Below are 236538 nucleotides of genomic sequence, written 5' to 3'. Positions count from 1 at the left end.
CTTCTGGATGTGTGGCTTCCTCTATTCTCTCCCCTTGGCCAGGCCTGCCCCCAAGTGGGCAGAGGGACAACTGCAAGTGGGTGGAGCTTATCCGGGCTGGGGTTCTGGTTTGGGGCCTGGTAATTGTTCTTGTTTTCACTGCCTTCAAGTACTTGCTGAGCTCACCCTGGGCCCTTGGGGAAGGGGGTGAGCAGGTATCTGGCTTTTACGTGTGCCTCTGAAGAGGGACCTGGAAGCAGCCCCTAGGGTCTTACTTTGAACCCTAGCTATGTGCATCCCGCTATGAAAGATAACTACCTCCCTAACCCCATGGCTCATTGCAGCCTGTGCGGGTTTCCCTGCTGCCACTTTTGGTTACCTGATAGGAGCCCATCCCAGTCTCTGACTCCCTTTTTATTGCTTTATACCATCTGCTCTATGGAGGTTAGAATAGATTCCCTAGCTCAACAGGTTTTTTGTCTTGTCAGGAGCTGGTGGGACTGTGCCATGTGCATGTCTCAGAAAAAGGTGTCCTGGAGCCCTATCCAACACAGCATGGTTACTCTCCTCCTCCTCCACTCCCTCCTCCGCCTCCTCTTCTTCCTCTTCTTTCTTAGACAGGGTTTCTCTGTGTGGCCTCCGTTGTTCTGGAACTCACTGTAGGTGAGGCTAGCCTTGAACTCAGAGATCCACCTGCCTCTGCCTCCCAAGCATTGGTGTTAAAGGCGTGCACCACCACCACCCAGCTCAATCACTTTCTGTTTTCTCTCCTTTCGGATAGAAGAACCTGAACAATAGTCCAGGGTCTGAGGTAGTGTACTGGTTTAGGGTTATCCAGAGCCATCTCCTATGGAAGCTGCCACACACTGTCCCCCCTTTCACATCCTACCACCAAGCGCAGCTTGGACCAGAGTTAGTGGGTCCATGTCCATCTTCGGGGGGGGCACCATTAGAGACATACTACCATCTCAAGACACGTTCTCCTCTGGCTCCAAAATCCCCAACCCTGCTGCAAGCACTGCCACCCAGTCTTCATCCACTTGGGCTAGAGTATTCTTTTCTTATTTTTACTTTTAATTTATTTATTCTTATTTTATATACATTGTTGTTCTGCCTGCATGTATGTTATGGAAAGATGTGAGCTGTTGTGTGGGTGCTAGCATGTGAACCCAGCTCCTCTGGAAGAGCAGTTAATGCTCTTAACCACTGAGTTATCTCTCCAGCCCCAGGCTGCTGGGTTCTTAGCCATGCTGCACCCTGGCTGTCAAGGAACTGGAAGGAGCTAACGGATGGATACCCAGAAGGCCCTAAGACCACCACTTAGTAGGGATACCAAGGCCCCCAGGTGCAAAGATAAATAAGGGCCAGGTGACCTCATGGAGGTCAAAGAGCATTGATGTGAGGCAGGTTTTGTCTTATTAAGAACTTAGGAGTTCATGTCAAATGCCAGTCATCCTGGCTTCCTGAAAAAAGAAGGCTGTAAAGTGCCACCAGGGTCTGTCCTCTGCAGCCTGCCCCTGCTCTGACCCTGTGGCCTTGAAGCCTCTAACAAAATCTGGCTATGTTCAGAAATTTTGTATCAGCTTCTTGCATTTGAGCATAGCCCCTACGTGTGCTGCTACCTCAGCAGGCCTTTGGCTTGTCTGGCTTTTGTGGTCCAACAGGAAGTTACTGCTGGCCCAGGGAGACCTGCTGGGGGGGGGGGCATGTGGACCATGATGGACTCAAGTCACATACTTCTGATCATGGGAGGGCCAGTCCCCTCCCTGGCAGTCTGTGGCTTTGGACAGAGCTGGCCCCACCACGGTGAAAGTTTCTGGTATCACAGCTTTGTCTGTGAAAGGTCATGGGCCACTTGTCAAAGAATCCTCACAAAGGAAAGGGAATCACTGAGTGGTGGGTGACCCATGCCTTTAATCCCAGCACTTGGGAGGCAGGAGCAGGTGGATCTTTATGAGTTCAAGGCCAGCCTGGTCTACAGAGTAAGCTCCAGGACAGCCAGGGCTACACAGAGAAAACTTGTTTTGAAAAACAAAAAATCGGGCAGTGATGGTGCAGGCCTTTAATCCCAGCACTCAAGAGGCAGAGGCAAGTAGATCTCTTTGTTTGAGGTCATCCTGGTCTATAGATGGAGTAAACTTGAAAAATCTGAATAAACAAATGCAAAAAAGGAGAGAGAAGCAAGGAGGACTGGGAAGCAATTTAAAGGCAGAGGACCCCCTTTTTCTTTCATTCAGTTAGGAGCCTCAGAACTAGGTCAGAGTACAGCAGTACTACAACAGTAGGAGGGGCAGGCTTGCAAAGGCTCTAGCTCCCAATCCAAAAGGTCATCTGGATCCCCTCAGAGGGCTTCTGTAGAAGGCCTAAGAAGAAAAGGTGGATTCAAGCACCTAGGGCTGACAGCAGGGAGGCCTGGAGAAGACGCATCTGCCCCTACAGAAAGACAAAACTACTACATTGCTCTTCGACATTTACAACCTCCTCTGGGAAGTTAAGAGACCAAAGAGACCAGGCTCTCTGGAAGTGTAGCAGGCCCCTTGCTGAGTGGGAGCAGCTCAATGACTGGGTGACTTGGGGGTTGGGGTAATTCAGTCAGAGCCAGCAGGGGCACTGAGCCAGACCCCCTCCCACCCTTGGATTCAGCCATCCCTGAGCCAATGCCAGTGCCAGTCTTCCCAGATTCTTAGCTGACAGATGGACAGGAGAAGGATGGAATTCCCTCAAAGCAGACGGCTTTGTCAGGGACCATGGCAGCTGTCTGGGCAGGGTAGGGGAAGGGGTGGGATGTCTGTGTGGAGTGGCTGGGGGGGAGCATCCATTCTATCCTGGGGTGCCTCAGGAACAGAGATTATCCCAGGAGGGCCAGTGAGAGAAGGTGCTTGCTGCCTAATAACCTAAATTCAGTTCCTGGAATCCAGATAGTGGAAGTAGAGAACGGACTCCTGCAAGTTAGCCTCTGACACCCACACAGACTCTTTATCCTCCCCCCGCGATGTAATTAAGTCAGGCATGGTGGCCCACACCTTTAGTTCCAGCATTTGGAAGGCGGAGGCAGATGAATCTCTGAGTGCAAGGCCAACCTGGTCTACACAGAGAAACCCTATCTTGAAAACCCAAACTATTATTATTATTATAAAATAATAAGTGGGCTGGAGAGATGGCTCAGAGTTTAAGGGCACTGACTGCTCCTCCAGAGGTCCTGAGTTCAATTCCCAGCAACTACATGGTGGCTCACAACCATCTATGATGAGATCTGGTGCCCTCTTCTGGTGGATAGGTGTGCATGCAGGCACAACATTGTATACATAATAAATAAATATTTAAAATAAAATAATAAGGAAAGAAAGAAAGAAAGAAAGAAAGAAAGAAGAAAGAAATGGAATTTAAAAATGTGTCACCCCCAAGAGCAGAAGTCACTCCAGAAGCAGCCAGCCATGGCCCTCTGGTCTTTGGGGACATAGATATGATTCCATTATGATGATGTGTTCTGTTCATATTCATCCTCTACTCTGTCCTACTCCCACTAATACCCTTCCTCTCTCCAACTAGTCCCCATCTGTTCTGATGCCTTTTTTTATGTATATGACCCTTCAGTTGGGTTGCGCACAGAGGCATGGGTGAAGTGCCTGGGGAGATGGTTCAGCAGTGAATAGCACTGGCTGCTCTTCCAGAGGACCTGGGTTTGGTTCCCAGCACTCAATTTTCACCTCACATTCATTTAGTTTCCAGAGGATCCAATTCCCTTTTCTGGCTTCTTCAGACACTGCATACATGTGGTACACAGACATACATGCAGAAAAACACTCATACATGCAAAACAAAAATAAAGGTTAAAAATGAAACAAAATAATAGAGACATGGGTGAAGGGCTATTTAAAGGAGCCTAGGTAACTTTCAAGTGCTATACCATTGAAGATAACATCTCTCTCTTTCCAACAGCCTCCATTAACTACCTGCGTAAGGGAGAGACGGAGCCTTGTGAACCTTCTCTTCTCCATGACAGTTTGACAGGCCTTACAGTCATGCGCACACACGCGTGTGTGCACACATACATACATACACACACACAAGGGTCTTGGCGGGGTAACTTTCATAGATTTTGGGCCTTCTTTCAATCCAGGTCTTATGTGGTAGTCATAGCTGTTATGAATTAGCAAGAGAGTACAACATCCCTGTTGTACTCAGAAGACAGCATTCCACAATACTCCATCCCTCACTCAGCTCTTAGGGTCTTTCTGCTTTTGTGATGTTCCCTGAGCCTTGCAGAGTAGGGGGTGGGACATGATATAAATGTCCTATTTAGGGCATTCAACTGTCTTTTTTTTTTTCTCTCAGCACTGTGACCATCTGGTCACCTCTTTCTTGATGGGACAGGCTCTGTCCCTCTTGACAGAAGTCCTGGTTAGCCCCTGGCATTTACACAGGCCATTCCTGCTGTTAGTTAGGCTCTCTGTGGAGGAGAAGGCAGCTGCGGCCTCACCCTTGCCTTGTTGGCCTCCTACCCTAGGATGCAAATAGGGGATAGATCTCTCCCAAAGAAACAGCTGTGATGCCCAACTAGGAAGGACAGTTGCAAGGACTTTTATTGAGAGCTTAACTTTGGCCACCTGGGTGACTAGCAATCCTCAGCTCTCTGAAGATGGGGTTCCTGGTACCTGACTGTTAGTCAGCTCTTACCAAGCCAGAGCCTCCCCCGTGATTTTTACAAAGAAACTCGAGGACCTGGTTCAGGGTCTGATGTGGGGCCTGGGAGGTATTTGGAGTCCAGACTTTCTATACAGGCTTTTCTATGTAGTTGGCTTGGAGGCTTGGATTCCCAGTCTGGGATTGGGGTCTTCCTCTGGTGCCTGTCTCTGTGGGGTCACCTTTTCATTCCCTTGCTGGGCAGTCCAGCATGGGCAGCCGCCTTCCCCCATCACAAGGGAATTTCTCTAATCTTCCACCAAGGAGGGAAAGAATAAGCTCTGTACCCTGTTCCTTGGATGGAGGGGACAAAAGAGGGGGACAGTGATGAGCACCAGTACATCTCCAGTTGAGCCTTGGACACGTGTCAGAAGAGTAAGGTGCTCAGAGTCCCCTTCGTAGGGTTGGCAGATCCGAGTCAGGTGGCCTGGCTCGTTATAGCCTTCCTAATGCCTCCATGTAGGAGGCTGGGTGCTGGCAATGAGAGTTCTTGCTGGGGCTCAGTCAGACAAACCTAGGCGGAAGGAGCTTTAGTGGACCAGAGTTCCCAGGGAGTGGCAAGGAAGGCCCTGAAGAACTGTTGCTGCACGAACTCTCCCAGCATTATTCCAAAAGCAAAGGAGGGTCAGTGTCCACCCACAGCGAGGGATACGCTGTGCTCAGACCATGGCACAGAAACTGCTTCGGAAGTCTGCCACAGGCCATCACAGGGAGAGACCCTGAAAATACCGGGGTGTCCTCTAGGATCTTACTGAAGTGAGGTCCTCCAAGCCAGAGAGACAGGTGGCAGAAAGTTGGTGTCAGGGACTGAGCTGGTTGAGAAATCAGTGTTAGTCAGGATTTATGGTCTGTTTGGGATGGTGAGAGTTCTTGGGTGGATGATGGTGGTGGCTGCACAGATATGTAGTTGCATGACACACTGAATTAAAAAAAATGGTTAGAAGGGGGCCTGTGGAGATGGCTCATCCAGTAAAGCACTTGTGGTATAAGCCTGAGGACCAGCATTAGCATCTTTAGAACCCATGACAAGTTGGACATGGTGGCACACATTTGTATTCACAGTGCTTTTATGGCAAGATGTTAATGACATGTCCCAGAAGCTTATAGACCAGCTAGTTTGGTATACTGAATAATAAACAAGAGATCCTGTCTCAAACAAAGTAAAACGCAAGGACCGACACCACACCTCTGACACACACACACACACACACACACCATGACACATGCGTTCCTACATTCATGCATATACGCACAACCATGATACACACACACACACACACACACATAAAACATGGTTGAAATGGTAAGTTTTATGCCATTGTATTTTACTAAAATATGCATATATCCTGTATTGCTTAATGGTGGAATAGATTCTGAGAAATGTCTCATTGGGAACAAAATGTGTCATTATCTGTGGCATTATGACCTCACCAGTCAGAGTCACACATGTGGCCCATCCTTGATAAGATGTTCTCATCCCATGGCTGCACGCTTGTATTTCAAGAGTGAAAGAGATAGAAAGGAACCTCTCATCACTAGGAGGACTACAAGGGTCAGGGCACACTGAGCACAGAGTTGTTGGCCATCTCAGTGCTCCAGGTGATCACCCCAGTTTCTAGCCCTTCAGCTTGCTCTCAAGGTAAACAATGTCCCTAGGCTGCAGAGGGAGGGAGGCACTTTCCTGTCAGCTGAGGTCACTTGGAAGAGGAGAGGCAGGAGAAAGCTGCATAGCCCAGTGTCCTAGGGACTGCCCCAAAGACACCACAGGACAGCAGGGGAGTTAGTCCCACCCTGGCGTGGGCAGTGTCTGTCTAGATGACAAGACTTCCTGCTTCAAACACCAGTCAGGAAGACAGCCAGGGCAGGTCCGCAAGGCTGGGTGAGACACAGGGTAGCTGCAGATACCTCAGGCGTTTCCCTTTCTAGAACCCTGTAAGTTTTAGGAGCAACTGGGGAAAGATAATGCCTGTTCTTCCCCAGGGCAGCGAGCCCCGTGTGCTGGAAACCCTGGTCATTTTTCTCCACCTGCCCTGCTTGGCCAGTGTCCTTAGAACCTGTCCATTCCCCATATGGGATCTTTTTTCTGCCCTTCTTTCCTCTAAGCCTTGCTTACCAGGCATCCCCAGTAGAGGCATGCCAACTGAAGACTAATTATGTGTCTTTGTGCCTCAGTTTCACCAGGTTTATCACTTGCATGGACAAAGTAACTTTCTCTACCCATGCTGTTAAAATGCAGTTTTGTCTTTAGGTCTACGTGGGCCAGACAAGGACTCGGCACTCAGGCGATGTCCTGGAGTTGGAAAAGGATGGGTCGAAACCATGTTGCATATGACTGTATGCATCATTCCTCTTGCACAGAGAGGGTGGCCCTGCTCCTGGTGGATTGGCTTTTTCCTGCATGTGGCAAGTAGGTGTGCTGAGAGTGCAGATGATAACAAGAATGGAGGCAAAACCCTGGGTTGTGGCCACCTTTGCATTCACCTCTGTGACTCCACACTGCCATTCTTCATGGTTTAGCACTGTGTGCAGAGCCCAGGAACTGACCAGATGTGAACAAACAGCTCCCATCTTCTTAGTTCTTTTGCTGGACTCACAGGAGCCCTTGGAGGAAGGTTCTCACTGGCCCTGGAGTCCTCTGTTGCCTCCTGTTCTGCTTTCTCACCAACACTAGGGGGTATGGTGCTTTCACTTGATCTATATTGACAGGGAAGAACTCAAAGCCACTAGCCAATGAGATGGGTCAGCATGTGAAGGCACTTGCCAGTAATGCTGACCTGAGTGGGATACCCCAGATTCAGATGAGAGAACTAATGCCCCAAAGTTGTCCCCTGTAAGCATGCACCCTCCCCACTCCCAATCCCTGCCAAGATCACAGCTGAGCACATAGGGTTACTTCAGAACCAGCACTAGCCCATCACTCTGATTTTTTCTTTTTCTCTGATGTTTTCTTTTTTTATGGTTTTGGGGATGGAACCCAGGGCCTCAGACATTCTAGACAAGGTCTTTATCCCTAATTTCTTGTCTTAAAACCTCTCCATTCACTAGCCAACTGGCAGGCCCACAGGCTACTTGCCACTCTACATTTGTTAAATATCCTGAGTGTCCTCTAGTTTCTCATGGATTACTCATCCCTGTCCTCACACACCCACAGAGCCCTTTGTTAATGGGCTGTGGGAGTGTCCTGTGGGTCCCTGTGTCATTGTGCCTTTTGATTTGACGTGGGCACTGGCTACTGTTGTCCTTTTCTATCTCGGGGGCATGGGCTGCAGTTTTCTCCAAATTTCTGATGTGGGCACTCTTTGCCTGGGTTTGGGTCTCCCTTACCCAGTTCTGGCCATGGAGTAGTTTGCTGCTGAGTATGAAAATGACCCTGGAAGTATTATTGCACTTCCGTACCTTACTTATGTACCTTAAAAACCAGTTCTTTTTACATTTTAATTAATTAATCAAGACAGAGTCTTACTATGTAGCCCTGGTTGGCCACTATGTAACTTCAGTCTCAGGTTGGCTTCAAACTCATAAAGATCCATGAGTCTCTGCCTCAAAGGTGCTGGAATTAAAGGTGTGTGTCACCATGTATGGTCTTCCAAAACCACTTCTAATAGACCCGGAGCTGCATGTGAGAAAGTAGGGGGAAGAGAGAGACCAGCTTGTCTTGGGGGCTGTTTGAATATCACTGAGGTTAAGTCCCCAGGACAGGATGATGAACCATCTGCTCTAAGGATGACAGACTGGTTATAACCACAGTACTACCTGCCTTGAGCCTGGATTTCTGGAACCAGGATCTTGAAGCCATGACCATTGGCAAGCCATAGCCAGGCTCAACAAGAATGACCTGGGAGAACCTGGCTGCTGGCTGGAGTCTCATCTTAAACGTGAGCTGCTTTCCCGACATAGCCTGCCACAAGGTGCACTGCACATGAGGGCAGGAGGCCCAGTGTCCTGGCCAGATATTTGTTAACCTAAACACAAGCTGGAGTCGTCTGAAGGGAGGGAACCTCAACTGAAAAAAAATGCCTCCATAAGATCTAGCTATAGGGCATTTTCATAGTGATTAATGGGGGGAGGCCCAACGTGGGTGGTGCTATCCCCGGGCTGCTGGTTCTAGGTTCTATAAGAAAGCAGGCTGAGCAAGCCAAGGGTGGCAAGCTGGTAAGCGGCACTCCACCATGCCCTGTACATCAGCTCCTGCCTTTGGTTCCTGCCTCGTTTGAGCTCCTGCCTTGAATTCCTTTGATGATGAACAGTGATTTGGAATTGTAAGTCAAATAAACCCTTTCTTCCCCAAGTTGTGTTGGTCATGGTATTTCCTCAGAGCAATGGTAACCCTAACTTGGACACCCTTCTTCTCATCAAACCAGTGGCCACTGTGCCCTGGTAAAGCCAGGATTCTGCAGCTAGAGAAGATGGGTATGGAACTAGTGGCCTGTGTGTAGCTGGGAGTGGGCCCAGGTGCCCTGGACAACTCTCTCATTTCCTCTGAGTGCCAGGCTCCATGCTCCCAGGAGAGAAGGATAAGGCTCCCTGGAGTCTCCGGCTGTGGGAGCCTTAAGGGTCAAGCTTCATGAACCCAAAGACCCCTTGAAGTTTCAGGGGAGAGAGGACTGAAGTCTATCACTCAGCTCCCAAGGGCAGCTTCCAAGAAGACTTGGACAGTGCTAGGAGGTTCCCTAACTTCACCAGACACCTCAACCCAACCTCTCACAATGAAATCTTCTCTGTTGTCACACCTCCAAGCACATAAATGCTGCAGCTGAAGCCTGGAAAAAGTGTCAGGTCTCAGCCAGGAAGCAACGGGAGCAAGAAGGAGGCCCTTGCTCTGCTCCCAGAAAACCATGAGGAGCCTTGCTTGATATCAGCAGGTGTCTAGACTCTCTGCCTATGAGCATCACAGGACAGGGATCCAGGGCCAAGGGGTTGCAGGGAAGGTTGGCAGGGGACCACAGGGCCTTGGACTGACTGCTCCTCTCATTTCTACCTAGAGAAAAGAATGAAATGTGATGGGCATTAGCTCTGATGGGCAAGGAACTAGGTGCAGGGCAGATGGAGAACACTACAGGAGTATACTGGAAGAACTGGGGTTTCTGAGGGGGCCTTGGGCTTGACTCTGACTAAAGAGGTCCTGGGTCCTATGAAGAGAACCTGTGTCCTCCAAGCTCAGGCTTCAGGACTTGGAGGTCATTAGCCTCTGGATCAGGGAGGCCAGAAGACAAAATGTATCCAGGGCTGGCACAGCCTTAGGTTTGCCTAGGAGAGTTCCAGACCTACAGAGAAGACATACAAAAATCTGTGCTGGATCACTGTAAAGGGAAGCTTGCACTGAGGGGGTGGGGTGGGGGGTGGAAGGCTCATCCTGGAGGATCAAGATGAGGTGGGAAGAGCCCTGCAGCCTGGGAAGTAATTGAGTCCAGAGTTGCCCTATAGGTAACACAGAACCCTCATCCCGCAGCAAAGAGGCTGGCAAGTGACCCTTCCCAAGTGGGAAACATAAATTATTAGGCCTAAAAGCCCAGACCTTTTAGGTTTCATTCAGTTGGCAGAGACCCATGATGCCCTCTGCTTCTTGCTGTTGGATTACACATCTGCACCAAGCGCCAACTGCTCAAAATACCATTCCTGGAACGGAGGCGGACAGCAGGACTCTCTGGAATGAAAATCAATTTGATTAGAGAGCAGTCAATTACTGTGGAGACCACGGCTGCGATCCGGGCAGAGAACCAGCTCTGGAAAAAACAGTGTAAAACTTTCAGAGGAATAGCCTGGCTGGGGGAGGGGTGATAGACTCAAAGCTCCCAGGGACTGTCCACAGCTCTAGCACAGGCTGAGAGATATGGAAGAATTCCAGCCTCTTCCACTCCTCTTCCACTCTGGCTTGGCTTCAGCTTAGTTCTTGGTTGTGGCTTTTCCAGTTAGATGAGGTAAGATGCCCGCTGTCAGTTGTTAGGCTTAAGCGGTAAGTTTTGCAAAGTGCCCATCAGTGCCTGGTGAGTAGTAAGTACTTGGTAGATGTGCTGGAGGGAAGACTGGACCAAAGATCACCTGCCTGACATCTGGGCCCCATAGGACTCCACAGCCCTCCTGGCCCTAAAGAATTGGAGAGATGGCTCAGTATTTAAGAGCCCAGTTGATCTCGCAGAGGACCTGGGTTCCATTCTCAGCATCCACGTGTAACTCACAATCACCTGTAACTCCAGTTCCAGAGGGACCTGATGCCCTCTTCCAACCTCCATGGGTATCAGGTAAGCACGTAGCACACAAGCAGGCAAAACTTACACACATAAAGCAAGCAAGTACGTAAGCAATCAAACAAATACTGTAAAAAGAATTTCAGAATGCTTCTGTACCAAGAATTAGGGTAAGCTGGGTCGAGCCTCAAATACCTGCCTGTAACAGAAGGAGAATCTTTGGTTTATGACTTTGGCCATCTTGACTCTCAAATTTTTCCTCTGTAAATAAAACAGAGTAGTTACACCTCCTGCAGGGCGGTCAAGGAAGGAGTGACGCCATTACAGTGACCCCCGAGGCCTCTTTTTCTGCTTCCCTTTTGTTGAGAACTGGAATATATTTCCTCGGGACCCTCTCTCCCACAATGTAGCCAACACCACTCTACACTGCCTTCTCTCATAAGCCTTGATCAGGGCTTCAGGTCCCTCTCTGTTCCTATTCTTGTCCTTTGTCCTCTATCCTTGAAAGTCTGAGGTGGTGTCCCCGGCTCATTCCTCACTCTATAAGGATCACAATGAGGTGTCTCTGAGCATAGCCAGCTCATGATAGAGCAGAGAAGTGACTACAGACTGCGTGGTTGCTGCTTCAGCCAAGTGTCCTTGTACAGGGAGCCACCTGCACACACGAGCAGTGCAGCCCTACACTCAGGAGCCAGAGCTGCCCCAGCTCTGCCACCTGGCTGGGAGCCCTTTGGAGCTGTGTAAACTCAGATGTTGTTAAAGGGTCTCAGTGGCCTCCTGACTGGGGTGCGATGGATGCTGGAAGTACCATGGCCATTCAGTGTTTATTGGGTCCTACAATGTACAGCACTTTAGTATTGGGTAATGGCAAGTGTACCAATACAAAAGGCTGCTTTCACCAGGTGCGGTGGCACATGCCTTTAATCCCAGCACTCGGGAGACAGAAGCACACAGATCTCTCTGAGTTTGAGGCCAGCCTGGTCTACACAGGACAGCTAGGACAGCTAGGACAGCTAGGGCAGTTACACAGAGTAACCCTGTCTTGAAAAGCCAAAGAGAAAACAAATAAACCAACCAACCAACCAACCAGCCAGCCAGCCAACCAACCAACCAACCAAAGAAAAAACGAATTCTCAGTGGCCACCCCATGAACAAGTCCACTTGCAGCACTAATCCAAGCTAGCCAGGTAGGCATGAAGGGGTTGAGGCCCAAGCACCCTGAGGTTATAACAACACCTTCCAACCTGACACACACACACACAGAAGAAGGGAGGCCCAAAGCTCTAGTGGCTTAACCACTTCTTGCTGCTGGGGCATAGCCTTATGTCTCCAGGATCCCTGAGATATTCAGACATCATATCAGGCCCCGCCCACCAGCCTGGTGATTTCCAGTCAAGCCCTTCAATGTCTGCCCACAGAACCAGCCATCCTGCAGCTGTACCAAGTGCTGAGGGAACAGCCACCTCGAGTGACATGCTTATTGAATTTGCATTTAGAGAAGAGCCACTGGGCAGATAGGTGTGCAGAGACACTGTAAACTCAGGATTCCACATAAACAGAAAATTTAGATTTAATTTCCATTATATGGAGATTAAAGACTTGTCCACTATTTGTGAATGTTGGTGTCTGACAGTTCCAAACTGGTGCTTGCTGTACCCAGCACCCAGCACCACCCAGCTGGAGGTGCTGCACATACCAAGTGAGCCTTCTCCCAGCCCCCAAGGCCAGCTTCATGCTCTCAAGTCACCTCCTCCTCCTCCTTTCCTCCTCCCCCTCTTCTTTCTCCTCTCCTATACTCAGGGGCAGAGGCCATTCACAGCGGCTCCAGATGGTTAGGTCCTGCTGGCCTGGAACACATCATGGATCCTCCTGAAGCTGCTCTTTACTCCCAGGTAGGACTCAGGGTGAGGCCTGTCTGGGTATTTCTGACTAGAGGAAGAGGACCTGCTGACAGGGAACATCTGGCTAGGAGGAGGGGCCTAGGGACCCCCTAGATACTAGAACTTGGGGAGGGTCAAAAATCTTCCCTGGTTTTTGATTTGGTGTAGGGGTGCTTCTGGGTCTCTGCCTTTCCTGTGCTCTTGTGCTGTCCTCTTCCTCCCCACAGACCTATGCACCCTGTGTGGTAAGAATGATTCCTGAAGCTGCCTCCACTGCCCCACTGGCTGGCCCACCTCAGCCTCCCCTCCACTTCCCCTCACACCAGACCAGGAGGCCGCTAAGTGCTTGGGCGATCTTATGCCCACAATAAATCTAATCATTCTGTCCCTCCAGGAAAAGGAGGAGCCTCCATCTCTAGGTTGGACAGTCATCAGCTCTCCCCACAGGGCGGCTGTATTTCCACCACACCATACTTCCTGTAACAGTCATCTGTGCTATTAATAATAAATCTGGCTGACATTTATCACCTCTTTCTGGGGAACTCAGAGGCCTCTCCAGGGGTTGGCAGGTGGCTGGGCCCTGTAGATCTGTGGTACTGGGTGTTAGCGGCCCTGAGAGTTAGTGGTCTCTCTTAGCATGGCCAGCAAAGCAGCCACACACATCTCTGGCCTAGATGGGAGCTCCACTAGCCAAGGTGAAGCCTCTATTTGAATGCAGCATCCTGGGTTGCTGGCATCAGATGGGCAGGACGGGATAGTATAGTATGACCCTAAGCACTTGGCGAGGTTGTGAGGGCCAAGGCTCACATGTGCAAGGCATGGTTCTTAGATTCTTCATTGCATTTCTGCTGTATTTAAATAGAGGAAAATACTCAATGGTAGAACACTTGCCTGGCATCCTGGGTTTGATTCCCAACACTGCAAGAAAATTATAGCTGCAATGATGATAACTCTGTCATCATCAGTAATGTGCCCTGCTTGTACTTACATGACCCCAGGAGACCCAGGGCTCCTCTGGGAGCTTGCTTCCAAAGATTTCTACCTATTGTCTTAAAGTAGTTTATAGGCAGCCTGAGGTGTTGGACCAGGTCAGGGAAGCTGAGACCCTGCAGGCAGTCCCTATCTATGGGAATAGGGCAGGGTTCTAGGTAGGAGGCTGCCCAGGAGGGTAGTTTGCAAACAGAACCCCAAGGCTTGTACAGAAGCCCACGATGTCTCCATTCTCTCCTCACGATTGTCCCCTGCATCAGGGTTCTTCTTTTTTGCTTTCTCTGTTCCTCTCCTCTGTATGTTCTCTCTTGCAGAGCTCCCAAAATGGGCTTCCTGGGCTCTAGGGGCAGAGCATGTCAGAACCACTTGATTCAATGGGTGATAACAAGAAGAACACATACATCTCAGCTCAAACATATGGGTACCAAAGCACTCAGATCCCTCCCCTGGGGAGCCAGGGTGATAGGTTCCCTCTGGTCCCTGTGACAAGACCAAAGGCTCCTTCAAAGTGTGATGGACAGGAGAGTGATTCCTCTAAAACGCAGAGGGGACGATGATGGGTTACCGAGCCCCAGCAGCCTTCCTGGGCTCACAACTTTGAGATGGGAAACTGGGTTTCTGGGTATCAGTCTTAGACCCAGGACCCAGAGACCAAGCCAGGTTCAGAAAGGGCCAGTAGATGCTAAGGGGCAAGGGGAGGGGGCCAGGAGGCTCCACCCACCCTGGAACAGCCCTCTCCATCTCCGGTTCCCTGCCCCCTAGTTTCTGTGGGCACGATGCACCCCTGTGTTTTCCCAGGGTGGTTTCAGCTGCGAAGCTGTCAGCGGCAGTCTGCAAACAGCCCCCGACGCTGCCTGCCAAGTGCCGCCAGCCGCCAGCTTGCTTCGCAGGCGGTTCACACAAGCTGCCCAGCCTGGCACCAGGCTGTTAGCAGGCCTCCCCCAAGAGCTGGCAGCATGCCAGGGTGTCATCCCTTAGTGTCCTCATCTGCCAAGGGCAGCTTCTCTCCAGACACCTTTGCTGCAGCCCCTGGGTACCCCTAGACCCAGGAAATGGGGGATTCAGTGGTTCAGTGACGCCTCAGGAGTGACTCTGGCGAGGTTACATGGACCCTACTAAGGGATATACAATACCACTGAGACTTGGGTATGGTCACCTACATAGTACCTCCTGTCCAGGCAAAAGCTGGTATTCTCTAAATTGGCTCTGTGGGTCACCTGGGGCTGGGGATCTGATTATTCTCAGGGCTCCTTATCAGACTCTCATGGCCAATCAGTAACAATTTCATTCAGCAGCACCGAGTTACCTCCTTCCTAACCCTGCAGACCCTGGATTCCAGCACTCACAGCAGCTAGAAGAGAGCCATAGACCTGGACTCTCCTCAGCCTGAATGTCCTAGCATGGGTTGGTGGACCCTCATCACGGAAAGAAGTCGATGAGTTCCTGTTTGCTTTAATCCTTGGTCCAAGTTCATCCTTTTGGGATTGCAAGGGTCACACCCCAGTCAGCTCTGTTGCATGCTGCCTCTTGAGATCTCAGAACTCTGGCCTCCCTAGCTTCCTGTCACCCTAAACCTATACTTCCAGGCCTCCTGGTGAGGGAGAAAGATGCTAGCAACTTCCAAGATCTGGCACTCTCAGCAACCCCCAGTTTCAGTGCACTATGCCCCTACTCCATCTCTGAGCTCAGCCATCTCTGTTTTGCCTGGTTCACTGAGACCAGTGCCACAGGCCCAGGGCTCCCTGAGGCCAGGAAACACCAAGCCTGGCCCTAGGACTTGGCTGCATCTTTTAAGATTAATAATCGTGCTGCATCATGGCCCCATAATTAAGTGCTTGTTCATCCCCTTTATCATCAGAATGATTTGTTGTTCTCTGGGTAATAAAAGTCCACTCTCTGAGGCAGGGGCCTGCAGTCAGCTCTGCTAGAACTACTGAAGGAGGCTGGCACCCTCACCTGCAGGAGGCTGCCAGAAAGAAGGGATAGAATGCCCACCTCTGGGACCAGAGCGCCTCTGTCTCAGCTTTCCAAACGTGCTGTGACTTACAGTTAACCCTGGATTCCTTGCTATGCTCAGAATCTGCCTGAAGCTAGAGCTGGCCTGGTCCTGGGCTTGTGGTCTAGCATACTCTACTTGACAACCTAGGGGATGACCCCAGAGGTGCTGGGTCCTCAACTTGTACACACACACACACACACACACTATACACCTGCCTCTCTCCAGGACTGGGTCTTTGGCCTCTTCTCTCTCCTGTTTCATTGTCTCCATCATAAAATGGGGCAAATCCCTGTCTTCCTCCACTTCTGAGAAGTGGGGCTGTACTGAAAGGTGCAAAGCACCGGAAGTCTCCAGTGTGTGCCCCTCCCCCAGTCAGTGGGCCCTGAGGTAGTTGTCTGGGCCACGCTCTGTCACAGCATGCAGGTGTTTGGGAGACAGGTCACTGGGAGCAGCCCCAGTGGCTCAGATCCTGCAGGTCCAGGAGCCTCACCTGACTTAAGATTCTGTGTCCGCCCACATCTGGAAGGTGGCAAGAGAAGAGCAGCTGCCTCTGCTCAACAAGCTGAGTTGGGGTCACTGTCCGCAGAGGTCGCCTGGTGGCCACTCTTTTCCATCCCCACAGACTCGACTCTACCTGACAGGTGCCAACAATGCAAGGAGGTGATCACTTCTGAATCTCATGCTCTCCCTGTGATTAAGGACAACATCTGCCCAGGTGGAACGTACAGTTAGCTGTGCTTGTGGGGCACAGTGCAGTGTTAGTACTTGGCTGGGCACTAGAAACAGCCATGTCTCAGGGTGATTCAGGTACCCTGTAACCATACGTGACACCTGTAGCCATAATTCACAATGAGCTACACAACCACTGATTTATTTCACTTGGAACTTTTTTCAAGTTAGGGCTAAAACATAGATAGTAAGACTTCACTGCATCCCCATCCGGAGGGAAGAGAAAATGTGAAATCATGAATTAACAAAGGTATTTGGTCAAACATAACCTCACTATTAGAATCCATGTTAAAATTACAGTTATTAGCCGTATTTCCTTTCAGGAGCAGTTAGAGTCACTTCAGAAGGTGAGGCAATTAATTTTTAAGTTTATGTTACACATTATAACGCAGCAGGCCATTAACAAGATGGCAACATTAACCTTAATGTACTTGGCAAAGACAGCTGTGGACAGAAGCTGGACAGGCTCCTGAGCTGCCCAGACACAAGCTATCCAGCAGGCCAGGGCTGAGGGGCTTCAACCCCTCCCTGCCCCCTGTCCCCAGCCAGCAGAAAGGCCACTATCCAAGTTCTCCCGGCTGGTGGATGCTGTTCACCCAAGGGGGGAAGGTAAGTGTCCTGGTCCAGGCCATGTTAGAAAGGGGCTATCTAAGACTAAAGGGGATAACATCTCCATGGATGCCGATGAGGGTCCAGTGGGATGTGAGGCTCTGTGTGGGTTGGGATCAGAGCTCAGTCTGGTGCTAGGGTCAGAGGGTAGAGATGTGTCTTTTCATGGCCTGAGAATTTCCTCCCACGAGCTCCTCGGAGTGGGCACCATGGAGCTCCCACTTTCTAGAAAAGCGTCCAGTGCAGCAGGATCTGTTTTTGTCAGTGCTGCTCCAGGTAAGGCACATCCTGCCTGCTTTGATTTCAGAGCCAGTGAGCCCACCCTTCCTCTAGGCCCTTGTATGCCCCTGCTGTCGCCACTGGCCACTCCTTACCCTCAATGTGCCTTCTGCAGGCCCTACACTAGCAGAGGCCCTCCTTGGGAGGCTAGACAATTGGGAAGAGGAACATGGAAAGAGCATCCATGGCAAAAGCGTCCCCTCCCAGTTTGTGTGGCTGTGGGGACAAAAGCTGTGTGGCTGAACGTATATGGGCAGAGTACAGCAAAGACGGGCCCATCGTGAGGTCGCAGGGACACAGGAGGTGTTCCCTACTTCTTAAGAAAGCAGCAGAGGCCACAGCAAGGACACCCACCGGGCACTCCCCAGCAGACCCTAAGTGCCAAAAAGTCTTCGAGTTCAGCTTAGTCCTGTTGGTTGTCCCTGTTGCCTGACCCAGGCAGTAACCTGTAGCTTCATATTTCATGAAGCTAGGCTAGGCAGGAATGTAGGTGGCTTCACAGAGAAGATGAGGGCAGAAGGCTGGAAAAAGATTTACTCACTAATTCATTCACTCACTAATTCACTCCTTCATTCACTTACACTGGTCACTTGCTCCCTCAGTGGTGGTGTTTATCAAGGCTTGAGCCAGGCCTGGCTAGCAGCATGGGTATCTGGCCTGTACGGAGAGTCCTGTGCTACTCAGGTCAAACTCCAGTGCCGAGAACACCTCAAATTCAAGTGCTCCAAGTCTCTTTATGAACAGACCTGCAGCTGCAGAAGGTGCTAAAGATCCTTCCTCCTCATTCAGCTCCCTGTGGTGTTGGGGACCCCTGCACTCTCATCCTCCTATCTGCCGCTGTTGCCCAGAAGTGGCCTCCCTGCCTCTGTGTGGCTGTATCCTGAGAACATTGGTCACAGCAGAGTTAAGGTCCTTTATACTCAGTGTGGCCAGACCTCAACTAATTGATTACATTCCCAACAACCCAACACAGATAAAGCACTTTCTGAGGACCTGGGGGTCAGGACTTGGACCTGTGTTGGAGTCTGCTCCCACTGGCTCTCAGCTAGCACTATCAGCTGGAGACAGGCAAGCCCAAGGTATAGATAGGCTGAGCACAGTTCTTCAGGCTTGACCTTTGATATGATAAAGCCAGTCCAACTCTTCTCATTAGAAACTCTTAAAAAGAACTCAGCTGAGGAAAAAAGGATGGAAGCTACCCTGCCCACTGTGTGAGAGCCTGGAGAGGCCTGGCTACTAGAACCACCAAACTCTGGAGTGCTAGGCTACTTACTCATCCCCAGGCACCAGGTAGATACTTGAATCCTGGGACCCCTCTGCTACTCTATTACCCCTCTATTGCCTCCCTGGCTCTTTCCCTGGGAGGAGAACCTTCCTTCCACCTTGTAGGGCCAGTTAGGATCTCAGTTAGCACTGGGGATCTGAGAGCAGGTGGGTTAGCTGAAGCAGAGCTGATGAAGAGGGAAGGACAGGGGTATGGGGACAGTAGCCCCTTTTCTATCTTGCCTGGGATTTCTGCCAACAAGACTCAGATGTATCAGTAAAGAGCCTGCTGGGTCTCACACCTATAACTTTAAATTAAAAAAGCCATGTGCTGTTCTGGGCTCCAGCTGTAGCCTGGCATGGCAGCCCCATAAAGATCATGTTATAGTAGAAGCCATTACGCGCCAGTTTACTGTACACACATTTCTAAATGGTTCGGCAAACAGCAGCCTACTCACGGGCAGGGAAGGAGAACAGCTTCATTTGGGGTAACAAATGATCCTTGATTTGATTTTAAATGCAATGACAGCCAAATTTATTTCTTATTTAATCACTTCCCCGGGCCATGGAGAGCGGGGCAATATTAACTCCACAGTGAGCAGACTGCAGAATCCATGGAAAGAGACGACCCATACATTATGTTTACAGGGCAGAGCAAGGCTGCTGCGCCAAGCACACCACTAAAATGGGTGTTTTTGTCATTTACACAGTAGCTTATATCATTATTTCTTCCTGCTTCCAATTTTTTAGTAATAAAAATATAGGCAATGTGATTCTTTTTGCATTACAGATAAACCACCTTGATTCTTTATTAAATATTTTTATTAATCTAAAGTGCTGCAAAGCGTCGGGACAAATAAATCAGGCTGGCAGCAGTCATTTCCCTTTGCTGGTAGGAGCTCATAAAGTGGCTTCGGCAAAGCACAGTGCCCGGAAAGGCCCAGCTTCATCACTGGCCCTTGTCTGCCCTGCTTCGCAGACATGCATACTTGGTAGAAGTGACAGTAATGGGATGTTTGTTCTTCAAGATCCAACTGGTTTGGGAAATTACTCTATAATCCCCTGGTTCATGCTCTATTTAATTAGGAATTACTGTTGGTTTCACTCTCTGTGCTAGCTTGGGAAATGCCCTGCCCAAGGAGGGCTAGGTAAGGAGGGGTCCTCCTGTACCCCAGAGGCAGCCACTGGGCAGGGCCTAGGTGCATGTGGGGATTATGCCCAAGGGCAGAATGTAGTGGTCTTGACAGGGAAGGGTCAGAGACAGCTGAGGGTGGGCAGGGATGATGATGAGTCCTAGATGACTGCCTCCCTCCCCCACACCTGCCTGTTTGTTTTTCCTTCTCATGGTGGAGACATGAAGTGAGAGAAATGGGCTAGGATTGTTAGAGGGCACAGTTTCTTGCTGGAACATTCTCTTTGCAGCCTCTGCTATAGATCCATTCCAGAGCTTGTCACAGTTATAGGCTTGGGGTCTCTTTCATTAGCATTTATTCTCTCCTTTTTCCCTGGCTGTCTTGCTTCTTGGGGAAGCTGGTTGGTACCAGTAAGCTCTGAGATGGCTGCCCACAGAGGAGTCACTGGAGTTACCTTCTCCTGGCTGTTGGGGTCATTACTGCCTAGGGTGTCTGATTGTATCTGTTCTTGGGTGGGGGAATCTGACAAATATGAGGTAGGGTATCCTCAGTATCCAGGCACATGGCTGGGACATTAAGAAGAGTTCCAAGGGTCCCCTGGCTTCAGTTGGGCATGATGTGGAGCCAAATGATCTTCAAAAGCTAGAATGATGTGTGTGTGTGTGTGTGTGTGTGTGTGTGTGTTGGTGCTAAGACTTTGTGACCTCTGAAATCCCATTAGTCATGTGGTCCTGTGGCCTTGACATCTGTCCAGTCCTAGCCTGCCTCTTGAATGACAAATCTACTCACTTTGGGGTATGTTCCTCTCTCTTCTTGAACAGAAGGCATGGCTGCTGACTTCACAGTGGATAGCTGTCAAAACTTGTGTCAGCTCTGACTGTGCCATCCTGGATCTGGTGATCTAGCCAAGCCCTGCCCCATGTCTAAAAAACACAGTTTCCAACTCAAAAGCAGAACGTCCACACCCATATTCTAGCCTCATTTCCTCTGTCTGTGTATCTGAACCAGAAGGACACCCTAAGCAAGTTTCCCCCAGGTGATGGTGGAGGCTAGACCTCTGTACCATTAAGTGACGTGACCATCAAGGAGACCACCAAGTCAGGCCAGGCCAGGCCAGGGTTGGGTAGGAGAATGGGAGGGGATGGGGCAATGAAGAGTCAGATGGAAGATACTGGAAGAGGAGCTGGCAGGATCACCCAGGGTGACTCACCAGAAGGAAGGTGCTTGCCTCTAGGTCTGAAGTAAAGGATTTCCAGAGGACACTTTCAGAGAACCCTTGGTTATAGCTTTGCATTTGTGCTCAGTGTCAAGAGTTCAGTGCTGAGTGTCTCTATGACAACCTGGAGAGTGCTCATCTCCCTATTTTCCACTATCTAGGTGAGGGGTCAGTGGTGGCCTGGCTCTGCCACATAGGGTTCCTGATCTCCTTCAAGCCTGGAGGTCCCCTGCTTTCAGGTCAAGGGTGTGCATGGGGCTTGGGCTGTAAGCTGTGTGTATCTTGGGAATGAGCAGGGCCTGGGACTCGACCCCCGAGTTGGGGAGGGACAGGGATGTTGTCTGGCTGAACACCAGGAGAACACTGAATTCCCTGCTACTTCCTCAACAGCGAGCCTGGATGCAGCTCATGTGCCCCGGCCTGCCCAAGGAGCTCGTGATGCCAGCTTGGCCTCGAGGTTAGGCCATCCTGTCTGAGGCAGGAGGGTCAACTGGGCAGGGTCAGCTGAACAAAACTTCTGGTTTTGCTGGAAGGATAAGGTAGCTGGGGTCAGAAAGGAATGAATATCTGGGCAAACCTCCCTTTCTCTTTCCTCCTCCCTTCCTATGAGACAAACACACTTCTGCTACCCTGTCTCACAGAGACCAGGTTGCTGCTGTGGCCACTGTGGGATCTAAGATCCTGGGTGCTGGGCTGCACTGGCAATGCCCGCACACTCACTTCAGTTGCCCCGTGAGCTCTCTAAGAACACCTGGGGTGTGGGAGGCATGTGTAGTCACTAAAAGATATAAATCTTTCCCTCCCCATGCCTCCTGTCATATCCACCTTGGCACAAAGATTGTAAGGATGGTAAGATGGTGACATCTTGTCTCCAGCAGAATTTTTGGTCCAGGGCAGGGCAGTTTGGACCCCAGGAAGGTAGTGAATCCCTGAGTGCTCCAGTGCGAGGGCCCGACCTCTGTCCTAGCAGAAACATTTCTAGAAGCTAAGCCTCTGGTGTCCCAGGGAGACAGCAGGTATGTTCATGTGGCCTCTTGGCTAGAATAGGTTACTGCCACCTATTCTGGAGGCAGGTCCCTGCCATCCTCCATGGCTCACTAATGAGGAACCTGAGCCTCTGTCTAGCCTGAAGCTCACTTCAGACCTGAAGTCATGCACAAGGGCCATGTGTGCTCATTCCAGTGTCTGAGCACTGGCCTTGTGCCACTTGTGGCTTCTGCGAGCCTCTTGGTGGAAGAGAGGAAAGAAGCCTGTCCAGGGGCAAAGACGGAGGCTTGTCAGAGTCTCACCTAGGCAATAAGCTACCCCTAACCACTCCTGGGCAGCTATAAGTAGGGTCATCAAGAAGCGCCTTGGCTATGTCTACTGTGTTTGCAGCGCTTTGCTCACCAGGCGCCCCGATATGTATGTATGTACATGCATGCCAAGCCATGGTGCACATGTGGAGTTGTGGACCAGTTGTGGAGTTGCTTATTTTCTTCCACTAGAAGGGTCCTGGGATTGAACTCAGGTATTCAGGTTTGTGGGCAAACCTTACCTGCTGAGCTATCTTGTTGTCCCCTCCTGTACTCTTGTCTGACTTGCCGTACACCACACCACTTATTCAGTTTGGCTAATTTGCTAAGATGATTTGTGGAAGTCAGTGCAACACTTCACTAGTCACAGTTCATTACTTTCTATGATCCAGCTCAGTGAGATCCTGTACGATGTTCAGGACAGAGGGAAATGGGAGCTCCATTTAGTGGGGAGAGAATTCCAGCGCCGTCTCACTCACGCTTCACAAAAATCAACCAACCCAATTAAGAGGCTTCACAGAGGTTCCACCACAGAGGCACAGTCCTCTGGTTCAGCCTCCTGCCTTGTCTTCCCCTGAAGTCAAGCAGGTGAGAATACCAATCCTACGGTAACCAGCTGTTCCTCCTGGAACACTCACTCTGAAGATACGGAGGGTCCCCGAATCCCTGCCACCTCCTTAAGCTCCCCAAAGTCATTCTTACCTCTGTGCTATTGTTAGTATTTGAGGAACTTGTGTCTGGAACCAGGAACAAAGGCCAAAATACACTTATCTTGTTATAGTTTGGGGGATTGTGAGCCTTGTAAAGGAAGGAGTTCTGATGTTTATTACAACATAGATGAACCCTAAGGACATTTTGCAGCCTAAGGACATTTGCAGAACAAATACCTTGTGCACACACACACACACACACACACACACACACACACACACGAGCTGTATAACTGTAGTTAAAACTTACAAAATTATGTATTTAGGAAAGTCGCAGGGGGAAACAGTTATGTCTGTCTGAAAGGGGCACAGGAGCCCATTGGAAAGGCCCACAGTGGAAGCGGGTAGAGCCAGAGTAACTGAAGACCTGGGTTATGACTGGAGTGCATTAGCACCTTGGGTCTGTGCTAAATGAGTGAATGAGGAGGTGAGCAGAAGATCAGAGACAAATCTCTCATACAGAAGAAAATTCCAAGTCACTTGGGCACTTGTTTGACTACTTCTCCCATGAGAGGGACACAGTGACTGGTTCTCCTAGGGGAAGGAAGGGGCTGGGAGCTTATCACAGTTTCCTAGCACAGGCTCCCGTCGGTGACAGTCTGCACTGGCAGGTGGGATGAGGGCGGCCTCTACAGGTCAATACCATAGTCATGGAAGGCAGAACCCAGCCAAAGGGAGACAAAACTCCTGCCCAGGTAGACTCTGAGCTCTCAAGGCCACCAAAGGAAAGAATGTGTGAGATGCTCTTATAGTCAAGTGGAGCACAAGGGGAACGCTGGATGCAATAGGTGGTGTTCTGGGACAAGATGGGACATCAAGTGACAACAGCAAACCTGGATGAAGCTTTAGTTATTGAAAAAGATTAGATTCCTGGGACTGCCATACTAGACAGTTCTGGGGTGTAATTTGACTTTGGGTAAATAACACATTTCAAAGCAGGGACTGTGGACCAGAATCTGCTGGGTTCCTCCATCCCCATCCCCTAGACTACTTTGTAAGATGGCCCAAGGCATATCCCTGGCCTGGGTCATCTATGGGGCACAGAGTTGTTACAGCTGTCTCCATCTAATGTCACATCTGTGATGTACCATTCCCCATAGAAGTGGAGTCTGGGGGAGGACCTGACAGAGGGCTGAGGAGCACCGTTGCTTGCTCTGGAAAGGACTTCAGAGAGAGAGAGGAGGTGCAGGCTGAAATAACATTTAACCTATCATAATGTGGAGAGTTTTGTTATGAAAAACACCAGAAAGCCATTAATGTAAATCATGAAATATTCATCAAGGAAGTCACTTAAATGTCTTGTGTTCCCAGAAGTGGCGCTGAGTTCTTCCTGCATCCGGGCGCGGAATACCAGCTACTGAACATCTTCCTATGCATTAGTGCTGAACTGGAAGCCAATGCTCATACCACAGGCAGTGGCCCCTGTGCCCTGGCATACCTAACAGGGATGGGAAGATGTTGTGGGGGCCATGATAATCATTTTCCTTTACGTGTCACTGAAAGGAGCAATCTTCTCACCAGAAAGCCCCTGGATCAGTCCATCAACACACAGCCTTGCCTGAGAATGGCAGGAAAGGGGCTGGAGAGATGGCTCAGAACTTAAGAGCACTGGCTACTCTTCCAGAGGCCCTGAGTTCAATTCTCAGCATGGTGGCTGACAACCATCTATAATGAGAATGGCAAGAAAGGCAGCTGCTGGGCTGAATATCAACTAATAGCAGTTGCTGCTCTTTCAGAGGACCTTGGGTTCAGTTCCCAGCATACACATGGCTGCTTATAAATATGCTCATCTGGCCTCCATGGGCATACATAGTAGGAGCATACCAGGCATACATAGTAGGTGTATACCACACACACAAACACAGAAAAATATATGTCTTTTAAAAAGAGGGCATGAGGCTGGATGGTGGTGGCACACACCTTTAATCCTGGCAGAGGCCAAGGCAGAGAGGCAGGAGGCAGAGAGGCAGGAGGCAGAAAGGCAGGAGGCAGAGCTCTTAGTCTTTGTGAGTTGGAGGACAGCTTGGTCTACAAAGCTAATTCCAGGGTACACAAAGAAACTCAGTCTCAAAAAACTTTCCAGATGTGATAGCACACGCCTGTAATCCCAGAACTAGGGAGGCAGAGGCAGACGGATCTCTGTGAGTTTGAGGCCAGCCTGGTCTACAAAAGGAGTCCAGGACTTCCAGAGCTACACAGAGAAACCCTGTCTCAAAACAAGCAAACAAACAATAACAACAACAAAAGAAGGGAGGAAGGTGTGAGGGAGTAGGGATGGATCTGGAAGGAGTTGGGTGGAAACTGCCTGGGAAATGGAGGTCAAGTTCTTTCTGTGGTCTGCCTGTTCTTGTCTGTGGCAAAAGCAGGGAAGATGTTTGGTGAAACTTCCCAGATTCCTTAGGATTTTGTCCCTCCAAATGGGTACTCACAAGGTTCCCTTGATGAAGGGGATAGTCTCTTGAAGCTATAACCAGCAAGGACCTCAGCCCAGTAGAGGGAAGGGATCTGCTGGGTGGCCCTGTAGGACAGGTATTTCCCAGTGGCCCCATGAAGCCTGAGTCTCATCTTCTGGTGTACCACAATGTCCTGGAGAAGGCTGTTGCTAATCTTTGGGCTTCTTGACTCTCTCCATGCTCTCAGTAGTTTCCTGAGACTTGGGCCTTCAGAACATGGCCAGAGCAGGAAGGTCGAGATGACGCTGTGGTGGGAAGTGGGGAAACTCTGGCTCCTGTTCCTTTGATTGTGTATACCTGGCCCAAGCCTTCCCACTGGGAGTGGTGGGATATCCCAGAGGAGAGTGTGTCGTCCTGTCAAAGGGGCCACGTCTACTGAAGGATAGTGCCCACTCCTGGCAGTGTCCCACCACACGTGTGCTAGCCTCACCTGACCAGGGTCCTCTCCCCACAGTGCTGCTGGACGCACTCTCACACATCCCACGAAGCCCATTTCAGAGCATGTAGTCTTTCAGCAAAGCAAGCCTCTGCAGGCCCAGGCTCTCAGAGGCCCAGGGGCATGGTTCCAGGGATGGTTAAAGACACTGGTTGAATTTAGTCCCAATTCAATAATTTCCATGGGTACAGACCACTCCCGTGCACAGACAGAGCTGCCTACTGTTTGGTGTCCTAAGGCTGACCAGATACTTGGCATCTCAGGCCTGTTGGACCAAACTCTGATTACCAGCAAAGGGGCACTATAGGGCCCCCTTCCTCTCTCTTCATTTTTTCTTCTCCTCTATTTCTTTCTTTCTTTTTGAGACAGGGTCTTGCTATGTAGGCCTGGTTGGCCTGGAATTTACTATATGGTCCAGGCTAGCCTGGAAATTGCAGTAATCCTCGTGTCTCTGACTCCCTGGGAATTGCAGTAGTCTTCCTGTTTCTTACTCCCAAGTGTTGGGATTACAGACTTGTCAGCATGCCCAGGTAAAAACTTTGTTCTTTATACAACCTCTGGGCTATTGTCCTGACACATTCCACAGGGAGCTGTTTTCTTGGGCCCCTTCATGTGCTGAGTTGGCCTTCCCTAGGACTCTTATATTCTTTCTTTTTTTCAGAGTTGAGGACTAAAGTCAGGGTCTTGAGCTTGCTAAGCAAGCTTTTACCTCTGCTAAATCTCCAGCTCCTCATCTACTCTTTCTAAACAGCAAGGGCAAATGTGGTGACCATTCACTGGCACACAGGCATACTGGGGATGGACCTGCAGGGGTCAGGCCACATGGGATCCCAGAGGACTGTGGAGGTGGAGTCTGGGGAGGTGAGGGGGCCTAACTCTAAGCCTGTGGGCTCTATTAGAGTTACTGCCCTGGGTGAGTCACAGGGCAAGGCAAGGGAGAACAGTCTGGTTGCAGAGGGTGAGGGAGCCCTACACAGATGATAGCAAACGGAACCTCTAATGGTTAGAAAAGAGGTTTTCTCTGACATACTGGGAAGAAGCAGCAGCCAGGAAGACAGTGCCAGGACGGGCAAGGTCTGGGTTACCCTCCTGTGTTCTGTCACCTGCTTTGAAAGAAGGCGTCTTGGAAAGCATCCCTTCCCACATGAATTATCAGGGAAGGGCATCATGAAATCTGATTTTTCACTTACTGTGAATTTAGTGAATTGCTATGGTTTATTGGGCACTTGGGCCAGCCTATAATTGCCTTAAACAGTAGCAATAGCCCTTGGAAGCTGCTCCAGAAAGGCTGCAGTAAGCTCTATTACTTCATCCAGTTTTGGTACCACCACAAAACAGAAGACTGATGTCAGGCCAGACCCTCCGTGGTGTCTTTTCATTTCAGAGACTCAGAGGTGATGCAGAAAGTCCACCTAGATGTTTAGTCCTGGTTCATACTATCAGACAGAAAAGCCTGTGGAAGTTAAGGTTACAGAGCCCTAGCTTGCACCAGAGTTAGGACTTGATTTCAGGGTCTGTGCTGGTCGGGTCAAGCTTCCCATCCTATCACTTCAGTCATAGAAACAAGACATAGAATAGCTGCCAAGGTCGAGGAACCAAAGAGTAGACAGTATCCCCCGTGCTGAGGGCAGGGGTGGGTGGTCTTCTCTGGGCTCCATAAGTGATATTCCTCTAAGCTGACAGAGTAGCAAGATGACCTGGTGTCCCCTTGGTCCCTTGAGGGCTACACAGTTGAGGGCCCAGCTCCCAGATGACTGGAATGGTGGCTGCTGTCTCATTATTTTGGGAGCTGGGAAATTACTATTCATGACAGTAAACTTAAAAATGAAATAATAAGTCTGTCCTTTTAAAAAGCAAATTGCGATGTTGGAATATTCATGAGCTGTGACTTCATGGGAAATGGCAGCCGCCGGGAGATTATCATTTGGTTAAGTCAGCAGCAGCAGAATTTAGGGAAATGTGCCTGTCAGTCTGAGGAGATGGTGATTAATACTTCCTGTTTGCGGCCCCTTAACGGGTGCATTTTAATGTAATAATTAATTAACCTTGGGGATCACTCACATTTCACAGCTCCTGACGCTGTGGCTCCAGGGGTGGGTGGGGGAGGGGTGAAGGCAGCCTCTTTATGTCCTGTTTCTGCCCACCCTGGGTACTGGATCCTTGGGACTGACCTCCGGAGGAACTGAGTCAAAACTGAGCCCAAATCCCACTGAAACAGAGACTTGTGTGTGCAGGATGGTGTGGCATAGGCAGGACAGGGTACAGTAACACAGTCCTGGGCTACTAGTAAATGCCCATGGCCTCTCCATCAGTGCTGCAAGTTGAGGGGTCCCGAACTCATGTCCACTTGGAACCTGAGGCTGTGGCTTTGCTGGAGAAGTTCTTTGAAGGTCTGTTGGTTTAGGATCTCAAAGGGTTTGGTCTAGAGTTTAAGTAGTGTCAGGCAAGGTCATGCATGCCTTTGATCCCAGCACTCAAGCACTTGGAAAGTAGAGGCAGGGGGACCTCTCTGAGTTTGAGGCCAGTCTCTAACTAAATCCAACAGTGGGTGTCCTTACAAGAGGAAGAGAACATGAAGGGTCAGAGGGAAAAGGCCAGTGATTTGAGCCAAGGTTAAGGATGCGCACGTCTGAGAGAGCCACTGGGAGCTGGGAGGAGCCTGGGATGGCCAGTCCCACTGGGAACTTGATGCTGACCACTGATAGCCAGCACAGGTGAGGTGGCACGCCCATTGTTTTGAGCCACAGATTCCCTCACTGAGTGGTACCTATTCTGGGACACTCGAACTTCAGTCGACCATGGTGGCTGATGTTGAGGCAGCTCAGGGAGGCCTTTGAAGAATGGGAGCTCTTTAGGAGCTGGACCAGAGGACCAGGCTTTTGAAGTGAGCAGAACAAGTGACCAAAAGCCAGGCCCATTGTAAAGTGTTGGACCAGAGATACACTTCTCAGACTGGATCCTCTCAGTGCACCCAAGAAGAGCACTGGAAGCCAAATAGTCCACCCTTCTCTTTCTTTCAGTTGTTGCCTAGAAAGCACAGTCAGCCTTCATAGCCTATTCCCAGCACCCTCCTCTGGTAGTGCTGCTCCTCAGTGCTCTGCTCATCCTGTTCTGCAGGCTGGCCTTGTTTCCAGACAGCTCCAGCTCTAGGCCCTGCAGAGAATCAGTAGATTAGGAAGTGGCCATGCCAAACCTTGGAGCCTCAGGTCACACCCACACCTGCACACCTGCTCATGCATTTATGTGCATGACTGGTATGCCAACAGACACAAACGCACACAGGCATATTCCTATGAAATGCATTTATAAACATATGTGTACAAACACATACATATGTATACATCCATACACGTTTGCACAGTATGCACACTCAGGCCACACACCCCATCAACTCACAAATACCTGCTTTGAGCTGGACAGCAGCTTACTCTCGCCGTCTAGTGGCCTTCTCCAGGTACTGCAATATCCTCCTTTCGTACAATTTGCAGCATGGGGACTCTGCCCTGTTCATGACCTGCTGGAGTATCTGGGTCAGATTTGATGCCCTTTTGCAGGGAGACCCTTCCCAGTTTGTCCAGCATAGATACTGACAACATAATATGTACACTGACACCACACAGGGCTCAGTGGCTTGGGGCAGCTTTCCTTGGGGTTCTTGCCAGGGCAAGGGACAAGGAGGCTATGGCCATGTTCCGGTCAGCCACCATTCAGTGATACCAACCTTTTTCAGTGAACTCTTGGTGCTCGGCCAGAAACCAGTCCCTGGTTGTGGCAACCATCTCACCACAGGTCTCTGGCCAGGGCTGGCTCTTTCCTGATCACAGGCCTCTCTGGCTCCTGGCTGATCCCTGAGCCCTGCCACGCTTAGACCAACTGGAAGTGGGACTGGCTCTGGGAGCACCCATATGGCTTGTTCTCTCTGGGAAAACCATATGGGTAGGAGAGTGTCCCTAATGGGGTAAGTAGTGTTGCAAGCTACAGATTGCTTAGACATTACTTACCAAGCTTTGTGGCCTGGGGTCTGGGTGAGGGGGTCCAGTGTGAAGGTAGTAATGGGTGTGCTTAGAGGGCCCCATGTAGTGTGGCCTTGGGACTTTAGCCTGGTTCTCTCTGCCAATAGAGGTTTTGAGTAGTGGTTAAAGCTGATTTCAGTTGCTTTAATTAAGAGTCTTAGGAGCTAGCCAGGTATGGCGGCACACACCTGTAATCCCAGGACTTAGGGGAGGCAGAGGCAGGTGGATCTCTGTGAGTTGGAGGCCAGCCTGGTCTACAAAGCGAGTCCAGTACAAGCCAAGGCCGCACAGAGAAACCCTGTCTCAAAAAAAGAAAAAACAAAAAAAAAAAAAAACAAAAGGTCTTTAGAGCCTTCTCTGACCCACCCTAGGAACACAGATCTACGACTTGGAAGAGACTTGTCCCATGTCCTTCTGGGTACTCCCTCCAGTGTATCCAGTGGTAGAGTTCTGACTTTTGGCTATGTGGAAATACTTTGAAAATACTCCAGTGAGAAAACTGGTAGCCTGGGGGAGGCAGCCATGACAGGCTTCCAGGAAAAAAAGGCCCTAAGGCCTAAAGAATAAGCTGAGTTGCCTGGTCTTTGGACAAAGAGCAGGGGGTTTGTTGGGAAGAGGCCTGGAGGACTTGAAGACCAGCTGGAGGGGCCTCAGACCCACTCCTCATAACCCTTATCACTTAGTTCTGGGACCATCTGCCAAGACTCAGATCTGTGGCAGGAAACTTTACCCAATGGCCTTTTGGACACAAGACCCCAGGTTGGTGCAACACACCATTAATTGTACTTGGTTAAAAATAGGTCCCATGAACCCTTCTGGGCCCATCTTAGGCCAACAGAGGCATGACAGGATCTCATGACCCAAAGATAACTTAACCTCATTTTCCTTCTATTCCTACTTCTATACCTACTTCTATTCCTACTTCGCTGGCTCAATGATAGTTGTTTATTGTTTGTTTGTTTTCTTAATTTAGAATAATTTATTTTGTGAATATGTGGCTTACATATATGTATTAACATTACAGGTATGCCTTTGGAAATCAGAAGAGGGTGCCTGATCTCTAGGATGGTTGTGAGCCAACATGTGGGTTCTGGGAACCAAACCAGAATCCTCTGCAAGAATAGCAAGTGATCCTAACCACAGAGCCATTTCTCCAGTGGTGTGCTCATTTGTGTGTGTTTTATGTAGGCTTTTATGTATTCCAGGGTGGCCCTGAACTCTTTATATAGTTAAGGATCACCTGTCTGATCCTTCTGGTTCCACCTAAGTGTTAGGATTATAAACCTGTACCAGGCTTATGCTGTGCTGGGGATCAAACCCAGGCCTTTGTGCATACCACACAATTTTCCTGCCTCTGCCTCCTTGTGTGCTGGGATTTTGGCCGGCTCTGGAGCACAATCAGTTTCAATAGGCCAGCACAACAGGTATCAAGGCTGGTTGGTGCTGAAGGAAAGAGGTGTATAGAGAACTACAACTCCCGGTATGCACCTGACCCACTTCACTCACTTTTAAGGGGGCCGGTCGCCTGCCCGGGAACGACAACTCCCGGCGTGCCTTGGTGCACTTACGTATTTCCTGTGTGGCGGCGGCAGGAGCGGAATGCATATCAAAGAAACCACATCTCCCGGCATACCCAGGGGCTCCCATTACGCACTTCCGGCGCGGCTGCTACAGCGCGCCCCCAGCAGCTACGGCGACGGCGGCAGTAGCAGCGAGGGTACTGCTCCGGCTCCTTTATTGACGAGCGGCCTACCTGACAGGAGCCGGGGCGGGGCGGCGGCGGCCAGCGAAAGAGCGCGCGGCGGCCCGGCCCCGCCCCTGGTCCGCCCGCTAGCCCCAGTGACCTTCACGGGTTCGGGCGGCCGGTGCAGGCCCGGACGGCGGTGCGATGTTTGTGCAGGAGGAGAAGATTTTCGCGGGCAAGGTGCTTCGGCTGCACATCTGCGCAGCCGACGGCGCCGAATGGCTAGAGGAGGCGACCGAGGACACGTCGGTGGAGAAGCTCAAGGAGCGTTGCCTCAAGCAGGTAAGGCCGATCCTCTTATGACCCAGTTCCACCTCTGCCTCCTTTCTGGAAACCAGAAACCTAGACTTCTGTCTCGGACTCCTCCCCAAACCCCAGACTCCCATCCGTTCCCAAACTCCTATCTCGTCGCTTCTGCCTGGGACCCGATCCCGGGTCCCACCGTGCAGCCCGCTGCTCCCAGCCGTCGCTCCTCCGGGCCAAGGCAGTGCCTTCCTCTGCTTTCCTCTACACCTTCGTGAACCAGAACCCTAGCGGCTCAGAGAAGAGCGTACAGCCCGACTGATGGGCGAGCTTTATTTAATTTCTGCAACATCCTGGGGAAGCGAAGGCGACAATTAACAGAGACCGGGAGAGGCGAAAGCAAGAGCTCATGTTTTCTAGTGTTGGGACTTGCCTGCTTTTGGGATGAGGTATTAGTTTTTCACTGAAGCTGAGAAGTAACTAGATCGTTTTAATAAGAGGGCCCACTCCTTGCCTGAAGAGTCAGCTGTTAGGAGCCCCTGACCTGGGCTTGGCTCTTAGTTGTAGTCACTTAAAATAGTGCCACTGTGGGATAAGTCCCTGGGCTTCTGCTTTCTGCTGGGTCAACAGTTGATGTGAGTGGAAGGTCCAGGACAAGGGTATCCTTGCCAGCAAGTGGCATTTGTTAAGTTTACTTACATCCAGTGAGCTTTGTATTATAGTGAACTTTTTAGTTTTAGGTAGTTAAGACTTGGGACTAGTTCTTGAAGCCTTCCTGTCTCTAAACTGCTCTCAGCTAAAGGTGAGATAGATGCCTGATTGGCCCTGGTGGCCTATGGAAGCACCATACCAGACATGATTAGTGCCAGAATTTATGTTAAAGGTGGCCACACCTTTTTAGAGGGGACTCCGTGGAAAGTGAGGGGTCTACAGTGGTAGGTTGTATTAAAGTGCAGCATTGTGTTGCCTCTAAAGGCAATCTTCAAGTTATTATAGCAGCTGCTTGCAAAGGGTGGTTTAACCTCCGAGTGCCTCCTGTGTAGAGCAGACGGGCTCTGTAATGCCGTCTGTAATGCCAGGCAGGTGCCAGGAGATGTTTCAAGCTCCTTCTAAACACACTAGATGTTGGGGTAACCATGGGTCTTGGCTTCTATGGTTCACCTCAAGGAGGCTCATATGCTCAAGGGCAAAATGTGTTTAGACTGTTTTCTTGTTTTTCTTCTGAACAAGCCCCCATGGTCTTGCTATCTAGAAACCCACAGGCTCAGCACAAAGGTTGGGGACTCCTTGGGAAGATCTAGGCTGTTCACTAGCATGTATGCTTGTCTAGGACTGTGCTGTGTCATCCCCTACCTGGGTGGGTTCCTCAGGACTAAGTTTGGAGTAACCCCAAAGCCAGTATAAGGATTGAGGGAGTAAACCACACTAACATAGGATGTCACCTTCATTGGTATGGCATTTTCCTTAACTCACTAATGGTGTGGATTTACAAAATCAGCATGGCAATATTTTATGAAGGGAATGGGAAATGAGTCACAGATGCTTACTAATAAATTTCAGGAGCAGTGGGGTAGGTTAAGCAGCTGGTTTTGATATGATGCTAATTATTTGTGATATTTAATATTCCAGTTGGTATTGCAGTTGTATCATTTTGAATTTGTTTTTTGTCATTATCCTTCTTTAAATTGATATTTTATTTTACTCTGCATTCTCTAGGTGTGAGGACTGAAGCAGCAGGGAAATTTCACAGCATAAGAGCTGTTGTAAATTACAGGACTAGGGAGCTGAGACATCAGAACTAACCCACCTCCAAGTCCCATTGTCTCTAAGAGTTACAGTGAGTTCATTAAGAAAGAGGATTTTCTAGTTGTACCTGACTGGCTTCCTGGAAACCTGTTGTGCACATCATATTACTGACTTGACTGTACAGACTGTATGTCTGTGTGCAGGTGTCAGATCTTGGAGTTACAGACAGTTGTGAGCTGCCATGTAGGTGCTGGGAATTGAACCCGGGTCCTCTGAAAAAGCAGTTGGTGCTCTTAACCACTGAGCCATCTCTCCAGGCCCCCTGACTTGACTTTCTTTCTCCTTACTCTTCTGTGCACACTAGTACTGGGGTTGTTATTACTATTATTTTTCCTTCTTTCCTCTCTACCTAAGGGTATGATATAGTCTTTCAAAATGCTTCTCCCACAGCCTTCCTGGGAGTCTACTGCTGTATCAAGGAGGTGCTTGTTATTATAATTCTTAAGGAAATGGATTTATTTTTTGCCATCCCTTTTGTTTTATCCAAAGTGACTGCACTGTGGTATCCCTCAGCTTCCACCACCTAAGTGTGGGAACAGGACACAGTAAACCATCTTCTCTAAAGGGGTTAGTTGTGGAGCTGTGGTGTGGAGGAGCTTTCCTGTGGTGTAAAGCATCTGCATGAAGCACAGGACTTCTCCAAAGGCTAAACTGTCCCAGTCCTGTGATGATTCAACCCTGTCATCAGCATGAGCAGAAACTAATGCCAGACACCTCAGGATGTGTGAACATAGGGTTGTGGTGCTGCGTATGCGACAACTTGTGCTCATGTCACCTTCCTTGGTGAGCTGTTGACATGCTTTGGAATACAGTTATTACTACTGTGCTTCAGACTGAATTCTGAACTTGACAAATCTGCTGCGATTGCTACAGATTTTAGAATTTCAAAGCAGCCCACTTAGTATGAATGGGTGTTATATTCTTTTGGTTACTGTGACCAGCTACCATGTAAAAGCAACTTAAGGGATGTTTATTTTGGTTCATGGTTTGAAGGGATACAGTTGTTTGTTTGTTTGTTTTTTGAGACAAGGTTTCTCTGTGTAGCCTTGGCTGTCCTGGACTTACTTTGTAGGCCAGTCTGGCCTCCAACTTACAGAGATCTGCCTGCCTCTGCCTCCCAGGTACTGGGATTAAAAGCATGCACCACCATTGCCTGGTCCCTAGGTGTTTCTTAATTCAAACAAATTGACATTGTCAAATGGCCATTTCTAGATTCAAGGAAAGTTGGGGTCGGTGCTTTTTTCACAGTGGTGAGTATGTAGGTTGCTGTAAAGTAGATTTACTCTTATATACCCCTTAGTCTTGACAGCTTTGTTTGTGTGTAATCGTCCACTTTTCAAAACTGTTTTCAGTCTGAGACTGATGAAGGATTCTGGTATTCTGAAGTTCCAGGGTCTAAAGGGAAACACATGCTTTAGCTTTTCTTCTCTTTTGGCTGTCAGCCATATATACAGAGGCCTTTTGTTGAATGTGTGCATTGTGGTACCAAGATGCCTTCTAGAACACCCAGGAAGGCCGGAAGAACCCTGTGTCCCAAATGTGCTAGGTGGCCCATTCTGGGATGGACCAAAACTTCCTCCTCCAAATCTGTGTCTCAGTCCCTTTCAGGTTTTAGAAAGTACTAGTGAGCCATCTCACTGGGTTTCCTGGGCTTCTTCCTTTCTTAATCTGACACCAGGGGACCCATAGCAGCAAGAAACGGAGCTCTTTGCCTTGTTGTGAGTTTGAGGAGGGACTCGGTATTATGTGTGGTACCTGGGCCAGGAAAACTGTGTGAACAGTGGTGGGCAGTGGAGAACTTGTGGAAACTTGTACAAACTCAGGTTAATATACCTGGTGATGAACACACATGCACAGTGAGTCCCATCTTTGACATGTGGCATGGGCAGTGTGTTCTTGGTCTTTGTCTGCTTGGCAATCAGATAGATGATAGGTGCAGCCCAAAGGCAAGCAGGACTATTTTGTTGGAGATGGTTTGTTTGCATTTTGTATGGGTGAGTGCTGGAGCCTGGGGAGATCATGAGCTACATTGCCAGGCCTCTGCTTACAGTCTGTGGTGGAAGACTGAAGGGATTGCATAATCTTCTACTCAGTATGTGAAGTCACTTGTCATGAGGTGGGTGCCTGCAGGGTTCACAGTAGGGTCCTTCTGGGGGTCCTATCTTCCTTAGTACTACTGATGGTTTGCTTTCCTAGTTCCTTCTTACCTCCTCTGCCTGAAGCTGTTACTGAGTTTCTAGGGCCCTGGAGACTGTGTGCCCCTTGATGATCTCCTGTAGGGTACATCTGTAATAGGGTTATTGCTTGGGCTCAAGGCTAAGCTGAGACCAGGTGTATACTGTGTTCCACCGAGGCCTCTGTGGTGGTCAGTGGGCAGGTGTCGCTTCCTTGCTCCTGGAATGCAGTTCCTCTGCCTTTTGTGTCTGCTGAAGAAGGAAAAGCAAATGCATAGAACAACTGGATCTTCAGATTCTCAGGAGACCACAGACATATATTCATCTAAAAGGCATTTTCCAGATCTTTACAAACTAAAGTGATTAGGGTTGCAAGTGCTTATCAATAGGACCTTGTGTTCCCAAGCTCTGAGCCATCCCAAGAGTCTCCTGTGGGCTGGGCTGGTGATAAGTTTGAAAGTCTGGGGAATTGATGCTTGCTGACATTTCTCTTTTCTTTTCTTTTCTTTTCTTTTCTTTTCTTTTCTTTTCTTTTCTTTTCTTCTTTCCTTTTCTTTCTTTCTTTTTTTTTTTTTGCTTGCTGACATTTCACTCAGCTTTTATCATGTGTAGAGATTCTTCACTGTCATTTATGCTTTAATGTCTTGGCTGGTAAGAAAATGCAATAATTCTATGGGTTGGGGCGATGGCTAAGTTGGTAAAGTATCCACCATGTAAGCATGAGGACTTGGGTTTGGATCCCCAGCACCCATGTGAAAGCCAGTAGCCCCAGCACATCTGTTGTCCCAGCACTGAGGAGAGGTAGGGGGTAGGAGGGGTAGGGGTAGGAGGATGGGGGCAAAGACTAGAGGATCTCTAAAGCTTGTTGCCCAGGCCACATAGTTGAATTGATAAGCCAGGTTCAATGAGAGATACTGTCTCAAAAAATAAAGTGGGTAGTTGATGAAGACCCCCAAAATTAACCTCTGGCTGTCATGTACTTGTGAACACACATATACATACCTACATGAAAATATATGCACTATACACATGTACATGAGAGAGAGAGAGAGAGAGAGATAAAGAAGCCTTAATAATTCCAGGTATGGCTGGAGGTAGCAGGCTCTGTGTTACTTTTGTCATAATTTACTTTCTATTTAGATATCTGTGGCTTGATTCTTCCCCCAGGGTACTCATGGGAACTTAGAAGACCCCAAGAGTGTGATCCACCATAAGTTAATACATGCTGCTTCACAGAGGGTACTGAGTGACACCAAAACTATCTTGGAAGAAAACATCCAAGACCAAGGTAAGGAGGCTGTGAGAGGCAGTATCTGTCCACAGAGCATGGAGCCTGCATTCCACTGTCACTCCCATGGTGCTTTTCTGAATTTAGACAAGAGCAGGGGAACCAGATTGACTTTGGTTTGGTTTTTCTTTTGTTAAAAGAAGTATGTATTTTGGTGTACTTATGAAAAATAGCAGAAACCTTAACCAAACAACAAGGAGACATCTGAGAAGCCGAACGTGAGTGTTATGTTTCGTCTTGTTTTAAAGCACAGCCAGATTCTGGAGCTTCTGTGGTTTTATTTTTGTGTTGCAAGTGCTCATCACAGTGGCTGCTTCAGGCTCTGAGTGAGACACTTCTGTTCTGCACACCCACTTCTTCATTTACGCTTGGCTCTGGGAGAAAACTTGTTCTCTGTATGTCGTTCAGATAAGGACTTCAGGCTGTAATCCTGTATGATGAGCTATGACTAAACTTAAAATGAAGTGGAAGGCGAAATCCCTCATTGCCCACTCCCACCACCATGGTGAACTGGCTACAGTTCAAGTTGTTCATGCTTTAGATCAGTCTCTAGCCTCACAGATTTTTAGAACTGAGCCCTTGAAAAGAAGGACATTAGGGGCTGGAGAGATGGCTCAGTGACTAAGAGCACTGACTGTTCTTCCAAAGGACCTGGGTTCAATACCCAGCACCCATATAGCAGCTCACAACTGTCTATAACTCCAAGATCTAACACCTTCACACAGACATACATGCAGACAAAATATCAATGTACATAAAATAAAAATAAATTATTAAAAAAAAGGACATTATGCAAGAACATACCATTGCTCTGTATGGTTGTCAGGGATATGCTGTGCCCAGAAGCCCTCTGAAGCCACAAGTCATCTGGGGTGACCCAGTGACCACTTCAAGGCTGAAGAGGGGGTGCTGGCTTGGCTTAGGTTAGACCCAGGGGTACTGCTTTCTGACTTCAAGCATCTAGCACCATTCTTGTGTGTCATGTGCATATGTTTGTGTGTGTGTATGTGTGTGTGAGTGAGTGTGTGAGCGCACATATGTATACATATGTGAATATGCATGTGAAAGTCTGGGGTTGACATCACTTTATTCATTGAGGCAGAGTCTCTTGCTGAACCCGGAGTTTGCCCATATAGCCACTCTGGCTAGCCAGCTTACTTTGGGGATTTCCAGTCTTTGCCTTCCAACTGCTACAATTATGAGCAGGCTGCAATGTCCACTTGTCATTTATGTAATTCTGGGGATCTGAACTCCAATCCTTACTCTTGTATAGCAAATCCTTAAATCTCTGAACCATCTCCCTAACCTCCATCTGGTACCTTTTATGTCATTTATGCCTATGGAATGGTTAACTGACTTCATGTATATAACTGTTATTTTTTTTTTCTAGATGTCTTGTTATTGATAAAAAAGCGTGCTCCTTCCCCACTTCCTAAGATGGCTGATGTCTCAGCGGAAGAAAAGGTAAGTTTCAAAGTTTGGAACTAGCATTCTTCACTGGTAGGTGTCTCTTGTGCTTCAGACTTAAAAGAAGTGCTTGAGCTATTCCCTTGGCCTGTGTAGTCCCTCCACCTTATACATTATACATTATACATTATACATTATAAGGGGTCTTCATCATGGCCCAGCCTGTCTGCTGTGAGTGTCTGCCTGCTCTGTTGTCCAATGACAGAAGAGCTGCTGTTCGTCTGGAAGCAAGGGAGAAGGAGGACATTATGCTCAGTGGGTGATTCTTCCTGTGCTGCTGTTCGGTGTGACTCCTGTAGAATGCTGTAGCTAGAGCTCTGCACATAAAGAGTGGCCTACAGAGAGGTGACAGGCAGCTGTGTGTCAGTGTGGCTTGTGTGTGTTCCTGCAGGTTTTGCAATTATGCCAAGTTTGATGTCTTAGAATCTGTTAGAGGGTTCTCTGTGGCTTGCACCTCCCCTTTATCCGGGGTCTTTAGGAAAACCATCCACTTTGTCACTTGTGCAGTGGCTGCACCAGAGCCTACCCTTCAGCAAGGTTCTCTAATGCAATGCAAGATTCATCTTGTGAGTAGCCTGTCTATTCTAACACCAGATCACCTGTGTGTGCCTGGTGGAGGGAAATGATATTTTAAAGATGAATTGTTTTATTTTTATTTGTGTGAGTCTGTGTGTTCATGCCTGCAGAGGCCAGAAGAAACGATCTGATCTCCTGGAGCTGGAGTTATAGATTGTTGTGAGCCTCCCAAAGTGGGTGCTAGGAGCTGAATTTACGTCCTGTGAAACAAGTACTCCTAACTGCTGAGCCATCTTTCCAGTCTTAGGATGTGCTCTTTTGAAGGGCAGTTACCTTTGTTTAATACCATTTCCTGTCTCAGGGCTCTGGAGTTTGTTACCCATGCTTTGAAATGCCAGAGAGAGTGTTGGTCTCTCATTAGGGTCCCTTCTAAGACAAGCCAGGTTGGTTCAGGAAGGATCAGGCCAACTCTTTGGCTGGACCCATGGCCTGATAGAGTTGAGCTATTTTGGGGTGTCTGCTGGGGCCAGGGATATAGCAGAGTGCCTGGGCTTCACACCCACTTTATCTTTGGCCACCTGGCCATGGTGGTGGTGTGGGTGTGGCTGTGGGTACAGTCAGGCAGCACACGGGCAGGCTGCTTCATCTGTCCTTACTAGACATATCCTGGGCCTCCCAGTGCTGTCCTGAGCTGATGGCAGGACTCAGATTACAGTTCTAACTGTAATCATTAAGAACATAGTTCTGACCACAAATGGTGTGGACTGCTGCTTGTTTAGGATATTTGCTTAGGGTACTTACTTAGGGTACCTAGCTAGTAGCTTGCTAGAGCTGCCTTGATACAGTACATACCTGCAAAGTGAAATGTCATGGCATTACTTAAAATTCTATATAAAAATGATGTAGTTCTTAAGAGTCTTAAAGAGTACTACAAATCTAATTAAAAAGTCACACTACAATTATGCTTCTTAAAGCAAGTCACTCATAACTGTTTATCAGTGTTGGGGACAGATCCCGGCTGCTTTTTTGCATTCCACTGAAAACTACCGCCACTGAAAACTACCGCAGCCTACCTCTAATTCTTTCAGCTGTTATCCTTGGTAATTCTTGTGTTTTTCAGATAGGGCCTTGTTGTTCTAGTTTGTACTTCTATGTAGATTAGGCTGGCTTTGAGCTATCAGAGATCTTTCTTCCCTATCCTTCAAGTACTGGTATTACTGAAATGTATTTTTTCTGATGTTCTTGATCATTTCTTCTTGCTTTCTTTCTCTGCAGCTGTTGTTGGGTGGCCTGGTGGGCCATCCTGTGGATTTCCTTGACCATATCTTCTAGCCGTTCTGTAGCCCTTTTATGTGGCTGCTTTGGCTCTGGCCAGTGACACCCTGTTGTGCACATGCTGGGTGGGTGTGGCTTTGGGTTGCTGATGCTGAGGTACCTACCCCCCTTACTTGTTCCTCTTCTTCCTCCTCCTCAGTACTTTTATTTTTCCTCTTCTTGGTCTTGGAAATATTTCTTATACCTCTAGCCTCTGAGAGCCCTGGAGGCTTGTTAGTACTTTTTGCTTAGGTGGCTTGTGTTAGCTGTTAAGCTCCCTAGAGCAGAGACCTTCTTGTCCTGTTCCTGTCTCACCTTTTCTGGTTGGCTTCCTGATTATGAGTAGCTGGGGTTAATAAGAAGCAAAGCAGTAGCTGAGTACAGGAAGGTTCCTTCTTTCCCTTTTCTCCTTTTCTCTCTGGCATGCAGCCTCCCACTCTAGGCTCTCAGGTTTCACCAAACTGCTGTTGGCCAAGGCTGCGAGGAAGAAGTGCCATTCTGACTCTTGGATCCTAGGCCTGCCCTCTCTGGCCCCAGTATGTCCCTGCCCTTTGGTAGATTGGTATGGTCTTGCTCTTGGTAGGTTCTCCCCTGTGGACTCTTGGCTTTAGCTGTGGCCCTGGCCTGCCTTTGTGTGCCATCCTGTACCTTCTGAACTTGCCGAGTGCTGCTGGCCTCTGCTGGTTATGTTTTCTCTCCTGTCCTCCATGTCTGTGAGCTTCTGCCACCTTCATCCTTTCCTTCTGTTCAAGGGGCTTGGGAGGCCACCAGGCTTCACTGCAGCTGTATGCTGCCTCTGGAGGTCTCTTCCCCAACCCGGGTGAAGCACCGCAGGACTGCTGCTCTGCAACACTATCCTCTCTGTCTTCACCTGCATAAGGTTTATAGTAGGTGAGATCATGTCCTAAGTATCTTGTTAGGCTTCTGCTGCTGGTGCTATGCACAGAACTTTCCAGAATCTTCTAGCTCAAGGGGATCACAGCTACAGCTTAGAAGTTACTATTCTCCTCATCTCTGGTCTGTTGGTCCAGGTTCATTGTCATACTTTTCATGTTCCTGGACTTTTTTCTATCTTGAGTCTTTCCTTTTTTTTTTTTTTTTTCAGAAGAAACAAGAGCAAAAGGCTCCAGACAAAGATGCTATTCTCCGGGCAACAGCGAACCTGCCTGCCTGCAGCACAGACAGGACTGCAGTCCAGACCACCATGCGAGACGTGAGCACCTGCCTGGTGTTGGGTCTCAGTGAACAGGCTCTTTAAAAGTGCTTGGGTTGTTGGGTGGCTGGTTTATACTTGTGGTCCTGGCATTCAGGAAGCTGATGGCTTGAAGTGAGGCTAGCTTGGATGTTATAGTTAGGACCATCCCTCCCCCGCTAACAAAAAAATCTGAAAGAGAATATTCAGGATCTCTTGGCTACTTTTGAACTGTTTCATAAAGTACAGGGTTTTATTTTTGTTTATTTATTTATTTTTTTAATTACAAAATTGACATAACTATAGCACTGGACAGATAGGCAGCTATAGGGAAATGCAGTGGCTTTGCTCTGAGTACAACAAAGCTTTCAGCAAGGAGTCTGAGCTCCTTGGTTACTTTAGACAAGAAATCTAAGTTAAAGTCAAAAGTCCACCTCATGCCTACCTGGGCCTGTCCATGATAAGGTGTGCTCATGTATGCAGGAGTTGGGGAAAGTGGCCAGTGTTTAACTTCATTAGCTCTGGGTCCATCTGGACACTGCTGGGAGCCAAACCCCTTTAGGCTCCCTTTTGAGGGTTTATTTTCATAAGAGCTGTGTGATTTTGCAGTGACTGACTGGCACATGTGTCCCTCTCTGACTTCTGTGGGTCCTGCCCTGGACGTGGTCTCAGGAGGCTTTAGGCTTGTGATGCCCCATTTCCAGGCCCTGTATCAGGCAAGGAGCTGGTGCAGGGGACGTCTCTGATCCCGCCAGTCTAGTGTGTTGTTTTGTTTTGTTTTGGGGTTGCTTGTTTTTGAGACAGAGTCTCATTATATAGACCATGCTGGCCTTGAATTCAAAGATCCGCTTGCCTCTGCCTTCCAGGTGCTGGGATTAAAGGTGAGGACCAGCATGTCCTCATAGATTTGGAGGGCTGTGTCCGGGTTAGTTTTGCAGATCTAAGCAGGTTTGTTGGACATTCAGAGAAAAGGTTTTCTTTCTTTCTTTCTTTTTTTTTTTAAACAGGCTTTTACTGTAATAACGTAGGTTGGTCTCAAACTCTCAGCAATCTCCTGTCTTGGCTTCACAAGAGCAGGGATTAATGTGCATCACTGTGCCAGACATGCTGTTTGTCTTTATTTTGCTGCAGTTCCAGACAGAACTCCGGAAGATCCTGGTGTCTCTCATTGAGGTCGCACAGAAGCTGTTAGCACTGAACCCTGATGCAGTTGAATTGTTCAAGAAGGCAAATGGTATGAGCGGTGTGCCTAAGCCTGGGATGTGTCCCCAGCCCTCACATTCAAAGCAGCTTCTGCTTTTGCTTGACTTGGGGGTGGGGATAGTCCTGGCCTGTGGTGTGGCCATTCCTATATATGTGTGTGACAGCTGGTATTGGGGCTCGAGTTTTCTGTAGCGTCAGTAATTGCTAGGTGACATGAGCCTCTGTAGGTGAGGCTGTGGGGCTTCAAAGGGCTTAGAAATCCCCTCATGGTAGGTCTTTTTTCTCCTCAGCTATGCTGGATGAAGACGAGGATGAACGAGTAGATGAGACGGCCTTGCGGCAGCTCACAGAAATGGGCTTTCCTGAGAGCAGAGCCTCAAAGGCTCTTCGGCTGAACCAGTATGCTTGCTTTCTTCTTGGCCTGGGCTTCCTGAGGACCTCCCCTCCCAAATGCTGATGGAATGTACTTTTTCTTTTAAGATTTATTTAAAAATTTTATTTATCTATGTATATGCACATGTGTGTGGGATGCCCATAGAAGCCAGAGAAGGGAGTTGGATCTTCTGGAGCTGGAATTACAGACTGCTGTCAACTGTCTGACATGGGTTTTGGGAAACAAACTCAGGCCCTTTGAATGAGCAGTATGAGCCTTTCATCTTAACTTCTGAGCCATCTCTCCAACTCAGTTCGGTCATTTCTAATGTGTATGTGTTTAAAAGAGGCACCTTATTATCATGCCCCAGAAGTGCTTTCATTTACAATCTTTTTGGTTTGTGTATGTGTATGCGGTGTATATTTTGAGGGTCTCTGTTACCTATGCTGGTCTTGAACTCCTGGACTCATGCAAACCTCCTGCCTTAGGCTCCTGACTAGCTGGGACTCAAGGTTTGAACCATGATACCTGGCTGTTAGGAGAGTTAAAAACCAGCCTATAAATGTGCCTGCACTTTCAAATGAGGAGAGCTCTGAGGCAAAGATGCCCCTGGCAGGGACAGGGTTTCTTTAATAGTCTTTTTGCACTCCTGGTTTTAGTTACTTACTCAGATCCCAAATGAAGACTGTAGAACAGAGCTGGTAAACATTTATGTTCATTGTGCTGTAGACCTAGGACCTAGACTCCTTTTGTCCCTTGTGTTTGTGCAGGTGTTTGTACTTGTTTTGTTGGGTCTTGGGAGTTTGAGGCAAGGGCTGTGTAGAGGTGTCCATCCCAAAACATCATCTACCACCATTGCTGCTGCTGTTCTTGCTATCTCTTTTGAAACATGTTGGAATACATGGGATAGCAAAGTATCCAGTGACCATCCTGGGGGAATTGAGAAGAATCTCTTGTCTTGTTTCAGCATGTCAGTGCCTCAGGCCATGGAGTGGTTAATTGAACACTCAGAAGATCCAGCTATTGACACACCTCTTCCAGGCCACGACTCCCAAGCAGGGGCAAGTGCTGCAGCCACCACCTCCACTTCCCTCGAGGCTGCATCGGGAACTAGTGCTGCAGATGAGGAGTCCCGGGATGAGCTCACTGAAATCTTCAAGAAGATCCGCAGGAAAAAGGAATTCCGACCCGATGCTCGGGTATGTGATGGTGGCCTCAGCATGAGGTTGGCTTTGTGGATGTGTTGTACAAGGAAGCTGGGGCCCTGGCGTGTGGGTGGGAGTTTTGATTCAGGCTTAGAGACTTGGTTCCTCATATATAGATATAGACAGATATAGATATAGATATAGTCCATGAGTGGTTGTAGGTTGCTTCTTCCTACTCAGTGACATCTCTTGAAAGAATGAAAGTAAAAGTGTCTCTGTTATAGGAGTGCTGCTGCACCTGTTGCTGTGGCCTTTGGGCTGGGTGGACAGTGTTTAGAGAGCTAGAGGGACATCTTGTGGGCTGGTGAGAGAGTGGGAATGTGTCGCGCTGGCTGGCTCTGGAATAGGACCCAGGATCTGGGATACCTCTCTGCTCTCCATCAGCTGCCACAAGTGCACACTACGGGCCACATCATCACTTTCTTGTCTTTGTGTTCTTTTCACTCTCCTGTTCTTTGCTGGAGTTTTAATTCTTTTCTTCCTTTGGCCTTTGACTTTTCTTTCAGGTTGCAGATCTGTCCACTCAGGGAACATGTTACCTACTCCCCAGATTTTGACATGTTGAATAAATGGTTTTCTCAGGGTATCATCTGTGGCTTGTAGTTTCCACAGGGATCCCATTGGCCAGTTTGGGAGGTTTCTTCTGATAACTGTGCTTTACTGCTGCAGAGCTGAGGAGAACTGCCAGCTAGGGCCTGCATTTAGTCAGTTGTCCTGGTACAGTCACATGCAGTTCTAACTGCACTTCCAAGGCTCTGACTTTTCTAATTGGCTGCAGAGATGAAACATTTCCTTGCTTTGCCTTGGTTTTAAGTGAGGACGCCCTTTCCTACCTCATGTGCCAAATGCTGTCCACTGCCTGTGACTGTGCCTGAAGGAAGCCTGTAACTGCACATGGCACTGCTCCTTGGTGGGCAGTATTCTCTGGTGAGGTTCTGACCAGCTTGTTCTTTTCTCTTAGGCTGTCATTTCACTGATGGAGATGGGCTTTGATGAGAAGGAAGTGATTGATGCACTCCGAGTGAACAACAACCAGCAGAATGCTGCTGTGAGTGCTGGTGGATTTCACTTTGAGCCTCTGATGTCCCCTTAATGTCAGGACTTCCACACATAGTTGGAAGATGCACTTTTTATGTGAACTATTAGAAACTGTGAAGATTCTGGATCCCCAATGCTTTTTGTGTGCATGTTCTGTGGGTTATTAGTTGTTAAGATTACATCCTATGGGATAGCTGTGGGCACACACATCTTTACTCCCAGCACTTGGGAGGCAGATACAGGTGGATCTCAGCATTCAAAACTAGCCTGCTCTACAGAGCAAGCTCCAGGACAGCCAGAGCTACACAGAAAAATGTCTCAAACAAAACAAACAAACAAAAATGGATCAAATCCCATGCTGTGAGCACATAGCAGTTGCTGACAGGGACATCTCTGTCCAGGGATGACTCTCTGATGGACCTATGACCTCCTTACTGTGTGTGGAGTTGAGGCCCAGACAACTGAGACACATTTCTGGATTCAGACTTTCCAGGCTTATTGGCTGTGGAGATATGTTACCATTCTGGGGTCCCCTTGAATAAAGCCAGGTTTTAGGTACTGTGTTGTGACCAGGGCTATGGCTATACTCAAAATGAACTGCAATGCCAGATCTGCTAAGAAAGCTAGACTGATACTTCCTTCTGTTTCTATCCTGGCTGAATGTGGACCAAGTTTGTTCATGTTAGGGCCCCTTCCAGGCATTGCAGCCATGAGGGCTTGTGGAGAACCACAGAAAGGGACAGGTGAGCCTCAGCTACTTCGAGAAGGAACTAACAGCTCCTCTGATGTTCTTGGCTTTTAGTGTGAATGGCTGCTGGGGGACCGGAAGCCATCCCCTGAGGAGTTGGACCAGGGCATCGATCCCAATAGCCCTCTCTTTCAGGCCATCCTGGACAACCCAGTGGTGCAGCTGGGTTTGACAAACCCTAAGACATTGCTAGGTATGTGTCTGCTTAGGCTAGCTTGGGTGGGGAATTGTGGACAGGTACCACAAGTACAGGTGCTAGTGATATGTTTTAGGCACTACCTATGCCATGCAGGTTGGCTTCTGCAAGGCTTTTGATCTTCCGAAAGCCTGGGAGTCAGGCTCTGCCTTGGTAGGATGAAATTCTGCGGAAGAGGACTTGAGGAGAGCAGAGCAGTGGCCTCTATGGGAATAGGAAATGAGGAAACAGTGTTGCTTAGCTTTTCCTTATTATTTATAAGGAACTTTTTTGATAATTATATTTTTACTTGTGATATATATTTATATCTTAAAAATCTACATAATGGGGCTAGCAAGATGGCTTAGTGGGTATTTGCTGCCAAGTCTAAGTTTGACTCCTGGAAACCACATGGTGAAAGGTGAGAACTGACTTCTGTTTTTATACTGTTCATGCCCCCCCCAAGTAAATAAATAAATGCCAAAAATACAAATAAAATCTAAGTTTGTCACTTTAAAAAGTAACAGGATACAGGATGTGGTGACACACACCTTTAATCTCAGAACTGTGGAGGCAGAGGCAGGCAGATCTGTGCGTCTGAGGCCAGCCTGGTCTATAAAGTGAGTCCAGGACAGCCAGAGTTACAAAAGAAATCCTGTCTCAACAAAACAAAACAAAACAAAACAAAACAAAACAAAACAAAACAAAACAAAACAAAAAGTAATAGAACTAAAAAGCTATGAATATGCAATTCATTTGTAAACAGTTTTAGTGGCCACGCCTATAATCTCAGTTGTAGTGGCCCTTGGAAGACAAAGGCAGGAGAATTAAGAGGTCGAGGCCAGCCTGGGGTGTGTTACAAGACCCTGTTGCAACTTCTCACACAGCAGTCATCTTTGGTGTCCACAGTACTGTTTCGAGGAGTGTGTGCAGTTACTCAGGTCTCTCATAGTGGGCCATAGAGGATGATGTGGCTTATACCTACAGTCTCAGAGAAGGACAGAGTACTGGGCCAGCCTGAGTGAGCTAAGAGCGAGACCTTATCTCAAAGAAGCAACTGAAAAAAGCATAGTATTATCTAGATCCCTTTTGGCTTCTAATGTGGCATAAATAAATGCCAGGAGAGGGACTGTGATTCCGAATTGTTCAGCGATGATGGATGACAAGATGAAAAGCCCATACATGTTTGTGTACATGCACTTTTATTTTCTTCTTGAAGTTTTTTATTTGCTAGCTTGTTTTTTGGAGACAGGGTCTTGGTATATAGCCTGCTTTTTCAAGGTTTGCCTTTCCTCGGGGTTAGTCTATGAATGCAGAGGGCTGACCCAAGTAGTCCCTCCTCCCTCTGAACCCACACATACTCTTCCCATACATCATCACTCCCTTGCATATGAGAATGGCCTACCCTTTCCTGTAGGGTTTGGTCACTCTTATACATATTTTCTGTCTGTCACGTGTCCCTGCATTACAATGTGGCATCACTTTTAGGCCACTTCTGTAAGATAAAGCTTATTGCTGTATCTGTGAGGTGTTGTATACTGTTCCATGGACCAGGAATGACTGTGCCGTGCTTTCCAGTGGTGCATGGGTTATTTCCTTGCATGCAGAAGCTTGTTGCTGTCCCTTGGTGCACAAGGGCTCTTGTGGCCTGGGCTTCCGGGGTTAGCACAAAGAGCACAAAGAGAAGGAATTGCTGCCTGGGCCCTGATGTGTCCTTGTGCTCTCTGGTCTTAGGTGGAGCTCAGCAGCAATGTGTGGCAGCATGGGATCTTTGCCTGATTTCATGTCACTTTTTCTTCTACGTTCTTCCTTTCTTCATTTGTTGAGGAAGTCTTTCACATTCTGAACACCGACTCTTCCTAGCTTATTGTGTGTGTTGTCCCATTTCTGGTTTCCTATCAAGTAGCTTTTGGGAACATAAGTCCTCTGATTCCTTGAAATTGAAAGGCACTAGCTTCTTTTATGTTCAGGAAAACATTTCTGTTAGATTGTTGGAGAGTTTTGAAGTTTAAGTCCATCATTTAGCTGAAAGTGTGTGCACATGTATGTGTATGTGTGTGTATATGTGTGCAACTGTGGTTGTAGCATGTATGGTGTAAGGAACAGAGTTGTTCCTTGTTCCTTATGAGGCTGAGCCTGTGTCCTTAGTGTTTTCATTATCACTGGTATTCTCTCTCTCTCTCTCTCTCCTTTCTTTCTTTCTCTCTCTCTTTCTCCCCCTTCCTTTCCCTCCTCTCCCCTCCCCTTCCCTCCTCTCCCTTCCCCTCCCTCTCTCCCTCCCTCCTTCACTCACTCCGTCCCTTCTTCCTTTCATGTAGTTATTGTTTTGTTTTGTTTTTTTCTTCAAGACAGGGTTTCTCTGTGTGTATCTTTGGCTGTTCTGGTCACTTTGTAGACCTGATTGGCCTCGAACTCATAGAAATCTGCCTGCCTCTGCCTCCCTGAATGTTGGGATTAAAGGCATGCACCACTGCATCTGGCTGTCACAGGTCTTTTCACACTGAAAACATCCCTCTCCTAACCCTTGCCAGGCGTTATATAGATCTTTTGTTGTTGTTTTGGTTTTTCAAGACAGGATTTCTTTGTGTATCCTTGGCTGTTCTGGAACTCACTCTTTAGACCAGTCTAGCCTTGAACTCAAGGAGATCTGCCTGCCTTTCCCTCTGGAATGCCAGGATTATAGATGTGCGCCACCACCACTAGGCCAAGAAATAGGGGCTTAAGACATAGGGGCTGTAGTTTAGTATTTAAGAACACTGGCTACTTTTCCACAGGACCCAGGTTCAATTTCCAGCACCTACAGAGCAGCTCACAACTTCTGTAACTCCAGTTCTAGGGGATCCGACACCATCTAACAGACACACATGCAAGCAAAACAAAAATGCACATAAAATAAAAAGAAATCATAAAAAAATAACACATATATGCATAAATAAGTAAATAAGTGTTGTCTTGGGATCTGACCAGAGGACTTTTTTTTTCCCTTGTGCTAGGGATCTAGTGCCCAGCATGTTAGGTACATACTCTGTGGCTGAGCTTTTCATATGTTGCACATTGGTTAGTGTGTTTTAAGGTACATTTGCCCAGATAAGAGAAGCTCTTATTTCATTTTAAGTACTGGATGTTTACCTAGTGTCACCCCTTTCTCTCTTTTCTGAAATAAACCACCAGAGTGAGCACCCTACTCGGCCTCTGGTGGGGTCTGGGCCAGTAGGACAGGAGGCTGGTGTGCAGACTGCTCCTCACAGCAGCGGCCTGTTCACAGGGCAGGACATCAGTGCTCTGCACAGCAAGACTGGGCACTTGGCTCTTAGCCACAGCTGCATGGCAGGGCTAGTGCCATACCTGCATTGCTCTTGAGGCGGTCCACTGCAGCCAGGATGGCCTGCTTGTGCTGGCCTTTGTGGGGGTACACACCTCCTGGAGCTTTAAGTAGATATTTTTGCTAATGTTTAATAATAAAATAAAAATAGCTACCTTGGGCTGGGGAGATGGCTCAGTGGATAAAGATACATGCCACCAAATCTGACAACTTGAGGTTGATCCCTGGCACTCAGAGTAGGAGAGAACCAGTTTCTACAAATTGTCCTATGACCTTCCTGCACGGAAAAGGCATGTTGTCTCAATAGACAAAATAATTTTAAAAATTGAGCAGTCCCTAAACCCATGACCAACCGTTAGCTTTTAGCAGAAATATTTTAGAAATTCTATAAGTAGAAGTCACCTGAAATACCCCTATCAGTGTTTGTGCATGTGCGTGTGTGTGTGCGTTCGCATGCTCATGTATGCAATTCTGTTCTTCAGGGTCTTGCTACATAGTCCTGGCTGGCCGGTGCTTGCTCTGAAGCTTAGGCTGACCTCAAACTTGTGCTGTCCTCACACCTTAGCCTTCCATGTGCTAGGTGTGTGCCACTGTGCCTGGCTTCTGGGCATTTGGATATCAGTGCTAGTGGAACAGTGGCCTTGCAGTACTGCCTTTGTGACTTTTCACACATCATACTCTGTGTTCTTTCCCTATGTCCTTACTCGGAGACAGTGTTCGGTGAATCATAGCCGTTGGTTCTCTGACATACTGTTATTTTGACAATATGGCACCCTGTTTTTGGTCACTTGAATTGCTTTCTGTCTGGCTACAGTAAGAAAGGCGGCAAGCCGTTCTTGTGCCCTACACTGTGGTGCAGCTCATATTTCTCAAGGATAAGCAGCATCAGATGACCACGTCAGAGGCTGCGCGTCTGAGCCCCTGCCTCTGTCTTGTCTGCCTCTTCTCCCTTCCCTCTACCATTGCCACCAACCATGAAAGCACTTACTCCTCCAATGCTGAAGGCCTAATTGCTTCACCATCTGAGACTGTGTCTTAGCACCATGTTATACTTTTCTGTTGGGTGTCTGCATTGCTTCTTTTTACACATTGTGCCCTGGGTATTAGGTATCTGTTTTTCAATTGTGACAGTTATTTTAGAGCAGCTTGTGTGGGTAAAGAGCACCTGCTCCCTGCTACCTGGTGCAGACCTTTCAGAAGCTCCTTAATCTTGTAGGGGCACTGTGTATATACATATGTATGTATTCACATGTGTGTAGAGGAATGTGTCTGCCTGTGGGCATTAGCAATCAACCTTGGGTGTCATTCCTCAGTTGCCTACCATGTTTAACATTTTATATTATTTGTGTGTGTGTGTGTGTGTGTGTGTGTGTGTGTGTGTGTGTGGTATAGAGGGCATGTATGGGCTTGTGAACATCAGAGGACAATTTGTAGGAGTTGGATTTTTTTCTTCCCTTTCACCTTGTGTACTCCTGGGATTGAACTCAGGTCATCAGACTTGGTAGCAAACTCCTTTAACTGCTAAGCCATTTTGCCAGTTCCCTTTTTTTTTTTTTTTTTTTTTTTTTTTTTTTGAGATAACGTTCTTTATTGACTTAGAAATTGCTGAATAGGCTAGGCTGGCTAGCTACCTAGGATCCTCCTGCCCTAGGATCCTCCTGTCTTCACCTCCCAGTGCTGGGATTATAGGTATGTGCTATCATGCCCTGCTTTTTATATGAGTGCTGACAATTAAATCAGATGCTTGTCCTTGCATGGCAAGTGCTTTTATCCATTGAGCTATCTCCCTGGCCCTAATTTTGTGAAACTCTACAAAAATCAAAGTTTGCCAAGCAGTAGTGGTGCATGCTTTAATCCCAGCACTTGGGAGGCAGAGGCAGATGGATCTCTGAGTTTGAGGTTAGCCTGGTCTATAGATCAAGTTTTAGGACAGCCAAGGCTACACAGAGAAACCCTGTCTCAAAAAAAACAGGAAAAAAGAAAAGACGAAAAGTTTTCATTTTTAAGAAATACTTTGTTAACATTTTGTGTGTGTGTGCGTGTGCACACTAGTGATGGACCTGGGGCCTGTGCATACTGAGCAAATGATTACTGTTGAGCTGAACTCTAGTCTTCCATGACATGTTCACTGTGCTAGGGTTAAGATTTTATTTATTTTATGTATGAGTGCTCTATTTACATGTATGCCTTTGTGCCAGAAGATGGCATCAGATTTCAGTATAGGGCCTCTGGAAGAGCAGATAGTACTCTTATCCTCTGAGCCATCTCTACAGCCTCATGGAAGTTTTTCTAAGACGGTGTTAAATCTGCTAGTGGCACTTGCCTTAAATCTCAGCACTCAGGAGGCAGAGGCAGGGAGATCTCTGAGTTTGAGGCCAGCCTGGTCTACAGAGTGAGCTCCAGAACAGCCAGGGCTACATAGAGAAACCTTGTCTCTAAAGAAAGAAAGAAAAACAGTCTGCTGGAGCATATTTGTACCAAGGGTTTTGCACATGGCCATTTCCTGTAGTGTGGAAAGGAGGGCTGCAGGACTGACTTTTGAGTCTTGCTAGTGGCTTTCCAGAGTTGGGATGCCATGAGTCTAGGCTGCCCTACTAGTTGACTATGAACTGGAATACTGTGAGCACACAGGCAGTCCACTGCTCTGTCAAAGATGTAAGCAAGGGCAGCTGCCCAGCCTACCCTGCTGACAGCATTCCACACAGTTGGCATGCTGTGATCACACAGGCAGTCTGATTCCCTGCCGATGGCCCCTGAGGTCTGTCTATTTGTAACAGCCCAGACACTATGGTTGGCTCTTAAGGGTGAGTATTAGGGTCAGCAGTGAGGTCCTTGTGTCCATGCTCCCTTTCACTACAGGGCCATTGAGAAAGGCTCAGTGTGCTTGTTGGTGTTTGGGTGCTGCCTCTCAGCTCTGTTGTCTTCCCACAGCGTTTGAAGACATGCTGGAGAACCCACTTAACAGCACCCAGTGGATGAATGACCCAGAGACGGGCCCGGTCATGCTGCAGATCTCTAGAATCTTCCAGACACTGAATCGCACGTAGATGTGCCTACTGTGCTCCTTGGCTGTGCGGCCTCAGCAGTCTCTGAGGCAGTGGGCACAGGGCCCAGCCAGGATCTTGCCTGGATCACAGCTGCAGTGACTCTCCTTTCCTGACCTTACTGCTCATCAACTTCTGCCGCGTGGTTTGAAAGTTGCAGCCCTAGCTTCTGACAGGTGTTTACAGAAAGTGGCTGTTGCACTGGGAAGGTGAACGATTGCTGCCCCATCCCTTCCAAATACTCCGCTGGGCTCCTAAAGTGCTACTTGAATTGACCCTTAGGTGTTTGCTTGTGGGGCCCACCATATTTTAAAGAGGCATGTTCTGATCCAAAGTGTCAAGTGTGCTAATTTAACCAGAGTGATTCACAGATGACTTCTTTAATAAATAAACCCTTTTCCTATTTTTACTTGTGTTACTCCATGGCAGCAAGGACATCACATGTACTCTGTAGGCTGTGTGCATGCTGCCTCTGCCCAGAGCAGGTTTCATGGTCACTTGTCTTGAGACAGGATTTCTCTGTGTAGTCCTGGCTGTCCTGAACCTTGTCTGTAGACCAGGCTGGCCTCGGACTCAGAGATCTGCCTGCTTTTGCCTCCCAAGAGGCACCGGATCTGTTACTACCACCCAGCTTTCATTGCTACTTCTTCACCTTGGGAGTCTTGACCTTTTGAGTCCAGCTCAAGTTGGGCTTGGAGTCTGTGAGAGTATAAGTAGCAAGCCTTTCTCCAAGACATAGCTGGTAGAACAGGTACACTCATAGGTCCTGTTCTTGGGCATAGATCCTGATGCCGTGGGCCTTTGTCCAGGATATATATCCATCTGTCTGTTTGTCTTTCTCCCTTCTTCCCTCCTTCCTTCCCTCCATTCTTACCTTCTTCCTTCCCTCCCTTCCCCCACCTCTCATTTGTGTGTGTGTATTCTGTAATATAAGTGTCTTCCAAGTGGCCAAATAGACAACCAGCTGTGCTCATGTGATAGCTTCAGAAGCTAACACAGAGTGGCTCTGGGAAAGGGTCTTCATTTGAAAAGAATGGATTTCCTGCTCTTGGATGCTCTTACAGATGTGTTTTCCCTATGAGTGTGTGCCTTCTGTGGCCCACTTTTAGCCTGAGGCTGCAAATACACTTCTTTTAATCCCAACCACTGGTAAGCATAGGACAGTATTTTAATTGGGTTGTTGTTCTTAGACATTAAAAAGAATATTTGCTTGTTCATGGTGTGTGTGAGAGTGTGTTTTTGAGTCAGCATGCATATATGAAGATCAGAGGGACACTTTGTGGAGTCCATTTTCTCCTTCCACCTTCAAATGGGTTCTAGGTCATCAGGCTCATGTACAAGCATTTTACTTACTGAACCAACCCTCCAGGTCTGGGTTGTAGTTTTAATATACTGTGCAGTTCTAGAAAGAACCACAGTTGTAACCATGGCTTCTCCTAGGGCTCAGATAGTAACTTACCGTAGTGCTAAATTTCCACTTCTGCTTTGGCCACTGCTTTGGCACAAGGCATCGGTGTGCTGCCTGCTACTTGATACACAGCCTCTCGTGGAGCCTTTTGGGTGAACACTGTCTGACAGTCACTGTTTAGGGCTGGTGTTGCATGGCTGGCAAAGCATGGAATTTGTCATTTTATATGTAGACTTGAACTGAAAGCTGGGGTCCAGAAAGAGGAAGACATATGTGCCTTGAACTGCTTTAAGCTCAGCTTATGTCTCAACTGTTGATGGCCAAGTGACTTCTCAGCCAGTTGGGGTGGGTTGTATGCCTCTGAATTGAAAGCTGTTGGTGATGAGGTAAGGCCATAGGTCTAGTGACACTGAGGCATGACACTTGCACAGTCGGCCTGGGGCATTCATTCTGTTGAATACAGGGGAGTTGTGTCTCTTCAACTGCTGCACAGCCATGCCCCTTAGGACATGAACAGGTCTCTGTGCAGGTCAGTGGGTGGCACTTCTTACTGGAGGCACAAGGGAAATTTTTTGGGGGAACTGAATATAAGGGAGGCCTTGGGGTCCATGGTCTATAACCTTCTTGAGGGACAGATCTTTGATTAGATCCCATATTCAGGCCTGGCAGGCCATGTTGGTGGTGAAAAACCTTGATGGAATGGGTGTGAGATAGCTTCAAGCACGGGGCCCTCTCAGCTGGCTGTAGATCCTGCTCCCCGAATTTGCTTTCTAAATTTTCACTCTGGACTTGAAGCACAGCTGTGATCAGAGGGCTTAGGGAACCAGTGTTTGGTTGTAAAATACCTGTATTTAATGGCATGTATAACTGTGCCCTTTAAGACTCCCAGGTATACTTGGGTTTGAACTCTGTACATCTAGACCTAGAAACTATAGTCAGAGATGCTGTCATGGGGCAGAATAAGGAGTGGACATGGCACTCAGGAGCTGGCCATATATAGAGGTTTCTCAGGGTAGCTGTGTGGATTATGGACCAGGAATAAAGGATGTGGGGTGTGAAGGTGTGCATGCTACCCTGAGGCATGAGCATGAACCACACACTCCTTTTTCAGCTGGTTTGTTGGCTTTCCATCCTTGCTAGACCCTTGCCACCTTTACCTGGGATGCCTTGTCCTCCATACATACCCTCTGACCCTAACATGGTGATGTTGAGACTGGTTTTTTGGATCTTGTCCCCTGGTTGATTATATATGCAGTATCTATATGTTCCTGTCAGCAGATTGCCATGGGAGCCCAGCTAGGAGCTGCCAGCTTGATAGGTGAGGGTGCTCTCTTCACTTCTAGAAGGCTTGGGATGTCAAGCATAGGACTGCTAGCACCATCTTTGCCTGCATGCTGCCTTGCTTCTTGCCATGTTGATAATGGACTCAACTTCTGAAACTGTAAGCCAGCCCCAATTAAATGTTTTCCTTTATAAGAGTTGCCGTGGTTATGGAGTCTCTTCACACCAATTAAGATCCCACCCCCTAGAGAGGTACCCACAGGAAAGTGTGTGGCTGCAGCATGCAGCCTGAGTAAAAGCAGCTCAGGAAGAGTTGTGACTCAGGCTTGGAAGCCTAGGTGGGACAGGCACAGACCTATCTTCTCACCCATCCTTTCTATCCTCCACTCCATAGGAGCTGTCTGACTCACAGATGTCTGGAGAGGTGCAGAGGCTCCCATATACCCTATGGGTGTTAGGCTACAGATTGGTCCCACTTGCTTCTAGGCTTCTGGGCTTTTAGGTTCCATTCTAAAGGGAGGGTTGGTTTGGATTCCAACCAGCTGAGAGGCTCTGACTCCTGCTGCCGACTGTCTTACTGACATGCTGGGGCCCTTCACATCTCTCCTTCTCATGGCTAATCTCTGGTTAGATTATAAGGCACAGGCCAGGGAAGCTGTGGTGATGGTGGTGTATGGCTTGTGTAGGACACCCAGTTCCTTGGACTCAGTTCTTATTGTTACATTTTTGCTCTGGCCAGCCAGCTCCTAGATGACAGTAGCTAGCACTGCCAGATACCCTTATACAAACAGGGTTGTGGCTTGCCTTGTTCTGTCCTGGTTTGGGGAACACAGCTTTGTTCTGGTATGTCCTGATGCCTTGGCCTTGCAAGCTGCAACTATATGCCACTGTGTTCCCTGGGGTTAGGTTTTCTAATTAAGAAGTGTGATGCTATGTGTAAGGTCTCCCCACCCCACCATTGACTATATAACACCTAGTTTCTTCTTGGGGAGCACCTCTACCCCATGGACTTCACTGGAGATCCTTGAGCATGGCCACTGTCTCCCTGGATGCTTGGAACCTCTTTCCAGTCATAGTTGTGACGTTTCATCTTATCCAGCTTGGGGAAGTCTTTTGGAACTAAGGGGCTCTCTGTGGAGACTTTGTCCTCCCTATCTTGAGGCTGTGCCTCAGTTTCTTCCTTTGCCTGGACAGGAGTTTGGAAGTTGCTGGTGGCCTGCTCAGACCTGGGTCTCTGCTTGGCTGGGTCCTGTCTTCTTTCACACCTATTTTACTGTGGGTCCCAAAGGAAAATAAACATATCTCAAATGTGTACAGAAAGAATTGCCTCCAGGCCACACAAAGACAAGCCTTGGACATGTTCTGCAACATTTACTCTGTCTCCAGAATTTAGAAGGTCCCGAGATGACAATACTGTGAACAGTGCCTATGTCACCGAGGCAGTGGGCTCTGATGCATGAAGAGCACTTAGGAGTGCTCTTCAAGCCCACTTGACTGTGGGCTTGGGAGACCCCAGACTTGGACTTGGCATAACATAGAGTTTTCTTGTTGCCACTGTCCAGACCACAGTACCCACTTCATTGCAAAGCTGGAATCCTGGGCTGGTATGCATGAAAACACAGCTACATCCTTGGTTTGGGCTGTGTGGTAAAGAGAATCCTGGCCACTCAGTCCACTGTGCAGTTTCTGGTAGCACAGTGCCAACTGGATGGGGTTGGGGAGGGGGTGGGGACGAATATATGTTCCAGGAGGGCAGGCATGCCAGGTGCTTTTCAGTAGTCCCAGGGCTGGGATAGGGCCATGCTGTCTCAGGAGCTTGGGAACTATAACCCCAGATGCACAAAAGCCAAGGAAGGCTTGCTTGTCTCCTGTGGCCTTATGGCTATACAAGGAGCTTTAGTCAGTAAGTGTGCAGCCCAGACATCTAAGCAGAGGACAAGTGTGCATCCCCTGGGAGCTTGTGGGCTGCATCTTGTAGGACTTAGGAACAGATGGTTACATTAAGAAAGGTCAGGCTGGGCACAAGCTGGAACTCAAGCTTGGAATTTGTGGGTGGCTCAGAAATCTTAGCTGCCGTTCAGTGCTCAGTCCTACCCAACTAACATGTACTCCTACTGTTTAGTCTTTGAGAGGGATAACTTGAATTTAATTTCTTCTCTAACTTTAAATAGCATTTCTCCTTGGGGAAGCAGGAAGGCAGCCTTGTGCTTGTGTTCACTAGGCTCTGCTAGTGCCTGGTGCTGAGTGAGAGGCCAGAGCAGAGTCACTTGGCCCCTTTCACACACTGTCCATTGTAAAGTCCCTGTAGTGCTTCAGTAAAGCATTTACCAGTCACTCAGGAGAGACCACACAGCAGGTGAAGCTCTGGGAATTGGGGTGATTTTTAGGGTTTCTGTTTTTTATTCACAGCTCTTCTTTTATTTGGATAGCAGTCTCGGCATTAAAATATGAACTCAAATCAGATATTGGCCTTCAACCATTATTGCCAATGATGCCACATTTGCTTATGATCTCTCCAGTATAAATAACCACACGTCAGTGGCCACCCAACTATTGAGCATAGCTTCCTTGACTGCAAACTGTTGAAACTACCAGGTTTAGAACTTTGGATTTTATTTTTCAAGCTCTGCATAGTTATAGGGCATTCAGCAGAGGTTGAGGGGGCATGAGGCCAACTTTGGCATAGTGCCAAAATGTGGCCACTCATGGCTTTCAGTTTGCTGGTGTTGGAGCCTTCTTCAAGAGGTTACTGATGAACTAAGTCATGGTCTAAAGTGGAAGGTCTGTCACCCTAGGACACCAGCTGAATGTCACCTCTGAAAGCTTGTTTTAGTTGTGTGTCTGTAATCTCAGCATTCAAGTTTATAGAAGATCATGAGTTCCAAGCTAGTATGGAATACATGGTGAGAGCCATGAAAAAGCAAAAAATAAAAATTTGAATTTTAAAAATGTTTGTTGTTTGTATTGAGGAAATAATTTCCTTCTAAATTTAAAATGTAGTTGGTTTTTTTCTTTTTCTTTTCTTTTTTTTCCTCCCCTGAGATAGTGCTTCTCTGTGTAGCTTTGGCCATCCTGGACTCACTTTGTAGATCAGGCTGGCCTACCTTTTTTTCTTTTTTGAGATTACATGCAGAAGTGGCCTGTGTTTAGAGCAAACAGCTGATGGGTTTTCTGTGTGTGTGCATTGGGCCCTTTCCTGCTGAAAAATGACATTCCAATGTTTTCCTTAGTTGTCCCTGCATGCTGGGTTGAGAATATCAGGGCTATAAACAGGACAAACCCCTTCTTTTCTTCTGACAATAATATCACCTTAGGAATTAATTTTGAGGGGTCATCATCACTTGGGGGTTCAGAATAGAGGGCCATAAAATTGTAAACCTTTGATTCCAAACATGCCATGCCATGATTAAAACAGCTTGAATTCACCTCCAAGGCTGTGCATTGCACTTTGGGCAAGATTCGCTTAGCAGACACGCTTCCACCTGGCCCCAGCACCTGTCCATGCAGACATGGCCCCAGTGTCATCTCTACCCTCAGCTGCTCTGCCTTTTTCAAGACAGGGTTTTTCTGTGTAGCCCTGGCTGTCTTGGAACTCACTCTGTATACCAGGCTGGCCTTGAACTCAGAGATCCCCCTGATTCTGCCTCCCAAGTGCTGGGATTAAAGGCATGCATCACCACCAACACAACTTTTTATTTTTTTTTTTAAATATTCAACTGGAAAAACTTTTATTAGCACAGCAACATCTTTTCCACATCTGGAAATATAAGGGGACTCTCTTCAAGAAGATATTGACAGGAAGTACATGGTCACCGTCAGTTACTTTCTCCTGCGGTAAGAAGCAGCCATGCTTGCTTCAGTGCTGATCTGCAGAATAGAGGCATCAGGTATAGTTGCTGGAGGCATCTCCTGTCTCCAGTTTCAGCCCTTGGTCTCTGTCCTGCTTGGGGAGGTCATGTTCAGCTAAGAAGAGGTCAGGGGCTTCTAAACAAAGGTTCATGTGAGGCTGTTTTGGGCTTTGCTGGGTTCTCAGTGAATTATTTTCATCCAGGTTCCCCAGCTTATAGATCTGAGGGCTCTGCCAGGAATGGATGTTGTGTTGCCAGATGGAGGCCAGGGAAGACCAGTATTTAAACATATGCCATTCTGGATTTAGCTGTAAACCATACTGTCCTCAAGGCCCTCCCTGGCTCCCACAAGAAATCGCTGTGCTGCATCTGTAGGTAGAAGTTGCTGTTGACAGTGACATCATAGACAGCACAGCCCTGCCCTTTTGCATCCATCTCAACATGTGGCTATCCCAGGCTCATGGGGATTTGGAAGCTGGCTTGGCTCTCCTCCAGCATTCAAGCAGTTCATTCTTAGTCATGTCCACCAGGGGAGGGATGGAGGGAGAGTAGCAGATGTTGATGAAAACCTTTCCTTCCAATGAGTTGGTCTTTATGCAGAAACCAGCCCTTTCCTTCCCTGTGAAGAGTGGAAGAATTTGGGCAGTACCAGCATCGAAGCCCCAAACATCTGAACTGGTAAGGTACTGAGTTTGGAAAACAATGAAAGAGAAGGGAAACTGGGATTAAAAACTCCTAAGGAAAATAATTGGTTTGAAAATAGGAAAGTAAAGTTCTTAGGGAGAGAGTTGGGAAAAAACCCCAATACTTTCTGTGTTATAAATGTAGGAAGTCACAATGACACAGTGTATTTGAATTTCATTTGAGTTTGTTTCTCTGAGTATACAAATAATTTTTTTTTCAGTGATGATTACAGTTTTGTAGATCCTTTTTGGGAGAGAACAGAATGGGATAGACTTGGAGAAGGAGGAGACAGAGAAATGGGACTGCTAGATTGGAGGTCATAGAACAGAGGTTTTTGTTTTTTTTTTTTTTTTTCTTTTTTAAATAGTTCCAGATGAGAAAAGTCCACAAGGGCATACAGAAATTACAAAATGACAGCCCATTGAGATACTGGATAAAAAAAGCTTTGTCTATAGGCTAACATGATCAGACTAGATATTATATTGTCAAGGATCAATTACTAGGTGAAGGTCTGTATTCTGAATTGAGAGCATAGGTTATGTTTGATGCTACCTTAGAACAATGTTGATTATATGTTTCATTTTGTAGAGTTTGGAGAGTTGAGATATGTACACATGTTGATGCATCATAGTATTGATACATATTCAGAATTCCAATGGGCTTTTGCCTTCAATTCTGAGAAGGATGATTCTGAAGTTGCACATTTATTGCAAATGATGACTATCTTAGAAATGCCTTTATAGATGGAAGCTGATGATGCTTCAACAAATGTATCCATTAGAATACAATATTTTAGACATTATGGCATAGAAAATGTTACAGATATAACTTACAATTCTACAGGTAAAACAATCATGGAAAGATCTAACAAGAATTTAAAATAGGTGCTCAAAGAATAGAATTAGTGTATGTAAATTAATATTTTCAGTTGGTTTCATTTTATATTCCTAATGAAATGTTAAGCCATTTTTTCTACATTAAAAAAAAAGAGAAAACAAAAGCCTGGCGTTGTGGCACATGCCTTTAATCCCAGCCCTTGTGGAGGCAGAGGGACTCTCTGTGAGTTTGAGGCCAGCTTGGTCTACAAAGTGAGTCCAGGACAGCCAAGGCTACACAAAGAAATCCAAAAGCGAGAGACAGAGACAGACAGACAGAGCGAAAGAGAGAGAGAGAGAGAGAGAGAGAGAGAGAGACCCCACAGGCTTTTATGAACACTAGGTAAATGTCTTCAGCTTGCAATTTTTTTTGTTAAATACTTTAGTTTCTCTCTATGTTCATGACAACTGTGACATGGGAATGTTTGTGACATGCTTGGGTCTCCCTACGAAGTATGCAGAGCTTAATGAACAGGTTGTGACAAAAACATGAAATGGCATATGACTGATGAATTGATGAATATCCCAGAAAAAGGTTAAATAGTGTTTTATTTAATATTGTGTGAGAGTGTACATGTACCATAGTGTACATGCAGAGATCAGAGAACAACTTACAGGAGTCGTCTTCCTCCTTCTACCCTGTGAATTCTGGGGAAGGAGCTCAGGTCACTGGGCTTGGTAAGCAAGCACCTCTACCAACAGAGCCATCTCAATGGCCGATTTCAAAGTTCTTTTTATAAAACAGATAAAGCTGGGCATTGTGGCACACGCCTGTAGTCCCTTCCCATATTATCCCCCTCCCCATCTGCCCCCTCTGTAGTTCATGGGCTCTGTCTACCACCAAACTCTGGCTTGGAGCCATTTAGACTTTCAGGCCACACTGTGCCTCTCCTATATGGACCCAAATTGGGTTGTAGTTTTCCTACAAGCCACTTAGCTCTCTCTAGTGTGCTTTAACCTTGCTGTACTTAGGAGAAAACACAGCTACTGTACCCTCAAGCTCTGATCCAAGATGCTGTGGTTCTTAAAGGGGCCTTGCCTGGCTTTCTGGTCTGGCTCTGGTGTCCAGAACTCTTGAATTACTGCCTCAATCTTATGTTTTAAGCTTGGATTTTTAGGCAAATTTGGATTGCTTGCCTACCGTGATGGATGCCATCTGTAGTAAGGGTGCCTGTTTTTCCTCCCAGCCCAAGCTCCCAGAACAATGACTCTGATGAGACACAAAAATATATTTACAAATACCTAGGCCATATAGCTAGGCTTTTCTCTGACCATCTTGTAATTTTTATATCTGTTTATTATTTTCTAAGTTCTGCTATGCACCTGGTTACCTCTGCTCAGTACCATTCATGTGTCATCCTCACATCTTGGCCAAACTCTCCTGTACCTGGCTCTATCCTAGAATCCCTTCTGCCTGCTGGATGTACCACCTTTTACCCTTTCCCATAGGTTTTTAAATTGACAGGAAATGTCCGTTAAATACAATAACCACGATATTCTCTCTACAGCCAGCTCTCAGGGTCAACTCTCCTCACTGCTGCAGGTGGTGAGGTGTGAGGTAGGGAAGGTCATCAGCCCACACCCATGAAACCTCACAGATGTGTGGGAGGACTAGCTCTCCCTTGTTCTCACCTTCAGGGCTAGCTCACATATGACTCCTTGGCTAGGGCCAGCCCTATTGTGCTGCCCAGGTGAGGTAGGTGCGGGAGTCCACTCTGAGTGCTGAAGCTGGGAGGGGCAGGACTGGCTCACCTGCTGTTATGCCCCCAGGGTCAGATCTCCTGACTGCCACAGGTGATGAGGGGTGAGGGAGGGGAAGGCTTCACCCCCTGTACCCATGCCACCTTATGGCAGACCTGTGCTGTGCACCCTTTGGATAATATGGTAAACCCCAGACCTTTTCTGAGTTAATGCCCTTCCCCTGTTTTGAGATAGGGTTATGCCATATAGCACAGGCTGGGCTGTCTGTCTAGTGGTGCTGGGATTATAGGTGTTTGTCATCACACCTGGTTAATTAAAAGTCAGTCACTGGGTTTTCTTCTTTCTTTACCATTATAGAGATGGAATTTAGGGCCTTACACATGATTAGCAAGTGTGCTACACTGTCATATTGCAGCCCTGTTTATCTAAAGATTTATTTGTGTGTGTGTGTGTGTGTGTGTGTGTGTGTGTCTGTGTGTGTGTGTGTGTCTGTCTGTCTGTCTGTCTTGAGTGTATGTATGTGCCTCTCCTGAGGCAAGTTTCCAGCTGTTACGTGGGTTTTGGGAACTGATGAGGGTCCTCTGCAGAAGCAATAAGTGCTTTTAACCACTGATCCATCTTTCTGGCCTACGCCAGCCCAACATAAAACAAACTGTTAAAATAGGGCCTGATGTGGTGGTGTACACCTTTAGTCTCAGTGCTTGGGAGGCAGGGATAGGTGAATCTCTGAGTTTGAGGCCAGCCTCATGTGCATGTCTAGTTCTAGGATAGCCAGAGCTATATAATAAACCCTGCCTCCAAACAAAACAGAAAAATGACCTCATTCTCCTTCACCTTGTTTTTTTCTTTTGGCTTTGGTTTTTTTGTTCGTTTGTTTGTTTTGAGACAGGGTTTCTCTCTATAACGTTGGCTGTCCTGGCTTTGCAGGTCAGGCTGCCTGATCTCACAAGAGATCCACCTGCCTCTTACCTCCAGAGTGCTTGGATTACAGGCATGTGCCACCACACCTGGCCTTCACCTTAAAACAAACAAACAAACAAACAAACAAACAAACCATTTATTACTCCTAGAGCATTGGATCACCTAGAACTGGAGTCAAAGACAGTTGTGAGGCACTATGTGGGTTTTGGGAATGGAACCCAGATCACTTAAGCCATTGTTCTTCTCTTAGAGTTACTGCTGATGTGATAGAACACCTTGACCAAGGCACCTTGGGGAATACTAGATTTATTTGACTTACACTTTCATATCACTGTTGTTGCTGAAGGAAGTCAAGAAGCCAGGAACTCAAACAGGAGCTGATGCAGAGGCCATGGAAGGTTGCTGCTTACTGACCTGCTACCACTGGCTTGCTCAGCCTGCTTTTTTTTTTTTTTTTTTAAACCAAGGACCACCAGGTTAGGGGTAGCCTCACTCACAATGGGCTGGGCCCTCCCCCAACTATCACTAATTAAGAAAATGCAATTGAGTCTCCCTTCTCTCAGATGACTGTAGATTTTATCAAGTTGACATAAAACTGGCCAGTACAGCTCTGAGCCACTAAGTCACCTCTCTAGCCCTCCCACTTTATTTTTGAGAGAAGGTGTCTCATTGAACCCATCTTGCCAATTTGACTCAGTCTCATTGTACCATCACAGGAAGTAAATGGCTACATAAACTCAAACAGTGATACTCAAATTCTATCCCATAAATACTTGTGAGCAGGAGATAGCCCTCAGGACAGGTGATGGGGAACATCTCTGAATTTTGTGTCCATGCTGGTGTTTGCCTGATTTATTTATTTATTTATTTTTGAAACTGAGTTTTGATATGTAGCAGAGGCTATCTTTGAACTTGCCATCCTCCTGCCTTAGCTCCTAAGTGCTGAGGTCACAGGTCCGTGCCACCACATGCAGCTTCTATCTGGTTTTGCACAGATAGAAGCTGCATGTGACACGGATGTGTCATAAAGGGATAAACTTTGGTTGGAGACCTCAGAGTGGTCTGCACTGGGGTCTGGAGAAGCCTAACTACTGTTTTACCTCTCAGCTCTGCTGGTGATTAACAGTAGTGAACCCAGGAAGGGGAGGGGCCTGCTCCCATTGGGCCACACAGCCTCTTACTAGCCTCTTACTAGCACACCCAGCTAGGCAAGTCTGTTTTAAGATTAGCAAAATTACATCATTGAAATGCTGTGTCATTGAAAGAACCTGAGATAGTTTCCTGGGCTGCAAACTGTACTACTGTAATTCAAACTGGATGCTGCTAGACTTGTGAGTCCATAGAGAAGACTCGAGAACACTTTAGACTCCTAGCTCTTGAGATGGATAGTTTACCTGTAACAAGTCAAGGTAAAGTGTTACAAAGGCCTCCCTGCTCAGTGCCCTCAGGAGCTCCTCCAGGTGGCCTCTTCCCAGCTTCCTGTGGTGCTGTCCTGACAGTCTTTTTCAGAGCTTCCTGTTGACAGGGTGGGATGGTCAGAGGTCTTCCCCTTACTAATGCTGGGCCAGGATGCTTTTGATTTCCCTGCTATCTGTACACACACTGAAAATAAATTCTGATGCAAGGACCAATAAGAGAAAACACTGTATTTCAGCAGCTCATGCACATCAAGCCTACTGTGGCTATGTTCCTTTTGGGGACATGGACCATACTCACCATTGCCTCAGATCGGGAGTAGTTCTCAGAACCATGCATCACCCAGCTGCACATTTATGATGAGCATTTGTGCTGGCATACTAGTTCATACCTGTTGTATGTCTGGATGGGGGTGGAAGAACAATTTTAACCAGATTTTGTGAGAAGACAGGTCAGGGGAGCAGGCTCTGGCTTGCCAGGCTAACTGCTGTCCTCCTCTGGGAGACACTGGAGGGCACAGGACAGGGTTGCTTCCTGCTGGTTGCAAGCTAGTGAGGGTAAGCTGTTGTGCATTGTTTGATTGGCACTTTTACTGTACCCTGACTGAAGATTCAAGGGTGGTCAAAAGGAGAAGCTGTTCCTTGTGCATCTTTAGAATCTTGATTGGTTCTCCAATAAGCTGCCCATCTTCTCTCCTGTACTAAGTTTGTTCTACCTAGGACAGAGCCTGCCTTCAGATGGGGCTGAGGCCTCACCTTTTCATGTTAGGCATGAGCACTGTGCAGAAGCCTGATCAAATGGGTTTGAGGGAAGATCTCTAAAAATGAAGCCCAGCACCTAAACAAGGGCTACTCTTGCCAGCCTCTTGGAAGTCAGTTTACATATACTGCTCTAACCGGCCCTGTGTGGCTGCTGTTCTTTAGGCTCAAGTCTATTCTTCCTCTGTGCAGTCAGGGGACCTCAGGCTATTCCTTGAGCCTACGGCACCTTGTGTTGCTGGATCTTCCATCTGTTTGTTAGCATGTGGTCCAGTGTCACCAATGACTCCAGCATATCCTCACATGGGTGAAGTGCTACTTATAAAAGTGTGGGACTCCAGGGCTGGGCATAGTGGCACATGCTGTAATTCCAGCATTCAAGGAGGCAGAGGCAGGCGAATCTCTATGAGTTTGAGGCCAGCCTGGTCTACAAAGTAAGGTCAGGACAGCCAAGGCTACACAGAGGAGAAACCCTGTCTTGAAAAAAAAAAAAAAAAAAACAAAACCCAAACAAAGAACAAAAACAGAGCTGCACCAGAGGTTGGTTGGTTTGTTTTCAAGACAGGATAAAACAGACAAATTCCTAGAAAGACACAAAACATGGAACTTGGCTGAAGAAACAGGTAATCTGAATACTATTTTGGTGGAACGCCATCTGTTGGGCTACCAAGCTTGTTACCCAAGCCTGATGACCTGAGTTTGGTTCCTGGAATCCACTGTGGAAGAAGTGAACTGACTGGGAAGACATCCTGTGACCACTGTTGTTATAAACAAAAATGAAAATCCCAACCATTCTATTTTACCATCAAAGACTCAGGATCAGATGATAGAGTGAAAACCTACTAGCTCAGAGAGGTAGAGAAAGCACCCAACTGACCTTTCTCAGCTCAGGTTGGGATAGAAAAAACCCAGAAAGCTAACTAGCTCAACTGACAGCCCAGGAGGAAAAGGCAAAATAAATAAATAAATAAATAAGAATAAAAAATAAAAATAAAAATAAAAAAATCCCAAGGCTAAAGACTTGCTAGTTCCAAGCCCCAAAAAGTCAGGGAGCTGAGGAGCTAAAGCCTAAGCTAAGCCAGAGCTTAAGCTAAAAAGCCCTTTTTTCTTCTCCAAACTGTCTTAAATACCCCTCTTGACCTAGGGTTAACTTTATTAAATCCTGTGTACAGAAAGCTCTTGGATTAAAGGTGTGTGCTAGGGCTGGGTGAACCACACCATAATTATCTGTTTACAATAAAAAATTCTTGGATTAAAGGTGTGTGATAGGGCTCTACCACACCAAACAAGAAACAGGGTTTTACAGTTCACAATTTTGAGGTTCACAATGGGATCAAATATCCTGCAACAGATTGCCATAAGTGCATCATGGCACATGCAATCATGACTCCCCTCACCAACAAGCCACCTATTAAGCTAGGTGTATCAGACGCTTAGAAAGTTCATACTGACTCTTCCCAAAACTAGGAGAGGGCTAGCCAGAGTGGCTCATGTCTACAGTCCTAATACTTTGGGAGGCTGAGCAGGAAGATTACATGAGCTGGAGGTTAGCCTGGACTATAAAATGAGTTCCAGACCAGGATGGCCAGTAAAGCCTTGCCTCAAATAAACCAAACCAAAACAAGAATATAAAAGGAACACTCCCAAACTTACTTCAGCAATCTGGTACTAAAACCACTCACAGCCACCACAAGCAAACTGCACACTAGAATCTGCTGTAAACACTCAACAGATAGTAGTAAACAAAAGTAGGTACATATAAAAAGGATTATGCTCCATGCCAAGTGTTCTTCCAGACAACAGGGGTGGGTCAGTATCTGAAAACCAGTCAATATTATATTTATACAGACAGAATAAAAACCTCTACATGACCAGTAGGTGCAAAACAGAGCCCTTGGCAAAAATCTCAGTTTCATGAAGAAAAACGCTACACAGACTTAAAACAGATGGATTTTCTGAGATTGATAAGAGACACATCAAATCTTACACAGCATGATAGTGCAAACAGGATGCTTCCTCCAGATCAGAACAAGACAAGGAGACTGCTTTTCTCCTGCTACTCCTCAGGGCACTGGAGGCTCTAGACAAGACAGTCAGGGAGGCAAGAATGAAAAGACTCCCAGGTGGGAAAGGCAGAGGTAAGGCAGGCTCTCTGCCTAAAGAGGACACATCTGAAATCATCTGAAATTAGAAATGGGCTCCTCAGAGCTGCAGAATATAGGGCCAGAACATCAGATTACCGTCCCTGACTCCTTCTCCCACCCTTTCCCATTTGTCAGGTTTGTCCTGCTACCTGCCTGGCATCACCCCACATCCTAGTCTGGGCAAGTTCTGCTGCCCACCCCTCTTGGCCCCAAGCTCAGTGGCCTTGCTGTTTCTTACACACTACGATTTAGGTCAGCCCACTACAGCAGCCCAACCTACCGCTTCCCAAACAGACCCCCCTCTTGTCTCTGTCTGGCTACCCAGCCCTAGCCAATTATTTCGTTTAAAGAAGAGTCCCATCATGTAGTTTTGGCTGACCTGGAACTCAATTAGAAATAAGGTGGCCCTGAAGTCATGGAGATCCAATTGCCTCTGCCACCCAAGTGCTGAGATTATAAACATGCCACCAGGCCTCTATCCACTTTTTGTGTATTTTTTGTTTTGTTTTGTTGCTTTTTGAGATAGGGTCTCATCTCCAGTATCTGAACCCGGCCTTGAATTTCATCCAGATCCTCCTGCCTCCATCTCCCCAGCGCTGAGATCACAAACATGCCCAGACCCATTCACCTCTTGATCTGACTGTTGCACTCTGTCCTCTGCTCCTGTACAGCACCCACTCTGCCTACTGCCTGCCTTCTTTATGGATAGGGCGGCTCTGATAATGACTGACGTTAAGCACCTTGAAGCTTGCAGACTGGGGCCAATTCAGCCACCCACGCCTGGGATGGAGGGCTCCTGCCGCTTCCCAGGGGCTGGTGCGTACGCTGTCGGCTCTCCAGTGACATTTTTCGCCTTGCTCACCTAGGTTTCACAAATATACTCTTGCTCCTTTCAAGCACTAAAATGCAGGCTACACGCAGTGTCTTCTGCATCCATTCCCCTTAGCCGCTGAACCTGGGCGAGAGATCATGCTAGAGCCCACCTTGACTACGGGGGCTCGCAGTTGCGCCACTGGGCTTGTTTCCCTGTACTGATCTTAGGTGCCGTTCCCGAGTCGCGCGCCCTCTCCCTGCCCTGGCGGCGACGTCTCGGGATCTCCGTCCGCAGGCACAACGCTCGAGCAGACTTTAGGGCGCTCAGTTCTCAGGGAGACACCAACCAGTCCCTGGGCGCACTAGTGAGGCTGTCAACCCGCGGCACTGGAGGTTAGCTTCTCAAGTTGCTGGGAAACAGCAATCCTCAGAAGCGTATACTGCGCCTGCGCAGGAGCCGGACGGGGCTCCTGTGAGAGGCGTGTCCACCGTGGAAGGGGACGCTGCTGATGTAGATGGGCGTGCCTACTACGCTCGAGGTCGAAGTGGCGGGGCCGGGGGCGTGTCCCCAGCTACTAGGGACCAGGCCTGGGCTAGGGGCGTGCCTGCTGCAGCAGCAGAGGACGAGGGTTGGGAGTGGGGCTGAGGCTATGTCTAGATCGTCTGAAGTTGGGGGATAGGTACCCAGCCTGCAGAAGGAGGGTGGGGCGAGCAGGATACGGGGCGGTGCCTACTGCGCCTGCGGAGAAAGGTGGGGCTGTGGGACGCGCTAAGTGCGCCTGCGTGACGCGGCGGCGGCGCGTTAGCTCCCACCCGTTGGCCGCCGCCTCAGCTGCCGCTTCTCCGGGGCCGCGCACGCGCCGCCGCTGCCGCCGCCCCCGGCCCGTGCTCGCACAGTGCCTTCCCCGCGCCTGCTTTGGCTGGCGCTCGCCCGCCGCCGCCTCCCCGGCCCGCTCGGCGCCTTCTCCGCCTCGGCTCGGCGCCCGCAGCATGCAGCAGCAGCCTGGGTGGCGGCGGCGGCCGTGAAGTAAGGGCCGTGCGCCCGGGCGGGCGGCGCGGGAGGGCGGCGGCGTCTTTGTTGCGGCCGGGCCGCCGAGGCCTTTGTCTGCAGATGGTGGACGCGGGCGGTCGTTCGGCTGCCGAAGGCTGGAGGAGGATGGAGGCGCCGCCGGAGGGCGCGGACCTGGTGCCTCTGGACCGCTACGACGCGGCGCGGGCCAAGATCGCCGCCAACCTGCAGTGGATCTGTGCGAAGGCCTATGGCCTAGGTGGGCGGGCGCGGCGGGGTCCGGGGTCGGGGGATGGGATTACAGGGAGACTGACGGGGAACGGATCGGGTTCCGGGATGTTACTAGAGGGGAACTGACGGGGGCAGGGGGGGACTGGTGTCGGATGCGACCGGGAGGTGTCGGATGGGTGCGGGAGCCGAGGACCAGAGGGAGACGGACCGGGGTCGGACTGGGACGGGGGATGGGACCAGAGTGGAACGCGGCAGCCGCAGAATGGGACTAGAGGTAGACAGACGGGGAACGGACTGGGCCAGGTATGAGACCAGAGGAGCCAGAAAGGGGACTGGCTGCCGGGGGATGGTATCAGAGAGGTTCGGACACTGGACTGACGGGGCAGGCGTTTGGGACCAGAGGGGATCTGACCGGTCTGGGGGATGGGACATATGGGATATGGTCTGGGGGCAAGGGATGGAGGACGGAGCCAAGGTTGGGAATGAGGCCGGTGACAGGGCTAAGGCGCGCCTTCGCATGATGTCGGTTCAAGTCCTGCTGTCCTGGCGGTGGCCCAGGTGAGCGAGCGCTGAGGTCGCCCAGGGTCGGTCCAGGCACGGGACTGCGCTCGTGTGTCTTCATGCTCTTGACTCTCGAGTGGGTGGGTGGAGGGTGTCTCTCTTGTGCAGTATTATTCTCTGGCGACTGGACTGGTCTTTTTGAGGCTAAGAAGGACTCATGTTTGAATAATCACCGCCTAGCCATTTCCTACTTCAGGGGTGGTTGGGTAGTTTGAGGCTTAGTTTAAGGGGACAGACCTAGAGTCCCAGCCTTTCTGGGTTTATATATTATGAATTTTGGTACTTAACAGAACATGAGCTATTGAATACTTGAAAGATAAATTTTGTGTTACACAGATTGTGCAGAAACCATCATGATCTCATTTGGTTAATTCCGGTTGTGAAGAACAAGGTAACCTTGTGATGAAACCCCATTTATGAGGCCTAATATGCTTAGTGGATTAAGATACTCTGGTTTGGTGCTCTGGGAACTTTGCAGACCAAATAGTGCTGGTAATGAGTTGCCTGGGAGGCTTTACTATCCGTGAGGAGTGCCTTGTTTTAGGCATAAAACTAAGCATACCTGAAGCATAAGTTGCCCTTGTTTTGGCAAAAACATTACCGACAGACTGGGTTACTGAGATAACCCTTTCAGGAAAGGGTTAGGTGACCACTTTGAAAACTTGCTAAGCAGGTGTTCTCTGTGACAGTGGCCTGTGTGTTGAGGCAGGCCTCCAAGTAGTCATAAGGGCAACAAACATTTTGTGAGTCTTGAGATTAAGTAAACTGCTTTATTTTAAACTTAATGCTGTGGTGTAAGCTAGCATTGAGGAAGTAGTTCTTTTACAGTTTTCGGTTTTATAATTCTTGCTCACTGTTTCTGTTGAGTTTCAGGTTTTCCATGGTGGTGGAGAAACACTGTGGTGTACCTGGCTTTACCTGACTTAAAAAGGTGCAATTGAAGAAGCTGGGTGGTGGTAGTTCATGCCTTTAATCCCAGTACCTGGGAGGCAACGCAGAGAAACCCTGTCGAGACCTCCAGTTGATAAAAGGTGTCTGATACCTAACTAGAGTAGGTAGTGAGTTCCTGGCCACCAGTCACATCCGCCTTTGCTAGTTCCACACACCCCTATCTGTGTGTCGTGATCCCCCCAACCCTTTTGTTCATCATTGTTTTGCTTGCCATTGTTATCAGTTTTGCTTTTTCTGTTTCTGTTTTAAGGAGACAGTATCTGGCTTGGAATTTCCTATGTAGTCTGACTTTGAACTCACAGAGATCCATCTGCCTCTGTGTCCTGAGTGTGTGCTCGTTTTTGTATTTCCAAACCTTTCTAGTGCTGCCTTTTGAGGTTTTCTTTCTTTCCAAACGCTATGTTTTTAGGTTCATCTTAGCTCCCGGCATTTTTCCTCCTGCTGTGTAATATTTGACCAAGAGTAGTCTACCACATGTCATTGTCCCTATTCACAGTGCTGACTCATGTACAGAGTTTTGCTGTTAAACATGGTGCATTCTTTGGCACAGCTGCTAATCCTGTCTACAAGTTTTCACTCTTGTGTATAAGTATTCTTTTAACCTGTGTTCTTTGCTTGGCTTTGCTAGGCAAGTACTCCTGTTGAGCTGCCTTCTCTTTTTGGCGGGGAGTGGCTGGGGGACAAGGTTTCTCTGTGTATAGTTTTGGCTGTCCTGGCACTCACTGTAGATCAGGCTGGCTTCAAACTCAGAGATCTGCCTGCCTCTGCCTTCTGAGTGCTGGGATTAAAGGCAGGTGGCACCACTGCCTGGTTGCCTTCTGTTTTTAAGGTTGGCCATGTGGAAATAGTTTACATAGACTCTGTTAATTTACTTTCTAGTTTCTTTAACAGGGTGTGTGTGTTTAGTTTGTTTAGCCTTAACACTGAGCTTGGGGATTATGGTATCTAGAGATAAATTTTCCTCTCTCATTTTTGGCACCTAGTTAGTTTTGTTTTATTCTAGTACCATATTGCCTATGAGTTCTTGTTGCCTTATCAAATCATGGAGCAAATGGGCTTTAAGGCTTTAGACTTATTAAGAATGGTTATTTGAAGACTGTAAAGAAGAGGACTGAGGACCAGCATGGGCCTGAGCCCAGGTGACCCCATGACCTAGGGCCTCTGCTAGTAGAATGCAGATCATGTGGGTGTTAGGAGGTCTAGTTTCCTTCCATCCATTGTTGTAAATGAGGTTTCCATTCTGTACCCAGCTTTGGAGTTTGGGAAGTGCCAATTTATATGACCAAGCTGGCTCAACTGGAGATGTGCTTATGGTGTTTGTAATCTGGTATGAACTTACTTCTGTCAGCCTGGAGTTTTGTCTTTCAGGAATCTGGGTAAGGAGGGAGTTTTGGCAAGATACATAGGGACACCCTCCCACACCACCCTGGTAAAACTGATCCTGTTTCAGGGATGAATCTTTATCTTTGGCAGTCTCCAGCTCACTGGTCATGCTGCTTTGGGTGGTGGTCATAGGGAAAGGGTCTTGTATGTTTTATGTGTTACGTACTTTTTGGTTAAGTCATGAAGTGATACCAGTTTTCCTTCTGTGTAGGAGTTGAAAGTGGTGGGACTGTGGAGATAGCTACTGGAGATTCCATTGTTACTTGCTCCTGGGATTCTGTGTCCCTGTACCAGGCTACTGTCTGTAGTAAGTGGCAAGTTCTGCACTCACTAGTGTGCCTTGGGATTATGGTTATGAAGAAACATTTTCTCCAGATTTATCCTGCTCTTGTGCCACAACCAACATTTGGGGGCTGCCCTGTACTTCTGTTTTTAGGCTCCTTCTCTTTTTTTTTCTGGCAACTCTTGCATTATATTGAGAGTCTTTTAGTCATTTTTTAGGAGTAACCTATTAAACTTGTCTGCAAAGAGGAGTGAAGATGGCTTAGCTGCAAGAGTGCGTTTGTGTGAAACCTGCAATAAACTGATAAAGACCTTCAGAGTGCTGTCTTGAAGGACTGTTTATTGTACTGGATAGTATGCTAGACCAGGGCTTCGACAGGCCTGGCTTTTGCTTCTGGTCCATTTTCATTTTATTTGTGCCCTTAGCAAGCTCAGAGGTATCTAGGCTTTGTTTTCAGGGGACAGTGGGGGAATACCAGTTTTTATCTCTCAAGGACAGTGGAACACACAGGGACCGGATGAGAAGGCTCTCGACTGTTTGCAAGGAGATTGCTTTGTGGCTCAGCAGAAACTGATTTGTCCTTTTGCCCCAGAGCTGAGCTGTCTGTCCTAAATCCTAGGCCCAGTCAGGAGCTCATCCTTCTCACCTTACCAGCAGCAGGCTCGGCTGGAGAGGATGGTGGCCTGGCTGTAGGGTTAGGTCCACTAAGGAAGAATCCTATCCCCAATCCTTTTTTCTGCTCCCCTGTTCTCCCATGCTCACCAGAGTGAGCATATTTTAGAATAAGAAGTCATATGAGATCTGTGGACCATGTAACCCAGTTCCTAAGAAATTTATACTAGAGCCACTGCTGGCAACAAAGGGGTTTGCCTAGCCAGTGTTGGGAGCAGAGCCCTTTTCTGACTCTAGGAGTCACCACATTACCAGTCATGGTATTGTTTGGTTTAGTGGCATTTGGTCAAAAGAAGTTTGCTACTGGAACCCTTTTCCATAGCTCCAGAGCTGGTGGGAACTGCTCAGTGTTCCTTTCTTTTCCTCGCCTAGACCAAGTCTCCCTGGGAAGAGTCTACTGCCTGGGCCCAGTTCAGAAGTGTGTTACTAAGTTGTTCTAGGTCATAATTTGTTCAGACTACTGGTTCATGAGTTTAAATTGTAGTTTTATTTATTTTTAAGTGTTTGGATATATTGTTTGCATATGTGTGTGCAACATGTGTGTACCTGTTGCCCTCAGAGGCTAGATTCATCAGGCCATTGAAACTGGAGTTAAACATGTGTGCTGTGAGCTCCTTGTACATGGTGGGACTTGAACCCCACCTCTGGAAAGAGAGCCAGTGCTTTTAAATGCTGAGCAACCTCTGGAGCCCCTGGACTGTTGTTTTTAAATAACCTTTTGTTATTCTTGGAAGTGAGTTAGGTGTTTTTGGGTGGGAGGGTCCAGCAGCCTCAAGTATTTGTTGAGCATAAGAGAAGCCTGTGTTGTAGGGCTGTTGGCTGGCAGTGGTTGCCATGACTCCTTCTCTACAGGGTATCTGGAAAACCTCTTGCCTTGTGGTTGTGGTATATATGTGAGGTTGGGGGTCCTAGCTCTCACCTGCAGAATGCTTAGGTGCTTGTTGATGTGTTCTGTGGGGAAATTTATGGTTTTAGAATTGTGCTTATATATGTTCTCCTTCCTGGTCTGATGCCAGGAGTTAAATGCTAATCAGAGAATGAAAATCTGTCTTTAATCTGTTAGCTAATCCTTTGTTGACCCTCCAGAGGGTTAGCTGCTATTGTGTTTCAGAATGTTAACTTCAGCTATACATTCAAAAAGCTTTTAATAAACTTTTTACTTATTTATTTTTAAGGGGGGAGTGATTGAGACAGGGTTTCACTCTGTAGCCAAAGCTTGCCTGGAACAAACTTGATGTTGCCATGTTTCCTGTGTTGACTTTTGTTTCAGGATAGCCCTGTCAACTTTAGATGTACTAGTGTCCCTTCTCCTTAGAGTTGCACAGTTTAATAACTTGGATTGCTGTCAGTTTTCATAGTGTCTTGGAATGACCAGGATGGAGGCAAGATTACTTTCTTCCAGTGGCTTTTTTTTTTTTTTTTTTTTTTGTGGCAGTATAGGAAATATAAAATCCTCATGAGATATGGACATTCTTGGAGGAAATAGGAATAACAGGAGATTTGAAGATGACTGCATAGGACTGGGGAGATGGCTCCTGTTGGTAAAGTGCTTGTTAAACAAGCATGCAGACCTGAGTTGGGGGTCTCAGAACTCATACTAAAAAGCCAGGTTTAGAGCTGATGAGATGGGTCAGCAAATAAAAGGTGCTTGCTGCTGAGTTTGACAATCTGAGTTTCTAGGTCCCTGGGACCTACATAATGGAAAGAGAACTAATTACTACAAGCTGTCCTCTGATCTCCACACACGTATTGTGATGTGCCTAGGTATTCTCTGTCTCTCTGTGTCGGTCTCTCTCTCATAAATGTTATTGAGACAGGGTTACTCTGTGTAGTTCTGGCTGTCCTGTAACTCACTCTGTAGACCAGTGTCCTCAAACTTAGAGATCCTTCCGGTTCTGCCTGCTGAGTGCTGGGATTAAAGGGGTGTGCCACTACCACCTGGCACAAAGTAGTTTTTAAATATGGGGGAAAAAACCCCTCAGGTGTGTATGCTTGTAATTCTATGCCGGGGAGGTAAAAAAGGATTCTCTTACCAGCCTACCTGGCCTGCTCTTAGGCTCCAGGTCAGTGAGAGACCTGGTGTGTCAGAGAACAAAAGTGAATGGCTCTGAAGGGTGGTGAAGGCCTGGATAGCCCCTGAGAGCAGGGAGTGGGGATCTGGCTGCAACTGTGTAGTAGCATTGAGTAGCCTATCTGCTGAGGCAGGGGTGTAAGCACTGACATGGTAGGTGAAAATAGTCTGGAGCCAGGTTGTTTACAGTATTCAAGGTGCCACTGGGGATTTCTTTGATGTGTGTACCTGGGAACACTTTTGAATAGGAGATGGTTTGCTGAGAGCCTGGGAATGTGCTTTGAGCAGATATTCCCCTGTTGCTACAGATTCAACCAGTCACAATTAGAGGTGTATCAGTCTAGGTGAATGTTGTCTTATGACCTATGGGAACTGAATGGAGCTTTGTAGGCCATATACATGCAAAGAAAGGAGAACCCTGGGTGGTGCCTCATTTATAGAGGAGCAGATGCCACTGGCAGGTCAGGTGGGGAAAGAGAGACTCCTTTGAGGGGGATCTAGAATGCCCCATAAAGATATAGTGTGAGCAAGGACAGAGAAGGGGGATGGAGGCAGGTGTCCAGTGCAGCTTGCTCAAGCACAAGCCCAGGCAAGTGGTACTTAGGAGCTGAGATTAGCTTGAACAAAAGGCTGCATTTTAGGTCTTGGGATATCTTAAATGACAAATTGCTAAACCCTTGTCTTACCTGTACTTTGGACAGTTTCTGAGGAGGGAGCCGGGCTTTTTAGCAGGGCAGGGTTGGCGCTGCCCACTGTTTACTAAGTGGACACTTGTTTTAGGCCTTTGTTGGGTACACTTTACATTTAACAAGACACACGTAAGCGCACAGTTAGACAGGGCTTGGTGGGGCACGGCCTTGTAAGTCTCATCCTGGCCTTTCTATAGTTGCTTCCTGTCTGCAGTTTTCTATCTTAATTTAAGCACAACAAGGTCCTGCACCTAGCTTCACACAGTGTCTTTGAGATTGACCCGTGTGTATAGGTCTTTGCTTACTAATAGTACTCTATTGTATGGTAGTCCGTGGATGAATGTTGTTGGGGTGGTTTCTAGTTTTGGAGTGTTACGGAAAAAGCTACTATGAACATTTATTTGTATGATCAGATATTTTTATTCATCTTAAATAGTTACAAGATTAGTAGGTCATGAGCTAATAATGCATGTTTAGTTCATAAGGAAGTTTGAATTTTCCCAGAGCCATTTCCCATGAGTACTGTATGAGAATTTCAGCAGTTCTGTCTTCATGTCAGCACTTGGTGTTGGTCTTTATACTTTTAGCCAGTCAAGTGGGTGGATTGTGCGTCTCACATGGTTTAGTGTGCATTTCCCTGATGTCTAACGAAGAGGAGCCTTTTTAAAATATGCCTTCTGTTCATTTTAATTTCTTTTCTTTTTTATGAACTTTTGAGATCTTTTTCGTTTAAATTAAATGAAATATGCAATTTTTTATTACTCAATCCTAATTATCTAAAACGTACATTGCAAAGATAGAAATATCTATTTTCTCCACATGTCAGTGGCCATTCATCATGGTTTTGGAAATGGGGAGAATAGATTCCCCTTAAATTTCAAGTCAGTAGGTGTTTCTTTGCAGTTAACTTCAGCAAAATTCATACAAAAATAGTAATTAACAATGATTTTCTTGTTAACTCACATGGAAACACATACAAAACTGCATTTTGTTAAAGTTTCTGTACTAAAATGTAGAAAAACAACTACACAAATATTGAAAAGTTTAAAATTTCTTAATTTTTTATTTCTGATATCACTACCACAATTTACAGGGCAGTATACCTGATGTAGTGAAAAAAAAAAAAAGGCAAAGCTACAGCAGATAAAAGGACCCAGGAATGTATATCTAATTAACACTATATTGTATTAATCAGGAGCTGCACTTTTTCCAAACTGTGGCTATGACAGTTCTGACAAGAAGGGTTTCTTGTTTAAGCTGCAGTAGCATTTCTGACGATGGATCATCGTTTCTCCTGTGGCAGATTTTATAGTTCCTCTAATGCATTTGGGACGACTGCCTCAAAGTAACCTGCAGCTCTACTAAGAACTGTAGCTTTTTCTGCTGTTTTTAAAAACTCTGCTACCAAATCCACCACTTATACCTTCAGATCCATAGCCACCACCATAGGGACTGCCTAAGCTGCTTCCACCAAAACTGCCCCCCTTTCTGGGTCCATGATTTGTCCACTATAATTTCCTGTCATAGTTCCCACTACCACCACCATAGTTACCACCACCAAAATTTCCTCCTTTATTGTAACCATCATATCCTCCTTCTCCACCACCATATCCACCACCTTGGTTTCCATACCCTCGTCCACCACCATAATAGCCTCCTCCACTACTGTAACCAGATCACCACCATAGTGGCTACCATTCACCTCCAAATCTATTATATTCACTATCACCACCTCTGTAACTACTTCTGCTGCTACACCTCCACCACCATAGCCTCCTCTTCCACCAAAGTTTATACCATGACCTAAGTTACTGCCACTACCTCCAAAGTTTCCACCATGAACCCATAAAGTTCCCAGATCTACTTTGATGACCTCTCTGTGATCCAGCAGACTGCATCTCTTGTTTAGAAAGGGCCTTTTCACTTCACAGTTATGCCCAGTAATCTGTGTGGAATTTCTGAATAACAATTTTATCAACTGTCGTGATCATCAGAAGTTACAAAAGCAAATCCTTTCTTTTTTCTACTCTGCCTGTCTTCCATAATTTCTGTGGTTTTAATCTTGCCACATTTTTCAAAGTAGTCTCTCAGATTATATTCTTCTTCATCTTCTTTAATACCACCAACACATTAAATGAGCACCAGGCTTTTCAGAATCCTCTCTAGAAAGGGCTCTCTTTGGTTCCACCACACGCCCATCATCTTGTGTGGCTTAGCACACATTGCAGCACAAGAGTAGGTCACAAAACCAAACTACTGGAATGTTTTATTTGGGGATCTCTCATTAGCACACAGCCAGTAAATGTGCCCCATTTCTCAAAATGTTTTCTTAAGTGTTGTCTATGGTTTCAAAAATCAGACCACAATAAACAGCTTCCTGAGCTGTTCTGGTTCCTTTGGATCATGGCCCTCCTGGCAGTGATGGTGGTGGTGACGGCTAGGGCAACCTGTCGGCAGTTTTACCTCCATTTTGAGACTGGACTTGCCTCTTCCAACTTGAGTTCAATGTGGCACCCCATTTAAATTTCTTCCCATGTAATAGCTTTTAGAATCTTGGACAACATAAAAAATTAAAGTGTTTATTTTGAGGTTTATTAACATTAACATTCTGCAGAGGTCCTGAGTGTCTTTACCCAGTTTCCTAGTGGTAATCTTTATAAATCCATTAGAAAACTCCAACCAGATGTAGGACCTTCTCTCTCTTCAGAACCTCCTGTTATCCTTTCATGACTGTGTTTGCCTTCTTGTGTATGCTTTAGCCGTTGTTGCCGTTCCTTTTCTAGTTTCTTACTGAACTCAGACGGCCGACTTTGATGCTTATACAAGCAGTTAGTGTGGCAGTGCCGGTTTCCCTGCAGCTCATGGGTGTTGATGGCTTATATTTCTTTTGTTGTTTTGTTTCTATTTTTTGTTTGTTTTGAGACAAAGGCTTATTTATGTAGGCCAGGCTCAACTGAGGCTTACCTTGTAGCTAGGGATGACCATGAACTCCCAGATCCTTCTGCTTCTACCCCCCCCCTCCAAATGCTGAGATTGCAGGTGTGTGTCACCATGCTGGACTTAATATTTTCATGTTCATCTATTTCTGTGTATGAAAAGTTTCTGTTGATGCTTGCTCTTACTCCATTTGGATTGCCATGAAAAATACCATAGGTTAGGTTACTTGTAAGTGATGGAGGTTTGTTGCTTACAGTTCTAGGGGCTTGGATATCTTAAGATGAGTGTAAAAGTAGTTCCTACATTCGAGAAAGCTCAGGTCCCAGCACCTGTAATACTAGGTATGGTGGCATATACCTATAATCCTACTACTTGAGGGAAGTAGAGGCCGGAAGATCAGGAGTTAAATACCATCCTTGTTATACAGCAAATTGAAGGTCAGCCAGAACTACATGGGATCCTATCTCTATCCCCACCCCTCATTTAAACATTCTAACATAATACAGTCTGAGGGAATATACCAATTTGATATTTATATGCTGAGGAATGATGATAGGAAATATTTTTCTGTATTAAGCTCTGCCAGATGTTTCATGAATTTTGAGTCTAGTTAAGTACTAACACTAAGGATTTTATTCTTTGTCTTTAGTACTTTTATTCCTATTTTTTATCAGCCTTCATTGTACTGTAGTCTTCACTTTGCCATAGTTTTTAAATATAGTTTTTAATTTATTACAGTTTATTCACTTTGTATCCCAGCTGTAGCCCCACCCTTGCCCACTCTCAATCCCTCCCTCCCTCCCTCTTCTCCCATGCCCCTTCCCCAGTCCACTAGTTCCCTCCTCCCCTTCCATCTGACCCTTGTCTATCAGGTCTCATCAGGACTGTCTTTGATAGTCTTCCTCTGTGGCCTAGTCAGGCTGCTTCTCCCTCAGGAGGAGGTGATCAAAGAGCCAGACACTGAGTTCATGTCAGAGACAGTCCCTGCTCCCCTTATTAGGGAGCCCATTAGGAGATTGAACTGCCATGGGCTACCTCTGCAGGGGGTCCAGGTTATCTCCATGAGTAGACCTTGGTTGGAATATCAGTCTCAGAAAAGACCCCTAGGCCCAGATTTTTTGGTTCTGTTCTCCTTGTGGAGCTCCAGACCCTTCCAAGTCTTTCTATCTCCCCTTTCATAAGATTCCCTGTACTCTGCCCAAAGTTTGGCTATGAGTCTCAGCATCCACTTTAATACCCAACTGGGTAGAGTCCTTCAGAGGCCCTCTGTGGTAGGCTCCTGTCTTGTTCCTTGTTTTTACCTTCTTCCGATGTCTATCCCATTTGCCTTTCTGAATGAAGATTGAGCATCTTATCCAGGGTCCTCCTTCTTGCTTAGCTTCTTTAGGTGTACAGATTTTAGTATGATTATCCTATATGTCTAATATCCACTTATAAGTGAGTATATACCAAGTGTGTGCTTCTGGAATAGCTCACTCAGGGTGTTCTTTTCCAGTTCTCACCATTTGCCTGCAAATTTCATGATTTCCTTGTTTTTCATTGCTGAATTGTATTCCATTGTGTAAATATACCACAATTTCTGTATCCATTCCTCAATTGAGGGACATCTGGGTTGTTTCTAGAGCCTGGCTATTATGAATAAAGCTGCTGTGAACATGGTTGAGCAAATGTCCTTGTTGTGTACTTGAGCATCTTTTTGATACATGCCTAGGAGTGGTATAGCTGGATCTTGAGGTAGCACTATTCCTAATTGTCTGAGAAAGTGTCAGATTGATTTCCAAAGTGGCTGGACAAGTTTACATTCCCACCAGCAATAGAGGAGGGTTGCCCTTTCTCCACATCCTCTCTAGCATGTGTTGTTACTTCAGTTCTTGATATTAGCCATTCTGTTGGGTGTAAGGTGAAATCTCAGGGTCATTTGATTTACATTTCCCTGATGAGTAAGGGTGTTGAACATTTCCTTAAGTGTTTCTCTGCCCTTCAGTATTCCTTTATTGAGAATTTTCTGTTGAGCTTTGTACCCCATTTTTTAATCACTTCGCTGTATTTTTTCTTTGTTCAGTGTGCTACCATGGTCAACTGCAGGCTGAAAAAAATTTTTTTTTCCTAAGACGGTTGTGTGGGGTGTGTGTGTGTGTGTGTGTGTGTGTGTGTGTATAGGTCTGGCTGTCCTGGAACTCACTTTGTAGACCAGGCTGGCTTCAGAGTCACAGAAATCCCTCTGCCTCTGTTTGGGTGCCACCATCACCCAGCAAAAATATTTATGGGAAATCCCCTCTGGAAATAATTCCTAAGTCTAAATTGCATGGCATTTTGAGTAGCACTGTGGTTCTCAACTTTCCTAATGCTGTGACCCTTTAGTATAGTTCCACGTGTTGTGGTGACCCTTAGCTATAAAATTGTTTTTGTTGCCACTTTATAACTGTAATTTTGCTACTGTTATGAGTTATGATGTAAATATGTGATATATAGGATTTCTGATAACAACCCCTGGGAAAGGGTTATTTGACCCCAAAGGGTTCTTAACCCACAGATTGAGAACTACTGGAGTGATTGATCACACTGTCCTTTCTTGGATCTTACAGTTCCTTTATTGTTAGTTATATCTGAATAGGGAACAGGAATAGGGTTTGGTACAGCTTCAGATGTCTGTGGGTGTCCTGGCAGGTAAGGATAGAGGGCAGTGTAATCCTTTCTGATAATGTAACAGCCACATAAAGAACTGAGATTTCTTCAGGAAACCCCATGCCAGGGGAGGATTAATCTCCAAAGAGGATTAATCTCCCAGCTCTGATAGGTTACCTAGTAGCTAATCTTACAATGCTCAGTCCCTGGCTTTTCCTTCCTCTTTTCTGTAAATGGCTATAGGGAAGGTTGAGAGAAGCATTTATTTCCCTTTCCTCAGTTCAGGCTAGAACTTACTGACCAATTCATATCTCAGTTTTTTGGTGGAGAAATCAGCAGTGGACTTCAGATTCTGCTAACACTTCTTTACTTCTTACAGAGTACTGTTTGCATATTATATTGTTTGTTCTTTTTAAAAATTTTCATGTTCCACCTGCTTTTTCTGAGCTTTATCCCTACTAATGCTGTATATGTTTCTATTATTATTGTTGTTGTGATTTTTGAGACAGGAGTTCTCTGTGTAGCCTTGCTGTCTTGGAACTCACTCTGTAGACCAGGCTGGCCTCAAACCCACAGAGATTCACTTGCTGCTGCCTCCTGAGTGTTAGGATTAAAGAAGGTATGTACCACCACCATTCAGCTTCCTATTTTTATTTTTTTGCATTTATTTTTCCTTTTATCCCCTCCCCTCCCTCTGGCATTCCTTCTTTTCCTACCTTTTTTTTTTTTTTTTTTTTTTTTTTCTTGAGACTAGATCTTGTTATGTTAATCACAGGCTTGCAGTGAACTGGCTTATCTTGCTGAATTAATCTCTTATGAGCAGCATATCGCTGTGCTCCTTTTGTTATTGTTTAAGGTATGGTCTCTCTGTTAAGTGCCATGGCTGGCCTCATTCACAAAGATATACCTGCCTCTGCCTCATGAGTGCAGGGATTTAAGGTGTGTGCCAGCTGGCCTGGTTTGGTGTGGTAGTTTTATTTTTACCATGTATCAGCTGTAAATGCCAAAGGACAGTCTGCTATATTTATTACATTATTCATTTCTTTCTGCTGCTTTTTCTTGATGCTTCATTTTCTTCTACCTTTTTTTTCTCTTTAAGAACTTACTATAGCCATTCTCATAGTTTTTTATTTTACTTATCTTTAAAATTTTATTATTACTGCATTTGGGTGTTTTAACTTGATTGTATGTCTATGCACCACTCCCCTGCTTTGTATACAGGGAGGTCAGAAGAAGGTGTCAGTCATATCCACTAGAACTGGAGTTACAGACTGTTGTCAGCTGCCATGTGGCTGCTGGGACTCAGGTACTCTGCAAGAATATCCAGTGCTCTTATGTCCCCAACCCCTAGTTGTTGTTTTTATTTTTTATTTTTTATTTTTTTGCTACAGGGTTTCTCTGTGTAGTCCTGGGTGTCCTTGAACTCATAGAGATCTGCCTGCTTCTGCCCCCAAGTGCTGGGATTAAAGATGTGTGCCACCACAGCTTGGTTTGTTTTGTTTTAAAATTACATTTATTTGTTTGTGTTTGTGTGGGATGTGGGAGCTGTGTGTGTGTTTGTGCTTGCCACTGTACTTGTGTGGAGGTCAGAGGACAACTTACAGGAGTCAATTCTCCTTTTTTTTTTTTCCTAACATTTATTTATTATGTATACAGTGTTCTGCCTGCATGTAGGCCTGCACACCATAAGAGGGCACCAGATCTCATTATAGATGGTTGTGAGCCCCCCTGTGGTTGCTGGGAATTGAACTCAGGACCTCTGGAAGAACCGCCAGTGCTCTTAACCTCTGAGCCATCTCTCCAGGTTCCATCTATTTATTTTTTTATTTTTTAATGGTGGGTTCTGGAGATGAAATTTAGGTCGTCAGGGTTGGCTGTAAGCCCCTTTACATGTTGACACCACAGCTTCAAATGAGAGAGCCCCACTGTCATTGGACTGGGAATTCCTCCGAGCAAATGTGCTTTTTTTTTTTTTTTGTTTATAGCTTTAGAAGTTTGAATGTATGTCTTAGCTCAGATTTGTTTGGGTTTTCCTGACTTATGGTTTGCTCAATGTCTTAAAATTAGTAGGTTGGTGTCTTTCACTGACTTGGTAGGTTTTGAGCCATTATTTTGCTCAGTGCTCTCCCTGCTACTTTTCAACACCTCTTCCACAGTGCCCTGTGTGTTCTTCCTCATTTCCTCTCCATCTTCTGCCTGTGCTTCAGATTAGATGGATGCTGTTGCTTTAACCTTAATGCCAGCAATTCTGTCTTCCGTCATTGTCACCTGCTGTCCAGCCTGTCCAGTGAGTTTCTAAATATCTGTCCCTCTGCTTTTCATTTTTATATTTAGTGGTTTAAAGGAAAACTTTCTTTGCTAAGTGTTTTTAGCTTGTTTCAGAGTGTTTAGGTCCTGTAATTTTTTTGTGCTGGCTACTTTCAGATGCCAAAGATGTTTTAACATGTGGTGCATCATGGAGTGTGTCATCTGGTCATCTTAGTTGTGTGGTGATTTCAGATTCGTCCCTCACCATCTTGGCTGTTACAGTAAGAGCCAGGGCTCTCAGACTCTATTTTTAGCAGCAGTCTCCTGTTGGGTTTGCTTGCAACCTTGAGCGTCAGTGTTGGCTGTGCTTCTAGTAGGTCTTGTGCCCCAGCCCTAAGCTCCTGGTTCAGTCTACTCATGACAGGAGTGGGTGTCCCTGCTGCTTTTTAAGGGCAAGAGGAATTTTCCAGGCTGGGTAGGTGGAACTCTGCCTACAAGACTGCTGGTTATAGTTGGCCACCTCTGTCTCCCAGAAAGAGTTCACACAGTTCTGACAACTATTAACCCACTTTATAGGACAGAACTGTGATTGGTCAGTGATAGGCAGGACCACTCCTTGACCAGGATTGCTTAATTATGTATGCTTTTTCTTTAAGCCTAAATTTCATGTCAGTACCCTGAAGATGGACTTAGGGGTTACTGAACCTTTTCTGTTCCTTACTGTCATTTATCTCATTAATTGATGTATTGAGAACAGGTGGCCAAGGTGGCTTGCTGGGGATGCCAGGGACCAGAATTTACACCTTCAAATCTGTGCTAACAACTTGATTCCCTTTACTGGAGGCCCCAGCTGTGTGGGGAGAGGAATTTCATGGCCAGCAGGGAGGGAGAGCATCTTCTCTGTTGAGTGATTTTGGTGAGACCTTAGTTTGTTGTTCCCTGGTGTGTGGTGGCTTTGGCTTTGGGGAAAGTATCTTAGGCTGGAAAGGGAAGAAGAGTGCCTTTGCCTGCCCCACAGCATCCCTATGTTCCCTTCTGCTTTATTGTTAGTGGGGCCTCCTGTGGATCCATCCTCCTCCATCTTCCCTAGCCCAGAAACTGCCTGCCTTGCTTGTTTTGCTAGTTGTACCAGGAATCGGCAAACATCAGTCCTGCCCTTGGTGAGGGTGTGACACTGTACTCTGGTCCTACAGTGTGAGGTCCAAGCCTCTTCAATTTCTAGTTCCCCATGCTTAATGTGTTTCAGGGTTTGTGGCTGATTCTGCATAAAAGAAGCAAGCCAGGGTCTGACCAGGAACCCTCTCTGGCATATTGAAAAGTGTTTTGCCTTTGGATTCTGTTGGTGTGACTGCAGTGCTTTTTGGATGTGGAGTTCCTTTTTTAGTCTTGCCGGCATTTTTAGTAGTTTCATAAATTTTACAAGTATTGGAGAATTCTCTGCTGGGTCTGCTTAAACATCCTTCTGCCACTTGCCTCCCTGCCTTCTCCTCATTGTCTCACTGTTGATTGTGCATACTTAATTTCTAGGCATCTTCACCTCTCAAGTGTCCAATCTTTTTGCTATTGTTCTTTGAGACAGGGTTTTTCTGTGTAGCCCCGGCTGTCCTGGAACTTACTTTGTAGACCAGGCTGGCCTCCAACTCAGGGATCTACCTGCCTGTGCTTCTGGAGTGCTGGGATTAAAGGCATGTGCCACCATGCCTGGCTCAAGTGTCTAATCTTAATCTGTTTTCAACAGTTCAGATAATGAAACTGGTTCAATCATTGTATGTGTGTATATGTGTATATATATATATATATATATATATATTATCAAAAATATACACACAATGTATTTAAGTACACACAGTATTTAAGTATAATATATACATTATATAACTACAATAAATAGATTAAAATACATATATAAATATTTATATATACATATCTATACACACATATATTTTTGTTGTTCCAGAATTTCTATTTTGTTATTTTTTTCTAGTCTATCACTTTTTCTTTCTTTATTAAAAGTACTTTCACTTTTTTGCCTTGGGTGTCATCCATAGCCAGCTAGTTTCTAGCTGTGCTATCATTTCTGTGACTGGCTTTCTGTGTGTACCTGAGCCTCTGTTTGAGTTTGATTATTTTAGGGTTTCCTAGGCTTCCTGGGCTTCCTGAGCTGTCCTTGAACTCAACATGATCCTCCTGTCTTAGCCCCTAGTCCATATGATAGGCATACGCCACATACCTGATGTAGCTGATGCCATCATCTGCTGCTATGTTGAATTTTTACAGTTGTTGCCTTTCTGGTTGCAGTGAATTTTAGCCAGTGGGTTTCTTGAGGTGGCCAAGACATTGTACACACACTTGACATTCCTTCTCTTCTGTCTTGGAATCCTTCCCCATTCTCCTGGTGTCTTGACTAGAAGCCAAGCCTGCAGACCTAAGGCTCCACTATACAGAGAGGCCATGGAACCTTCTTTCCCTTGCTGTGCTTATTCGTGGTGCTGCTGAGGCATGTTGGATTTGGTGGCTCTCTCTGGTGTGTTTGGGTAGAATAAGGGCAACCGTACAATTCCAGTCTCTCCTGGTCACCACGTAGTTCCTTTGAATTGTTCTCCTTGCCAGCCTAGCATGGGTGATTTATCAGTCTGTCTGCCCAGCTTCCATTTTCACTGTGCCCTCATGCTGGATGACTCAGCCCCCTGGGCACTATCTTTTTGTGGTGGTATAAAATCCCCACATGCCAGCCTCTTCAGAATGCCCCCCTTTAGCCATATGTCAATAATGGAGCTCCTTTTAATGCCATGGTCATCTTCTGGGTCACAGCTCCTAAATTAGTAACAGGTCCTGTCCTGTGCCTGGCTGGTATCCAGGCCTGTCTTCTACTCTCTTTGCAGGAAACAGCAACGAACATTATTTCCTTGTCTCCTCTTCCTTCCATTATCTCCTAACTCAGCCTGTTCCAATTTATCCCTTTCTGTGCTTCCAGAATACATAAACCTACTGACAGTCCTGCTGAAGGCACAGTTACATGTAGTATTTGCTCAGCTAAGAACCTGTTGAACGAATTAGTGAAGCATCAAGTTTATTTTTCCTATTCAGTTCTGAACCGTGTTGTTTCTTAAAATTGTCTGACGAGAGTCATTATCTTGTTTTTTTTTCTTGTTTGCCTAAGCTGGGGGCTCTGTGTACACTCCAGTGTGATGCTCCTTGTCATGGAAGTTGCCTGCTGTTTTGTGTCCTCTTTGCTGTCTCGGAGTCTTTGCTGAGGGTGATGGCCTTCCACCTTCTTTTGGTGGCCCAGTATGTTCATGCATTTCCTGGTTCACGCAGGTACTCAGTAATTGTTGAATTAATGATTTGTAAACTACTGTCTTTGTCTTTTGTGGATAATTCACCTGAAACAGATTTAGAAGGCATTTAAAATGCCCTTTGTATTGTTTTTTAAAAATATTTAGTTATCATTATTTTAAAGGTGTGTGTATGTGGGGGGGGGGGGTTGTTGTGCATGTAAGTATATTGCCTGTGAAGGCCAGAAAGAGTATTGGAACTTAACAGGCAAGTAGTTATAAGCTGCCAGACATGGCATTTGGGAGTCAGTCTTGGGTCTTCTGCAAGAGCAGTAGTATTTTTAACCATTGAGTCATCTCTCTAGCTCTATGTTGTCCTAAGAGCAACTATTGGCTGCTAGATATTAGAAGAACAGATGTGTACAAGCATAGATTCTGATATGGATTGAGCTGAGTATTATCTAGAAACAGTCACTGCTCTGGTAGACTGGGAGGAGCGGGGTTCCCTTTCTAAGATGAGAACAGTTTTTGCCCTGCAGAGCCAGGAGGAAAAGGTTCTGTTGCTAAGTGGGCTGTAGCACCCTTTGGCTGAATTGGAGGAACTCACAGGTTGTGGTAGACCCACTGGATCTAGGATTATTGTCTACCTACAATTCTGGTTCACTGTCATGAATTATAATAAGATTGAATGTGCCGGTGACATGACCACTTCAGGTGGATTGTTTGCAAGTGGCCCAGGGAGACCTTTCTACTTGGACATTTGTCTGGCTGCCTATTCCTGTCTTGCTAGCTTCCAAGTTCAGGCTGTTTATGTCTTTATATTGTGTCTATAGTATCCTCCTTAGAGCTTCCTTGTATCTGTCAAAGGCCAGCTCTTGGTTGTGCTTCTGTGGTGTTCCACCATTTCCTTTCCTGCAACAGAGTGACGCTCTGGGGGGTTCCTCCTCAGCTGTGCTGTTCTGCTCTTAGAGAGGAACTGCATAACTGGTTCCATTTACAGGTTATCCAGGTGAGAGGGAAGAGTGGTGCAGACCAGCAAATATGGTTTGAGTTGTTCCTGATATCACATGGGACTGTCATATAGGTAGTTCAGAAGAAGTGACTGAGGCTAGTATACATACTGGGATAGGTATACATCCATGGTTTTTCAAGTGTCTTAAAGTGGCTGAAGATATTAGAAGATATCTTCACCCCAGGGGTGAAGTAACATGTGTTCTTGGAACTTCTGAACATGTAAGAAGTTATAGGCTGGAAATTAGGCAAAGGGTAGCTCTTGCTGGGAGCCCTGGTCACGAGGTGCTGCTACTAGGAACTTAAAGAAGGTGCAGGCCTAAGATGACTCTGGTGGGTTTTTTTTCCTGGCAGCAAAACAAACTTGGGACTTGGGCCTCCCTAGCTCAGAACCTTGCTTGATTTTTACCAGTTCAGAACCAGATTCTACAGTTTCCTGCTTATATGCTCTGTACCTCTCAGCTCTGGTTCATGGGATTTCTCACTCTTGCATGTGGTGTGGCTCCTCTCCCCTTTTTGTCTTGCTCACATGGCATTACAGCTCTTTTTCGTAACCATCTGCCAAGACAAACAGAGGCCTTCTTATGTGGAATGCCCAAGGTCCATTCCTTCACTACTGGAATGTTCTGCTTAGTATTAGAACTGTAATGGCTTCAAAATAGGAGGCTACCCAATATAGTCATCACGTTTGGGACTTGACATCTACCAAGCTTTCCGTATTGGCACTAGTGCTCAGCTCTGTTTACTAATTGGGTTGCTGTAGTGACCAAATGCTATATGCACAATAGTGCTTCAAAACAAAAGTGCTGTGTAAACTCTGCCAATGTTGTTAAGAAATAAGAATCAAAAATGAAATTTAGAGACTGTGGGGCAGGGCTGGGAAGATGGCTCAGTGGGTAAGGGTGCTCCAGCTGTGGATCCCATGTGAAAAGAGGAAGGAGAGAGCCAACTCCACAGTTGTCCTTTGTCACACTCATGCAGTGGCGTATATGCACCCCCTCATATGTACATACAACCATAAACAAAATTTTAAAAAAAGATTGTGGAACAATAACAAGTATCCAAGACTTGTAATTAAATTTGGGTCTCCAAAAATAGTACTTAGCAGAATAAGAAAGAGGATGCTGGAGCAGGAGGAGGTAGTCCCTGAATAGCTGACTTTTTCTTACTGTGGTGTCTATACCTGGCACAGGGCCATAGAACAGTTTGGATCGTGTCCTAGTTAGGGTCACTATTGCCCTGATGAAGCACCATGACCAAAAGCAAGTTGGAGAGGAAGGAAAGGGTTTACTTGGCTTATATTTTCACATTACTGTTCATCATTTTAAGAAGTCAGGACAGGAACTCAAAAAGGCAGGGACCTGGAGGCAGGAGCTGATGCAGAGAATGTGGAGGGGTGCTGCTCACTGGCTTTCTCCATATGGCTTGCTCAGCCTGTTTCTTACAGAACCTAGGACTACCTGCTCAGGGGTGGCACTACCCACAAATCAATCACTGATTTAAAGAAATGGGCTGGGCCTTCAATCCTAGCACTGGGGAGGCAGAGGCAGGTAGATCTTTGTTAGTTCAAGGCTAGCCAGGTTTACATAGTGAGCCAGCCATCTACATAGTGAGTTCCAGGACAGCTAGAGCTAGTGAGACCCTGTCCCAAAGAAGGGGTGGGGAGGGAGAAGAAAAGAAAACATCCTAGAGTCTTTTCCTATAACCTGATCTAATGGAGGCATTTTCTTAATTGAGGTTCCCTTTTCTCAGATGACTGTAGCTTGTGTCAAGTTGACATAAAACTAGCCAGTACAAATGGCCACTGATTTGTGGGATGGGTTAGCATCCTCTAATATGTTTCTATCTGTTTATTTGAAGGCTGCTTGTTGGTGGGTTTTCTTCAGCAGCCCTTTTTGGTAATGGAAGCTTTCTGAACTCTTCTGAAAGTGAGGATGTTTGAAAAGACTTAATTCTCCATTCTCTGCAGTTGGGGATACAGAGATGCCAGAGGTCTGGGGCCCTGGATAAAGGAATGAAATTCTTCTTCAGGACTTTTGTGCTGTCTACAAAGGATAGCTGTTGATATTTTACAAGGCCAAGGCAGTGCAGAATCAGTTGTAGCACATTTGGTCCCCTGGTGATGAGTCTGCTGTAGGCAGTGAGTGTATGGGAAGCCAGATTGTAGTTTGTTCCTGTCTCCTGTGACATTGGACATACTGCATCCTTTTCCTGTGTCTCAGTTTTCTTGTCTGTAATGTGGGCACATTAGTTATTACTTCTGATTCAGTAGAATTGTGATTAAACAGTATCCTGCCTGAACCAAAGATAAGTGAAATCTGGTTGCATTGTTCTGTTGTTGTTGTTTTTTTTTTTCCTTTCCATTTTTTAATTTTAATTTTAATTAATTACACTTTATTCCCTTTGTATCTCCCCATGGTCCCCTCCTCCTCTCCTCCCAAACCTATCCTCCTTCCCCCTTCTCCACACATGTCACTCATAGGGAGGTCTTCCTCTCCTTCCTTCTGATCCTAGTCTATCAGGTCTCATCAGGAGTAGCTGCACTGTCTTCCTCTGTGGCCTGGTAAGGTTGCTCCCCCCTTAGGGGGAGGTGATCAAAGAGCAGGCCAATCAGTTCATGTCAGAGACAATCCCTGTTCCCATTACTATGGAACCCACTTGGACACTGAACTACCATGGGCAACATCTGTGCAGGGGTTCTAGTTTATCTCCATCAGTGGTCTTTGGTTGGAGTATCAGTCTCAGAAAAGACCCCTGTGCCCAGATTTTTTGGTTCTGTTGCTCTCCTTGTGGAGCTCCTATCCTCTCCAGGTCTTATTATTTCCTACTTCTTTCATGAAATTCCCTGCACTCTGCCCAAAGGTTGGCCATAAGTCTCAGCATCTGCTTTGATACCCGGCAAGGTAGAGCCTTTCAGAGGCCCTCTGTGGTAGGCTCCTGAACTGTTCCCTGTTTTCGCCTTCTTATGATGTTCATACTCTTTGCCTTGCTAAATGGGGTTTGAGCATTTAGCCAGTCCTCTTTCTAGATTAGTTTCTTTAGGTGTCCAGATTTTAGTAGGTGTATCCTATATTATATGTCTAATATCCACTTATGAGTGAGTAAATACCTTGTGTGTGTTTTTGCTTCTGGGATACCTCACTCAGGATGATCTTTTCCAGTTCCCACCATTTACCTGCAAATTGTTATTTTGTTATAGTGGCACCAGATTTGACCCACTAAAGAGGAGGCTGTTTAATCTCTGCTGTTACCTTTACCTTGACTTTGGTTGGAAAGACACGCAGAGCTTCCTCCCCAGAACTAATGCCATTGTGTCTCAGTCCCTTCTTTGGGCTCACCAGATACTGCATCATCCTAGCCCCATGGCATCTTGGTTTCCTTTGAGCCCACCAACACTCCTGGAATTTTGTGCTAGTGTCCCACCATCGTTCAGGTGATGGTGGCATTGCAGAATGCCTCATTTTTCTTCTGTTGTGCAGATGCTAATGAAGTTGTCAGTTGGCCCTCAACCTTTGTGTGTTGATTGTCACCTGGTCAGTGGGCTGCACTCGGACTGGTGTTGTTCTGGAAGATGCTCCTTTGTGTGATGTTCAAGGCTGGACTATGCATGTCTACTCACCCAGTGCTCTCTCCTACCATAGACAACATCCCTGAGGATCTCAGAGACCCTTTTTACATCGACCAGTATGAGCAGGAGCACATTAAGCCACCCGTCATCAAGCTTCTTCTGTCAAGTGAGCTGTATTGCCGTGTCTGCAGCCTCATCCTAAAAGGGGATCAGGTGGCTACCTTACAAGGACACCAGTCTGTTATCCAGGCCTTGTCCCGAAAGGGCATCTATGTGATGGAGAGTGATGATACCCCTGTGACTGATGCTGACCTCAGCCAGGCACCTATTAAGATGGTGAGTATCTGACAGGCATTTCTTCCCTTGGCTGAGCAGGCAAGACTCCATACCCTCCCATTAGGTGACAGTAAGGACTGCCCATGTGCATTGGTGGTCCTTAATGGCATGCCTTTATTTTAAAGAATATCATCATTCTGGAAAGATCAGCTTGATTTTGGCTCTTCTCACTGTAATACAGTAAAGTGTGAAGATGTAGGTGTAGTGGGCACACCACTGCACAGCCTTCCAGTTGGTGGCTGCACTAGCCAGAATAAGTTGCCCTGTCCTCAGAGGTTGTGTCTCTTCAGATCAGCCTGGCATCTAGCCAAGTATGTCCTTGCATTGCTTTTGTTAGCTTGTTTTCTGGGATTTTGCATGCCGTTTCTTTTTTCACTCAGTTGAAGGTTTGACATGTGGGTGAAGACAAAGTTCTGAAGAGACTGAAGGTAGGGTGTGATATGGAGGAGGACCCTGGTGCCATGCCAGAGCCTTTGGAGGCAGGGAAAGGGGGCAGACTCTTCCTACAGCTTTTCTAGGGTTACAGAGGAAACCTTTAGTCTACTATCAAGAGATGAGGACCCTGGGCCACTACTGCAGGCTGGAACAGTGCTAGGGATGGACAGGCCCCAGTCAGTGCTGTTCTTTGTAAGGAAGCCAAGGCAGAAAGTTTTCTTGCATTGGGACCTGCAAGACGTGTAGGGTGCTGATTGCTGCCTCTGTCCCCAGAGTGCCCACATGGCGATGGTCGATGCCTTGATGATGGCCTATACTGTGGAGATGATCAGCATTGAAAAGGTGGTGGCCAGTGTTAAGCGCTTTTCTACATTCAGCGCCTCAAAAGAACTTCCCTATGACCTCGAGGATGCCATGGTATTCTGGATCAATAAGGTAAGTGCCTGTCTTGCTCTCTTCCTGATTGAGAGCTGCCTGTTTCCTGCTCCCCATGCTGGGACTTGGCCACTAGAGCCTGTCATTTGGGACTGCATGATACTGTATACTGCCAGGTGTTCCAATAGATTAGTAGACAGCCCTTATTCCTGAGCACTGAGAGTTGAGTGGGATGGGTTTGTATGTGGAAATGTGCATGTGTGTGTTGTTAAAGCTAATGAGGTTTCATTTTTATCTTAGGTGCTTAAATATAGTGCTTGTTTTATGATCTTTACTGATAATTTATTGGGGGAAGAGTCAAGTCTCTTGTGTATTCCTGTATTTGTTTGTCTGTCAGTGTGTTACCTGTATATACATATGTGTTCATGTGGGAGTACAGGTGTGCACATGCCATTGTGGAGGAAGGTCTCAAGTGCTGGTCCTTGCCTTCTATCTTGTTTGAGACAAGGTCTTTGGTTCTCTATGTCCCATTTTGTTGTTGGAGCACTGAGATTGCTACTGTGTTTGAGTTTACAGGCTGTGCTGGCTACTTTTAGGGCATCTTGGCACAAGCTAGAGTCATTTTAGAAGACAGACCCTTCCTTGAAAAAAATACCCCCACTATATTGGCCAGTGGATGAGCCTGTAGAATATCTTTTCGATTGGTGATTGATGTGGGAGGGCCCTGCTCATTTATGGGTGGTGCCATCCCTAGGCTGGTGGTCCTGGGGCGCTATAAGAAAGCAGGCTGAGCAAGCCAAGGAATGCTGGCCAGTAGGTAGCATGTCTTCATGGCCTCTACTTTAGTTCTTGCTTCCAGGTTCTTTCCTTACTTGAGTTTCTGCCCTGACGTCCTTCAATGTCCTTCAGTACTGTTACCTGGAAGTGTAAGATGAAATTTTGGTCATGGTGTTTTATTATAGCAATAGAAACTAACTAAAACAGTTTTGGGGGATTTGAACTTTGGTACTTTACCTACTGAGCAACCTCCCTTCCCCTTGTATTACTGTTTTTGAGAAAGATAGCCAGGTTGGCCTTAAACTTGCTATGTAATTGAGGATGACTTTGAATTCTTGATTCTCCTGCCTCCAAGTCCTGGAGCATACAGATACATACCGTCATGTCAGGCTACATTCATGTTTCAAGTAAATATACTGTATTTTTTTGTCTTCCGACTTGTCACGCGAAGACATATGTGCTAATTTGGGATTGTGACAAATGATGCCCACTGTTCACATAGCTCTCAATACATGTTGGTCTTGGAACACATACATGTTGGCACTTCACTTCATATTACTGTTCCTTGATACCATTCTAGGATCTCACTTTGTTTTTCTTGTTTCAGTTTTCATAAATGATTCTTTTTTCTTACTTAATATTTGTATTTGTATTTCATGGTTTACTATTTCCTTAGCATTTCCACAGCAACTTACAGTCCTTATTTACTGTTTTCCCTGCTGTGGCTTCTCTGGTGGTTGCTAGACTGTGGGCTCTTCCCTGGTCAGAGTCATCAGATGCAGGGTGTGCTTCTGGCTAAATGTTCTCCTCACTCTGCAGTCAGCAAAGCGAAGCTGTTTTCCTTTACTACATTCCTGTGTTCTTAAAAGTCCTCTACATAACTTTGCTGGGGCCTCACAATCTATGGCATTGAGTTCTTGGTAGTGTGCTGAGCTTCTCTCTCCTTGTAGCGTTCCTCTGGGACCCTGTTCTCCCCTAGCTTAGATAGTGGAAGCCTAGTTTGCCTGCATTTCTGCCATCCTGTAGTCTTTTTTTTCTTCCTGGCTTGAGGTGTAGACAGTTTAGCCTTTTTCCAGAGTACCATCCCTGCTGTGATTGAGCGTCCTGGATAGTCTGGCACCAGACTACAGCAGATAGGATTTATTTAGTTCTCTCTGCTGGGGTGACCTGAATCATCTCTGGTAATCATTTAGGTTCTCTTTATCTCCTGGGTGCTCTGAGTTGCACTGTGGCCCATCTTTTTGATGCTCTTTTAACTTTTTGGTGTATGTGTGTGTGTTATATGCATGTATGTATTTATATGTGTGTATATGTGCGCTGGTGTGAGTACAAGAGGTCAAAAATCGTCTTTTGCCACCCGGGTTTTTTAACCACTGAACGTTGTTGAGCTTCCTAATTGGCTAACCTGCCTGGCCAGCAAGTCTTAGGTCATCTTATCTCCATCTCAAGTGTCCAGAGGGTTTTTTTTTTTGTTGTTGTTGTTGTTTTGTTTGTTTTGTCTTGTTTTGTGGGCGCTGAGGATCTGAATTTGGGTCTTCATGCAGCACAGCAAGCACTTCTCCTGCTGTGTTATCTTCTCCAAGGTTTTACTGATAACTTGGTTTAAAACCCACTCTGCTGAAACATAGCTTACATGCCACATGTGGAGATGGTTCCTTGCGTTTTAAGAAGCGGTAATATTCTCTTAACAGCCACCACAGTCAACAGCTTTTCTGTCATTTCAGAATGCTGCCTTGGGCTCCTTTGCAGTGATCCCCTACCTTAGACGCAGGCTCATACCCATCTGCTCTCTTAATGGGATTAGATTTGGCTCATCCAAGTTTTGCTTAAAATGTTCTTGTACTTTGTTCTTTTCACTGAACCAAATGTATCTATAAGTAGTTTGGTCCTGTTTATGCCTTGTAGAATTTCTTTATATGATTGTACCATGATTTGTCTTTCACGTTTTGATGGACATCTGAGTACTTTCCAGTTATTGTCTCTCTCTCTTTTTTTTTTTCTTTTTTCTTTTTTTTTTTCTTTTTTGGTGGTGGGGGGAGTGCTAGGGGTGTTTGGGACAGAATTTCTCTATGTAGCCCTGACTGTTCAAGATTCACTTTGTAGACCAGGCTGGCCTCAAACTCACATTGATCTGCCTGCCTCTGCCTGCCTTAGTGCCTGGCTGTTTTTGTCTGTTTTGAATGAAGCTGCTGGGACATTTGGATATATCTCTGCATTGCTGATACTCGTTATCTTTGAGTGAGTGTTTAGCAGAATTGTTGGGGCAGATAAGTGAGTGTTTTTGTTTGTTTGTTTTGACAGGGTCTTACTATGTAGACCAGGCTGTCCTTGAACTTACCAAGTGCTGGGACTAAAATCCTGTTCCACATCTAGCATTTGGTTAAGTCTTTAGAAAAAATTGCCAGAATGAACACATTTCTAAATTCAGGGGCAGGGTAGGAATCTTTTGGCTCTGTTATTTGTACTTGATCAGTTGGTCTTTGATTTGGAGTCATTTGTGTAGTAGAATCTTATGTATTTCTCTGATTTTTTATTTTTTGCAAGTTCTTGTTTAAATATTTTACACAACTTTTATTTATCTTTCTTTTTTTGTGTGTGTGTCTGTGTGTGCTTGAAGTAGAGTCTTACTTTATAGCTGAAGCTGCCTTGGAACTCTGTGAAGCTTAGACGGGCTTTAAATTTTTGGTCTTTCTGTCTCAGTCTCTTGAATGTGTGATTACAAGTAAGTAATATTCTTGGTTTAAACCAGTTTTTAATTGGGTTCTTTGTCTTAGTCTAGTTTTAAGAACATGTATATACTTTGTTAGGATTATATGTTGTGGCTTTATTCTCTTAGTCTTGTCTTTTTACCATTTCTTAGCAATTGCTGTACTGAAGCAAAGGTTTCTGGGATATGAAGTCTAGTTTACATTCTTTCTTGCTAAGAGATTTCTGCCCTGCCCCAAGACTTCAAAGATTTGTTTCCTTTCTTCATCCTAGTGGTTTGGTGGTCTGTGTTCTTCCTTGAGCTTTCTGATTCACCTTGAATGTATTTACTGTATATGAGGGAGGGAAGGGATGAAGTCCTGCTTTTTGCACAGAGAGCAGTTAAGAGACTCCCGATATTTTTTTTTCTTTCTTCCTTCTCCCCTCCCCTCCCCTCCCCTCCCCTCCCCTCCCCTCCCCTCCCCTCCCCTCCCCTCCCCTCCCCTCCCCCCTCCCCCCTCCCCCCTCCCCCCTCCCCCCTCCCCCCCTCCCCCCTCCCCCCCTCTCCCCTCTCCCCTTTCCCCTCTCCCCTTTCCTTTCCCCTTTCCATTTTCTTTTCCTTCCTTTCTTCTGAATGTGTTGGGACCTAGTTGAGCTGCACTGTGAGTCTGTCTCTAGACTCTCTTCCTCCAGTGACCTATGTGACTTCCCATGGTAACTTGAGGTGACTGTAGTTTATACAAACAGTAGTCTGTAATAATGACTTGAAATTGAACAATACGTGTCTTTGTACTGGATTCTTTTCTATTAAAAAGAGAGTTGTTTTAACTCTAGTAGATTGTCTGCATGTTCTCATGAATTTTAGAATCAACTTGTTGGTGTCTATAGAAAGCACCTGTAGGGATTTTGAGTGGGAATACACTGACTCTAGATCAGTTTGGGGGCATGGATGTGTTACCCTGTTGAGGAATGCAGTTCATTGTCACACTTTGTTCATTAAATTTATCCCCAGAATTTCATTGTTTTGAGCTGTGTTGTAAGTGGTGTTTTTTGTGTTTGTTTGGTTTATTTCCAGTTGCTTGCTGCTAATTGATAGAAACACAGTTAAATTAAAAAGGCCTTTTCCCATTTGGAATGGGATTTCCTGGGACCTCTTATAGAATGTGAGTAGAAGTGGTAGAAGATGACATTTTTTTGTTGTTGTTGTTGCTGATCCTCGGGACCCAGACAGTTGTCTGCAAGTTTTTTCTTCTAATGCATTTTTTTCTTGTTTTGATATTAGAGTGATACAGCCTCACAAAAGATATTGGGATGTTTTCCTTTCTCTGTCCTTTGCAGTAAGTTAAACATGATTGTTTTCAATTTATCCTGAAACCTTTGGACTTGCTGGTGAAGTTATCTGGGCCTGGAGTTGTATATGTATATTTCGTTTTAAGTTGTTTAGATTTGCTGTCTAATTTTGTGTTAGTTTTGGTAATTTGTGGCTTTCACAGAGTTCATCATTTTTAAGTTGTTGGATTTATTAGCATGAAGTTTATTGACTTTTACTCTTTGGGTAAACGTATCTGTAGTCTGTGGTGACCCTGCCTTTGTTTCCTGATTCTGATCGTGGCTTTTTCTTTCTTGTTTTTTTTTTTTTCCTAGTTTACTGACTTTATTGTCTTCAGAATATTATATGTCTCTTCTATTTGGTGTTTATTTTTTCCCTCTACTATTGTTTTTTTCCCATTTATTTTACTTTCTTTTTTCATTCCACCCTAACATTTATTTGTTTATCCTTTCATTCATTCATCCATCCATCCATCCATCCATCCACTTATTTATTTATTTATTTATTTATTGACAGGTTCCAAATCTTTAGTCCAAGCTGGCTTTGAGTTCCCAGCATTTCTCTTGTCTTAGCCTCAATGTTCACCTCTTAACTGTTGTTGTTGACACATAGCAACTGAGCATATTTGTGCAGTGTGACGTGACATTCCAGCCCCGTGTAATGGTCAGATACAGTGAGCACATCATCTTAAGCACTCATCTTCTCATAGTAGACAAACCTTTTTTCTCCGGCCTGGACAAGTAGCACAGTGGCAGAAATGCTTGTCCAGTTCTACTTTCAGCACTAAAAGCAAAAGTAAAATGTTTCTACTCTTGAAGCAGCATACACACTCTCTTCATACATTGTTAAGATAGAAAGCTAGTTTATTCAAACTTGCGTTGCTTCTCATGTGTGAGGCTGCGAGGTGGCGCTTTTCCTCTGAGCAGTGCTTTGCTTTGCCTCGCCTCATGTTCTTGGGTATGTTGTATTACATCATTCTCTTTAAATATTTTGATTCATTTGTAATTTCTTGTTTTATCAGTGGATTACTTTTGTTTGATTTTTAGTATTTGGAGGAAATTCATTCCATTACATTTTTGTATTTTACTTTGGTTTTTCGAGACAGGCTGTCTGGCTGTCCTGGAACTCACTCTGTAGACCAGGCTGGCCTCAAACTCAGAGATCCTTCTGTCTCTGTCTCCCGAGGCTGGGATTACAGGTGTATAGAGCATCACCACCCAGCTGGATTTTCTTGTTTAAGATTTATTTTAATATTTTTATTAAGTGTTTGGTGGGGTGGGGGTAGGGCATGTGAATGGAGGTGTCCACTGAGGCCAGAGGTGTAGGCAAGATCTCCTGAACCTGGAGTTACACGTGGTTGTGAGCCTCCCTAATGGGTGCTAGAAACCAAACTTGGATTCTCCCAAGAGCAGTACATGCTTTTGAAAGAGCCATCTCTCCGGCCCCTACTCTTGTCTTTCTTTGGTGGTGTGGCTTGGCTCCTGGAGTGACTTGAGTTCCACTGCACTTGGTCTTCCTGCTCCTGGCTTTAAGGGTTGTTTTCTAGGTGGACAGGAGCTGCAGCATTGTCTGTTTCATGGTTCATTCTGTCAGCTTTGCTCTCCCTAGGTTCAAAGTCTTTTTATCAGTGTTTATACATTTTTATGAATTAATCCCTTGTCTTTAAGCTGTATGATCACCAGTGACACATAGCCCTTGTCCCTAGAGGCTCCTGTGTTTAGAACCCAGTATCTTTTCTAAGTGCTTTGTGAGCAGTATTGGAGTGCCTATGCTGTACCTCTTTTCTTCTTTTTACTTTTGTATGTGTATGTGTGCGTATATTTGTGTTTGTGTATTTCATTATATAGCCTGGTTTGCCTACTACTCATAGACCAGGCTGGGCCCAAACTCACAGTATCCACCTTCCTCTGCCTCATGAGTGCTGGTATCAAAGGTGTGCACCACCATAATCACTGTTTTTACTCTTCTGTCTTTGTCCTGTTTAAATGGATCTTGAGCACTCTGTAGTTTGCCTTCCTCAATTATTCATTTGGTATTCTCTGCCTTGTCATTAGAGTGTTTAGACCAGTTAGGTTACTGTGCTTGTCCATGTGGCTGAATTTTACCATATGGCCTCCTGATGTCTAGTTATCTCATCTCCCCCCCACCCCTCCAAGACAGGGTTTTTCTGTGACACCTTGGCTGTTCTGGACTCGAGTTATAGACCAGGCTGGCTTCAAATTCACAGAGATCTGCAGGCCTCTGGCTTCTCTGAGTGTTGGGATTACAGGCTCCCGCCACTATGCCTGGCTTTCATCTTTTTCTTTCATTTCTTTTTTTTTCCCCCAAGCCTTCCCTCCTTTCTTTCTTTGGGATACATGTAGTAGTTCTCCATTACTTCGTAAGGTTGCTGTAGGTTATGACCTACATTGTTAGGTTGCCAGGGGCTACTGTGACCTGAGAGATGTATTTGTGGTAGTAGGAGATCTGTTTTTCTCCTGGGACTTTGACATTGTTGTCACATTCATTTTGTGGCAACCCCACCTGGTTATGTTCTTTCTACTTCAACAGTCATTTGTTGTTTTTATTTTTAATTTTTTTGCAGGGGGGATTGTACTAGCTGTGGTTGTTGCTGTGGAGGCTGGTGCTGACCAATGCTTTCAGGGTTTTGTGGCCTCCCTGATATGAAGGACCAACAGTTCACAGTGGCTGTGCAATGTCCATACTACAAAGAGATAAGAGATAAGGGATTCTTGATGTTTTAAGGATGTGTAATCTTTTTTTTTAAGGGCATTTGTGTATGTGTGTGTGCGCATATGTGCGAGTGCGTGTGGGTGTGTGTGGGGGTGGGAGTGAGGCATGTGTGTATTTTCAGTGCAGGTACATATTGAGACCAGAGGAAGATGTCTGTCTGTTCTCTTCCTTTCTTTTTTTTCTCATTCCCAAGACATAGGGTTTCTCACTGAACCTGGAATTCACCATTTTTTGGCTAGGCTGGCTAGCTTACAGTGCTACCCGTGGTGCTGGGCCACAGGTGCACATGGTATGCTTTGCTTTAAAAGCAATTACGTTTTACCTGTCTGCCTATGTATATGTGCATGTGTGCTTGTTCCATGTGGAGGTCACTTGTGGAAGTTGATTCTGTATCCTGTGGATACCAGGGATTGAATAGATTGTCAGCCTTCGTAGCAAGTCTTTCTACTTAATGAGCCATCTTGCCAACCAGCTTCCACCCAGCCCCCGTTTGTTTGTTTGTTTGTTTGTTTGTTTTACATTTTTGGTTTTTTCTTTATTTTTTTAATTTTAATTTTTATTAATTACTATTTATTCACTTTGCACATCCCCCCTGTAGCTCCCTCCCTCTTCTCCTCTCAATCCCACCCACCTTCCCTCTTCTCCACCCATGCCCCTCCCCCAGTCCACTGATAGGGGAGGTCTTTCTCCCCTTCCTTCTGATCCTAGTCTATCAGGTCTCATCAGGAGTGGCTGCATTGTTTTCCTCTGTGTCCTGGTAAGGCTGCCAGCCCCCATTTTAACACTGGTGTTGGGGATTCACTGAGTCATCTCCCCAGCTTATGATTTTTTTAAATTTACTTCTGGTTTATTTTGTTTATTGAGACAGGGTCTCTCTCTATAACCCTGGTTATCCTGGAACTCATTCTGTAGACCAGGCTAATCAAACTCACAGAGATCTGCCTGCTTCTGCCTCTCAGCTGCTGGAATTAAAGGTATGTGTCACCTCACCTGGCCTATATTTATATTTTGAAATGGGGTGTCATATATCCCAGACTGTTCTCATGCTGGTTTTTGCTGTATAGTTGCGGTTGAACTTGAACTCCTGATTCTCTTGCCTCTATAGCCCTAGTTTTATTTGGTGCTGGGAATTGAACCTAGGGCCTTGTGAATATTGGACACTATACTGACTGAGTTATACTAACTCCCGCCCTTTTTTGAGACAGGATTTTGCTATTACTCTAGGCTGGCCTAGAGCTCACTACGTTGCTCATACTGGACCTCAGGTGCCCAGCAGTTGTGCCATGTTGTGCATGTCTTGCCCAGCTCCGTTTTGCTCTTGTGTAGTTCCTAGCAGTATCTCAGACCTCCAGGGGTCCCTAGTCCCATGTGCAGAGCTGGCTGTACTTGTGCATTTCCAGCTGCATTCCTCTCCCACCTGGCACCTCCCATTGTAATTTTTATAGACTGGTTATGAATCTGCTGAGCTTTGCTTTCCTGGAAGAGGCTGTTAACTGGACATTTTTCCAGGTGCCACAGCTCGATATACACAGCGGTTGGCAGTTTCTCTTTTTGAATGAAGATGTTGCTTCCTGGTTGCAGGGTGGGCCTTGGGGGCTGAGATGACAGTTCTTGCTCCAATTAATGTTTTTCAAAAGTCAGAACTGACTCTCATGGTTAGCCTCCTCCTGCACCCTTGCTGTCCATCTCAGCCCCACTCCTTGTGCCAGGTGCTGCTGTGCTCACCTGTGTTTTCTGGACCATGTGGTTTCATAGCAGATGCTTTCTTCGGTTTGCCATGGCTATTCTTCTTGATTTTGAAAAGTAATTTATAGCTTCCTTTAAGATACCCATTTTATCAAAAAATTGAAATTAATTTACATTTTAGGTACAAAGAGTTTTGTTTTGTTTTTTTTCAAGACAGGGTTTTTCTATGTAGCCCTGGCTGTCCTGGAACTAGCTCTGTAGACCAGGTTGGTCTTGACCTAATGGAGATCCACCTTCCTCTTCCTTCTGGAATTAAGGCATGTGCTATCATGCCCAACTATTTTTTAAATAGTTTGCTTTCCTTTTTTTTTTTTTTTTTTTTTAAAGAAAGGTCTTATCTATCCAAGACTGATTTGGAACTCACTGTGTAGCAGAGGAGAGGACCTTCTGATCTGTCTGTCTCTATCTCCTGAGTGCTAAGATTGCAGACATGAGCCATCTCACCCAGATTTTGCTAGTGGCTTCTTTACTTTCCTTCAAAACTCTTAACTGTTGGGTTGGTGACATGGCTTATCAGATAGGGGTACTTGCTGCCAAGCCTGATAACCTGAGTTTGATCCCTATCCACATGGTACTAGGAGAGAACTGACTTCTGCAAGTTGTCCTCTGACTTCCACAAGTGTACTGTGGCATCATAAGCACAAGCACACATACACACATAGAATGGATGGATGGTTGAATGGATGGGTGGATACATAGTCTGACGGACCAACTAACCATGTGAACCTGTGGCCTTTCCCTGTGGGAGGCAGAGACAAGTGGGTGTGAGCCACCACATGAGTGCTGGAAAACAAACTTGGGTCCTCTGCAAGACAAGTGCTTTTAACTGCTGAGCTGTCTCCCTATGCCCTTTATCTTAGCTGTGAAAAGCTTTTCTGCCTTCTTGATGTCCTATAGGTAAAGAGTTCACACTGTATTTTTGTTTGATAATAAAACATTTAATAATGCACATTTTTTATCTGACTTGCTTCAACCACTCCTCTAAGTATCAATATGTATTTTTACAAAGCTTGCCATTATTTTAAAAATACAAGAAATTATATTGTGTGTGTGTGAACAAGCATGTGAGCACATGTAGTACATTAGGTGTGTTGCAGTCACAGGATACTCTGGAACTTAGTTTCTTCTTCTGTCCTTTATGTGGGTTTCAGAGGTTGAACTCTAGTCACGAGGCTAGATTGAGAAGTGCTTTATATCTGCTGAGTTGTCTCATTAGCCCAACATAAAATACAAATTCGATACTATCTTAATTTCAAGAGAGATTATTTAAATCTATGATTTTTAAGGGATTTACAGCTTGGGTTTTATAACTGAATTTTATTTTTTGTTGACTTTCTGTCGTCAGAGGAGGTATGACCCAAAATTAGGTAGATTGTTATGGGGTGGCAGCAGGCAACTGTGTACACAGTTTAATGGGGGTCTGGCCCTCTTGATTCCACAGTGGTGAAGAGCCTCGCACAGGCATTTGGAGGCACAATGGTTTCCTCGCGGGAGCAGGCTGACTCATGGCAAATCTTGAGTCACATAGAATCTAGCTGTTCTGCATCTTTAAAATTGGCCTGATGGCATCTGTGTCTTAAGAAGTACCAGCAGGTGCTGTGGAATCTCCTGGTGGTAGAATGGAGATATAATGGATGACATGGGGGAGCAGTAGCCTTCTTAATGCATTTTCTTTCGTCTTAGGTAAATCTTAAAATGAGAGAGATAACAGAGAAAGAAGTTAAATTGAAACAGCAGCCATTGGAAAGTCCTGCTCATCAAAAGGTAAAGGGTAAATTTATTTTCTTTGAAACACACTAAGTTAATATTACTAGTTTTAAAGAATTATGTCTATTTCTACTTGCTCATTCTATATTTTTCTAATATAGACCCAAGTAAGCTGGCCTTTAAGATTCTCTTGGTGGCTGATTCTCATTGCCCCAGTTAGGAGTTGCTATGGGCAACTTGTCTTCTATTCCCAGTCCCCCAAGAGGTTTGGGTTATTCGGGGAGGATTTGGGAGGTCCAGTAAGGAAGCCATGTAGCCTGAGCTGGGAGTGAGCTTCGGAAGGTCAGAGATTGAGCAGCAAACGCCTTGCCCTTGCAAATTCTTGAGCTGGCCTGTTAGGTGCCATGAGGCCAGCAGGGTCTGAAGCCTAGTGCCTGGAGCCAGTAGATAGTGTGCACCTTGGGACAGGTGCAGATGGGTGTGTTTGTTCCACATTCTGGCTTTGGCCTCGTCTCTGGCCCTTTTCTCTTTTGCCAAGGACATGTGTCACAGTCTGTGGAGTGTACCCAGGAGTGCCTGACTGTTGACACAATTTTGCTGCTGAGAGCAATGTCTTCTCCCCTTGTAGTTTTTTTTCTCTACACCAATGAGCTCTGGTCAGCTGGGTTAGTGGAGAATCAGGCTGGAGCTGGGTGCCTCCCTAACTAATCCTTGGATGGGACAGGCACACATGAGCATCGACAAAGGGAGCAGACCTTTAGCCTAGCCTCCTGATTTTCTCAAGTTTGAAACTATTCTTTGCTGTTGTGAAGGGTAGAGGTGTAAAGGGGACAAGTTACCTTCCAGTTGAATTGCCTGGTATTGTGATTGGCTGAAGTCATGCACACTAGAAAGCCTTTGCTTACCAAAGACTGTCTCCACCTCTTGTGTGTGAGCGTGTGCATCACAGCCACACCTGAACCTGCAGTGCTGACATTCCTTTCCACCTTCCTTCCTGCTTCCTGAGCAGTCTCCCTCCAAGTGGTATTGGAAGTTAGTACCCGTAAGTGACCCAGGCCGCCGTCTGCCATCTGCAAAGCCATCTTGTTGCCATCATGCGCTTCCATCAAAATTGCTTGTGCCCAAGACTGGGTTTTTGTTTGTTTGTTTAAATGTCCACCTGGGGTTGTGTTATACCTTCTCTAGCATGAGCCCTGCTGGCCACGCTGATGAGCTTTGTTAATGTGGCACTTTGGAATGCCATGTCCATTTCCCCCAGAGTCTTAGTGATCTCTCAGTGACCAGTGTAGCATAGCTGACAGGACACTGTCTTTTCTAGCAGACACCAAGAGGTCTGATGGTGACTGATGGTATCACTCCTTAGCCTTTTTCTTTCTACCATTACTTTGCCTGAGGGGTGTTATCTTCCATGACCTTCCCTAGTACCTTATTCTAGGCTGTCACCAGGGGCACAGGTGGACTACAGAGAGGCTCTTGCTGGTGTTTCTTGATGTGGTCTCCTTGTAGCAACTCAGGTCTATTGATGCAGTCAACCCAGATTCTGCAGTCTGAGTTAGGTCAGTTCTGTTGCAGGGCTTCTGAAATTATGTATGAATTTTCACACAAAGTTTCTAAACCAGGATTTGGTTTAGTAATTCTAGCAGTACCTAAATGGTGGCCCATTTTGGAAGTGGACTAGTTTATTGCTGAGCTTACAGGAAATGCCTAGTGCCAAGTGGTGCTTTTTCATGTGAACTTTTGGGCATAGATCTCTTGTAGATGGTTTTGTATGTGCCCTCTGATTGCTTGGTTTCCTCTAGCTTCATTATTTGGCCCAGATTGTTCCCACCATGACTGTGGGCTGCAGAAGGCCCACATAAACCTTGATTGTACTTCCTACTAAGTAAGTTAGTGAGAAGGAGGAGGAAGGCATGCTTAACGAGTGTTTTGAGTACTGAATTTGACCAAGGCTCACATACTCAGGTGTCCTGTAGAGAGGTTTGGTTTCAGATAAGTTTTATGAAAAAGAAAACTTTAAGCAAAACCAATCCCTTTTAACTTTCCTTGTTAGAGAGGCTTTGGTGTCCTACAATGGTGTTCAGTAAATAGCCCAACAAAAAAATCTGTGGTAAAAATTGACAGGTTATAGGTTTTATCTGAATATTTCACAACTAGAAGCTTGAAGTTGTGGGTGGGGAAAGTAGTCATGTGAGCTTTCTGGGCCCCTGTAGTTCAGTGTCAGCCTAATTTTTACCTATGCCATCCATCTTTACTCAAGAAAACATTTGCTTTACTGCATGCCTGCTCACTCCCTGTTTGCTGTCTCTGTGAAAGCCTGGCCTGGAGCATGCTGTGATGCACTGCATGCTGGAACCTGTGGACTTTGCACGTGTGGTACAGTATGAGGAGGGTTCCCTGTGATAGTACATGTTATGGCCTCTGAGAAACAAGTTAAAATGTGTGTTGGAACATTCAGTCAACACAAAACAAGCCTTGTTGCTAAATCTAAAAGGAATTGGTTTTTTCTAATGAGCATCACTACTGGTTATGCCGAATATTTATGGAGGCATTAGCTTGAAGTCTAGATTCCAAGATGATTCTTTGAGTTGGACTCACCTGCAGGGCTCTCAGAAACCAACAGTTCTTGTTAGAGTCAGGTGCTGGCTCTCTTGTTTTTTAGTTGTGTGTGTGTGTGTGTGTGTGTGTGTGTGTGTGTGTGTGTCCTTTTTGGAGAAAATGTATCTGGTGTGTATCCTGCCCCAGGCACTGATGCAGCCAAGAGCATTTCACTGTAGCTCTTGTGGAGTTGTATCTACAACTGAGCACTCCCTTTCCCTTCTCTGCTAAGCTATCACTGACCATAGACAGAGAGGCATGGGCTGTGGTGCTTAGGATACTGACAGGTGGCTTCCTCGGGGTGCACATAAGGGAGCCATGGCCTGTCATTTGCTTGATGATCTTGTGGGCTTAATCCTGATGTTTCACTTGCAGTTTTTGGTGGTCAATGTAGTAGTGTAGAAATTTTGTTTAACTTGGTTTCTGAAATTTCCAAATTATCATTGGTATTTTGTTATCCTTAATGACCAGTGCTAATGTTGATAATATTTAGAACAGTGCTTATATCTTGGGTCTTTCAAGTATCTGAATGCTCACTATTTAACTTGTTTCTCATTAGTTTGCAATTCATTGGCTCATGATAGCGTAGATGTATATTTTGTCTCCTTCCCGTGTTTGCCCACTGCCAGCGTCAGTTTAGAGTCAGACTGGCCCCGGTGGTATTGGCGCGGAATCTCTGCCATCCAGTGTAGCCATGAAGCCCAGTCCCTGGATTTGACCTTGTTCTGGTCGGAGGGCATCACCCACATAGCCGGCGCCTTTCCAAGCAACAACAGTTGGTCTTCATGTGGCTTTAGGCTTGATGTAAATCTTGCTCTAGCCAGTGTGCCTATAACATACACAGGGTGAAGCGATCTCACACGCAGAGACCATTTTCCTTTTATCAACTGCAGGTCCGCTATCGGCGAGAGCACCTTTCTGCTAGGCAGTCACCCTACTTCCCGTTGTTGGAGGACTTGATGAGAGACGGCAGTGATGGCGCTGCTCTCTTAGCGCTGGTTCACTATTATTGCCCAGAGCAGATGAAACTGGATGGTGAGTGGAGAATGCTTTCCCTGAACAGACCTGAGAGGGAACGGTGCATTTAACATGCAAGAAAAATCCAAGGAAGTAGCATGGAGTCCCTGTGTCAGTTGGGATACTATCACATCCCTCGAGATTCCGAGAGACCAAATACTTATACATAATCTGCATCACATGTGATGTAGAAATTGCCCATTGAGTATTTGGGTAATATGTCATTATATATTATACCTCTGTTTCAGTGTGAATGGGGTTTAAAATCCTTCCTTATTGAAACATCTAGAACCTAAGCCAGACAGGGTGGCACACATCTGTAATCCTAGCATTTGGTAGGCTGAGTTAGGACCAAGATCAGCCTGGACTGCATGAATGAGACCTCTTGTTGGAAATGAAAGCAAAACAATTCTGTAAAACTTCCTGAAGACACAAGAATGAATGCTAGATTCAGTCTGTCTCCTGCCATGACAGTCTGTTCTGACGCCAGAATACCTCTTTCTGGGAGCTTGTGATCTGCAGCAGGGAGGAGGAAAAGTGAATGGCTCTGAAGGACATGGCTCAGATCTGCTTGGATGTTATGGAAGCATAAGCTGTCAATGGCTCAGTTTCCAGTGGCTCAGTTTCCTAAGTGCCTTTTTTTTTTTTTTTTTTTTTCCTGGAGTGGGCAGGTAGAGTGCCAGGGACCTGACCAGTGCCTGTCCTGGAAAAAGTTTCAGACTTTAACCCTGAAAAGTTTAGATTGTTGTTATGCCTACTCCAAGATGATAAAACCAGCAGGTGGACAGATTGGCGCTGGCTTTGGTCTATGACTGGGATTTTGGGAAGAGTATCAGAAAAGCCCTTACTTAAAATGCATAGAAATGTGAGGAACCTTCTCAAGCACCCATGTCTCTGAGGACTAAGAGGAAGTCCACAAAACAAAACAAAATAAGAAACAACTCTGAGGAAAGAATTCAGTGGTTGATACTTGCTTAGCATGATTGAATCCTTGGGCTTTAGCATCACATGAAAAGGAGTAATGTCTGGGGATGCAACTTAGTAACACAGTGCTTGCCCAGCGTGAAAGGAGCGTAAAAATGGTTGAGTGCTAGTGACACTCTGGCTCTGTAGAAACTCCGGAGCTCTGCTGGTGGAACATTTTCAGAAACTACATTTTCTAGGGAAACATGCCTCTGTAGGGCCTCCAATGTCACAGTAGGTTTAATGCCAAGACAAGGGGAAGGGCACAGAATGAAGGGGGACACAGAATGCTTAAAATACCAAAGGACATAAAGGAAGACATGGAAGTTGTAAGGAAGAGGGGGAGGTGGGCACTTCCTCTCAGAGTTTTGGAGGCTTTGCCCTCCTTTGCTGTGTAGCTCAAGCCTACCTCTGTATAGTCTAGGCTGCCCGTGGCCTCATGAGCACTGAGATTAGAGATCTGTTCACCACTGCCCATTGTGCTCCACCATCTCTTCACTCTTGACTGTGAGTGCACTTTCTCAGTTCTCCATCAGCTTCTTCAGTTGTAGCCTGCTTTGTTTGCATGTTTGTTTGTTTTTGAGACAGGGTCTCTCTACATAGTCCCGGCTGTCCTGGAACTCAGTATGTAGACCAGGGCAGCCTCACAGAGAGCCTTCTTCTTTCACCCGAGTGCTGGGATTAAAGGCATGTGCTGCCATGCCCAGCCTGTAGCCTGTTTTTTAACCAGTCCTTAAGGCAGAAAGTAATATTAGGACTAACATCCTTATTGAAAAAAAAATTACATGAAGAAATTGACAAGACACACCTATAGCTTAACTGATACTGCCAGAAACAGGAATTTAGATAGCCCCATAGAAGACTTGAATACAAACTTGGCAGGCACACTGAATAAAAATACATCAGCAGGGCTGGCAAGATGGGCCAGGGGGTAAAAAGTGCTTACTCTCAAGCCTGATGACCTAAGTTCAGTTCCAGAACCCACAGGGTGGAAGAGCAGCACTTATTCCTTCTGCAAGTTGTTCCCTGGCCTTCACATACTCAAACATTTGAAAAAAAATGACTTTGGGCTGGTGTTGTGTCATGCTCCTCTCCCACCACATACTCAGAAGGCAGAGACCTCTGAGTATATGGAACTCTGAGTTCAAGGACAGCCTGGTTTACAAAGCAAGGTCCAGGCCAGTCAGGACCACATAGTTGAGACCAAGTCTGAAAAAACAAAACAAAAAGAACTTGGCAACAAAACAAAACAAAACTTGGTCAAAGCCATAAAAGAAACTGCACCAGATTCAAAAGCATATATTCCCACCAGTTCAGGACATTAGAAATCAGTAACAAAGACAAAGCTTCTTTCCACGCTCTCCTAAAATCTGTAGTACTTGCAGACCAGGGTTATGTATAAACGCTCCATGAGCAAGAGAAGTCACAACTTGTGAGTAAGAGCTGTAAGAGTAGGAGCTTTTATTTGTTTTCACTGATATGTGACAGCTATTTAAAATAACATCTAGGACAAACCAGTGTGGAATAGATATTGAACAAGTGAACAGCTACCAGAACTCTAAGATACAGCCTGAAGTGTACTGTATGTTAGAAAGCAAGGAGCTTGGGAATGAAGGAATTTGGTTCATTGCAATGGCTTAAAAAGAGGGACATAATCCCAGAGAAAAGTAAAGGAAGGAAAAATGAAGTTTTATGACTGTTTGTAGAGTAAACAACTTAATTATAAGTTCCAGGCTCTTACAAGCTGCCTAGCCAAGAAGTAAAATAGAAGTACAGAGGAGATCAAGCCAGAGAAGCAAGACAGTTCACCAGCTAGAGTTCTGGAGCTGCTGCAGGAAGATGGAAGGACTTTGGCTAGCAGTCATGCCTAGGTGTGTCTTTGTAAGTCAGTTTGAAGAACTGTGAGAGCCTGGGTCCCCCTTTGCTTCCAGTAACATCTTCCGTGTCCAAGGACTTAGAGATATGAACACACTTGGGGGAGACTTATCCTGTATGCCCTGGTCTCAGGCTCCAGCATGGAGCAGGTAGGAGTAAGGTGACCAGAATCAAGACTTTTGTGTGAGCATCTTCATCTTGTACCAGTAAGCCTTAATTCCTTGCTGAGTTCCCTAAGGTTGATATGCTCCACATGCAAAAGCTGGGCTTATGGATGAGACCCACAGTGGCTGAGGTTTGGCAGCAGCTAGCTTCTTGCCTTGGTCACCTGCAGCAAAGCCCTAATGCCTCCCTCTAACACTAAAGGGATGCCCAGAACCCCCTGACATTTGAAGTCCCCCTGACCTGAACGAATACTCAGGTCACAGATACAGTTCAGAATACACAGCAGTAAGGGATCTATTTGCCAAGAATGGATACTGGGCAGGGCATCTGGAGGCCTGTCATACCGGATGTCCATGTTAGGTACCTTAGAGCTCTGAGGAAGTGTGTGTATTTGATACCTAAAGTTTTAAGAGTCTACTAAAGAATTAGTTGGCTAAGTAGAAAAAAACAATTTTCACAGAAAATAGAACAGAAAAAGCAAAGACATGGAAGTAAAAGGGAAACTAGAAAAATGAGATCAATATATAGGAGGAACTAACAGAGAAAACTGAGAGGTTTTTACCCAGGGAAAGTGTAGATCCCCTTGGTTGAGCATAGCCAAATCTCAAGAATCCAGTAGATGTGTGCAGTTGAAGGACTATGGTGTATATCCTAAGAAGGCCCCAAATAACTTTGAGGGAAGATAAAGCAGGTTATATAGAATAGGGGACTGCATGAAAGCAGCAGATCCCTCAAGCCAAGTCCTGGAAGCAGCACAGCTTGCTTTTTCTAGCCCCTTGCTTCTGCACTCAAGCTTGCTGGGGAGAGGCTACGTAGAGCACTTCATTATCTTTGAGGAGTTTAAATGGTATTATATCTTGTTGAAATAAAAGTTTAAAAGTAAATTTAGCAGTAAAGTAATAAACATTTTAAATGGTTTGAAGAGAAGCTAGGTAAAACTAAAAGCCTTTTTTTTTTTTTGATGGACTGATTAGTTAGTTAAAGAGAGCAAAATAAGAAATGAAGGAAACAGACCAGGTGTAGTGGTGCTTTGATCCCAGTAGGCTGAAGCAAGTGGGTCTGAGGCTAGCCTGATCTACAAAGCAAGTCCAGGAAAACCAGGGCTCTGCTATACAGAGAAACCCTGTCTCGAAAAACCAAAACAAAATAAAGTTGCAGAAAACAAAATGATATAAATTCAGGTCTAGTAGGCTTCAAATAAAAATATGGAGAGTGTGTCTGTGCTGTGTATGTTCACAGTGTTGTGTGACGCAGGCAGTTCTGTGTTGGAGAAAAAGGGATGAGAGAGCTAGAGACCATAACTACAAAGCAGATGATATCAGGCATCAAGAAGTACATCCTTGTAGGCTGACTTCTTGTAGGAATTTTTTGCTGGGGCATTTTATCAAACTTTCAAGGGATTGATAGTTTTTATGGTTTATAAATTGTGCCAAAGAATAGAGAAGGTGAGATGCTCCTGGTCTTATAAGAGGATTATCCCTGACACACTGGGAGGAGACCCCCAGAAGACAGTTAAGGCTGGCTTGCCTTGTTAGCACAGATTGAAACCTTGTGTAAAATGGTGGAAGTCAAGAATCTAACCATTGCATCTGCTTTTACACAACTGGCTCAGTAGGTGCAGTTTTTGGCCTGCCAGTGATGTAATTTTACCTGCCAGTGGGTGTGGTCCTCAGGCTGTCACAGCTGTGGACCAGAATAAGACCAGGAACAGTACTTTGTGTCCTGTAGGCTGACTGGGCCAGAGGCCAGGAGGAGGAAACCTGTGATAGCCCAGTATGCAGTACATGACTCCCATATTCCCATATAGACCGCAGCTCAGGGCGAGCCTGGGAATCTGGTCAGCAAAAAAAAAAAAAAAAAAAAAGGATGTGAAAAGAAAATATGAATATATAAAAATAGTTTAAAACTGCAAGAAAAAAAAAGGCTTAAGCTTTTCTGTAGTTCTTGGAAAAGCTTCACATTCTTAGATGTGGAGAAAGTTAATATCTCCCATATAATTTCTTGACTGTTCTGTAAATATGTTGTCAGTCCAGTAAATACTTCTGTTTTTAACCAAGATTGACAAGGCAACCTAAGAGCAAGGTTGTAACATTTTATTTTGGCATAAATTTAATGTGTAGCAGATAGCTCAAAGAATTTCTGTTTTTTAAAATCTAGCCTTCCAAGGGTGATACTTTCTCACTTTTATGTTTGGGGTAGCTTAGGGACCAGATGCTTTCTTGCTAATCTGAAATGTATGTATGTACTCTGTATGTATGGCTCAGGGAAAGGTCCTGAGTCACAGGCCTTGTCCAGACTTGCCACTTCTCCCAGTGATGTCCACTCACCTGACACTCCTTGTTTTTAGTTGTTAGGCTTTGCAGTCTCCCTAAAGCCACAATGCCCTTTGCCTTTCTTGATTTTCAGGCTTATGTGTTGGTCCATCCTCCCTTGGTTGGTTGGTTTGGTGTTTCCCTATGATTTGTCGGCCTCAGACTACTCTGTGCATCCCAGCATCTGTGCCTAGTGTGCTCTTGGTCAAAGTGGTATGCGCTGGCCTCTTAAGACCACTAAAGAGAAGTGATTCAAGCTTCGTGATTAGCTGACTCTGTCGTGGCAGAGCGCCTTGGACTCTGGATCTTCTTTAGTCTTCTGCCTCCTCAACTGATTTTCATAACTGGAGCATCCAAACCTCATTTCCTGTTTGTTGTCTCCTAGCTGGCATTCTGCAGGCGTATTTTTGTCTATTCCCTGCCAGCACATTTGTCTGTTGATTCACATATTGAACTCTCATTACAATCTCATCACCTTGTAGTCTGTGTTTGGTTCCATTTCTCTCATCATACTTGTTACTTGTTGCTTGTATTTTCACAGATTTTAACTGCGTTAATTTTGAAGAATAAGAACATGGGGCCCCTGTTCTATAAGTTTACATTCTGTTTAACTTTACACTGGCAGGAACTATGGCATTGGCCCAGGGCAGTTACTTGGAGCAGGGGAGCAGCACACAAACCACAGAAGAGAGATGTTCAGTAGAGAGCTATGTGTTGAGGAGGCACATAACTTAGAGGGCAGGGAAGGGCTGGGCAGTCAAGAATGGTGGAAAACAATGTTGACATATCCTGTTCTTGGACTAATGACTTAGTGTGGAAAACAGCATTTGAGATCTTTTTTCTTATTTTGGTACTTGAGCATGATGGACTAGTACTCTGCCTATTTTTTATGGTGCCACATTCAGGGGCAAAGCCTTGGTGTATGTAGCTCATGATCCTACAATTGCTGTTTACTGGTGCCTGCTAAGGAGCACCTGGACAAACACTGGATGTTTCCTTTCAGGGATCCTTATTTATTGCCTGTACCACATTAACCAGTGGAGGGTCTGCTTTACTGAATTTCCTTACCTGAGATGTTGGGAAGATCCTCACACCTCTTCATAGAGGAGGCTTGTACTATGTATAGTTTTCTTGATTTGGAGGATTAGAAACCTTCTTTGACAATTGTAATTTTATGCATATATGAAATTAACTTTAGGCAGAGGTCTCTGCTTGCTGAAGGAAACACAAGCATTTCCATAAAGTTATTTTAATATTATTGTGTGTGCATCAGTGTTGTATATATGTGGGTGTTAGCACAAATGTGAAGGTGAAAGCATGTCATTGTGGACTTGGTTTTCTTGAACTTTTTTTTCTTTCTTTTTTGAGACAGGGTTTCTCTGTATATCCCTGTCTGTTCTGAAACTCGCTCTGTAGTCCAGGCTGGCCTCAAACTCAAAGAGATCTGCCTACCTCTGTCTCCTGAGTGCTGGGATTAAAGGTGTGTGCCACCACTGCCTAGTTGTTTTCTCCTACCTTTATGTGAGTCCTGGGGATTGAATTCAGGTTGTTGGGCTTGCTTGTAGGTCAAGAGCCTTTACCCATTGAGCCGTCTTGAGGGCCAGAACCACAAACATGTCTAAAGGGTGATATTTGCTGTTGATTTCTTCGTCTTGTGCTGCTCTCAGGCCTTGCAAGCACTCTGCTACTAAACTCTGGTTGCAGCTCACCACTGTTCATTTCAGGAATCCAATCTTGAACTCTCACATGATTTATATTATAAGTGCAGATTCTGGAAACTTGCCACATTTTCTTTCTACTATTAGTCACCTGTGAAACTCATTGTCTTTTAAAGTCTCTTTACCTTGCTTATTTTATCACCACCCCTTCCACACAGTTTCAGTTCAGAATTGTGTATCTATATGCACCCTGTGAGCAGAATATGCCTAACAGTCTACCTGTCTGTATCTGCTAGATATTTGCCTGAAGGAGGTACCGTCGATGGCTGACAGCCTGTACAACATCCGGCTTCTGAGGGAGTTTTCCAACGAGCATCTGAACAAGTGTTTCTATCTCACCTTAGAGGACATGCTGTATGCTCCCCCAGTGCTGAAGGTAAAGCTGCCATCAGAAATGCACGTAAAGCCAGCTGCCTTTGAGTAGGTGCTTACTGTACCTGGGTTGTTGTGTGTTTTGTTTTAGCCGAATGTTATGGTTTTTATTGCTGAGCTCTTCTGGTGGTTTGAGAATGTCAAACCAGATTTCGTTCAACCCCGAGATATTCAAGAGCTAAAGGATGGTAAGTGACAACTGAATGATCATAGCCATTTTCTTGAGAGCCCTAGGACTGATGCAGCCCATCTATGAAGAACAAGGTGGCCTGTGTGTCAGTGCTTGGGCAGACCTAAAGCCAAGGCTTGCCTTTCTGTCTCTTCCTGTTCTAGTCTATAACAGTTTTTAAGGGTTAGCCTAGGGCCTTACCTGCTAAAACCAATTTTGAGAAGTTTGGTTTTTAAATAAAAGTTGAATTGTTTTCATGGTTCTATAGGTTCTTTGTTCTTTGCTGATATTGTGACCATAAATATTTTTGTAACATTGCTATAGCTAAAACAGTATTACAGCAGAAGAGCAGCCGACCTCCTGTCCCGATTTCCAATGCAACCAAACGCAGCTTCCTGGGTAGTCCTGCTGCCATGAGCCCCGCTGACCTGCCACCACCCACCCAGCCTCTCACTGAAAGCTGTCATCGGTACCACCTCCACTTGGAAGAACCTGAGTGTCTGTAAGTCTGTCTATCACACTGCTTTTGGGGTCAGTTTACCAACCTGTTTCCTTTTACACAATAGCCTGAGAAATGAAAACTATTTTCTTAAGTAAGTGATGCAGAAAGTACCTGAGTAGCTCCTATAGTTGTCTGTCCTCCTGCCCTCTTCTTCTATCCTCAGTCTCCTCTCTAGAGGCCAGGAGTCTGTAAGACTCTTAGTTGCAAGATTTTTAAATAAGAGTATTTATGTAATGTAATTAATTAATGCAGCTTAAATACATCCGTTGTCTCTTCACAGCGAATTATAGTTTCATAAATGATCTAATGAGGAGGAAACTGAAGGAACAGTCTAAATTTGCTCTGAAATATAGTCTGATAGAAGTTAGGAATGAAGGATGCTCACCTGTAAGCAATACTGGTTCATCTGCTTCAGGGAGCAATGGATTTGATGATGAGACAGTAAATGGAACTGTTGAAGAGTGCTTTTTGAGAACTGATGTTTATCATTAAGACCTAGAATTCCGCTGGATCTGGGTTGATTGGCTACAACCAGGTCAGTGGGCATGTGGGGTAAGATAGTGAGAGCTCTTCTTGGAGGGGCCTTGAGCCTCTTATGTGAGAGGAGGCATGTGTCTGACCCAGCTGAAAGAATATTTTATAATGGAAAAATATGGAGATTGAGTTGAGATTCAAAGTTAAAAAAATACTTAGAAGTGCTTTTGAATCACTTGTAGCTGAATGGCCGGTTACATACATGTTGGAAAGGACCTCAACTTTCTCAGGTTGGCACTAAAGATGCTGGAGGGTTGGGTTGGGCCAGGAAGAGAGTGTTCAGGGGCCCAGGAAGCAGGTCAGGTGGTGCTGGGAGTGTTTAAGGGCTGAGATTCACTGATAGGATCCTGTCCTTGGAGCCGAAATGGAAAGCTGTGTGTGGCTCAGAGCCCATGGACATAGACTGTGGCTGCGGTGTAACAGCATATCAAAGGTAGAGCTCTAGAGCCTCATGGTGCCTTATGTGGGTACTTAGGCATTCTTGTTAGCAGTTCTTGTATCCAGTCTTTGTACTGGATCTTTATTGTCAGGTCCAGATCATGCAGTTTTGTGTGTGTGTGTATGTGTGTGTGTGTGTGTGTGTACATGGAGTATGTGTGCATGCATGTGTATGGGAGTTAGTTAAAGCAGTATTGGTATCATTTGTGCACTGGCTCAGTCACCTTTTCTACCTAACAGTGGCTGTGAAGGCTTTCTCATTCATCAAACTCGTTCCCTGAATAGCTCTTCACTATTGCATATTCTGGCTCTGTTCTGTGTGATTTTGCTGGACCTTGGTGATGTGGGTGGCTGTAGGTTATCTATTTCCTCTGCTAGGCCCAGTGGAAGTTTTTCTCTGCTCTCTGCTGGGCTTCCTGGATTCTCTGTGCCTTTTACCCTTTCTGTGCAGCTTTTCTCCTACTGTCTCCTGCTCTTTCTTGTGTCTCCTCTGTCTTTGAAGGACCGCTCCCTGTCTTTGTCCCTTTGCGCTTAACCTTAGCCGCTATAGCCCAGGGTGTTGAATGCCCCCGTGATCCCTGCCCCAACTTTATTACTGTTCTTTGGCCAAGTTCTTCCCCAAAGTGAAGTAGCAAAATAGCTGCCCTGCAGTGTGAGTGTGCTTCCTGATGAGCAAATTAGTGCCAGCCCCATGGGTGGGTGTCAGTACTGCAGCTGCACTGAACAGTGCTTACCTGGCCAGTGCCTGTGTGGCACCCGTTGGGCCCATGTAAGTGTGTGTTCTCATGGCCACAGCCATGAGTCCTCTTTTACTCAAGCTGTAATTGAAGAAGTAGAAAAGGTGTAAATAATTGTGGACTTTTTTGTGGCTGTTTCCATATTGTCCTCCAAAATGTTTGACTCCCAACTTTGTGGGAGTGTCCTGTTTGTCCATGCTCATGTTATTCTTAGCATTTTTAGTCAGTTTGATATAGTGGAATCATCTTTGTGGTCTTTTAAACTATTTTTATTTTTGTGTTTTTGAGACAGGCTCTCAGTTTATAGTCTTGGATGGCCTGGAACTAGCTCTGTAGGCTCTGACTGGCCTTTGGCCTTGAACTCAGAGATCTACCTGCCTCTGCCTTCTCAGTGCTGGGATTAAAGGCTTGTACCACTACTGCCTGGCTTGTGAATGTGACATTTTCATATATACATTATATGTACAATTGTTCTTACCCTTCCCCCAGCCACCTTGCTGGTCCCCTTTGTGATAGTCACTTGGGATTTTGTGTCATACAGCCGGAAGTTGTTTGATTAGTGCTTGCAGCTTTGCAATCTGTGAATGATTGTGTTTGTACACATGTATGCGCCTGTGTATGTAGACCAGAAATTGATGTTGGGTGTTCCTTGATCTATATGCCACCTTCTCTTTTGAGGTAAGGTCTTTCATTGAACCCAGAGTTCAGTGATTGGCTAGACTAACTGGTCAGCAAACCTCTCCAGTGCAGTGATTACAGATACACATTGCTCTGCCTGGATTTTTTTTTTCAATGCAGTTTATTCAGGAACCTTGAACAATCTTCTGACCCTGGGGAAAGCCAGCCCACAGCTTAAATAGCCTCTGGGTAGCCAACCCCAGTGTGCCACGTGGGCAATGCAGATAGGTCCACATACACGGAAGCAAGCCAGAGCCTCAGCCTTAGCCAAATATGGAGTTGTTTTTGACAGAGAGCACTCACCATCGGGAAGGTGGAAGGCGGAAACCAGCTCCATCTTTAAGGCACAGCATTTCACAGCTCTCTACAGTTCCCCCTTTTTGTTTTAGACGCATCAGGCAAGAGTAGAGGTCTGATCTCTGATATTAGAAATAAATTGGTACCAATGTTCATTTAGGTGTCATCCACCCAAAGAGCATCAGACCCGACCGATACCTTTTTCTCAGAGGCGGGACCTGGGGCATCAACCCGCATGCAATCAGACATGCTCTTCTCTGGGTCGAAAGCGGCTGACCCTGAGTGCAGTTCTGCCTGGATTTTTAATGTGGGTGCTGGCAATTGAACTCAGGTCCTCCTTAAATTTGTATGGCAGTCACTTTACCAACTGAGCTTTTGCCCCAGTCCAGTTTGGGATTTTATGTCAAATTCAAAACTTTGTCACTTTTCTTTTGGTTCAGCTTTATGGAAAGTTATTTTCCAAGAGAGACCTGTTGACTGCTCCCATTTTAGTACTAGTTTATAGTGGTCTCTGTTAGTTATATGCCTTTGCTTTTTACTTTTATATTGATTGAGTGTGTGTGTGTGTTTATGGTTGCATGTATTCCACAGCGCCTGTGGAAGTCAGAAAGTTCTTTCCTTCTACCGTGTGGGACCTAGAGATAGAGCTTAGGCTATTAGGGTGGCAGCCAGTGCCATTCTCTGCTGAGCCATCTTGCTATCCTCTGCCTTTGCTATTGAACTTAAAGTTTGATAAACTCATTATTTTCTCTGAATTATTTTTATTTAGTGGGAAAGGAGCTTCCACATTTAGTCCATCCCATCCTTTGTTGCCACTGAGGCAGAAACAGCAAAAAGTGTCACAGGCAGAGGACGTCCCTGGTGAGAGCACGATTCTCTTCTTCTCTTTTGTTACTTTCTCTTTTCATGGCTTAGTAAAATAACCTCAGAATTAAGTGATCTTACTCTGATGTACCCATTTTAGTTAAGAATAGCAGGATAACATTTAATTTGTATTGATACAGATGAGAATTTATAGTCATTTCAAATCTGGTAAGTTCTGTGTCGCACGCACAGAGTGGCAGGTGTCCCGAGTACTCTGCACTGACTACTGTGCTCTACACACTGTACTTTTTGCAGCTACTAGAAGTTGTGTTGTTTTGGGCATTGGCTTTCCTGAGTGTGTAGTGGGCTGAGTTAGGATTTGTTACCTGTTGCATTGAAAGAACTTCAAGTGGTTCACAGTTGGTTACTTACCATTGAATTATTGCTTATTTTCTCCAAACTGCAGATCAGCGACACAGATCAAATTCTTTAACTCGGGTTGATGGTCAGCCACGAGGGGCAGCAGTAGCATGGCCAGATAAAAAAAACAGGTGAGTGACTTTGAACTGTTTCTATTTGGGTATTCACTAGGCTGAGCAACAGTTCTCCAGCTGTGTTCCAGGGACCCTTAAAGACTCGCCGAGCCCCTTCAGGAGCTGGCAGCAGTGTTTCACAGCAGTGCCAGCACACTAGCTCTCTTCTGTGCTTGTCCTCTCCTGTGAGCCACCATGTACTTGCACACTGGCTGTGTGATTCATGCTGTCCTAGCAATGGAGGGAGACTTGAGGGTCCGGGAGTCAAGAGAAATCTGTAAAAGCAGTAGTGCTACCTATACTGTAGGTGCTTTTGTTTTAGAAAGTATCATTATTTTTCATGTTTCTTGTGATTTTTATTCAGGGTTTAAAAAAAATATCTGAGCTTTCATTTGCAGTGTGTGAAATGTAGTAAATCAAAGTTCATTGGGGCCTTGGTTAGTTTAAAGGGTGTATGAAGGAATGCTGGGGGCAAAGTGTTTTTGAATCATTTACCTAAAGTTGCCTTTGGCGCTCTTTTGTCCTAGCTTGTTTATATAAGGCTTTTGCATGGAAGATTGGTACTCTCTCTTTATACCTTGAACTCTTTTCCTTCAGGCTGTTGAACGGTGGGTTTCTTCTCTTATTTCAGGCCTGTGTCCCAGCCAACACCCTTTGCTCTCCATCATGCTGCAAGTTGTGATGTGGACCCCTGCTCTGGTGACAGTGTCAGCTTGGCCCGCTCTATCAGCAAAGATAGCTTGGCATCCAACATCATTCACCTGACTCCACAGAACCAACCCCATCCTACAGCTGGAAAGACCAATGGGAAAAGCCTACTAAGCAATGTCAACATTGAGGACGAGGAGGAAGAGCTTGTGGCCATCATCAGGGCAGAAGTGTCTCCTCATTCCCCAGAGATCCCTGGGACCTCATCTGAGGTCCCAGGCCTGGTAGCAAGTGTCAGGTCTCCCCAGAGACAGGTGGACACTTTGGAGAGTAAACCTGACAGTTTTTACTTGGAGCCCCTGATGCCAGCAGTACTTCGGCCAGCCAAAGAGAAGCAGATTATTACTAAGGAAGATGAGCGTGGAGAAGGGAGGCCAAGGACCATCATGCCTAAGAGGCCTAGTGAGGGCTCCCAGAGTCTGGTACGGAAGAAAGTGACTGGTAGTCAGGGCAGTCGTGACTTGAACAGAACTTTCACCCCAATTCCCTGTTCAGAATTTGCTTCAGGCGTTGATCCCACGGAGGGAGGACCACAGTTAGCAGAAGTTACAGGAGAAGGACAGCCTCTGGCCCTGGGTAGATTTGATCCATTACCTCAAGGGCAGGCTGCTGATGGATTCTTCCTCCATGTAGGCAGGGTTGAGGAAGATGAAGGGAGGTGGTATGTTGGTTCACAGAGCCCCAGCTCCCACGACTCAGAACCCTGGACCATCCTGAGGCAGGACTCTGACTCTGATGTGGTGGACGTAGAAGACGCAGAGCAGGATTTCATTGGTGAGGACCATCCTGTGGTTATCCCTAGATATGCTGGTGAGGAAGAATCAGCCAAACTACAAGAGGACATGAAGGTCAAGGAACACGAAGACAAGGATGATGCCAGTGGTCGCTCGAGCCCGTGTCTGAGCACGACCTCCCAGCTCAGCAGTATGTCCATGGCAAGTGGAAGTGTAAAAATGACCAGCTTTGCTGAAAGGAAGCTCCAGCGGCTTAACAGCTGTGAGACCAAGTCCAGCACCAGCAGCTCCCAAAAGACCACCCCAGATGCATCCGAAAGCTGCCCAGCCCCACTGACAACATGGCGCCAGAAGAGGGAACAAAGCCCTGGCAGGCACAGCAAGGATCCTGCCAGCCTGCTGGCTTCGGAGCTGGTGCAGCTGCACATGCAGCTGGAGGAAAAGCGCAGAGCTATTGAAGCCCAGAAGAAAAAGATGGAGGCATTGTCTGCACGGCAGCGTCTGAAGCTGGGCAAGGCAGCCTTTCTGCATGTGGTAAAGAAGGGGAAGGCTGATGGCGCCCCACAGCCACTGAGGCCCGAACACTTCACGAAGGAGTTCGCACAGCACAATGGGGAGGACTTGGATGATGGCACTTGTAAAACTGAAGGGTTCCTTGTCAAAGAAGAGCAGAGAGACCTCAGTGAGTCTCAGGATGTGGCATTTGTCCAGCTATATAAACCCAGGGACCCAGCTTCTCTGCATGATGGAGAGAAGCACAGAGTGGTTTCCTCCGCTCTCCTAGAGGACAGTGTTGGCGAGGTAGATGTGACTGAGTGTGACCTGTCCATTGAAAAGCTTAATGAGACCATCAGTACACTGCAGCAGGCTATACTGAAGATCTCCCAGCAGCAGGAACAGCTTCTCATGAAGTCCCCCACAGTGCCAACACCAGGCACTAAAAATAACTGCCAGGACCAAAAGGTAAAGGCCCCAGTTCACTTTGTTGAGCCACTTTCTCCAACTGGTGTGCCTGGCCACCGAAAACCCCCACGGCTTGGCCAGGGTCGGAACTCCCGTCCGGGAAGGCCAGCTGAACTGAAGGTTCCAAAAGACAGGCAGCAGGGTTGTTCTCGGAGTAAAACCCCAACACCCAGTGTGGAGACACTCCCACATTCACGGTCTTTGCCCCCAAGCACCCATCCACGGTCACCCTCTGACCCAGGTGGGGAACTCCCTGAGAAGTGTCTCTTTGACAGTTATAGGCTTCATGATGAGAGCAACCATCGGACACTTGTTCTGTCCCCTTGCAAAGATGCAAACATTGTATCAGAACAGATGAACTTTAAAGAGGGTCTGGATACAAGTATAAAAGAGGCAGGGCTGAGCTCCTCTGCCATCACAGGCAAAGAACACACCCTGATGGAAGAGCCGCTAAGGAGCAAGGCCAGCCTCATTGAGGTGGACCTCTCTGACCTGAAGGCCCCTGACGAGGATGGAGAGGTGGTTGGCCATGAAAGCTCAGTGGAGCTTGGTGGAGATGGTGACCAGAAGCCTGGGGTTGGTTTCTTCTTCAAGGTGAGTTGGTAGTGTGTTGAAGTGTAGTCACGTTGCCTTGGTTGTGAGGCTGTCTCAAGAGCTCTGTTGTAAGCAGATTCCATAAGCAACCAGGGGAGAAACTTGTTTGCCTCTGTGGGCTGCAGAAGCCTTCATCCTGAGGGTGCCCAGCCAGATGTAATCACAGGCAGCACATCCTAGAACCTGATAGTTTTCGTGACTCATAAAATACTTTATTTCTCTGGTGGCAAATAAGCGTTAGAGATGTCTTATTTCTCCAACATGCACTTCTTTCTCAGAGAAGAAATGAACTATGGACTCTGGGGATTCTCTTCTGTCCTGACCATGTCTGTATTCTGCTGACCACATGGCATAGTCTTAGCTTTATGTACATTTTATTGACATTTGTGGTGTGTTTGTGTTTGTGTGTGTGTAAAAAGCCTGAGGTTGACAATGGATATTTTACCTGTTTGCTCTACATCTTATGTATTAGACAAGATTGAATGAGTTCAGGATGATATGGCCGTAGACCACCTTATGTACTGAGATAAGGTGTCTTACAGAACCCGGAGTTTACCATTTCAGTTAGCTTGGCTAGCTAGTTTGCTCCACAGATTCCCTATCTTACTTCTCATGTACTAGGATTACACACAGGCTATTTTTCCTACTTGGCTTTTGTGTGGGTTCTGGGGATGTGAACTCAGGTCCTTACTTTTGCCCAGCAAACATTTTCTCTACTGAGCCATCTCCTCATTCCCATTTTTGCTTTGTATGGTATGGTTGCAGTTACATTGGGGTTAGCTCAGATTGTGGAAAATGTGTGGCTTTGTAGGGAAACTGAATTTGGCACAGGGCATGTAGAAGGTCATCTAACTGAGGCTATTTTGATGGCGTGGATTTTTTTCCCATTGTGTCACAATGATTGTACATATGATAATCTTATTTGTTAGTTAAAAAGAGTCAGAGCTGGGCATGGTGGTGCATGCCTTTGGCAAGCAGCAGCAGATAGGTGGCTGAGTCTGAGGCCAGCTTAGTCTGCATAGGGAATTCTAGGCTATCCAGGGCTACATAGACTCTGTCTTATCCCCCTCTCTTAAAGAAATCAAATTTTCTGAGTATATGTTGAAGTTCATACTTGATCAAGGCAAGCCTAAATTGGATAGTTTAAGGGGTTCCTTGTACTGTCACTGACTATAAAGTGATGGTTTTGTAGGATGAACAGAAGGCAGAAGATGAGCTTGCGAAGAAGCGGGCAGCCTTCCTTCTCAAACAGCAGCGGAAGGCTGAAGAGGCTCGTGCACGCAAGCAGCAGCTGGAGGCTGAAGTGGAGCTCAAGCGAGATGAAGCCCGGTAATCTCTTCCTCGGCAGCCCCCAGTCTATGTTCAGTGGGGCAGCTTACAGCCACTAGAGATTATGGCTGAAGAGACTCATTTCTCTTTCCTACTGTTGCTGCTTACCATTTACTAGCCATGACAGGACACATCTATGCCACTCTCATGCCAGGCACTTCCTTTGGGTGATCCTTAATTTTCATATCAGTCTTACAAAGTCCTGTGCATTCACTGTCCATTTTAATGATGAGGCTGCCAATATACAGCACAGGAAATAGCTTGTCTGAGGTCCCAGCACTTTCCAGGGAGTTCAGGTGATTCAGTATATCACTGCCTTCTGTCCCTGTGCTCCCAACAGCTCTACTAACCCTCAGAAAGAACTACAGAGAAAGACCCTAGAGAGGGTTTCGGGAGGTGGGTGTGCTACATTTATTTGTTCTTAGGAAGAAAACCTCTCACCTAATCTCTTCTGAATCCATTTTGCTCTCAGGCGTAAGGCTGAAGAGGATCGATTGCGGAAGGAGGAGGAGAAGGCAAGGCGAGAGCTCATTAAACAGGAATACTTGCGGAGGAAACAGCAGCAGGCCTTGGAGGAGCAAGGACTTGGCAAGCCTAAATCAAAGCCTAAGAAGCCTCGGCCAAAGTCAGTTCACCGGGAAGAGTCCTGCAGTGACTCAGGAACCAAGTGCTCTTCCACCCGTAAGCCTTACCCAGCATCCTTGCTGCACTTTTTGTTTAGTGCTTGCCCTTTTTTTTTTTTTTTTTTTTTATTTCATTGTTATTTCTCAAGACCTGTGTGAGGTGGGCAGGGTGCAGGGTGTTATCCATCCCTTCCATCAAGTTTGAGAAATTGAGACCAAATGTGATGCTCTGAGATGGTAAGGGGTACCCAGGGGTTGGGCCAGAGAGTTGGCTGGGTTTGACAGAAGGAAGGTCCATATTGGTGAGTTAGGACAGCGGGGATGGGCCTGGTAAAGCTCTTCACAGTTTACCAATTTCTTGTTCCTGCAGCTGACAACTTGAGCCGAACTCACTCAGGCTCCAGCCTCTCCTTAGCATCTGCAGCAACAACAGAACCTGAGAGTGTTCATTCGGGGGGCACACCTTCTCATCGGTAAGGAGGCCAAGAAGTATGGGGCATCTTAGTGCACTTGTAAAGAAAAAGAGAGAGCCTTCCAGATCAAAGCTGAAGGAGAGATGTTTCGTAACCAATTCTACAATGTTTAGGAGGAAACCCAGCCTATCTCCACCAGGGCTCAGCAGCTTTTGTGACATCCTCTCTCATTCTCTCCTCTTGACCTCTCTGTTCAGTGTGTATACTTCTTTTTGCAAAAGAGTGAGTGGGTGATGCTTAGCCCCATTGCCCACATCTTTTAGTATGTATCTCATAACATACTTGTCAAACCATCATCTGGCACAATTGGAAGTGTGAGGATATGTCTCAGCTGTGGGTCAGACAGGGACCAATGCTTTTGGGTTATTGGATCATTTAACATCCCCTTCTCCCTTGTTACAAAGTAGCTCACAGGTGCTGTGGGTACTTGTCTTGGCATCAGTGAATTATTAATGCAGCTTTAGGAGGAAGCCCCTGCATGTTGTTGACTTACTTAGCCAGGGCTTCATTTAAATGGTGTCATTTACAGGCATCATGTGAATCCTGTCTGTGAAGAGGCGTTTTTTTGCCTTCGTGGTATCTAGTGGCTCTTTGTGTCCTGGACTAGGTGGAGGACTCCTAGGAGCCTTGAATGGTGATTTAGTTTCGTTTTGGAAGTTGGTTACCTGGCTAAATTCCACTCCAGCCTGGTCAGCCTGCCTAGAGAGCATCACACTACCTTCTAAGCAGTTTTCTCAGTCTTCCACCTTGTTGTTTACTGTTCATGATCTAGCATGCCTGCATGTACAGTGCAGATCTTCTAGGAATCAGAGTATCTGAGGCATGGGTCTTTAGACTCGCCCTACTGTGTCTTCTCCTTCTCTGGGTCTTATAACTTGCTTGGCAGCTGTCTTTTGGCCTCTGTTCCTGAGCCTTTATCAGTCATTCTCTGCACTCATGATAACACCCTCTGTAAGTCCTTCATCCTCACAAGAAGGCCCTATGGCAGAACTGGGTATGCTTGTTGCCCTGATGGTATGGGTGGCCATGGTAGTGGAAGAGAAGTACAGCTAGGACACGTTGTCTTTTTCTGCCTGCAGAGTTGAATCACTGGAAGCCTTACCCATCCTGAGCCGCAATCCCAGTAGGAGCACAGACCGAGACTGGGAGACTGCATCTGCAGCTTCCTCTTTGGCCTCTGTGGCCGAGTACACAGGTAACAGCCACATACCCTCTTTAAGTGTGTATTGCCCATATAGGTTCCTGGGTATAATACTCCTTAAAGTATATCTTTATTTTGGCCTAAAAGGTATTTTTTTAGTTAAGTATTTACTTGGTGTCAGAGATATATCTTAACTGCTGGGTGTCCACAGCAGGGACGTGCAGTAGAGGACTGACCTCACACGTACCATGGGTGCCAGATAAGCCATCTCCCTTGCTACTTTAAGAGCAGAGCTAGAGCAGGATCATATATCCTGGGCTCTTCAGGTGTACCTGAATACCTGAGCATTCAGATTCCTGAATGCTCAGGTTTGTAATTCGTAAAGTAAGGAAACTCAGATGAGAAACTAGCTATAATTATTTCAGTCTGTCTTTTTTCTTTTTAAAATTTATAATTGGAAATTATTTTGAGTAGAATTGAAGAGGTCCTTATAGTCTGTTTTCAAAAATACATGTTATTCATGATCTCAGCCTTCTTTATTTTGCTTCTGAGAAAAGTGCTGCTCTTTTGTGTGTGTTTGTGGCCTATGTTAATAATTTTGTAAATCTTGATCTGGTTTTCTTAGGTCCTAAACTCTTTAAGGAGCCCAGTAGCAAATCAAACAAACCAATTATTCACAATGCCATCTCTCACTGCTGTCTGGCTGGAAAAGTGAATGAACCTCACAAGAATTCAATATTGGAGGCAAGTGTCAAATTTCATGGTACTTATACATAGACTAAAAGGTGCTTGCAGATTATAAATTATTATAGCCTTGCTGATTGCTCAGAGGTGTGTTCTCTTCCTGTTGTTTTTAGCTACCCTATTAACTGAATTAGCCGTAGTCTTTTTCTCTTGATTACCAGGGAGTAGAGGGTGTGTCCTAGGCGTGAACACAGACTTTCTGTAGGGATAGAGTTTGGGTCCCTCCATAGAAGAATAGGCTTTTGACAGAAAGGTGGAGCTTTGAAGCATTTAAAAAAAAAATGGTTTCATGTAAGACAAAACTAGACATAGGCTTTCGAACTAGGGAAGAAGACACTTCTGTTGATGGTATGTGTGGTGTGTGGGCCATGGGAGGACCAGGACCCTGGTCCAGTGGGCTACATTCCTTTGGGGGACTGTGGATATGGATATGTTTTTTTGTTTGCTTCTTTGTTTGTTTTTTCTTTTTTGGTGCTGCCAGTGGAATCCAGAGCCTCATACATACATAGTAGACAAGTACCATGCCCACACCCCTTAGAGTAGATTAGATGTTTTTAAATGAAGAACAAGTATAAATAATTTGGACACTGAGGACAGTGTACTTGACACAGAAAGGAGGCAGGTGACCTTATGGTCCTGCTAGTGAGTGTCCATGGTTACAGCCAGGAGTTATAGAGAAGGGTGGATCCTGGAGGTGCTTTGAGCACCTGAGTCCAGAACTTAAAAGTTGGGTCATGTGAGATATGGATTGTCTTTGCAGTGTTGGTTTTCACTTTTCTGAGGCTATCTGTATCTGCTGGGTATGGTAGCTCATGTCTATACTCTCAGCGTTTAAGAGACTGAGGCAGGAGGATTACTGTGAGTTTGAGGTTAGCCTGGGCTCTAAAAAAAGAACAAGAAAAAATGTTAGTTGCCTTACCAAGTGTAAGAATCCAGAAGGTGGTTAGAAGGTGAGCTTTAGCTCTTCTTCACAGTTGGGAGCTTGCAGTCTGAGTGGTGAGGGGGACAGCCCACATCTGCACAGTAAATGCTTTCAGAGTGGGGATATTGGCCCACGGAGGACAGGTAACTGGGTGGGCCACTATCCAGGGAGGAATCACAGATGATGGAATACATGATGGCTCTGTGAGTCATGCCTGAAGACAGCCACAGACTTGAAAGGTGAGTGGATGACTGGGTCCCATCAGACTTGGATTCACAGGGTATGGGTTTGAGATTGGAAACAAGGAAACTGAAACAGCCCACAGCAGCAGCAACAGGGCTTTGTGTAGAGCTTCAGGCTAGGCACAGTGCCCAAAGGTTTGCTGAAAGATGGGAGTATGCATTCAAGGGCAGGTGAGAGAGGGACTCAGGGCTCAGGCTCTGCTTAGAGATCACAGGGCACTTGGCCTCTGTGGGTCAAGATAAGATAAAGACTGGCTTTTCCTCAAGTAAAATGATGGTATGGATGTGAACAGAGGAAGGCAAGAACTGATTTACTCTCAGTCAGAGCGAGCAGGTTGAGTTCCTCTGGAAGGAGCTTTGGGGAAAGGAGGAGTATACTCCTGACTACCTTAGAGGGCAGAGTTTGGAAAGCCTCCTGATTTTATAGGCAGCAAATGAGAGAGGAGTTAAAAGTGGCCTTGGGTCCTATGCTGGCCCAGGGTAAAGTTAATGTAGAAGAAGGTTAGAATCCTCTGGACAGTGTGCTGACCTTGGGGAAGATGCATACCCGGAGGCCTCTGGCCACAGACCCCTGAAATTGGGGGTTCCTTAACTGAGCAGGAGTGGAATTTCAGGAAGAGCAATCTATGAAACTGACATGAAAACTTCCTCCCCGCTGGATAGCTTTCATTGTGCCAGGAGATGCTACTGGTCACTGGGGAAGACAAGACTTTCATGGTCTTACCCAGTGCTGAACCCAGCAGGGAAGAAGTTTTTCAGGTCGGTTTCAGTTTTATTTCTCTGCAACCAAACTATGTTATGTCTTCAGCATTAGGGTCTTGCCATCTAGAAATAGAAGGCATCCAAGGACAAAGGCAGTAGTCTCTGTTTGGGGGTCTTTGGCCTCCTTGACTTGTAAGGAAGTGTTCCATGCCTGATACTGAGGGGTTTTTGTTTAATAACACTTTTTGTTTTGTTTTGTTTTTTGCTTTTTTTGAGCAAGATTGTCTACTCATGATGAAGGAGGTGCTTTCTGGTCTGTCTGTTTGGTGTCGTAATGCCTCCTGTGTGCATATTTGAGTCTCTTTTCCTTAGCTCTGGGAAAATTTGTTTGTAATTTTGGAAAATGGCTTGTATGCCTTTGCAATGAAATTCTTCTATGCCTATAACCCATAGGTTTTGTCTTTTTTTCAGAGTGTCTGTACGTCTTAAAATTCTCACTGGGTTCTTATTTTGTTTTTGTCTTTATTTGATTGTTCCAGCTTCTTTAGGGATCACATATTCTATCCTTGATACTTTTCTTCCCCAGCTTTTCAGACAGGCTCTTCTGCAGTGTTTCTCTTTGTTGAATTTCTCTATCATATTATCCATGGCCTTATTTTGTTCAGTTGGCCTTACTTGTGTCTTTGAAAATGCTTTTAATTATTATTTTGAGTTCTTCGGGATTCTCTCATATTAGATGCCCATTGCTGTAGGGATTAATTGCTGTTTGGTGGGGTTATGTTACCTTTGTTTTTATATTTCTTTTAAACATGTGTATTTTATTTTATATGTATGGGTGTTTTGCTTGTGTGTATGTCGGTTCACCATGTGCATGCAGTATCCAGGTTGGCCAGAAGAGGGTGTTGAATCCTCTAGAACTGGAATTACAGATGCTTGAGAGCCACCATGTGGGTACTGGGAATCAAACTCCCCTTCTCTGGAAGAGCAGGGAGTGCTTTCAACTGCTGAACCATCTCTCCAGCCCACATGTTTTGCATTCTTGTTACTGTATTGGGAATGATGAATCTTTGTTTGTTTGTTTAACTATATTCTTTCAGTTGAAATATATGCAGTGTTCAGTTGGTAAGTGTGGAGTGTGCAGTTCAGAAAATAGTTCCTTCATCTAGTAGCTCAGGGTACTTGGTGCAAACTATATATTATTCCCTGAATATGATGTTAATTTCTAGAGCAAAACCCATTGCTGGTTATTTTCACTGCATATGTATTAGCTAGTTGACAACAGTGGCCCTCTGACTTCAGTAACTGCTGGAGGGTAAGCAACCAAGGATAGTACAGTGTACTGAGTGTATTGATCTTCCTAGATACTAATGAGAGGAGATAGGGCGGATAAGGGTAAATGCCGTGCTTGTTGGCACATGCTTGGAATTCCAGCACTCAGAGAGGCAGAGGCAGGTGGATCTCTGTGAGTGCGAGGTCAGGCTGGTTACAAAGCAAGTCCAGGACAGCCAAGGCTACACAGAGAAACCCTGTCTCCAAAATCAAACAAATAAAAAACCATAACAACAACAAAAGATAAGGATTAAGCATTAGATAGACTTTGAAAAGAAAAAAAAATCAGTGTGGGTAGAATTAGGCTCTACAGATTTTAAAGAGTGTTAGAGCTATGGAAGATGACAGAATTTAAAGGAGTGGGCTAGGGGTGAAGGTGTTTGCCACTAAACCTGACCACCTGCATTTGATTCCCAGGATCCACATAGTGGAGCTATTTGAATCCTACCAGTTGTCCTCTGACCTCAGTTGTGTTCCCCAGCACAAGTAAATAAAAATGTGTTTTTGAAAAAGGAGGAGATAAGAATGAGAGAAAGAATAAAATGCACGGAAGTAAGAGTGCGTGCAATGTGGTTGAAGTGTAAAGAATGCTTCATAGTAAATTAGGTGACGAAACATGAAGAACAGTGCTAAAACCTGAGTGAATAGTATACAAATAAGTAAAGCATCATGAGACTGACATAGGAGAGTGGAAATTAAAAAAATGGAAAATGAGAAATAAAGAATGATGTGGGGTCAATCACTGGCAGCTGCATTGAGTTGAAAGGTGAAGTTCTCAGATCTCTCTGGCAGGTTCCACTGTGGGCCTCTGTGCTCTTGTTATGCATGGGCTTCTAGCATGTGAGGAAAGGGAGGTTTGATTCCTTTTCTGGTAGTCCCCTTCTTAGCCTCTTTTGGTCCTGAGGGCTCATTGTATGTCCACTGTTTTTTAAAATAATATAATCTATCTAGACTATACTGCTCCAGTCTCAGATGTGATTGGGGACAGGGTGGCCTGTGATTAGACTTCTTTCCACACGAGTATTTTCATACAGAGAGGCTGTTTGCAACTGGCATCACAGCCCTGAGAACGTCTTCCCTTTAGACATGCAAAAAACCTCTTGTGCTCAGTTCTGTTAAAGCCTATGCAAAGGAGGAAGATGCAGGCAAGGAGGTGTACCTCCATGTGCAGGTGGTACCGTGGCCTGCCCCTAAGGACATGGAACATAACTGGTGCCATGGTTTCTGCACAGGAAAACCCTTTTTGAGAATTTTATCCAGGCTTGGTCATATGGTACCCAATCTGCCATGTAAAACATATTCCAAACTCTAGAGGGAAGGCCGAGTTAATGTGACGATCGGCAGGTTAGGTACAAGGAGCCTTTCTGTCACCTATTGATTTGGACCCCCAGAAAGTTGAAATGCCAACTTCTTTACAGTTTTACACCCAGCTGCTGAGTACACCAGTCACAACCCAGGAGCCCTGATGTGCTGCTGTCCAGCATCTGCCATCCCTATAGATGGCGTTCTTTTTCCTGACTGTGGCTCATTCAGTTCATATTTAAACACTGTTCATATAGTTTAGACCACTGTTATATATACAGACAGATTTTCTTTTCCCACTTATTCTTTTAAAAACTCTTTTAGTTTATGGTGGCTGGAGAGATGACTCTGTGGTGAAGAGCACTGGCTGCTCTTCCAGAAGCTAGGGTTCAATTCCTGGTATCCACATGGCAGCTCACAACTGTCTGTAACTCTAGTCCTAGGGCCTCTAATGCCCTCTTCTGGCTTTCATGGGCACCAGCACATTTGTGGTACACAGACATGTGGCATAATACTCTGGGCCAGTGAGATGGCTCACTGGGTGAAAATGATTGCCATACAGGCCTGACATGAGTTTGATTCCCCAGAACACATGTACAAGTGAAAGGAGAGAAGCAGCTTTGAGTAGTTGTCCTCTTACCTCCATATGTGTGCACCTCCTTAGATCATACACATGAGCATACTACTACTGCGAAGAATAACTAAACATAATAATAAGCCCATTACACTGACAATACCATATGTATTTATGAAAAGCATCTTTTCTAAAGCAAAGATAAGTTAATTGTTTGCCTTTTGACAAACCTTTACAATTTTTGGCTTTGTGGGTAAGAACTGGAGCCTCCTTTCAGTCTGGCATACCTTGCGTGTCACATGGCCTCAAAAATATCCCTTGCACTTGCTGGAGACAGCAGGCTGAGATTATGACACTGTGGTCACAGGCCTGGGAAGTTTAGGAGCCCCCAGCCACACTTTGGGGAGACTGCTGGCATAGAAAGTTTTAACTAGAGGAATGCACCCATGTTCACAGGTGTGCAAGTCTGTTCTCACACCCTGTGTAGCAAGCCTGGTGGCCATATTAACTGTTTGTTTGCTACAGGCTTTGTTTTTGTTTTTTGTTTTTCCTGGTAATAGCTTTATTAGGATCCGGGTTATACTCAGGGTATAATGGCTCACAAAGAGGCACAGGCAGGGGCAGAGGCAGGCATATCTCTGAGTTCAAGGCCAGCCTGGTCTACAGAGCAATTTCCAGTACAGCCAAGGCTACGCAGAGAAACCCTACCTTGGGAGAAATCCAGTTCCAGACCATAAAACTCACCCTTTGAAAGCCACAACTCAGTGGGCTTTAGTAAATTTAGTAGAATAGTGCAGTCACTGATCTGCACACTGTGTCTCCTTGGATTTCCATTATGGACTTTACATGTAGAGGGTCTTAGAGTATGATGTTTTAGGACTGGTGAGGTGACCCAGTGGGTAACAGCACGGTTGTGCAAACCCAACGATCTGATTTCAATTTACAGATTCCATGTTAAAGGAAAGAAATGACTCCTCGAAGGTGTATTTTGACCTTCACAGGTACAACACACACACATTATGTAGCTTTTGGGTCTGTTCCCCCACCCCCAAATTTGGCTTTCTGCCAATGTTTAGAAGTTTAGAAGTGTGATTGTCTGTACCTGAAGATTCATTTTCATGATTGGAGAATAGGCCTATGTATAGTAGGTCATTCGTCGTTGGAAGAGTATTTGGAATATGTCTACATTCATCTATAGACAGTGAACATCTGTGAGTTTTGACATGGATCTATGTTTTATGTGTGTGTGTGTGTGTGTGTGTGTTTGTGTGTAACATAGGAATCACAGGGCCACATGAACACTGTCCACTAGTGTGTAGAATCGCGGGACTCCTTCTGTGGTGACTACACCATTGTATGCCTGTCCTCATAGTCTTTTACTTTAGCCATTCTAGAATTGTGAAGTGATGCTCACTTGATTTTGATTTGCATTTCTCCAAAGTATAAAGCTGTGAAGCATCTTTTCATGTAATTCATCAATTTGTCTCAGCAGAATTTTCCATTGCTTGCTCACCCTCTAGTAAAATCTCGTTGCCACCTGATGTTCTATCAAGTGACCAACATAACTTTTCTAAGTGTGGAGGTTGTACTGGACGTGTTTTAGCTTTTCTTAAAAGTGAGTGCTTATTGAACACTTACTGCCTTGGACACTTACTGCCTACCCACTGGACAGTGATGGGAACCTGGGATGTAATAGTGGCATTCAGTGTTTCCCATCTCTTCCCACTCCCTAGGAGCTGGAGAAGTGTGATGCCAACCACTACATCATTCTGTTCCGAGATGCGGGGTGCCAGTTCAGGGCACTTTACTGCTACCAGCCCGACACTGAAGAAATCTACAAACTCACTGGCACAGGGCCAAAGAACATCACCAAGAAGATGATTGACAAACTGTATAAATACAGTTCTGACCGAAAGCAGTTTAACCTAATCCCAGCCAAGACCATGTCTGTCAGCGTGGATGCACTCACTATCCATAACCACTTGTGGCAGCCCAAGAGGCCCACGGTGCCAAAGAAGACCCAGACTCGTAAGTGACCATGGCAGCCAGGACTCTGAGAGGATGAGCTGATGGGATCCCTATTTATTATTTTCATCCATTTGGTACGAAGTGTGATGAGCCATGGACAGTTTTGTACAGAGTTTCCTAGTAAACAGAGAAGATCCTCTCACACCTGCACACGTGGATGCTGGGCATGAAGTATGCAGAAGTGAGTGCTGTGCTTTCGTGGGCATGGCTCTGTGGCCCTGCTGACCTCTGAGGTCCCAGAATAAGGGATGTCATGGAGTGAGATCCTGGGCTGTGGCCCCCTCTCTTGAAGTTCTTCAGGATAAGTTAAATGTGATCTTCTCTCTGGCCTCCCTTTACCCCTTTGCACATTGCCTGATGCCCCATGTTGGCCAGCTGTCATCGTGCGTGATTATAGGGTTGAGGCTCGCTCGGGTCAGGGTGTTTGAATGTCTTCATAAAAGGAGTTCGTATGGGAAATCTTTTTCATTTTAGAAATTGTATGATATTTATTGACTGTGTCTACTGCCAACCTTTATATCCAGTTCTAAGATTTCTGAAGAAAAAAAAATCCTGTTCCTTGCTGCTCAGAAAAAGTTTACTGAAAATGCCAGTTCACTAAAAGCACTGAAATCGGCAAAGTTTGTCTTCTGCTAAGATGACGTTTACATATTTGGAGTGAGTATTTCTGCCACACAGTCTGGAGGGTTGTGGGCTACAGCTAGCTGATACTGGCCTTGTTGGAAGCAGGCAGCCTAAGCCAGCCTCAGCCGCCACTGGTTAAGTCTGGAGATGTGCTGATATGTTCACTTTAATAAAGGCAGATTTTGGTATAGTAGCGTACTTTCTGCCCTTTGGTCGCCGGTTCCTTGTGGTGGTGTGATGTCCTGGCTTGCCTACCATAGTTCTTGCTTCTAGAGGAACAGCATGCTCAGTGGGGTGTGCAGTCTCAGGTGAGGTTGGTAATTCTGTTTTGTTCCTCTTTAAAACTTGGTAGTTATTTGCAATTATTTCAGAAGGGCATAGCTGCTTCGGCTCTCTTCCCCACTGGTCCCTGTGGTGGATGACTGCATTAGAACAGACGTTGGGAGGAGCAGAGGTGCCCAGCGATGGATCAGCTGTGCGAAGACCCTGGAGCCACTTTTAGTTTTGCACATTTCTTTTTGAGAGTTTTACTTGAATCTGTCTCAACTGCAGGAGAGAATTGAAGATAATAGAGGAAACTTAGACAGGTGTTAGCACTGGCAGAGTCAGGAAAGGAGCTTGGGATGGAAATGCTGGAGGGGTGAGGTCTCATGTTCTATCCAGTCAGGGGTGGCGCTGTGCTGTATGAGCATTAAAGTCTGTGACCGCCTGTCATCAACTGTCCCCGTGTGTCTTCATTTCTCACCGTGCACTTAATGTTATATTTATTTTAAGAGGGCACTAAAATGTAATAAAATAATGAACTGGCTTTCTGTTAACCGTGTGTGGTTGTCACAACTCCTTCTGCTGACAGTGCCGCCCAGCTCCTGGCTTCCAGGCAGCTGCATGTAACTTCTGTGTTATCTAGGAATTTATTTTTTGTGAAGAGTTGGAAGACCTGGTGTAGAGCAATAAGTTGCATTTTTACTAAACTTCTAATGTGACGGTTCCTGAAGACTGTTTCAGAGCTCAGGGTCTGGATGACAATACAGCACCTGGTATGTGTCAGGCACTAACTATGTAAGCCATGTGGCTTGGTGGCTTAGCAGCCCCCGTGTCTCCTGTATGCCATGACACAGCAGTGTTTTTTGTTTGTTTTGTTTTGTTAAGTTTCCGGTATAGGAAACTTGCTATAGTGATCTGGGGCCTTCTGGCTGGAGCAGTCAATCTGTGCTTACACGCAGTGTGCTTTCTGACTCCTCCAGTGTGTGGGTATCTTGTCTTGACCAACAGTGCTGTCAGGGCCCCTCTAATTATATTGCCTTTCAGCAGTATTAGATGCTCTATGGGTTTACGGTGGGCTTTGTGCAAAAAGTGTCAAGTGATTCAACACCATGTCTACTCATGTGGAACATTCCCCAGAGGAGCCCAGGATGGTTAGTATTAAAAACATGTCCCAGAAATATGTGTGTAGACACATGGCGATGTGAGGGGCCTGTGCAGGTACATGTGTGTGTACACGAAGGATATACCTATATATGCACATGGAAGTTTGCAGATGGCCTGTGCACACACGTGTGACTACATGCCTAAGATAGCATTTCTGGTGTAACTTTTTGACCTGCAGTGCAATCTCCAGTTAAACTTTTCAGGCCCAGACTACTTCAGACAATATTGAAAAGTGTCATAATACAATTTACTTCTAGATTGTTTGAAGCTATGATGTTACTTGAAAAGTAAATTTTTTTGTTGTTGCTGAAAGTTAGTTAATCAACTTGGGTAAACCTTTACAGAGTGATTCTGGTTTATGTAGTAAGATGGCTTTGATCTTGGTGGCCTGAGCCTATCAGTGATCATTTTATGGTTATCTGTGTCCAGTGCCACACCTGTAAAGCTCGTATTGCCTCCTGTGTTGTGGATGTAGCCAAGTCACCAGTGCCAGCCGGGAAGCAGCCCAGATCCTCTCGTGTCCCCCTGATTCCTTTGCAATAGACGTGTACCTTGAAGGCTCAGGGTCTTTCCTGGTGTCTTGAGGTCACTCTGGGGGCTCTTCTGGTACTTGGGATCACTGGTGTTCTATACTTTGTGTTGCTGTGATAAATGAAAACCATAATAAATAAAAACTACAAGTGCAACTTGGGGAATAAAGGGTTTATTTGCCTTACAGATTACACTCTACCATTGAGGGAAGCCAAGGCAAGACTGCAGCAGAGACAGCAGGGGAAGTGCTGCTGTTAGCTTGCCTTCCCCGCTCCCCCCGGGCGTGCGACTGCTGTTTTCACACAGGCCAGGCCCTCCTACATCACTTAGCAATCAAGAAAATGCTACACAGAAATGTCTATAGGCCAGTTTGATGGAGGCAGTTTCTCAGTGGGGATTTTCTCCTCCCAGATTTTACTAGATTTGTGTTGACAAAAACTATGACAGCCCACGAAACTGTGAAAGGTGTTCTCAGTATCTTCCTGTGCCACATTTGAAGACTTGTGATGGAAGCTTCCCTGGCAGAAAACCTGGGCTTCCTAATGTGTCTCGGTGCATAAATGATAGGTTCCTCCCGTTGCCCCTGCATCCCTCACACTTTGCCAGGGTTGTGTCCTGGGAAGGTACATTTTGACTATAGCACTCAGTGTCCTTACCCATCCCAGGTGTTTGTCTGTGTTGTTTTCCCTAGTCATCCACTGCGTTGTAAGGAGGCACCACGGTGAAGCTTGAGTGGTGGGTTAGTATCTGAGCCCAGGCTGCGCTGCATGGGTGCTTCACACAGGTACAGTGTTTCTTCACAGCTAAGATGGGTGGTACAATCCTAGCAGCAGTATGGTAGCACCTTTCCCATGAGAAGGGGGGCTCAAGCCAGCCTCGCTCTGAAAGCTAGTGCCTGAGGAAAGGTCCTGGCTGGTGTTCCTCTGAGCACATGCAATCTTCAGGGAGTAGGGTGCCTGTCTTCACTCCAAGACAAGATCTATGCTCTTCCAGGTTTGTATTCTGGCTGGAAATGACACTGTCTTGTTTTCTGGTATGTAGAGAAAGAGGCTAACTCATGCCATAGGCAGGAAAACGTTTCCTTGTGGTTTTAGGGGGAGGGGTCTTCCATGTTTGATTATATGGCCTTGTGGGAGTCCTGTGCAGCCACTGCTACTAGTTCTAGATGCTGAGGCGACAAATCTGAGAGGGTGGCTCTATGCTCGCTGTCGTGTAGGGGTCAGGGAACAGCCAAGCTCCAGCCAGGGTCTAGTACTGCAGAACTGGGCTTCTGTGTGTTTTCAGTTGAACTGACACAGCTATTGCTTTCTCTCTTTCTGCATTTTTTTAATTACAGTTTATTCACTTTATATCCCAGCTGTAGCCCCCTTCCTCCCTCCCTCATCTCCTCCCATGCCCCTCTCCAAATCTACTGATAGGGGAGGTCCTCTTCTTCTTCCCTCTGACCCTAGTCTATCAGGTCTCATCAGGGCTGGCTGCATTGTCTTTGTGGCCTGGCAAGGCTGTCCGTCTCCCTCCCTCCCCCCCCCCCCCCGCCCAGGGGGAGGTGATCAAGGAATAGGCTGACCCACTCTGATAATGGGAGAATGGGAATGAAAAGGGACAAGAGACAGGAGAAATGAAGACCAAGACAGTTTCTCTGATCAAGGTCTCAGTTTATTTGAATTTTTTCTTTGGCAGGGTTACTAAGTGACTAGGAATCACAAGATGGCCCACCAGAGAAATCACAAGATGTGCTAATAATGGTTGTTTGGAAATTTCCTCAGAAGTGTTACTTGGGAAGCCCTGAGGGAGAGGAAGGTTTAAGGTAGTTCAGGAAGTTAATCTTATCGAAAGCCCCAGGTCAGCCAGGAATGCATTATTGTATCCAAGCAGTAGGCCATTAAGCCAGGCCAAGCCAGATGCCAAAATTCAGGGGGCAGCAAGGTGCCAGAAGGCCCCCCACAACAGGCCACCGAGTTCATGTCAGAGACAGTCCCTATTCCCCTTACTAGGGAACCCATTTGGATGATCAGTCCTTATTCAGAAAGGCAAACGGACGGACATCGGAAGAGAAGAGGGAGAAAACTGAACAGGACAGGAGCCTACCACAGAGGGCCTCTGAAAGACTCTACCCAGCAGGGCATTAAAGCAGATGCTGAAGCTCATAGCCAAACTTGGGGCAGGGTGCAGGGAATCTTACGAAAGAAGGGGGAGATGAAAGACCTGGAAGGGACAGGAGCTCCTCAAGGAAAGCAACAGAACCAAGAAATCTGGGGCAAGGGTCTTTTCTGAGACTGATACTCCAACCAATGACCATGTGTGGAGATAACCTAGAACCCTGCACAGATGTAGCCCATGGCAGCTATTGTTTTCAATAGTTTTGGTTTTGGTCCATATACTGTCTGTAGTTCAAGGTAGACCTTTCGAAATGGGTGTGGAGCTCCCAGGCAGTGCCGAGTGCATACTCACAAGGTGCTTGCTGGAATCATCTTTGTCACCAGGGTTCCCCCGCATATATCCTAGGTCATGTTCAGTAGTAGAGCTTTTGTATACTCACACCGGTTCACTTACCTGCCATTGATGCAGTTTTGAAATCGTGATAAATGTTTGTGGTGCTGGGAATTGTTAGGTGTGGCTGTTTCATAGTGACATTTAAGCCATTGTGCATGTTTCTTGTCCTGGGAGAGTAGTCACTGCTGGTTAACAGTGGAGCCTGTCCCCACTCAGGGACTTGTGGTTCTAGGCGTGGCATCAGATGAGGGTGGTACTTGCTCTTGAATTGTTCATGCTTAAAGTTCCAGGGATCTCCTTTGAGCTCGGTAATGACCACCAGGAATGGGGGTATCTCCTTTGGTTGACTGATAATAATTGGTGGGTGGTTAATAAAAGGTAGTTAAACTTCTGTCAGGTGAGCTCACGGAAACAGATGCTTTCCTCTGCTCCTGAGTTCAGGAAGGATGTAGGATGTTTTTTTTTTTTTTCTTTCTTTGGGGTTTTTTTTTTTTTGGTTTTGTTTCGGTTTTTTTGTTTTGGTTTGTTTTATTTTGTTTTGAGACAGTGTTTCTTTGTGTAACCTTGGCTGTCCTGGACTTGCTTTGTAGACCAGGCTGGCCTTAAACTCACAGAGATCTGCCTGCCTCTGCCTTCCTGAGTATTTTTGAAGGTATTAAATAGGCACAGGACAGAGCATGTAGGTGTAGGCTGACCCCTTCCTCTCTGCCTGCCTTGGTGCTGCCAGGTGGCTGGCGTTCTTCCTTGGACTGTCCCTGTTGCCATGTGGGATGCCATGTGAGCAGGCCTGCAGCACTGTACACTGGCACTCAGTTGGCACTTGCCTATGGGTAGGATGGAGGTAAGGTGTAGCTACCCCCAAGAGGCTTTGAGATTTGAGCCTCTCTGTCCCTGAGAAGGAAGTGCAGCCAGCATGTGCAAAGTCATTCAGATGGTACAGTAGAGAGGGCACATCTCAGACCCAGGGAGCCTTCTGGGGAAGCGGAAGAGGAACCGTTGCCCTCTGGAGTAAAGTGGAGGATTTCACAGGAGGGCCCCACAGTCCTGTTCCTGCTGCAGGGTCCTGTGGGCCCACCTGGCCGGGTGCTGGCACACGGTGGGCTCAGAGGAGCCCTGGAGGGTCGGGGGTTTGGAGCAACATGAGTTGTCATGTATTCAGCCATGTGTTCATCAAACTCCCCTCCTGTGAGGTGCCCCTTTCCACTCAGTTTTGGTTTTGGTTTTTTGAGACAAAGGGTTTCTCTGTGTAGCCCTGGCTGTCCTGGAGCTCACTCTGTAGACTAGGCTGGCCTCAAATTCACAGAGATCCTCCTGCCTCTGCCTCCCGAGTGCTAGGATTAAAGGTGTGTGCTGCCTCTGTCACCACCACCACCCCTGCGCTCAATGGGCATTCCTGACCACATGAGGTTGACCACAGTTCCATCTCTTCATTGGCTGGTTATGCTTTTTGTCTTGTAAGCTGTCTGTACAAGTTTTTGCCTATTTCGTTATCTTTTGCTAATTGATTGGCTTTTTACTTTTTATGCTGTCTTGTGATAAATAATTCTTAAGATTTCTAGGGCTGTATTATCATTATCAACTTATTAGTGTTGAAAATTTCCCTCTCTAATCTCAGCACTCAGAGAGGCAGAGGGAGGTGGATCTCTGTGAGTTTAAGGCCAGCCTGGTCTACAAGAGTGAGTCCAGGACAGCCAAGGCTACACAGAGAAACCTTGTCTCGGAGGGGGAAAAATAAAACAAAACCCCCCAGAGTGTTACGTTAAATACCGGCAGAAAAGTTGAGACCACAGAGGGAATGAAGTTCTTCAGAGGCTGTGAGAGGATGGTGCCTGGGCCTTCAGGTGAGCTGTGGCTGGTTCAGCGCCTGCAGCTGTGAGGGCGCTGGGGAGTTTTTACCTGTATTCATGTTTCCCATTAATAACACTGATGCAGACAGCATCCAAACAAAGGATTCTTCTGTCAAACTTGTCATGAGCAGTCTTGTTCAAGTCTTTATTAATTCTTACACTAGATAGAGGCACTTGAACTCTGTTCACATTCTGTGAAAAGGACTGTCCTTAAGGCTTTGGTTTGTCTTTCCTGCCTCCTTGCTTTGATGCAGCTTCTACCCACAGCTGCCTAGCAGAGCTGTTGGGTACCCTCCTGGTCCTGTTTGTAGATTTCCTTTTTTAGTGTGCCAGATTAGGTTGGGGTTTATAGATTGATTTTTATCCCACTGAAATGACGGTGACTTTTTTCACCATTATTTCTTCCTGGTGTTTAAACAAACTTGTTTTTCTGGACTAAATGAACCCAGCCCTATCCTTTTTACACATTGTCAGAATCAGTTTGCTGACGTTTTGTAATGTTTATGCTGAGACACACACACACACATATCTTACTAAAGAATTTGCCTTGCACAGTCCTGGAGGCTAGAAGTGGGGCTAGCTCCTACGGCCACTTTCCTCAGCTTGAAGACAGTCTCCACCTTGTGTCCTTCTATATCTATGACTTGAACACTTAGAAGAACACCAGTGAGATAGGCATGGATCAACTATGTCCTTGTCTCCTTGATTCTCCTCTTTCAAAGCCTTACAGTAAACCTATTCATATTCTAAAGTTCTGGGGCTTAGGGCCTGAACATGGGAATTTGGGACTCACTTTGCTATGACAGATGTCATCTCAGCAAGGCTTCTCCTGGGAAAGCTGACCTCACATGATTTTTCCTCCCATTTTTGAATGGTGGAAGTACTGGAAACTACCCAAAGAACACAGTAGTGTGTGTTAGCTATGAAACACAGCTTTGTAACATGAGCAACTGAAGCAGGAGGATCATAAACTTGCCTGGGCTACATAGTGAGACCGAGGTGTACAGCTGTGGGGGGGGGGGCAACCAGGGAGGGTCCAGTGGTCATGGGCAGAGCAGTTGATGGACAAGGTGTTGGTTCCTGCAGGACGGAGAGCTCAGTCCAAACTGACTGCTGCCTGGGTTGGTGATGGGCCTGTTGTACTTTAGTGGTTCACCTGTATATAACACAGGGATCATAAAGCATGTTGACTGTTCCCGGCTGGTCTGGGTCTGATAAGATGGAGCACCTGGATCAGGTAAGTGAAGGGGATTTATTAATTGTAGAGAACAGTGGGAATCAGAATTCTTCTCTAGGTTCAAACAGTCTGGAAGGTGGCACCCCTCACTTGAGGGGCTGTTGGAAAGCAGCCTTCATTTGATATCTGCACCCTGGGGCAACAGGACTCCCTGGGCCAAAGTGCTGAAGAACACCCTGTGTCTAGGGGCAGAAGCAGAGCCTGGCAGTTCTGACTGCCTCTGCCTGTCTCACTATGCCCTCCTGTACTATGCTGGTGAGGGTTTTTGAGTGTTTTTTGTAGTGTTTTGTGTATATGAATGTTTCCTGCATGTATAGATTAGAAGCTGTGCCTGCCTCATGTCTGCAGAGGTCTAAAAAGGCATCAGGTCTCCTGGAACTGGAGTTCCAGATGGTTGTGAGCGGCCAGGTGGTGCTAGGAACCAAACCTGGGTCCTTCAGTAGAGCAGCAATTGTTCTTAACCGCTGGGTCATCTTTTTAGGCAACCTTCCACACTTCCTCCCTCCTCCTCTTCTTTTTTACAGGGTCTGGTATACACTTGCTATGTATATCAGCCTGGCCTCTGCTTCTTGAATCCTGGGATCAAAGATATGTGCCACCACACTCAGCTTGGTTTGTGTCTTCACTGTGCCATAGTGGGTGAGAGTTCATCCTCTCATATGGCTTGGGAAAAGAAAATGTCTTCAGGTGAAGTGTTAATAGGGAGATATGGCAGTTCCTTCAATTAGGGACCCCTGAGGACAGGCTGGCCCAGCCTCTGCAAGTCAGCAGTGCAGCCTGCAACATTGGCTTGTGCCAATGCTATGTGCTGATCCTGTTGCTTCCAAGCCCTGGGCAGGCCTGGAGGTTGGCCTTTCTTGGTTGCTAGAACTCCACCTGAGGGGAGTGGGCAGAGCAGGGGAGTGGGCAGAGGCGATGTTTTGGGGGGAAGGCAGGGCAGGTGTGTCCCAGCCTGGCTGCCCTTTATGGCTTCCTTGAGACCTCAAGATGGAGAGTTGGTGTAGGTACCACCGAAAGGTAGCATTACCCCAGCAGTATAACCTGGTGTGATGATGGAGGTTCTGAGAAGTTTACTTCAAAGTCCAGGTTTGTGCCTTGCTACTCTGAGCTCTTAACAGTGGGCCAGTGCCTCAGTTTCCCTGGTGAAGGGAGTACTGCCTGCCCTATGAGAGGATCCCTGAGTCTGAGGGAAGAGTGCCTCTGGCCATGCAAAAGACAATGCCATGGCTTTCCATCTGAGTTAGTGGACATGTGCTTCAAGTGGAGGCTGGGGATGGGCAGTATAAGAGCCCCACTGCCTGTTGTCTTCTGGACCACTACCAGCCCTTTAGGACATCTCTGTTGATCCACGTAACATATGCAGAGCTGGATGCTCCCACTTGGAAGAAGAGCAGGCCCTGGGCCAGGGAAACACTAGGATGTCCCTGGCTGCAAAGGGTCTGAACAAAGAAAGAGGATGGGGCTTGCTGTGTATAAACTGCCTATCCCTGGCAGGTACCTTTTAGGGGTACCCAGAGTTGCCTGTGCAGAGCTCCCCCTAGGGATCTGGACTCCAAGCCAGGGTTGCAGCTGTTTGTCTACACAGGCAGATGTTAACCACCAGCTCAAGACTAAAGCATTGTGTGAGTTGGAGTTGCATTGGGAAAGTACACTGCAGGGTCTGGGACAGACAGGTGCCTCCGTCTGCTCATGGGGGCTCACAGAAACTGAAGGGACAAACACCAGCCCTGTATGGATCTGAGCTAGGACCTCTGTGTACACCTACGTTTGTGTAGCTCAATGTTCTTTTGAGACTAATAACAATGGGGTGGAGGGTGTCTCTGATTCTTTTGCCTATACTTGAGACCCTTTTCCTCCTACTGGGTTGCTATGTCCAGACGTGCTGTGAGGGTTTGTGTTTAGACTTATTGTATCTTGTTAGGCCATGTTCAGTAGATACCTCTAGGAGGCCTGTTTTTGTTGTTGTTGTCTGTTTTTGTTTTTTTTTTAAGGAAAATAGGTGTTGATCTGGGGAATAGGGGAAGGACTGGAAGGAATGAGGGAGGGGAAATGTATGAGAGAACATAACGTATGAGAGAACAAAATATATAATATATCCAAAACTTTATTGATACCAAAGGTATATCTCTGCTTTGTGTGCAGCAAGCATTAGACACACAGAACCCCATTCTCAAGGAACCTGCTTTCTCAGAAGGGAAGACAGAAAATAAACTGAAATTAATAAGGTATTATCTAAAACTGTTAGCTTCCCCACAACAATATTGTTTTATTGTTATTCAAATGCAGTATTTCTTTGTATTCTACACTGTCTTCCTAATGAAGTTTATCCAAGGGGGAAAAATTGTGACTCAGTTTTAAAAAGACCCTTGACGTCATTAAGATGTGACTGCATGGGGCGTGTGTAAGATGAAGGGTCAGAGTGGTGGGATAGGAGCATGGTGGTGCTAAGCATGACCTGGGTGTTCTGGCAGAGGTAGACTGGTCACACGCCCTTGCAATCTGTCTTGAAAACTCCCAACCAGATGCCTTGCAGCGTGAGGCACGTGGATTGGTGGAGGGACCTGAGAGGGACCTGGGAGATGGGTCATGTCTCAGTCTTGCTTTCTTGTCCACTGTGGCTCTGCCTTGTCATTGGCCAGCTGATGTGGCAGATGTATAGCTGGATTGGTGTCACTCCTGTGTGCAACTGTTTTGTCCTTTGCTATGGTCTCTGTCTCATCTCTGCCCTTCCTCTTTTTCTGCATTAAGCACCTAAGCAATCAGAAATCCCTTCCTCTGCCTGTCAAAGCCCATCTTTAAAAACAAGTTCCTGAGATGGCCTAGAACCTGCAGCAAACACATACTGCACAGGCTCCCTGCTCTTGAGCATTCCCCCCCCCCCCCCGCAGAACCACTCCTAGTCACTGCTGCCATTGCCTCACTTAACCAAAGGCTACAGCACCCAAGACACTTGGCACTATTTTGAGCAGTTTTTGGCTCAATTAGTTAGGAACAAGAGAGATAAAAGGCTTCTTGCTAATTTGTGTACTTTGAAAGTTGTGTTGCAGTGGAAAGGCAGGGCCTTTCCCTTTGAAACAAGTATTCATGCGAGCCCTTAAGGCCAGCAGGGTATGAGGGCTGGGAGAATTGACGGTATCCAGGAATGGCAGTGCACAGGGATACTGCAAAAGACAGGTTGTCTTCTAAGCCTGGAGATGAAGGCAATGGAAGCCATGGAAGGTTCCAGCTGTGCAAGTGGCTTTTATTGATCGCAGCACACAAATCCTCTAGGCCCAAGTACCAGTCCCAGGGCTTGGCATCTTTAGAAGCTATCAAAAGGCTGAGCTGGAGTTATCTGCCTCTACCTGTGGGAGAAGCCCCCCCACCCCTCTCACACACACTATTGGTGACTGAAAATGTTTTTCCATGCTGTAGGTGCACAAGACAGTAAACATCCAATCCACATATGGGTCAGGTGGCTTTTCCCAAGGAGCTTCAGAGGTGGCAGCCCTTCCAGGGCAGGCTTGAAGACTTTGGTCCCATCTAGATGAAGACCACCTCTGCTGTTCTCTGGGCTCAGCAGCCAGGCAAGTGGTCGAGCAGGGAGATAGGCTAAGCCCCCTCCTGCTACAGACTGATGGCCACTGATAAGATCCTAGCCTAGGTAAGTCCTGGCCACCCTCGCCCAGGGTTAAACTACCTGCTTCTCAACCCAGGCTGCAGAACTTCCGAGTCCTCACAACCAACTCTGTCCCATAACACTTCTCCAAGACTCATGCATACTTTGTGAGCTAGGTTCCAGACAGGCAAGGAGTGGTAGGAAGGCTGGATTTGCAGGCAGGTCATGGGACAGGGAGGCCTGGCCCTAAGCACCCCTCTCAGGCACACTGCAGCAACTGCCTTCCCTCTTACTGCCTGCTCATCTGAAGTTCCATTTGCTCTGAGAAAGCCTGGGCCCTTTGGTCCATCCCACTCATCTCAGCCTTTTAGGACACTCAAGAAACACCCCAAGTGGGTGGTGGTGATTCACATAGTCACATCAGGGCCACCTTCCTCCCCATTGTGGGGTGACGATAGATTTCCAGGGGTTTGGGGCCTTATGTGAGCTCTGGCTTCCTCAGGGGCATGCTGGGCCATAGAAATTGATGGACAGCTTGCTCGAGGTCCTCTGGGCATTATACCCCATACACCCTGGGGCAGCTGCCCAGACCCAACCACTTATAGCCACAAAGGATTTTGTTAGTGTTTTGGGAAGGCCATGCTGGCCATGGCAGAGGTTGGAGGCTAGTCTGTGAAGTCTGTGGTGAGGAATACATGAGAGACTTCTAGCCCTAAGACAGGTGAGCCTCTGCGGTGTTCCACACCCAGTGCTTTGGAGCCTTGATGGGCTGGCTGCCTTGTCCCATGCATGCCTGCAGGGTGTATCCATTTTAATAGAAGGTTCCAGTTCTGACCGTACAAACCACAAACAAGAATGAAGTCAGCTGCCTGGAGCAATCCCTGGAGACCCGAGCCATGGCCAGGGCCCAGAGTTAATTGTGCTTCTCAGACCAGTTGTTTAGAGATAACACTGCTCTGTGTGTGAAATGGTCCACAGAGACACATCAACTGCCAGTCCTGGGTCCCCAAACATCATGGCTGGGGAAGCTCAAGTGTGATGGCTAGAAACAGTATCTGACTTCCATAGCCAAAGCTGCAGGACTCTGTGAAGATGCACCGCAGACCCCTGCAGGGGCTGCAGAGCGCAGGGTCAGGATGGGGCCTCCTGACCAGGTTTCTAAGTTCCTGTTTTTCTCCTCTCCTTAAAGATGCGTGGCATCTTTATTGGTTGGCCCCTTTCCTGCTTCTGGGGAGAGGCAACCCATAGGCCCTGGTGTAGTCCCAGAGCCATGTAGCAGCTCTGATCAGAACAGCATGTTGTGTGGCTAGAGAACACACTGCAAGAGGACCCCCAGTTCCAGGTCTTTCCTTCTCCTATGGCCCCAGCGCCCCTGCAGAAGTTACTGAGTGAAGCCATGCACGGTGGTGGGCTCTGGGGCAGTGTCCAGTCCCTGTTCTGTCCTTTGCTTGCCTCACACTTTGGCCTGAACCCAGTCACGAGTTGTGGTACAGCTGTGGAAAGAGACGTAAATCAAACAGATTTGTAAAAATAGGTTAAAAAGTGCTCCCTGCCAGCTTTCAGGGTGGTCCAGTGGTCTCACTACTGGCCCCACTGAGAAGATTTCCTTTCTGGGGGCAAGCCCTAGAGCCACTATATAGTCATAGTGCAGCCTGTGTGGGCCAGGCTAGGGTGTGACGGTGTTCCCTCTTGTGTTCCGTGTCCACCTGTCTGCCCCAGCATGGCCTTCCCACTGCTCAGAGCTGTGTCTCATCCCGGGTCTCAGGATTACAGGATGAGAGCTTGTTGCTGCAGCTGCTCTTGCGACTCTGGGAGCTGCTGGACACGTGGGCCAGGGGGTCGGAACGGATGAGGTACCTGAAGAAGATACCAAAGAAAGCCCTGGCGTGCAAGCCAGGCAGCCAGCCACACCAGACCTGTGCCAACTGTACGTCACAGAGCCCCACACCTGATGCTGGGATGGCCAGGACTTTATACTCACACAATATCGTTGGGCTCCAGCCTTGTGTCTGGTGGGGGGTTGATGAGTACGTAGGAAAGGGTATTCTGGTGATGATCGTTCATCTCATCTGCAAAGGACATAACCCTAGCATGACCACAACTCCACCCAGCACGGCTCTGCAGAGCCCCAAGGAGCCAGGGGAGCTAGTTCTCCAACCTTTTTTGTTACTGACTGCCCTGACCCCTGTCCTCAACTCCTGCCTGCACTGAGCAGAGTTCAGCCATAGCAACAGCAGAACACTGGTTCCCACCTGCCTGTGCAGCTTGCTTAGTTCAGCCAACCTCAAGTGTGTATGTGCGGGGTGGGGTCCTGAGCAGAGGCACGGAGCACACCTGCACATTCCCACTTCCTACAGGTCTGTATGGGCAGGTGCATATGCTCACATGCATACCTACTTGCACAACACCTGAGTACACTTGTGCAGAACCGTGCATGCCTTCACCTGCATATGTAATTGTATATTTAAACACACCTGTGCATAGCCCTATATGCACCAACACATATACCTGTGTGCACTCACAAACACTACTGGTCACTTGCACATATGACACATCCATATACCTATAATACCCACATGCACAGCTGTATAACACACATACCATCTGCCCCACAACTACATTGGCCCAGGCCTCCCTGAAGTGCTCTGCAGGTGCTGCCACCCCTGGGGACTAGAAAGGCTACCTCTACTCCCTATACTTTGGACTCACTGATTAGAGAACAGGGTCATTTCCTCCTGCTTATGGCTATGCTGCTGCTCCTCCAGGGAGAGAGCCCAGGGTTACTATGGATATGACCTATAGGAATGTGGGCGGTTCTGGAGACACACTGCCAATTAGCTCATTGATGTGTGTGCTTGACCAGCAGGGCACCATTACCACATACAGTGCTGGCAGTGGCCCTGAGCTTTCTTGCCTCAGTTTACCCACTTCATATTTAAAGGTACTTCTGGACTCAAAGGATATAAAAAATGAAGGTGACCTGAGACAGGGCATCCTCTGCGTGGCCCCTCCCAATTCTCTCTATCCTTTGGTTGTGCTGGACATAGCTCTAAGAAAGAAGCTGACCCCTCTGTGAAACTGAAGAATCTCCCTGGGAGCCAACTGAGCCAGGGCAGGGCATGCCTCAGCTCTCAGAGCTGTAGCTCAGGATGCAGGAATATGGCACAAAATGCTTCTGTGAAGTGGGGGCATGGGCTGGGCCTCAGGACCAGTGGGTAGTCCAGGTGAAGACAACACCTGTGTGCTTCTACAGGGTAGGTGGCCTGCCCTCCACAATGGGATGCTCTTCTGTCCCATGAGCATCAATTCCTGCTTTTTCCTCAAATCCTACAGTCAAGATCCCCCAATGTATGGCTCATGCTGGGAGCCAAGTGGGAGGTGTGTGATTCTGGGACAAAGTCCCTCATGCAGTTCTGGGATGGGCAGTGCAGGGACAGCAGGGTCTGTGCAGAAGCAGGGGTACTCAGGTATGCTCACGACACTTCAGAGCACAGCCACTGATCTGTGTCTGTCAGGGCCACCATACAGACATCCTACAGGTGGGGCCAGAAGCCCTAACTGTGAGAGGAAGCTGCTAGATCCTTCCTCCTTAGGGCTGGACCATGTGTTCCCACTCTCCTCCAAACAGGAGCAGATCTTGGAATGTCTGAGACTAGCAAAGCCCACGAGAAGGCAGAACTTGACTTGGCTTTGTGTTTCTGTGGTGTTGAGCTGAGGGGCCCATGCCAATTCCCAGCTAGAGTACCAGGATGGGGCTGTGGTCAGTCTTGTGGCACTGACTCCAACTGCCTGGCTGGGGAGGGCAAGCCAATTACCATGAGGTGGCCTCAGCATGCCCACGTTTGGTAAAGGTGGGCTGCAGGGCAGGGAAGAGGCCTTGCTTGAATGTACTTCTAGAATGGTAACTCCCAACAGCTCAGACCTCTGCAGTGGCCCTGCTTCCTCTTGCCCCCTTTCTTCTTCCCCAGCCAAGTACCCCCTAGACCCAGGCCTGGGCTTCTACATTACCATTTTCCCATGTAGTTAGAGCTTGGTCATCTCAGAGCCAGAGTAACTTCAAGGCTGTGCTCTTTCATCCTGCTTTCTATGCACACTGAGCACCCGGGTCCAACCCCACCCTGAGTGTTGCCCCTTTCTGAGCAGGGTGTGGCATTCTGACCTGACATCCTGACACCACTCTCTGCTGCATGTAGGGTACTGTGAGTCCCTGCTGCCAAGATGCAGCACATTTTCCCCAGAGATGCTCAATGAACACCCAAGAGCATTTTATGACCCTTTGGGAGCTGCCCAAGCCCTTGCCTGCCCACTTTGCCTAGGAGCTACACAGGAAGCAGATGTAGCTAGGTGCAGGGTATGCTTGGTTTGTGGAAGTCACCAGCAGATCAGAACCCCAGGTGCCAGCAGAGGGCCTAGCTTCCATGAATGCTTAATTATGGAGGGGCAGGATGAGGAAAACCACAAGCCCAGGAGATGCCAACACTTCACTTCTGTGGCTGCCCACAGCCATCCTTGCAAATCCTTATTCGCAGCTAACGTGATATCTACTTGGGCCCAGATACCCCTAAAGCTCCCAGGCAACCTGGATGGAGGTGGGACACCAAAGACAGTAGCTTCGGCCCTGCTCTGGGTGCTGGCAGGCCTCAGTGGGAAGTAGCTCGTTGGAGGAGGTGCCCAGTAGAGTAGAGCCTTCTCTTGAAGCCCCAAGTATCCCTGTCTTGTGGGATCCAGGCCTGCCTATGCCTTGGCACAGAATGCCAACCTTAATTTCCATTCTCATGCCTGGCAGGAGGCCCACTAAGACACACAGGGACTTTGGGTATCTCGTAGGATTAGCTAGAAAGTCCAGCTGTTGCTGAGACAGCCTGCTGTATAGACAGGGCAAAGCTGAATGCCATAGCACATCCTAACAACAGAACTGGGTCAAGTATTTTGGGTTAAGCCTGGGACCAAGTTGGACACCATCATCTGGGCTTCCATGGCCCTCAGCTAGAACAAAGCAAGGAGGAAGGTCTGAGAACCCACTGTGGACACACAAAGCCCTCTCTTCTCTCCTGGTCACTGCCTGGCCCAGCCAAGGTGGCAAAGGGTTGGCACATCCCGTGTGGTGGCCAGTATTCACTGGAGCAGAATTACCTTGCAAATATCCCAGGTTTACCCGATTCATCACATCACTGGCTGTTAAATTTGCTACGTCCTCTATGGAACACATAGGAGAGGCACAGACAGAAACAGAGAGAGAGATAGGTCAGCAAGCATTGGCGGGGTGGGCACACTGGCACAGCAGAATGGGTGCAGGGCAGTGGCCAGCTACACGCAGACACTGTCCACGCTGGGATAACAGTGGCCAGCACTAGCCACCTCAGAAGCAAGTCAATTGCCAAAGGGAATCTGGCTCTTATCTGCCAAGCTCTGGCAGGTAGGGGTGGGGGTTGCAGAGGCTCAGGGGTACCCAGGGCAGGTGACACGTCTGAGTGTCACTTCTGAGTGTGGTCATGTGGGCCAGACTTTGCATCTGCTAGTACTAGCAATGGCTCATGAATGCTGAAGTCCCCTTAGCCTTGGTGGTTAGCTTCCTGAAGCAGCAGGCTATCCAGGCAAAACTGAGGGGACCGCTAGATCTAGGGCATTGAGGGAACACTCTCCACAGTGTACTCATGGCCAGGGAAGGCTCTGCGTGGTCATGTTCTCAAAAATCTTGCTCTCAGCTGTCCCTGTGCCTTCCCCTTAGTCAAGTCTAGCACTACCTTGTAAATATGCCCAGAATGCCCAATGTGAACTTCCAGCATATGCAGCACCTCCTACTTGGGTGATGATGGACATCAGAATGCAGGGTGGGCCTTGGCAATGGCTAGTGTGGAGGTGCTGAAGAAGTGGGGAGAGGCACAGGCCAGAACAGAGATCTTGGGTGCCCTTTGACCTCATCAGCAGGAAGGCCTGATCAAACTTACACAGATATCACCCAAAAAATGGCACAGAGAGAAGGGGGTTACAAAAATCTGCTCACACAGATACTCCCCTAGGGCTGACTCTGAAGCCACAGAAACCTGCTGACTCCTAGAGAAGAGCATGGGCTGGAGAGAGAAAGGTGCAGGTCGTTCTTGCCGCTGACGACTGCCCCACCCCATCCCTGGCCAGGCCAGGGGTGCGCGGTGGCCCTGCCAACTCCTTGCCTTTCATGTCTTTCATGAAAAGGGAAGACTGGATTTGGCTCTCTATTGAAGGCTTGACGAGCTGGCTTGGCTCATCACTCTGTTTTCTCTAAGTCCAGTCCCTTACTTTATGGTGGAGAAATTGAGGCTCCAAGAGTGGTAGAAGTGAGCTAGTTTGCGGGTCACTCTGCACCTTCTCCACACTAGGTGGGTGCAGCACTCCTCTGCCCTCTGCCGAGCAGGCCCACCATGAGCCAGGGCCATTCCTGCTGGTGTGGGATGCCCATCAGCTGCTCTGCTACTGTCCAGCCTGCCCTGCCCTGTGGTCTGCCCTTACCATAGCCAGTGGTGGGCAGCCCCAGGTGCTTCATTCGGTTCTTGACCAGCTCCGAGAGCTCCTGGCGTTCCGAGCGCCGGGACAGGCTGAGCCGCTGCTGGGTGATCCACTCCGTGGCCGCAGGTGCCTTCCCTGCCTGCTTGCTGCTCTTGCGACTCAGCTTGCGGGCCCACTGCAGGCTCTTGCGGCGCAGTAGTGGGTGCTCCGCTGGGTCAACACTGGCCCCATGGCGGCCATGGGTGCTGCCACTGCCAGATGCAGCCCGTGTGCCCCAGGGTCCCTTGGCATCCCGAGTATCCTCGAAGTCCTCCATGTTCACTGAGATCTGGGACTGGGCAGGCAGGAGGGCTATGGCTGGGGACCCCTGTGGCTTTAGGTGCCAGGAGAGGAGATGGGCCCTGGACCCATATTGTGAACTCCAGCCTTCTCCAGGCCAGAGGACTGTGAGGTCCTACCTTCCCACCTGTACCCAAGTCTGCCTGGCCTCTTGGACCCCCTCAAATATGATCCAGGGTGGAGCCAGCCTGTCTCCAGTTCCCTAGGGCTGAGGGTGCATTTAGTCTCTCCAGGCCGTCATGTCTAGTAGGGTCTGGCTGGTGCCTCTAGCCCAGCATATCCTGGCTTTGCCCTAGCACAGGGGCCCCTGTCTATACCAGCCTCCTCATATGCAGGTGGGGCAGTAGTCCCTGTCCTTGGGAGTCAGTGTAAACAGAGGGAAGTGTGGTAGGCTGTGCATGACTAAGGGGCATGTGAGGTGCTGGGAACAATGTGAGGACCCCATCAGGTAGTTCTTTGCAGAGACTGGGAGGGATAATGAGGGTATGGGGGTCAGGCCATGGGATACCTGCCATTCTGGAGGCTACAGTGTGATCTCCTGATGGTGCATGGAGCTGGGCTGGGGTGAGAGGTAACAGGTGATGTGGGTGAACCTATAGGTGATTTCCCCCTGCCTTGGTTTCCCCACTGTATAGGAGGATGGTGACTGCTGAAAGCCTCCCACCCTGAACTGCCCAGTGGCCAACACATCTAAATTTCCCGCCTGCTTCCCAGGGCCCTGATCCAGGTAGGGAGGAACTTCGAGAAGCAAAGGTGAAGTGGAAACTCCACACAGGGCTCGGGGTGCTCACCTGGGCTCTGAGGTCGTGGGGCTGTAAAGGAAACCAAGGGCTGTGTGGGGCCTGTGGGCATGTCTGCCCCTACCCAGTGTTCCTTAGCTTCTCAGCAGGCACACGGAACATGCAGGGCGGGGGTGGGGGGCGTGCTGCCCACAGCAGGTGGACTGGCCACACCAGACCTTCCCCAATGCCCCACCCAGTCCCCAAGGTCATCGCTCCTCCCAGAGTAGCAGCTGCCCTCACTGGAGGCAAAGGTTTTAGACACTGGAGCCTGCCTGGAAGCATCCTGGCAAACATCCATCATACATGGCTCCCAGAGCTGGGCTGCAACGGGGGAAACTGTAGAGCAATGGGGGTGCACCTCAGCAGAGAAGACGTGGCACTCAGTCCTGTAGATTCCGATGGGGATCTCAGCACTGGAGGAGCAGAGCTTCTGGAAGAGTCGGCCATAAGTGCGGATCCATAGGTCATCCTCAGTTACCTTCATCTGCAACGAGCGGGAAGCCCTGAGCTGGGAAGAGGCTATGGCAGTACCCAGAGCCCCAGAACTGCAGTGACCCAAGGGTGCCAGGCCTGTGTCAGGTGGCACTGTGCACCTTGCCTGTACTTACAGCACAGAGGTAGCCAGAGCCTGGGGTAGTGTCAAGGCCCAACAGCAGCCTGGTGATGGTGATCATGTAGTCCTTCACGAAGGACTGTGGGGCAGCAGGGCCACGTGAGGCAGATGCTCCAGCCTCAGCACACGCAGAAGCCACCTGCCTGCCATCCCAGCACATGAGGTCCAAAAAGGACGGGACCCAAAACCCCCAGAGTGGTACCAGGGTAACCTTGAGGACATGGAGACCTGCTGTTCTCAGGGGACCTTGGGAGGACTGTTCAGAGCAGTGGGAGCAGATATCAGCAAGAGAGTGATTGCGGGCTCTGGTCTGGGATCACGGGACCCTGCCCACCTCCCTCCACATCCCAGCTGACCTGGTAGAGCAGTGTATCCAACATGCTGATACTAAACACTCGGCCAGCAGCAAATGGCAGGCGGAACATGAAGGCCAGGTTGGAGCCATTCTCCCGTTCTTGCTAAAAGAAAGGGGTCCTCAGATGGCACACAGGACTGTGGGTGGCCATCAAAGATGTGTACATAGGATATGTATATGTGTGGTATATGTATGCATGTGTGTACCTGTGTATGTGGTAAGTGCATGCATGCATTTTGTGTGCATGAGCGCATGGTATTTATGTATGTGCACAGGTGTAGTATGTGTATGGTATGTGTACATGGATATGCATCTGTGTGCATACCAACAGACTTCTGGCCAGCAGGCTTGAATGTCCAGCTGCATCCCCCAGACACTGTCAAGGCCAGAGCCTAGGGAGAGTCTGGGGTTCTGGGAAGAGAGTAGGACCCAGGACCTGCAAGATAACATCCTGCATGTGGGAGCAAGGCCCTCACAGACTGAGGCACACACCCAGCATGACCTTGAACCACATTCTGTGATGTCAGGGGCACTGGAGTATGTCAGCAGGAGGGGCTGCTGCTCGCTGCCCTCTTTCGTGTCCACAAAGTTCCAGAGACTGGATATGATGAGGGTTTTTCGGGGGACACATTGCCACGGGTTTAGCGGCTCAGAACTCCATTTCAAGGCTCTGAATTCGAAAGTCTAGTGTGGGCTCTCAGGGGCTGAAGACAGGGCCAGGTGGACCTTGTGCCCTGTGGAGGCTCTGCAGGACCATCTTCCCACCTTAACCTCGGGATGCCCAGAGCCCTTGGCCTGTGTCCTCTTCTTCATTTTCAAAGCCAGCAGTGGAGCTGCTTCCATCTCTGATGTCCTGCCTCTCTTGTACCCTTCTGATTACGTGGGACCAACGTGGGCATGGAGGACCACTTTCCATTTCAAGTTTGTTAATCTGGCCCTGTCTTCCAAGTCCCTGTGCCTGGCATCTGAGGACACTTCCCACAGCATAAGGAATTTGCTTCACGGAAACGCAAACAGCTCTAGAGGCTGTCAGCAGTAGCAGTAGGCAGCCTCTCCACTAGTGAACCCTCTACCAGCCATGTCTTCCGGGTTCCAGAAGGAAACACACAGGACAAGGTAGCAGAAGTGTCTCATTTTGTCCATTCCTGCACTCCAGTAGCAGGCGCAGGCAAGTGCATTGGAAATGCTGGGTCAGTGAGTGAAACAGTGGAACTCGGATGTGTGGCCTTTACTGCCCATGAAGAACCAAGTGTGTCTGAGCTACAAGACATGGTTGTGCCATGTTGCAGTCACTGCCCTCTCACTATGGTATGTGAAGGTGAACCACTGTAGTAACTCAAGCTGTTTTGTAAGAACAGCACTAGATAGGAAATGACCACCTGTGGGCCCTAAGAGACTAGGAGGAAAGGAAGGGCTTCAAATGTTAGTTTCTTCTATTTCAGACAAGGAGTGCACTTTGTTCTTTGACATGGGTGGTCCTACAAAGGGTGGTCCTCAGTGACACACGGGCTTACCATCTCCACGCAGCCACAGCACCAGCAGCCTGCCTCATCATCTCCTTCCTTATTTTGTCTGCCCAGGGCCCAGGTCATCATCCAGTATGAATGCTAGCCCCAACCATCCATGGAGTCACATATCATGGTGTCCTGACTTTCTCAGCTTGTCCCTGTCACCTCTATTGTCACAAAGCCACACTGCCTGAGATGAACAACAGTTGACAAGTCCAGGATGTAGAGAGGTGCCACCAGGTCCATGCTATAGGAAGGAATGAGAGCCCTACCCTCTACTGCTGACTTCTGCCTTAGAGGGCCCAGCTCTGTGAGCAGTTACTGGCTGTGTATGCTGCCTTGTTCATTTCCAGGTTGCCCTGGAGTCCCTGAGGAACAGGGTTGGCCCTGGGCATGACTGTGTGTAGGGACACAGGCTCCACTGTGACTCTGTGCCTTGACACCAGCCTAGTCTACACTTGGTCATACTGTGAGGACCCTCGTGAGACCTAGGGCAGTGGTCTCCCATAATCCTAGTACCTCTGGCTGTTAGGCACACCTTGACCCTTCCTAGTATGGACCCAGATGCTGAGCAGGGTGGAGTCCAGAGTAGTGAGTAGGCTGGACGGCAGGAGCCATGCTGGATGGCAAGGGCTCTGCCTACCTGGCCTCCTCCTGCTTTGGCTCAGCTAGATCCCAGGCTCCTATGGGCCACTTGCACTGAGACCTAGCTTTAGAACAGAGCTGAACTCATGTGCAGCAAGAAACTCCGGAGTTTGTCTGTCTGTTCTGCCTCATATCTGGAATCAGGGTTGGCCCGACAACTCCTGGGCTTATCTCCAGCAGCTCTCCACAAGCATGCTGGCCCAGGCTGAACTTGGGACTCCCATACAACAGCAAGTGTTGGCAGCTGTGACTGCCTCATCCACACCTGGCCTCCACTGCCCTTCCCCCAGTGCCTGGCCATCCCTTGTGTGGATAGCAGGTAGGGCTACAGCTACCATACATCAGAGCAACACAGTGACCTCTCTCCCAAACTCCTGAAGTTCCCCATATTCCTGGGTTCCTGGGCCTTAGTGTGTCTCTAAAACCTTCCTAAGTCCTTGTGTCCCTAAGTTCCACATCTGGCCCAGTGGATACACCTCCCATGGAATTCCAACATCAGAAGTGCAAGAGTTAGGTACAGCTCTGCCACAGCTGCTCCACCTGCTCAGGTTTTGCCCGCCCTCTGGTCCTTAGTGTCCAGGACAGAGGTGGCAAACGGTGCTTGGTGGGCTGTAGGTAACCATTAAAAGTTCCTGGCTGATCCCAGAGAGGATACTACTAACCCGCAGGTGCTCAGGGCAGTAACTCCACAAGGAGAACTCTGCATCAGCCGAGCCCATCTCCTTAGCTTCTGCAGGACAGAAGCCCATGCTCCCACAGCCCTGCTCCCTCCCCTCTCTTCTGCCATCTTTAGGCTCCTTGGTGAAGGATGGCCCACCAGGAAAGGTCCACTTACCTTCTCCAGTTTGGAAAGAGCCAGAGAGTAGCTGTCCTTGGCACGGAACTGCATGAACCGCATGTTGGAAGGGTGTGTGAGCTCCGTGGTAATACTGAGACTGGGGAAAAGCCTGGAGGAAGGATGATTGGGGGAGTTGTCTTCCACTCAGGGCTGAGGGGCTAAGCACTTCCCCGGACTGTGGTCAGGGTTATGTGTATCCCAGATGGGTCCCCCAGGGCTGTGGGGTCTATGGTTGGTCCTGTGGTCATGACTGGGTAGCCTTGTGTTACAGCTACGGGGGTTGGTCAGGTCTGTGGTGGGTCCCATAGCCTTTGAAGTGTAGTCTTGTGGGTCTTGTGGTGAGGTCTGTGGACACTGATGGTCCTGTGGTCATAGCTGTGGGGTCTTTTGTGGGTCCAATGGTCAGGGTTGTGAACTCTGATAGGTCCTGTGGTTGGATTCTCACAGTGGCTCCATAACCACTTCTGTGGAGACCTCACATGAGGCCACTCCCATGGGTCAGGGACTCACCGGAACATGGTCTGCACATTGACAATGGTCTTGGCGTCTGCCATGTAGTCCTCTTCAGCACTCATGGTGCTTTCCTTGTCCACCACCACCAGATTGTCAGCATAGATGATGCCACACTGCAGCAGGCTATCCAGGCTACACAGGGCAAGGAGTTGGGCCACAGGATTGCCCCCAATTCCCTCCCAGTCCCCCTCTTCCCCTAGCTTGGGGCTGACTACTCATTTGAGGAGCTCTGGGGGAAGATGGCAGAGAGACAACAGGCACCCCGGCAATGGCTGTTCTCATCTTACTTGTCCACGGAGCCCTCCATGTAGTAGACCATAGGGAAGCAACAGATGGCCTCCAGGAAGTGATGGTCAGGCCTGTGGGGACAACAGGGCCTGGAGGTGCCACCTGGTCTATGGCGTTTCCTCCCCACACTCCTGGGGCCCCAAAAACATGGGACTGAGAGGGTTCAAGGCCAAAGGGTCTGCCACTTATTCAATTTAGGAAACTGAGGCCCTGGACTTGTTGAGGTTATACAGCCAAGATTTGGCCTTGGGCTCTGGCTGCCAGGCTTCGTGGGTCCTTGGTTTGAAAGGGGTTGTGGTTTTGGGAATCCTGGTGGTCCTGGTACCTGGGAGGAAAACTAGAAGGGGAAGCTGCTAAGGCCTGCAAGGCAAGGGATGCATGGCTGCAGAAGACAACAGGGGACTAGCCAGAGATGCCCCACCCCCGCCATGCACACACAGAAAGGAGGCACTGTGAGGACTGCACTCTGCCTCACTTGTTGTCAAGCAGCAGCACGATGGGGTTGAGCTCCCGGCGGGACCGATAGTAGGCTCGCAGAGGCACAATGAAGTTGTAGAGCCCATTGCCGGCTGTCTCAGCAGAGACGATAATCAGCTTGTTCTTGAACCCGTAGGCCTTGGCATCCTCATAGCTGTTGTGTTTGCAGCCCTGGGGATGTGGGGGAACCCAGGCTGGGCACCACCCTGGCTGGGGAGAAACTAGTGGGCCAACAACAGAGGACATGCAACGGGTAGCACATGGGAGCCCTGGGGAGATATGGGGCCACCAGCCACCAGGGCCCAATCTGCTGGCAACCACTGAAAGTCAGCACCCCACAAAGCTTGGTGGAAGCCCAGCCAGTAAAGCATCTAGCTACAGAAATACAGAGGGCCAAGTCATGCTTGCACAGGAGTGTGTGTATGTGTGCGTGTGTGTGTGTGCGTGCGTATGGGTGTGAATGCATATCCCACCAACCACAGAGTCCAAGCTCTTCAAATGTCAACAAGGGATTCCGAGGAAGGCAGAGAGAGGGAATGACAGGCGTGCACTGCCTGAAAGAATGACAAAGGCCCTTGGAGCCTTGGGTTGCTCCTGAGAGCAGCCCCTAGCTCTGCCTGATTCTGGCAATGGGTTATGTGAGGAGATAGTCCTCCCTGGCTGGAAACACACAAGGCATTTGAGGGTGAGGGACACTATGGTCCTAACCTCTCAGGTGGAGTCAGGCAGGGAAGGATCTGCTCCTGCACCATTTTGCAGCATGACGTGAACACCAAAGTGGGATAGCAGATGGCCAGAGCAGAGTGTAGGTGTAGCTGTGGGGACTCGGTCCTACCTTGTCCAGTCGCAGGCAGCAGAAGGGGGCTTTCACAGGCAGAAGGTGGCACAAGGTTGGGGAGCTGCCAATGTAGGGTGAGTTGGGGGGGTAGCCCTTCACATACCTGGATGAAGACAGGGACCACAGCATGGCATCATGGCATAGTGGCCTGGCCACTTCAAACCTGCCCTTTACCCAGTACTAGCAGAGATGGCTCACCACCTCCCAACTCTTATTCCCTACATCTGCCTGGGGCAGCTACATGAGATAAGATCTCAGGGACCTGGCCCTGCTTCCCAGGCTAGGGCTGGGGCTCACCAAGGCCCCAGAGTTGCTCAGGCTGAGGTGGGGCACAGAGGAACTATTTGTTGCTGCTCCCAACACAGGACCCAACAAGGGCTGGGAGTGTTGCTGCCCATGAGGAAGTCCCCTAACAGTCAACCCTCAGCTACTCAGATGGCAGTGGGGGGGGAGGGGTAGCCTTGTATCGCTGGAGAAAAACTCCGTACACAATATACTCAGTGCAGACATTAACACATTCACGTAGAAGAAAACACAGGAACAGACACATGTACGTGAGTGTGCACAAACACACACACTTGCACACATGCACATGTACAAAACACACATGCATACACAAGCAATACCCACCCACCTCCACACATATATCTACACATTCATATTCTGTCTGTCTGCCTCCCTGCCTCTCTCCCTCCCTGCCTCTCTGCCTCCTTTGTTCCCCCCCTTCCTTCCTCTCCCCCACTCTCTGAAGCCTGGAAGCCAAGACTATCAGGGCTGTAATCACTGGTCCCCTGCGTGATGCCCATGGCACCCAGGTGATGAGACAGGTACTGGGGCCAGTAGTTCCAGTAGGCCAGACTAGCCTCTCAGAAGGCTGCCTTCCCCCCTCCCCACACCCTCCAATGACCAATACACACCATGCATATGCTGTAACCAGTCACAAACCTTTAGCTTTCTTTCCATGTGCCTTAAGGGACACAGCCACAGGGACCCCCGTGGTACTTTCTGCTTGCAGGATCAGGGAGACCCGCCAATGACCCCTCAACCTTAGAGCAGCTGCCAGCAGGAAGACGACCTGACTGAGGTCAAGGTAGCTGATCTGTTGAGGACTTACTAAGGTCGCTATTGGTCTCAGACAGGAAGACTTGGCCTCAGTCTCCCTGCCAGAGTGACCACTTTGGGTAGGTGTGTAGTCTTTGGTTCTGGACAGGGGCTTGACCTCTACAGACCCTGCCCCAAGAACACCCACCTGAAATGAGGTGGGCCACACCCACAGTACCAAGAGTTGCTGAGCTCAGGAATATCTGCGGTCACTACCTGGCTGTACACCAGCTGGTGGAGGAACCAAGGGCAGACAGCTCAAGGTCGAGCAGGTGTGGGCTGCTGTAACCCCTGCCTTGCTTATGTGTGCCACTGTGGGGTCTGAGAGCCTAGCACACCAGAATGCTCTCAAGTGCTTGCTTCCCAGGACTAGGCTTGGGGGTAGGTAGAGGACCTCTGCTTTGACTCCCTGTGTACTGGGGGCCCATCCTGAGAACTCCCTTTGCAAGGCAGGGATTGCCACAGATGGAGCATACCCAGCACTGGGGACCTTTCCCTCCCCTGAAGGTTGAGCTCCACTCAGCACTCACTCAATCACAGAGAGCCCCTCGTCGTCTGAGGGTGTCACCTCGTCTTCTGACTGGTCACTCAGGAGGTCGCAGGGCAACAGGGCTGAGCTGTCCGCCAGCTCTAGAACAGGTGCAATGCTGGGGCGCCGACTACCGGAGCCGTTCTCCGTGGGCAGAGCCAGCTTGCTGCTGCCTCCACCACTGCCACCCTGGGAGGGCCGGCAATCTGTGTTCTGCAGGTCCATGGCCACTGTCCCTGGACAGAGGGGTGGAACCTGACCAGCAGCCCTTCCCAGCCCACTGTCTGGGCCAGCTGTGTGGCCCCAGGAATTTCGGCATGTCCCTGAGTCTCAGGACAAGGAGCCCCTGCCCTCCAGAGATGGTGATGTTGAGTAGACCCCACGGGCCCCCATCCAAACTGGTTGCCATGACTGATGCTGACCTCCTGGGGGAAGGCGCTAGGGCTCGTGGGAAGCTGGCTGTTCTGCTCTAAGGACAGGACTCAGGAGTGTGGCCATACAGTAACAACAGGAGCAGCGAGGCCATTTTGCACCTGTTGGTCTTTGTTGCTCCCACCCCAGTCCAGCCCTACTAGTTTGGGGTTGCCAAGCTACTAAGTGTGGTTGGCTCAAGGATGCAGCTCTGGGCCAGAACTGAGGGTAGGAGGGCTTCTGAGTCACTCTGTTTCCTTAGAGGGCATGGGGGTGAACAAATAGCAGGTAATGGGTAGAGGCTGGGCTGGGCAGCGGGAAGCCCAGCTCCAGCTCTTCCCCAGTCCTGACCACCCGGGCAAGCTGCTACTGGAGGAGTGGCAGCTTCAGTCTGACAGCTGCTGGCACACATCACATGTCACTGAGGATGTGTGCCATAGCGTCAAAGCATATGGTTCCCTAGAGACCACTTAGGCCGGGCATACAGTGTGCTTATTAGTGTCAACTTGCCTTGTGGGCCACAGCTTGGGCCTAGCATCACATGAGAGGTCATTGCCTGGAGAGCCTGTTGGTCTGTGGCCTGAGAGGCCAAAGGACCAGTTCCTGTTCTCCACTGTCCCCACAAGTGCTGCCTCTGAGCCTTAGCCAAACCCTGTTCAGAAAGCCACTTGAACCAGTTCTGGGAAGACAGCAGTTCCAGGGAAGAGCCCTGAAGCTAAACAGAAGCTAACCGTAGACAATGTACATCCAGAGCCTTCATGTATGCAAGGGATACCCTGGGTGATAGAACTACAGGGGCCTCTGGTTAGTAATTCATCTACCACATACTCCACAGTTACCCAGGTAACTGATGCTCACCAAAACTGATAGGTGAGGGTACTCCAATTAGATCCCAAACCCAATGCCCAGAGAGGCTCACACTGTCCGAGACAGAGCTGAGCCTCTGGGTCTCCTGCCCAGGGGCAGGTGGGGTGTGGAGCTCACCCTGGGAACCCAGCCATCTGCCACCTGCATGCTGTTTCAGCTCACCCATAGAGGCGATGATGCTATGCACTGGGAGCCGGGAAGGCCCCTCGTAAAGGGCCTGCCCTGCAAGACCCCGCCTCTTCTGCTTCTCCTCCTGCTTGAAGATGAAGGCTGAGTTCTCCTCCTTGGTAATGTTGATGTAGAAGCAGGTGTCAGAGGCAGCCAGGATGTGCCGTGGCCCCGGGTTCAGCAAGATACTCTTGTTCTCCTCACGCTTCAGCCCAATGAGGCACACACCATACCTGAGCAGACACGGCCTGGAGCATCAGGGCCACTCCTACACCCTGTGGCTTGAGCTGTCCTCCTAGGGACCCTACCCAGAGCTCTTGGACAAGGCCTCGCTTTGGGTGTTGGGTACCAGAGGACAGCCTTAGTAGCATCAGAGAGGAGTGGCCACGTGGCAGGTGCTTACATGAACCCTTGTCCTGGGATGTCCTGACTTGGCCATCCTCACCAGGCAGGGCCAGGCTACTCTGTCCTGAGTTGAGACTCTGTGACCTCCTGCCCCAGGGCCCCACCCATGCTGGCCTGGCACTGGGTGGGGAAGATGAGTAGCCCAGTGGTGGTGGGAATGACAAGCGCAATCCTATATTCAGCTCCAAGGGCCACGTACTTCTTGTGTGCGTGAAAGGCTGCGTAGGTGAAGCTCTTGCCTTCGTACTCCCGGAAGAATTTGCTTTCACCCATGCGAATGTGGTATACTTCATTGCCCGAGCAGCGCCCATACATGCGCTGCCACTGCTCTGGCGATTCCTGTCCTTCCCTACCGGAAGAGAAGGGCAAGGAGGCTGTCACCCTCAGCCAGGGCTGCCCCTCCTACCCACTGGTTAAATGCACCCTGCGTCTCCCTGGACCCCTTCCTGTGCCAGACCTCTGCCCACTACATGCCCTCCTCCTCCATGGAGCCCGCCCTGCCTTGTGGGGTTGATCGGGATGGCCAGGGCGTGGTAGTCGGTCTGGCACAGGGCACTCACTGGCCACGGGATGTGTGCACCAGAAGGGTGATGAGGGTGGAGGTGGCCGGGCAGATGCAGTTCAGGGCCAGCATGGCGTACTTGCACTCCTCCTCGCACACCACATGGTCTGTGGGAACTGTAGAGTCAGGGCCCACCTTCCCTGCTGTCTGCGGTCCCTCCCCATAGCACCCAAATCTTTCTAAATGTGTGTGAAGAGACTCTTGCTTGGTATCCCCTGGAAGCCCGTTCTGAACAGCCAATTCCTGCTCAGCAATAGTTCAGGATCTCTGTGAGCTGCACTGAGTCCCAAAGGAGCAGCTACGTTTTCTGGGATCACCTCAGCTCTACCCATGTGGGCCCTTATCTGTCCCCCAGGTGACCCTAGATGTCCAGCACAGACCCTGTCCATACAGGTTTTGGTCAGTGTTCCTATTTCCCACACCGCCTCGGGCTCCTGATCTCACAGACTTTGGCCCCAGATCAAGGCCAGATCCTTTGCCAAGGCTACCCCTGAAGCAGAGATCTAGAGGGAATGTTGTCCCACGGGCAAACCTCCCTTGACCCTATGAGAGGCATACTCTACTCCCACCCTTCACCCCCTTGCAGCCTGCAGACACATGATGACACAGGGCCCCAAACACACCCGCAAATTTGACGTGAAACTTGTTTTCAGGCTTGAGGATCTGGACGTAGAGGGGACAGTTGGGGGCAAAGTCTTTCACAGCCCAGGCTCGAAGGATGGTCTGGTGATCCTGGGGGGAGGTGTGGTTGGTGTTGGAGGGCCTACTGCTGAGGGCAGGCAGGCAGTGCAGGCTGGGGGGAGTCTGTCTGAACTCACCGCAGCTGTGCGGTCCACCTCATTCCTGCTGCTGAGGATAAAGCAGGCCTCTCCATTGTCCATCCTGAAGAACACCAGCTGCTGAGTGTGGCTAAGGACCCAGAAGGCCTCCCCAGGAGGTCTGGAGAGGCCTGGCATGTGAAGGGTGAGAAAGGATGGCCAAGCAGGGGCCATCCTTGACAAGACAGGGGCCTGACAAGACAGCTAAGCTTGGCCCAGCAGATCCTAGCATCAAATCCTGCTGTGTACCCCACGGGCCCCAGCCTCCCCAGATTCTCCCGGCACATTCTGAGCAGGTAACTATTCCAGGACACCACCTCAGAGACCAAGCTCAGACACTGAACAAGGCTTGGAATCACCTTTGGCCAGTGGGAACCACTGAGGGTTTCTAAGCTGTGGCGTGCTGGTGCCTGGGAAGGGTCTCTGAGCCAATCTCTGCCACATCCAACTACACATTGGCTTAGGGTAAGAAAATGGGTTCTCTTGTCTTACTGGTGCTGATGACCTAGGTCCTAGGGCACTGTCCAGTATCTAGGGCCCATCTCCTGGGCTCCCATCAACCCTGTGTTGGAACATAGAACCTGTCCTCTCTTCTGCCTGACCACTCAGCAGCCTGGACTTGGGTGGTCATGTCTAGCTCCTTCCAGATTCCTAGCAGGCCAAATACACAAAACAGCTCTTCTCTGCAGAGGGTCAGTCTGAGAAACCTTTACCCCAGAAGCAGGGTAGTGAAACCTCAGACCACCTCACATTGGTGCCTGCCCCACACAAACTGTGTGTGCCTCCATGCCTGCCTGGCACTTCTGCTCTCCTGCCTGCCACCCCAGAGCTGGACACAAGCACGTACAGTCTCATGGGAATTGGGCAGGATCCCAAAAAGGCTGCATCCATGGGAGTTCCAGCCTGGTGTTCTGGGGATGAGGGAGCTGGGCCATTGTCCTGCTTGCCCTTGGCCCTGCATCACCTGTACCATACAACAAAGACCACAGGAACCTTCTGGAAGAAAAATGTGGTATGACAGGCTTTGGGGGAAGAATCCCAGATGGTGCGGTAGCACATTCTAGTTACATGTTAACAGCACACTCTTGTCACCTCAAGTCACTCTGTCAACTTGTCTTTAAATCAAGAGCCACCCTCAGCCCTCGTGCCTTCATCACTGACTCTCAGCAGCTGGTTTTTCCCACCTCTAGTCTATTTTAAGCTCCCTAAAACCTAACAGAGAAAATCCCCAGACTCAGAGCAGGAGAGGGAAAAGTGCCCAAAGGCAAGACGCACAGCTGAACAGAGACCACAGCTTGGCCAGGTGTGTTTATTACTCTGTCCAGCAGTGACTGGCATGTACATGTGGAGCAAGGCTCTAGGGTCCCACTCACCTGGATCTAGACTCTGACCATTTCACCCCTCCTATCTCCACATGGGACTCCTGCCTGCCTCAGGCAGCTATGCCTGTCGTGGCCCCACCTCTACCTGGGGAAGCCTAGGGGTGGCTATACTGTCCTGGCTGGCACTCACTTGGCTCGCATGAGGTCCTGGTCCTTGAGGGCAGAGCCCTGGAGGTAGATGACCCGCTGGGACCACAGGGGAATCTGCAGTACCCTCCGCACCTGGACATCCATTTCGGAGGGACACAAGATGACCACGTAGTAGTCCTGCTGGCAAAGCTGTATGTCAATGCCTCTGAGCAGGCTCCAGACCCCAGCCTGTACTGTTTCCTGGGTGGTGTCACTCCTGAGGCCTTATGGGACCACCACAGGCCCACCAACCCACTCACACACAGGATACGATAACCAGGGTCTAGAGTGCTCAGGAGCCTTGCACAAGCATGTGGCAGTCCTGTACCGGATTGGGAGTTGGGGAGTAGGTAACTACTCTGGGAGCCTCAAAGAAATCTGCGGGCTCCCCAGGCGTGCCCGCAGTCTTACCTGGAGCCGGGGGTGGGCATAGAACTCATTCAGAAAATCCATGAGGAGGTCAATCTTGAGGGAGCTCACGCACAGAACCACATGCTTCTCTGTCTGTGCTCGGTGGCGGCTGTAGTTGCCCCCTGACTTCTGCCGCTCCATCCAGAGGTAGACAAGCTCTTCGAACTGTAGGGAGGGAGGAATGGGTACAGGCATCTGATGGGTGACAAGGGTGGGGCAGGCTGTGGGGTAGCATGGCATGGGTGCTGTCCCAGGCAGAAATGCCAGGTGCTGAGGACAGAAAGTAAGAGCAGGCCTGCCTGGCTGGCAGGATGCAGGAGTGATGGGGATGGTGACCTGAGCAGAGGCCAAAGCAGGACCAGGAGATGATCTGTATAAAGCGGTGTCAGAAACTCGTGTACGACACAGGTCATGTCACATTCAGCTTGTGGGCTCAGAAGTCACATGGACAGCAGTGGATGCCAGAGCCTTACTCTGGACATCTGGACAGACATGACAGTCTTGGTTCCTGCTGTCAGCTTTCCTGACAGTATCAGGAAGTCTTTAGCATTGAAATTAGGTCTGGCTCTCTATCAGCAGTGACCAGGTTCCTGATGTGGAAGCCACAGTGGGGTCCCCTCGGGATGGGTGGGAAGAGTTGTGGTGAGGACTGCCAGGTTCACATCTGCCTGGGCCACGTGAGCTAATGCAGCACTGGCTCTGCCCAAGGCTTCATACTGCATGTGGCTCTGAGGTCAGAGGTCCACTACCTATTCCATCTTGGGAATCAGGACCCCACATGGCTTTAGCCCATTTCTGAATGGACTGTTGGCAGTAGACCCTGACTGTTATGTCCACTCTCAGAAGTGATGTAATCTTCTCACTTCCACAGGTCCTCATGAGGAAGCCCGTGGCCAGGGAGTTATTCAAGACCTTAAGGTTGGGGAACACAGGGGGATCCTGCAGGTGGACCAGGATGGCACACTGCTGCTGGACACCTGGGCTTGCTTCCAACAACTCTCAGGCCTCAGTTTCCTTACTTGAAAAGTGTAAGAATAGTGCCTGTTTTACAGGATTCTGATTCTGATTCTAAGAGAGCTAATGAAGACTTGACAGTGATTCCTAGTCACTCTCTGCTCAGAATCTTGAGATGGGAGCTGATTTGGGGGGGGGGTAGTTATGGCTGAAATTTGTTGACCTGAGGTCATCTTGGATTATGGCGACTCCTAAATCCAATTTCCGTGAGGTCCTTGTAGGTGGGACAAGGGCCACAAGGTCATGTAGAGATAGGCAAACAGTGGAGGATGTGGTCAGGAGGCTACAACAACATGGAAACTATCAAATAATGGGTCCTGAGCATCCCCAGTGCCCCACTGCAGCTTCATTCTGACCTGGGCTCCAGAATACCTGCTGCCTAATCTTAAACACTGGGCCCTTAGACCCCATGAACGAGAGTAAGCCTCAGAGTCAGGGCTCCACTTCAGAGCCTCTGAGAAGGCAAAAAAAAAAAAAAAAAAAAAAATTTTTGTTCTTCTTTCGTTTCAAAGTGATTCTAGCTAGGGCTTTGGGGAAGGGACTGGGGTATCCAGAGAGAAGATTGTCCTGATAGAAAAGTAGAAAAGGCTGAGATTCAAGATGGCTGGATTGGGCTGCCTGTCCATTGACCCCTCCCTGACACTGTCTTTAACTTTTGATAGGTCAGGGTATCATGGACAAGTCACTGAATAGCTGGTGGGGCTAGGAGGTGAGAAGCCAGGAGGGAGTTCTGATGGCGTTGCAGAGGGGGTGGGGCAGCAGCACAGTGAGGGTAGGATCTATATCGAGTTAAGTGGGCTCCCAAAAAATATGACTTCCCGGAACCTCAGAATGTGACTTCATTTGGAAAAATAAAAGGGGCCTTTGTAGAGATCAGGATGTGGCGTTTATGTCAGGAACCTGATGCTTGATCAGGATGACTACCAGGAGCTTTGACAGCTAAATCTTGGGTGTCATACCATCAAAGCTCATATTGGAGGAGCTGACAAGGGTGCCAAGTGCAGCTAGAAGAAAGGAGAAGGGGGTAGGAGGAAGAGAAGGTAAGGCCATGTGCAGGGCAGATAATTTAGAATGATTTGTCTGTAGGCCAAGAGACGCTGAGGGCCACAAGCTGAGGCAGGGCGAACACCATGATGTTAGAGCTCTGAGACCTGATTCTGGACCTGTGTCTGCTTCTAAGTCCGTGGTGTGTGGCCACCTTTCAGCAGTCTTGGGAGACACCTGCACACTACAGCCCCAGTCCTCACATGGGGAGTTGGTCTTGAACCTCCTGAAGGCTGAGATCACAGGTGGGTACTATGAAAGGCCTGGCCAGGATAGCAAGGATCCAAGAAGCTCTGAACCAGAGAAGGAAGGGTTGAAGACACCTTTCAGAGCATTCTATGCAGAGCCTCAGGAGTGGAAGTGCTGTTGGAGAAATGGAGCGGTGTGCCTGGGGCTGAGGCAGGCCCACCCCCATCCTACCGTACACACTCCCTTCTGAGTGCGCTTGGCCCTCTGTGTGAGAAGCTAACCTTAAACCCTGTAAGAGAACAGACTTGTGATTGAGGGAGGGAATGGTCCTTTTAGGTTAGAAAGGAAAATGTTAAGGGGAAAGTTCTGTGGATTAGACCTCATTAAAACCTCAGCTGCCTGGAGAAGGGCAGGGCCTTTGAACAAGGCTAGGAATGAGGTCACAGACCAGAAGCTGAGCAGCAGAATGTTGAATGTTCCAGGACTGGCTTCTGGACAGAGAAGCTGACAGGTGGGGGGAGAAATGCCTGGAAAGATACAGATGGGTGACAGGGATACAATTAGCACTTTTGGCTTTCAGTGCAGCATACTCTGGACAATGGCACTGGGGAGCCAGGCAGCTCCCAGCCATGGAGAAGTAGGGGGTGCCTGTGGGGCTTGGGGCTCAGTGCTGCAAGGCCAGAGCTCAGAGTAAGCAATGACACCTCAATTTGACCCTGTGGCCCTGAAAGTTGCTTGGCTGTGGTTGGGAAAGAGGGGCAAGTTCACCCCACAATCTGTCTCTGTATAGGTTCTTAAGGGGTCACCTGGGCACCAAAGACCCTCTGGAAGGAAGAGCCTATGGTCTGTAGATGCTCTTGGGCAGAACACCACCTCACTGTTCACCAGTCAAGGGAGAACCTCTGCAGTGACTCACCAGAGAACTGGGAATTCCTCTGGCTCCAGTGCTCTCCCAGGTATGGCCTTCTAGAGTGTGTTCAGTGTGTTCACAACCCCCATGGACCCCTCCTGTCATTTTGTCACTCCTCAGGGAATGTCTCCTGGCTATCCCTGTGCTGAGCATGAGGACTCACCTGCAGTGGGAGTACCACAAGGGTCACACATATCAGGATGACCACCAGGAGCTGGGAGGGCCAGATCTTGGGTGTTACATCACCGAAGCCCACAGTTGAGAAAGTGACGATGCAGAAGTAGAAGGACGTCAGCAGGTTCAAGTTCCCACCTGCCCTTTCCAGGTGCTGGATCCCACAGGTCCTAGAAATCCAAAGAGTAGGGCTGTAGCAGTGTGGGCAGGGGCTGCCGCCATGGATGGGAGGAGGTGAATGGTAAGAGACAGGGCTGTGATGTGGAGTGGGGCTGCCTGACTTGGCTGCTGCAGATAGGGAAACAGGGCCTTCCCACCTTGCCCCTTCAGAGGAGTAAGGCTCTACCAGTCTTAGTATCTAAGTACTACACCCTGATCATTGGGGTACTGAGTGAAGATGTGGAGCTGGGCCTGGATGCCCATCACAGACAAGTGGACCTTGCCCCCTACTCCCAGGCTGAGTTTACGTCTGGGCCTGGGAAAGCAGTTCATCCTAATCACCAGTAAGGAGGTGGGGCTGCAATGGTGAGAGAACCCCTTCAGTATAGCAAAGGGGTGTGGCTGCAACAGTGATGGGGTGGGGCTGCCAAAAGCACCAGCAGTTCCTAACCCCAAGCCCTGCTAACCAGTCCTCTAGGCCCTGCAGCCACTCCTTGCCTGAAGGATATCAGGAGTGACTAGGCCTTTTAAGGACATGGAGCAGAGCTACTCCACAGGCAGATGCAGGAGGCTGGCAGGTCTGCCAATGTGACCAGAAGTTCCCCATTCTAGGTGACTCTCCAAAAGACTCTGGCTGCTTCTAGACTCTGTTCTCAGCTGGATATCAAACCAAATGGTCCCCAATCAGCCCAGGGCCAGTTCCCTTCAGAGTAGCAAACACAGCAAGCTGGGCAAGGCACCTGCAAGTTCAGACGTTGGGCCGTTGAATCCCTGAGCCCTGGAAGCAAGAGTTTGGAGCTAAGCTCTACAGTCAGCTTTGTCCCATCTGCCACTGTCTCTTGGCCTGTCTTCTAGGTTTGAGATCTGCCCCAGGACTGTGCTAGCCATGGTCACCTGATGGGACCATGAGATGTCTAGGGCACTCACCCTGTGAAGACAAGGCATAGCAGGGTGCAGAAGAGGATGAGCACCTGGTTGAACATGGCTGACTGTGTGCGCAGGATGGCACGGTGGAAGTCATTCTGCAGAGAATGCAGCCATCAGAAGGCAGGACCCACAGACACCCTCATGCATAATAGCAGAGATCTGGTCACACTTCCATCCCAGGGGAGGGTTACAGGCAATCTTGACCTGTGCTGGTCACCCTGACCTTAGCTTGGTCACAGGATCAGCCATGCCCTGGGGTGAGGTCAAGATATGCCAGAGGGCAGATAACCTTTGATTTCAAAACTGTTGTCACTGTATAACTAGAATAGGGCTGAGTCAAGGGGACTGGCCAGGAGGGGCAGGCCACTAGGGAGATAGTGATCATCCTGGCTACCATTTATAGGAAATGGTATAGCATAGTCCATCCAGCAGAGGCTAGCTAGCCAGGGGGCTAGTTGGAGCCTGCATTCATCTGGCCCTGGTTTTGTGGCCCAGGTCTGGTTATGCTTGCTCAGACCCCACGCCCTCTCCCACCTTCTCAGCCCTGGAAAAGCTGTCTTCACAGAAAGAGGAAACCCAAGGTTAGACTACAATGCATTACTGTGGCATGCAGTTTCCTGGCCACTGCCTGGACCTGCCAGCAGGTGGGAAAACTATTCTCCTGGAGCTGGCAAGGGCCAGACCTTACTTACGATCATGTTCTCCAGTGCATGCTTGGCCAGCCAGCAGTTGAGAAACACAGGGATGAACAGGTTCCGAAGAGGTGGCCAGAAGACCTGTGGTGTGCAGGGGAGAGGTCAGATGGGGTTTGGGTAGCAGAGCTTGGGGGCTGGGGCTTACCCACCGTGATGATGAAGGGCAGTGTGTTGATCATCTCCAAGACGAAAGACACATGGAAGATTTGCTCCCAGATGTTGCCCTGGGTGGGGGTGGGGGGGCAGAGGGACTTCAGAACCAGTGAGGGGCAGGGACAGGGCCATAGGGTAATTAGGTTCAGGGAAGGGGGCTGGGAGCTTGAAAAATAGGGAGAGGTAAGGGCTAGGAATGGGAAGTCTTTGAATTAGGGATTATGGGGGCTAGGGCAAAGGCTATGGAGAAGGGGCATCGTGGGGAATCAGGCAGGGTAGACACAGGGAGGAACTCACTTTGTAGCTGAGGTAAATGAGGAGCATGGTCTCTAAGAAGCTTATTGTGGCCACAATGACCTGAGTGAAGAGAGCAGAAAGATTTGGAGCAGATGTGGGAACAGGGCCTAACCTCTGTGGGCAATCAGGACAGATGAAGCAGGAGAGGTGAGGGACGTGAAGAGCACCACTAAAACTACCCTAGAAGGTGGGGGTGGCAGTGAGGCTTAGCTGGTAGTACTCCTTGGGCCTTGGGTAGGTATGGAGCCTGCACTACAGGCATCTGTGAGTTCTTCGGGATCCTCCAGGCTGGGGACCCAGGCCTCTGGGACAGGGCTGGGGAAGACTCCCCCCCTCCCAGAAGGTGGCCTGAATTACTGACTCCCACTTCTACTTCCCAGGAAGACAGTAAGGATAGGGCGGGTCAGCAGGAAGAAGACTGAGTCCCTTGCTTACCAGACTCAGGACTTCAGCTCTCCTATTTAACCTGAGCCCTCTCCTTGCTGAGCCCAGAGGATCAGCCTCCATTGTGCAGGGAGGAGAGGCTGGTTGGGACTCACCTGGGTCACCCACAGAGCCATCTTCCTCTCCACCCACAGAATGGGAGCCCTAGGAAAGGAAGGGAGGTGAGCCCTGGACAGGTTCACAACCACCAGGGCACTTACTTCCTCTCCAGGCTTCAGAAGAATGTCACCAAGGTAGAGAGAGCCCAATGGCCAGGTAAGTGGAGAAACTGATGTTTGCTCAGTTCTAAATCACTCTCCTCTGATGGGAAATATCCTCAGCACTCACTTCAGCCAGTGTGCAAGGTGCAGCTGAGCATGTCCCAGGGAACGAATGGACCTCAGGTTGAGGCTGAGCACTGGCTGCACTAGAGCTGGACACTTGAACTCCCATCCACCACACTGTCTACCCCAGCCTTGGCCCTGGCCCAGTGTGGCCTGACAAATGGGAGCCAGGAGCAAACTCACCAGTGGAACTCGGAGGATGAGCCATTGAATGTGTAGTTATACTTCGTGCAGCCCCAGCTGTAAAGAGACAAAAGCACTGGCCCAGCCACAGACTTCCAGGGCTAACTCTAAGGATTCTTTCCAGAGCTGCTTTTGCTCACTCAGGGCCTACTGTATGTCCCACCTGGAGCTGGTGCTCTAAGACTTGAGGAGCCTCCCCAGCCTGCAGTGACCATGTAGGGAGGCTCTCTAATCAAGAGGCATAGAGAACACATCCCTGTCTGGAGATCTGGGCCCCACAGTGAGATGCTGCTTTAAAGAAAGTGAGGACTCTGCTCGTGCCGGCAACAAGCTCCAGGGATGGGCCCTGTACAACCACAGATGTCACAGTGTGAACATTTATATGCTCTGGAGGTCAGAGCTACCGGAACAAGCCTGCATAGTTCTTAAGATTCACAAGGACTGTTCCCATTCTAAGGAGATAAATCAGTGACCCTCATCCCCAAGCCACTTGAAGATATGTGTATCCAAGCATCTTTGGATATGCTGCTGAGAGGTAGCAGTACACAGCCAACATGCTAATTCTTTTCCAGACTATGACCAGCACCAGGCTCAACTATCATAGGGACCTCGCTCCTCACAGAACCCAGAAAGGGGCAGCTCCTACCCTCTCACATCAACCTCCTTCTCACCTGAGTACTATTGGGTTGTTGCACTCAGTACCCACAGAAGTCTCTGAGCTATTCACCCCCCCATCCTCATAGCCAACATCTATCTATTCATCTTTTGTCAGCAACCACTCACCTATCCACCCTTTACCTCATCGATGGTCCATGCATCTACCTATCCATCATCACCTGATCTGTAATACATGTATCCATCTATTAATCCATCCTCTTACCCAACATCTACTCAGCATCTCGTGTCCTATGTATCCAACTACCCATACATCTACCCATCGGGTTGTACATCATTCACTCATCCATCCATCATCTACCTACCCTCCCATCCACTATTCTTGCTCATGACAGTGATCAATACAACAGACTTGGGTTTTCTAGAGAAGTGGAAGCAGAAAGCCTTTGGGACTTGGAAAAGGTGAAACAGACCCAGAAAAGAGTGTTTAAAGTCAGTTATAACCTCTATTTCTTCTCAGACAACTACAGAGGGTTCTTCCCTCCTCTGTCCTGGACAGTGATGAAAGGTTTGTTCTCAATGCATGTGAGGGTTTCTAGTCTAGGAACCCCAGTTTGCTTGAAACTGGGCAACAAATTGAAAACAGAATTCAGTAAAATTTATACACAGGCTCCAGGGTCCCAGCAGTTTAGGAAGAGTCCGTTCTAAGTAGCCCAAGAGGTAACTCAATGTTGGCAGGGTCCACAGATGGTCCAGCAGAGGCACTCAAACCCTAGGCTCTGACTAAGGAGCCCTGTGTCATCTGAGCCCACTTGTCAAATCCACTGGTATGCAAATCAGAGGCCTACTGAGTTCAAAAGAAATGGACTCAGTGGAAGTAACCAACAGAGGGAAAGGCCAGGCTCAGCATTCTCAGAGGGATGTGGGAGATGATGAATGCAGGAACTCAGATTTTTGGGGACAAGTGTCACCTCAGAAGAGAATGGAGAGAGTAAAAGGGACAGAGCAGAGGTAGGAGTGACAAGTATTCAGGTGGTCCAGGGCCCAGCTTCCAAACTTCACAGGACATAGTTCAAGACAATCCTAGCACTGAGGGAAGTCTGGATCAGCCCCTAGATGAGCCAGAAGCATGCCAGGGAATCCGAAAGCACAGAGAGGCTAATGGCTTTCAGGGAAGACAATGGCACCCTGCAAGGATCTGGGCTGGGAAATAGCACTGACATCTCAAAGCAGCCAGGGCAGTGAGAAGACTACAGAGAAGACTTTAGAGGAAGAATTCCCAGCCTCATCTGCTGGGCTCCTATAATTCATTTGCCAGCAGCCACCTCTTCCTCAAGGTGGTTGAAACACACACTGTGGCTGCATATTCAGCTCCACACTGGGGGCTTGTCCTCACTAATCCAGTCACCATCCTGGGCATGACTGAGTGGCTCCTGGGCATGACTCTGGGATAGGGTCACACTGGGGGAAGGGAAGACTCCCAAAGCTCTGGGGAAGCTGGTGAGGTTACAAGTCTCCCATACAGACACCTGCAATGCCAGTGGGGTACAATGGAAAGGCTCAGCTCAGGACCCACAGGTCACCCACCATCCGATGCCCTGGTCTGGGTTGTCAAGCAGGACACGGACGATATACAGCAGGCAGGTGAGGAGCTTGAGGGAGAAGTTGAACAGCCGGATCCTCAGGCCTGTAGGGAGGGTGATATCAGGACAAGAGCATCAAGGAGCGGGCCTACCCACCCTGCTCGGGTCCCTCAACCACCCCTCCTGAAGTGGCCCCACACAGACCTCTGTCTCACACTTGTACTCGAGGTGCAGAGGAAAGACCCTTCCCAACAGACCCCTCTGAGCACTAGATAAAGCACTAAGGCTTCCAGCGTAGGGGCTTAGGGTGCAGGGGCTTGGGGTACAGGGGATTTCCCACTTCACTCGTGGGAACAGATTTATTGAACTTGGAGCCACAGCCTTACCTCCAAGCCCTTTCTTGCATCCCAGGTAGGTCTAGAGTGGCCAAGCTTAAAGTTGGGAAGGAATAAGGGAAGCATGGAGGTGGGGGTCCCTAGGGTGGGGGTGGAGTGACACAGGGAGATGACTCAGCTGGCGTCCATGGACAGTGTAGCCAACTTCAACTCAGTGTTAAGCATGGGGGCATGGCATGTCTCAACAGGTCAGGCCTCTCTGGGGGTGTGCCATTCAGGAGATGGGAAGCCAAGGTGACCTCTTCCCTTTGCCCATATAGCTGGGACATCTCCTTGGACTCCCAAACCCTGCCCATCCCTCTCTTCCCAGAGTACTCCAGACCCCCGACTCACTGGATCTTTGGTTTTTGATGAAGAACAGCTTGAGCCGCTCTTTGAAGGTGTTCTCATTGACATAGAACTCCACCTGGACCCTGAGGGAGGAGAGAAGGCTGGGGCTTGGGGCCAGTGGGCTCAGATCCAAGGCGGGAGCTGGAGCTTCAGGCGAGGACCAGAGCCCCAAGCCCAGCTGGGTTCCTACAAAACCACAGAAGCTGAGAAGAACTTGGGAGGGACAATGTCCCTACTTCAGACCATCAAGGTCTGTGTCTAAAGGAGCCTTTGGTCCCCCCAAAGCCTCCCCTTGGTACACCTGCAGCCACTGGTATACCAGCATCCAGAGCCCTCCAGGCCCCAAGCAGATCAGGGCTATGGCACCCATGGCTCTTCAGGCATTTGGGTGCTCAAATCTTAGTACAAGTAAAAGCTCTGAATAGAAGCTCATAGTCACTATGCCCAGCAGCCTCTGACATTTGTAGTCTGCGGCCTGTAAGCATTACAATCTGGAGCATGGTCAGAAGGGCTAGTAGGAAGCAGTGATCTGTGAGCTACCCCTCTAGCCATCCTGTGGTCATCTGTCCTCTAACCTCCATCCTCCACCTCCCATGCCACTGCACACAGGCCAGCCTCTGAGGTCCTAAGATCACCCAGGGTAAATATCCAGTGAGTGCCTGACTGCCCAGTGATGTCTCCTTGCCACACCCAGGAAGAGCTGTGTATTCACTGAGACTAACACTGTGACTAAGGGAAGATAAGCCGGAGTTCTCTATGCCGGAGCTTCAGACATGGTCCTGTGCCCTGCCCATCCCATTCTGCAGGAGATGAAAACCCTAGTGCTGACACAGGAAGGATGGTAGCAGTCCAAGTGTGGGATCCTGTAGCAGGTGTGGCCAGCTTGTAGCACTTCTCTCTGTGAAGAGGGGCAGTCATGTGCTCTTGAATGGTCCAAGGCTCACTGTGATGGACACATGGCTCCTACCAGTAAATCCTCCCAAACAGGCTGCAACTCCAACAGGATGGAATGAGGTGGGACACAGCACCAAGGACCATAGCACAGTGTAGGGTCACAACTCAGAAGAGTAGAAGCCACTTCTGAGTTGTGCCCTACATCTTGCTGTCTGAAAGGGTCCTGCAGGGCATGGAGAAGGGTGCTGCCTTTCGGTAGTCAAAGGAGACAAACATCAGCCTAGATCCTGTCTCCTGGGGAAGGGGCATCAAGCCCAGGGTGAGGGTGGACTCTGGACATCTCTTCCCTCTGATCAGGCCTTGGCTCTGTCAAGACAGTTTAATGTCAGTGCCTGGCTGGGGCTGATGATTCCAACAGTCTTCAAAGTATTTTAAATAGTCACTATCAGGGCAGGAGATGACTTAGTGGGTGATGGCATTTGCCACCAAGCCCAGGGACCTGAGTTTGATTCCCAGGTCCTACATGGTGGAAGGAGAGAATTGAGTTACTCGAAGGTATCGAACCTTCACATGCATGCTGTGGCACATGTATGTCCCAACAAGAACACACCAAATAAGTAAATAAATAAATTCAATAAAAATACAATAAAAAAAAAAACTAATCAGTATCCCCTAAAACCCGGTTAGTGGCAAGCACAGCAGCCTTGCCATATGTCCTGTTCATAGGCTGGGGGAGGAGTCTGGGTTACAGTGGCTCGGCCGTTCATAGAGTTCCCTAACAGTCCAAGGACCTGGTCATCTTGCTTGGAACAAGGCACCATTGGGGCTTGGTGCAGGGCCATGACTGGGTCCACCCTGGACCTCACAGCAAGTCAAGCTTCCCATAGGCAAGTAGGGGCCAACTCAGCGCTAATGGCTGGTGTTCCCCAGCATATCCCACTATACTTCTGAACCTCACTTCACTGAGCATTCCCATTCTACCTCAATACACCCTGATATTCCAGAATATGTCACCGCTGTGCCCCACAAATTACACTGTACACCAGGGAGCTCCATGCCCCACATTGTCCAGCGTACCCACTATGTCACCTCTGCACCCCACTTTATCCAGCATACCTCACCATGTCCCCACAGTGCCTTGGTATACTACTCTGTGCCTAGTGCAAAACTGCATCCTGTATATGTCAACATGCTTTATTTTTTTATGCGATGCTAGGAGCCCCAGACAGGAGAGGACACTGTACAAATGGCTCCAAAGAGTCAGTTGTATACCTTTCTCTTTGAAGGAGCCTGAGGCTAGGTGGACAGGTTGAATGGGGCTGGGGGCGGGGACAGGAAAGTCATTATGGGGTCTTGAATGACCATTTGTGTCCTAAAAGCATATGTGGAGCTTATGTGTCACTATCCTGTCCACCCACCTCCTCTACAATAAAGGACTCAAGGGAGGGTCTTCCCATCTGACCAGCCCCATAGGGCCCTCAGCAGGTGACTAACACCTTTGCCAAGGAAACAAGGTGGCAGGCTATCTCCATCTCCCTTTAGAGCACAGACACAACTCTACTCTCATGCCACCCCTAATGTGAGGCTCTCAGGGATGGTCACAGGAGTCTTCTGCAGTCTTCCAGGTCAATTCCACCCGCTAGGGGTATGTCCCAGTGGCCAGGCTGGCTATTCACTGCCCTCTGCTATTTTACGCCAGTATAACATGAAGTGTGGCATGTGCTAGGAGTTTAATCCCTAAGAGGCAGGAAGAAGATGGGAACTAAATACAGCTGTGATGTGTGGAGGCGGGCTCTAACAAGTGATAGGATTAGGTAAGATCACTAGGGAGAACACACAGCCAGTCCTGACGGCTTCACAGGCAGAGGGGAAGCAGAAGAGTCAGACTCACGAGTGTTCCACCTCTTGCTTTTTAGGATGCCTGGGACCACCTCAGCCTTCTGCCTGCAAGGCAATTATTTTCAGATGTGGACCCCTGACACTGGTTCTGACCTGAGCTGCAGAAGCGCCTCTGTTGCTCAACCAGTCTATGGACTAACACACTACCCTTGGGCAGTGTTCATTGCTGACCCACTGATGCCTCCTCTCCACCCCCATCAGAGATGGCTGTCCCAGGACACACTGGGGACACACACTGGAGAAGCACTTGTCTGCTTTCCTTGTAGCTAGAGCTCCAGCCACAGGGACCCCACCTGGGAAGGACAGAATCCGGCCCCCGCCCTGTCCCTGCACCCTGCTACCCCATCTCACTAGACATTTTCACGAACACTCCTGTTGGGCATCCCCTGCTGCTTCCCAACTGTGTCTGACCACTACCCCAGGTCTCCTGAGCACCCAGTTCTCCACCCAGGCCCAGGACCATTTCCAGCTCCACTCTCCAGGGTCCTGTGGCCTCGAGGCTATTTCCTGTCCTTCTTGTCATCTTCCCAGGAGCATGCTGAGATCAGAAAATTCAGCCATGTGTGAAGACCAAGAAGTCACCATGGCCCTGTACTGCTCAGTGAACAACCTGGAATCTATGACACTCAACCCTGCCTCCTGCTGGCATCCTCCCCCAGCTCCGGAAAACTGACTGGCTAATGACACCCTCCTGAGCCAGGCTGACCCTAATGTCACCCTATCAGCAGAACACAGCCCCTCACCAGCACGGCTCCCATTAGTCCAACAACACCCATTTGTATGGCCCCAGGTGTTTTGTGGGCAGTGCCCTTCTATGGCTGACAGTGTTCTCCAGGAGGAGCCACAAGGACTACTTGGCTCCCTTGATGTCAGAGTTCTACAACGCCAGAGAAATCAATGAATCCTTTTTCACTTTTAAATTTTTAATGAACTGTGGCCACCCACTTCCTGTAGCACCACACAAAACAGGGATTAAAGCTATCTATTTTACTCCAATCGGTGTTTAAGATAGCATGTTTGACCTGCTCTAAGATGAAGGCACAGGGCATAGCTCTATAGGAGCAGAGGGGGTTTGTGAGCGAGCTATACTTATAGCTCCTGCTCACAGGCACCCCTGGGCCTATATGAATCCAGGGAGTCATAGAAACTGCTGGTCCAGCAGGCAGGGTCTAAGGACTGAGAGCCAGTGCTCACTGGGAAGCTGGACAGACACAGGTCCTGCCTCTCACCTGCTTTTAGCTTCCTCGCTGGCAATAGGATCGCTGGCAATAGGAATAATGATGTCTCCCATAGTATCACAGAATAACTGGGGCAAACATAAGCGGTTTATCAATGGTGAAGTTAAGATGTGTCTCACTATGTCCCTTGGGAATGAGCTCAGAGAGAGAGGATATAGTGAGAGATGATGGGATTGGGACCGAGGACTAGCAGCACCTCATGGGGTCAAAGGCAATGCAACCAGAAAGCTATCTCAGGCCTAGATCATTCCGTGTATCACACCGCAAACTCACAGACTGGCTACACACACACCAGCATGCCCACAAACTCTGGGTAGGGCACAGGCCCAACCACTAGTCTGAGCTAGAGGGTACCACTATGGTACTGGCTGCTTAGGTGGGTGAGTAAGAAGGATCCAAAAAAAGGCTGCCAGGGTTAACTCAAACCTGCTTCCGTTTGCATCTGCAGAGCAATGGCCAAGTGGGAAGAGACCTGATGCCCCATAATGCCAAACCTTCATAATCTCCAAAGGAGTTCAGTAGAACACCATTTGTGGCTCTGGACCCTGCTTGGAGGACCAAGTGGGGCTCACAGTTCTCCTAGCTTCTCACTGCTGTCCTAGACTAGCTCCCCAGGAAGGTCCCTTACAATGCTCCAGGCCTCAACCCGACAGAGCCTGGGGACAGGCAGCAGAGTTGGGCTAGTGAGATATGGGTCTTCAAGCTCCACCTGGGAAACAGAAGAGATCCAATGTGGCCTCAGAAAATGGGTATAGGCTTCTCAAACTAACTCGCCTGGCACAGTCTTCTTGGGATCTGGGGGCTGAGAAGCCTAGAACATCTGTTTTGAACGTGCTGACTTTGGGGCAGCATGGACACAGACTCAGCCCTTTGGCAGCCACAGTCAGGTCCTCGTTCCCTCACCACTACCAGGTCTGAGGTCCAGCTCCTTGGGTGCCTGGGGAGGAGAGCACCACATGTGGAGGGTACCTCTGACCCGTATCTGTTATGTACTGCACCATAGGGACCTAAGTTAGGATGGAGGTATAGGTTGTGGCCCTATCTACCCAGCCCACAGCTGTGGGGTCATAATAGGTTGAACCACAGGAGCATGGAAGCACCCCAAATTGCCAGTAGCTGTAAATACTGAGCAAATAAATGGTGGTTACCAATTGTGAGCATTAATCAATAGAAGTGACAGATGAAGCCCCACTTGGAGACCACACTGACAATGGTGGATCTGGGTCCCAGGAGCATGCCATGACAGACTTTCTTGAGAATCTCTGGTTGCCCCAGTCTCAAAGTCTTTGTCCCTTGACCTAACTCTTAGCTGAAGATAGAGAAGTACCCAGCAGAGCCCTTGGCCCTTGCAGACCTCAACCCACACAGGACCCAAAGAGGAGTTGAGGCTGTAGGCTCTGAGGTTCCATGAACACAGTACCCATACAGGCAGTGTGGCAAACTTGTGTCCTGCCATCTGGCTTCTGCTGAAGGTCTAGATGCCACTGGCCTGGGGCATTGTGATTGTTTGAATGAGAATGGCCCTGATAGGCTCACATACTTGAGTGCTTTGTCCCTGTCACCAACAGTTTGGATTAGGAGGTGTGGCCTTGTTATAACAAGAAGGTGTATCACTGAGGGTAGGCTTTGAGGTTCCAAAGGCCCATGCCATTCCCAGTTAGCTCTCTCTGCTTCATGCTCATGGTTCAGATGTAAGCTTTCAGCTACTGCTCCAGCACCACGCCTGCCTGGCCTGCCTGCTCCCATGTTCCCCACCATGATGGTCATGGACTCTGCCCTCTGAAACTAATTCCCAATCATCAACTCTTTCTCCTATAAGTTGCCTTGGTCATGGTGTCTTATCACAGCAGTAGAAAAGTAACTAAGACCAGGCATCCACCCCTAGGGAGCCCATGTCCTGTCCATAGATTCTCCCCAAGGGGATCATTAATCCCACTGTCTCCAGCCCCAGCCCTCAAGACAAGAAGCCTATGCTCGTTCTGGGAAGTGCTGGCCAGGTTTCTGCCTGGCTGTTGGTGCATGGTACTGAACAAGAGTAGCCTTTCCCATAGGCCTGGTTTTCAGAGATATAAGGATGAATCTGTCCCTGAGACAGACCCTCCCCTGTGAAGAACTTACTGAGAAAGGGAAGAGTCCAGGCTGAAATCTTCCACATGATGCCTGGAGACACAGAGTGGACACATCAACATACAAGGTGGATGGAGGTCCAGGACCACATCAGGACTCAGGCAGTATCCCACAGTAATGGGGTATACCTAAAGTCCCCATACCTGTGACCTCTGGAGCCCCAGGAATGAAAGGTAGTGTCAGGGCAGGCAGCCAAGCATGCAAGGCAGGTGGAAGCCAGGCCTACCCCTCAGTATTGGAGAAAGCAGCAGAGTCCATTGGTGCTGTTACATGCAGGCTCTGCACTCTGGCTAGAGAGAGTAACAACCACCTTGAGGATAGGGCCCTGCCCTTTGGCCCTTAGCCAAGAGACAAAGATCTGCCTCTCTCTCATTCAATGTTAAGTCTACCTTGGCCTCTTTGTGACCCTGTGTCCAGCAGTGACCCTTTCAGTAGCACTGTAACTGAGGAAGCTGAAGACAGCTGACTAGTCCCTATACAGGGTCACAGTTGGGCACAGTAAACCCTTGATGTTATATCCCTTGGTTTCCTACTTGGGGCTGATGTTTCTTGAGTAACTTGTGTGTACCCCTCTACCTGTCCATCTCCAAACAACCTGACCTTGAGTTTCCCTAGACTATCCTTCCATGGAGATGGGCCTCAGTGTCAGGATGATAGGGTTAGCAACTCTGCAGTACTAGCTTGTGTTGAGTGCTGACTGTGTGCTGTCTGGACTGGTTCCTCCAACCAAGGACTTCATGGAGCCTCTCTCAACTTTCAAAGCAACTATCTTCCAGGTGAGCAAACAAGATTCAGCAAAGATCACTGCAGACCTTATGCAGCATCCAATACAACCTGTGAGGCCAGGCTATGTATTCTAGTATGTATCCTAGTATGGTCCCTAGGTGGACAAGGTGAAGCATGGAATACCCTTGGAAGACTCAAGGCAGTGGGTGGACAGCTCTGCACACTACAGGGAGTCTGAAGTTTGGGGGTCCCTGGGAGCCTCCAGATCCCCTGCCTATTTATATAGCTGAGATTCCCCTCCTGGACCCAGATCTGCCCCAAGAGCTAAGATAAGGAAGGGTCTGAGAAGCCAGCAGAGGTGTGTCTTGCAATGGTAGGAACAGCATCATGTGGTACCTAGCATAGAGGACCAGACCTGATGCTTACAACCCAGATCTGCTTCTGTGCAGACCCCTAGTTGCACGGGTACCATCTGGCCTCCTGAGCCCATTCTGCATGCATGGAATGCCTGAGGCTGGGACTGAAGAGTCTATGTCCCCACTGTCTGGGCAATGTTACCTGGCTCAGATCTTCCCCTTAGAGAACAATGGCCTGTGTGTAAGGCGCATGAGCTTCATTTGTTGATGCAAATCCTGCCAAGGACTGGTGCCAGGGGATATGTGTCAGCTACATGAGCTAACTTGCCAAGGGAGCTGCAGAGGGCAGGGAGTGGTGGGAAGGTGGGAAGGAAGGCAAGTTCATCTGTAACATCCAGACTCAAGATGGCCTGGAAGGATCTATGCCAGCAACTAGTGACCTAGGTACCACTGTGCCTCTCTCATAAGCAGGACAGCCCCAAGGAGCTTGGACACAGGACAAACAAGGGCTCCAACCTGGATTCCTCTCTGCATCATAACCTGTTGCTTTCTGCAGCACCTGGGGCTCCCCACAGGAGCCTCTGGGTAGGCACAGGCACACCTGACTTGAACCTTAAAGGGGTAGGATCAGCTGGGCACCTTTCTAGGTGTCCTCTGGGTTGATGGGAGGTCAGGATATTTGGGTGTCCACTTTTCTACACTGCATGAACCCTGAGTCTCAGGGGATGCTTTTGGGCATTCAGATAATCAATTTCATGTCAGTGAGGTTCCTAAAAGAAAACAAGCCCATTTATTCTTCACTGGTTGTGTTTCCCAAATTCATAGGCTACAGCCATGACTCCTAGAACTCAGGATATAACTAACTATATTAAATTAAGCTGAAATGGGGTCCTATGGGTGGAACCCATGCAGACTGCATGCTGGTGGAGAGAGGTCAAGACCCAAACCACAGAAAGGGAAGATTGTGTGGCTACCCAGGGAGGATGGCCTAAATGTGGGAGAGGCCTTGGAGCAGCCCACCCACATCCAGCTCTCAAAACCATGAGAAAATCAAGTTCTTTGGTTTCCAGCCCCCAGTCTTTGACAGCCCCCACAAACTCAACACCACTTAATAAGGAAACCTCTGTCCATTAGAGGAACCAGGAAGAAGTACACCCCATCCCTGAGCCTGGCATCCATGCATATTCCTAGATAGGCATACCAGGGAGGGGGAGAGTGAGCAAACTGGTCACTGCAGAAGCAACATGGTATCAACTACGGTGAGCCCTGGAGGAGCTTTGGTGTGCAGTGTGTAAAGCTGGGGTATGCCCAATTGTCAGAGTAGGGAGTAGGCACTTGGGAGCCTAAAGATGCTGTGTGGAAGCTGTACAGAGGAGCCACTTGGTGGGGCAGGTGAGGACCCAGGATCCTGGAATGTGGGGCCCATGGGGTTCTAGACATAGAGGACAAGGAAGTTCCAGCAAGGAAGATCCAAGGAGTCACTTCCTGAGCCCAAGAATACAAGGGTGAAAGCATCTGGGGATGGGGAGGGATTCTACTCTCTTCAGCTGGATTGACAGGCAGGGGACTTCCCAGGAGAAATCAAGGCAATGTTGAACCTGAGAAGCTGCCTTGTGAAGGCCTGGGCCTTTGGGGGATCACTGCCAGGGATGGAGCTGTTGGTGCCACAGAGTGTGAAGCTATGTCCCTACTGAGGTTTCAAACGGTAAGGAAGTAGATGATGTCGGGAGGTGTCAAGATACTTAGAGAGCAGGTTCATTGCAGATATGTGCTGAAGACACAGGTAGTCCTAGAAGGTGGGTCACCAAGCCATGAGGTAGGGGCTTTAGTCCTCAGACACTTTGATTTAGGACAGCTGTGATGAGTGTACAAGTATGGGGAGGCTCAGCTCAGATGTAAGGCTGACACTGATGCTAGACTGGCCATGTCAGAAGTGGGCTGGAGTGCCACTGGGGAGGGGGGTTCCTGGCACCTTTGCCCCAGCCTCTACTCATGGGCTCTGCTTTGACAGGAAATTCTCCTTAGTGGACTAATTGCTTCACTGTGCCAGGCTCAAAGGGGTGGCCCCAGGAAAGACCCAGGGAGGACACAGCAGTGGCTCTTCTCTGGAGCTCTTGTCGAGGAAGGAGGGCCTAGACATACATCAAGCCTCTGCAGCATCCACCAGGCCCTGCAAGTCCATTCCAGCAACCTTGGCTCTCCCACCACTACACCTTTATGTTCAGACCCCAGGACGTCAAAGGAGATGATTCCTGGCCCTGGAACTCCCCACGGCAGTGTCTGTGGGAACCTCAAACCCCTCCCTCTTCCTGGGATGTGAAGAACCCACGGGACTCAGGCTGCCAAAATTCTGTTTCCAGGGTCAGACCTACCTTTTAGGTCTTTTCACAGCCTTCCATCCACAACATAGTCATCACAGCACTCCGGGGTGCCTGCTCTCTTGGTCCCACTACTGACTTTGAAATACACTCATGTCACTTGGAGCCTCCAGAGATCCCCAACATATGCCACCAGGGACATCTTCTAGGACCATTTCTGCCTTCTGATCCCTCCAGTTGTCCTCCAACCCTGGCGCCATGGGCACAGCTCAGAAGTGGCCTCTGGCATGCCTGTGCAGATGCTGGGCCCTATCTCCTAACCTTCCAGTTCCTTCTCCTTGGACATACACCCTCTTTACATCCTTCACTGGCTCGGGAAGTCCCTAAGGAAGTAGATAGGGCTGAGGGGGAGTCCACAGAGAGGACAATGGGAGGTCCTCCACAGGAGGCTCAGTCAAGTGGATCCAGGGGTACTGAGGAGCTAGAAGGGGCCCCAGCACCTGACCCATTGAGAGATTCACTAGTAACCTAGCCCTTCCTAGGTTCTGAAGCTTTGGAATAGATTCCCTCTTCCCAAGCTCACATTTCCTTACCATCCTAAGCCTCAGTGAGAGACAGAGGAGAGGGTTCAGGCAGGTGGGGTGAGAGGACCCAGGCCCACTGCATTCCTGAGAAAATACAGTGCTTCAGGGACTATGTGACAGTCATACTACCATTGTGGACATGCATGGGGCTATGAAGACATATCTACCTTGCTGCCTTCCCGGTGGTGGAGAGGTCCCAGGCTCTGACTGTTAGTATGTAGGCAGCCTTGCACAATCCTAACACTGACTTTACTGCACAGCAGCACAAACACAGGACAGGGGCAAAGGCAAGTCACAGGCCTGAAAACGTCAGCAAACCCGATCCTCCTCAGCTGCCAGCTGCCTTGGTTCCCAGCTGCTCACCACAGCAGGTGTTAAGAAGTCAGCTACAGGCCCAGGTGGTGCCTGGGCCCAGCTGGGTAGACAGCTCCCTTCTCTCTGCTCCCCTGCATGTCAGGGAGAGAGGCCATCCTTGTCAAAGGGCCAGCAGCACAGCTTTTGTTCTACAGGGCCAAGGGCAGCCACATGCAGAAGTATGAGTGGGGAAGGGCTTCCTGGAAGAGGTGGCCAAAGCTGTGTTGCACTCTGGGCAAAACTGTCATTCCTGCAGCCCATCTCTCGTGGGGCCAGATTAGCTGGGAAGGAAGCTTCTGGGATCACCAGCTCACAGTGTCCACAAAGAGGAGGAAGAGGCCAGGAAAGGTTCCCGGGCTTTGAGCAGTATGAACTATCCTCCTGCCCTGAGCTGCCCATCAGCTGTGGGAGACCCTCTCAGGCCCCACTTCCGGCAGCAGCCTTCCCATGTAAGAAGCGAGAAACTGGTGCAAATGGGGGAGGCAAGGGAAGAAGTGGTGGAGCTCTGATCACCTTAGTCCAGCCATCTGTTGGGCCCAGCCACTGCCAACCCATCAGGCTTGACCCAGCACCGACACCCCACCCAGGGTTTTTGCCATCTCTCTGTCCAGAAAGCCCTGCCAACTCTTTCTTGTTCACCCTTAAAAGCTAGTGCTCAGGAAGTTGCCTGGCCTGTTCCCATATAGTCTTGCCCCAACTGCTACCAGAACAGGCTTCGAGCTCACGATGTGCCCACACCAGACCAGGTCTGATTCATTTCATTCCCCCGCAGCAGCCAGCAGGATTCTTGGCACAGGCAGGTGATGGCTAGGGATTCACTGCTGCAGAGACCTCAGTGTCCTCATCCATGAAATGGGGTGCCACATCCTTCCTGGAGCTTGCAGGAGGATCAAAAGGGTGGGCTTCCTTCTGCAAAGGCCTCCTGCATCCTGGAAGCCCACCAAGCTGCTGCTCAGCATGCCCATGCCTTTACTGTCTGCCAGCCAGTTCGCTATGTAGCCTGTTTGGGCCTCAGCTGCTCACTTCTGAAGTGCCTGCCTTTCCTTAGCGTCCCTCGCTGAACCCACCCGGGTGGGGCTTCCTGGAGCAGTGGAGCCAGGGCCACTTGGCCCAGAGCCCAGGTCACACTTGCAGGGCCCTAGGTTCAACCACGAAGCAAGGGGCCAGGGTCTAAGTCTCCCCAGGCAAGGCTGCAGACCCGCCGTGGTGGGGCTCCAGGACGCCCTCTTCCCTGGCTACAGGCAAGCCCAGGCGCGGGGGAGCAGAGCTCGTGCTGGACAAAATGCGAGCGATGCGAAGCCCCTCCCGCGCAGCCGCGGGGTCCTGGTCCCCGCAAGCATCCCTACCTCTGGCCCACGTCGCTGCCCACGGAGCCCCCGCCGCGGGCCGGCAGCAGCGGGCTGAGCCCGTGCGGCTCCTCAGGGGCTGCAGCGCCAGCTTGGGTGTCCCCCGGACCCGCCTTGCCCTCGGACGGAGAGCGCGGCAGTTTGGCCCGCGCCATCCTGCGGGAGCGCTTGGCGCGGTGGCGGTGGCGGTGGCGGCGCCGGGCGCAACCACCCTGCTGCTCACCCTCAACGCGCAGCACAGTGGAATGGTCCAGGGTGGGGAGGGCGTCAGCTTGGATCCCTGTGCACCAAGGTCGGTCCTAGGCTCTTGTCCTAACCTGGACGCTTCACGGAGGACGCAGTTCCAGTGTGCAGTTGTCTTAAACCCTCCTACCAGAAGTAATAGTAATGGTGATAATGGTCATTGCGCTGAAGGGAGGGGCATAGGTGATAGCTCATGTGGCTGGCACCTCATCTCCTGGGGAAGTTGGGTGGAGAGAGGCGATAGCCATCTCTGCCGGGTATGTACCCACAGCACAGGCTACTCTTGTGTGTCCTGGGAACCATGGTCTAATGCTCAGGCTGGCAGGAAGCCCAGAGCCCCATCCATCTTTTAACTCCCACCTCAGGGCCTGACAAGTGAAGCGGACCCAGTCGTCCAGTCAGATGATGTGTGCCCATCCTTCCCGCTTCAGATGCTCAGGGTCCTCACCCTTAATTCAATCCCAAGGCTGTCAGGGTTCCGGGCATAAATCTCAGTTGCTGGTGGCTGAATGCTAGTGCACTGGAGCCCCATCTTGTGTGTGTCAATTCCAGATTCAGGGTATTAATCTGTGCCAGGTACCTGGACTTGCACGGTGTCACTTCAGCCTACGCAGGAGTTGAGGATATAGCTCAGAATGATTAAAAGTCCTTGCCATGCAAGCACAGGACTTGTGTTCAATTCTCAACATAAAAAAAAAAAAAAAAAAAAAAAAAAAAAAAGTCAAAAAAGTCAGATATGGTGATAGCACACACTTGAAATCTGAGAGCTGGGAAAGCAGAGACAGGCACGTTCCTGGAGGTTGCTGACCAGGTAGCCTCACCAAACTGGGGTGCCCCAGGTCCCAGTAAGAGACCTTGCAAACAAACAAGCAAACAAAACCAAGGTAGAAAGTGACTGAGGAAGACACCTGAGGTTGACTTCCAGCCTCTGCAGACATGTACATGCATGCACACACACCCTACATGCAGGCCTACACTCACATGAACATGTACCTATGCACCCCACCCCCACTCAACCAAACAAACACCATAACAACCTGAGAAGTGCACAGTGGGGAAACTGAGGAGCCGAGGGCTGAAGTGGCTGGCCCTCACTGAACTGAAGCGATAAGGAGCACAGCAGGAATTTGATATGGTTTTGCTAGCCCAGCCCATCCATTTCACAGCTGAAGCTGCAGGTGACTCACCCAGGTAACAGGTGGATAACAGCAGACAGGTGTCTGCACTAGAAGTCTGGCTAACCTGACATCCAGAAGAGTCTCTCCAGTGCACACTAGTCCTGAGCTGCTGCTGCAGCACAGGGTCTCTTGATCCATCCAGACCAGGACCACAGGATTAACCCCCTGCCCAATCTTTCCCGACTGTGACCTGCCAATCATCAGGGCCCTTCCAGGAAGTTTGTGAGGGGAAGGTGGGCTTCCACAATTCCAGGTGGTACTAACTCTAGGGAGTGTCCTGGCCCACTACAGACTTATACCAGAAACTTCACAAAATAGGCCTTCACTATTCTCTTTTTCTTGAACCCTTTCACCATTGGATGCATCCTTGCCCTTGCTGGGCCCCCATGTACACCCTGGCAAAATAGGAGAACAGCTCATTGGACTGAGTCCTTTGGGAGTGGATGGCTGCACCATCTGCCTCAGGTAGAGCAGCCATCAGGATCAGTGGATTGGGCTGCTGAAGGAAAGCAAGGCACAGTCTATGACCTGCTCCATCAGGGCATCCACACCCAGAGCCACCACTGTGCTTGAGAAATGGCTGCTAAGGGACCACCCCTAAGGAGGTGGGCTCACCTTAAGCCATGCTAAAGAGATAGGTAGAATAATTAGCTCTTTAATGAGATACTGCACTTTTTGTTCCCAGAATCCTGGCCCCCAACTAGAAACTTGGGATAGCAGCCTTGTAGGGCCACAGATCAGCCTGTATTCTGGATTATCTAGAAAAGTGTATTTTTTCTTTATTTCTTTCTCTTTTCTAAGCATGCTTTCCTTATCACTTTGGGTGTCCTTAACAAGCAACCATGTGTCTGAACCCCAAGCCAGCCTAAGTGGCATAATACTTCCCCTTCTCTCCTCCATTTTCTTTTTCTGGACAACAACTACGGTTTCTCAGTTTGCTTGCCCCACAGTTGTTTCTTCAAACTCAAATAAAAATTGTGTTGTGTTAAAAAGAAAAAAGACTATTGTTGGCTTTTCCAATTATCTGCCCTAGCTCCCAGTCCTCATAAAAGCAGCTCTGTGTCTGAGCAAACATTCATGTGAGCATCCCTGACTACACTTTAACACAGCTCATATTGCCCATAGAGGAACAAGGCATTTGTACCCACCAAGAACTCCTGCAGGTAGACACCCCTTTGCTCTTCTCAGGGACCCAGGAAGGGACCATGAAACTCCCCAAGGACATGTTGTGGGATGATCCACAGTAATGTGTAGAAATCAAACTAAGAGACAACAAGGCACAGCATGACCCAGGATGCTTGCACTCTGTGCAGTGCAGAGGAAGTGCTAAGACTTCCGGGCACTTAGAGGGCTACATGAGTTTCACGGATGCAGGGCTCCATGTTTATCCCTGAGCAATGTGGGCTGCAGATGTCACATCTGCAGAGCACAGGACAGAGACTCAGCTACTTGCTTCAGTGTGCATGGCACTTCTGTACTGGACGCTCTGTGCTTATTTTCTCAGAGTAAGCGAGCCTTCATGTGTCTGTTTGAATTCCCTGATTAGAATCTGATAACAGACAAGTAGGTGAGTCGAACATTTCACTTGGCTTGACTCAGAGCTGATGCATGTGAAGAACCTCTTAGTGGTCATGGGGAATCTGGGGCAGGTAGCGGGGACCTGCTCCACTTGGTGCTAGATCACATGGATCAGAGCAGGTATAGTCTATTTTATTATTTTTATTTATTTAATCACTTTACAACCTGATCACAGATTCCTCCCTCCTCTCTTCCCAGTACCACCCTTATGCCCCCATTCTCTCTCTCCTTCTCAGAAAAGGGAAGGCCCCCAAGGGGTACCAACTCACCCTGACACTTCAAGGTACAGCAGAACTAAGCACATACTCCCTCACCTAGGCCAGATAAGGCAGCCCAGCTAAGGGAAAGGGATCCAAAAGCAGGTAATAGTGTCATAGACTGCCCCTACTCTCACTGTCAGGGAACCCATCTGCTGACCAAGCTGCATGTTTTCTACATATGTGTGTGTGGGGGGGATAGGCCTGGTTGGTGGTTCAGTCTCTATGAGCCCCCATGGGCCCAGGTTAGTTTACTCTGTAGGTCTTCTGTGGTGTCCTTGACCCTTCCAGCTCCCTCAATCCATTCTCCCACTCTTCCACAAAACTCGCCAAGCTCAGCCTATTGTTTAGCTGTGGGTCTCTGCATCTGCTTCCATTAGCTTCTGGATGAAGCCTCTCAGAAGACAATTATTTTGTGATCCTGTCTGCAAGCATATCAGAATATCATTAATAGTGTCAGAGGTTGGCTCTCTCCCATGGGGTGAGTCTCAAGTTAGGCCAGTCATTGATTTGCCATTCCCTCAATCTCTGTAGAGTAGGTGTATTTTAAGCACAGCCAACACCTCTGGTTCCAGAGTAGGTAGAATAACTCCAGGCACTGGAGTACAGGGGAGAGTTTCCAGATGTCAGGGAACCTAGTATGAAGTGAGGCAAAGAAGGAAGATGGGTGCCAGGTGCCAGGCTTGAATAGTCTGTAGCCCTTAGGCTCCATGGGATGAATGCCATAGAAACCAAGGAATAAATGATCCCCCTTTTAGGATGACATTTAGGATCCCCTACAGACATTGTAAGTAGCCTTACAGGACAACTGCAGTTGCTCCCTGTGGATGAAGCCTGCAGGGGGCAAGTGATAAAATAACCACAATGCAGGGTGCAGAGCACCTCCCAGACCCAAGAGACATAAATCAACACAGAAAAGGACAGAATCCAGTTCCTGAGATCCCAGCCAGGACAGGGCACACCAGCATCACAGACATCTACAAAACAGTGTCAGAATCAGGGTACTAAGAATGAGGAGATGATAGTTTCAGGGAGATCAAGTACTGAAGAAAGAGAAATGAGGACTATCATACCCAGCTAAGATGTCATCCAAGTCTTCAGCAAAGCAGTGTACAAGAACATGACATGGCATTCCATACCTGAGAGAAAAGTAACCTTCAATGTTTGGCCTCTTCATCCTGGCCACCACTTTAGGCTAAACTGGTACGATTATAAATCCCGAGAATTCTTCCCATAGTTCCCTGGCAGTATATGGGTGGCAGCAAGTAGCTATCCTAAATTATACTGTTGTCCAGCTGGGGAGGTATCAGGGCTGTACCTCTCAATAAGGTCAGTCCCCTGAGACTGTCTCATAAAAACAAAACAAACAAACAAACAAAAAACATGAGCCCAGGGCATGCCCAGCTAGATGGCTTGGATACCCCTGGCAAGGATATTTCATAAGACCTAAAAAAGAGGGCAGGTCCAGAGCTGGGCACACATAGCCCTTCCCAGCTCTGGGGTTCTGGAAAGGCAGTGTGGTCATATACAGGGTGAGGAGAAAGGACATAAAAGCTGTAGGCTACATAACAGCCAAGAGGTGTTAGCGTCCTAGTGTCTATGCACAGTATGGCACAGGCCATGGGTCAGTCCACAGGAGAGAACACTCAGCCTCAAGCAGGGAGGGAGTCTGCCACATGCTAAGTGGCATGTTGTGGATGTTGTGCTAAGAAATAAGCCTTCAGAAAAGGACAGGTTCGTTGGGGCAGCACTCCATTTATATGAGGTCCAGAGTCCTTGGTTCCATAAAGGCATGCAGTAGAAGGTGGATGTCAGGGGCTGGGGCTAAAGAGTCAGTGTTTCTGTGGATGGGCAATGCTGGCAGCTGCACGGCAGTGTGAGTATGCTTACTGTACCAAATGAGAGAAAGAACTTTAAAGACAGAGAGCCTGGCTGTCAGCAAAGCCTAACTGCAGGCCACCAGGGCTAGAAGCACCTCACAGCTTAATGAGCACAAGGCTCAACCAAAGGAGCTCTGCAAGACCACATAAGTATGCTTATCTCCACAAACGGAGGTAGAGAGAGATTTTACAACTTAAGCTCCCTGGGGGCCCAGGCACTATCCCAATATTACAGAGTGAATCAAATTGAATCCAAAGAGATGGCTGGAAATGGAATTACTGACCAGACCAATGGCTCTGATCACATGGCAGAGGCAGACACAGACTTGGCGTCAGAGAGTGGAGGATACTCCCAACAGGTCTAAACTACAGGACACAGTGAATACTCATCCTCCTCAATATACTGAACTTGAAGACAAACAAAGGACATTTATGGACACAAGATGGGGAAGGATACCTATCAAGGGGAGCTGGCTATGAGTTTTCTTCAGGGAAAGAAGTATGAGGGATGATGGTCACAGGCAGTTCTAGTGGAAGAAAAAGAGAGGCAGAGAAATATTACACCCTGCTAAAATATCACCTAAATCCCAGATATAGAGATATCTCAGGTGCAGAACAGCTCACGGGAACATGGCACAGGCACAAATGTCCTTTTTTGAGAGGGTGAATAACTTCAAAGGTTATTTTCAGACAGTTCCCAGAAATGGTAAATTAAGTCACCCCAGAATGAAGGGGCACAATGGATGCCTGTGGTCAGCAGCAGCATGTGTAAGTGAATTTACAGCAAGTGTTAGATAATTATTTAAAATCTGGTTACAGAACAGATTGTGATGATTTTAAAGCTTGTTGAGTAAAGAGACTAATATAATTAGCAAACACTGGGAGTGTGCAGGCTGCTATGATTCAAAATAAAGATGCTCTGAGCTGGGACTATGGACCTGACACCATCCTCACTGGAGAAGGACATCCTCAGGCAGGGGTGTTCATGGAGCATTGCCAGAGATCAGAAAGTCACTGACTGGACAGAGGCCAACTGGAAGCATCAGAGGGGATGGGGACAATCGTGATACAGGCTACATAGGGGTCCTTTGGCTACTAGTGCTAGAAGCTTATTGGCTGACAGCATGTATGAATCACGTTGCTCTGGGTTCAGGAGTCCCATGGCCTCCACATCTGTTGGCAGGGCTGGTTCCTTCTGGAGTTGCCTTTTCCAGCTTTCAGTGACCACATCTGTATATCAGTGTGGGGTCTCTGAATTCCTTCATTTCCATTATCACATTAACTCTGCTTCTGTTCTGGTCCTCTTACCTCTCATTAGAGGACTCTAGATGGTAGCAAGCCACCTAGAGAATCTTAAGTACCATGTCACCACAAGGCTCTTAATCCCACTTGCAAAGTGTCTTCCGTACTGAATGATCACAGGCATCCATGATCAGCACAGTGATATTAAAACAAGGACATTATACACGACATGTACATATTCATCAAGTTGACAATGGGACAGGATGAGGCCTTTGAGTCTGTCAGGACCTTGAAGGAGAAGAGAGAGTTATCTCCCTGGGATAGCCAGGCAGCACTCGCCGAGGAGCTTCTTGAGGTTGGAAGCAGGGTGTGGGTGGAACAGTGGAGCAAGACAGGAGCCCTCATGAGCTAGCCTTGAAGGAGTGGCTCTGCCCACATCTAAAGCAACAGAAGATGGACAGGGGAACTTCTGGGCTCAGAACACCACCCTGCAGTCTCCCAGATTGGCTCTACTCCCAGGGAGTTCTCTCTCTCTCTCTCTTTCTCTCTCTCTCTCTCTTTCTCTAAGGTGTCCAAGAACTTCATGGGGCTGAAGACCCAGGGACAGCACCAAGGACCTACAAAGCTGGGAATTGCCTGGATTTGCTAGGTGATGGCTGCCCTGCCCAACACAGAGCTATGAAGAATCTCACACAAATCCTCACCTTGCCTTGAAGCACCCTTCACCCATCCTACTAGACCAGCCTGGTCAGGACACCTTCCTTTCCTGGTTCTTGCTATCCCCCTCTCCCACAATAGATCATTCCCCAGCAAGCCTGGTCCTAGGAGACTCATCCCCTAGAGGATGGGGACTTTTCTTGGCTACAAACGGCCTCTTTCTTAGGCTCTCAGGGAAGTCAAGGTTGGAAGGATACAGTTTCCACCATTTTTCTCAGTACTCAGGGTCAGCTGGCAGGCTGGCTCTCATTGTTTCTGGAAGGTGACTGGCCTTCCAGGAGGTTCCTACACCGTTCCACCTCATCCGGTATGGAGTGGGCCTCTCTTAGGGCATTTCAACCTTCCAGCATATTTCCAGGCTACTTAGTTCTCCTAGGAAAACAGCTTAGCCCCAGGATGAGGCTGCATTATCAGAAGCCAACTTCAGAGCTAGTACCATGGGGCCTGGCATAGCACGCTCCCATTAGTGACTTCCAGCTTCTTGGCTCTGGCCTCTTACGGAACCTGCAGCCACTGATGGTGATGAGTGCTACAGTTGGGGAGGGAACACAGGCAGAGGCTCTCTCTAGGGATCAAGGGAACCTGGTACAAACTGTGAAGTTCAGTGACTTCAAAACCACAGTACTGTCTAGTTTCTTTAGAGGTTCCCATCAGCTTTTTTATAGCTGCCAGAACTGCAACAAACTGAGCTGTGTCTTCCCAATTTCCTTTGCTGAAGTCCCACTCCCAGTGGGATGGTGGAGGGGGCAATTGGGGCTGAATGAGCTTTTAAGGTGAACCTCAGCACAGTCCTTGTAGGAAGAGAAGCCTGAACACACCCTTGTGAGCACAGTCAACACACTTTAACCCATCTACCAGCATCTGCTAGATACTTGTGGCCTCCAGGAATCTGATGGATAGTTCCGACCTTCAAGACCTATTTGTGCTAGAAGCTGCCTCTGAGGATTATTCAGTGCCTACCCATGACTCCCCACAGTTGACAAAGACAAAAAAACGAACACATGACCTCCTGTTTGCATTCAAATGAAGGAGCTCAGAGTGGCACCTGCAGCAGGCTATAGGAGGTGTGTGGAGAATCAGGGGAATCCCTAGGAATTGTGGTTTTCCTCTCCCAACTAATGATGATCTCTGTGCAACTTCACAGAGGACCCCCCCACACACACACATACACACACATACAGCAGCAGCAGCAGCAGCCGCTGTCACCCTCTGGGTTCTGTTTTATGCTAATTCAAGATGAATCTGATTTTGAATCATGCAAGCAAGTCACTAGGTTGTGAGCATAGGGCATGGGCTTAGAGGCCAAGCAATATGTCTAGCTGTGTTGGCTCAGAGGATGAGACGAGGAACTCAGCCCTGGAGATGCCAGACTCATTTTCTCAGGGTGTCTCTGGACCTCACAGGCAAGGACATGGAGGAATTACTGATGGAATACAAGTCTACTGATGGTGGTCAACTCAGGTGGTGTCTTCGATGAATGGGGACACAGGCCCCAGGGAGCTCCTCAGCGCCCACAGGTGATGAGCATACTCTCTTAACTCACAAATGTACCTTGTACTGACTCTTCTTCTTGACCCTGTGTTCTGGTCCCTTTATCCTATCCCATCTATCATCTGTTGATCCTGCTTGGACCTTTGTAGCCTGCAGGACCCAATCTCTGGGGTGGTGGCTCAAGTTCCAGAGCCCATGCCCATGCAGGGACACCAGAAGGAGGAAGGTGTAGCCAACCCTGGGAATACAAGGGGTAACATGGCTTCTCTGCCCAGGGCTCACTTCCAGGCTCTGTTCCTTGTTATGGAGCTCTGGGGATAGGGGGATATCAGGCAACTCCCTGTATATCTAAGTGTGAGACATAAGCAGCCCCACAACCCTGTAGCTGAGAGTGGAGCCATGAGGAAACCAGCCCTGCTCCTGGACAGTGACTGGAGAAGTCTCAACCTATATCTTGCTCAGGACACCTGAGAGTACCTGGAACATTCCAGAATCTTTCAGACTCCATCCTCATTCTTCCTGCTCAAATTAGGCCTTGATTCAATCATATAAAAGACACAAGAGGGTATCCACAAGGCACACTGACATCCAGGGTTAGCTCCTGCAGTCCAGGGAGCTGGCTCCTCTGATCCAGATGACCCACTTAACCTCACCTGAGCAACCCAGCCCAGAGATTAGGTCAGGGCAGCAGCACAAGGCCTGCCCTGCTGTCAGTCAAGCCTGTGAAGGGCCAGGGAAGCGCCCAGATGACATTTTAAATGCAAATTCCCATGGGAGTCAGCACCACCTGGTGTTTCCCTGGGCTCAGAAGCCTGGGGCAGGAACAGAGGTCAGAAACTCAGTGTGAGCCACTCAACTTGCTCTGCAATCTGATCTCACCTGTCAGGGCTATCGTCATCCCCTGTGTGCTCTCTGCTATGACGGCTCCCATATCCTGCCCCATCAGTTCATTTGATGTCTGCTCTTGGCAGGGCATGAGGCAGTGAGTTACCAGCTGGCTAGGTAACTCAAGCCTATCATGTGATATGGAGGCTCCAGGCCTTTCTGGGGTTCCTAGGGCCCGTGCTCTGGCCTTTCCTTGCTTGCTTCAGTCCTCATTGCCTGTAGATCCCTGCTTCCTTTTTGAACCCCTTTTGTCATGTTGGGCTCTCGGCCAGGCATAACCTCCATATCCCCCCACCATCACCTTGGCTTATGCCAGGAGAGACCTTCCATCCTTCCATCTCCCTTCCCATTTCAGATACCTGATGCCTACTCCTCTCATGTGTGCTAACTTGGGAGCCATAAGGGCTCCTGGTCAGGGCCCAAGAGACCCCCGAAGGAGAACCAGTGGTATCCCCAGTAACTCCTCCCACCCTAGAGCTACCCTTGAGGGCTTCATGCACAAACTCTTGTCCAGTGCTCTCTGAGCACCTGGTGCTTGTTCAAGGTGCAGCTAGCAGGCTACCTGTCCTGGAATGGATGTTGAGAGAGTGGCATGCAAGCAGGGATGCCAAGCAGAGGTTCAGAATGGTAATATTCAGTAGAAGGAACAGAAGTACAATGAGAGTAGGGATAAGCACAGGGCTTAGGAAGCTGTGGAAATGGTTGGGTTGTGGACCCAGGCTCTGGCCCCGAGGGCAAGCCTGTTCAAGAGTGATGGGGAAAGCACTTAGTTGGGCATCCGGCTATCCAAGGCACTTGTCAGGCAGCCCTGATGATCCTAGTGGAGTTCTCCACTCCCAGCTCAGCCTCACTCCATCAGCAGCACTGCCCAGCCCAACTCTACAGTCATTAACAATCTCAGTGAGTAGTTCTGAGTGCAGGCTGTCCCTCGAGGCACCTTTCTTGAATCTCTGCCTCAGAGATTCAGGCCCTGGGTGGAGGGCCTGCATCTCATGAGAAGGCTCCAGCTCAGTCCCCAAAGAGCATTTTAACCTACTACAGTTCCTGGCAAGCTGGGAAAGGGGGCACAACAGTCTTTGTACCCCAATGTCCCTGTCTTCAATTGGGGGTGCCCCCTGCCCTGGCAACAAGGGCAGTGTCTACCCATTTTTCTGGTTCTGTCAGAAAATACTCAATGCTGTTGCCTCAGAGAAGTGAGCTGTGGTCCACCCATTTTCTGAAAGCTAGGGATAGCACAGATGGGGCCTTCTCTGGCCTGCCATCTGCAGCAGCACCTTGGACCCTGAAGACTTCTCTTCAGGCTTGAACTGAGCAGACTAATCCTGGGACAAACCTGCTTTCATCTGTCTGGAGCTCAGCCAGTGGTCACCTACTGGGTCTCTTCTCCCTTTGGCTGGCTATTCTGAGCAGTGTTGTATTGCCCTGTACATCCAGCGGTGGTGCTGAAGCCTGAGTCTCCCTTATAGCCCAGGGACAAGACTCTGAGATTCAGACACTCCTTCAACACCATATCCTGATGCTTCTCATGCCATCCTCTCAGGGTCTTCATGCATTCAGAGGGAGGATCTGAGTCTGCATCCCCCAGAACAGAAAACTTGGAGGCATAGTTCCAGGTAGAAAGGGGCTCCAACATCCTTAAGATGCCTGGGTTCCTGGATATGACAGGAGCCACTAAGCTCCCTCTGACTACTGCTCCGCAGAAGATCTCAGGGTTCACACTCAGTGCAGAAGGTGAGAGTTTACCCAGGGTTACATGGGCTCCCAGTGTGGGTGAGAACTTAAGTCTGCCCCTCGTGGCCTGTGTGTAGTGCTCAGTGTGCCCAGGCAGGCATGTAGCCATGGGTGGCTGAGAACCTCCCTGTCAAGGCCTCTGAGGCTCTGATGACTCATCGCCAGTGGCTGTATTCCTCTGGATAACAGGTAACCACATGGCTCTTCCCAACTGCTTACAGCCTTCCAAGAGTTGGGGTGCAGCTCTCCTCACTTCTGCGCTGCAGCTAGCTATGGGGCAAGACGAGGGGGAAGGGAGAGTAGGAGGAGGCTTAGCCTCTAATCTGCACCTGTCCTGTGCTAGGGCAGCACACACGTACTTCAGATGCCCTCTCACTGAGACCACTACCCTGTGCCCTGGGGGTTCTATGTTGCACCATCCTGGCACAAAAGACCATCATCTACAGCCTAAGACCTCACCCCAAGACACTAGCCTGCTACCCCAGAGAACTCCTGAGAGCAGGCAGGGCAGAAAGAGCCTCCCTCCCTTTCTATCCAAGATTAAGCACTCCTAGACACACGGCACAGCTGCCTGGGTCATCGTCACACTTGTGGAGACATGCCCCCCCAAGTCCTATCCTTCACTTTGAGAACCAGTGATGGTGCAGAAGGAAGAGGGTACAGGTATGAGGAGAGAATGAGGAGAGAAGTGTATGAGGAGAGAATGAGGAGAGGGATGAGGAGAGAAGTGACAAAGCTCCTCAAGTGGGAGGGATGGCAGGACCTTTAGGCCAGGTTCCAAGCAGCAGGAGGGAACTTCCAACACCTATCCTCCCCACCCTAAGTTTGAAGTTTGTGCTCAGAGCTGGGTCTGTGTACCCACAGATGCTCTGGGGCAGATCTCAGCCCACAGTTTTCTGTACCACTGGCCTGTGATGAGAACCTGAGGGCTCAGAGGGGCCAGAGTCTAGAGGTCATGAGAGACCAGACTCAGTCACTCTCTGTAGCTGATAATGAAGCAGCTCCCACGAGACAGATGGTTTTAGAGATAAGGGCGAGGCTTGGAAGGGGAGGGAGATCTTTCAGGATGATGGCCATGTTCTGGTTTCTGAGAGTTGAGGGCTGTGCCAGATCTGGTTATGTTCAACTTTACTGTTTAAAAAAAGAAAAGAAAAAAATATATATATATAATTTTTTTTTCCACAATGAAAAGTACTGCATGAAGTGCCACTGACCTGACAGCGGTTTCTTAGCCCCTGGGGCTGAAGACAGCTGTTGCCAGGCAGACTATGGCTGCCACCCTAGGGCTGCCAACAAAAACTTTCACTCTCCATGCCTGGAAAGAAGGGATGCTGTCTTTCAGTTACATCAACCACAGTCATTGGCATTTGTCCAGCCAGGCCTAGGCACTTTGGGGAGACAGATGCTGTTTCTTACCCAGTGCCGGGAGAATCTTCTGCAGCCGTTATTTCCCAGAATTCATCAAATCTCAGTGGAGCAGGAGCCCAGCTGGGAGGGGGTGCTGACTTAAGATGTCAGGCACAGGAAATTAGACTCACAGAAGTCTAAGCCACGCCCTGCGAGGGTCCCAGGAGGGTCCTACAGATGGCGGGGCCAAGACAACCATCTCTCCCACTGTCTGAGAAGACCTGCTAACTAGACCACCAACCAGGGCAACCTTGTTGGACAGGTTTGTCTCTTACTGTAGCACTTGGTCCCAAAGCACCTCTAAACCAGGAGCAGGGACACACAACTGCAACCCCAGCACTCCAGGAGCTGAGGTGGGAGGATAATAAATCAAAGCAAGCCTGGGCTACATAGCAAGAGACAAGTGGACAAACACGCCCGCCTGCACAGGATCCAGACTCCTTGATTATAATCAGTGAAGACAAACACACACACACACACACACACACACACACACAAACACACACGGAGGGGGGGTGTCTGTGTGACTGACTGAACACCAGAGGACATCTGGCAGGATACAGTTTCTAGAAGGCAAAGCAACCGACTGTCAGGATCACTCTTTGTGTGCACTCCAGCTCTGTACACACAGTCCCTACACACTGACCTACTCACAAAAATGATTTCTTTTCCAGTTGTGATTTCAGCAGTTGGTTGTTTTAAGTGCTCAGTGTGTGTCCTGACAATTTGCAGGCTCATGTACTTTCTGTTCTAACTCAAGTAATTACACTGTTTGGGAGAAACGGCATCCCAGCCCAGGGTTGGGGGTGACATAGCCCTGAGAAGGTGACACACAGAAGTTTCTGACCATAAGCCTTCTCTTTCCAGTCAGCCGTTTCAGTCTGCCAGTGTCCTTCACCATCTTTCCTTGCTGATGTAAAAGCGCCTCCCCCGAGGCCGACTGCGAGAACACCAGTGTTTACCCAAGACAGATATTTGGGGAAAAGGCAGAGAGAAAGAGACGTTTCTTCCTCAGCTTCCTGCCAAGTCCCTACACTTACGAGTTATTCTCACAGGCTCATTCTGTTGATCCCTGCTTAAAGCACAGAGGAGAATTTGAGGTGAAGGTACGTCATAACACCTTCAAAAATGTGGCCACGCTGAAATGAGCCTGAAGGACGCTAAGCCCCCTGATGACTGCCTGGCTGGCTGCGGGGCTCCGCGGCGGCGGTCTGGTTCTGGCTGGTCCCCAAACCAGGGGAGCGCTGAGGCTGGGAATGAGAGCGGGAGTGCGCGCGGAGACAGCCCGACCCCTACTCCCCAGCTCCCCGCGCGCAGCTCAGCCTCGGAGCCTGCAAGCTAGCACCGGGGTCCGCGCCCGGCTCCAGGTCCCTGTGGGAAGAGGCGCCCCTGAGCCCAGCCTACCCAAAACTTCTCGCCAGGGAGGCTGGGAAAGTTGAAGAACGCCGTGGCGGCGGCTCTGAAGGGCGGAGAGGGTGCGAGCGAGGCTCAGCACCGCGGACAGCTCTGTCACTTACCTATCGTCGTTCGGGAACGGCTGGTCGCCCAAAAGCAGGTCACGGAATCGGTACCGTGGTGGCAAGGGCAGCACCTCCGTGTCCAGGTCGTTCATTGTGAAGCTGGCGGCGTCCAGGAGCACTTCCCCGCGCCGACTTTCCCTACGCAGGGCCGCCTGCAGGCACACGGCAGCGGCCCCTCAGCGCCCGCGTCCTTGTCGGACGCGCGCAGACCCCCGCGAGCCGCTTCCGGGACTCCGCGACCCCCCGCGGGGGCGGGGCGAGCACCTGCAAGGGGCGGGGCTGAGGGCGGGGCTCTGCGGGGGCTGGGCGCCTTCTGTGTCCTCAGGGGCCGCTTGAGGCACTTTTCCCAGGATGTGTGGAGGCTTGATGGGAGTGGGCATGGCTAACTCTAGAACAGTGTTTTCTTGAAGGTCCCTGGTCTTTCTTTGGTTGGCATGGGAGCCCTCCTCTTCCCTGGACCTGGGCCAGCCAAGCCTCCCCGCCTCCACAGTCGGCTCCAAGGCCAGTTGCTCAGCTTTTCTTCAGGTTCTGGAGCCAGCATCTCCACCCTCAAGGCGTCCTTGCAACCTCTTGTCACTGCTGGGTGGCAAGAGGCAGTTTCAGAAGAGGCCCTCTAGGGCCAATAAATCAAAACGCATGAAATCCACAACTCTGGGCTTCCACAGACTCCTACCCCAACCATGGGAGTAAATGATTCAGCGTGGTGACATGTAGAGTGTAGGGATGGGGCAGCCCATGCACACCAGCCGGGTCTCTACCCCAGTGGCCAGCAGTCCTTCCACCTTTCCTTTTCCTGTCTTCCTTTCCCTCCGTATCCATATTCAGCTGTACTCACTATAAATAGCACCTGGAGAGTGGCCCTCAGAATGGCCCCAGGCTCCAGTTCCCAGCCTCCTGAGGCAGCAGGCTAGGTACATCTATCCTGTCAGCCCAAGAACCCCAGCTACCTGCAGAAACCTTGCCCTACAGCATCGGACCCAGTAAGCAGCTTACATATACCAAGTGAGCACAGGCTCAGACCCACAGCCCTGATGGAACTGTGGGCAATGGCACAAGTTGGGGAGTGTGGTCCACCGGGCTCCTGACCTGACCTGAGGCCTGTGCTTCTCTAGCATGGCAGAGCTCCTAAGAGAACCTTAGCCCCAGGCTACCATCAGTCTAGCCTTCCAGCAGCCCATGGGAGAATGCAGTAGGTAGAATGCCTAATCCCCAACTATCGGCTGAGCACTGCCCCAACTTGGCTCAGCCAAGAGCAAAGAGCCCAAGAAGGCAGCCAGTAATCACACTGAGGTCCTCAGCACTAGCCTCCTGGGCCTGTTTAAGCTTCTCTAAATAAGGACTGAGGGGAAGGGGTTTGTCCTGTGTTTGTTCAAAGTAGGTCACGGGCTGTGTGATAGGCATGAGGGCAGAAGATGAAGAGGACATTTACCTCAGGCAGGGTTTGGACTTTCTCATTCTCAGGTTGGGAAGAGTGGGTGTACTCCCTGGGCCTCTCACTCCCAGACTACTAGCAGGCTAACAAGTGTGGGCATTCCCTCCCTGCGGAGGCTGGGGGATGCTCAGTGGCTGTCTCAGGCCATGGCCGCCAGTGGCAGCACTCACGTGTTTCTCAGGTCACAGATTTGACCTCCAGGATCTGGCAGCACTTGAAAAATAACATTTTCCTAATTGCATCAGTGGAGTTGCTTGTTTTTTCTTAGTCACAAGCTGGCTGGGCCTGGGGAGGTGCTGGCAGGTGGGGAACCACGTGGCCAGGGGTAAGGGCTATATTTCCTTTGGCAAGCCATCCAGGAACCACCAAGTCCCTAAGAGCTGCTCTCTCAGCTGCCCTAACCTTTTGGGCACTTTTTAATTTTTTTTTCTTGGCCCCAAGATCCAACGGGGGCCTGGGGAAAACTTCTGCTTACTCCAAGGGTCCCCAGGGGGAAGGAAATGCACCTGGAGTCCAGAGACCTGGCCCCACCCCCACCCGGCTGTGGTTTGGGATGAGTGACAAGGGCAGGCTGTCCTTGCAACCTTAGAGTGCTGCTGTGACACTTGAGTGAGCAGGTGCTGGGAGTAGGCACCCCACAGACCTTGCACCCTTGCTTTCATGTTCCCTCAGCGTTGTGAGTGGGCACCCCACAGACCTCCTTGCACCCTTCCTTGCATGTTCCCTCAGCAGTGCCTGCCTCTTTCATACCCTGTGAACTTGAACTTGACTATTGTGCAGGCCAAGGCCCCAAAGCCCCTTGGAAGAGTGCCTATTACAGCAGAGCTGTGGTTGAAACTCTGTTTACTGCATGGCACAGCTTTGGGATAGTGTGGGGCTAGGCCAACTTGGGAAAAACTTTGGGGTATGCAGGGCAGAGCAACTAGGGATTCTGTAAAGGTGGGACATTTAGGGGTGAGAACATAGCTCTGGCCCAGCTTCCAGGATCCGGGGGCCCAACTTCCTGTTCTGCTTTCCATTCCTTCCCTGGGTTGTCCTGGGAGAGTCCAGGAGGTAGCTGGTACCAAGAGTTGATCTCTATTATCTGTCTTCTGTGAGATGGCTATGTCAGTGAACTGCACATTGCTGTGTGAATTTAGTGTTTTGTGGCTCACATCCCAGGCCCTCAGCCCACCCTTAACAAAAGGTATGGAGCTCAACTTATGAGATTTACAGCTCCCCCACTCCTGTCCCAGGTCAAGGCAGAGCCAGCAAGGGATAGTATTGCTTTCTCAAGAAAGTCTGTCATGCCCCTCTCAGGGACTCTCTGGGATCCAGTGAGTGTCAAGGGTTCTCAGTGCATGGGTAGGCAGCCTTGAGCAAGTCCCTTCATCTGAGTCTTTGTTTCCTCATCTGGAAATGAGTGCATCCATATTGATTATCCTCACAGGGCCACTGCAGAATAGTAGAATAGTGGCAAGATGGTAAGCATGAGTTGCTCTGTGCAGCTCTATTGAATGACAACAATTCCTGGTTTGGGATGGAGTTCAAGTTGGGCCTCAGGGCCAACCTATCCAGCTGAGGGCCTGGGATGCAAGCAACTTCTGTGAGCCACAAAGCACTGACTTCTTATAGAAACAGGCAGTTCACTGACATAGCCATCTTGCAAATGGTCATCTGGAAGACCATTTGGAGAGCTTAGTCTTGTGTTACCAGTCTAGCTGATCAATCCAGAGAGAACAAGACAAAGAGGACACAACCCAGCATCCAGAGCGTTCAGGACAGGAAGGATGCTCACTGAGTACATGAAAACATGCTCAGACCCCCCAAGCCTTTGTTAGGTTTCAAACCCAGGACAAATGGTTGAGATTTAACATATCAAAATGGACACTGGCTGACAGGTTTTCCCTGTATCCCTCAGTCCCTACCTGTTACAGGGCCCTCCTGTCAAGCAAACCACGCACCCCACCCTACCCCCTGAACTCTCCAGCCCAGGGGACTGGGCTGTTCTTCCCTATATAATCCAACCATTTTGGTTACATGCTGTCTTTGTGCCTTTGGGCCTATTAACTTCTACACCTGGTTCCTCTCTCGCCTCTCTTTTCCCCTCCCCCTCTCCCCACTTAGCGAAGAGTTAATGTCCACTCTGGACTTTCCCAGAGGTCTCTGCCTCTGCTTATGCTCTCACATGTGTATAATAAACCTTTTCCTCCACCAGACCTAGGAGCAATCATGTTTCCTTTTCTTTTCCTATTTATTTCTTCTTTTCATTCTGCCTTCTCAGCAGCTGTACTCAGTGCTAGGCACCTGCATGAGCCTCACGGCAGCACAGAATGATGAGGACATCCCCAAGCAGGGCTTTTTAGCAGCTCTTGTACAGGGTGAGGATATACAGATTCCGGAGTGTAAGAAGATCAAGGATGCTCCAGGACAGAGACCAGGGGGTGCAGATGCTACAACCATCTGATATCAGTAACAAAGTGCCCGGCAAAAGCTTCTTAAGGGAGCAAGGGTTTAATACCACTCACAGTTGAAGAGTGCAGTCGGTCATGATGGAGAAGACATGCTTGCAGGAGGGTGAGGCTGCTGGTCACATGGCATCTAGTTAAGAAGCAGAAGAGATGATGTTGGTTTCTCCTTCTCCTTTTTTATTCAGTCTGCACCAGCCCATTGAATCATGCCACCCACCCTTAGGCTGAGTCTTCCCACCTCAGTTAACTTAACCTAGCAACTCTCTCAAAGACAGGCCTAGACTGTTTCTCCTAGGTGACTCTAGATCCTGTTGAGTAAATGACATATTAACCATTACAAGTCTACTCCTTGTCAATTTGACATCTAGACATACCATTTTTATACACCTTCCTCCTCTTGTCCCTGTAGGCTTACAACTGTTTCATAATGCACAATGAATTTATTCCATCTCCAGAAGTCTCCATAGTATTTAACAGTTCCAAAACTGATTAAAAGTTTAAGTATCATCTGAGACTCACGCTAGCTCTTAACTGTGAGTTCCTATAAAATTAAAAAAAGAGAGGGACCTATATGCTTGCAATATACAGTGGTGTACTGTAAACATTCCCACTCCAAAAGGGAGGGACAGGAACATACTAAGGAATGATCGTCTGAACACGTCCAAAAGCCAGTTGTGGAAACACCAAACCCTGGTAACTCCTTCCTGGGCATCTGAGGCTCATGATGGAATCAGTTGTAATCCAAAGGTAGCCACACGCCTCCAGCTCTGCTGCTGGAGCACACATAGTCTCTCTTGTGGGCCATCTCCACTATACGCTCTCAGTTTCCCTCAGCTAATAATATCTTAAGACCCTGGCATCTCCAACATCCTGGGGTTTCCACTAAAGCTCAGGCTTCACCTTCACAGATTCACACAATGGTCTTCCTTGTAAGTGACTTCTTACCACACACTGCCTGACCCTAGCAGCCTTCTAAACCTGGGTGTAAGCCTCCACGACCTTCAACCTCACAGCTTTCCTTACTACAAAATCAGTACCAGATGCATGTTAATGCAATGTTTTCCTACCCAAGTATTAACTAGGCCAGGCCCTGCTTAACTTGCAAGATGAGATGAGATCAGAAATATTCAGGGTATGGCCATAGACCATACTGCCACGTTCTGTAGCCAATGTAAGATGTGGCCTGGGCCCCTTGAGCCACAGCTGTGGTGTCCTCTGTAGGTTTAGGTGGTTGGTTTTGAGCAGGGAGCTGCTCAGTGGCATTATCACCTTAGGTTGTCTCATTGTATCTCACAAGATGGAACCTCAATGGGAAGGTCTCCCCCTCAGGGCACCTTCCCTCCTGTCCCAGGGCAGAGAAGCAGGCTTTTTTTAAGGGTGCTAGCCTCTCTAACAATCTCAACTGGGAGCACCTTCTTGTCCTCAACTTTAAGCTTCCCCCTTTCCCCTCTAAATGGGACTTTCCCCAGCTTTTGGTGCCACTTGTTACTTTCTCTAATTGTAGAGTTGGAAAAGAGCAGTGAGCAGTAAACATGACATGGCTGAAGGCTCTCCTGGGTTGAGATTTTTCTCTGACAAACTAATTTGTTACTCTGAATTCCACCCTGCTCAAGTTCTCAGGACTTGACAGAAAGGAGTCACATTCTTTGTCAGAATATAGCATGAGTGGTCCCTAGTCCAGTTCACGACAGAGTCTCTGCTTCCCTCTGAAATTTCATAATCTCCACTTTCTGCATTTCTTTAGGCATTTTCTTTCTTTTTGGCAGGGGAAGGGGGTTTGAGACAGGGTTTCTCTGACTAACTTTGGCTGTTTTGGACTTGCTTTGTAGACCAGGCTGACCTTGAACTCACAGAGACCTGCCTGCCTCTGCCTCCCCAAATGCTGGGATTACAGGCGTGTGCCACTGTACCCAGCTTCTCTAGGCATTTTTATCTTCTACCAGAATGATAGGCTTTGCCTACAGCATTCTAGAGCTTCTCTAGCCTCAGGTCCAAACTTTTCCATATTTTGTTGCAGTTTTTCCTCCTGGACCTAACCTCTTGGAATAAAGACTCAAAATATATTACAAATACCTAGGTCATATAGCTAGGCTCTTCTCTGACTAGCTCATAACTTAAAATAACCCATTGTACCAATCTACATTTTGCCACATGGCTGTTTACCTTTGCTAAGATACTTTGTGTCTATCCTCCTCACATCTTTCTGTGGGACTCTCCCACTTCTGGCTCTATCCCAGAATCCTTTCTGCCTGTGGAATGTTCCGCCTTCTCTTCCACCTTTCCTATAGGCCATAGGTTTTTTTATTGACAGGTGTTGCATTGATACAGACACAAGAGATTCTCTCAAGTTATTCCTTCCGCACAGCACATGGTCAGGTTTGTCACAGTAGCAGGTCCACACTACCAGTGTTCTCTACCACTTTTCTTGTTGCTATGTCCAAACTACCTGACAAAAAAGTAACCTAAGTTTATTTTGGCATGTTATTGAAGGCTACAGTAAATCATGGTGTAGAAGACATAGCAGCAGAAGCAGGAGCATCAGGCCACAATGTATCTGCAATCAGGAAACTGAGGGAGATAAGTACTGGTTGCTAAATGTGGTGGTTTGAATGAAAATGGCTCCCATAGACTCATATGGAGTAGCATTATTGGAGGTGTGGTTCAGGTGTGGTCTTGTTGGAGGAAGTGTGTCACAGAGGTGGACTTTGAGGTTTCAGAAATTCAAGCCTGGTTCAGTGTCACTCTTCCTGATGCCTATAGATCCAGATGTAGAACTCTCAACTACCTCTCCAGCACCATGTCTGCCTGCATGCTGCCACGCTTCCCACCATGCTGATAATGGGCTAAACCTCAGAACTGTGAGCCAGCCCCAGTTAAATGCTCTCCTTTATAAGAGTTGCTGTGGTCATGGTGTCTATTCACAGCAATAAACGCTAAGACACTGAGCTTGCTTCCCCCATTTGCTCAGTCCAGATGGAGTGGTGCCAGTGGAATGGTCCTGCTCATAATTAGGGTGGCTCTTTCCACTTCAATGGACAGAATCTAGATAATCTTTCACAGACACACCCAGATGTTTGTTTCCTAGGTGATTCTAGATCCTGGCATACTGGCAATATTCGCCAACACATAACCCCTAACTTACCACAGCACTGCTCCCTGCACATTCTAATGTAGTTTTTATGATGGCCTGGATGGCCTTGTCCCTGTCTCTCCCCTCTCCAACCAAGGGGTCAGGCAGAGGATCGAGAGGGAGAGGAGAGGGGTCTTGTAGGCACCAGGCCTACAATAACCTCTGAATGAGAAACACTGGGAAGCCTCCCACTTTTGGATGCCTTGCCCAGGCACCATGATGAAAGAATAAGGACTGGAAAGGAAGATTTGGCAGCTGTGTTCACAATAGGTATAACCACCTTCACAGAAACTCAAGAGGAATCAAGGGGAAATCAATCAGGACCACTATCTAAAAGGAGCCAAGCCCCAGGGTAGCCACAAACCAGAAGCAAGATCAGCAAGGAGCCAAAGACCCTTGCTGGGAAAACAGAGCCTGCCAATGGCAGCCACAGACAACTAAACCAGGCCTCCATCTGGTCCTCCCCCAGCCACTGACTACACTGTTTCCTGCAGGTAGCTTGGAAGTTGTTCCTAATGGGAGGCACCATCAGGTTTTCCAGATGCTGAGCACATTCTCCAACAAATGGGTAAGTTCACCAACTCCAAGAGCACAGTATTTTCCCAGAATCTGATAGGCAGTTTCAAAAATACATACTGAAGAAAATATGCTCAGGAATGGCCACAAGAGTTCTGAGAAAAGACAGAGCTCCTTGCCTGCAACCAGCATGGACTTATAATTGTAGTGGTAGGTCTCAGAGGCTGGCATCCAAAAAGACAAACACAGCCGAGCACCCTTGATGAAGTGACTTGTATGTTAGCGTTAGGCCTGAGACGTGAGCAGGGGCAGGGCCAGTCAGCCTGCCATGTGGTGACGTCACTGGGCCCATCCCGAGGGGGTGATGACAACAGCACTGTTAGTAGACGAAGGAGGATCTTCCTGCAGATGGGGACATTGGGGCCAAGGGTACGGGTAATTTACTGAACTTGGATGCTTATTTGGCCTTAGTATGTGTTTCATTTGGCAGCTCTTCTCTTGCCCTTGGCAGGGTCGGTGGCTGAGTCCAGACTCTAGAGCCTGAGCTTCTAAAGCTGCATGCCTGACATTGGATAGGAAGAAATAAAATCAGACTTCTTCCATAGCTTTGAGCTGAGGAAAAGGTTGGAAGTCAATGCAGAGAAATGCTAGTATAGGGAAAACCTTTTATTTAACATATAAAACACCCAAAGGCATAGAGGAACTGCCTCCTAACCTCTTCTGCAGTGATATGACATTGTCCACAAATGACTGAGACACAAAAACACCTCACTGACCACAAAGCCACAGAGAATAAGAAGCGACCCAGCAGAAAGCGACAGGCAGACTGGACAGGTAGGTGTCCAAAGATGAGAAAATAATTCAATAAGAAAACAAAATGAAGAGACATTCTGCCTCCTTAATGATGGGAAAATCACAGGACAGCAAGCCATAGCTGGCAGAGAGCATGGTGGGAAGCATGGGTTTGTGGACATGCTTTTGTCATCACCACCACCAGGATGTGTAGGCACCACTTTTACCCTGGAGTATCATGAGACACCCGCAGCCCACTCCAGAGGAGGCCTGGGAAAAGTTTCTCTTTTTTGTTTTGTTTTTGTTTTCATCACAGCTTTACTTGTTAGGTCTCATTAGGCCTGCAGAGACCTGATAAAATAACTCAGGAGTAGCTAGTAGCTCTGCCCCAGGCCGCTCTGAACTCACAGTTCCCCAGGAGCCCACCTGAGTCTGCAAGGACACATTGCTGCAAGCACGACAGGCCTCTTAATAGGATTTCATTAAAAACAACAACAACAATTTAGGCACAGGAGAGATGGCTTGGAAGGTAAAAACACTTGCCACACAGATGCATAAGTAGATATAATTTTTGCTGACTGTGGTGGTGAACACCTTCTAGCACTTAGAAAGCAGAGGCAGATGGATTTCTGCGAGTTAGAGGCCAGTCTGGTCCACACAGCAAGTTTCAGACCACACAGTGAGACCCTATCTCAACAACCAAAACCCAAGCTAGACATATTTGCCTGTGGAAGAACCCCTGAAGAGACGGGCTTTCTTTGTATTCTCAGCTTGAATGCAGTGCAGAGACCATCCCCATGTCTGGCAGCCACAGCTTCAGGTCCACCGACCACAGTGGGCTCATGGGTAGTGCCTCATTTCCGCTAAACTCTCCTCACTTCGCCACCCAGAGAAGTTCTGGCTGCCTTTCTGGTCTCAGGTGGGCCTCAGACGGAGGCAAGGGCTGCTCCACAGGACTAGCACATGAAGCCAGGGGAAAATGTTCTCTCCTTGCAAGATTCTTTTTAAGAATCTAAAGTGCTTGGTGTTCAAACTATCCCAAGAACTTAAATGAAACCATCATCTGTGGGCAGGGTGTTTCCCCTGCTGGGATTCATTCTTCCACTGTTCACAGGGGCATCACATTCATGGAGCTTGCAGATCAGTGAACGACAGAGGCTTAGATGGGCACATCATGTATGTATAGAGACATATGCATGCATATACACAGAGGTGTACATGGAATGTACATACGTGTTCTGGTGTGTGGAATATGTACAAGTATATACACATGGGTACCTGAACACATGTGTGCATGCCTGAATTTGTACAAAAATGTTTAATTTTATGTGTATTTCTCCATTTATACACATGGACAAGTGTATGATTCTGTGTTTATGTACCTGCACAGGTATGTTTTCATGTGAATATGTACATTTTTGTATGTATTTCCACATGCGTATTGCACATGGACAGATTTATTCTTGTGTGGACACATGTATACAAATCTGTAAAGCCAGGCATGATGTTTGTATGTGCCTGGCTATGCATCTGCATGTGTGTGCACATGGACATATGCACGTTTGCATGTTTAAGCTTGCATGTCTGCATGCTCCTGGGTATTCCCACCAGGCCCTGAGAGAGCCCTGAAGGCAACACTGCAGTGTCACTGTGGTGGGGACAGCGGAGTGCTGGGCTTGGTGCCCAGTGCGTGGGAAGCAGCAGTGGCTCTCTGCTGACCATGGCAGAAAGTCTAGCTGCTTTCTGTGCATAGCTGAAATGCCATTGCTGCTGGAGCTGCCAGGCTGCTGGGGAGGCAGCTCTCCCTGGGGGAAGGAGCTTGGTTTCTACGTCAGACATGGCTGCTCCCTGACATCTCCTGAAGCACACACGTCATCCCAAAGTTCTCAGAAGAGCTGCACTGTGTGGGTTCTTTTTTTTATCACCCTTTATCCCCCTGGTTTCACTCCTATCTCTAGATAGGAGAGAAAGAAGGAAGAGAGAGATTCTTAACACTGATTTTTTCCCCTTCCTTCCTTCCTTCTTTCCTTCCTTCCTTCATGACTACTAACACATTGCAACCAACCTCCTTAAATGACCACCAATCATCTCTCCTACCTCTCGGGGCCCTCACATTTATGTACCCTCTGAAACATTCCCAGAATTCCTAATGTCACACAATTGCAGAAACTATCTGCAGCTGGCAAAGCCATGCTTGCTTCTGCTAAGCATCAGGCAAATCATAGTCAGCTGCTTCAGACAGTACAAAGCAGCCCCTCATCTGCACACCTGGGATTAAAACAAAAGTATTCTTGTGTCTGTGTGGTTTTTGTTTTTGTTTTGTTTTGTTTTTTTGAGACAAGTTTTCTCTGTGTTGCCCTGGCTGTCCTGAGCTTGCTTTGTAGACTAGGCTGGCCTTGAACTCCCAGAAATCCTCCTGCCTCTGCCTTCCAAGTGCTGGGATTACAGGCATGTACCACCACACCTGGCTTCTGTTTTTAAAAGAAACTAAAATCCCAGAATTCTCAATATGGCCCTGGGACTAGAGATTTGTCAGAAGTGACACTTGGAGGCATCTTTCTGTACCACTGAGCTGGAAGGAGGAGAGAAGGCCTGGCAGCTGCAGGGAGACACAGGCCTTGTGTGGGCCTAGGGACCATCATCACCCCTCCTGCATCAAGTCTAAGGGAAAGGCAGAGTCATGAGGAAGCTTATGGCAGTGATTATTTGTTTGGAGAAGTGTGCACATGCCATGTAGTTTCTTGGGACTGAACTCAAGTAGTTGGGCATCCTGGTAAGTAAAACTTGACATAAGTTAGTCATTTGGGAAGAAAGAATCTCAATTGAGGAAATGCCTCCACTAGATAGGCCTGTGGGCATGCCTGTGGGACATTTTCTTGATTGATGCTGTGGGAGGTGCCACCAATAGATGATATGAGAAAGCAGGCCTAGCAAGCCAACAGACAGTGTTCCTCCATGGCTTTTGCTTCAGTTTTTGTCTGCAGGTTCTTGGCCTTCCTGACTTCGTGCCCTGACTTCCCTTGGTGTTGGATTGTTACCTGGAAGTGTAAAATGATCTAAACCCTTTCCTTCTCATATTGCTTTTAGTCATTATGTTTGATCACAGCAATAGAAACCCTAACTAGGACATTGGGCTTGGTGGCAAATGCCATTTCACCAGGCCCAAAGAGAGGTTCTGAGGCAACAGAGCCACAGAGAGCAACGTCCAACACTGCAGCTTCTTAACCATACACAGACTTGTCCCTGTTCTCACTGGTTCTGCTTGTACCTAGGAAATTGTTGTCCTTGGGAATGTGGCCTTACTTGTCAAGAAAGGTCAATAAGACCAAGTGGAGCAGTTGAAAAGGGCAGCAACCTCCTATGATCTAACTTCATCAAATCAAAATCTAAACTAGGTGGGTATATATATTTTTTGAAACAAGGTCTATGTAGCTCTGAATGTCCAAAACAAAACAAAACAACAACAACAACAACAAAACCTCACTATGCAGACCAGGCTGGCCTTGAATGCACAGAGATCCACCTGCCTCTACCTCATTGGTGCTGGGGTTAAAGATGTAGGCTACCATGACTGGCTTCTAAACTAGTTTTTAAAAGAGAATGTCCCCTCTACAACTGGTAAAACTTACAACGTGAGAAGATGTGGGAAGGGCTATGTGGGTCAAGCCTTCCTGCCCAAGAGCCAGTTCCTTCTATACTTGGGTTTGGTGTGTAGGCCACTGTGCCCTGGGATCTGGTGGAATGAAGCTGGTCCCACCCCAGGGGTCTACATGGCAAAGCCTTAATAATGTTTGAATCCTTTTTTTCTGGCAATCCCACTCTTAAAAATCTTCATCAGGGAAGTGAATAGACAAATGTTGAGTCCTAAATGTGTTTCCACATAGTGGCTTAAAATAACATTGCCCAGATGCAAGAAGGCATGAGGAAGTGTTGGCTTGGCCCTGTGACCACTTCTGACCCATACTGTCATTACCAAGTCTTAAGACAGATACTGTCACTGATGTATCAGCACGACCCCAAGTGCTGATGTGATTGTCAAGGCTCACGCAGCTACTGAGACCATGACGGGTGATTTGGCTGCAGCTCCCAGAGCACTCCAGGCCCTTCTACTCCCTCTGTTCCTAGTGATACCCAAGTAGTCCCATCCTAAAACCAGGCCTCTCTGATGCTACCTTTGCTTCTATGAGGAAGCTGACCCAAGTCTCCCTCATTCATGTTCTAGGAGCAACTATAGGCCCCTCTTGAGAAAGACCTGCAGAGGGACATGCTCAGGGAGCTCCTCCCTTGACCACTTCTGTTCCTTTCTTTTTAAGAAATATATATTTATTGTTATTAAAATTAATATAGAATAGCATCGTTTCCTCCTTCCTTTTCCTCCCTCCCATCTATTTCATGTACTCCCCTCACTCCCTTTCAAATCCATGGCCTCTTTAAATTGTTATTGTTACCCTGAAACTGTTGAGTGTTGCTTGTATGCATATGATGTCAGGGCTGACCACTTGGTCTTGGATGACCAATTAGAGTGCTTATCCCTGGGGATGACTAATCTTCCTTCTATCAGCAGTCATTAGTTGTCTGTAGTTCTTTGTCTCAGGATGAGGTCCCATGAGGCTTCCCCCTTCCATGAAAGTATGCCTACTGGTGGTGTCATTTATTCAGGACCTGAATAATAGTCAGCCATATTGTGCCCTCTTCCTTTTGTGAGACCCTGTCTCATTATGTTGCTAAACTCCAACTCACAAGCTCAAGCAATCCTTTCCCAGCATCTTCTTGCCCTTCCTCCTTTCATTTTATTTTCATGTGCATCTTTTGCCTGCATGCATGTGTATGCACTGTGTGTTCCCTCTTTTTGGTGATACCTACAGGTCCTAACCTAAAACCAGGCCCCTCTGATGCCATCTTTGCTTCCATGAGGAAGCTGAACCATCTCCTGTTCATCCACTGCTCTACCCTCATCCCTCCATTGTACTTGTGGAGGCCAGGAGAGGAGATCAGATTCACTGGGACTTGAGTTACAGATGGTTATAAACCACCGTGAGGGTGCTGGGAATCAAACGCAGGTTCTCTGGAGGAGCAGCCAGTGCTCTTATCCACTGAGCCATCTTTCCAGGCCCTCCGTCTTCTCAAACTGTTAACACTGAGCACTGGCTTCGTTCCCTGAGCAGCTAGACTCTCAAGTTCAGCACTGGGGATGCTCTGGCTCTGCCCCCGCCACTGCTTCCTGTACTCACGGGTAGAGTTGGCTGGTGGGCTGCTCCTGGCCACGTCAGCTCTTACACACAGTCATACCAGCTGCACTCCAGGCCCTTCACACACATAGGTGTGCAAGGACATGTAGACTCAGGGTGTTGTGTTTGGGACCAGGCAGCTCTTTGTCAGTACCCCTCATCTATGGGGACTAGCCCACTTCAGAATAGTTTACCAGGCTACTGAGGAGCTGCCTCCAGTGGTTGGCAGCCCCTGCAACAAGATCTGAAAAATCGCCATGGGGTGATAACACCTAGTGCTTGGGAGGTAGAGGCAGGCAGGCAGATCTCTGAGTTTGAGGCCAGCCTGGTCTACAGAGTGAGTTCCAGGACAGCCTGGTCTACACAAAGAAACCCTGTCTTGGGCCCCCCTCCCCCCTGAAAAAACTTGAAAGTCTTCCCACATCTCTGGAAATCAGGTCAAGAAACCTCAGGGGGGTAAACACACACCAAGAGTCCCTCTGAGATGATGTGTCATGACAACGGAACAGAGTCTGTCATGCCAGGACTGTCTAAATAACATCACTGGTAGCCGAAGCTGGCACTCTCAGGTATGCTGAGTAAGGACTAGGCTACATCTACAGTTGGCACTAGAATCCTGGGGAGCATTCTGTCCCCTGCTCCCACCACTGCCCTCCTGAGGAGCTGATGAAGCCCAATGTCTGTGGCATTCTGAGCTCCCTCCAGCTTTGGCTGCAGAGCTATCTGGCTGTCCCTCTTGCCAGCCAGGGATGTGTGTAAGCCTCCAAATATTTCCCATGGGATGTGAGAAACTTCCTGCTGCCCAAGGCACAGCTTCCTAAAACAGACCCAGAGGGCTAGCCAGGCATGTACACTGGCTGGAAGCCAGGATGGAGTTCTATGCCTTAGTCTTCAGGGCCTAGAGAATCCCAAGATGGCTGGGGTCCAGGCTGTTCAGATCATACAGTTCCAGGAAAGGTCCTGGCTCTCATGGGAAGTGTCCTTAAGTGGCAGAGGGCAACTCTCTGGTGTTAAGACAGCAATATTACCCAGGCGGTGGTGGCACACACCTTTAATTACAGCAAAGGCAGGTAGATCTGTGAGTTTGAGGCCAGCCTGGTCTGCAGAATGAGTTCCAGGACAGCCAAGGCTACACAGAAAAACTCTGTCTTGAAAGAACAAAACCAAAAACCAAACCAAAACAGAACAAAAACCCCAAAAGACAGCAAATTCATGGTTCTTCCTCCTGACATAGTGGCTGTCACCTCAGGGCAGAAGAATCCTGAATCACAAAAGGGGCATGACAGAAGAGGACACACATGACAGAAGAGTGACCCTACCTTCACTGGGGCCTGGGGCCACACAGAAGGGGCCTTGAAATGAGGCTGGGAGGCAACAGATTCTGGGGTATAGAGTTACCACCAGAAGGGCCAGGAATGCCCTTTGGACCCCTGCTTTTCAGCTATGAAGTCTGGGGTGTTCACAGCAGTGGTGCGGGACTGGTAGATATGAGCTGGCAGATACTGTGAGACTCCAAGTCCCTTGAGAAAAGTGCTGTGGCTCTCACTTCTAGCACCTGTAAAACAGAGATACACCCAAGGCAGGGCTGCTCCACTCTGCCTGCCTGGGACAGGAATCTGTCTGCCTGCAGCTCCCACCCTTCAGCTTCCACCCTTCAGCCTCAGCCTAGGTATCAGGCAGGGCTCACCTCCCTCCCCTTCCTGCCCTCCTGTTGTTGCCTCTCCAACACTAGCTCCAGTCCTGGCAGCAGCTCCATCTGCAGGTCTGAGAGCAAATCTGCAGGGACAGAGGCCAGGCTCAGATGACAGAGGAATTGTGGACAGCTCCAGGTGGAAGATGCCGCTGAAGCCCAGAAGATGCCAAAGCCCAGACTGCAAGGACACCATGTTCCTGGCTAGACTAAATCGGGCAGGGAATTTTGATACCAAACCATGGAGATATGTGGCAGAGGGTCCCAGAACAGCAGGGTTACAGAAACCAGAGAGCTCTCCTGGGGTTACTCTGCCTGACTGTCACTACTTGATCAACTCCAGGGGTGCCAGGGGAGGGCCAGCTGTTGTCTACTTCTCAAGGACACTGCCTGCTTTTGGGGCACTTGCTCCCAGCCCTACATTGCTACCCCCCTCCGTACTTCTAGGTGTGCTCCTGGCCCTTGAGGCCCTAACTGAAAACTGTACCTTCACCCAGAATGGTCCTCAAGACCAGTTCCATCTCTCATTTCACACAGGGGAAACTGAGTCCTCCATCAGCAGCGGCAGCTCCAGGTTGCTTTTCAGTGTGCTTGGCCTCAGAAAAGCAGAGACTGGGTAGAAAAGAGGTCAGGAAGGGAGTGAGGACCAGCAGAGTCGATGTCATCAATGTGCAACTGTTGATCCTGGGCCCCTCCACCAGTGTTGCATGCATGTGTCACTTGGGTAGGTGGGAGCTATGTGCTCCTGCCGTCTAGAAGGGCTGGCTCCCAGGTCAGTGGAAGCCCTTCCACACAGGGAGTGAGCAGCAGAAAACTACCACGGAGTACAGTTCATAACACTTTTCACCCCCTTCTCTGCCTGGGAGAGGCTGCTCTTCTGTGAGGGGTACTTCTGGTCCCAGTGGGGCTACTCTCATGTGGACATATCTGTGGGCTTTTCCCCATGCCTGTGCTCTTTGCAGGGGGTGTGAGGAAGGGGCGCTCTCAGCACCTCACCTTACCCTCTCCTCGAATGCCTGGATAGTCTGAATTCTAAACTTAGAAATGGCTGTGGTTCCAGCCACCATGGCATCCAGCACCCCACCCCCCCGCCCCGTGGTGCCAGCAAGCCAGTCCAAATAAATGCTTTTTCCCAAGAGCAGCTGTGTCCTGGGGATGACAGGCCTGGCACAGGAGATTGAAGGGGGTGTCCTGGAGGGTGGACTAGCAGGGGACTGGGGGAACTCCCACAGGAGGGTGCTGATTCCTGTGGGGTGGAGTGCCCAGGCCTGGAGGTGCATTGGCCAACAAACTTGAGAAGGTTGGGTTGGTGAAGCCCTCAACACACCTCTCAGAGATGCTTCCTCAGCTGCAGGCCCCGTTAGCAAGTGACATGCAGAGGGTAAGGCACAAGCCGGAAACTGCAATCATCTCTTTCTTCACTTTGTCCCAAACACTAAGTCTTCTTTCCAAGATGGGGGGGGGGCTACTGAGTAGGGGTGGCAGCATCAGCATCAGCAACAACAAAACATACGTGGTCTTCATGGTCCGGGCACCTGTCTTCGTGCACCCCCTGCTGGTCGCACCCTTACTGCTTTAGTATCTGGCTCAAGCTGGGATTTGAAAGGGTATTAAGGGTCTGTCTTGAGTCTAGGTCCCATGTATGTACACCTTTCCTGAGGAACACTTATTTCATCACTTGAGTTGAAAAGCCTCCCTACCTAGAAAGTCAGAAAGGAAACCTTTAACAGCTATCCCAATCACACCCCAGGGGTATGTGACCTTTCTTGGGTGACTTGGGCTTATGTGGGACACTGGGGATGGAAAGGGCCTCTGCATTTAAAGTGGGCAAACATCAATGTCACCACACTGCTACTGGGTTTTGTCAGCTTCCCCCTTCTTCCTCTCCTTCCAAGAGTGTCCAGTTGGGTGGGGGCCCGCACTTAGAGCCCTAGGGCCCCACTACCAGGAACCTGTTAGGCTGAAGTACTGTCTAGACACCAGGTAGCACAGTGACCTCTGCCCATCCCTCAGTCACACGAGCACCTTTCGACAGGTAGTGGCACCTGTCTCAGGAGCTACAGCCCAGTGATGCAGGACAACATGCTATCAGCTGGGTTATTCACAAGACACCCTGAAACATTTAATATGCGCCTTCTGGGCCGCCAGGAGCCTTTGTTGTCCGGTGTTTTGAAGAAACCTCAGCAAATCAACACTGTGGCAATGAGGGGTGGGGGAGGTGTGTTCCTCCCCCACAAACCTAGGATACATAGGAGAAGGGTGAGAGTTAAGCTGAGAGTTAAGTCATGCTTCTCTCTAGGCCTAGGCCACTGCCCAGTTTCTCCCTGGGGGCCCACATCAGTATACCGGAGGGAACATAGTATATAGGCCAGTGATTCTACACTCTTCAAGCCTCTTCAAAGGTCCTGTCTTAGTCAGTGTTGTTTTGCTGGGAAGAGACACCATGACCAAGACAACTCTTATAAGAGAGGAATTTATTCAGGGCTGGCTTACAGTTTCAAAGGGTTAGTATATTATCATCAAGGCAGGGAGCCTGATAGCATGCAGGCAGACATGGTGCTGGAGAAGCAGCTGAGAGTTCTACATCAGGATCTGCAGGCAGCAAAAGAGAGAGCCACTGGGCCTGGCTTGGGCTTTTGAAACCTCAAAGCCCATTCCCAGTGACACACTTCCTCCAACAAGGCCACACCCCCTAATCCCTCTCAAGTAGTCCCCCTCCCTGATGACTAAACATTCAAATATATGAGCCTCTGGAGGACATTCTTATTCAACCCACCACAGGCCCCTTGTCTGTCTGAGGAGTGCAGGCTGAAACAGATGCTTTGGAGCAAGGGTGAAGCTGGCTCTGCAGAGGTCTGGATGCATCAGCCTATGGTCCACCCAGCTGTGTCCTACCTCCCTTGATTATACCTCACCTCATCTGCCCAGTAGCCAACTGACCTTCTTGTGGGTTTTACCACCAGGAGGACCCAGATCATCATTCAGAGACACCCTAGCTGGGTCTATGTCACCATCTGCCTAGAGCCCAGCAGGGAAGTGACCTTGCTGGACTAGCAAGCTGGGTGACATTTATGAGGGCTTTACATAATGAATATCTGGCTATATTCTGCCCTGGAATACCCAAGTCCCAGAGTGCTGTCTGCCTTCACTTTGTAGCCTAAGAGGCAGGAGAGGCACTGTGATGCCCTATAGGGTCCTGCTGGGCCAGTTCCCTGCATGGAGCTACCATGTCCCTCCTCTCCTCAAGGAAAGCCCAGAACCACCCAGAGTTTTCAGAACTCAGTGTCTCCTAGCATTCCTGGTTCCATTTCACAGCACTCACTCAAACCAGAAACCATGTGTCTCTTCCTGAAGTGGGAACCCAGCTCCGTCATCTGGCTGCCTGAGCCTTCAGTGCAAAGGGTAACCCCCCTGGGTCTTGCTCTACATCTCATCCCAGCGTCTGTACCTGTTCTTAGTCCAAGGCTTTTCCTTCCTACCAAGGTGGCCTGAGTCCATGAGCTTATGTCAGCATCCCTTTCTCTCCTCACCATCTTGTAGCCCTGCCTGGGTCAGCCAATGTTTTCTGGTGCCCGAGCAGAGAAAGGATGAAAAAAGGGGCAAGGCTGTTCCTCTTACAATTGTCACCTTTCTCCAGCTGATTCCCAGCCCGTACCCGTGGCTCTACCCAGGACCCCAGCTGGAAGCAGAGGCAAGAGGTCTCACTATGTGGCAGCCACCTGCACACTCTTTGAGGCTCCCCAGGAGAGGTGCAGTGATCTGCATCAACTATCTCCAGAAGTCCTGCAGCAATGTCGGCATCCCTAGCACCCATCTCTCACTACTACACATCCCTTCAGGACTCTCTGTTTTCCCTTTCCTCCCTCCTGTCCTCCTGTCACCGAAGGAACATTTGCTAAGGGACTCCAAGAAAGAGCTGAGCTTTTGAAGACAGGTTCTAGATGGGGTCTCCAAACCAAGAATGCAGGTGGCTAGCACATCCGGCTGTGGGAGCAGAACCCGAGGCTCATGGGGCTCAAAGGACTTCAGTTCTGCTGTCGGCTGATGAGTGGGGCCAGCCATTTTAGGAAGAAGGGTGGCAGCCCAGCTGAGCCAGGGGAGGGCGGGCGCTGCCTGGCTCTGGTGATAACTGTGCACTTGAGAAGAACACCTGCTAGAAGGAACAATCTGGAGCGGCACCTGGGCACCCTAGAGTCCTGCTGAGTCTGGCCAGGGTCCCACAGGAGTCACCTACATAGTGGGTCAGCCTTCATCAATCAAGTAGGCTGTGAGCTTCTGGCGGGCGGGGTTGGACTCCAAGAAGCTCTGGTAGTCACTCCAAAGTGCTGTAGAACAGTCACTTTGAGTGGGAAGGAACCAAGGCTTGGCAAAAGCACAAGTGGAGGCCTGGACACCTGGCAGGCTTTGCCCCAGAAATCCGCTAGCAACCTGATGATTGGAACAAAGTTGCTACTTTACGGCAGAGCCCAGAAACAGGGCTGCGGACCCATCACGTGGGCTGTAGTCTGGTCACATGGCCAGAAGGCAGCACGTGAGGCAGTGAGAGAAGCACGAGGAGGGGCGGGGCAAGCCCCGCACGAGGTGGGCAGGCGTGAGGGGTGGGGGTGGAGAGACACGGGCTTGCGTAAGCGTGGGCAGCCAGGTGCGGGTTGATGCAGAGCTTCTGGAGCTAGAGTGTGGGTGAGAGGGCGGGCTGGCGGGCAGAGCCAGGGGCTGTCTGTGGCTTCCGGTTCGTTGCTTCCTTCCCTCCATCTTCGTACCAATGGCGTCCAGCGGCCACAAGCGGGCCACTGAGGATTGTGCAGTCTCCGGCTTTACGGAATGCAGGTAAAATATGGGTTGACAGGCTCTGAGAGAGTCAGGTTCCAAGGCCTTTGCGAAGGGCTGCTTACTGTTGTCACCCTACCTGGCACATCAGGACAGAGCTCCCTATCTTGGAGTGGAGCGGGTGGAGGAGGTGTCATGATATGGTCAGGTGGTTTTCCTCTTCTTCCTTCCAGACACCCACCCCAAATGCCACTGGTGGCTTTTGTGAGGTTCACAGGTGGTCTTGGCTCTTTTCTCTGTAGCAAGACTTCTCGGCCTGAGACTCGGGACAACTTGCAGAGTCTGTCACAGGGCTCAGGCCTCCACACGGCTCCTGTAGCTGCTGCAAATTGGGGGCCCTGCCTTCGGAGAAACGTGATCAGCGAGAGAGAACGCAGGTGTGGACAGCCTCAGGGCGGGAACTATGTCAAAGTGGGCGGAGGAGTTTAAGTCTGGATTAATCAGTTTTACCCATCTGGACCGACCAGGATTAAAAACCAGATCCCCAAGTAAACTCTGCCTTGTGGAGGAGGCCAGGGGTGCTGCTGCAGCCGCTATGTCTGGGAGCTCTGGTGTTTTCAGCTTCCTTTAGAGTCTGGACTCCTAACTTGGACTCACCCTTTCTCACACTAGAGCTACTTCAGGACTGTGCCCTCAGCCCAGAGTTACCGTGAGGCTCGTGGGACCCCCGCGCTGCAGGGCTAACGCCGCTGCTCAGAAGGCCCTGGAGGCTATGCAGCGGTGGGTTCCAGAGGCCCCTTTCCCATCGGATGAAGGCTGGACCCTTTTTGCTTGTCTGGATGCAGGAGGCGGATCTCCTTGAGCTGTGAGCGCTTGCGGGCTCTACTACCCCAGTTTGATGGCCGGCGGGAGGATATGGCGTCCGTCCTGGAGATGGCTGTGTACTTCCTCCAGCTTGCCCACAGTATGGATCCTGGCTGGGAGCAGCTCTCTGTGAGTTGTAAGCAGGCAGGCCTTGTGAGGCCCCTGCAGTGTGTCTACTATGTGATATCCTTGTTGAGGGGCACCATGCCCCTTGTCTCCGTGGGCCCCAGCCTTCAGCCCAAGGGGGCCACATGTTCTGTACCTTCCTGATAGAGAGGGCAAGTGTCCACTGTCTCTTCCCAGTACTACTGACTGCTTAGTTGCCCATATGTGATGTCAGGGTCTCCATATGCCACATTCTGGCCACTTATGCTACACTTGCACTTAGGCATCTCCTACGGTTTGGTCCCAAGACTACTGCTGGATTCTCAGTAACACGTGCATTTGTCGGGCCTGTGCTTGAGGAGAGCTCTGTTCTGATGACTTGAGACCCTATGGCCCAGCCCCTGGGTAGACACAGCTTGTCTCAAGGGCTGTTTGAGGAGTGAGGCTTTAGTCCCTGCACACCTTTTCTGTGTGTGGAGGCTGGGCTGATGGTGGCACTCCCTCCCCCTCCTCTGAGTTTCTGGGTGGTCTGTGTGTGTTTAAACCTCAGGCTCCTCAGCCAACCCAGATGTGGCACATGTGGCAGGGTGATGTTCTGCAGGTGACCCTGGCCAATCAGATTGCAGACGGCAAGCTGGACTCCGGGAGAGCAGAGGCATCTGCTGTGGCTGGGTTAGTGTCCCCGTGGCCTGTCCTGGGGCCCCAGGCTCTGTCTGAACAGTGGTGCTAAGCTGCAAAATCATCATCATCTGCATTAGTACTTAGCCCCTCATCTTTGACATCACTGTTCCTGTTCAAAGCTTCTTTAAGATGGTCCCTTGAGAGCCTGCTGTGGAAGTACACTGCACTGGGTGACCTCAGCAGCAGACTTGGGCACTGGGAAGAATGGAAGTTTACTTGGCTCTTCTGCTCTGTGGGGCTCTGAACTCCTTAGTGTCTTATACTTTTTCAGGGTGCAGGAGCCCCCATGCTGTGCGATGCTGAGTATAGACCAGAACCAAGCCATGGAGAGAGCATCAGAGCTGCAGGAGAGACCGTCCTCCTGCCCTGGTAAGCTCCAGCACACTGCCATTCAGTGAGCCAGGTGTCCTGTGACCTGGAAGTCCTGCTGCCCTTCTCATGCCCAGGGTCTAGAACAGCTGGCTGTCTCACCTCTGCTGAAACAGGGTGACTCTGAGGCCTGCAGCCTTTCCGGCTATACCTCCAGGGTATGGGGTCTTGTCCCATAATCCACCCCATCCCTGTGCCAAGCCCTGGTCAGTAGATGCCAGTAAGTCACCAGGTGAGGTGCCTCTCATGTCAGTGGGCACTTTGCTTTCTTGACTGTTTTGTCTCCCATCGTGTATATTTGCCATGTCTAAAGGTCTCAGCCACATATATAGCTCCATGGGGATAGGCAGCCTGTCTGAGGGAGGAGCTCCAGGTCAGGAGGAACTACGGGGAACTCCTGGTGTGAGCCCACACGAGTGACCCAGGGCCTAGGGACTGCCCGTCTCCAGGAACCTGACCTCACCCAGGATTGGACACTCCCCTGCTTGCTCACCTGTGGCTAAGTACTTCTGGCTTTCATATGTGCACAGTGTAGGTCAGAACCTGGCCTACCCCAGGTGGGCTAACTTTCTTCTCCCTGATAGAGCCTTCCAGCATGCGTCCTGGGCTTCCACTCTGGCTTCCTCACCCATGGCAGTCAGCCACCCCCCAGAGCAGCGACACTGTATCTGGTGGGTTGCACCAGGTGGGATCCCTGGCTAGGGACACTGAATCTCCAGGTGTGCTGGCTGAGGAGGCCAGCTTGGTCTTGACATCTGTGCCTGATGCCAGGTGGGTGCTTCTGAGTATGTGTGTCAGTGCAGCCGTTACCCGTCTGCTTTCAGCCCAGCGCTGGTCTGTGCCTTTCTCTACTTCTGGAAGCTTCTGTTCCTGACTTTTACACCACATTGAGAGGAGGCCCAGGCAATAGGCCCAAGCCAGACTCACCATGTGGCTCTCTGATAAGTGTTTCTAAAACATTTTTGTCTCCTAATTGTCTTTTGTTTGGGCTGATGGTGAAATAATTTTGTGTTTGGGGAACACACACCAGCTGGGGTGTGGGAGGCAAAGGGAGGGATGAGGCTGTGGCTGGAGAAGCCAGCATGGATCTCTGTTCATTAGAGCTCTATAGCCCCATGCCCCGTGGCTGTGGTTTCTACACTTGGTCCTGTCGGGGTGAGCCTCCATGGAATTGAGGGGCTCTTGTAGGATTGGGTTTCTGTTGAGTTTCTAGTATCTAGTTTCTTGTGGTCACTAGGGGATCTTCTCATCTCCAGGTATGCCACAGGGACAGGGTCTGACGTGGTGGATGGAACATCCTTTCTGCTGACCACCAATCCTGATTGGTGGTTGGGTGAGTGGGGCTGTGAGCCCAGGCTGTCTTTTCCCACACTGGCCCTGGCTCTGGGGCCCGTGTCCAACCTAACAGGACCAGGAAAACTACCTAGGCCCAGCTTGCTCTCTGACCCAAGGTCACCAGGTCATCTTTTCTCCTTGTCTGGCAATGATCAGAATGACTGGCAGGGACAGAGGTAAAGTTTGACCACGCTGACTGCATGAACACATAATGTATGGAAATGGCTCTGTGAGTCCTGGGTGTTTTCGGTAATGTTCCCAGGTCAGCCCCGCTGGGGCACCAGGATATCTGGTGAACAAGTCATATGTTGTGTCTCCACAGCCTTTAGGATCCAGGGTTGAGGGAACACCGTTGTGCTTCTGGCATGAAGCGGATCTCCTAAGCATGAGAGCAGGGCCACCAGGGTTGGGATCATCCTACCTTCTGCTGGCAGAGAAATGGGGTTCATATTCCCTGTGGTAGAAGCATGGGAGACCCCACCACCATGCTGTGACCAGCCTGCTGCCATCGCCTGGGATACATGCCTGCCTTACTGGTGTTCCCTTTTCTTCCAGGGTCAGTGGAGGGCAGAGGAGGCCCAGCTCTTGCCAGGAGCAGCCCAATGGACGAGGCAGAGCCAAGCTTCATGGGGGATCCTGAGCCCTGCTCCCAGGAGCTCCAGGCTGGTTCCCTAGAGCTGTGGGGCTTAGATTTTGGCAGCCCTGGCCTGGCCCTGAAGGATGAAGCAGACAGCATCTTCCCTGACTTTTTCCCCTGCTAGTTTAGTTATGTCAGTTTGGTGGGGAAGCAGGACAGCATGGAGCACAGGGATAGCTTGTGCCCCTGCCCCTTGCCTGGGTGTTGTATTTTGGGTTTGGTTTGCAGCTGCAGCCTAATTTGAGGGAGGCTGGCAGGGCTGTGAGTGGAGTTTGTAATAAAGAGGAAAGGTTTTTCTGGCAGAAGCACATTTCTCTGGCTTTTGAGTAATTAATCCAATTCATTGGGCACATCACCCTAACACCATTCAGAGCACAGACAGCTGCTGGGATCTTTTCTGAGTGGTTCTCAGCTTGGTGGGATCCCTGAATAACCTAATTCTGTGCCTTGTTCCCTGAGAGGTGCTAGAGACAAGGTGCCTTCCTTTTCCTTGTTCCTGGGATCAGGTGTTTGGATTGGGTGGGACCTTTCTGGGAGACCCCAGTATCTTCTCCCTCTTGGAGGGACGGTCTGGTTCCCCTTTTACTTGCTCTTTGGGACCCTCGGGGTCTGGTGCACACTCTTAAACATTGGGCCGCTGTGGGCAGACTGAAGATTAGTATTAATCTTTCAACTGTTCTAGCTAGGCTGAGTGCTTGTCCTGCTGTCAGCATCTGGAGATGGCCCAGGTTCCTGGGATTCCCTCCCCCACATCAGTCCCTGTTCTGGGGCTAGAGCAGCCTAGCCCGATTCTTCCAAGAACTTTGAGATGAGAGCTCCCACCAGGCTGCTCCCACAGTAGTGGAATGTTCCGTTCACTCCCATGAGTCACTGCAGACAAAAGCTCAGGAGCAGGTGGCGTGGGATGAAACACTTGGGGGCTGTGAGCGCTGAGATCATCACACATCGCAGGAGCTGAGAGGGTCACATGGTCCCAGAGGGCCTGAGCACTGTACCACTGTGGTCCATGTGGGTGATGAGCAGAGCTGTCCACCACCCCTAGGACCTTGACACCATGGTTTACAGGGCTGAAGACCTTGGTCAGAGGAGGGGCTGACTTCCAGGTTCCTGGCTACCAGTGTGCCAAACCCATATTATTTGAGCACAGGAATAGTTGCCTCACTTTGGTTGTCTGATGTTTGAGCTTATCAGTCAACTCCAACTGCCTGGATTCACATGTTTTCTAGAAGACTCCCACATCTGTATGTGTGCATCTCTATGTTGGAGTGCTTGTGTGCATACTATTTATGCTAAGGTAGGCAGGTGTGTGTTTATACACCCATATAGTTGTGTATGCATTTGTGAGTCCATGAATGTTAGTGTGTGTATGCATGTATGTTAGGGTATGCATGTATACTTACGCCCATGTATTGGTGCATGCATGTTGCAGGCCTTAGGAGGGTGGGTATGGAAGGCGCAACATCTATACTTACACTGCTGTGTGACTGCTCCCCTGTCCTTGGACATGTCTCCTTGGTCACAAGCATGTGGCCTTAGACTGAGCCAGGGGCCTGGCTTGCTCTTTCTGGTCTTGTCAGGCAGGTCATGGAAGAATTAGAAGCTGTCTTGGTCTTTCTCCTCCCAGCAGGTAGGCTGAGCGTGTTCGGTCATCTCTGCAGCTGCCATCCCTAGGACCTCTTAAATCCTGGGTGTCTCTTTGGTCAGGTGTGTCACCTTTCCTGTGGCACCTGAGAGGGAGAGGCAGGGAACTTCACTTGGCTCATTCAGAGTCAGGCTTAAGTCCTAGTGACATGGAAGAAATGTCCAGAGACATCAGGGGGTAGAGCCTATGCCAGGAGGCAGGTGGCCTGTTCCTGAATCAGTGCTAAGAATGAACCTGGCCTTGAACAGGAGCAGTAACAGGTCATGGACTGATCAGGTCATAGGAACCCCCAGGGTCCTGAGACTGAGGTCAGTCTTCTCCCAGGAGTACTTCAGTCCAGGAGAAAAGGACTTCAGGCCTACCCCACATAGAAGCAAAGGAAAAGGGCTGCCTGGCCAGGGCTTGGCCATGGTGTCTGCTCCTGTTAGGCTTTGTGGGTGCAGGTGTGGTTCCTTGGTCTGGCTAGCTGAGATTGCAGTGGGTCCCTGTCCAGCTGAGTTTTGGAGGCTGTAAACAGCTGCCCCAGATACTGGTGGTTCTGAGCCTCAGCCCATGTGGACTGCTCCGATGCTGCTCCATGATCTATTTTCCCCTGCAGAACCCTAGAATTTCCCACTCGGCTCCTCCTGGGACACACTCTTTGAGAATCAGCCCCTTCTCTGTGTTGACCACCCTGAAGCCATAACTGCCTGGGGTAAAAGGGCTCACCTGCCTAAAAGCTGGATTTTGGAGTGTTACAGCTGTGCTTTCTCCCTACCAGTATTATCTCCCAATACCCTGAAGCTACAGTACCCCAAAGCCTGGAGGCATGCAGTCTGGTGGCATGAAGGGCACACAGCGGTGCTGCCTGCTCTGTGGTATTTCCTCAGAGTGGTGTGTCAGGGTGGGAATCCTGGTGGGGTGGGCAGGAGGCCAGCACTGGAATCCCACTTTGCAGGGGAGCCAGGTGTTATCAGCAGGCACTGTTCATGATCACCCATCAGGCCTTGCATGAGGCTTTCTCTGGAACCTTTCAGATTGCTGGATTCTTTTGGAACCCCCAGTGCTCAGGCTATGATTTGAGCAGCAATGCCTAAGTGTGTCCTCTTTTGAGAACTTAATGCCCAGAGATTATGACAGAGGACTGGGGAGGGGTTTTAACCTCTCTGTCCATGGGACCTCAAAAAAAGGTTTTGAAGAAAGCCTATAAGCGTTGTTTCAGGTGAGGGGAACTGGGATATGTGACAGCACTCCGGGTATCAGAGGCCCTTCTGCAGGGTCTTTGCAGTTGTGGCCTTCAGGGACGGTTGTGGGAAGGGGATTTAGGGTAGTTCGAGGTCTCATCCCTCTCCAAACCTCTCCAGCAACTTCACACAGTTCTGTGACACTGTACACCCATGCTTTCATGAGGCCAGCGTTCCCCCTGTGCACACATACTAAGTTCATATTGGAGCCCAGAACAAAAGGGATGTTTTGCCTATGTTCCCTACCTTCAGTTTACCCCTTGGGGTCATCCTCCAGTGCCCTTGCCCCAATGCTCCCCCATGCTCTGTTTGCAGATCCTCCAGCAGCCAGGTGGGACTTGGGTTGCTTGAAGAATGTCCAGGGGCTGGTGGCATTCACAGCAGTTTTCAGGGGGCTCTGGCTGAAGTGAAGGGTGGCCTCCAGAGGTCAGTGGTCACAGAGGCTCAGGGAATGACACTTTCAGCTCCAGTGTGACTTCCAGTGTGGTAACTCTCTGGATTCTTTCTGGTTTTTACAGATACGGTATCAGGTGATGTGGCCAGCCCTCAGGAAGTCAGTGGTTGTGCCTCTTTTGAGGCCTTGGCCTTCATGGGTTGGGGTCTCCACATCTCTGACTCTTTCCCTGGTATTCCCCTAGCCTTTTTCTGATATGTGGCCCTGTTTTTAGCTCCCCCTGCCAAGGGAGGGCAGCTCTAAGTGTGGACAGTGACAGTGATGCCCTGGAGCTCAGCTGGCCTTGCCTCCTTCTTCATTGAGGACTCTGGAGTCAGACTCTGGAAGCTGAATGGCTGCAGTCTGAGGGGAAGCAGGCGGCTGTACTTTGTCCTGACAGATGCAATGGTCTCTGAGCTCTCCATGCACACCAGTAACTCTCTGGCAAATACTGCACCTCAGAAGGCCCCTCCCTCAGCTTGACTGTCGCCACCCACTGTGGACAACAGTAACCAGCACCCTGGCATCTACTTAAATGGGTTTCTGCATCTCCAGCTCCCAAGAACAAAATCTAACAGCTGCTAGAGTGGACAGTCTGTCTAGCCCAGGACTAGCCAGCCAGCATCTTGTAGCTGGAGCAGAAAATGGCATTGCCATCCCTGTGTGGACAGACCTTTGTGCTTTGCTACCTAAGCAGGGTTTGCTTCACTTACCTACCACAAAGTTTCATGGAAACCCCAGGGCAGAAGACAGGAGCTTTAAGGATGGCAAAGTTGGTTCTGAAACAGGGAGTGCCTGACCATAGCAGGTGCTCAGCGAGGGCCACCCACACTTGAGGCAAGAGGTCCCCTGGGGTCCAGCCCACATCCTCACTAGCTCTCACTCAAGGCGGATGATTGTTGTAGTGGCCCTGCACTTTTCCCTCAGAGTGCTGGTCCCCAGGCTCCAGCATGGGCTCTTCCTGACATGACTTCGGCTCTTGACACCCTGCAGCACTGTGATGAACAGCAGGAATGTCAGCCTCACACAGTAGACTTATGGGCCTTCAGGTGGCTCTTACTCTAAATAACCCCAGGGGTGTTCTCTCTTTCATCCCCCCCACGTGTGTTTGCCTGTACACATGTGTCCTAGGCATTTGCTCAACTATGAGTGATGTGTGGCCTGAGCTGAGCATCACCAGCCTGTAGGTGGCAGTCACACTTGGCCCTGCAGCTGCTGCACAAAGGGCAGAGATCTCAGGTCTGCCCAGCCCTCAGCATCTGCAGCTCAGCCTGCTCACACAGGACCTGCTGGCAAGTGCAGCCGGGCAGTTTCTGCCACACTCCTGGTCACACCCCTCTTCCTCTATAGGAGCCATACTTTGTGTTCTTAAACACTTTTGTTCTGTTTTTGAAATTTACATAGACATTATATGGGGCAAATCTCCTGAATCTGGGTTTCCAGCAATTTTCTTGTTTGTCCAACCCTCCTTCCCTCCCTTACTTTCTCCTTCTATTTGCCTGAATGCTTGCTTTTCCTCTTTTGAGAGTGTTGTCTTATCCTCAAGCTCTCAAGTGCCCTCAAGCTCACTCTATAACTGAGGATGACCTTTGCTGACCTTTCTGCACCCACCCTCTCCAGTTTGGAGCTTATACACACTCTGCAATGTTGGGAATCAAACCCAGGGCCTTGACAATGCTAGTCAAGAGCCTTGCCAACTGAGAGGTCTCCAGCCAGCCTACACTTAAGTTTTCAAGTTTCTGAATTTGGGTTTTGTGATGGCTGTAATAATGTCTTCAGGCTTTATCCATGTTGGAACGTGTCAGAATTTTGTTATTTTGGTTTTTAGATTTATTTATTTTATTTTCATGTGTATGAGTGTTTTGCCTGCCTGCATGTGTATATGTGGTGGTTGTGATCTGCCACGTGGGTTGTTCTGGGTATCAACCCTTATCAGATATGATTTGCAAATAATCTTTCCTATTCTGTGGGTTGTGTTTTTGTGTGTGTGTGTGTGTGTGTGCATGTGAGAGAGAGAGACACCACAGAAGAACTCACAGGAGTTCTTTCCTATTCTGTGGGTTGTGTTTTAGTGTGTGTGTGTGTGTGTGTGTGTGTGCATGTGAGAGAGAGAGACACCACAGAAGAACTCACAGGAGTTGGTTCTTTCCTTCCACTCGTGGGTCCCAGGGATAGAAACTCAAATTGTCAGGTTTGCAGCAAGCTCCTTCACCCACTGAGCCATCGTGGTCCCAGGCTGTTGCTTTTACTCTGTTGTCAGGATTCTTTGAAGCCTTGAGCTTTCAGTTGTGTGATGCGGTTTGTCTTTCCCGTTGCCTGTACATTTGCTGTCCACCTGCATGCTGGGTGTTCACATTTACATCTACTGACGTGTTGTTGTGTGGAGACAGGGTTTTCTCTGTATGGCCTTGGCTGTCCTGGAACTCACTCTGTAGACCAGGCTGTCCTCAAACTCAGAGATCCACCTCCCCCTGCCTCCCAAGTGCTGGGATTAAAGACACGCACCACCACCACTTGGCATCTACTCACTTTTAATCTAAACTCTACCGTTGTCTACAGGGCTAAATAATGGAGCCAGAGACACCAAGTCTCGATGGATAGCGCTCTGAAAATGTGGCTTTGTATGCAAAAGCAGCTGAAGTTGACTAAATCAGGGCCTTGAGATGCTCTTAGATGTCCTGGATGGGTCCTAGATGTGATCAGAGATGTGCCTGCCGGCAAGTGGAGGGTGGGGTTCGTGCTCATATGTGTGCGTATGTTAGTTTCTAGAGGCTCATAGTAATACTGAAGAGTATCTAGGGAGCCACCTGGGCAGCCTCCCCAGTTCTCAGCACCCCATAGGCTGGCCAATTTGTTACCATCTATGAGCTTACATTGGCATGTCATTGTCACCCATGGCTTCCCTCAGTCTTGTACTTCTTGTAGGTTCCAAAGATATGTAATTAAGACATGCCTGCCATTCTGGTATGATGTAGGGCTGCAAAGGTGCTATAGTAACTGCACAGGGGACTTGTGTGGCTGAGACATAGTGGGGCATGGGTTGGCCCCCACAACCTCTTTCTAATCTTGAGCATATTGGCCCTCACACTGGACCCATGACACAGGGAAGCAGGTTGCCAGTCTTCACACTCAAGAGACTAGATGGAGCCAGATAACCCAGACCTGATCAGACTAGACTGTTGGAGGCCAGTGCCACCTTGTGGCAGCCCCCAGAGCTGCAGGTGTCTAAGGAGCCCTGATGACCTTTTGGAAGGCACTGCTCCACATCTCCTCCTATACCCACGTTGGCTCCTACTGTTGCCTAGACTGTGACCAGGGGTACCCAAGGGCTGGCCAGGATATTGGGCCTGCTCTCCCAGGCCCTGTTGGAGCTCTCTGCTGTATCACCTCTAAACTGGAACTCTATCTCTAGTTCCTTGGACAGCTTTTCCTCTGCCACAGAAGAATACCAGAAGAATACCTCAGCAGGAGGGGCAGCATCCTCACTGTCCCAGGTTCTGGGGACAGCTGGGATTTGCTGGCCCAGAGCTTCTGCCTGTGATGGCTTTTCTTGGTTGTCAACTTGACTAAAACACCTATGAGAGATCTTTTCCTTCCCTCCCTCCCTCCCTCCCTCCCTCCCTTCCCTCCCTCCCTCCCTCTCTTCCTCCCTCCTTTCTTCCCTCCCTCCCAGGCTTTCTTTGTGTAGCCCTGGTTGTTCTAGAACTCGCTCTGTAGACTAGGCTGGCCTCAAATTCAGAGATCTGCCTGCCTCCTGAGTGCTGGGATTAAAGGCATATGCCACCATCACCTAGTGGGAAGACTCACTTTTAGTCCAGATCTTTTGAAGTTCGAAGATCACCTTTAATCTGAGCCCCATCTTTGCTGGCAACCTACATAAAGGACATAGAAGCAGGAAGATTGTTCTCTCTTTGCCTGCTTGCTCTCATTCTCATTAGTAAGTCCATTTTTTTCCACTGGCATCGGAACCTACACTTCTTCAGGATTCTAGCATACACTGAAGACCAGCTGAGACATCCAGCTGCAGGATCACTGGACACTTTGAACCTTCCTTGGTAGACAATCACAGACTACAAGCCATTATAAGAAATGTCGTATATATGTTCCTCTAGAGGACCCAGACTAATACAGATGTTGGTGCTAGGAGTGGTTCTAGAGCAACAGAGTAGAAGGGTGAATCTTTTAAGTGTCTGGAATAGGCTTCCAGCTTGCCAACACCTACAGTTACTGAAGCCTCTTCAGTTACTGAAACCTCTCCTGGGAGCTCAGAGAGAATTGAAATCCTATGATGTGAACTATTTTACAAACTTGAGACAAATGCATTTAATTCTCTTGACTCACGGATTGTGAGAGGCAGTGTATTTTTGTGACTTTGTATATAAAACTTCTGACAATTTTTGGAAAAATAAGGAAAATGATGATGCTGGTTGGTTGCTCCTAACATCTCCAGATAAATTGACAAAGGAAAAAAAAAAGAGCTCTATGATAAAATTAACCAATTTCTAGCATCTCAGAATATGGTGAAGGACAACAATGAAGTCAGTGATAGATATAACTGACCCTCTTGAGATTTGCTTAAACAGAGTGTACCATAGAAGAGAATCTTTTCTTCCGAAGCTACAGAGCTCAAGTTGTGGAAAATCAAACCAAAGTTTTTATATGAGGTTGGATGAATTACAGTGAAAATTCAAGTCCCAGCCTCTGAGGGTGTTGGTAGTTAAAGTAAGGACATTAATTGGTAAAGAATGGGATCTGGTAACTTTGGTTGGGGATGTGTGGGAGGACCCTATTGAAGCTGAGAGGTTTGAACTCTCAGATTCCCAAGGGCTTATTTCACCAAGGTAGTAGTCTATCCACTCTCTCACATTCCCAACCCCTGAAATGTTGCATTTTCACCTTTGAGGAAATTAATCCTTTATTGTCTGCTAAACCAGCAGTGACCTTCTTTGAAGGTAATGCCAGGCATAGCCATAGGGCCCACCAGTAGTTGCCTCTAGACCTATAGTCAGACTCAAGGCAAAGCAGGCTCCTAGAAAGGAGGTAGAAAGTGTAGTCCATGAGGTGGTGCTACACTACCAAAGAGCTTAATGAGTTTGCCAGTTCATTTAAGCAGAAGTCAGCAGAATATGTGTGGAAAGGGATTTTAAGGGAGTTAATGATGATTGTTGTGGGGTACTCACCAGAGAAAACTGCTGGGACCTGTGTTTAATAAAAGTTTATTTTCTGGCTAGTGACTGCACTGGGTGTTCAGGATCCCAGAGCAGCACCGAGCCTTTCTCAGGGTGAGCTTTTAAGCATAAAAACCATGTTCTGTGTTGACATACTTCAAGTAATAAGAACAGTTAGCCAGAAGCAGAACTATAGAAGCCAAAAAGAGCAAGGTTAGTCCATTTAGAGACTTTACAAAAAAGCGGACTTTTATAGATTAGGCCTTTGTTTAAGTGTGGGCAGGTGGTGCTGTCTACATGTTGAGTTTTCAGCCTGAGTGGTACGTCAATCATGGAGTCAGTTGCACTAAGGTCTAGGGCCCTGTTAGTGATGTTGGGGGGCTCCCACCAGAGAAGACCGCTCAAAGACAGAGACTATTGAAAGTCTCTATTCCAGTAGCTGGTGACTGTCCAAGTACTCAGGACTCAAGGACAGTAGTGAGCCTTTCTCAGGGTCCACATTTAAGGAGGAAAATCATATCTTGGCTGGAAAGTCCCTAAGGTTCCCTTCCCATAGCTGCAAGCTAAGCAAATAGTAAGCCAAAATGTGAGATTAGCTAAAATAGTGACGTCAGGCTGTCTGTTGCAAAGAGCCCACATCCTTGAGTTGTTTTTCCTCCCAGAATTGATTTCTTAGGCTTCTGTATAGTTACTGGCACTTTACTCAGCAAGACACAATTCATCCAAGGTGCCAAAATGGAAACACCATAGTCAACTTGCAGCCCTTGTCACATTGGAAGGAACATAAACTGATCAGGCTGTTTATTGATATGGGGCCTCTGAGTGGAGACTCTAGGTTTAATATGGAAGCTGCACAGTTAAAAAGAGGTGTCAAGGGTTTGTTTGAATGATTGGCTGAAATATCTGTCAAAAGATGGCCAGCTGGAAAGGAGTTGAAGATGCCTGAAATCTCTCCAGTTAATGTCAATGAAGGGATTTTAAGGCTCAGGGAAATTGCAGTACTGGAGTGGGTACACTGTGTAAAACCGTATCCTCTGCAATGGGAATGCCCTGAAGACAAGCCCTTCACTATCCTATAAGATGAAAAATGGTGAGAGGGGTACCAGCACATTTGAAGAGCTTTGTCACCCTTTTTCTCGTGAGAGATCTTAGGGTTGGAGATGATGCTGCACAGTTGAATGAATTAGATGCAGTGGGTTTAATTGGGTCCCAAGGTACTCAGGGCCAGGTGACAGTGAATCTCTAAAGACAAGGTGATTGTAGGTACTGTAATGGGCAACACAGACAAAGCAATGTCCATAATGGCCTGACCTATGCTAGTCAATACAAGCGAAGTGATTTTTATGGTGGCATGACTCATCTGGACCTTTGACACTAGCTAATTGATCATGGCATTTCGAGGTGTGAAATAGATGAGAAGCCTGCTGTATTTTTGTTTGATCTGTATAAACAGAAAAAAATTCAAACAAATGAAAGAAAGGCTACATTGGAGAGTGGCAAAAGTTAGAATCTAAGTCTTTGAATCAATTTCCAGACTTGAGCCAGTTTGCAGACCCAGAATACCTTGAATGAAGGGACACCCAGATTCTCCTGAGGAAAGACCTTGATAAATTGCAAAGAGTTTTCGTGTTAGCCTGTCCCCAGTCTTTCCCCAGAGGAACCCACAGCCTTTTACAAGGGTCACTGTACACTGGGGGAATGGAAAAGATCAGACTCCCTGGGCTATACTGGATACTGGTTTTGAGGGAGAACCCAAGAAGCACTGTGGCCCTCCAGTTAATGTAGGGGCTTATGGAGGTCAGGTGATTAGTGGATTTTAGCTGAAGTCACTCACAGTCCAGTGGGTTCCTGAACTCATCCTGTAATTATTTTCCAAGTCCCAGAATGTATAATTGGGATAGTTATGCTTAGAAGTTGCCAGAATTCTCACATTGGTTCCCTGACATGTGGAGTGATGGAAAGGCTAGATAGAAGCCTTTAGAGTTGCCTTTGCCAAGGAAAATAGTAAATCAAAAACAGTATCACATCAGTGGAGGAATTTCAGAAGTTAGGGCCACCATTAAGGACCTGAAGGATGCAGGGGTGGTTCCCACTGCATCTCCCTCTTATTTTGCCAGTACAGAAGACAGATGGGCCATGGAGA

The 236538-nt window shown here is 48.4% G+C and overlaps 4 protein-coding genes and 2 pseudogenes across 15 annotated transcripts; 3 read left to right on the top strand and 3 right to left on the bottom strand.

Annotated features, from left to right (window-relative positions):
- Positions 1-31518: 31518 nt before the first annotated feature.
- On the top strand, positions 31519-53107 carry Ubac1 (UBA domain containing 1). The gene is made up of 10 exons (XM_021641086.2): positions 31519-31878; positions 36987-37107; positions 38498-38571; positions 41510-41617; positions 42728-42830; positions 43090-43198; positions 44140-44371; positions 45339-45425; positions 46218-46356; positions 52592-53107. Exons 1-10 carry the CDS (start codon positions 31741-31743, stop codon positions 52705-52707), a joined length of 1227 nt encoding a protein of 408 aa, XP_021496761.1. The 5' UTR covers positions 31519-31740; the 3' UTR covers positions 52708-53107.
- Positions 53108-59212: 6105 nt separating this feature from the next.
- On the bottom strand, positions 59213-65177 carry LOC110550843 (PIH1 domain-containing protein 1-like; annotated as a pseudogene).
- Positions 65178-69520: 4343 nt separating this feature from the next.
- Camsap1 (calmodulin regulated spectrin associated protein 1) lies at positions 69521-137045 on the top strand. Of its 2 annotated transcripts, XM_021641058.2 has the most exons (18): positions 69521-69821; positions 92140-92402; positions 93111-93272; positions 104167-104247; positions 105200-105232; positions 107679-107820; positions 115072-115211; positions 115299-115395; positions 115701-115878; positions 119332-119423; positions 119833-119917; positions 120531-122898; positions 124091-124227; positions 124700-124908; positions 125221-125323; positions 126403-126518; positions 127090-127208; positions 134013-137045. In XM_021641058.2, the coding sequence occupies exons 1-18, from the start codon at positions 69665-69667 to the stop codon at positions 134313-134315; spliced, it is 4785 nt and encodes a 1594-aa protein (XP_021496733.1). In that variant the 5' UTR covers positions 69521-69664; the 3' UTR covers positions 134316-137045. The 2 variants fall into 2 exon arrangements, with proteins under 2 accessions (XP_021496733.1, XP_021496734.1); XM_021641059.2 differs by lacking the exon at positions 105200-105232.
- Positions 77860-78872, bottom strand: LOC132655913 (heterogeneous nuclear ribonucleoprotein A3-like; annotated as a pseudogene).
- Positions 137046-145687: 8642 nt separating the features above from the next.
- Kcnt1 (potassium sodium-activated channel subfamily T member 1) lies at positions 145688-202201 on the bottom strand. Of its 11 annotated transcripts, none has more exons than XM_060389695.1 (33): positions 188496-188616; positions 187805-188173; positions 182112-182153; positions 175966-176045; positions 175242-175341; positions 173040-173096; positions 172629-172677; positions 172090-172149; positions 171789-171863; positions 171637-171720; positions 170945-171039; positions 169848-170028; positions 166528-166692; positions 166118-166254; positions 164606-164669; positions 164411-164519; positions 163786-163894; positions 163425-163574; positions 162815-163053; positions 161376-161604; positions 159742-159847; positions 158905-159077; positions 158429-158500; positions 158139-158273; positions 157626-157737; positions 154639-154740; positions 154278-154421; positions 154028-154153; positions 153679-153699; positions 152552-152882; positions 151199-151261; positions 148047-148134; positions 145688-147922 (listed from the first exon to the last, which is right to left on the bottom strand). In XM_060389695.1, the coding sequence occupies exons 2-33, from the start codon at positions 187957-187959 to the stop codon at positions 147802-147804; spliced, it is 3774 nt and encodes a 1257-aa protein (XP_060245678.1). In that variant the 5' UTR covers positions 187960-188173; positions 188496-188616; the 3' UTR covers positions 145688-147801. The 11 variants fall into 11 exon arrangements, with proteins under 11 accessions (XP_060245678.1, XP_060245677.1, XP_021496721.1 ...); XM_060389694.1 differs by having other exon boundaries at positions 161376-161610; positions 188496-188615; XM_021641046.2 differs by having other exon boundaries at positions 154278-154361; positions 188496-188613.
- A 19732-nt stretch (positions 202202-221933) lies between these two features.
- Sohlh1 (spermatogenesis and oogenesis specific basic helix-loop-helix 1) lies at positions 221934-226053 on the top strand. The gene is made up of 8 exons (XM_060390517.1): positions 221934-221998; positions 222241-222375; positions 222784-222931; positions 223458-223579; positions 223860-223957; positions 224542-224728; positions 225214-225290; positions 225848-226053. The coding sequence occupies exons 1-8, from the start codon at positions 221934-221936 to the stop codon at positions 226051-226053; spliced, it is 1038 nt and encodes a 345-aa protein (XP_060246500.1).
- Positions 226054-236538: the final 10485 nt, after the last annotated feature.

This window comes from Meriones unguiculatus, chromosome 8 (genome assembly GCF_030254825.1).
Source record: "Meriones unguiculatus strain TT.TT164.6M chromosome 8, Bangor_MerUng_6.1, whole genome shotgun sequence".
Classification (NCBI taxonomy): Eukaryota; Metazoa; Chordata; class Mammalia; order Rodentia; family Muridae; genus Meriones; species Meriones unguiculatus.
This window is presented reverse-complemented; position numbering and strand designations above follow the sequence as displayed.

Bases quoted from the DNA above. Each gene is read 5' to 3' on its own strand.
- Ubac1 (XM_021641086.2), top strand. From the start codon at position 31,741: ATGTTTGTGCAGGAGGAGAAGATTTTCGCGGGCAAGGTGCTTCGGCTG. The intron at 42,831-43,089 runs GTATGAGCGGTG...TTTTCTCCTCAG, and splicing joins ATTGTTCAAGAAGGCAAATG to CTATGCTGGATGAAGACGAG. The intron at 44,372-45,338 runs GTATGTGATGGT...CTTTTCTCTTAG, and splicing joins AATTCCGACCCGATGCTCGG to GCTGTCATTTCACTGATGGA.
- Camsap1 (XM_021641058.2), top strand. From the start codon at position 69,665: ATGGTGGACGCGGGCGGTCGTTCGGCTGCCGAAGGCTGGAGGAGGATG. The intron at 105,233-107,678 runs GTAAGTGACCCA...TATCAACTGCAG, and splicing joins GGTATTGGAAGTTAGTACCC to GTCCGCTATCGGCGAGAGCA. The intron at 124,909-125,220 runs GTAAGCCTTACC...TTGTTCCTGCAG, and splicing joins AACCAAGTGCTCTTCCACCC to CTGACAACTTGAGCCGAACT.
- Kcnt1 (XM_060389694.1), bottom strand. From the start codon at position 187,959: ATGGCGCGGGCCAAACTGCCGCGCTCTCCGTCCGAGGGCAAGGCGGGT. The intron at 171,040-171,636 runs GTAAGTAAGGTC...CATTCTCTGCAG, and splicing joins ATGCACTGGAGAACATGATC to AATGACTTCCACCGTGCCAT. The intron at 152,883-153,678 runs GTGAGCACCCCG...CTGCCTGCCCAG, and splicing joins CCCACGACCTCAGAGCCCAG to TCCCAGATCTCAGTGAACAT.
- Sohlh1 (XM_060390517.1), top strand. From the start codon at position 221,934: ATGGCGTCCAGCGGCCACAAGCGGGCCACTGAGGATTGTGCAGTCTCC. The intron at 221,999-222,240 runs GTAAAATATGGG...TTTTCTCTGTAG, and splicing joins TCCGGCTTTACGGAATGCAG to CAAGACTTCTCGGCCTGAGA. The intron at 223,958-224,541 runs GTAAGCTCCAGC...TCTCCCTGATAG, and splicing joins GAGACCGTCCTCCTGCCCTG to AGCCTTCCAGCATGCGTCCT.